This window comes from Ammospiza nelsoni, chromosome Z (assembly GCF_027579445.1).
Source record: "Ammospiza nelsoni isolate bAmmNel1 chromosome Z, bAmmNel1.pri, whole genome shotgun sequence".
Lineage (NCBI taxonomy): Eukaryota > Metazoa > Chordata > Aves > Passeriformes > Passerellidae > Ammospiza > Ammospiza nelsoni.
In genome coordinates this window covers 982,501-1,270,858 of record NC_080669.1, presented here as the reverse complement: position 1 = coordinate 1,270,858, position 288,358 = coordinate 982,501, and the positions used below count along the sequence as shown (strand labels likewise).

The window sequence follows — 288,358 nt, the reverse complement described above, 5'->3', positions numbered from 1 at the left end:
AGAGAAAATATTAAGGGATTAAAATTATGTTTATTATTTCTTTGTTACCATGAAATGGAAATTTTTCCAGGATTTTAGGTGATCCTCCCTCTAGAAAAGGGGTCCTCTGAAGAGCACCATTTGTGTTAGCAAAGCTGTCAGTACTTTGTACATACTGTACATAAAATAATGTGTTCAACACTGTTAAATTTGCAAAGTCTGGTGCTCAAAAGTGTCAGAACAGAGAATTTAGCTTCAATTTGTTCATTTTACACATCAGCATTCTGGTGTGGTAATTAGTGGCTCATCTGCATTGTGTTTGCCCACCTTTTTGAGGGCACAGATTGGATTAAACTCTTTTAATGAGCAGCCGTGTATTTTTTAATGCTCTTTTACTCAGTCTCTAATCTGTTGCTGCTGCTCTTATTTAAACCCTGGTTGGAAGACAGAATTATTAAATTGATTTTAAGGGTGTGGAAGAATGCTTCCCACTCATTCAGAGGAACCTTCACTGTGGGCAAGCGTGGTGCCAGGGATGGAGGGAGCATTTCCAGGGTCACTTTGGGGGCTGCTCTGTCCTCCCCAGCCTCTCTGATTTCCCCACTGGCTATCATAATTCCCAAAACCCCAAGGTTTTAGCTCCAGGACCTGCCACCATCACAGACCTGCTTTGCTGGTGTTGGCACAAAAAATAAATGGGTTTGTTGCTGTGGTGGGATGTGGGTCCCTCAGGAGTCCCTGTCTTATTGCTGTCCTCCTCCTCCTCCATGTGCAAGGAAAAACTTCCTACCATATCATGAGGATTTTTCCTGGCAGGAAAGGATCATTCTAACTCTTCCCTTTAAAAATAATTTTTAAAAATTCTCAAATTAACTGATTTATTCTTTTTTTTTTTTCCCTTTTTCCTCTTCTTTATTTATTCCTTCAGACAAAAGGAGAAGATTGCCCAAGCATTTTCTTGCTCCAAATTCCTCTCACACCCTGCTTTGAAACACAGCAGCACGAGCTCTGCTCTGGTTCCACTCCTTCCCCTCAACTCCCAGGAACCACTCAGCGCTCATTATACCCTGCTCAGTTAATTTCTTTACAGGGAATACAACCTGCTGCTCCAGCACTGGCTGCAGGCCCCCATGCTCCCATTATTCCAGGTTACAAAAGTACATTTTTAGAATATTTTCAAAGATTAATGCAGCCCTGGCGATGTTGCATCCAAAAGTAATGGCATCAAAACTTAGAAATGTAACATGCAGCAACCATTTCCCCCAAAACCAGAAAGTATAAAGGGCACACATAACAGTATCTGGACATTGGAAACTGTGCAAGAATTTTTGTAAGAAACCCACAAAAATAAACTTGTTTGTTAGCCAAGATGCCTATTCTTCTCTTATCAAAATCAACCCTGTGACTGCAGATTTAATCTTTCTCATCAGCAAGCAAAAAGCTCTTATTTTTGGGGCATTTCTATGGAAAAGGTTACCTTGACATAAGGACTGTCTGCTCCAGGACTGTGCTGTCAATATCTGCTCTGCAGCTTGGGTCTGCACCACTAGTGGGGTATAAATACAAACTCCAGTTTACCGAGTTCCTCTGCTGGCCAAATTCACATTTAGGAGAGCCACCGAGATGTTAAATCTACATTTCACATGCCTATGTGTTCTTATTGCACACACCGATGAATTAAGCCACATGTGAATGGGTGTTTGGCCTATTATTTAAGTAATTTCCTAATATTGCACATTTTGCCACAAGAAGGGGAGATTTAAGATTTTGTCCACAGGCGTAACTGAAATACTGTGTCATGACTCATGACAAGAAGATTGGTAGCCACTGTACCAATAAAGAGACTGCTGGCCAAACCAAAAATAATTCAAAAGATAATAACCATAAATGATTGGGCTAAAAAAAATTCAGCAATTGCTCCTTCTAGCCTAAGAAATTTCTCTAATAATTGGACAACACAATGCGACTTTTTGCAGAAAAAGACGTACACATTGAGTATTTATTGTAGTTTAATCCATTAGGCACTGCTTAACTGCTTATCGAGACCCCATTAATCTAGTTTTTAGCACCTTCAGTTTCAAACCTAAATCTGTGTTTTAGCCAGCCATAAAACCAGCACACCTTCTCTGCACCGTGCCTCCACTAGCACTCTGCTGCTAAGCGTGTAAGAACATGACAGAGACACCAGAGACCAGATTCCAACGGCAGGCAAGGCACTCTTGGGTTAAAACTGGCATCAGCACCAACGTGAAATTGCTCCTGCACAGAACATCACAGAGGTGGTTATCAACTGCACTGGGGAAGAACAAAAACTTACCATGAAAACTTCAGGAAAATGTGAATTTCAGCTGCATTTCCAATGAAAGAGTTTGCTTTCCCAACTGCTTACTCTTCCCCTCTTTTATTGTTTTTAAAATTATTATTATTATTAGGAGTAGTAGTATTGCTTAATTATTATTATTATTATTATTATTATTATTATTATTATTATTATTATTATTATTATTATTATTATTATTATTATTATTATTATTATTATTATTATTATTATTATTATTATTATTATTATTAACCCTCTACCCCTGAGGTCTCTGGGACTTCTTCACCAGCTCCTGTGGAAGCAGCTGAGGGGTCCTGCAAAGAAGCCTCATGCTTACAGACTCTGATAATTACAATTTTGCCCAGATGCCACCCTCTTCATGAGTGGTAAATGCTGCATCTGGATTAAGAATATGCACAAGATGCACTTAGAATGCAGTTAAAATGGCAGTAATCTTTGTGTAAGATATGGAGCACATTATACTTCTGACTAGATTTAGGACAACACTCCTGCTCCACTGGATTTGTCTTTAGTCTCAGTGCAAGATGTTCTCTACACTTGCATTGTTATTAAACTTGCATTAAACAACCCTGCAGGACATACTTACACATGTAATATTTGACATTATAGCCACATATAATATAATTTATATGCGATGTATATTTATATATAATATGTATTACTTGGTTCTGTATCTGGAAACTTGCCCTCCAATGTGGTTGCTGATGTCTCACCTGTACTCACAGCTGGCAAAGAAGCAAATCTTCAGCAAATTAGTACTGGAATTCCAACTAAATTTTCCCCCAACACACAATTGTTCTAAATATAAAGACAACAAAAAGAAAAGGAAAAAAAAAAAGACAGAAAAAAGAAACACAACTTAAGCACTAGCACAGTATTTTCCAGAATGTTTATAAGATTTTTCTTGAAAGGGCGGAGATTCCTGCTTTGTGCTCAGGCATCTCGACATTCCAAGATACATCAGTGAGCTTTCACTGGTACAGTCATGATTTTTTCTTTAAAAACACCCATAACACAAGTTATTCACCAGCTGCAATCAAATTAAGTTCAGAGGAGCTCAAAAATATGCCTGATCACCTCAGAATAAGGAGGTTTGTATGAACCTGAGGAGTCACAGACAAGTACTCCCACTCTACCTAAAGGGAAAGAATAATCTCTGCTAGTTTAAGGTGAATATCCTTTGATCAATCTATGACATATGCGCCTGAGATTTTTATTTTTATTTTCCCTGTGGTTAGTATACAGCATACAACTACAATTTCACTGTTTCATTCACCAATTCGGTCAGGATGACTTGTCCACAGCCAGTGAGGCTGATGGTGCTGCTCTGACCGTGCTGCTCAGCCCCTGGAGCGCTGGCTGTGCTGGGTGCCAGCCCTCAGAGCCCTCCTCCTCCTCACACCACACACACCCAGGGGCATCTTCACTCCAGCATCCATCCATCCATCCATCCATCCATCCATCCATCATCCATCCATCCATCCATCCATCCATCCATCCATCCATCCATCCATCATCTCTCCATCCATCCATCCATCCGTCATCCATCCATCCATCCATCCATCCGTCATCCATCCATCCACCCATCCATCATCCATCCATCCATCATCCATCCATCCATCCATCCATCCATCCATCCATCCATCATCCACCCATCCATCATCCCATCATCCACCCATCCATCCATCCATCCATCATCCATCCATCCATCCATCCATCCGTCATCCACCCATCCATCCATCCATCCATCCATCCATCCATCCATCTATCCATCATCCATCATCCATCCATCCATCCATCCATCCATCCATCCATCATCCATCATCCATCCATCCATCCATCCATCTATCCATCATCCATCCATCATCCATCCATCCATCCACCCATCCATCCATCCATCCATCCATCCATCCATCCATCCATCCATTTATCCATCCATCCATCCATCCATCATCCATCCATCCATCCATCCATCCATCCATCCATCCATCCATCCATCCATCATCCATCCATCCATCCATCCATCCATCATCCATCCATCCATCCATCCATCCATCATCCACCCATCCATCATCCCATCATCCACCCATCCATCCATCCATCATCCATCCATCCATCCATCCATCCGTCATCCACCCATCCATCCATCCATCCATCCATCCATCCATCCATCATCCATCCATCCATCTATCCATCATCCATCATCCATCCATCCATCCATCCATCCATCCATCCATCCATCCATCCATCCATCATCCATCATCCATCCATCCATCCATCCATCTATCCATCATCCATCCATCATCCATCCGTCCATCCATCCATCCATCCATCCATCATCCATCATCCATCCATCCATCCATCCATCCATCCATCCATCATCCATCCATCCATCCATCCATCCATCCATCCATCCATCATCCACCCATCCATCATCCCATCATCCACCCATCCATCCATCATCCATCCATCCATCCATCCATCCATCCATCCATCCATCCATCCGTCATCCACCCATCCATCCATCTATCATCCATCCATCCATCCATCCATCCATCATCCATCCATCCATCCATCCATCCATCCATCATCCATCCATCCATCCATCCATCCATCCATCCATCCATCATCCATCCATCCATCCATCCATCATCCATCCATCCATCCATCATCCATCCATCCATCCATCCATCCATCCATCCATCCATCCATCATCCATCCATCCATCCATCATCCATCCATCCATCCATCCATCCATCCATCCATCCATCCATCCTCGGAGCTGCTGTTCCCTGCTTGGGGCTGAAGGGGCTGGAGCGGCAGCGGGAGCGGGGCCCGGGGCGATGCTGGCAGCGGGCAGGGGTCCCTTCCTGCGTCCCTCCGAACTCAGCTAGGGGCTGGCACCAGGGGGCTGCGCCTGGGGAATGTGCGTGCTGAGCCCTGCAAAGAGTTAATGCCCCTTCCACAAAGCCTTCCGAGGGCTCGGAGGGCACGGAGGACACGAAGCCAGCAGAAAACCATCACCACCCCCGAGACCTCCCAAACCCTTTGCTTTGCGTGGACGCAACTTGAGGTGCGGGCGGGGAGCGCAGCTCCGGCCTGCCCAGCGCTGCAGCTGTGGGCACACCTGCCCAAACACCCCGTGCCCGCCTCCCTGCTCCAGGGCACAAGGACGGGCATTTCTGGCACTTTTCATCCTCCCCAGCCTGTGAAACCCACCCCGAGTGACACCCGGCCAGCCGACTGACAGTCCCTTTCCACGCGTGTACCAAACCACCCAAAATAAACAGTGAACCAAACTCCCACAACAACCAGCGGGCAGAGCAGCTCCGGGAGCCGCGGGCACCGCACATCCCGAGCGGGCACGGCCGGATGGGACCCGGGCAGGCTCGGGGACTCGGGTACCGCACATCCCGAGCGGGCACGGCCGGGTGGTGCCCGGGCAGGCTCGGGGGGCTCGGGTACCGCACACCCACACTCGGGCACGGCCGGGTGGTGCCCGGGCAGGCTCGGGGGGCTCGGGTACCGCACACCCACACTCGGGCACGGCCGGGTGGTGCCCGGGCAGGCTCGGGGGGCTCGGGGGGCCGGGCAGCGCCTGTGTCAGCACAAGGCGAGCGGGAGGAGCGGCGGCGGCGGCGGCGGCGGGAGGCGGCGCGGGCCCGGAACAGCAAATGCTATTCAGCCCCAGCAGTTTCAAGCCGCCCATGCTGGGGAATTGCCGCGGCTGCCGCTGCCGCTGCCGCTGCCGCTGCTGCGGGCGCACAGCGCGGCCCCGCCGCCGGGAGCGCGCACGGGAGCGCGCGCGGGGCCGCGCGCGTCACCCACCAGCCGGGAAGGGGACACGGTGCGGGGTCCCATTGACACCCCACCCCCCCCCCCCAAAACTTCACCCCGCATTCGCCTGCCCCATGGCCGCGCTCTCTCAATACCGATATTTTCATTTTTAAAAAATTTAATTTTAAATTTTTTTTTAATTTATGTTTAATTTTTTTAATTTTTTCATTTTAATTTTTTTTCATTTTAATTTTTTCCATTTAAAATTTTTTTCATTTAAATTTTTTTAATCTTCACTTTTTAAATTTTTTTTTTGTTTTTCCGTTTTTAATTTTTTCATTTAAAATGTTTTTTATTTTAAATTTTTAAAATTTTTTTAATTTTTTTAATTTTTAATTTTTTAAGTTTTAATTTTAAATTTTTCCTTTGTATTAATTTTTAATTTTTAATTTTTATCATTTTTATTTGTTTATTTTTAAAAATCATTTTTAATTTCTTAATTTTAACTGTTTATTTTAAGAGATAAAAAAAATAGAACAAGAGCAGAACCGCCCCCCCCCCCCCCCCCCCCCCCCCCGCCGCCGCCGAGCGCGCCCCGTTCTGGGGCAAGGCAAGGGCTGACAGCCGGGGTCAAGAAACAGCTGCTGGAGTTAATGTTTCTTCCTCCCACTCCGGCTCGATGGCGGTGCCCGGCCAAGGCGAAGTGGGAGCGGGAGCGATGCTGGGCTCGGCCCCGCGGGATGCAGGACGGGCCGGGGCAGCGATGTGCCGAGAGCTCCGGGCGATGCCCCGAGCCCCCATCCCGCTGCCGCGGCGGCTCTGGGGACGGTTCCCGGTGTGCGTGCCCTGCCCGGGCCCGCAGGTGCCCGCGGGCTCTCCCGGGACCGGCCCCAGCCCGGAGCCGCTCCCCGGTGAGCCCGGCCCGGCCCCGGGGCCCGGCGGAGCTCGGGAGGCTGTGCCGGCCCTCCCCGAGCACACGGCGCTCTCGGGGTTCCAAAAATGCTGCCCTGGGTACATGCTCAGAGGCGTGTTTCTGTCTCGGAGAATGCCCGATTCCCAGCATTCCCACTGACACAGCTGCTCGTCTCCTTCCCGCCATGGAAGGACCTCCCTGGGAGCGCCGGGTTTTTTAGGAAGTTGGGCAGTATTTCATTTTTTGGGGACAGCAATTAGACGAGTCGCTCTTGTTTTTCCCACTGCAATGGGATCACTCCTGCCATCAGCAGAGCCACCTTTGTCAGGAGCTGCAGTAGCTCCATACCCATCCCCACCTCGGGACTGTCGTGACATGTCCCGCCATGTCGTGGCACAGCTGCGCCCTGTGCGGGGGCTGCAGGGGCAGTTTGGTGCCTTTGGGGTATTTCTGCCTGTGCCATCGCCACGGAGAGCCCGCACCTATTCATAAATGAAACAGATGCAGTGTGAGCACTATTGACATCCTGCGAGTGTGGCTGGCGAGGGGCTCATTAAAAGCAGAGCTCTCCAGAAAGCCCTGCTGCCTCCTGGCTAGCTGGCCTGCTTCATTCCTTGCGTAATTCCCTGCTCAGGAATGGTTCACCATTCCAGTCTGTTGCTTTGCGTCGCTCAGAGGACTCTGCTCTGCCTCCTGCTTTCTCCAGGTTGGTCCACCCTGCTCCTTCAGCTGTATTCTCCACACGGCTCCCTGCCCAACTCCACCGCTTCCTGCTAATTAATGCCTGATTTTTTGCTGTCTAAAAAAGATAGCACTTTGATTAGACACACAGGCACACACGTGAATATTAACTCTTCTCTTTCTGAGGAGTGAGTGGCTTGAAATCCAGATGCTGAAGGATTGACTCAGAATTCCCAAGGAGTTCAGTGAGATGGGGGTTTCACATGTGGTGCCCAGAGTTGATGTCTCCAACCCAGGTCCATCAAACAGATTACCCTAATTCACACTTCCACCATCTCCCTAATTCAGATTCCCTGTTAAATTCTGTAGTTCCTATGAAACACCTATATGCATATTTTGTTTGGGGTTTTTCCTGAGCCAAACCCTTGCTACTGCAGCCCATAAAAGACTGAATTATGTTTATCTTTTCAAGTTTTTCTACAACCTCGGGAGAATTAACATGCTTGGTCTTGCTGTTTAGAAACTTGCTTCAGGTTGCAGCTCACAAGAATCAGCTCCTTGTCTTTTTTCAGCCGTCTTCCCCTTTTTCCCCACTCAGAGCAGCTTCGAGCATTTGCCACCTTGTGTCCAAAGTTTTTCTCATGCACAAACAACATGAAACTTGGAAAAACTGTGTGGAGTTCAGATATGGAAGAGTTTTGGTTCAGAAACTCCAAGGATCTCTCCAAGATTTCCAAAGGTCGTGAAGATCATGAGAAGAAATCATCCACTTCTAAGCACAGGGCCCTTTTCAGGTTTTATCCTAGAGGGTTTTTTTTTTCCTCCTGAGCTTTTAAAAGTTAATCCTAACTAAAAATCAATACTTTGAAGGCACTGTTTCCAAAAAACCTCATGATCTTGTTGATGCACTGGCAGGGCACTTTGGTCAGTGTGTCTGCAGAAGGATCTCTGTGCCCTGACTTTGCCATGCCAATGCTGATGTCACGGTTTGTTGCAGAATAAAAAAATATTGACAGCTTCTGCTCCCGCTGTTTCGTACAAAGGGAGAGTGGAACATCAGTATTTACAAACTCACCACCAATGAAAGAAAACATTTTATCAAACCACATGACTTCGGATGAGAGAACACATTGCCACGGCAGATAACTGAGGTCAAGCAGTTTCCAAGCTACAAAAGAAAGCAGATGTTTTTTATGAGCGGCAAGAACATTCGAAATCAGAGCAGATAAACTAAAGCAAACATGTACAGAGGGAGATATAGAACCTTAGGTTCCAAATCTTCCCTCAATCTCAGAACAAACAAGTCAGATACGGACAGATAGTGGGCAGATCACTGCACGTCTCTGCTGAGGGCTCCTTGAACTTTTATTGGAAACCCCTGATTCCAGCAGCTACCGAGGCAGATCAAACAGCAGGGAGAGCAGGAGAGCCTCCCCTCCTCAGTGATGCACCTCTGTTTGTTGTGTGCCGGGGAGAACCTGCAAATTAACGGGCTGCTCCAAACTTTCTTCAGCTGGGGAATGCTCACAGCAGAGCACACTTAAAATTACATTTGTGGGTGCATTTGTTGGTGGTGCCATGGGTTTCTCAGCCTGGGAGACTGATTTAACCCGTTGTACATCCACCAAAACATCCAGCAGTGCAGCAGCCCCTGTCTGATGAGGCTGGCTGTGGCTTTGCTGGCTGGGAGGGCTCAGTCTGCTCTTTGGGGACAGCGGCAGCCTGGCTCCCTCTGGGACACTTGGCCACCCAGGGTATCCGTGGATAAGATGTGGGCAAGTCGCTGTGGCCTGGGTTGGGCTGTGAATTTGCTACGATTTCTGGGTTTCCACCAACTCAGGACTGATGCAGGTGTCTGTGTGTCTGTCGCAGACATCTTTTCATGAAAAATCCTTTCCTTAGGATTGTTCCTCCTGAGGAGCTGAGAGGCCTCAGGAACAAAATGCAAACAATGGTTATCTGCTGCTGTGGGATGCAACAGGTGCATCTGGGATTGGCCCATGTGGTTGTTTGTAATTAATGGCCAATCACAGTCAGCTGGCTTGGACTCTGTCCAAGACACAAACCTTTGTTATCATTCCTTCTTTTTCTGTTCTTAGCCAGCCTTCTGATGAAACCTTTTCTTCTATTCTTTTAGTATAGTTTTAATGTAATATATATCATAAAATAATAAATCAGCCTTCTGAAACGTGGAGTCAGATCCTCATCTCTTCCCTCATCCAAGAACCCCTGTGAGCACCAGCACCATCACATGTGTCCTGGTGTCACCCAGCCAGCTGCCCAGCCCCTCATGGACCCTCTCTCATTCCCCACCAGTGGGACTGGGGGAAAACACAGAGAGCTCGTGGGTTGGGATAAAGCCAAGGAAGGCAGAGCCAGGCACTCGGGCAAAGCAAGAGGAGAATTCATCCCCTGCCTCCCCTTCAGCACCGAGCGGGGAGCAGGGCAGTGACAGCGACCTGGGAGGACAAACAGCGCCCTGCCAACATCCCCTTCCTCCCTGTGCCCTCCTCTTCCTCACCCTGCCAACATCCCCTTCCTCCCTGTGCCCTCCTCTTCCTCACCCTGCCAACATCCCCTTCCTCCCTGTGCCCTCCTCTTCCTCACCCTGCCAACATCCCCTTCCTCCCTGTGCCCTCCTCTTCCTCACCCTGCCAACATCCCCTTCCTCCCTGTGCCCTCCTCTTCCTCATCCCTGCCAACATCCCCTTCCTCCCTGTGCCCTCCTCTTCCTCACCCTGCCAACATCCCCTTCCTCCCTGTGCCCTCCTCTTCTTCATCCCTGCCAACATCCCCTTCCTCCCTGTGCCCTCCTCTTCCTCACCCTGCCAACAGTAAGAGGGTAAGAGAGCAAAAGGGTAAGAGCAGAGAAGGTAAGAGTGCGAGGTTCCCGTTCCAATACCATAAATCTTCTTCTGTGTTGAATATTCTGATTCTCACTAACCAATCTAGTCCAAGATACAAATCCTATAGCATTTCCATACAGCCTATAAGAATCATTACATTACCATCCTGTGTTACATTTCAAACCCTACAAACTCCTCTTTGGGCCCTTCTGCCAAGCTGTAGGGTCTGCTCTGAGCCTTGGGCCTGTCTGCAAGCAGAGGGTGTTGTTCCATCACAAGGGGATCACCTTCAGCTGGCCACACCATTGTTTTCCAGTTGTTCAGTAACTGAGGCACCTCAAAGCTTGCTTTCATTTCAATCTTATAGTTTCCATATTCTCAAAATCTTTTGCCTAACAATCATATTGATAAGGCTTTCCTGTTTCACCAGCTGTGCCTGTGTGGTGGCCACAAACATCTGGAGGTGTGTGAGAGCTGCAGAAAAGTTTATCTAGCAAGATATTAGGAAGGTTGAAGCTTAATAATGGAGCTGTGTGCATTGTGTCTGAAGGCTCACAAGCAGGTATTGCATTTGAAATAAGCCAGCACTGTTTAACCAAAGGTACCTGTGCTCGTAGTGGTTGGACAGAACTACTGTCAATATAGAATATACACTGTACAGATATAAATACTGTCAGTGTGCTTTTGCTTTGTGTGGTTGGTCACAAAACTCATAAAGTGAGTTGTGACATTGAGTTCTGTGTCTGCTGCCTGGGATGTGAGCTGCTGGCACCTTCCATTGCCGTAGCCATGGGCTGAGAGTGATGCTGGAAAATCAAACAGCTCAAGGCAGTTCCCAACAACCCTGTCCCGTTTGTGGTTTGTGCAGAGACCCCAGGACACCCATCCAGCTGTATCTGCTGCAGGTTTGGTGGCTGCAGTGTCCCCAAATGGTGCTGGAGGTAAATATTGTCTCGGTCGTGGCCACTGCCAGGTGTTGCTGTTGGTTAGGAAGGTGAAATAAAGCAGCATTGGAAACCAGCAGCAGCAATGAGTTTGGAAATGGTGCTTCATCACAGCCTGAGCAGAGAGAGAGAGAGAGAATTCCTGCACAGGAATGTGATGTGCTTCTTCTCTTATTAAGTGATGGTAATTATTATTGGCATTAAAATAGATTATTTTGATAATTTTTCACCTAATTTTGCGACAGGAAGAGTTCTGCATGATAAACAACGTTTTTCTGCTGCTGTTAAAAACTCCACCACTCTCCAGCTAGTAATGTTCTGGAAAAACTAAAAAACAACAGAAAAGAAGAACCTGTCTTACAAAATCGTCAGAAAATTTCCTGAGGAAGCTCCAAACCCAATCTCTGTCACCCATGAAAAAAAATGGTATTAATTAATGGAAGTTTCTCTTAATATTTGATCCAGAGAAAGGGCTTAAGGGGCTTTCAGAAGACAAAGATTCCCATGCAGCTGATGATTCAATGGAATCAAAATATGCTTTTTTTCCCCTTTCTTTACAAACATCTGGTAGAAAATGTTCTTTCACAAGATGCTGAAAGACTCTCCTAAATCCCGCCAAATTTTCCCTAATAGCTCCTCTGAGCATCTCCGGAGCTTCAGCATAACCCAGGGAATTTTAATATTATTAAATAGCAGAAAATTTCACATTTTGCATAACTTCATCAAAACTGGGCTTTATTATAAAAAGCATTTAGAAACCACCTTTGAATTTAGTCCCTTGTTCAGTTTTTTCAGTAGAGCTCGTGATGACTTCTGCTAACATCACATTATTTTGTAGGAGTCTTTGTGATTATTTCCTTTTGCAGTTACCAGAAAAAAAAAAAAAATTAAAGGAAAAACGCAAAGTCCATCTTCAAAAATGTAGGAAAAAAGGCAATGCCAGAATTCAGTGTTTTTCAGACTCCTGGCAGTAGCTGTGGCATGTCAGAACAGTGTCACTGGGGAAGTTGTGCCCAAAGGGCCACAAGTGGAATATCTAGGGATATTTATGATATTTATAAATCCCAAAAATTACGATATTTGTGGTTAGTGGAGGGACAAGCAGGAGGGTGGAGCCACCTACTCAAATATCTTGCAATTTTGCGCAGCAAAAAGTGGGGGGAATTAACAGGAGCGGCTGAAAGTCTTGGTGCACGATCAGAACTGCAAGTTAATAAGCATAGCAGGCACTTGTTCAAGTAATTTGCATGACTGGAATATTAATTTGTGAGGGAATAACTTTCCCTGGGAGGGTGGGGAGGGCGGCAGAGAGTGTTCTCTCAAATATGAAGATGATGCAAGGGCTGTCCCAAGGCCTGGGTGGGAAGGAAGATGGATGAGTTGTGAGCTGGTGGGTGAAAGTAACGGGGAAAAATCACAGTTTTTTGTGCACTGCTGAAGTGAGTGATGCCTCTGTAAACTGATGGAACTGTGTGAAAACACTGGAAACGCAGAGATTTAACTGTTCCAGAGGCGGGGAAGGAAAGCAGGAAAACAGGAGGAAAATCAGCTTACAAATGGTCATCAGAAAGTCATTTTTCAGTAAATGCACAGAAATGGAAGGATTTTCTGGGGAGTGGGTCTGAGATATCCAATATATTTGAATATAGCTCCTTTAAAAAGCTATATTAAAGGCAGAACCATAAACTCTGCCAATGCAGAAGCAGGCTAGAAATGAATGTAGCTAAATCAGGCATGTTTCAATGGCTTAAAACACAAGAAGAGAGTACAGGAAGTTGGAAACTAGGTCAAATTAAAAAAAAAAAAAGGGTAGGCCAGGACAAAAAAAAAAAAAAAATTAAATACAACTAGGCATTTCTAAGGCGTCGTAGTACAAAGGACAAAATCGAGTGAGAAAGTTGTGGATCAATTAATTAAATAAAATATTTGTAGTCTTCTAAGAGACCAAAAGGAGACGAGCAGCCGGCAAGATGGATTGAAACAAACTGATTTTTCTTCCATGCCAGGACAATCCATGGCACTGCTTTGCCACGGAGCCCTTGTGTGCAAGGCAGGGAAACACGAAATTCCTAATCAGCTTACTGGAGATGTGTTTGGAGAGCACAGGTGTCACATTATCCGAGTGGAAACAGATTATCAAACGGGATTTCACACTGGGGGCTCTCCTCTGGCCCAACAAACACTGCACAGCAGTTTATTTTTTAGGTAATGGAATAGAAAAGGTTTCTCTCCTCTGAAGGTAACAGCAAGTGGAGGGCATGGTCAAGGGAAGGGTGATAATTCAGAATTTTGTTGAAAATTGGGAAAATTCTGAAAACCCGGTTGAAATTCAAGCAGTGAACTGAAAATTACACCCTGAGCAAGCACGCAGGGTGAGGACAGACCTTGTGCTGGAGCTGTGGAAACCCAAAGTGAAACAAAACTGGAAAACATCAGAGTGCTGTGAGAAGAGATGAACACGGAGGAAATGATGGAGCTCAGTACAGGACTTCAAATGCCAGAAAGCAGCTGTGAAACCCCTTTCACTGTGTCATCCTGCTTTGGGTTAAACTATATATATCACTATATATATATATCAACTATAAAAAATGACATTATATATCAACTATATAATCACAAAGAGTAACTGGATGAACCCTCTCCCACAGACCAGCAGGTGCTGCAAGTTAAAAACTGAGGAGGTGTGCAGCTATTTTTCCCCACACAGAGAGATCTTGAGGTTTTAATAAATTTACCTAAAAAAAAAAACTTTCTTTAATCTGGTTTTATTAGCCTCAGATGAGTGCTGCAGATCTCTACATCTCATTGACTGTGGTACATGTAGGAATGGGTGAAAATTCTACAAGTGCACCAGTGAGCTACAGAAACTTCACTGGGAGACAGAAACTTTCACATCAGCACCTGCCAGTGTGGGGCGCAGCATAAAGCATGGACAGGCTGCATAAAGTGCTGGAAAAAATACCCAAGTGCATGGGATTCACACAGGGGCAGAAACATGTTTGCCGTTGGGAAAATGTGATTTTTGGTATTTGGCGTTTGTGGTAATTTGCTGCTTTTCGGCATCAAAATAATGACTGGTGCCTGCCCAGCATCACTGGAGTGAGATTATTTGTGCAGAGGCACTTTCCCAGCAATGTTTGGTCTTGCTGCCTTTCTGGAGCTCAAGCTCATGATCCTGCAGGTTTTGTCTGCCAGGAGAGAGCAGAGGCAGGGGCTGTCAGCTGCCACCCGATCCAGTTTATTTCACAAGGATATACAGGAAATGCATGGGGAAAAAAACCAAAAAACAAAAAAAGAAAAATACTGTTTCCTCACTTGTTTTGGGTGTGTGATGCTGTGCCTGGTGCTTGCAGCTGCCCTGACTCTCTGCCCTGTGAGAGCCTGAATGAGGGATGTGGGACTGCAGGGGCTCTCCAAAATGCAGTTTATTGTATGCAAAATGCAGTTTGTTCCATCCAAGGTGTCACGGCAGCCCAGGGCTGTGGGTGACAGAGCTGTGCCCACAGCTGTCAGCTCCAGCTGCAGGCAGCCTGGACACCCTTTGGGTTTGGTTACAGTGCATTATAGACTTTTCTTGTGGTTACAAATGCATTATATACTTTTCTTTGCTGAAAACATCTTAAACACAGCATCTTAACACAGTAGAACCAATCCATACCTTAACTATTATCTAGGGCCCATCATAACTCCTGTAATTACCATATTCATGTTGCTGTTCTCCAATCACCAAAGTCAGTACATTACAGTTTAAGCTGGAAGTTGTTTTTCAGTTCTCTTGCAGTGGGAAATTCTGAGACCTTTTTTCCACTTGCCACATTTGCTGCCTTGTTTGCCTGTGCTCTCTTTCTGCTTGGTGAAAACATCTTCTTGTTTGGGGTGGGTTTATCCTTTGCTCTAAGCCATAAACCCCCTTCTAACTAACACACCCTTTGCCTCCTTGGTTATCCAGTGAGACTGGCTCAGCAATTCTTTTATTCCATATCAAAACTGGCTTCCATTTCTATTCCTTCATCAGACTCTGCATTTAAAAATCTTTCTGCCAGGCACACATATCTGTGAGACTTTCTTGTCAAACTTTCATCCTTCCCAACACTGCCCATGTCAGGAATAACAGGAATCTGGGATTTCTGATGCCACCTGCACCTTCCCTGGGCTTGTTCCTTATCCCTGCTCCTGCAAAGAGCACAGAGCTGAGCCCATGGCCTTCGTGCTGAAGGGAAATGGAAAGCCTTGCCAGTACAATTCCAAGGCATAGAGCAATATAAATTTTTAAATAACGTTTGATCTTCTAAAAACATTTTATCATCTTTCCGACTGACGTAGGTCCTCGCGGATGCATGAAAAACCTGCCGCTAAATTGTTGGAAGTAGCTTTCTTTGATTAAGAACTCAACATTTGTGGTTTAGAATAGGTTCATGATTTGCTGTGGACAAGACAGATAACTCTGTGATACCTCTTCCTCAGCAATCATTTATTATGTATCATTTGGCCTTTCTGGATGGTTGGATTGGAATGTATCCTCAATTACCAGAAGTTAAATCTTGTTTTATGTATGCTAAAAAAAAACTGTGTTTCCTATGGAATTGTATTAAACCTTGGGTTTAATTTAGAATCAAGACATAACATATCTCCCATGGCGTTGGGAGGAGAGTTCTGTTTTTGTCTGTGATTGCACAGCACTGGTGATGTGAAGTTGGTTTTCAGTGGTGAGGAGGATTTTGGGGCGGTACAGCAACACTATATATTGAATTTATTTAATTTATAGTATTTACAGTATAATTTATAGTATAATTTATTGTATAATTATAGTATTTATAGTATTGAATTTATAGTGTTTATAGTGACAACATAATACCAGGTAAAAGGAATAGTGTGTGGACACTACACAGTCTGTATAGAATAATCCAATATATGTTCCCATCCCAAATTATGTGCTTTCCCTCTCTGTTGTGAGGAAACTGAATTAATTCCTCCACCATGAACACATGGGCCTCCCTGGTGAGGATGTAATTTTTCAACTTAGGGTTGCCCCTGATGGCAAACCAGCTTTTTTCCCCTCCAAATGCCAGATTTCACCATTTTTTAGGCCGGCTCAGTGATCAGCCAGGGCAGGTTTACCTGTGCACTCCCCCTGCTCTCAGTTACACTCGCTGCTCAGCACCTGCCCAACGTCTCATACATTAAGATTAAAAATGCAGGAGGGTTTTGCTGCTGCTCCCTGTCCATCCTGCCTGCCCTGCCCTCACTAATGCTGCGCTGGCTCCAGAGCTGCTCCTCTGACGGAGCACAAAACGCTGCTCCTCCTGCACTTACGGAATTGCTGCCCTGAAATTCAGTGTATTCCACAGCCCATCCAGCCTGTCCCAACACACCACTCCCCTTGTGGGATCAGGCTTGGGTTTGTTGTTGAGTGAAACCCCACAAAATTCAGTTCAGCCCTCGTGGTGATGCTCTTGTTGGGGTCACAGTTTCAGTCCCATTTCACAGACCAATCCTGTGCTGCATCTTTTTCACATCAACCCATGGTTATTTTACCTGGTCTTTCTCTGACTGATGATGCAGCTTCTCCAATATAAAAAATAAAACTAATTAGATAATGTAAATAATTATATTTATAATATATAATCATAATATATTATTATTAAAATAGACATAGTATATATTATAATATATAATAATTATAATATATAATATATAATATATAATATATAATATATAATATATAATATATACTATATAATATATAGTATATAGTATATAGTATATAGTATATAGTATATAAGGTGATATTAGATATTAGATATTATTAGAATACATATTATTTTATATATATTATTATATATAGAAATTATATACAATATAATATAATATATATAATAGAATATATATTATATACATTATGTAATATATAGTATATAATTATAATATTATATATAATAATATCTATATAGAGAGAAATATAATAATTATATATATTTATACATATTAATTACTGATAGTCATTATCTATTATATATAATATTGTGAAATTATTAATACAATTATATAAAATATATAATTATATAAATTAAATAGTAATATATATAATATAATAATATAATATGTTATATAATATACACTATATTATATATTATTGTTATATATGCATATATAATAATTATATCTTTATAATTAATATATCTATTTATGATTAATAATTTATAATACAAATGAGACAAATAATCAGGGTTTAAGGAGTGGGGCTTGTCCCAGAGTCCAGCACAGAACCAAAAAAGAGAGCGAGGGTGGAATTCCCTCCTGGGGCTGGGATGTCCCATGTGAGGAGGGCAGAGCTGGCTTGTTCAGCTGCTCAATCATGTCTAAATTAATGAATTTATTAGTCTTTAATTATGACCACTGAAATCAGACTGTCACATTAACCACTGGGTAACAATGTACTGTTGATTCCAACCACAGTCTTTTGTGAAAAATACTAAAAAAGTCTGGTTAGGTTCAGATGTGTTTGGAAAACTGCTGGTTTTGCAGCCAGGGTGACGTGAGTTCTGCTTTTGTCTGATATTTAATGGTTCCACAGAGTAAATGCTGGGCTGCCAGCACCTCCTCTTGCCATTAGCCTTTTTTTTTCCATTAAATTTTCCTCATTAATAACCCACCTGGAGCAGTAAGAGCCAGCCCTGAGCTCGAGCAATCAAACCCATCCCCTTCCCCAGGCTTTGATTTCTGCTGGAAACTGTTTACATCTCCACAAAAAGCAGATTTTTTTCACCCTCTCAGCCTCTCCAGCCCTAATGCAATAACATAATCCATGCGTACCCAAAAACACTGGCGACATCCTGGACCTGGAAAAGTAGCCCAAAAATCCATGGGAAGATAAAAATAATAATGGAGCACAGATGATTAACATTCACATTTAGCATAACAGATCCCAGCACCAGCATCTCCTGTATTTTCTTCCCCATTCAGTCCAGTTTTGTGCATCTCATGTTGGGTTATATCTGATGAAAGAGCAAAGCTACAGCAGGAGAAACAATGCACAAAGAATGTTTGTAATGTAATATGAAAATGGTGTTCAGAATTTTAATACACTGTAATTTACCACAGTGTTTTTTTTCCTGTGAAAAGATAATTTGGTATGAAAATCGTGCAGTACTTAAATAATGTAATTTTGATAATGACAGTAAAATACAATTTCTGTAAGGCAAGTGAATCATAAACTTTTTCTCATTCAAATGAAGTCTGTAATATGTCTGAATGCTGTCACTATTATACATTTTAAAAATAACTCTGCCATGAACTATTATTGAATATCATTATATTTCAAATACATAACAAAAGCTAGTGAAGTCACAATACAAACATGTTGTAATGCCATGTTGCATTTATAGGAGAAGTAATGAATCCTGCAGGAGAGAGGCAAACCTCTTCTTCCAGACAATTTTATTACAGTTTTCCTTTTTTTTTTTTTTTTTTAAGAGCTGAACCTCATCAACTCCCTCCCCACCTTCAGCTGGAAACAGAACCTGGGCTGGGTTTTGACTTTCTGAGCATAAACAGGAATTCCTGAGGCTCCCGCTGCTCCTTGTGCTGTGTCAGGCTCTGCAGACAGAGGGGTTTGAGCTGTGCAGGGTCTGAGTGGGAGCATCAGGAGTTTGGGATGGTGGGGATGGATGGGGATGAGAGATCTCTGAGGCCAGGTTGGGAATTTGGGGGTTATTGCAAAGGGCCTGGGTGCAGGGCCCTGCTGGGAGCTGCCAGACACAGCTCGGACCAGGCCCCAAAGAGGAAGAGAGGAAAAGGGAGAGAAGGCAAGTATGTGGTAAAAAGAGAATGGGAGAGTAAAAGAGAGGATCAGAGGGCAAGGTTCCCGTTACGATACAATCAATCCTCTTCTGGGCTTGGAATTTGGGGTTTGTTGCAAAGGGCCTGGGTGCAGGGCCCTGCTGGGAGCTGCCAGACACAACTCAGAGCAGGCCCCAGAGAAGAGAGGGGCAGAGAGGAGGAGAGGGTGAGAGAGTAAAAGTGTGAGAGAGTAAAAGGGTAAGAGACCAAAAGGGGTAAGAGAGCAAAAGGGTAAGAGCAGAGAAGGTAAGAGTGCGAGGTTCCCGTTCCAATACAATAAATCTTCTTCTGTGTTGAATATTCTGATTCTCACTAACCAATCTAGTCCAAGATACAAATCCTATAGCATTTCCATACAGCCTATAAGAATCATTACATTACCATCCTGTGTTACATTTCAAACCCTACAAACTCCTCTTTGGCCCCTTCTGCCAAGCTGTAGGGTCTGCTCTGAGCCTTGGGCCTGTCTGCAAGCAGAGGGTGTTGTTCCATCAAAAGGGGATCACCTTCAGCTGGCCACGCCATTGTTTTCCAGTTGTTCAGTAACTGAGGCACCTCAAAGCTTGCTTTCATTTCAGTCTCACTTATAGTTTCCATATTCCCAAAATCTTTTGCCGGGCAATCATATTTGTAAGGCTTTCCTGTCTCATCCTCACTGCGAGGCTGCTCCAAGTGAGGGTGCTCCAAGAGGGATGCTGCAGGTGAAGATGCTCCAGGTGAGGATAATCCAAGTGAGGATGATCCTGTCGAGGATGATCTAGGTGGATGGATCTCATCTCTGGGACGAGGATGGAGGGGCTGTGGCTCCAGAAGACACCGTCAGGAGAAAAAGGAAAGGAATTAGCACAAATGCTTTCTTCCTTTTCTCATCCTGTATGTGGCGCAGGCAGTAATGGCTTGTTGCACCAAAAACTAAAACAAATGGTTGATCGAGCTAAACTGAATTTTGAAGTTAAAAAAAAAAAAAAACAAACATGCAGAATGTCCCTGGTACAAACTTCATAAAACAAATGTTTAACTCTTGACAGAAACCAGAAACAACATTTTTCATGGTGGATAAAATCACCTTTTTTAGGACTTATTTTGTAAAGCGGCCTTAAGATAATTTTACTCTCTGCTTGAAAATTAAGATCCACTCACAAAGGCAGGAATTAAATGTCGCTGAGGTGAGGAATCCACGATTAAACAAACACCGGCCCCGGCCTTGGTGGTTTCTGGCCTCTCAGCAATTTCCTGAGCGTGGCACTAGGAGGCAACCTGCCCTTGGAGGTTCGCTCATCAGAACCGGGGAAAATCGAGATTTTTGGCACCAAAAGGCGTCTCCTCCGCGTGCCCTCCCATCCATCACCCCGTGTCTTCCATAAACTGCTGCAAAGTGTCCGATGGGTGATGAGAAATGATGAGAAATGATGAGAAATGATGATGTTTGCATCATCTGGGTGAGGCGACACTCCAGCCATTAATTCACCCAGTAATTCCAGTTTCTGGTGTGCCCAGCACAGGAGGGAGGGGAAGTTCAGGCTCCCACACAAGGTGTGTGTCCAGGCACTGCCAGGAGCAAACCAGCCCGGGTAACCTGCCCAGGGAATGTCTGTGCTCCTCCCTCTGCTGTGGGCATCTCTGGGGGAGAAAGCAGCCAAAAAGGGGCTGGGGTTGAAAACTGATAATTTGGGTCAGTGCAAAGGGCAAGACTCATGCTTGGCTGTGTTGCTTTGTGTCCTCTTATTTTTACAGAAGTTCTTCTGCTGTTGTTTGGGAGCAAATGTACTTTTATACACTTTTACACACTTTTGCACACTTTTATATACTTTAATATTTACTGTTACTAATTTTTTTTTTATTAATTCTGTAAAAACCAGTATTTAGAAGTTCTTAAAAACCCCGGCAGAGCTACAAATGGGCTTCTCAAAGCGCTCCCACAAGTGTTTGCTAAGACAGAAAGCCGAATTTGACTTGGCTAGGTCTGTGCTCCCTTTGTTTACTTTGCATGGATATTTCAGCTAATAGGTTTGCTCTTGGGATTGTTTACAGAAACTGCACAATTTAAGCAAGCAGCTCAGAAATTTCGCGCATATTTCTGCCCCTCGGACGCAAATGCCCCCTCCAGGGCCCTCGTTTCAAGCCTTGCTGGTTTTTATGCATGTTTCATGACGCAATCATGACGCAATCATGACGCAATCAGGGAGGATGTCCGTGCACACCTGGGCTTGTGTTTCATTAGGAGCCACCAGCTGCTGGTTAAACAGCAACTGCTCAGAGGGCACCACAGACCTGCCCCGTCACTCCCAGCAATTCCAGATATTCCCAAAACTCCAGATATTTGGTGTTTTCAGCAGGGCAAAAAACCACGGAGAGCTCTCCATTCCTTGGGGCGCTGCCCCTTGCATCAGCTGCTCCCCAAGGTCTGTGACGCCCAGCCACCATAATTCCCAATAAAATGTGAAGGGTCGTGGTTTTTATGCATCATTCGTGGTATTCCAGCCACTGGGAAGTGCTGTGATATTGCTGGGCAGGTCGAGGAAACAGAGATTGCAGAGTTCTCAAAGGAAACAGAGAAATTTAGACTCGGATGGTGGCAGAGGAAAAACATGCAATAATTCCTTTGTTGCTCTGCTCAGTGCTTTATGTGCAAATTCTCCCCTTGCAGCCTTGAAACCTTGTCTAGAATTTCGTCTTTCAGAGAAGAGACAAAATTCCCCTCACATTTTTGGGGAAAAAAAAGAAAAAAACGTTAATCCTGTCTGCGTGTCTGTGACGCAAGCACAATTAACAGTGGTGGTACATGGAATTAGCAGTGGCTGTGAGCAAAGAGTCCCAGAGTTACAACATCACAGATTTGCTGCTGTGCAGGTTGTTTTTTGAGCAAAACCCCACAGAAATGTGAGCCTGGCTCAGCACACAGTGGGTTTTTTCCATGGTCCACAGATTGTCACTCCACGCCTTGTGTCAGCACTGCTGCACCAGGCACCAGCTCACATTAATATGGTTTTTAAGACAAAATGGTCCTTGCTGAGATGCTGCCACTCGTCATCAGAAACAATCGTGCCGTGGGATGTTAATATTAAACTTAATATATGATAACATTGCCATTTGTTTTAATAATTTCCAATGGAAACAACTACTGTTTCAGTGAGTCATTTTATTTTCTTGCATTTCCTGGCAAGTGCTGCAGGACTGTTTAAGGAACAGAAAAACAAGTTGGCTGCAGCTCAGAGGAGAGGCTGCTTCCATGGCAGGGAAGGATTGCACTGAAACCAGTGGTCTGCACTGGGTCTGCAGGGTGGGCTCTGCCTTTTCCTGCTCCTGAACTCACACCGAAGCACTAATTAAACACCTTAATTAAAATTTCATATTCAAACCAAGGCTCTGGGTGAATATATGCCTTTCCAGATCATTCCACGTTACGTAATATTTGAAATACTGGAGATTGCTTACAGAAGGGAAGTAAAATGGAAAATGCAATCGAGTTGGTGCATCTTGGGAAATACATCAGGTTTTGGTATCAGGTTTTGTTAATAGTTTGAAGAAAATTGTAAACTGAAGCATACAAAAGTAGTTCTAATTGCTACCCTATCAAGGATATGTCAAGAAAAAGAAATTCAAGCTTTTGTCAGTAATCTCAGCCCAGTTTAAGGTATTTCTCACTGGCCGCTGTGATTTGGGACAGCGACCATTTTCACTGGTATCCCTTTTCAGAAGGAAGCAAAACCAATCTGACTCAAAATTGGTAGTTGTTGCTACTCCCTTCAGATCTCAACAAGAACATGAAACCCTTATTTTCCTCCCAGCCCTGGTCTGTATTTCCACCTGAACCAGAGAAATTCCCCAGCCATTTAAACCCACCCAACCCCATCGACCCCGGCCGTACTCCCGCGCTGATTTACAGCCTCATTAGGATTTTAATGATGCAAATGGAACTAGGCTTTGCTCCTAAACCTTCCCTCCGAGCTGGGCCGGGTTTTCACCTCTGTGACAGCAGGTGTGGGAGCTCTGTGCCTCCCAGAGCGAGCCCCGAGCCCGGGGAGGGATTTTTGGGGAGGGAATTTTGGGGTTTTTGGTCTTCCCTCCCCGCCCCAGATAAGCAGCCACACATATTCCCCTGCACCTTGTAAAACCTTTAACAGCCCCACACATGCACGCACAAGCGTGGCACTGTTTTTACAAGATAGACAACAATTCCCTGCCCACATATCTTTGTGGTGAGGGAATCGAGTCATCTGTCTAAATATATTTGGGGTTACTGGAGCTGCAGGGCTGCGGGAGGAGCAGGCGCTGCCCAGCTCTGGGCACCTGGCGAGCAACAGCAGCTCCAGCCCCGAAAAACCTCTCAAAGTGGGCAGCAAATGAGAAAGGAGAGGCTTCATCTATCTATTTGTTTATTTATTTATAAGTCTTGCCTTAAAGCCTCATCCAGAGCTCACAAGGGGAAAAAAAAAAAAAAAAATCTCATTAATGCCAGCAGCCCGGATCGGCTCCTGAAAGAGAAAACACCACGCAACACTTTCAGTATTTCTGTAATTTTAAACCTGTATGATTTCTAACGCCCTGTATATTAAACAGTGCTATGAAGGATTTAATGTTTATATTACACAAATCCCACCGTGTTTAAGTGTGTTTAAAGGTGCCATAAGCAGCACATTTACTCAGACCTGATGCTGGTCGTTGGCTTGGATGGGTTTGTGGCTCCTCACACCCATGGCACCCAAAATCATTCACCTCTCCTCCTCAAAACTGCACCAGAAAAAAAAATACATTTGCCACAAATTGTCCCTGGAGGTTCATTTCCGTATGGACTTCTCTTTAACAAAAAAAAAAAAAAAAAAAAAAAAAAAAAATTGGAAATGTAAAGGATGGGGGAATCAGAATGACCCTGGGCAGCTGGTTTGGTGTGTTGAGCTTGGAGTTTACCCAGCCATCATCATTGCAATGCCAATAAAATGTTAAGGGTCATGGTTTTTATACATCATTCATGGAGAATGATACATACTTTTATAAATATATATATATATATATATATATAAAAGAATGTCATGTTTTAAGGCACTATGGTTGGTAGGTGCCAGACAAGATCAGGCTGTGTTCCCCATGGGCAGGTTTGAAAAATCCTGCACAAGAGGAAGGGGTTAATAATCTCTTGCTTCCAATAAATTAGGGCTGCTTGGGTTTTGAGTTTATTTTAAAGCACACTGAAGCTTGATGACTTTTAGTCATAGGTGAAGTGCCGCAGAGTCAAGAAGCAGAAGGATTTTTAAAGATCTTACATAACTCCAGTGATATTTTTAAGCATATTAATTGGCAGGTGCTTCACACAAACACGGAGGTGACTTTCTGAAAATACAGATCTGCCCCTTGAGCACAGCAGTTTTATCTGGAGGCTTCTATCAACAACTGAATTCACCACCAAAAAGATGAAGAAGAGGGCGGCACTCGTTTTTGGGAAGGAGAAATCAAGAGGAAGTTTTGCTCCCCAAACCAGAAATGAAGCTGGGAATAGGCCAGGGATCAGGAAGGGAGCAGGACTGAAATTTGGCATTTTCAAACACAGGTACCCAGCAAACCCACGGGTGCTGAGCAGCCCCATCCTCCACAGTGGGAAAGACACGGGAAAAAATCCAGGTGTTCAACAGCAGGACTGAGAGTCTGATTTTTATTAATTTCCACTCTTTTTATGGGCAGAGCCCACGCCCAGCAGAGAGAATCACCCACCTCACCTTGAGGGGACAGGCAGGGCTTGCACTGTCCCTGTTGATGCCTCAAAACGCAGAAACCTGCCTTGGCGCAGTTTTGGTTTGTTGTTTTTTTTTCTTTTTGGTGGGGTTTTTTCCTAGGTTTTTGTTTTTCCTTTTTTTTTTTTTTTTTTTTTTTTTTTTTTTTTTTTTTTTCTGGATCTGTTAATTCTGCTGATGCAAAGCCGGAGTGGAATTACAGGTGCCCGTCTGCGGAGCAGGATGCTGATAAACAACTCGCCACTTCGCAGTGGCTGGTCACATCTGGAGCCTTTTGGGATGCAAAAAGTGCTGGAGGATTATTGCAAAACTTACAGGCACTTATGTCGCCATAACTTTTGTTTTTAACCTAAATTTGTGGATTTTTGGGGTTTTTTTTTTGTTTGTTTTTTTTTTTTTGTTGTTGTTTTTGTTTTTGGGGGATTTTTGGGTTTTTTTTGTTTTTTTTTGTTTCCCTCCCCCTCTGCTGTCAGCGGGTTTTTTTTTTTTCGGGTTCTGTTTTATTCGTCTCGAATAAAACGCAGCAGAGCCTCAGACCTGCAGCTCTGGTCAGGAAACTTTTCCAGTTTGACCTTAGAGTGAGGCAGGCTGGTGTAAAACCATGGAAGGGTGGATTCTGGGCCATTGATTTCTGCAGCGTGTTTTGAAACCCCACGGCTCACAGTCACCCAGCTCTGGCTGAGTTAGCACACGCAGCTCAGCACTGGGGAAATAAAAACTCACCAAAAAAAAACCAACCCCAAAAAAACAAAACAAAACAAAAAAAAAAAAAAAAACAAAAAAAAAAAAACCGAAAAAACAAAAAACCAAGAAACCAAAAAGCCAAAAAACCATAAAACCAAAAAAAACCCCAAAAAACCAAAAACCAAAAAAAAGCACCAAAACCCACAAAACAAAACAAAACAAAACAACCCACAAAAAACAAAAACCCAAAACAAAACAAAAAGCAAAACAAAACAAACGAACAAAAAAAAACAGCCCCAAAAACAAACTAAAAAAAAAAACCCCAAAATCCCAAAAAACCCACAAAAAACCCCGGAAAACAAACAAACAAAAAAAAAAAACAAAAAAAAAAAAAAAAAAAAAACAAAACAAAACAAAACAAAAAAAAAAAAAAAACCACCCCAAAATACCTAAACAAAAAAAAAAAAACACAAAAAGCAAAAGAAACCCCCCCCCCAAAAACAAACAACAAACCCAGCCCCCCCAAAAAATTCAAAAAAACGTGGTAAATGTGAGTTTCCCACCTTTTCATTATCATAATGTTTCCAGAACACAGGAAAACAACACAGTTGGAGAGATGGGTGGATGGATCCACAGTGAAGGCTCTGTGGATGGAGCCACTGTGGCATTTCCCTCCTTTGATCGCATGGAATGGATGGATGTAACACCCAATGTGATGCAGCCCTTCACCATTCCCAAAGTTGCCCTCCCTCGGAGCCCCCAGCTGCAATTCCCGGGGCTGTGGTGGATTCCCACCTACCCATGGCATTATTCTTGAAATCCCTGCAAAAAAAAAAAAAAAAAAAAAAATTTCCATCGGGTCACCGCAGCCGTAATTATGCATGTATGCAGTTAATGTTCCCTGACTGCCTCTGATCCTGCGTTCCCTCCCGTGGAGATTACACGGGCAGGATGGAACACACAGCCTTGGTCAGAGCTCCACGCCCTGGAAAATCCCTCAGACCCTGCTCCTGCTGGAGGAAACATTCCGACCGACTCAAAAATAAAAAAAATAAAACGCAAAAAAAACCCCAAAAAAAACCCCTACAACCCTAAATGCTAATCTGCACATTTATTTCCGACCGTCCCCCCCCCAACTCAAATAACATTTGGTACATGTTGTGTTAGAAATATCTGAAATGGCTTTGATGTATTTTCTGTGATTATCCACAATTTCCTGTTATGTAAGGTATCTCTCAGGAGACTTCAGACTCAAGAATAGGTTGCACTGGGAATTATCACTAAGATCTGGCCCAGTCTGGTTTTTTAGCTCGCTGAGCATTGCTGTTGTGCACAGCACTGTATTTTTCCTATACTGTTTAGTCTGTTTATATAAAATATTCACTCTGAAACTGAGAATGCTCCAAATTTATCCTCTTGTGGCACACGTGATCCTCCATGAGAATCCAGTTAAATATAGGGGGTTTTGGATGGGGTTTGTTTGGGTGTTTGTTTTTTTTTGGTACATTGTCCTTTTGCTTTTTTTTTTTAATCTTCAGAGGAGATATTGTCAGGTTGGGTCTGGCTTTCTTCCCCCCTCTCCCGTTTGAAGGTCAGTGATCATTAAGGACAGATTTCTGTTGTGCACTTCAGATGCTAAGGCAGCGTCTGCAGCAGGAGACAAGCCATAATTTATCTCCAGCCCCTTCCTGGTGAGGTGCTGGTCCCACCGACGCTTCCTCTGGGTGATGCTGAGCATTTATTCCTGCGTGATTCCAGTCTCCAGCCCTGCACATTCCTCCCAGCCTACCAGGAATTATTTTCCTGCACTCTGGCAGTGGAGGATGGAGGAACCTGGTCCTCCTTCCTTCCCCTTGGCCACGTTCTGGTGCCCCCTTTGGGAGCAGCCTTGGAAGAGGCTGGGCACGTCCCTCAGAGCCACCTCGTCCTTCCAAGCGTGGCACAGAGCACGGGATCACCCTCCTGGCACTGCCCTGTGCCCATTGTGGCTTCTCCTCCCCAGCTCCACACCTGGCAGCGCCCTTGGCTTTGTGCTCTGTTGAAGATGGCAATGCAAGATGTTTTCCATTCCCATCTGTATGGCAGATCACCTTTGTCAGGTGGGCAGTTTGCCTTATCTCTCTCTTTGAGTGACCACATTCACACCTCCCTCGGGAGGGGACATTGCTGATAACAGACTATTGAATGTCCCTGCATGGCTGATAAGAACTATAACATCCCATTGGGAGATGCTCCGCCCAGGGGGAGGAGCCAAGCATTGCTACCCAGATATAATCCAGAGGGAGGAGCCAAGCATTGCAACCCAGATATAATCCAGAGGGAGGACCCAAGCATTGCTACCCAGATATAATCCAGGGGGAGGAGCCAAGCATTGCTGCCCAGATATAATCCAGGGGGAGGAGCCAAGCATTGTTGCCCAGATATAATCCAGAGGGAGGAGCCAAGCATTGCCACCCAGATATAATCCAGAGGGAGGAGCCAAGCATTGCTACCCAGATATAATCCAGAGGGAGGACCCAAGCATTGCTGCCCAGATATAATCCAGGGGGAGGAGCCAAGCATTGCTACCCAGATATAATCCAGGGGGAGGAGCCAAGCATTGCTACCCAGATATAATCCAGAGGGAGGAGCCAAGCATTGCTGCCCAGATATAATCCAGAGGGAGGGGCCAAGCATTGCTGCCCAGATATAATCCAGAGGTTTTTGAGACACCAGCACGGCTTTCTGCACGGGATTCCCCAGAGGAGCAGCAGCTGTCTCTCCTCCCACTGGATCTTCAGAGGAAGAATACATCCTTCTCTACAGATCCCCCTGCTCCAGCAGAACCACCCCTGGCACTGCAGGAGGGCTCAGCCACATTTCCAATGGGACTGCCACCAACACCCTGAGCCACAGGGTGTCAGGTTGGGTTCTGACTCTGGCAGCGTTGTTCTAGTGCACTGCATTGTTCATTTTATCCTTTTTTATTTTCCTTCCCTATTAAAGAACAGTTATTTCCTGCTCCCATATTTTTGCCTGAGAGCCCCCTTAATTTAAAATTTATAGCAATTGGGAGGGGTGGGGAGGGTTTACATTCTCCATTTCAGGGGAGGCTCCTGCCTTCCTTAGCAGACTCCTGTCTTTCCAAACCCAGACATGTTCTCCTCTCCTTGTCCTCTGACAGATGCTGCATCCCAAGCCTGTTCTCCCAGCTCCATCCCACCTTGCTCTGCTGGAAAATTATAGCATTTTCCCACCCTGCTCCCCCAGCCCCAAACAGCCTTCAGCAAACAGTGTGTCTGTCTGTTTGCAAGTATGAAAGAATTATCACCCTACTCAGGGGTTTTCCCCCCATTATTTCCCATATCTTTTCCCCTTTTCTTGACATTTTCTATGCACACAACTCCTTCACAGCTCCTTGGCTCAGTGCAGAAATACCTGTGCCTTTCAGGTTTTGCCTGTGAAGTGTTTTAAGACATATTTAAATTGGTGAATGTGTCAATCACCTTAATTTTTTTGTTCACCACACTGGGTGTTAACACACAGATTTCATTGGTGATTTCTGCCCTACCTGTCTGCAGACAGCAGAGACTCAGTTAACCCCTGCTTTCAGTGCTTTCCTTGTCCCCATCCTGCACTCCAAAAGGCAGCAGAGTGTGATGGTGTTCACAGGAGTTCTTGGATGGGGGAAGAAAGGAGGATCTGACTCCATGTTTCAGAAGGCTTGATTTATTATTTTATGATATATATTACATTAAAACTATACTAAAAGAATAGAAGAAAAGCTTTCTTCAGAAGGCTAGCTAAGAACAGAAAAAGAAAGAATGATAACAAAGGTTTGTGGCTCAGCTCTCTGTCTGAGCCAGCTGACTGTGATTGGCCATTAATTACAAATTAATGCCACATGAGACCAATCACAGATGCACCTGTTGCATCCCACAGCAGCAGATAACCATTGTTTGCATTTTGTTCCTGAGGCCTCCCAGCTTCTCAGGAGGAAAAATCCTAAGGAAAGGATTTTTCATAAAAAGATGTCTGCGACAGCAGAGAAACCTTCACATTCATCTAAAACTGACTAAAGAAACCTGTATTTCTGGCTGAGACACACACGGAGAGCAAACCCAGGAGGTGGAGAGGTGGCTCAGGGGGCCAGGCACCTCTGTTGTCACCCTGCTGGCCACCAGACACGTGATGTCACGTCAGATTTTACCTCACCAAGGGATTTTTGGGCTCTGGTGGCATCAATCCAGAGCCCTTCCAGGCTGAGCACGTCCCCAGCACAGAGTGTGGCTCTGTCCTGCACTGTCAGCAGCAGGGAGCAACATCCCCCAGGATTTACAGCTCTCTCCAGGTCCTGCTGATTCACAGGCAGAGCCAGAATTAAATTGTACCACATCAGAGCTGTGCTCAGCCCTCCCACCCCTGCTGCAGGCTGCAATATTTCAGCATTTCCAGACTCCTCTGGTGGTGGCAGAGGGGTGAATGTCACCTGTGATGTCCCCTGACCACCACCAGGCTCTCCCAGCTTCCTTCCTGCTTGTGGGCTGGGATTCTGCCACGGAGCAGAACGTGACAACCAGATTTACAGATGCACTTCAGAAAAAACCCCCAAAAAGTGAAAATTAAAGGCTGCTGTTCAAATGGGAAGCATCATGGACTGGCGTGGTGGTGCAGGAGCTGCATCCCAGCAGGTGAAATTCCCTGTTCCTACTCTGGGGTGCTGGGATGTTGCACTTGACCCTCAAGTATCGCAGACATCTTTAATGGAAAATCCTTTCCTTAGGGTTTTTCCTCCTGAGAAGCTGAGAGGCCTCAGGAACAAAATGTAAACATTGATTATCTGCTGCTGTGGAATGCAACAGGTGCATCTGTGATTGGGCTCATGTGGTTGTTTCTAATTAATGGCCAATCACAGTCAGCTGGCTCGGACAGAGAGCCCAAGCCACAAACCTTTGTTATCACTCCTTGCTATTCTATTCTTAGCCAGCCTTCTGATGAAATCCTTTCTTCTGTTCTTTTAGTATAGTTTTAATGTAATATATATCATAACATAATAAATCAAGACTTCTGAAACATGGTGTCAAATCCTCATCCCTTCCCTCATCCAAGAGCCCCTGTGAACACGGTCGCACTCAAGTCTGTCCTGTGGTACCTCTGTGCGTTGGGAAATGAAATAATGAGTGTGGTGAAAGGAGGGGATGCAAGGGTTAACGAGCTGCTGGCGCTTCTCCTCTGCTTCGTGGTCTGCTGAGTGCACAGAACAACTCTGTGCCAAATTCAGCACGTTTGGGAGCCCTCATCAGGAGGAAATCTCAGCTTGGGCATGGAAGACTTCATGGCAGAGTGGGGATCCCTCTGAAAAAATGTGATTGCAAAGAATTCAGTGATGCTGCTGAGGCTGTTTGTGACAGGGATAAATCCATTTCTGCGGCCTCCCAGCTCCACCCCAGGAGGGGCTCCTGGCACCCATGGCAGGGCACATCCCACCCAAACCCTTTTTTTGGGCACCGTGCAGCTTACACCAACACTGTGAGGAGTTAAAGTGCTGTGCAATTAGTGCTGCTGCTGCTGGGTTGCTGGGGCAGGATCAGGGCTGCCTCATGCTAAGCCCTTCCAGACGGGCAGATAAAAGTCTCTGATCCACAGAGTAGACAAGGCATTAGCAGAAACACAGGAGATCAAGCTGAAAAAACAAAAAGGGAGCCAGGACAGCAGCTCAGGGGTCCTTGCAGGCTGAGGGGCTGGCAGGCATCTCCCCTGGCATGGAGAAGGGCACAGGGAGAGGTGGCTCTGCTTGGCCTCACAGAGCACTGGCTGCTATTGCAATCACTGCCAAAGCTGGAGGAAATTGCATCCATTTTACTGTCGAAATATCCAGAACACACAAAGCTTCCCCAGCATCCATAAACAGTTAAATATATTAGAAAACAGAGGACAAGAGCTTTGCTGCTGCTCCTCAGCCTCAACTTGTATTGCTTCCAGTGGCCACTTCACTTCAATAAAGACAGAAGGATCCAGGCACAATGTTTTTAATTACAAGTGGCATTTCTAAGCCTTCTGTGGTCCAAAAAAGTGACTTCACTTTGGACTCTGGCGTGGTGGGTGCTCCGTGTAGAGGACAGGCTGAAAACTGGTTCCCATCCTGCCTTAATGATAGGTTCACAATCCAAAAAGGAACTTTAAACACTTTGCTTCAATATTCAGGCTTGAAGCTTTCTCTCTGTAAAGGGTTTTATAGCCCAGCAATAAAAGACTGCCTTTGAAAGTTGACTTGAAAGGTCTTAGGAAAACTGAGGATTTTTAGATTTGAAGCTTAACTGTTGAGCAAGAGATAAACAAATTGGCAGCTTGCATGAGCAAATCTGCCCTGACCAGGTGAGATGAGCCAAAATAGGGTCCAGTTTGTGCAGGGGATGTGACCATGGTCACAGAGGTTTTCAGGTGAAGGAAGAGACAAAAATGTTGACTCTATGTTCAGAAGGCTTGATTTATTATTTTAGGATATATATATATTACACTATAACTATACTAAAAAGAAATAGAAGGGAAAGGTTTCCTCAGAAGCTAGCTAAGCTAAGAATAGAATGATAACAAATGATATCTCTGTCCGAGATAGCTCGGTCCTTGATTGGCCATTAATTATAAACATCCAATATGGCTTAATCAAAAATCCACCTGTTGCATTCCACAGCAGCAGATAACCATTGTTTACATTCTTTTTCTGGGGCCTCTCAGCTTTCTAGAAGGGAAAATCCTAAAGAAAGGATTTTTAGTGAAAAAGATGTCTGCAAGAGGGGAGTCCCATGCAGGAGCAGCCCCAGCTGTGGCTGCTGCAGGGGGGAGCAGTGGGCAGGGGATGGATGGGGTTTGGTGGGGCAGGGCAAAAGGCACCAGAGCCACGGGGAGAGGAGAGGCAGAGCACAAGAAATGCGAGGAGAAGGAGCAAGATGAGCTCTGAGGCCTGGCTGCTGGTGGCAGATGGCCAGGAGAAATATTTCTCTACTGGGTGGATGAGGGCTTGTCCTCTGCTGAGGTGTAACCAAACCCCACTGAGGCTCCCAGGAGCTTTCAAGGAATTGGCAGAGGCCAGGGGAATCCATGTGGAAAAAATCCCAGTTTTTATCCAAATGAGATGTAAATGTTCTGATGGATGAGCTATTCACCATTTCCTTTGAGAACATTGTTGGACATTCGCTGTGAGGAGTTTTCCCTTTATTTCAATGACTTATGTATATTATTGATTTCCACACAGTTTGCCTGGTTGTGCCATTTTCTCTTCAGTCAGCTATTCTGTGCAAGCCCCAAGGATCCGTCTTTCCCTCAGGAAGCTCCCACTGGAGTCAGCTGCAATATCCCTGAATTGACTGGTAAAAGCCATTTGTGTTTGTATTCTCATGGCCTCCAAACGCTGGGACCTTGCCAAACCCTCATGGTTGCCTTTTAACCAGGCTATTTTTACTGTATATATATAAAAACATAAATCCACTCACATTGGCATCTGGACATTCTGCTTTGCTCCTTCTCTAAAATTACCTCTGTTTGTCAATACCTTTTTTTTTCAGGACGATGCCTTCAGAACAAGATGTCAAACCGCAGCAGAATATTTTATGTAATGCTTCAGTGTCACTTTTTCTGGGCACGGAGGAACAAAACCAGCCTTAGCAGAGTTTGGAATTTGAAAAGGGCTCTGATTGGAGAGAATTCTTGGAGAATGGGCTGCTCAGAGAAGGGAATTCTTTGGACTTGCTGGGAACTTGGACCCTGAAGTCAAGATCCATAAAGATTATTTCTATAGGGAAGAGACACTGCCAAAGAGAAGAGTGGGGCCTAAACAGAAATTTCTCAAAGAGGTTAAAAAAATTAACCTGAAATAGGTTTAAAAAGAAGGAATGCAAAGTGTATCATAGATTGAGGAAGGAGCCACCCCATATATGAGGCAGGAGGGAACGTGCCCACAGCCTGCCTGGCCTGCTCCTCCCAAAACTGGTCTAGATGCTCCTTCCCTGCCAGACCCTGGTGTCTTGGTTTGGAAAGGCAGGAGTCTGCTAAGGAAGGCAGGAGCCTCCCCTGAACTGGAGAATGTAAACCCTCCCCACCCCTCCCAATTGCTATAAATTTTAAATTAAGGGGGCTCTCAGGCAAAAATATGCAAGCAGGAAATAACTGTTCTTTAACAGGGAAGGAAAATTAAAAAGGATAAAATGAACAATGCAGTACACTAGAACAACACTGCCAGAGTCAGAACCCAACCTGACACCCTGTGGCTCAGGGTGTTGGTGGCAGTCCCATTGGAAATGTGGCTGAGCCCTCCTGCAGTGCCAGGGGTGGTTCTGCTGGAGCAGGGGGATCTGTAGAGAAGGATGTATTCTTCCTCTGAAGATCCAGTGGGAGGAGAGACAGCTGCTGCTCCTCTGGGGAATCCCGTGCAGAAAGCCGTGCTGGTGTCTCAAAAACCTCTGGATTATATCTGGGTAGCAATGCTTGGCTCCTCCCCCTGGATTATATCTGGGCAGCAATGCTTGGCTCCTCCCCCTGGATTATATCTGGGCAGCAATGCTTGGCTCCTCCCCCTGGATTATATCTGGGCAGCAATGCTTGGCTCCTCCCTTTGGATTATATCTGGGTAGCAATGCTTGGCTCCTCCCACTGGATTGTATCTGGGCAGCAATGCTTGGCTCCTCCCCCTGGATTATATTTGGGTAGCAATGCTTGGCTTCTCCCTCTGGATTATATCTGGGCAGCGATGCTTGGCTCCTCCCCCTGGATTATATCTGGGCAGGAATGCTTGGCTCCTCCCCCTGGATTGTATCTGGGCAGCAATGCTTGGCTCCTCCCCCTGGATTATATCTGGGTAGCAAAGCTTGGCTCCTCCCTCTGGATTATATCTGGGCAGCAATGCTTGGCTCCTCCCTCTGGATTATATCTGGGTAGCAATGCTTGGCTCCTCCCCCTGGGCTCACATCTCCCAATGGGATGTTATAGTTCTTATCAGCCATGCAGGGACATTCAATAGTCTGTTATCAGCAATGTCCCCTCCCGAGGGAGGTGTGAATGTGGTCACTCAAAGAGAGAGATAAGGCAAACTGCCCACTTGGCAAAGGTGATCTGCCATACAGATGGGAATGGAAAACATCTTGCATTGCAGTCTGGAACACCTGGGAAGTGGAGGGAAGGCGTTTCCCTGGCAGTGCAGCAATTCCTCAGCCCCTGTGTCCCTCCCCAGGCAGGCAGGCAGCCCTTTCGTGGATGGAAGGGGAACGTGATTGTGTAATCATTTCTATGGTGACAAGGAGGCAGAGCACAACTTGGAGATGTTTAGAATAATAATGTGCCTAAGCAAGTTCATATTTTGAAACCCTCTGCTGGTGCATGAAAAGGTCCTGGGCAACTTGTGGCAGTGAGGAGAGACAGGGTTCCACAAACCTCCTCAGAGCAGCCTGGCAATGAATTCCCAGGGCCACAACTGGCCAGGGAGCAATTCCAGCAGCGGTTTGTGCTGAGCCCTGCGTGCTGAGCAGCTCTGCCAGCCCGGCACGGAGTGGCTGGGCCTCCAAATGATGCTTCATTTTGATGTTTCCAACATCCAAATGGAGAGCCAGGTCTGCAGGCGAGGCTGGGGGCACCACAGTGCCCGTGGTGAGCTCCAGCATCCCTCCTCATCACCCCTGGATTCCCATTCCCAGCTCTTGGAAAAGCAGGACAGGCTGCACTCAGTCACGTTCACTTGCTTACCTGAGCTCCTTCTGAAAAATAAGCCCTAAAACATTTCCAACATGCCAATTTTTAGGAAGGGGCTCCCAGCCCTCTGTCAGCGGGTAATGATTGTTTGCAAGCAATAAACAAATGTTTTTGGTAACTTGGGTCTGAATGCAAGAATTCCTAGGGAAATGCAGTTGATGGGATTCAAATTCAAATTGCAAGACAAGAACCAAGACTACATATGTAGATACATATATACATACATACATATATATATATATATATATATATATATATATATATATATATATATATATATAAATAGACACGTGTATATATATCTGTGTGTTCCAGGAAAGACGCACCAGGTTATTTTTAAATGGAATGGGAATAGATGGGAAAGAAATAGAAACAAACAGGGGAGAATGGGGTGAATCTTGCCTTCCCTGAGTTTTTGCATGGCCCTGTATGAACTGACTTTCCTCACAAATCTTGAAATAAAGAGAATATCATCACAGAACCTGTTCATATCTTCAAGAGATAGTGAACTGTGTGAAACATTGGCCATTCCTATGCCTTCTGCTTTGTCCTTTGGTCGTTTTAACTCAAGTCCTGACATGGTTGAGCACTGAAACGGGGAGTGCAGCACACATCCTTAACTCTGGTGTGCTCCTGGTTGTGTGAGACATTCTCTGAGGTTCAGATAGCCCGGACCACGTCTCCAAGCCTGTCAGATTCCCCTTCTGTTTCTCATAAACTCACACAGTGCTGCGGAGTTCAGCTCCGTCCCCACGCAGAGAAACATCCAGGCCCATCCAAAAGATTGTTTACGTTGACATCAGAGAGGATGGAAAACAAATTATGGCATTTATGTTTGTGCTAGGAGCCAGATACCGCTGGAACCGTGGAAATCTGGGACAGCATTCAGATTGGACACTGGTATCCATAAATCCATTTTTAATTTCCAAGCAGACCTAATCTGGGAACCTTGAAACAGTTTATTGGTCCCCTACTGTTCTGACATCCCTCTGTCCAAGTGCTTTTCTCAAATGAGGAGAGGGCTGGGTGCTGCCTGTTGAAAATCCATGGAAATCTGCGAGGTGGGTTCACTGGAAGGGTTTAAATGAAAGATTTCCTTCACTGTTTCCCTCGTGGCCTTCAAAAAATTCCTGAGTTTGTTGTTTCCTTGCTCCTCAGCAGCAATTCCCAGTCCTGCACTGCTCCAAACTGTCCTGGTTTCAGTGGGAAACTCATTCCTCAGCAGATATCACCATCAGAGCTGGTGAATTTAGCTCGAGTTGGTTCCCCAGGCATGACAACCACCTATGGAGGTGAAAGGGGATTCATAAAAGTCATTGAAAAGAGAGAAAAAAAGTCCCACTCTATTTAAAAAAAAAAAAAAAAAAAAGGTATTTCTCAAAACTGATTTCAAAGAATCAGCATGTAGGGAGAAAGATATAATAATGTAATATAAATGGAATCTCCTTATTGCTGTGTATTTCTTTGCTGGATTAATTTGTCATTTCTATCAATACGCACGTTACCTTTAATACTGACAGAATTTTAAAAACATTTTTTAAAGTGCTTTCTTTAAAAAAAAACAAGGGCTGTGTTTGTCAGGATAAAATGTGCTCAACCCACGGTATCAAGCCCAGAACAATCAGGGCCAAACTCTTTAAGGACTGGTAAAAAAGGAGACCAGGGAGCAGAGCAGGCAGATGGAAACAAACTGGTTCCCTGAGTCCTTGGTATTCCAGGAAACTCCTCCTAGTGAAGCATTTTTATCCCCACAATCTAAAATAACTTTTTTTCCCCCCCCATTCTAAGGTGGGACACTTTTGGGCTTATGAGAAATTTGAACGCACTTAGCAGAGAATGCCCAAAATCCAAATTATGACCCAGACTCTTGCCAGGGACACATCAAATAATGCAGGTCTCCGAAACCAGAAACACACATGGAAAGATGCTGGGGGAGCCTGGGCATTGGGGCAGGCTGGGAGATGGCATTAGAAATGCAGGAAAATGGCAATTTTAAGGGTTTCCCAGCTGTGCAGGGAAGCCAGGATGGTCTCCTCATGGCCAGACAGAGATGCCACTCTCAGCGTTGCCACGAGGGTTTGGTGCTGGGCAAAGAGAGCAATAACAAACTGGAGAACTTCTGGCATTTCAACTTTATTGGAAAAAAGGGTACAAAGGAACCACCTCTGGATACTGTAAAACTCACAAATAAATTCTTTACAGCTGCGCGAGGGAATATAACAATGAGAGCCTGATATTTCATTCCTCACACAGTAAAAAATCCCATTACAGCCAATGCAGTTAGGGGTGTATTCTGGGAATTCTATATAACTTCTGCCTCTTTCTGGGCCCAAACCCCCGAGGCCAAGGAGGGAGGTTGGAAATCCCTCCTTTTCCACATCCCTGTTCGCTGGCCAGTGTCTGGAATGGAGCGAGTTGTCATCGTGGTGCCCTCCCACCCCTGAAAAAACCCTGAAAAATTCCTCCCTCTCTAAAATCCACACCTTGGGATGCACTGGTCAGACAATCCTTGTGCTGATGGAAGAATATTTTGGATTTTGTGGGATTTTTTTAAGCAAAGGAGTAAATGAAAGGGGGGGGAAAACACCCAGAACATGGAAGGAAATGGAAGGAGTTAAAACCTCTCTGCTTCTCAAGGCCGCTTCTAAATCACCAAGGGGAAAAAGGGTGCCACAGGTCAGGCAAGCCTCATGGAGCTGGGCTGTAAATTGTGGCCATAAAAGAAGGATATGTTTTAAATAACACCATTCACCTTAGATTTCAGGCTCCTCCTCACTCAGATATCCTAGGGAAACACCACGCCAGGCAGCAGGAATGTGGAGAGCTGAGGGGAGAACAGATGGGAGAAGGCTCTGTGTGCTTCACAGCCCCAAGGCATCCTGTTCCTGAGCTCAGGACCTGATTCTGCCCTGGCACAGCCCCTGGTTCTGGTTCTGGTCCTGGTTCTGGTCCTGGTCCTGGTTCTGGTTCTGGTCCTGGTTCTGGTTCTGGTTCTGGTCCTGGTTCTGGTCCTGGTCCTGGTTCTGGTTCTGGTCCTGGTTCTGGTTCTGGTTCTGGTCCTGGTTCTGGTTGTGGTTCTGGTTGTGGTTCTGGTCCTGGTTCTGGTTCTGTCCCCACTGGGCCAGGGCTGGACTCTTCTCAGATTGATTTTCTCAGCGAGGTCAGAGGAGCTCGTTGTGTTCAGCTCCCTAAAAACCAGGAATGGACACAGGAAGGAGAGCCCAAAAACCAGCAGAGGAGCCATCAGCAAAGGGTTTGTTTGTTTGTTTGTTGTTTGTTTTTTTGTTTAGTTGGTTTCGGGGTTTTTTTGTTTGGCTTGTTTTTTTCAAATATATAATTTATTCCCAGGAATGGACAATTTCCATCCACAAAAGCCTTTTTAAGCTCTCAGTCCAGTCCCATGACTTCTCTCTACAGACTCCCACAGCCCTTCGGGTGCCAGGAGCTCCTTCATGCCAGAAATCCCCCAAAAAAGAATTAACTTTTTGTTCACCTCAGACCCTGCTTTGGGGTTGTCCTCTCTTATCCATCACGCTGAATTCCCAGCACCTGGCTTAAAGGGAAAAGGATAGGAAGAAGTCCTTCAATGTAAAGATTAAAAAGGTGGCAGTGTGTTCAACCTTGGTATTTAACTTCAATTTCTCACTGAACTTGTCTGGAAGTGAAGGCAGGATGGGCCTGAGGTGGATTCACACCAAAATACAGAATGGTGGTGCTGGTTACTTCCATTCAATCATTCGTGCCAAGTAATTCTCAACAATTTAGGATTCTCCTTCTCTTAGAAGCCAGGAGTGATTATTTCCATATTTCCCCCTGGCACATTGATATCAGGGCACTTATTGAGTATTTCAGGAGGGAAGTCTGCAGATTCATGTGATATTAGTTCCTTGGTTAAATAAATAATTGCAGATATGTCAATGAATGGTTTTTTTCTATCCTGAATGTTCACAAGTTGGTGCCATTTGACTCTCACTGCAGTCATTAAGTGAAAAATTGAAAAATTGGGCTCTACTCCTCTGGTTTGTAGCTCATCCTGGACTTCCACAAAGGCAGCTCCAGGACAGGGACCTCAGAGAAGGAAATTATGAAGGAGAAGTGCAGAGAAGAAAGGAGGGAGAAAGGAGAAGAGTTTGTTCTTTCCATTAATATTAAACTGTCCATTTCCCAGCTGCAGGCTTGTGAAAAGGAGACTTCTTGGTTATTACCCAGTAATTCAAACCTTACATGCCCACCTCAGAACACACAAAGACAAGGTAAAAAAGGATTTATTTATTGCAGTTCCATGAAATCTGATCCCCAGCAGAGCTGGGAGAATTTGCTAAGCTTTTGAACACATATGCAGACTGGTATCAATTTCTCTTTTTATTTCTTCCTTGCCAGATGAGCAATATATATGAGCAATATCACGTGTGCGTGTGTGGAGAGAAACAAAACATACATAAGCATAAATTAATGAATAATGCCGTGATTTCCTTTCTTACTTTTAACACTGCCCTGGGCCAGCTGTTGAGCAACCAGGCAGACCTGGTACCGCTTGGATTTGACATGTGCCAGTGCTTTTTACCACCACCACCCCCTCCTTGGACCTCGGGTCCAAAACAGCGAAATTTTTGTCAGTTTTCAGTGTATTCTCAGCTGAAAACAAAAGACTGAAAGGGTTTATAAAAAGAAGAAGGACTCAAATCTCGGTGTGGAAAGCCGGCGGAGGCACGCTGGGTTATGGGGGTCCACTGGCACATTTTGTACTTGCTGAAAAGCAGAGCAGGCCCACAGATGGTTGTTTTATTTCCCGTGGTTCCTGAGACGCAGGGAAGTTGTCTCCTTGGAGTGTGAAGCCCACGGAGCAGGCTGGAGTGGTCTCCATCTCTGTCCATCTCCTCGCACACCTGGAGGGAGGCAGGAGAGCTGCGGAGGGGCTGGGTGTGCTGAGCACAGGGATGGGCTCAGTTCACCGCTGTGTGCTCAGCAAATATGTGGAGAGGGAGAGAGAGAACCATTTCATCCATCCTCGGAGCTGGGTATGAACTTCTGATGCAAAGACCGACCCGGAGGAGGGAACGCCACGCGTGTTTGTTTTGTAAAATGCTGCAAAGGTTTGCCAAAGCTGTCGCAGCCTGATAGCTTGGGACATTTATTTTCCCAGATCTTCACTTGGAGCGCCGCTGCTTGCTCTGGAGCTTCTTTTTCTGTGAGCAGACTTTAATGGATGTAAAAGTCTTGAGCCTTCTGAAGAAGAAATGTAAAATTCTTGAGCCTTCTGCCCCTTTGGCCTGGGCTTAACCATGGTTAAACCCAGGCTAAAGGGGCAGAGCTTCTGCTGTCCTGCTTGTGCAGCCTGAGTCCTGCCAGGCCCACAGCCCACTGCAGCTCCACAAAATTGCATTTTGGCTAATCCTAAACCCAAAAGAAACAAATGTGTTAAATAAGCCTGTTGAAGTCGACAGCAGCCTGCATATGTCAAACCAACTCGGGAATTATCAGCAGCTCCATACTGGGATCAACCCTTTTCTGCAACATATTGCTGAGGGTAGTGACCCTGAAAATAAAAGCAATTTTGATGCTGCTAATGTGATATCTGTCTGGGCTTTTTATATATATATATATATATATATATTTTTTTTTTTTTTTTTAGCACAGCACTAACTGCTAAAAGTGGCAGCTAAGGCGCTTCAGCAGCAAAGCCCTTTGCCACAAATCCCTGCACCCACACCATGCAGAGGGAGATCTGCCCATGTGGAGCTCCCTGCAGGATCAGGGTCCCATTCAGCCTCACATCCACCTGTGTCCCCAGCGCTCATGCAGTTTTTCTCCTGTTTATTGTCACTTGCAGCACGAGGAGCCACATTCCTGATGTGACACATCACTGAGCCAGCAGTGGTGACTTTCAGCTATCCTTCAGATGATTAATAACTAAGGCAATGTACTTTTTCTCATACTATTCCCCCCCCCCCCCCCCCCCCCCCGCCCACCCCCACAGACTGGGTTGTCTGGTAAAATGTAATTTCCATCAAATGGCCTAAAACAATGAGCTAACCAATGAAATCAGGGAGATCAAATACACTTCACCAAGAAAATATCGTTTCCCATTCCAGAAGTCAAAACACGCGACTGGGGAGAGGAGGAAGGCTGGATTTGAACTTTGCTTCATGAGCATGAGCTGAACCCTCAGCCAGCACCAAAGGCACACACACACGAGTGTCTGTGCGAGAGAGAGGGGCTGCGACAGCCCCTCCAGTGGAAACAGCACCAGGGAGGGCTCAAACCACATCAAACACCAGCAAAAGAAGCCGTGGAGGAAACCAGCACGCACAAACGTGGGGGTTTTTTCCATTGCAAGGCTCACTGGGTGCCCTGTACAGGTAATTTCCCCGTTCTGAGCAGCCCCAGCACAGCCAGAGAGAGCAATAAACCCAGAAATGGAGGTGGGAGGTTTGTTCCTATCGAGCTTTGCCTCCCAGCTGATGGCATTGGTGCTGTCCCTGGCCCCCTCATGGATGAACTGGAGGCTGCCAAGTCGCTCTGGCTGCTCCTGCAGAGACAGGAGGGAATTGTGGCTCCTGCTGGAGGCAGAAAGTGCAAGGGGTTATTGGGTTGTTGGTAAACCTTTCTTTGAGATCCAGAATCGCAGAGTACCTCAAGCTGGAAGGGACCCACAAGGATTATCCCTCCCTACCCCTGAGCTATAGTGACTTTTTTTTTTTTTTTCCCCCTTCCCAGGTGGAAAAGAGGGGGGCAAATAAAGATTTTGTTCTGACCTAAGCATCCTGCTCTCTCCTTTCTCCGGCGACGATTTAGGACTTGTTCAATCACCTGAGCAACCCCTGCTCATCTGTATGGCACCAGAATGAAAGTCTGCAGAAGGAGTCTCACAGTTAGGCACTCCACAGGAAGATTAAACATTCTACAGAAGGAGGAAGGATTCCTCAGAAAAGGCTTCAAAGCTGCCTCGGTCACGTATTTGTTGAAAAAGACTAAACAAAAGCCTCTCTCTCCCATGATATCTTGCCCAAAAAATCTTCCCAGCTACACGGCAATAAGTATAGATAACTGGAATTAAAATAAGGGAGTAGCATTTACTGGCTTAATTTCCTGAGCAGCCCTTTGTTAAGGGCTGTGTGAGACCTGCCAGTTGGATTAATCAATGGGTTTTTTTGGGATCAACGGAATGGGCAGAAATGCAAAGTAATTGTACATATTAGTGTATCAATAAAAGTGTGATCCTGCGATGTGACATTGTTTGAGCCAGCCACACAAGCAACGTTTCACTGCAGCTATCCTTAACATTAATCCGGACTCTAACTAGCTGCAGCAAGAGAGAGGGGAAAAAAAAAATAAAACCAACCACCCAGTTTGGAGCTATCCTATATCTCAGACAGGGTGATATAACATAGCATATGTTTTAAAATGATAAAGACTTCCAAGAATAAGGCACAGTTTCCAGAATAATATTCATAACACGCCCAAACAAAAAGCAAAATCCTGTAATAATTGAATAATTGCAGCTTTCTGTATCCAAGAAAAAGTTAAAGGGGGGTGGGGGGGGGTGGGGGGGGAAATCCAGCCCAAACCAGCCCTTTTCAGTGGCTTAGCTGGTCAACACTCCTATACACAAAGCCCAGTGCTCTTCCCTAAAACCGAAGAATTAATCAGCATTATGTAAGAGATTTTTATAACACTCTAAAAATACATTGTGAATTCCTTCCCAGTGTCGGACTGAGAAGCTTTAAAGTACCGCCACCCCTCATCCCCTTTGGTAACAAAGGCTGGATCCTCGTTCCTGACGCTGGAAACTCGAATTTCGCCTCAAATCTCATTAATTACAGCGCCGGCCTCGTGAGATCCAACTGCTCCTGCTGGGAGTGGAGCTGGTGCTTGGAATTCCTGGAGCAGGGGCAAGGGGCACCCGGCAAAGAAATGTGCCCCAAGGGAGAATTCCAGGCGCACGGAACCCGGGTGGGTTTCCGTGGTTATTTCCCTGCCCGCCAAGCTGGGTTTTGTGGTTCTGTCCCCACTCTGGTGTTGGGGATTTGTGGAGCTGATGGGTCACAGGTTCCTCCTCCTCCTGCGGGCTCAGGGTCCCAGCTCCGCTTCCCAAAACCTGCTCCCAAAACGCGGGTTAGCGCCGTTCCTGCGCTTCCCGCCGATGGATCTCCGGGCGAAATTACAAAGCCATCACCTGAATGTTAATGGTAGCTTGGGAGGCAGACCTGTGAAGAGAATTTTGAGCATTTGAAACGTTTGGCCTTCGCGGTTTTCACTCGTCCTGCTCGTGTCGCAGGGCCCCTCCTGAAGTTCACAACCTGATCTGCACAATTTGATCTTTGTTTTGCCATCAGGCCAAAATAAACCACAGGGACGCAAATAAACCACGGGGAAAACGGGAACAAAGCATTCTCAGCTGTGGAAGTCCCATCCTGGGATGCGTCTCCAAAGGGCACGACAGCCATCTCGCCATCACATTTTTAGGAAACACCTCAACATTGTCCTTTTCCAGAGGGAAAAATTCTCCTCTCACAGGGCTGACACAACACTGACACAAAATATCCCCCACCCTTAAACCACAAACAAATCAAGCAAAGCCATGGAGGCAAACAAAGCCTCGGAGGATTGTGTGGCCCGGGAAGGGTTTCGCCATCCATCGTTACCGGTTTGGTGTGAAAGCCCCGCGGATCCCACGGCAGAGGGGAGCCTTGGAGAGGAGTTACTCATCCCTCCCGACGGGCCATCCCGCCCTTCCCACGGGCCAGCAAACACCAGGATCACAGCTCTGCTCTGGATGGTCTGAACCCAAGATCCAGCCACCCCTGTGGCCTGACCAAGGACGCCCATGCTCATTCCTTGCCTTTCCTCAGCAGCATTCTTTCAAATCAGCCCGAGTCCTCCTTTGTTCCCTGCCCCGATTCCCTCTCTCTTTGGCTCTCTCTGTGCCCTGTCCTGCCACCCCGAGTGCCACCTCAGCTCCGGGCACGACACTCATGACAATTCCTCTGCCCCAACGCGGGCAAAACGCCTCCCTTAGGTTCACCCTGCAGCAACTTCTCAGGTTCTCTCTCTGCTCTTTCTCCCCCAAATTCACTGTGCATTGTGCTTTTACTTTGCTTTTTCTTCTTCGCATCCTTCGTTTCCTCTGCCGGCTTCTCCTTCCCTTCCACTCGCTCCTTCCTCCCTCTTTTTCTCCTTTCCCACTTTCTCCTCACACCATAACCCGCTTCCTCTGGTTTCCTGGGTGTAACTCGGGAGCAGGAGCCTCCTCGGTCCCAACCAAGAGTGAATGATGTCAGCCTAATTTACTTCTTTTCCCTACACCCACTCCAACCCACGCTCTCATGCCGTTCCATAAAAACATTTTTTAAAAACCGTGTAAAGGGGTGAAAGCCCAAGGCAACCAACTTTGGCACAAAATGGCTTTTGTTGCCGTGCGGTTCAATCCGATGAACTGTTGGGGTGGGTTCCTAGAGCACACACATCCCACGTCGGGCACCTCGGGTTCTCCATCCCCTCGCACTCCTTTCCTGTTGTCTCTGCTGCTCCCTCGCTAATTTGTTCCAGCCGCTCATTAATACTCTCCTAATCCCCCCCTCCCCAGCTTCACCTCACCAACCATTCCCTCTTCCCTCCGCTCCAGCAGCTCAGGATCCAGAGGATGTTTTTTTCCCCCCTTTGCAGCTCCAACAATGATAAACAGATGCTGGTGGTCTAGGCTCTGGCACAACTTCCTTGGTCGGGTTTTTTTTTTTGGGTTTTTTTGTTTTTTTTTTTTTTTTTTTTTTTTTTTTTTTTTTTTGTGGCCCTGGTTGTTCCTGACACGGCAGGGAGAAAGATGTTGGGTGCATTTGACACACAAACACCCACATAATTTTAAAAAAAAAAAAAAAAAAAAGATTGGCATTGCTCACTTAAAACATCGAAATACTAAAAGCCCCCTTCCCACAGGTCACACACGGGAGTGGGTTTACAAGGTTAGCCCCAGTTTAAACACAAGCAGGCCACCAATATCTGCAAAATTTGGGACTGTGGTTGAGGAGGAAGAGCGGAAAAATTCCAGAGCTTCGGGTACTTAAGAAAAAGAGAAATCAAGTAACAAATGGCCCCAGTGGCTGCTCTCCTGCTCTCTCTCTCTCTGCCGTCTCTGCGGAGTACGCAATTATTGCCATGTAACTTAAAAAAAAAAAAAATCAAAGCATTTCCTTGAATTTTCTTCAGACCGTGGGTGGTTTTTATTTTTTTTTTTTCTCTTCTTAATTTTAATTTTTTTTTATTATTTTTAAGCTACTCTAAGACACGCTGCTTCGCTTCAGAAAATGCTTCCTCCCCACCTCCAGCCCAATCCCGGCTCTCGCAGGGGGGGTCCCTTCCCCTGGGGGTGAGGGGTGCGGAGAGACCCTCGGGGGTGCTTTTGGGGGTGTTTTTGGGGCGGGGGGCTCGCTGCGGGTGCCGGGGGGGGGGGGTCGGGCTGGGGACACGGAGCGGCCGCTGGGGCGCTGCCCGTTCCGCGCCCGCCGCTAATCCGCTCCGCAGTTTGCGTCTCTCCGGCGCGCTCCCCGCTCGGCGGCGCGGCGGCGGGGGGCGCGGCGGGCGCCGGGAACAGCCGCTTGTTTAAAATCCTTCTCGAACCGTTTCTAATTCCCCCTCGCGCGGGGGGGGGGCGGGGCCGCGCCCGGCCGGATGCGCGCCCCGTCCATCACCGCGCGGGGGGCGGGCCCGGCCAATGGCGGGCGCGTGTGGCGCCCGTCACCGTGGCGACGGGGCCGGTCCCGGGGAGGCGGTGATGGGTTGACAGGTGCGTGACAGTCGGGAGCTTCTCCGCAGGCATGTACGGCAAAGGCAAGAGCAACAGCAGCGTCCCGTCCGACAGCCAGGCCCGCGAGAAGTGAGTGCTCGCTCCCCGCACCCCGGCCCGGCCCGCCCCACACGCCCGCCGGCCCCGCGCGCGCGGCCCCCTCACAAAGTTTGTGAGGGCGAAGGGGGCAGCGGGGGGGGGGGGGGGGAACGGCCGCGCTCCGCGGGTCCCCGCGCCGGGACGCGGTGTCCGAGCTCGGACGGGGTCGCGGCGGTGTGTCCCCCCTCAGAGCCAGCCGTGCCCGCCCCGCAGCCCGGCCCCGCAAGGTGCCGGGACCCCTCCGGTAACAAAGAGCCCGGGCAGGGGGCCGGGGCCGCGTCCCAAGTGGGCGCCTCGCAACTTTTGCCGCGGCCCCCCATTGTTCGCTCTCGGGGGGCTCCGCGCCCGCCCCGCCGCACAAAGGGGAGCGGGCACCGCGCCCCCCGGCTCCCGCTGCCTGCCCGAACTCATGCTGGGGTTTTATGGGTTTTTTTTGGGTTTTTTTTTTTTTTTTTTATTCCTAATTGCGCATAACGCGCCCGGGCGAGCCGCGCTCCGGCGCTCTCCTGCCCGCTGCCCGACGGGGAGGGCTGGCGGTGCCCCCGGCACGGGCAGCGCCGGGAGAAGCGGGAGGAAAACGCAGTTTTTGGGGGAATGGTCTCCTCAAGTTGTCCTGTGGCCGCCGCGACTTGGCGTGACCGAGGCCGGTTTGGCACGGTGCGGGTGGAGGGGGAGGAAAAGCCCGTGCGAGGAGGAGGAGGAGGAAGAAGAGGAGGAGGGGGACGAAGTGTACCGGAGGTGGGGAGGTCGGGGTGAGGCTGCTCAGGGGGTCCGGAGGCGGAGAGCGCCTGCCCGAGACCGGGTTCGCACCTCTCCCTCCGTTCCGAGCATCGCATCGCTCCCGAGCGGGTTCAGCACCCGGGATCTGCGCTCCGGGCACGGCCGAGGAGTTTCCCTCCAGGCAGCTTGTCTTGAACCTTCACCTAAAAGTTTCTTTTGTTTGTTTGTTTGTTTGTTGGGTGTTTTTTGTTTTTATTTTATTTTTTTCCCCTCCCCGTATGTGTGAGTTTAGGAATTTTGGTTTTGATGGTTTTATTTTTTTCTTTGCTCTTCCTTTTTTTTTTTTTTTTTTTTTTTTTTGTTATTTTTGTGGTTCATGTTGGGTTAGTTCTTTCTGTGCGTTTTTTATTTTTGGTTTTGTTTGGTTGTGTTATTTTGGTTTTTTTTGTTTGGTTGTTTTTTTTTCTGTTTTTTTTTTTTTTTTTTTTTTTTTCAAGACTGCCTAATTCCAGAGGCTGGCATGCACGCTTCCTGCAACAGCAGCAGGCCAGGCATCTCTGTTTCGACAGGAGAAGGGGAATTTAAGGTGTTTGACAATTTCTCACCTAACTTTGCCACGGGAAAGCGGAGGGAGACAGAGGCAGCCATGCCGGGAAGCGTTAATTGCTGAGATGGAGCGGGAGGCACAAGTTGGGCTCTGAAATCTGATCAACTAGTGGCACTTCTTAGTTCCAGCGCAGGGATAATTTTAAAAATAATTGCTTGGCCGGCTCGTGGAAGCGCTGTTTATTTTGTCTTAGCAAAATTAGGGAATTAAACCATTTCCTCGTGCTACACGGCTGCTGGTGTTTGTCAATACACTCGGTAAATCATTCAAGGGCGCAGTGGGAACTCACAGTGGGACTGAAAACAGATCCATAGGGCTGCTGTGCATCGGGTCAGATGAAGATCATGTTGTTTTAATTCTGCTTTGCCAGAGCTACCCAGCGCAAGCCACACGCACAAGCGCTCCGGTCGTGGGGCTGAAACTTTAAACAGTTTTCAGTCGTACTCTTTTCCTTGTAGCTCATTTTTCTTCAGGGTTCTTGGTGCTGTAAAGCACATAATATTTTTTTGTTTGCTCTGAAAATGCTTAATAATTTTCTGGGCAAGCCTGCCAAACTGACTTATTGTCAAGTAAGGCAACTGCCCTCCTAAGTAAAGTTGTGAGGACCTGCTAGATGGTGCTGTTCGATTTAAATACACGTTTGTCTCCCACTTCGAGCTAACAGCTGGAAATGTGGGCTCCTCACGTGTAGATTATTTTGTGCAAAACACTGAAATGGTTTGTTTTTAGATCGTGGACCTGACAGGTCAGAAACTTCATGGTTGCATCTCCTTGCAAATTAACTCAGCTGGGAGTTAGAAACATTGTCTTTCTCCTTCCTCCAGTGGGGGGAAAAAAAAAAAAATATATATATATATGTATAAAAGCTTTGAGACTTGTTTTATGATGTGGAATACCATTATGTGAAGTCTACATTCCAGATTTTTTTGGTATTTCATCTGTTAAAATTACTTCTTTCTGATGAGATCACATCCTTGCCATTTTCATATGCTTTCTTTCTGACTTCCAAAAAACTGTGATTGCAATTTTTCCCCTCTTTCATTGCTTTACAGCCATGAAATACTTGTCCCAAGGTAATGCATGAGTTTTTGTTCTGCTCAAAAAGAAGAGGCTGTCCAATTAAATATCTCTACAAAAATACAGCTCTGACTTTTGCATGAGATTGTGTTAATTTGGAAACCACAGAGGAAAATACATATGTGTGACTGATACAATAAGTACTTACTTAATCAAGAAAAGTGGAATTATAATTATGTTTAATACCAAAGTTTTTAGAACAGAAAATTCAGCTGAACACTGGCATGTCTCCACAAGATTTTAAGTGCCTAAAATATGTAGCCAGTAACCAATCTCCAAAATACACTTGTAATAATTGAGGAAATAAAATTTTTAAAAATCACACTCCCACAGTTTTCAATGGGCTGATTATGTGGACCATGTGTGTTCCCCACGAGGATGTGTGCCAGTGAGAGGACCAGGGTGCGAAAAGCTTATTTGCCAAGTGTGGAAAAGAGGTGTGTTGTTCAGCTGGTGTTTGTTGTGATGTGTTTCACAGACCAGCCCCGTGCCAAGTGTGCCTTGTAGCACGGTGTCTTGCTGCGTGCTGCACTCGGTGTTTGTGTCCTTTGAGGTTATGTAATTACTATAAAAACGAACAAAGTTTTGCCAGCCATTTGTAATGGCCCTTGGCAAATGTTCAGTTCCAAGATGGCATTTGTTTTATGGTCCCTCTCTTTGTCCCTTCTGCTTGACCTCTGGGGTAAACCACCTGCATTATTCAGCTTCACAGCACATGGGAAGTGTGGGTGGGTAAATTTGGGGGCAGCAACACCCAATTTTGTGCCAGAGAGGTGCAGCACAGCACAGCTGGGTGAAACACTGAAGGTGAGGGCACACGATACCCGTGAGGCGAGAGGAAGGTGAAGAGACAAAACCCACGAGAGTCTTTGTGCCCCTTCCTCTCTGCCTTAATTTCGGGCTGTGTCCATCCCGGTTGCTCAAGGACGGAAAAATTGTGTAAAACAATAGCTCTTCACCACGCCGCTGTGCCGGCACCACCTCAGGCCCCACTACGCCTTCAGAGGAAAAAAGACAAAAAAGTATCCGCACATCCTCTATTGTTACCTCTTCACAGCAACTGTGAACAGTGCTTTTCCTTTTTTCCTCCCCTTATTCCTTAAAATAGGACTGTTTCAGATTAGGAGCTCGGACCTGACAACACTTCACTGAATGGTGAAACTCTCTAAACTTTTGATCTTTGAGGAAAAAAAGGGATCAGGCCACACAAGTTCCATTTGCAAATGTGTCTCTCTGTTTATAGATATGTAGAAATGCAGTTCTAACAAACATATAAGGGAAAGTAAATTCTGGTGGAAATATATGTTTTGAGTTCAGTTTTCTTCATGTTCCAGTGATCTTCCAAACTAGTCCTCTTCCCAAGAAGCCCCAAACCTTCTTGAGGCTTGGCAGACACCCAGATTTTGGTTAAAAACTAAATGCATGACTAGAGACTGTGACTTAATTTCTTATGAAGTGATGCCTTATCAAAATACTGCTTCTCTTCAGGTCTGTTTTGAGAGGTTGGCTGTTGGTATGTACAGTTCCTTTGTATGAGAGGAGTTCTTTGGGTGTCTTCTTTCATGTGTTTTATTGTTTTTTTCCCCCCTCAGATTTGAAAAGACTGCATTGCCCAAGTTTACATAGTTAAGTCACCTTTTCAACTGCAATGTTTGTAAGCTACGCAAAAATAAGATTCAGATAAAAATTAAGTGGCTTCAGTGTTGAATTTGCTACTCGTCCCTGGGAAGTGGCCAGCTAGTTTCTTAAGATTTTGGTGGTAAAAGATGCATTAATTTTTTGCCCCCCACTTCTGAAGACAAATCTGGTAGTTTAATCCTGCCTGTTTTGTAAAGTTTAGGTTTGACATGTATCCATCAGGTCTAACTTGTAAAAGTTGCAGTTGTACTGCTCAGGGAGTCTGGGAACATCAGGCATTTTACAAGAATCTACATTTTAATAAAGTGTGCAGAAGAGAGGGCTCTGGAAATAGTAGTTGTTTATCAGTATTTATTATTGGCCATGTGCTTCAGGTGCTCATTTACCCTGCACAGGTGTCTTGGGAGCACATGAAAATGTTTCAGGTAATGTATGTGCTGCCGTTCAGATTAAACAGAAGAAATTAATTCTGCTTAAATTACAGGCAAATGATACTGTCACAAGTGTTAAAGCAACCAAGATTTAACTTTGCCAAACTTCCACCGTTGGGGTGGAAAAGTTACAGTGCAATATTTAAGCCTTGTGCCGATTCATGTAACTTTTTTTTTTGTGTGTAAAAGTTCAGTTCAGATGTGGTCCATTTTGAAAACTGGGCAAAGACAATAGGTGTTTTCCAATGTTTTAAAAGTTTTCTCAACTTTTATGGTGGAAGACCAATCATACCCGCTCTCCTTCAAAACACTTGAAATCTGGTTGAAAAAGAAAAGGATGAGGGATTTGATTCCAGAGATGTGTCTTTCTCCCATTTGCATGACAAAGCATCTGAATTTAGCCAGGATACAAGCCTTTTCAAAAAGATCCATTTGCATATGCTTAGGGCTTACTGACTGTAATCGCTGAATATTTCATCTTCGCTGGGAGGCAGCAGATCCTGGGATCAGAGGGGAGGAAAATTGGGGCTGGGTGGGAAGGAAAGTGGAGATGTGAGCAGCTGGAGCCTGCAGCTGTGAGGTGCCAGGACACAGGGATGACGGGGAGCATAGAGGAAACGGGATGGAAATGGTCAGTCTGGAGAGGGGAGACAGGGAATTGCTCCCTAAGAGAACTGGCCCTGGGGCTGGGGTCTGCGAGGAGGCTGCGGCATCTGGACCAGGGACACAGACCTGGCGAGAGAGGGAGCAGAGCCAGGACAGCCGGGAGGCAGGTCAGGAAGTGGGAGGCTTTTGTTGAGCTGGGAGGAACATTCTGTCCCTCCAGGTGCTGGGAAATGACCATTCCTTTGCTGCCGGGAAGGACTTGTGAGAGCAGGGGTGTGATATTTGTTGTCTCCAAGGTAAAACCGACCCACACCTATGAGGTGGCAGCAGACCCAGGGGTGTGAGGCAGTCCTGGAGCTGTGTCTCAGGCATGTCAGAGCCTCGGGAGGGAAGGGTAGGATTTGCCATCAGAAGCAGCTGGAACAGTGTGTCTCTGCAGTGCCTGGGCGCTGTACTTGCATTCCCAAAAATGTTCTCTTAACTTGGAAAATGCAGATGTACACGGAGCATATTTCTCACTTTGCCCTCATCTGCATGTTCACTGATTCCCCCCCCCCCCCCCCCCGGAAAAAAAAAAAAAAACTCTGGGGTTTTTGTTGTGCAGGGAAGAGCATTGTTTTGGTAATGAGCAGCTATTTGATAATTTGCTATTTTGCTGTCTTGCGGTTTGTGCCTTATGGCTGCCTTGCTGTTTCATAATACGGCTGTTCCTACAGGAAGATTGTGTTGTTTCTTTGGTGCCCAGCTCCACAGTGTCTGAGCTTCACCTCTAAAAATAGGCATCAAGCCACTCCTGACCGACAGCCAGTTTGGAAGTGGCACTAAGATGCAGAAAAGCAAAAGACAAAAATGTTTATTGGTTATTGGGTCCCCAATTTGAGCTATGTAGCCCTGAATTTTATTTTCGTTTTCTTTCTTGGAGTATCACATAAACCAGAAATGCATATAGACAGCTTCCACTGTCTCTCTTGCCACAGGATAAGATGCCAAAGGAACTTGTATAAATGTAGTATTTTTGTGAAACTGCTGTCTGGCTTGTGGATACACGTCAATCTGGGAAATGCACTTGAAAAGATCCAGGCTGGAGAGTTGGACACTCACCTGCAGCAGGGCTCCTCCAGGCTGCTGTGCTTGGGGAGAGACTCACAAATTCATGGTTCTGTGGTTTGGGGTGGCTGAGCGGAGCCATTTCATGGAAGGGTCACTGCCCTGCACAGCCTCGTGGGGTGCTCTGGAGGTAATAAGAAACGGCTCAAAACACCTTATTTTTAAGAATGTTCTGCTAAGGCTCCTTTGGGCAAAACCAGATGACTTTTTTTCTCCACCAGGGTTCAGGAGCTGCGTCTCCAGAGCCTTCCAGCTGGGTTGCTTGGGGTTAGGACCACTCGTTTCCTGCTTTCCTTGGTGCACAAACATTCCAGGAAGTGATGCTGGTCCAGGCTGAGTCACCGCTGAGAGGTTTTTTCTGTGCTGTGGAGCCACTGACCCCCAACACCAGGTTGTTCAGGCAGTGGGCAGGTGTTGTTTCAGCTCCTGGGAGAGAATCATCCTCAGATATCAACAAATGGGTTAATCCAGAAATCTTGATGACCTCCGTCCATGCTTCTCTAGTCTTTGAGGTATTTCTCACTTAGAGTTCCAGGAAGGGAGAAGGTGAGAACATAAAATGTCCCTTTCTAAGAAACTGAAATATGGCAGTAGTCAGGACCATAGAGTCCTAGCTTTTCACTTTCCATCAGATATAAAAATAAACTGAACATTTTTGTGGTGGGTTATTTTTTTCCCTTTCACACCTTCTGTGGTTCTTGCCTCTGGACTGCTTGTTTTTTCTCCATATTGTTAGTAGTGTCTCCGGAGCAGAATGAAATAATTACCTTTCATTTGACATAATATAGATAAAACAATGCTGCTAATACTCCCTGAAACACTTGCATGTTTATTGTTGGGGGAGTTGTTTGTTTGTATGGGGGGTTTGTTTTATTTTGTGTTTGAAATAATCCATTTTTGTAGTTACACGCCCTCCAGGTTCTTTTTGCAACATAGATGCCTTGCCAATTATTCTCAGTTTCATATTTGTGTATTTGATTTCTTAGTCCTGAGCATGGAACTCCACATTTGCCTGTATTGAATTTTCTGTTATTAACTTTCCTTATTCTCTTCCTGTCCCCAGAAGGGCTTGTAATTTTTCCTGATTTGTCATGTGCACTTCTGTATTTCTACATAGCACTCATTAATGAAAGTCTTTTAGTGGAGTTGGCTTAGGGTAGGAAGAGCTTTGCTGAAACGTTCTCTCTTCTGTAGAAACATGCTGTTAGTGACTCTTCCATAATTTATTTTATGTGATTGTACCCTGATTTTTAATTTCATGAAGATGTTTGGTGGTGCAGGCGTCGTGACAGGCTAAGAGTCAAAAGTCACTATTTTAACTTTTGCACCTGTTCGTCCTCGCCCACTGCCCACTCTCCCAGGTGAACCAAGCTGAGCTGACATTTCTTTTTTTTGACAGATAATGTTGGCCTCTTGCCTTTCTGTTTTGAAGGTGTTTCTGTCCCTAAAGCCCTTCCTTTCCTCTCCCCTTGGCCCTCCTTTCCCTGTGCCCAGAATGACCTGAGCCTCTTGTGGAGAAGCCTTTGGCTCCTCCAAGCCCCAGCTGCATACAGCTTTGACAAACACATCTCCTCTCAAGGAAAGCCAGCCTAGTTTGTGATAAAAGAACAACAGTTTAAATTGAAATAATTTGTTTTGCCCATTTTTTTTCTCTAGGCTTTCCAAGTTCTCTCAATCATTTTTCAGGCAAGAGTAACAGCGTTTTTGAGGGTTTATTTTTAAGCTGGAGCCACCTGTGGAAGAACACTGTGACACCACACTGTTTTTGCCCCACCTTCTTTCCTGTGCAAATATCAATGGAAAATTACAATTTGAGGAAATCCAGATTTCAGAAATCACATTTCTGGTGGCAAGTATAGTTTTTCAGCTGTGGTTGTGGATAGTGAGGGTTGTTTAGCTCCTCTATGCATTGAACTGATGGGCTGCTTTATCCCACCCTTGCTCAGCTTTAAATCTGCCTTTAGGCTTATGGCTTGGTGTTTTTTGGAGTTCATTTGGGTCTGGTTGAAGTACAACCCTTGATGTTAATCCCAAACTCTTAAAGGAGTTTATCAGGCATACATTGCCAATGAATTCCTAATTTCCTACTTAGGCTTCACTGTTTCTTTTCTTCCTTTGTCCTATTCCTAAATAAAATACTGTCTGTGAAAGAAATTTAAGAAATTACTGATTACACGATGTCCTGTACCTTACGTTACTTCCATTTTTATTTCCAGTGCCTTGGAGTCTTGGGAGAGATTTCACCTTCAAACCAAACTACAACCCTGTAATATTCATAGGAAGAATCCAGTGTTTTGAAAATACAGAAACAATAAGTAATCAGTACTAAGGAGTTACCAGTATATGTAAATTCCAGTGCATGCAATTTTATTTTTATATTGCTATTGATAATGTCTTGTTACTAGCAGGTGCATATAATGAGTTTGGAACGTTAGTAAGAATTTTCCATTGCTTGACTTAAGCATTTTTACAGGTAGTTGAAGAAAGTAAAATACTGTCTATGTTTTCTATGATAAACAGCCTAATGCTTATAAGAAAGTGTTGGGTTTTACTCTCGAAAACCTGTTTTAGAGGTTAGGAAAAAATTCCAGCAACATCAGTGGCAAACTGTAGTAGCCTGTGTTCTTTTCCTTGGGAGGGATTGTGCTTTCTGAGTAAGATATTGGGGTGTTATTAATTCCTTAATAACTGTGTTGTTGTTGACAGCAGTGGGACAGAGTGGCTCATGTGGCTGACAGGGTGTGTGACTGCCATAACTATGGGGAGATTTGTGAGGATTGAGGTGAGGCTGTCACCTGATGCTCCTCAGAAGTTGTGGGGCTTTATCAGATCCCTGGAGCAGCAGCAGCAGGATTTGAGAACCCCAAGCCTCTCCTGATTTCTCCATGCCAGATATGTTATTTGTGTTCTTCTCCGAGCTGATTCTCAAAGAGTGAGGGCCAGCCTTGGATGGCTCCTGTTTGGGTCAGTCTTTGGGTGGAGGTGCTGGTGGGGAGGTGCAGGTGCTTTTTGAGTGTTTGGAGTGGGGGTGAGTTACTGATATTTCATCAGGCCTATCAGGAATAATGGAACTCCCTTGCCAAATCTGAATTTGCCCTGGAAGTGAAGATTATGGCTCTTACTGTGTGTCTCTTGAACTGTTTGGCTCCTTTAATTGTTTATTGTTTAATATTCCTTGAAATGTGAATTTGGAGAGGATACATGTACATGAAGGTGATGTTTAAAAAACTAAAAGGCATCTATTGCAGCCTGAGGAATTTGGTTTTCCTGTGAGTATGCACATTGTAAAATAATTTCCAATGTGTATGCACATTGTAAAATAATGCAAATATAAGTTGATTTTTTGGGTTGGAGTACAGGACAGTTGGTTAACAAAAATACAAAGCTGGAAAAGATAAAGGAGATCTGAGATCTGCTCAGGAGATGAAGAGCAGTGTTGGAAGTTTGGAAGTGGGCCTCTGGTGATGGTCTCGGGCCTGGCGAGCAGATCTGAAAGGTAAAACACCTTGGTGTTCCTGACTTCTGAGGCAGCTCCTCAAATCCAGTGTCACTTCTAATTTTGCTAAATGTACATCTAATTCTTTATGAAGGAAAGATGTTTACTTTTACAAGACCATTATGTGTAGACATGGGCATCCACAAACTTATATATACACTTCAAAATATTTTTGGAATTAATATGAGCTATTACAGTGTAGCAAAACCCAAATGAACAAACAACTGCTGACTCCAAATAAAACTATCTTATGCTTCAAAGATGCAAGACCTAAATGATTTGTCTAATTGTAGTTGGGGAACATAGAAAAAGTGAATAAAAAACCTATTTTGAATAATTTCACAGATTATCCTAAAAAAATTATTAGAAACAAAAGCATACTGGAGTATTGGATGCAGATGTATTCCTATTAAATCCGGTAATTAACAAAAAAAAAAAGTTGTTTATAAAATGTTACCCATATTTCCCAAACAGAACTATACATATATAGTAAATAAATCCAAACTAGGGGAAAAAACAGAGAAAGATAGAAGTTGCCCAGTGTCCAATTCTGGGTGTGATTACTCATTTAGGGAAAAAAACCCCAAATAATAGAGAGATGTTTTTCTGGACATAAAACCAGAAGCATTTTTCCTGTAAAACAATGCAAGTGGATTGAGCAGTTTTTCGCTCATATGACCATCTAGTAAAGCTCTTACAAAATACTTCAAAAAGTCAAGAAAGGACTCTGTGGTTTCGATACTTGGACTGTGAGCCAAAGAAATGAATTTGAAAATGCAGGGTCATGCCTGCAGCAGCTTGTGGGAGTACCTGTCCCACATTTCAGAGAGCAGGCCGTGCATAAGGGGCTCGCTGGTAGAGCAGCACTGGGGAGGATCAGCTGCAGCCACAGGGAAACACAGAGCTTGTATAAGTATTTTGGTATTAGTTTCTGTTTAATTTCTCTTTGCACACTGTACACATTCAATGGGCAAGGCATAATTAGAGGGGCTCTCTGGTGTGGTGTGTTTTTACAGAGCTTTGCCTTCTGCAAATGGTTGTGGGCTGAAGTGAACACAGGCACTTAATGCTCAGCACAAACATTGGAAATCCTCAGTAATTCAGGGCACAAGTGAAACACTAATTGAGGGAAGTGTAGGGAAACCTAACCCATGGCAGTGTCAGATGTGCCTCGGGCTTCCTGACACCTTATTCTGAGGCATTCCGAGGGTGTTGTGAAAGGAACCAAGAAACGAGATTAAAGGGACCAGCAGTGCAGCTTGGCAAAGTAGTTGCTGTGTATTCTGCAGCCTGAAAATGGAAATGTTTTCATGTTCTTCCTGCCTTTGTGATTCAGTTGTGGATTTCAGCTAAACTTCAGTCCAGCTCTGTGAGGCAGTTTATAACAAGCTCATAACTTTCTTGTGTTTCTCATTTCCCAGTCCAGGGCCATATTTAAAGAGTCAACATAGCTGAAAGAGAGATGACCATTGCATTTTCCCAGCGCCAGTTTTTGTCATTGTGTTGCCTGTGTTTGTATGTGTTAATAGGTGTATGTATGAATTTATACAATAATATTTATGGATCAAGGATTGATATCTTTGTCTGTAGAACAGGCACATGGGCATCACTTGTGTGTGTTGAATGACAGAAGCAGATTGGTGGGGAAAAAAAGACAAAATAAACAGTTTTGATTCAGATATGGAATAAAATTAAAAGGGGCATTTTCAGAGTTAATAGAGTAACTGCACTCTGGGTCCACTTTTGAGCTTGTTCAATGGCAGCCTTGCCTGATAGGGAAACAAAATTTACTGTGTCCTACCTGTTGGTTGTATAATGACTGTAGTTACCTCACCAAGGCTGTTTTTATGTTCAGCACCTGTATTTACTTGTCTTTAGGATCAATATTCAACACCTGTATTTACTTCTCTTCAGAACCAACAAAAGGACTAGCCAACAACCCAGCTTCTTAAAGCAAAGTATTTTTGTATAGCAGTGTGAATGAAAGCCTCTGGAAACAGCAAGAGCAGTCCATATGTGTAACTTTTTTTCTGCCTGGGAATTCACTACTCCCCCAATGCTAATCTGGTACAGTGAGCTTTTAATTCTCTGAACAAGCTTCCATCCATTTCTCTCTGGACAGCACCCCCAGCAACAAAAGAGAAAAGAGTTTTTTCTTACCTTTTGACAGGCCAAGTGACCTGAAGAAGCTTTTGTGCTTCAAAAGTTTATTCTGTCTTGTTTGCCCACTTTGTAGTTTGTGGGGGTTTTTTCCCTTCAGCTCTATTGATTCTGCCTAGGTGTATGACAGAACCTCACACTCTGATTCCAGGGCTTGGGGGAACTCTGAAAGCAGCATGAAAACCAGGATGAAGGACTCTTTTCTGGATTTGTGGAGGGATCTCAGATGGGTGGAAAACTGGTGCTCTGAAGCCAGTTATGCTGGCAGATATTTTAGCTGAACGTGAGCATTTGAAGAGCACAGGACAGGTGTTCCAGTGTTTCAAACAATACAGAAGCCACCTCAAGGATCAAAGTGTGTTTGAACCCTCTTTGCCCCGCAGCCTTATGGCTGCAATGGTACCAGATAAACATTCTAAGCTAATACACAATGTGCCTGGGTACTCAGGTGTGCTGCTGGGACAAACCTTCCTATCTCTTCCCTCAACCTACCATTCAGCACAAGAAGCTTCCCAGAACCTCTCTGTGTCTTCATCCAACATGTAAAATGGAAAAATTACTGTAACAAACTTTTAGAACAAGTTCTTTCAGGGATGTGACACAATCCATGAGTTGTGCTGTGACAATCCTCTGTGAAGATGTTGAGGTGTCCTTACATCAGAGTCAAGGTTTTTTTCCCTTAATGTTCAACGATTCACGTTTGGTAAACAATAATTTTCCCTCCTGCTCCTACTATTCTGTATTTGTATTCTAGAATCCAAGAATATTTCTTTCTGAGGTGGCTGGGATCAGAGTATTTCCTAGTGACAGAGTTATATTTCTTTACTTACATCACTCAGTTTGTAAAATTAAGTAAATGTCATCAATCTCTTGGGCATTCAAGTGATGTTCACGTACAGTATTCTTTTTCTTTCCTGAGTTTTTATTTCTACAAGAAGTGGAGATGCTGGTGTGCAGAAGCATCCTTGCCTGCCGTGGGATACTGCGGGGAAGGAGGCACTGGAGATGACTCTGAAAGGTCCAAAGGTCCACTCCCTTTTGAGTGTCTCTGGCATGTGACCCAGTGTGATGTACAAATGTCCATTATGTGATTATGAAACGGTGAGATGAGCGCTTGTGATGTGCTTTAGCCAGATAATTTCTCTTTATGTGGGATGCTCCATCCAGAATGAAGGAATGGAATGCTGTTGTAAATTACTTTCTGTTTTAGTAGTCCTAAGACACCATGTTTGCTGTGTTTCCTCTGGCTGAGACAAGCCCATCCTGCTCAGTTCCTTTTCCTTCTGAGTGTGGAAGGCTGTTAAATGTAGGCGGTTTAGGCTTGCTTTTTGATGCCCTGCCTGCCCAAAAATGAAAAAACTGGGTGATGTGCATGTGTCTGCTTGCAAACCAAAGCCAAGCTGGCTCTGCTGGTTCTGGGGTTTCTCATTGGACTGTGTCAAGGTAAGTTTGAGAAATATGTAAGAAATAAAGAATGCAGCCTATGTCTGGAAATACTGTTGGCTAAGAGGTGAATTTAAAATGCCCATAGCCTTGCAGTTCCTGCTGTAGTGCTGGGAGCTTTCTGTGAGGGGCATCCCAGTAACCTCAGGAGAAAGGTCCAGGAGCAGCCGTTCACTCAGGGTGGTCATTTACTGTCTGGGGGTCTCTGGAGCCCTTCAGGGGTCCCTCAGGGCAGGGAGTGTGTGAGGCAGAGCTGTTGGTCCTTCCAGGAGCTGAGTTGGAGCTGGGCATTGCTGCTCTCCCTGCAGGACTCCTACACTGGCTTTGCATCCCTGTTCCCCCTCCTCTCCTTTCCATGCACTGTGTGCTGCATGTTGAAAGGGGTGAGTCACCTCTTTTATTATGTTTTGAATACTTTCCTCCCAAATGTAGTTTATTTTCTGCAGGGAAAGGAAAGAATTTATGCTGTCCTGGTTCCTTATTTTTATCAGAGCTCTTGCTAACAACTTCCAGCTGAGGGAGTTCTTGATATTTTTAGCCTGAGATATTTAGCTATTTGAGCCTCTCTACATGTTTTCCTCCTGATATATATTAACTGGAGGGGGAGGATGGTTCTTGTCAGTTAATATATTCATGAGCATGCCTGCCAAATTGCCCACACTGACTCCCAGGAAACTGAACACTTCAGAGTTGGGGGGAAGTTTGAGTCTTGGTCTGAAGTATTTACATCAGCTTCGTTACTCCATTCTCTGACTGATGCTGCCATAGCTGTGTTCTCACTGAAGCTTCCTTTTTATTTTAAGAGGTGGTGTTTGTATAAAAAAATAGACGTAATTGATTTATGCCTAAAAACACAAAGAAGTAAATAAACTAAAAAGTCAAGAATCATAAAATGGGATATGGCATTAAAAAAAAAGATAATTTCTTGGGAAATATCTTCCTTGTCTTTTTTTTTTCTGTCTTTTTTTTTTTTTTTTCCAAGCAGCAGAATCCTCAGTCTCATTACTAATGTTACTGTTTTGTTGGTTTGTTCTGTGGTCTGATGGAATTCTTCAGTATTCCAGATATTGTACTTGATGGCACATCTTACAAACAGCATTTTCAAGTTTCGGAATAACCTTACCCTTACCTGAAACTCACATGAAAACTGTTTGAAAGAAAATGTTAAAAGTCACTCACATTGACCTTTTGCCTTTAAGATCCACTTCAGCCTGTTTAACCATAATTTCACAGGTCTTACTGTCATCAGCTCTTTTCCCTTTTTCCAACCAAGTTTCAGACTCCAGATGAAAATCTGTAGATTTGCCACAGTGTAGTGTTTCTATCAGCTGCTCCAGCGTTGTCCCTGTGGGGCCTGGGAGGTGGGAGTGAGAAGGGCAGGTGGTGGGAATCACGCTCAGTTTAATGAGAATTAAGTGGCATTTGCTGTTGTATATAAATGGACCACGGTGCCTTTTCTCTGCGTCCCTTCCAAGGTGTCTGTACTGGACAGCACACGCCTTCTGCCTTCTCTGCTGAGGCTTTGTCCGAGTGCTCTGTGGCAGGAGCTGGAGCTGCTCAAAGGCTGCTGTGGCCACCAGGATGTGTCCCATTACCTGGCACCAGCTGGGCACACATCTGCGCTGGCAAGCCTCAGCAGCTCCTCACCGCCCAAGGATTCCCTTAGGGACCCCGAGCCTCCCAGGAGCCACTGCCAGAGCTGAATGTAGCCTTCAAGTTGGCGCCCAAAATCAGTTACTTTTGGGGGTGTGTACCCAAAGGCTTTAAAAAATTTTAATACATATTTTTAAAAAATGGATACTTTTTGTTTAGTCCTTCCTGCCCTGCTCCTCCCTGAGAGTGGGCAGTCACAAGTCCCTCCTCTGACACAAGTTTCTGCTAGAGAATGGAGCTGCTCACTGTAGGGGCACCGGTTTTGTTTTTAAAGACAGGTTCATATTACATGCTGTCACCTCAGCCTTTTGGCACAGAGGGTCTCTGTGCACCTCTGAGTGCATAAATGCTTTATACAAAGTGGTTTTAGGCGAGCTGCTGTTGTTTGGAGCTGTCAGTCTCTTGCTCCATGATGAGTGATGCTGCTGAGAAGCTGTGGGGCAGCGCTGCCACCTCCAGAATGCTGTCTGGTCTGTGTGAGGGCTTCTCCGTGGGACTGAAGGATTAGCCAAATGCTAATCTTAAGCTTCTTAACACTTACTGAGAAGTCAAAATTTCATTACTTTTAATTGTTTTGTGCCAGGCTAATAGATGTTGGCATCTTGGTTGGAAATTTCTTTCCCTTTGCAAATCCACTCCTAATAAAGTTTTAAATGTAAAAAAAAATTTCTATTTTAATATATATAAAACATAAACAATATTTATAAATATATATTATATATATAAATATTATTTATATTTTGCTGACTGAATTTCCTGTGCAACTTGTTTTAAACTGCCATGCAAGTTGCAGGGATGCTCAATAAACTGAGCAGCTGACTCATTATTTTTGCCGTTTGTACCACTTTTTTCCAGTGGTCCTTCATGAACATGAAAAGTTTTGTAAAATCCTTGCAGGAGAGGGATTTGTTACAGAAAAGCTGCAGTGCGCAACTTCAGCTCGGTGTATAAAAGTTCGGTAGTCTTGTTTTAAGCTTATATTTTAAATCTCTTTTTCTGATAATGACCATGCCGGGTCTTGCTTTGCTGATGAGACCTGACAAGATCATCATCCATGTGATTTCATTTGTTTTCATGGCAGCCCTGGGGAGGGAAATAACTGGAGCAGGAATGAAGCTGTGCCCTCCTCCAGAGCAACTTGGCCGCAGAAAACATCAGAGATTTCAACAGATAAATATGTATTTATGTAGAACACGCACAAAAGGCCGGCGTCAGCAAAACCCTTTAGCCCAGGTGGGATGAATGGGAGGCAATCACCCTCCCAGGGGCCAGGTGGAGCAAGACGCGCTGGAATTTGGGGAACTCCGAGTGCTTTGTCAAACCAGTCGTTATCGAGTGTCTCCTGCTAATCTTCCATCTCCAGGTGACTGGTTTTGAAATTTGGTCCCGCTGTGGTAAAGTTTGCAGCGGCCCATTGTTCACCGCGAGGGAAGTGTGAAAAGCGCCCCCGGGGGCTGATGTTGCCCCTCTCACCTGCGAAGGTCACGGGCTGCATGAGAAACAGAAAGGCACCAGCCTGAGGAGCTGCTCGGAAAAGCTGATTTTGGAATTAACGCACAAATACTTGGAATGGAAGCACGGGGAACGTATCCCTTGTGTAGGGTAGTGTGTACGGAGTGCTGCAGCTCGAGACTGAGCTCACAAGCACTGATTTGGGAGTTCGAGGATGGAATATTTTTTGTTGTTGTGGTTTAGGTTTAGTTTGGGTGGTTTTTTTGGGTTTTGTGAGGATTTTTTGGTGTTTTTTTTTTTGTTCTTTTTTTTCTTGTGTTGGTTTGGGTTCTTTTGGTTGGTTGCTTTTTGTTTAGGTTGGGTTTTTTTGTTTGTTTTCTTTTGGGGAGGGATTGGTTTGAGGGGTTTTTGATTTGTTTTGAGTGTTTTTGTGGATTTTTTGGGTGTATGTGTTAGTTTGTTTTGAGGAGGGTGATACCACCTCAGGATCTCTCCATGCCATCGTCAAATCCACATTAGTTTTATACTCTAACCAGGCGTTTGGTGCTTCCATATATGAATAGTGCAGGTATTTTAAGTCTGTAACAGAGATTAGTAACTTTCTGACTCAAAACATCACATACTTTATCAACATTTGTTGTGGGAACAGCTGACACATTTAAATGACAACGGTATATTTCTTCTGCTGTTTTAAACAAAATAGGCTTTTGAGTGAAGAAAGCAGGAAAGCACATTCAGGTATGAGGGAAATGATGAAAAATTGCAGCCTCTCAATATCTTTACTCCTGCATTTCTGTGAGAAACAACTGCTCGCTTTTTAAAATTTCTGAAGGTTTATTAAACTTTAACAAAAAATACAAGAAAAGCACTAAATAAGGAAAAATTACAGCACTGGGAGCCCCAGGCCATCCGGTGATAACGATGCTGGGGGGGGGACATATTACAGTAATATAACTATACATCTTAAAAACTTCTCCTAACGTACATAAAATGTTCACCCCCTAATTGTGAGAGCCAACTCATTACTAATCTACAACAATTCCTTGTAATTATTTCAGTGATGTTGGCTAAGGACGAATATAATAAAAAATCACGGTTACTTCTTATATTTTCCTTCTAATAAACCCGCCCAAAACTGTAATATTTGGATGGGTTAATGAGATCATCACTGTAGAAGTGTGATCAAGCTCATGAACAAGCAGCAAATATTGCTTTCATTAATTCCATGTGAGGTTTTCACAAACAGGCAGGCAGTGGCTCACGTTTATTAAAGTGCATGGGTAAGATTACTAAAACAGTGGAAGGTACTGAGAAAAGTTTCCTCTGTTTCAGTGGGTGGCTTTCCAGGGAAGTGAGGACGTGGAAGTGACTCAAAATTTTGACTTAGATTTTTAGTGTGGCATTGAGAGTTTAGGACGTGAAGGGCAATGCTGAGTTTCCTGAGGAATGTTTGTGGCCAGTGCTGGTGAGCAGCTTGTCCCAACTGTCCCCACAGGTCTGGAAGGGAGATGCAGCAGGGTCTGTCTGGCTTCTCTTTTGGGATGGCAGAGCCCTGGGATACTGCCCAGGTAGGGCCTGGAATCCCCCTCTCTGGAGATGTCCCAAAGCCACCTGGACATGTTCTGTGTCAGTAACAGAGCTCTCACAGGGCTTCGGTTTGTGCCGATGGTTGATGCCCATAACAAGCTACCTTTGGAAAATATATTTTGTTAAAAATTATCTCTCCATGACTGTTGCGCCTTCAGGGAGGACTGGAGAAATTGCAGGAATTCCCAATAGAAATAATTTCTAAAGGTAGGCTGCATGGGGACTCAGGTTTATGTTACTTTCACTATAGCAAGACTCATGTACCTCCAGATACTCTCTTTTCTCCTCATGCTGTTCCCTTTTTTCCTGCAGCCCCACATTTCTGGGGATGAAGAGAGTCTGACAGACACCATAGAGATTAACAATTCCAAGTGCATATCCATCTCTTGCAGTCTCGTGGTTGGTAGAGTTCAGTGTTTACCCACCTCTTGTCCCTTTTCAAGGGCATTTCATTTTGGGGTTTTTGCCAATTCCTTTGGGGCACAAGAGGCAGAGTGCCTGGGTTTAGGTTTCAGTCACAGTAAGGCTTGTGCTCTCCTGGAGAGAGGGAGCAGTGAGGAGCCACAGAGTGCCCACCTCCTGAAAAGCAAGGACATTATTTAGGTCAGAAGCAGTGGGAAGGGAACACATTGTGAAATAATGAGCAGTTTTTAGCTGTGCTGATCTTGCCAGGGTTGTCTTGAGGCTCCCATTGGACTTTGCAGATCTTTATCTCAGGTTTGCTTGTTCAGTTGTTATTCCCATACATATATTTTTTCCCCCAGCTTAGATTGTTGCTTTGTAGTGTGAGGACACCTTCAAAGCTGTGCATCTAAAGGGACTCTGAAGGATTGGATAGCTGCATGAGAGTCCTGCAAGTGTGGTTTTCATCACCTTGGGGGGTGCTTAAGACATTTTCAGTGACTGCAAATCCTGTGTGGGCTTGTCTTGTTGACCAAGCAGTGGAAAGACTGCATCATATGTACAGGCACGATGGGAACCCCGGGAAATTCTCTGCTGTGTTGGCACTTCGATTTCCTTGCTAGAAAGAGACCAGAGGCTGCTCTTAGGGGATGCTGACGTTCTTGCAGCCCAGTGTTGTCACTACAGCTGTGTTCTTTCCTGCTGCTCTCACCCCCAGCTCTGCTCCTTGAATTCTCACCTGGTGCCTCTGTCCATCCAGCTCTGAGCTGTCTTGCCAAGGATCTTAAATGCCACATAATGCGTGTCATCCTGTGGTTTTCCTTCTGTATCTTTCCTAATGTTTTCTTTACCCGAATGTTCTGTGTTAGCTCTGCTTACTTTTTCCTTATACATCTTAAAAACGATGATTAGTCTTGTCTTCATTTGTGAACTCAAAGCTTCTTTTCTCTTTTTTTCAAACTACACAGTTCTTCCCTTGTCGTCATCCTGTGGGCTTCATATGGGCATGAAGTTGTTTGGTTTGTTTTCCTGTTTGTGCGTCCATGTTAAGTGAGATGATACATAGAAGGCATAATTTAGACCTGAGGAGGACGTTTTATTGTTAAGGATGGGCATTTTTCACATGTACAAAGAGCAGCCTTGACCATGATTTATATTTCTGATTGACTTTAAATACATGAGCAGTTTTGAACTGCATGAGTTAATCTTACACTATGAGCCTTTGTGTTATTTGTATTTTATGTTTCCCTGGTGCAGTATTTCTTTCCTGAAGGCATCCAGACCACTGGGAGCAAGGAGTTAAACAGTCTCTGCTGTTTTATTCTTGATTAGGAATTTTTTTGCATCTGGTCTTACTTGCAGTTGGTTCTCCTGAACATGCTCTCAGAGATGAGCAACACAGGCAAAACATGTAGCACCACCGATATTTTTGGGGTTGATGTTCCGCCAGTTTGCTCAGATCTTGTGCTGCTCAGAAAAGACGTGTCCCATAAGGAAAATTCCATAAGGAAAATTCTGAGTTTAATCAGAAAAATGCCACAAGTTTTAGCAGTGTTACAAAGCTGTGGTTGATTACTCACTGAGCTGGAGAAAAATCCCAGAGAGGAGAGGTGCAAACAGCAGACTTGAAAACTTAGAGGGAAGTGTTGTTCCCTGTGTCTTGCCATTAAGGAACTTTCCTTGTGTTTTGCTGTGGTGTAAGGATTTGCTTTAAATTTAATGCAGTTCTCACGCAAGAAGAATTAACATTTATAGAAAAAAATCGAAGCAGTGCAGTGCCAGAAGGAGCCACAAGATGCGTTGTACATGCTAAAACTATTAACTGATTTTAATACTAAAAATATAAAGAACGTCATCTGGTCTGAAAGAGAAGACTGACCCTCAGTTAATGTTCCACATTGTTTCCAAAGCTGTTGAAAACTTGAGTGGCAAACCACACAGTTTTCCTGAAATTTTCAGTTCTCCTGGGCAAGCAAGGCACCCTAGGCAGCTGTGCCTGGAGTGATCTTGCTAAAAAGAGTATTTGTAGGACACTCCAGCCTACCCAAGGTGAAAAATTAGACTTCTTCAAAAGATGCATGACAAAGGTATGAAAAAACTTGTTCTGTTGCACCTAAACATGACTTCAGTTTTGTTAGCAGTGCTATTATAACCACTTCACATAAATTTATGGGAAATTCCCTACATAGTACTGAATTCTGAGATAAATGATGAGCTGTCCTGTTTGGCTACATTTTTATATCCCAAAATGTGTATTACTGTTAAGTTCTTTATAAGTGGGGTTTGCTTCTTAATGCAGCAGTTAAAATTCTGCAGACGCCTTTGTTGTGGGAGTAAAGGCCAGTCCAGTCATGCTTTATAGTAAGAGTACATTTATAAATTGTTTATAGAGGGCTAATAAATAATTAATGTCTGTTATTAAACAGGTTACAGGCATGAAGAGTGTGTATTATGTATGGCAATAAGCACAAAGTAGAAGGTGTTAAAGACAGTGTTTTGTCTAACTGCTGCCCTAAAATCCATAACAAATGACCCTTTGTTAATATATATATTAAACATTTGATTTACTCAATGCAGATTTATAAATACTTTATAGTTAGTACTAAATATAATTCCAGGACTTCACTCCAGCCTTCTAGTAAAACTCTGCTGAGGAGAGAATGGCTTTTCAAGGTGAAATTGAAATCCAGAGCTGTGAATGCCTGGTGCTGTGCTGAAAAGCTGTCTTGTCATATACTAATGAAATAATATTTAAAAAAACTAATGTCTGTTTTCTAAATAGACACAGGACCAAGTCAAGCATCATTAATTTGGAAGATAAAGCAGAGTATTTCAACTAAGTACAAGATTTAGATTCAATCTCAGTTTGAGTCACCTTGAGAGTAAAAAATGGTATTCCTAATGAAAAATAATTTCTGAGTTTAAACAGAAAGTTACATTTTCTTTATTTTTGGTTTTAATGCAGCCATCTACTGATGCAAATAAAAATGTTGCATTTAATGCAGACTTCGGTATGTATGTACAATTTCTTGTGAGATCTGTTTCTGGTTTTACCTTTTGAGGAGAGAAACTTTTGTAGATACATTATGCATAGTACTGAATTAATATGACAGATATATTGTGAAGCTTTTTTTTTAGTCATAGATCTTTGTGGTATGCCTTTCCTTGTCCTTTTATGTTTGATGGTAGCTGGTTGGTTTTGTTCATTTCAGGTATAGTCTGTTTTTGTCTGTTTCAGTCTGTCTCCGCTAGATGTGAGACAGGACTGAAGGATATTCACCACTTAGCTGAGAGCTGAAATTTTTGCGGTTTTTTTCACTCTGTCCAATATCAAGTGAACAGTTAATGCAGAAACAGGAGAGTTCTGTAGTAAATTGTAAGTGTTGGTTTCCTTTTCATGTTAATGCTATTCACTGCAAGTTTGATACCTTTTTCTTCACTCAGAATTTTTGCAGTTGTTTAGAATCTTTCATCAATACTTCTTTTTGAAAAAGAGCATATTAGAGTTTGATTCACAGTTTTTCTTCATAAAAGCTTTATATAGCATAAACATAGTTTCACTGAGATTTGAACATTGTGCATTGTAAAACTGAAGCGGTCTGAAAAAATCTATGCTCTACCTTTCTGTGTATAAAAGATGAAACAGGGAGGCATAAATGGATTTATTTGTATATGCTGATAAAAATATATAGTTGGTAGAAAGAGGAAAAGGTTCTTAACAGGCTTTAGTTCATCAGTTGGTGCTGGAAGTGGGTTTTGCAAAATCTTTGGTGAGTCTTGGAACATCTGCCTCCCCTCTCCCACCCCCAGCGCTGCCCCACAGCACAGCAGAGGCAATGCTGGCCGGCTGCAGGAAGAGCAGAGAGTCTCCTTCCCCTTCCTTCTGCAGGTAGCAGTCTCGTTGAAGATGAGGATCAGCAAAGCAAATCCCCGTTCTCTGCTGTTTGTAACTCCCACGTGCCGACTTCTTACGCCCAAGTCTGCTTTTGAGAGTTTCCAGAGTAACTCAAGATTAGTTTCTCTTTTGCTGCTAAGAAACAGGGAAAATGAAGAAAGGAGAATAAAGGCAATAAATGAAGCATGGAATAGCAGTGTAATTATTGCAATGTGCTTGGAAGTGCCCAAGGCCAGGCTGGACAGGGCTTGGAGCACCCTGGGACAGTGGAAGGTGTCCCTGCCCATAGCAGGGGTGGCACTGGATGAACTTTAAGGTCTCTTCCAACCCAAACCATTCCATGAATCTGGTACTCTGTGTGTGTGCTTTTGTGGCTTAAGAGCAGAATCTCTTTAATACCACATAAATATCTCAAGTCAATTTCAGGTGGTGTGTAAACAGCATCCTAAATACAAATATTTGCTGAATCTTAATATTCTATTCATATTTAACTGAGAAGTGGAAAACACATGGAAGTTGTGCAGGTTTGTTTTTTTTTAATGAACTTTTCTGTGTCCTCAAGCAGTTCAATCAGAAATCTTTAAAATGTCACTGAGAAGAAATGAAAAATTGTGCTCAGGCAGAAGTTTGCTCATGAACAAAAAGCAAACTGGTGTTTATACTTAATAAAACATTTTTGAGTTCATTTTGAAGGTATATTATTTTTGCACTGTTATTACAGAGGATTTTTACATGAAATGGTTCATCACTCATGATATGTTGGAAAATATTTCTGAAACTCTCCTTAGAAAAACTGACCAAAGTTCTTGCATGGAGCTCACCAGTATTTTTAATCTGTAAACCTTTGGCTCCATTAAGACATCTTCACTATCTTTTTCCTTTTGATCACAAGCTGAGAGTTTTAAGTCCTGTGCTATGCCTAGAGTGGCATGGGTGGTGATCCCCAGGGGTTTTGGTGCTGGGAGTTGTTGTGCAGTGGCTGTGGTCAGTATTGGCTCAGTCAGGTATATTAATTGGGCTGCAGTGTTGGGGCACATCAGCTCACTGAAGTGTACACTTTTAGAACCCTTAATTGTCTGGCTGTGAAGAGCCCATCTGGATTTTTTTTTCCTTAAATTTTTTTACCATTTTTTTTCTTCCTCTCATTTTTATTCTGCCCCCCCCCTTTTTTTTAACCTAATTTATTTATAATGCTTATTTTTACTCTTCAGTCCCAACTTCTGACATCCTAAAACCTGTCTATGCCCTGTTGAAATCTCCTATTTGCCTATCTACCTGCTGCAGAAATTGCATTTTGGCAACGTGACATTGACTTATATCCTGCATTTCTTGTCCTGCCTGCCTGTGAAGTTATCCATGAAGTTAACTTAGTAACTCAATCCAGTTTGGATTAGAGTACTCTAGTAATACATACTTAAGAAAATAAAGAATTTTCTATTTTCCTCTGTAAACCACGTGTAAGGCAACCCTTTTTTGAACTGAGTAAGTCATGTACAGAAATGCATTTATAACTATTAAGAGTAGAACTACCAGTCTGAATTGGGTCCTGCACATTGTAGAACTGGAGTCTTTTGCATGCTTATGCCCTTTAAATTTTGATTTAGAATAAGTGCACAGCTGGAGACTGTGTGACAAATGTTTTGCCTCTTTTCCCTGTTTCATAAAAAAAACACCTCTCTGTCAGTTCTTCTACCAAACATCAGCTGTCAGTGCAGAATCAAATACTTCCCATCCATTTTCTTTTGTATCTGGTTTCTTCCTTTCAAACACTAGTCAGTGGTGGCAGTTTGGAGAGCTAGCATTCGAATTTTCTAGACTGTTATCAAACATTTGATAGTAGAAATTGAGTTCTGCAAGCCTTTATTATTGCTGAGGTTTTTTAAAGTTTGGGGATTTCTAATGTGTGGATAAACTCTTTGTGCCACCTGATTTTCAAATACCTTCCTCTCGTTGCTGGGATTCTTTGTTTGGAAAGTATTCTTACTATAAAAAGATTGAGGGAGGATATAGAAAACCACTATGGCTCTTTTATGCATTTCAAAAGGAAGGTGTTTCTGGTAACTTCCAGTTCAGAGTCTAAGAAAATTATCTGTAAAGTTGTAAAATACACATTTGAGTATTAAACCATGCCCTGGGCAGTCTGAGAGGACAGGAGGCTCAGCAAAGTCATCATGGGTGAGCTGTAGCTCAAGTTGTGTGCTCCAGTTTATCTGGAGATGTTGCTGAGTGGAAACACTGAGTAATTTGGGGGTGGCAGTCTCAAAGCCACGGGTGGCGGTTTGTTCCCAGGAACAGCAGCACAGCTCCCTGCTTTTGGGGGGAAACTTGAATGTTGTTACTTGATGCAAATGTTGAATGTTGAAGCTTGATGCAAATACTTGAATGTTGTTAATATTGCTACATTATTTTACTTTCTTCATTGCTGTTGTAGTCTTTTCTTGGATCACTGATGAATTTTTGGATGCAGCCAGAGTAACCTCATACTATTTTCTATTTGCCTTCCATTGATAATTGCATCAGTTTTTAAAATTTAGCCTGAGGCACCTCATGCTTGTCTTGCACTTCTTTTCTCCAGGTTATGTGTTTTTCTGAAGAAAGTCTCTCCACCAGTACCCTGAATTTCTTTGACTTCGGAGGTCTGATAGCTTCACTCTTATCATTTCAGAATGATAATCTCTCCAGAAGAAAATTTTACTGCTTCATAATAAGTCATACAAATTACTTTCCACCATTACTTTTTAGGTTGATACTCAGGGAATTTCATCTTGTGTGTCACCATCCCATATGATTCCCCTAAAATTCATGAGGCGACTCGTTACTGTGTCTTCAGGGCGTCCTACCAAGCTCTCAGTGCAGAGTTTGCATTTTACAGTCTGAGCACATAACTGGAGCATGCAGTGAGTAGGGGGAATGGCACAGTCTGCATTTAACATCTGCATCTGGGTGTTACCAGGATCTGCTGTAAAAGAGGAATAAACTCTTTTGGCCAACGTTATTGATGACACTTACGAGGGAGACCAGCAGTCCAACCCTAAATATCCTGGGGTTCTCTGGACAGGGTATTAAATGTACATTCCCTGAGAAGGGCTGGGAAGGCTACCAGCAAAACCATGTCCTTGTAGGAGCCAGATGCTCAGAAACACTGATTTCTTTGTATGAATGAAAATCAAATTAGGTGCTGCTTGCTCAGTGAGGCTGGTGTGCACTGCATGTCCAGGCAGTGCTGATCCAGCTCATCCCTGGGGAGCTGCTCTGTGCATTCCTGCTCCCTCCTCCTCCTCCTCAGCCTTCTCCAGGGGATGCTGTAGGCTGTTGTTTTCTACTCAGAGCAAGCAGCTGCTTCAGGAACAGCTGTAATATTTTAAGATGTCATATATCAATGAGTAATTCTGTGATTTTAAGGCTTTAAAGTTTGCATTTTGGTGAGGACTGTGTCTCTGCTTTGCTCTCTGATTGGGATTCTCTCCATGCCAGTTCTGTGCTGCTGCCTTTGCTTACTACCAGGTCATGTCATTAAACTCATTAATACAGGAAATTTTATACCAGGGACAAAATACCATGTAAAAACCCATTACTATCCCATTGAAAGCAGCAGGGAAGACCAAGGTTACCACCTTTACTATCAGGAAGAGGTGGAACCTCAAGTATTTTTATTAAAGTCTCAGCTTACGCTTTAAAATGTATTTTGTCAGGTAGCTATTTTTTAACTGCCATTTGGAATATTTTATAATTATGGTAAGTTGTGTAGTTTATATGGGTTAAGCCAAAGAAACTACTTAGAGACTTTAAAAATCAATATGTTTTCATAAAATGAATTACTTTTTTCCCCTAACCATGGACCAGGAAGCCTGTGAAACTACTGGAAATCTTGAGGAATATATATGCCAAACAGAGGTGAAAAAATGATAGTTTTAAAATTTGAAATTCCGGAGGTCATCAGGAAAACTTGCCCTTTGATAAAGTATTTGGGAATTGATGGAAATTGTCCCAGTCAGGTTGGAGCCTTAAGAAGAGTGTTTTGATTCTTCAGTAGTCTGGATCTGTAGTAATTTCTGCGAGCTGAGAACTGAGACAAAAAACGAATATGAAATTCAGCCAGAGTCAGATAAAAGCAATGTGGGGAAGGCTGCAGTGTGACAGCACAAACCAAGGCATCCTTAGCTGGTGAAAATATGTAAAACCATGCAATTAAGTGCTTGTGGGGGAGACTGCAGACACTACCACGGCACACATCTCTGATCTTTCCCAAAAGATCAGCGCATACCAAATATCTATTCAGTGTTTACTTACACACTAGTGCTCAACTTAACGTGTGGTTGGAAATAGCTGTGCCAGTGTTTGAAGTCTGCAGGAGCTCAAGCAGCAACAGTGTGTGAAATGAGGACATACATACCCAAAAAAAAGTGAGCTGCAGGTATGTGGGTGAACCGAAAAACCCTGCTGGTGTTTATTGTGCTATCAGAGCAGTAACCAAGGGGAGGGTGGCCTCGCTTCAGGAGGCCAGTTTTTCGGACATCCTAAATCTCAGGTGAGATGAGTAGAAAAAGATTCTTTCTTTCTTTCTGTCTGTCTGTCTGTCTATCTGTCTATCTATCTATCTATCTATCATACATACATACATACATACATACATACATACATACATACATACATAAAAATAAATATATATATACATATACATATATCTATATCACAAATATATTAAAGATACATGCTTAGGAACAAATTATATTACCATATAAATATGCTAAAAACAGGGAGAGAGAAGGAGCAAAAAATTACGGTCAGTATGACCAAATAGGTCAGAAAGTGTGGTTTGGCATGTTAAATAAACTTCCTTAGAAGGATTGATTACCAGTGTTTGTTGAAATTTGGTAAAACCAGCTTGCCTTCAGGAGCCTTGGAGCAGGTTTTAAAGTACTGAATTAGTGGAGTCAAGAAAATTTGTTCAGAAAACCCCCACTTCAAATACATGCTAAGAGTCAGTGCTACTTGCTCTTGTTTTAGAGAATGGGATTTGTAATTTGAATGTGAGTTGAGTGAAGATTTGAAATGAAATATGGATTTGAACTGAAGTCTAGAAACATTTCTTGAAAACAACAGAAAAGCTACTTCTCTGAGCAGAGTAGTAATTTGGGAATGCATGAGGTCTTCTGAAACATGGAGAGTAACATTTAAGATCTCTTCTATGAAGTTGCTTTTCATTCTTGCTCAGCTGCTTCACTCAGACTTACAATTATGTATGGATATTGATTTTCTAGTTCTTTAATTACTGTTTTGAACCCACCAAAAGTTAAATGGATGATGTGCCATATGCTAAACTCTCCATACAGGAAGAGTTTTCAAAAAATTACGTCTTAACAATCTAAAAATGCTATAAATATATCTTGGTGATGCTCAGATCTGGAACATTCCCATTATAGATACTTTATTTTTTTACATCCAGCATCAGATGTTAGCAGCATAAAGGCTCTTGGTGACGGAGGAAGTGGTGGGAACACTTGTGTGATGTGCAGTCTTAGTCTTTTGGTTTGGAATTGGGTGAGTTCTCCATGTTTCCATCAATGGAAACAGCGCTGCAAGGCTTGAGTTGTAAGTTCTCATTAAGCTAATTGCATCTCCCCATCTTTAAAACGTAGGAATGCAATTTCCACGGCACAGTTAGAGGAATTACTGTTTATTTCCTGGTAGTATTCTGATAAATGCTTGACTTGAACCACTTAAATGGTTCTTTTCTGTGGAATCCAGTAGCTGCTTGTGGGATGTAGGAATGCCTTGTCCAATTAGAGCAGGAACTTGAGGCAAAGTGTACCAGGTTAGCAACATGAGTCAGACAGTAACCTTTTTTGTTTGTTAATGGAGTGAATGCATCATCAGGGTACAGATGAATGTGTGCTCTAATTGTCTTGGCAGGGAGGGGGGAGCTCTGGCCTGTGTCATGTCTTTAACAGAAATTACTGCAGCATTGTCATAAATTGATTGGAAATATTTTTTCCTCACATTACTCATGGGATGTCAACAAGTATGCAAACGTGAAAATTCGACATATGTCTGCTTGCTGCTTCCGCACGGTTTCTCACACCAGTTTAATGAGTAAAAACTGTCTTTTCTTAAAACATCACTTCAAACTCAAGTCTTTTGGTGTTGAGAACCACCTCACTAATTCTTTCTTAGTCTTGTGACAGGATGTGAAATAGTTCATTAATTTGTTCATTGCACACACTTGAACTGTAGCTTGGTTTTTGTCTTTTCTGTTCCTCGCCTGTCGTTACAGTTTGTAATTTTGGTATTCCTCCTTGTTACACTATGTTGCACCTTTTTGGGCGTCTCTCTGTCTTTCCCCAGAGTATCAGTTTCCCATTGATCCTTCCTTGTGACACAGGGAAACCTCTTTTGATCTCTGCGATGAATGCATTTATTTCGGAATGAACCCATAACATAGTTACATTCTGCAAAGGCTTCCTGAGAGCACAGTAACCAGGGCTGGGGCAGCCATACAGACCTAGTAAGACCCCATGGTGTTATTCTGTGCTGTGCTCTTGTGCCCCATCTGTGGTCCCACCTCTCCTGGCACAATCTTTGGCACTCTGGGATTTGCCACAACTGGATCAACTTGGAAGCCTAAAGCCTTCTACTGAAATCTGCCACATTTACCCTCCACGCACTCATTAAACACCATTTCATTGCACTGCTGGTTTGTTTAGCCCAAGAGGTAACAGCATTTACACAGAGCTGGAGAGGTTAGCATTGTGCTTGATTAGCACATTCTGTGTGTTTAAGTCAAAAGTTTTAGGGTTGTCTTGCTGAAATATCTTGTGTTTTTGGAGTGGGGACAGTGGGGACAGGCAGGGATGTTGGGCTGTGCAGGAGCTCTCTGGAGGCACCCCAGAGTCCTGAGAGGAGGCACAAACCTCTCTGGGCATTAGAGCCTTGTGCTGTCAGTGTGGGCATCAAGGTGCCCCGTCTGCCAAAGCCTTCAGTCCATGGCAGAGCCGCGGGGGTGCTGTAACCCCCGCAGCAAACCCGGCGTTTGTGCTGCTCCACCTTCCTTCACGGGCAGGAAGGATGGGATCACACAAACCCTTTTATCGGGGCTGCAGGCTTCATGTTTGGATCTGAACAAAAAAGGGACTCTCATAAGACAGATGAGGTGCTTTAAAGCATAACTGGGTATTCAGGATGTATGGGCTGTGGCAGAAAAGCGTTTCTTCTCTGTCTCTTACATCTGTCTTAGATTTAGTCTACAACATTTATTGCTTAAAATTTGCATGGAAGTTGAACTGGGAAGAATTAAATCAACTCTTAAGAAATCCTCTCTCCCCACAGTACTTAGAGAGTTCAAACTGAAACTAGTCACATGTTTGAATTATATATATTTAATTTGAGAAAAAAGTACATCTTTGCTTTGAAGTTGGACAGAGAGTAAAGTAATATGTGTATGTATTGCATGCACAAAGTACAAACAACTAGTGAAAACCATTTTTGGGGAAGATCTCTGAGATTTTAAAATTTCACACTTGATAGGTTACTGCAATAATTACTGCTCCAGCAGAGCCTTGATGACAGTGATCACAGAGAACATGGCATTGGGTTTTGAAGAGGAAGACAAGTCCTCTCCCTCTCTTCTTTGTGTAGCTGTCTACAAGTTTTTGAAAATTAATAGGGAGAATTTTTAAAATAAGCATTGCTGTGTATTACTACATGCATTCAAATATATTTAACTTCTTAGAAACAGTGCAGGTAGCATATATAAAAGACATCCTCCTCCTTCTCCTTCTCCTCCTTCTCCTCCTCCTTCTCCTTCTCCTTCTCCTCCTTCTCCTTCTCCTTCTCCTCCTCCTTCTCCTTCTCCTTCTCCTTCTCCTTCTCCTTCTCCTTCTCCTTCTCCTTCTCCTTCTCCTTCTCCTTCTCCTTCTCCTTCTCCTTCTCCTTCTCCTTCTCCTTCTCCTTCTCCTTCTCCTTCTCCTTCTCCTTCTCCTTCTCCTTCTCCTTCTCCTTCTCCTTCTCCTTCTCCTTCTCCTCCTCTTCCTCCTTCCCCTCCTCCTCCTCCTCCTCCTCCTCCTCCTGGACAGCCTGGAGGCTTGCAGACAGACAAACAGGAGGCTCTGGGGAGTCAGCTGGAGCTGTGGCAGTCATTTGTAGCTCTGCTGCCATCAGAGCCCAGGTCTGGATGAATTTCAGGATCTGTTTTCCGTTTGCTGCAGAGCTGTTGTTGTTTGGCCATGCCCTGCATCAAGGCTGCCATTGCTTCTCCTGATGCAGCCTGAAGTTTCCATGTTTTTTGGAAAAACCACAGGGCTATTTTTCAAGAGTGCTAACAGCTTGACACATTCCACATGCTAAAAAAGCTGACCTGGAAAAGCAATCAGTGATGCTGTATGAATATATTGTATTTACAGTAAGCATGCTCACTCAGAGCAGCACTGGGTCACTTGTTAGCTCACTGGGCACTTGTCCAAATATTAAAAATGTTGACATTAAGTAATTTGGGGGCTTAATAACATTTTAATTAATGACTATTTAAACACCTCTGGTCAGATTGACCTGCATGTCTAGTTGAAAAATTCTGGTAGAGGTAATAGATTTGGCACTTCATTACTTTGTGGTTTGTGGAAGGCAGTGGGGCATATCTCAAACTTGTGATAATCCTTTATTTCTGAAGTAGAGGAGCAAACAAATGCACAATTCTAAATATTGTCCTTTCTGTTTATTTTTCAGATTAGCACTGTACGTATATGAATATCTGCTCCATGTAGGAGCACAGAAATCAGCTCAGACATTTTTGTCAGAGGTGAGTTTTTTACATGACTTCTGAGGGCTTGCAAGTGAAATAAATATGATTTGGTCTAGAATAAGAGCAGTGAAAACCTTGGGTATCAGTTTGCTTCAATCTGCTGTTCCTTATCCTCCAGAACACAGTTTGCCACGTCATTTTACACGATCTTTTGTGACTGTTTTTGCTGTGGTTTGTAATCCCCATTCTACACTGGGGAAGATTAATCTATTTTCTCTAATAAGTGGGCATGCTGGAGAACACTTCAGTGGTACTCAGTTTTGATCACCTTTTAACTTACTATTGATATCTCCAATTGTGAATGATGGGCCCTTCTAAATGTATTTTACATCCCACTGTCATACACTATCAGTTCTCCTTCTCTGAAGCACTGCTGATCTCTTTCTGCTCTCACCATGCTTTTAACCACTTCACTTCTTTTCATCTGTTGAATCAATGACTGCCACAACCACTTAGGTCCTGCTTTTTTAAACACTTTCAACTGCTAATGGAATTTTTACCTTTACACAGTTGTTTTGGGATTTTTTAAGAGTCTTTTCAAAGACTCTGTATGCATCTTGTGAAGGTTGAAGTAAATTGTGTCTCATCAGCATTTTACTTTTGCCCTAGGATAAAAATGTATGCTGAACACATTGAAGTCTTCTGGGTTTATTATTGTTTTTTTATCTTTGACAAGAACATATAAGATAATTACAACAACAACACTATCAATAATTGATAATAATGACAATAGCATAGTAGTAGTAGTAGTAGTAGTAATAGGAATAGTGAGCAGAAGTTGGGAAAAAATAGGCAAGATATTGTCCTAGGAACATTTGCTGCTTTAAGTGATCCTCCTCCAAAAACTAATTAAATTATTATCCTGATGATGACATTTTGGAGATGGAAGAGGGGAAAATGAAAATCCAGAGAGTTGTTTGTGATGTTCACACAAAACTGACAAAGCACAGATAAGGAAAAAGGGTAGAATTGTAGTAGGATCGGTTTACATTTATAATAAAGCATGTTTTTGACAATTGTTTTATCTCTGTGGTAAAACACTGGAAAAATAAGAGAAAAATAATGTAGAGTATCATCTTGGCTTTTCCAAAACAGCTGTCATTTGTAAATAATGCATTGCACAAGGTAAATTTTGCTCACTTTGTTTTTATGATGTTTTTGCAAAATGAACTGTTGGCAGAAGCAGAGCTGGTATGACATCTGGATTTCCTGAAAACATTAAATACAGTGTCTGGAAACTCAGCTTTTAGAACTAATTCAGTCTTGAGTTACAGAGAAGTTCTCAGGTCTGAACACTGAAACATAAGGATATATCAAATCTTTAAAAGTAAGACTTGTACTCACCAAGAGGTGGTAAGCACAGGTCAGGGACAATTAGTATTGCCCAGACTGGGTATGAGGTACGAGCTGTGAGTTTATTTCCCTCACTGATTAGCAGTGCAGGTGGGTAAATGTGCTGGCAGTTCTGTGAATGGTTCTGTGACTGCTGGGCTGGATGCTCTCTCAGTTTGGGTGGGTTTCATTTTTAAGTTAAACAGTTGAGATTAAAGCTGAGTGTTGGGGCTTAAAAGAAGAGCACACACAGATTGTCTGAGCTGTAGGGCAGCCAGTGGTGGATAAAGGTTAAGAGCCCTCTCTCACAGATCTGCCAGGGACTGTGACTCAGAGGAATGGAACCATATTAAAGGAAAATAGAAGTTGGATATCCATGAATCCACTGTGATACTCTGTAACTTAGGGATGGTTGTCCTCAGCATCCCAGTGTTTTTGTCATGCTTTTGTGTCTAGTTTGACTTTTGTATGCTTCTCTTGAAGACCTGATTTTTATCTCACATATTTTCTATCCTGGAAATCAGATTCCAGCCTTGGATAATGCCATTAGCCTGGCCTGGACCTGGTTGGTGGGCATTTCCCATTAATCATTCTCTGGCTTTGAGCTCAATCACACTTGACAATGAAGTTTTTTTTTTGTTGTTGTTGTTTTTGGTTTTTTTTGTTTGTTTGTTGATTTGGTTTGGTTTTTTGTTTGGTTTTTTGGGGTTTTTTTTTGTTTGGTTGGTTGGTTTTTTTCATAAATAATAATTTTTCATAAGTCCCATTGATCAGACAGACTGCATCTGCTATGTTAGACACAAGTACGGATATTTAAAACAAAACAAAACAAAAATCCTTTAAAAGAGTCCCAAACTTCCACATTCCCTTCAGTCTCCTCCTCCCAGTCAGTTTCTCAAGATGACATATGTCCCAGGACCCACAAAAGACCCGAATTGGGTAATTTCCTCACCAGGCCCTGCTTTGAAGAAAACAATCACTGCTTAAACATAATGTGGGTGTTCTTCACAGACATAATTTTTACTGCTAAGCAAATGAAATTTCTGCTTCAGGAACCCCTTTTTCATTCTGGTTGTACAATGCATCTCTTCATTATGTGATTTTGAACTTTCTCAAAGGTACTGTGTGTTCCTGATTATTAATACAAGTCTTTCCAAGACATTCCCAGGGTGCATGAGGAGCAGCTGTGCCTCAGAGAAGTGTATTTGAAGAGTGTGTCATACCTTTGTAGTGGCTTTGGCTTCCAAATGTTCATCACTTTTTCCTGCCAGCACTTTAGGAACTTTAGGCAATTAAGCACTTCAGGAACTTTGTGAAATATGTTTTTTGTGTATTAGCTACTGTGTGAGGGATGTTGGTTTTCATTCTGCCAGCTTTACCAACTCAAGTGATAGTGACTCAATGTTATCTTTATAGACAATTTAAAATAGCATAATTATTTTTAAAGAGTTGTGTTCATATAATATGTCAAATTTGCATTAAGTTTGAGGTTTTCTGTATGGATTTTCCATGTAAGTCCAAGCAACATTTTGGGTATATGAGCTACATATTCTGTATTGACAAAACTTGCATGGGTTTGAATTTCCTAAGAACTGGATGTGGAAATCAAGTGCAAATTGAGAATCTTAAGTCTCTCTAAAAAATGCCAGCTTTAGGAAAGACCCTGGCAGTATGAACACTATATCCACCTTTAATAGTATGCTTTTATGTATTTTTACATATTTGTATATAGATCTGTCACTTTAAATTTCTTTCATATTAAGGCTGTTTAAGCATTTAATTAAAATAACCTTCTTCTTGTCTGCCATTGCTTCTATCTATAGAGAAGAATATGATTTGTGCTGTTAACAACTCCTTTTTAAGAGAGTTGGACAGGAAATTATGCTGTGTGTCATCGTAACTAGAGGAGTTTGCAGTGCACACAATGCAAAGTATGCACCAAAGATCCACCAGGTTCTAACATGAGACATTCTTCTGGACAGTGTTGTGTGGGCTTTGTAATAGCCCAAACTATTAAATTTTGTAGTTAAGGACAAGCTACCGACTGGCATTGAAAAGGTGGTTGTGTGATTACAGTTAGGGTACCACATTTGGAAAGTTTTGCAGAGAAACAGATGCTGTTGCTGCGATTGGTGTTGTCTGATGGGTTCCCTGATCAACCACAAAAGTTTGAATTCAGGAGCTGACAGTTCTTAAACTGCATTTCCTTTGAAAAGAGCCCCAAGCAGACCCAGTTTCCTTGGTGGGAAGGAAGTCCCAGGCAGTAGAGGTGTTGAGGAGAGCTTGCCAGCACAGGAGAGCTTGCCAGAGTAGCTGTGCGTGTTCCCTGGCTGGTGGGAGAGCTGGGTTGTGGCAGTGGCGCTGCCTCACTTTGGCCGCATTACCTGTGACTGAAGCACTCCTAGAGGATTATAAAACGCTGCTGGCCCTGGCTGCGGGGGGAAGAGTGCCACCTGCTGAATCCACAGCATCGCTCCTGTGCAAATGGGAAAAGATCTCAGCTTTCAACGGTACTTCATAATCACTTCTTTAATCATGCATTTTGGACCTTAAAGTAGTACGCAATATACTCAGAATTTAAAAAAACCCCAAAGAATAAAATTCTAAACTATGCTCCCCTAGCACAAGAGGAGCTAATTTAAAGGATGAGCTATATCAATAAATATAGAAAAGTAAGTAAATAGGGCATCCAAATTGATGACCATAAAGTGTCTCATAACTGTGGAATCTTCTCTTCCTCATCCTTTTTCTATCTGAATTATGTAGTATTTCTTAGTCACAATGATCAAATGCCAGCACAATGATCACAATGTACACCTCTGTTTTTATCATTTTAGATAAGATGGGAAAAAAACATCACACTGGGGGAGCCCCCAGGATTCTTGCATTCCTGGTGGTGGTAAGTACCAGTTTTCTTCTCCTCTGATTTTCCTAGAATATATTGATGTCCAGTTCCAGCTGCTGGAGGCAAGAAATTCAGGTGAACACAGTAAAAAAAAAAAAGAGGATTAGGATTAAGAAGCATTCTCTTGTTAAGGAATAAAATAACAGAAAATTAGATACAGAAAATGAAATAACAGAAAAAGATACTGGATATTGGATACAGAAAAAAAGAAATACTGCATAGAGCTTTGATAAGAAAGGAGGTGGCCTGGCTTTCCTTCTTCACCACCTTCCAGCACATTTTGCAGCTAAGGGGTCATCCTACATATCATAAATGGTTGCATTTGGAAAGAAAACACAGTAAATACGGAGACTGAGTTGATGTGAGCTTGCTCAGTCTGCAGTCCACAGCTGTGTGTGTAGAATTCCCCAGGGGAGAAGAGTGCTCATAGGCAGTGCTGTGTAGCCATGGTATTTATTCATTATTTTAATCTATCCAAAAGCCTGTGTTTGAAGAAATGCAGAAGTGCAGAGAATATGCCCAGCTGTGAGGAGTACAGGAATTCACAGGTTTGGAAATGGTCCCATTTGAACCCAAGTGATTTGCACAGCTGCATGGGAAGTGGGGTATCCTTCTTTGGCCATTCTTTCACAGCTCTTGCTGTGTGATGGAAGCCTGGCAAGAACGTGTCCCTTTTATCCCTAATGTCTGCATTATCCTTAATTTTGATTGTCTGCAGCAGAGGGCTCAAATTGTCCATAAATCCCTATTATGGTGCTGGATTAAGTTATAGAGGATTAAGTCTAAACCAGTAAAAAACTGCTATGAAACTCCAACAAATTTTATTATTCAAATATATTATTAAGTCATTCTAGCATAGACCCAGTTTCATTCCAGAAACTTTGTGGTAGACCTGATTGGTATATAAGTATAGTTGAAGGAGTTTGTGGGGAAGACCAATGGGATTATGTGCCATGATACCCTTCCTTTTATTCTTTATGACCTAAGAAGATGCCCATGCATTTTTGTGCTTGCCCAGGCATCAGATTCTCAGGGAGCTTTGGTTTAAGCACAGCATTGGACATTTGTCCACAGAAGCTGTGGCTGCCCCATCCCTGGAAGTGCCCAAGGCCAGGCTGGATGAGGCTTAGGGTAACCTGGGATAGTAGAAGTTGTTGGAGACTGGATGGGCTCTAAAATCCTTCTAATCCAAATTGTTCTGTGGCTCCAGGAACCTTGACCATGGAAGGATTCCCAGTTTTCTTTCCTTTCCATATTATTACAAATTCATTCCTTCCCATGCTTTGTGGAAGTTGTTTGAGCAGTTGCTGGAGGGATAAGATTAAATGCACAGTAATACACGTTGTATTCATATATATTACACCAGATTCTTGGTGTGTGGTGCAGTGGTGTTAAAGGAGTACAGCACTGTTTGCCTCAGAGATCAGATGGCAGGGCTTGTTCCTCACAGATGATTTACAAATCTAAATTCTTCCTTAGAGGGGAGTGTTCTCATTCTTTGGAGAGAGAGTGACGTTTCTGTATAGGAACATCCATGTGGGGTGTGTGTATGCCATAAAATGCTCATGAGATGACAGTGACACTCTCACCATCCCTGTAACCTCTCCCTTGCAGTGTGTTCTGGGATCTCTACTGTGCAGCTCCAGAAAGACGAGAAACATGTGAACACTCAAGTGAAGCAAAAGCCTTTCATGACTATGTAAGTTGTGTCTGTCTTTACCATGGCTTCATTAACTGTGCATGTATAAATGTGTTAGAGAAGTATTTTGCACTGCAGTGGCTCAAAAACACAGGTGTTGTTTATATGTAACTCTCAGTTTCCTAGGGGTACCTTAGAAGTAGGAGTTCCTAATTCTTTATTGCCAGCACGATATGGGTGACTCCTGGAAGCTGTCTCAGAGATCAAGGTGCTGTCCTGTGTGTTAATGCAGAGTAAAGAGTGTCCTTCTGTCCCTCATGCCATGGACACATGAGGCTGGTCACAAAGGCACATGGAAACATGGATGTGACCTGCCCAAATATCTGTGCTCTGTCAGTGCTAAAGAAAAGACTGTTCTGTAGATGGAATTGATCTCTGGCTTCTGTCAGCACCACCCTGGCTGAAACTGGGGTGGTTCATATGTTTTTGTATCCTGAAATAGCCTGGAGATTTTTCACCCTAATAAACAGTCAAGCAACGCAGAATAAGTTAAATGTAAAATCAGCTGGTCAAAGACAACAGGAGGAATAAAGGGTAGAAGTTTCATGACAGTTTTGCTGCCTTTGGGACTTCATTCAAAACACGACAGGGGAGTCTTGAGTGAGAGGAGTTCTCACAATACAACTGTGAAACCTCTTTCCTTGAGTCTTTTCCAGGTCTGTCTCACAAATAGTGTCTACTTACTGCCAAAACATATTTCTACGGACAAAACTGACATTAGACTGTTCTATCCCAGTGTCTTATAAACACAGTTTGGGAACAACAGAAATGATTCAGCAAAGTGACCATTTTGCATTTTCTGTTGTCAAAATCTGGTAATGGCTTGGCATCCTACAGTGTGTGAGCTAAGAGTGATCTTGCCTTCTTGTTTATTTGCAGTAAAGAACATCTTAGACTCTGAATGTATAATCAGCACAATCAGAGATGTCCAGCATCTTTCACCAATGTCTCTTTAACACCCTGTAGTGGTGATTAAATTGTGAGGGTGACTGGTTAAGGGGCTTGGACAATGTTGCACAGTCATGTCCAGGCTATGCTGACCACTAAACATAATTAATGAAAGAAATAATTATCAGAGAGAGAAACAAAGTTTTAAGGACGTCTTGTACCCACAGAGTTGTTAAGGTCAGCCAACTTAGCAAGGTATATACCTAATTTTTAGCTTGAGGAATCTCTTGCAAGCACAATACTTGTGGTCATTTTGTCCTAATCTGTTGTAAATAAAAGTTGTTGGAAAAAGAAAAGACTTAGCTATTAGTATTAGCTACTTAGTATTTTGTTTCCTTGTTATTAGAAGAAGGTTTAGTTCCTCACTGAAGGAGCAGTTGTTTTACAGGAATAGTGTAAGACTGTGAGGAATGACATTAGAGATTTAAATCTGGGCAGATCCAAAGCACAACAGTTGACTTCAGTGGAGGACATTGTGTTCTCAAAATTCAGTGTATGTAACAAACGCCAAAAATTCAAAAAATGTAAATATTGTTATGAAACAAAATTGTGAAACAGAACGATCAGCAAGAGGAAATTTTCAGGGAAAAAGTATTTGGAGTCTAAAAGGAGTCCACAAACGTTTCAGCTCAGGAGAGTTTAACTGATCAGTAAGTTCACTATTGAGTCTAAATTTAGAGGTATACTAGGAATTTGGGTAGGTGAATCAAAGTAGTTAGAAACCTCCTTTAGCATGTTCCATTAGCATTTCTACAGGCCTTGGAATATTACATGGCCTTACTGCTCATTTATGATGTGTGTTGTCATAATTCAAGAAAAGTGAGAAACTGCAAGTTCAGTGTGTCCTACAATTCTGTGATTGAATATTTAACTTACTGTATAAAGTCATGCTTGATGAAGAAAAGATAAAATCATGGTATGATTCTATTTGCACATCAAGACAGGATGAACATTTATTTTAGAAACAGTTTGATTTACTTTAGAAATTAATTTGCCTAATGTTTTCTTCCTAATGCAGGAAAAACTCTGCATTGTTTTTGTCACAGTTGGGATAAATTCATTTAATCCATCAGAAGACTCACAATGCTCCTTGTTATCGCTTAGGTTTCACTTAGGTTTTGCTTAGGACAGTCTTCATTATGATTTTTGTGTCTGGTATTTTAAGGTAGCATTTTAAGGTAAGCTCATGTCAAAAAACAGGAAAGTGGTATTAGGATATAGCCAAGCAGATCTCACAGCAGAGGAAGATGAACATGCAGTGAGTGAAATCCTGATCCACACAGTGTCTTGCCATTGACTGTGGAGAGGTCAAAATCCCACCATCAGTGGGAACCATCAGAAGCTGCTGCTGGATTCTTCCTCCTGCCGAGCCTGCCGGGGCTGCTAAATGAAAACTCTGCTGCTACATTGCAGGTCAAGTAGTAGAGCATTTGTAGCTTTGCTGTCATATCTAAAAACTGTTATTGTACGTACAAAACAGCTCAGAAGGCTTGTTTATTAATTCATGCGAGCAATTCAGAATTCTTTATTAGGCATGTGTTCCACTTGACCTAAGAAAAACCGTTCCTGCTGAAGGGGTGCGTGGTCTGGCTGCTGCAGACATGGCAGCTGTAGCTGAGTGGGCTGTGTTTGGAGAGGAAATAATCTTGTCTTTGCTTTTGTGGAGAGAGAAAGGCTTAGGAATGCTTGATGGAGGAGGAAAGCACTTGCAGATGATTTAATGATTTGGAAATATTGCTGCCTCACTCAACATAGCTGCGAGTCAGGCAGGAACACACAGGTTGACTCATGAAATGAATGTGCAGAAAAACTGAGTTTCTTCAAGTTTACTTACAAGCTTTACATTATCTGAAATGCAACTCTGAGGTCAATGCTGTTTGATTTCTCTCTCCCTCAGACAGTGTGTTGTGGCTTGCAGCACTACAATGCCCATCTTACTAAAAATCCACTAAATAGAAAAGCAAACCGCAATTCTGGCTTTATAGAGAAGATTTTCCATACTCATGCTGAGTTTAAGTATTTGTAGTTCCCCCGTATTTAAAATGGATTTTATGTTTATTTTCTGTCAAGATTTGCCACTGGATATGTTTCCTTCTGAGTGAACAGGGTTATGAACTGATTAGGTACATTTTTATCATTTTTTTAGGCTTGAAAAAATGCATGTCATGAATGTGGATGTGCTGGATCAGGGAGATAGCTCCTGGCCTGGAAGTTTTAAGATATATCATGTAGAATTGGAAATTGTTTTAGGTGACTCAGGAAAGAAAATTGTTGCTTGCTCACCCAGCCTGTTAATACTGCAGGCATTTCAGTAGGAGTAGCTTCATTTGAAGCAGAAAAATCCCCGTGATTTTTTTCCAGGTACCTGTTACTTTACTTTTTCCTGGAGGAACATTTCTGCACACTTTGAAGTCTTGTGAAAAATCATGTACATGGATGGTCTGAGGCAAAATTCAGTCTTCACTGTAGAATGGTTTGTGTTTCTTCACGATGTCCTGAGGAGATTTCTTCACCTCTCTAGTTAAGAGCTCATTTTTCCACATTTTGAGATCTTCTGTTGGGAGAAGCAAGTTCCAACATGCAACTCTTCCCACTTCTTTCCAAGCTGAAAACTGTGTCCAACAGGGGAAACAAGAACTGGATTTTTAGCAGTATCCCATGTTCTGATGGCCACAAACGACCATCCTGCTCTTCCTCAGGCCTGGACATTCATCCCCATCTCTGGGTTTGAAAGGGGTGGTACCTGAAAATCCTTCCTTACAAGATGATTTCTGTACATAGCAGTTAAGATATTTTTACTCTCCAGAAATTCCTGTGCTCCTGTTATCTCATACTCCTGGCAGTGGAAGATTTTCCATGTGGTGCTGGTGCAAAGAAGGGGTACACTGTTTCTCACATGTAGCTGTATTAAAATCTTGATTACTTTCCAGTTAAGGTTTGATTAGTTCTCCACAGCTCTTTGAAAGATCGCTTCTGCTATAGGCAATGGTGTCTGGTTTGTGTTTGTACCTCCCAGAAGAATTCCAGATAATGCACAGGGTAACAAACCAGAGACACTCCTTGATCCAGAGACTGAAATGAGCTGGGCCCACATCCCCTCTGCCCTGTTGGCACAGTTCAGTGCTGAGCTCTGTGACAGAGGGTTGTAGAGTGCATCAAAAACAATGCTGTCATTGGTTTTGTCGAGATTATTCCTTTTAAAGGTCATAAGTAGAGAAATAGAATTTTCCTAGAAGTTGCTGAGCAGAGTGTTTGGACATTTGAGGTGACTGCTCAATCTCTGTGCACCTCTCTCCAGAAAAGTTGGGTCTCTGCATTTATTTCTAGGTTTTATGGGGAGAGAAATTACTACTTTGTTCTCTACACCCATCTCACTTCAGCAGAACTAAGAGGCACTTGCACACCCTAAATGCCCCAAGTCTCCTTAACTTATCATTATCAATACTCAGTATTTAAGGAGTTGTGAATACTTTTATGTCTATTTTGGACTACAGATTACCATGAAAAGCCCATGAGATTGTTCTCCCAAAAGAACTGTTTTGTTTCTGGTTTCATTAAACTGTTGTCCTCCTTCTCTGCCTTTTGTGCATCAGGGGTGGAGGAACTTGTTTTCATTCTTGATTGCCTGACCCATCTCTGGCTACTGCGACCTTCTGCTGGCAGCCTTGCTAGGGCAGCTTTTGCTTCTAGCTTTATTGCTGAAAATGGAATTCTATGTCTGCTTTCCAGCTGTCAGTTTCTGTAGAGAATGCATTTTAAACTCCTTCTGCTTAAAACAGAAATTAAGGGAAAAAACTCCCCATCATCCTTATCCTCCCCTAGAAGGGCAAAAAAAGACAAGTTGTCCTGCTTTGCTCCAGGGCTTTTGTTCCAGAGGCAATGCTGCAGATCTGAGTTACCTGTTAGTTCCTTACCTGAGTTCCACAAAGTTCTGGAAGGCCATTTGCATATTTACTGATCATCACTAAGTCAGTGATTTCACCCTCAGAATATGTTCTTCAGACTATTGATTTGTCTACTCTGTAAGATACCTCCTGTATCCAGGTAGAGAACAGGTTATTTCTTAAAAGTAGAAGAAATTTATCAAGTGGCTATAGCATTCTTTTTGTAGTTAATAGGGAACTGAAAAGAATTTCCTCTCATACATTCATTGTTAAAATTATATTCTTTCTTTTTGTGTAAGAAGTATTCATATTTAATTTTGAATGAAGTGGCTTTCTTTACTGGTCTTTTCATTCTGTGGAGATCATGTCTCACAGTGTTCAGGTAAAATACGTTCTTAGATATGGAAACCAGGAGAAAACAAAAAATTTGCTTTTGCTTTGAAATTCCATACCTGAACACATTAAGTAAATCCATATGGTTAAAGACTGCACAACAGTAAACAATTAACAAACCATATTTTTTGCAGAATACTGTTTGGTGTAATCTCCCAAGGTGGTGCATCCTTGACCTTCTCGTGTGGGCAGCCCAAAATGCAGTGAATGTGAAGAACTGGATAAATGTTTAGGATTCTTGTCCTTGGTGTAGGACACTGTTTTGTCTGCATGAAGGCCAGTGTCACTGGCAGGTTTGGGGAAGACAGGGTGAGTCACCACCTCAGGATCTTATGTAGAATTTACACAGGCGAGCTGGGCTGCCTCAGTCTCCCATCTCCTTAATTTTATTGCTCAGTAGCTGTTCATTAATAGTGTGGAAAAGGATTGGTTAAAAGCTTGCTCCGTTACGAGCTTGCTCAACTGCTCCGTTAATACATCTAAGTGACTCATTTCAGACTTGCTTAGCACATTTCTGGAAAATCCAAGGACTTACAACTTCCATCTGCTCTCTAAAAGCTTGCTCCAGCTCTCAAAGTCTGCAAACAACATTGCCTGGTGTCAGGTGTTTATGAGTGAATATCAGAATATTGCACTGGATCTCCAAGAGTATGAGACTGGTTTTGGCTCACCAGAAGTTTTTCAAAGTTGAGCAATTGGTACTCCCCTTGGATTGCAGAGACTCTTTGCAGGAAAATCAGGATTAATTTCCTGTTTCCTACTAAGAAATTCCCCAGTTAAATTCTTGTTCTTACATTTTCATGAAGGGGGAAGATGTGCTTGTACTGCTCATACCATCCTTCTTCATCATTCCTTCCCATAAATTAGTAGAAAATAAAATGGTGGGATTTGAACTGCTCTGTGTCACAAATGTTAATTGTAAGCTCTGATACAGAAATGTGTTGCTTCTTACAGCCAACATAATTTTTCTCTTTATAGAGGTAATTTCCCAGGTAATTTTGTGCATTTCTTCTCTTTTAATGTGAGAATTCAGCCACTTGTTTCAGAGAGTGCAAGCAGCATTTCCTCCCCAAAATTCCAATTGCTCTTCTTTGAGTGAATATTTAATTTCCTTGGAATTTAGAAGTAAAACAGTTAATTAGTTTGAGCTCAGTGGAAGCCTCACAGAGGATAAGGAACCACCATTTCCCCAAAGGTAATTTAGCTCCTCTTTCATGGTTCCCAGAGGGAGGCAGTGGACACATTTCTTTCTTTTCCTTCTTCTCTAACAACCATTTTAGCTTAACTTTCATTGAAAACAATGGGAGATAACAGCCATTTTAATGAGGGCAGGCTGTGGGAACATTCTGTGTGAAAAATAGTATTTATTTAGAGTGGAGCACCAAAAACATTTATATACACTGTATGCAGAACCATGCCAAATCCATGAAAGGGGACAAAATTTGGTTTTCTTTTGCTTGGAGGAGAGGAGGGGGATGTGAAGACACAGGAAGTTAAGGGAGAAGTGAGTGGTTGAGGAGATAATGTGGAATTCACAGGGTGAGGCTGAAAGGCAAAGGGAAGTGGCTGGAATGCTCAGGCTGCTTCACAGCCTTCTAGAGTAGCTTAACTTTAAAAAAAAACACAGGTAAAATCTGGTCGTAGGGTTTTTTTGGTTTTGTTTTTGTTTTTTTTTTTTAACACAGATAGACAGACTGTTAACTTACTAGATACTTTAGTTCTTGACAGGTGTCTCCGTGGATTCATTTCTCTTCATTCTGAAGTCAAGGGCTTTCTTTATAATTAAAATAAAGCTGAGGTCCTTCTGCTCTAAAGATGTGATGTGTCATTGTCTGGAAGGAGGCTCCACAGGAAATTTCTGACCAGTTCAATGGAAGTCCCAGGGCAGTGCAATTTCTTTTCCTGTGTGGTTGTCCTGATGAAGAACTTTCAACTTCAGCCGTTTCTTAGAGTAATGTTGTTAAATGTATCCTGTGTAAAATGTCTTGCAATTGAATGAACTCTGCTCATTCAAATTTTAATTTTTTCATTTGCTCGAATGGGTTATTTATGCTACCATAGTGAAAGCTGTATTGCAGTTTAAATTTTAAATTTTACCATTTGGAGTGAACTTAAAATCAAGGTTTCAGGGGAGAGAGATATTTTTTTCTTTTACAAATGAAAGCACTTACACATATACACACTTCATAGGATGTGTTTAATTCTCAAATTATTCAGAAGTGCAAACCTTCTGGATTTTAGACATTGCGTCAAAAGCTGTAGAAGCCTCACTTATTTGAAATTTATTTCACCTTTAATATTGAGAAGATACAGTCTACTGTAAGTTTAAGTAGCATTGAGAAATGTCCTGTTTCCAAACTTTTGTTTTAGTAGTTGTTTTAGAAACATTTTATTTGTCACTGTTGACATACAGATCATCCTTACTCATGGCAGAGTGCACACAATATGTTCTTACAGCACTCCAGTACATCACTAAAAGAGGTCAAGCTGTAGCTTAGTAACACTGGGAATGTTAAATGGACTAACTCAGAATGTAGAGCTGGACATTTTCTGGCATTAATATTTAACACTGATTGTACATAATGCCTTACATCAACAGAGCACAAACACTTGATCAATAGGGAGCAAGTGCTGGGTTCAGCCTTGCCAGTGCTTGCTCCTTCTGCTGACTCTTCCTCCCCCTCGTGCTCTTCCTCCTGTGGTTCATCTTCCACAGAGGGTCCCTTCTGATGTTTATGGTTCAGGGTTTGCACAGTCCCTCTTCAGCTGGTCAGATCTCCTTGGGCTGAGGACAAGGGCATTTTGTGCCTTTGCAGTGATGCCATTTGGCTTTTGCCTTTTTTCTTTTCTATCTTCTCTGTATTCTTTGCACATTTATTTGTAGCTCTGTAGCTTATTGTATCAGTGGCTAGATTTCCCAGTCATTTTCTGTGGCCTTTCCCTAAACAAAAAGAAAGATTCCAGAGCTCGAAGCCCCAGGGGTACAAAGCCCCTGTGCTTTCTTGGCTCCTTCCTGGCTCCCAAGGTTGAGAGCAGCTCTTGGAGATAATGTCATGGACAAAGTGCACCAGTGCCAAGGGAGGGCTCCAGAGAAGGGGCTGGACCTGGGGGTGGGGAGTTGCATCACCACTTGTCCTCCTAACTGGTGCTTTTATCAATGATACTGATTTCCTGACACCTGTAAAATGTGCTCACCCCTGTGGGGTGGGCTTTTGTAGACATCTTTCCATAGCTGCCCCTGAAGGCCTCCAAATAAAGATCCACTTTTATAATACCTGCTTACTAAAATTGTCTTGAGGTTCATTTCCAGGCTGGGAAAAAAGGCAACAGCAGAGCTGCCTCTGGTGTGTGGCCATGCTTTGTCTGCACCAGGTTAAGCACAGTTGCACTGATGGGAAGCATTTTCCTTTTCCTGTTTGCCCAGGCTGGAGGCACTTCACCTAAATGCAATCTTCTTTAGCCTCATGAAAAGCAAAAGTGAAAGTGAGAGTCTTATGTCTGCACAATATGCCAAACACAGATTTTGTTATCAGCTCGACTGCTCCGTTAATATATCTAAGTGACTCATTTCAGACTTGCTTAGCACATTTCTGGAAAATCCAAGGACTTACAACTTCCATCTGCTCTCTAATATGATGAAAGATGAATCCTGAAGATCACAAATTGCAGGAGACATGCGGCTCTTAATAAGAACAGCTGAACAACAAATGCCGTATGAGAGGTGGTGAAAAGTGAAGTAATGAGGAGGAAAGGCAGGGAGGCCTCTGGAGGGAACACGGATATCCATGGCTGACTAGAACTGTCACATCCAAACACCACACTAAATATGAGATGCACATTACATAACATGAGTCACAGGGAGCAGATAATGGTCTTTTTGAATTTTCTGCAAAATTAAGGCCTGGGTGTTACAGGCAGTTGTGTTTCCTTGGGCCTGCCCAGGATGTGGTGCTTGGGAAGAAACATGCAGCTCTGGATATTGGGGCATATTTAGAGGAAAGCTTGGAAATCTTGTTTCTTATTTTGAGATCTCTGCATTCTAAACATGATAACCACTGAAAACCGTAAACCTGTAGTGCATACAGATGGATGAAGTACAGCATTTCATCTCCATTTTCTCCCCTCCAGAGAAAAATGGAGGTTGTGGAATAATCAAAGCGAACAAAAAATATTTAACTTGACTTAAGGTGAAAGTCTGCACTGCACTCTGTCCCTGTAGCCTGTTTTATTGTGACCCCTCCTTAATTTCAGTGTACATCTTCAAAGTGCTGTCACAGCAACATCCACAGACTGGATTTATGCCACTTAGGGAGGATACCTGTAACTAAATTCAGATGCAGCAGTCTGTAACCCATCAGAGGCTCATTTACCCAAGAAAGTAGTTCTGTGCATAATTCACACCAGAAGAGGTGCATGACCTGTCTGGTTTCCTCTGACATAGGAAGTGGAAGACAAAGTTCTCTATAAGGTAGATAATAAATATTATGTTCTGAGACATAAAGGATCTGGAAAACATTTTCTAGTTCTGTTTTCAGGGCCGATTTCCATATTGCAAACCTAAATTTTAGTCTGAAATGTACTGAGATATTAAGTAGCAGATAATTAAGGGAATAATTTAACCCCTGAGGTGAATTTTAAAGTCCTTTCTTTTAAAAGAGTGGCAGAAAAATGCACAGACTGCACATGCATAGAGTTGAGTGTGACATTTCACTTAATAAATCAGTTTTACACGAGTAGGATTTCAGTGAGATTTGTAAAGGCAGGCAGAGAGTCCCCATGGAGCATGACCCCGTTGGCTTGGTCCCAGCTCTGCACAGGTGTTGGGATCTGCCTGGACAGGTCCAGCAGCAGGATCAGGGACTCTGGCCCTCGCCTGGCAAACAATTTCATGGTCGAGTAGCATTTTATGTGTGAATACTCTGATTAGAGTCACACATGTTTGCAGTAGCAGGGTCATTCCTGTTTACTGTTCAGTTTTAGAGGTATTTCTCTGTAGCAAAACAATTAATTTATTTCATCTGGATTTTTTTCTATGTATTTGAGGCAAAGACACCCTTTTCCAGTTACCTGTATTGTGAAGAAAATTTCAAATTTTCTGTTTACAAGGACAAAATTGTTAAAGAGTGGCTGCTGCTCCATCTTATGATCTAATTTATAGTATTTTATTTATTTTCCCTATATTTTCATAATTTTGTGTTACTCTGTATACATAAGGTGTTTTGTGAATCCCACTTCCAATTGCTTTATTTTTATTGCTCCAGCTGCTGTCCCCCCACTGCTGTATGGAGAACATGTGCTGGATTTCCTCTTTAAAAAGTGTAGCTACTTGCTTGTTGTCTTATCCTGATAATGTGCAGGATTTCTTCTTCCTGGAACAAGATGGATATTGTTATTTATTGTTGCAGCACTGTAGTGTGTTAAGGGTTTTGTTGAAGCTCCTGTTCCCTAAATCATGTTGCTTAAATTGTACAAGGAACTAAGCTTTCATTATTGAAAAAAAATTTTTTTTCAGCCTGATTATTTAGAAAACATGATCTGAGTGAATGGTGGAAAATAATTAGGTACCAAAAGAAAGAAATTTCCTCAGTAAAGCTGACATTGCTTCTATTCAGTTTCCTGAATTCCAAATTAGCACAAGAAAATAGTATTGAAGGCTAAAGTGTCCAAGAGGGTGATTGCAGAAGAGGGCTTTAATAGGTTTTTCTTGTTCTGCCCTATTACCAGATGCTACTTCACCCCAAAGGGTAGTTCTTGAACATTGATCATTAATAAATCTACTTTTTTCTGTTGCCACTAGAACACACTAACACACGTAACTTTCCATTTTGGTGCAATATGGGTAATAGGTTTAGAAAGGGCAACCTGTAGTTTAAGATTCTTTTTAAAAGCCTATTTTTGGTTGCTTTGTGTTTTCCTAAACTTCAGCAGTTGTAGCTGACTTGTCTTTCCACTATATCTGTCCATGAAATGTGTCAGTGATGCTGCTGTGGCACTCAGGCACCTCTCAAGCTATCTAGTGACAGAACTGGAGCTTTATGGAGGTGGTTTTTTATTAAATACCTGTATTCAGCTGTGCTGTGCCTCTATCCCACATAGACACACAAATTTAGTTGTGCAGAACTTTCACATCCTTCCAGAAGAGTCTCAGACCCCGCCTCAGTCTTTGCAGTGTTTGTCAGTGGCAACTTTTTCGTTAGTTCATGCTTCTGGGTAAGAAAGCTCTCAAGAAACAGTGTATTATTCACTTTTGAGCAGCTTCCAATTTAAAAAAAATATTAGAGAAAAAATTATCACCTTGCTATGTTTATTTTCTTTCTTCTCAATTTCCCCACTACCCAAATGCAAAGCAGTGATGATTTGTTAATAGTGTCAACTGGAAATGGCCCAGTTAACATTATTAACATCAGGTATAAGGTTTGAAAGGTGGTAAAACCTCTGGGTTTGTTCTGTGCCTTAAAAACACATTTAATGAGAGCAGGAGCTGAAACAGGTAGTAATTTGTGTTCTGATGATTCTGACATCATGAATTAAATCTCAGCTATGCCTGCTCACATTTTAGGTACCAGTACATGTTAATATAAGTACCCTGTTGGTGGTTCTTTTTTTCTTTCCGTCTTTTATTTCTTTAACACAAAAATGTGGAGTCTGCAGCAGCTGTTCCTGACATGAGATGAACTCCAGAGGTGCTCCAGCTGCCATAAATCAAGCTGCCTGTTCAAGTGGCTGAGTTAGGGTATTTATCTGTAGTAATAATCTCTTCTCTTAACAAAGAGCCTTTTTTTTTTTTAATACAGGCCTGATACTGGATTAACCAAACTCTGTAAACCAGTCACATAAAAGAGGTGGTGTATCCTGGTTTTGTCAGGAGCTTCTCCATTTAGAAAAGTTACAGTAAAACACAGCAATTCAAATTAGATTGCTCGCTATTTTCATAGTTTCAGGTTGAGGTCAAAGGAAATATTTCAAGAAGTAAGCATGCATTTACATTGTAGATTTATTAGTGACTAGAAGCCACCTTAAAAAATGTGTTCCAGCTTTATTAAACACTGCCTGGAAAATGCTGCAGTTGTTAAGATATTGCCTGGTAGCAGAAACTGAATTACTGATTGTGGTGGTGTAAGCACTTCTGCACAACCATTGCCTAAACAGGAGAAAAATTCTCTAAGTTGGAATTGCCTTTTTTTGGTAGTAATTTCTGTGTTGCCCTTTTGCTCAGTAGGCAAACCATGGAGCTGCTGGAGCTGCAGAAGTAGAATGTGTCCATTTTTGTCTTGTGGACAATACATTTCCTTGAACATTTTAACTCTTGTGCCATTGCTATGTGCTTTATTTCATCCTGGGGCTTCTAAACTTGATTTAAGTTCTTTTGGAATTCATGGTGGTGACATTTGGTTCCTGTGGTTGTCTCCAGGGAAACTTCAGATGCCCCAAAACACAAAATGCTGTTGGAGTTGTTAATCCTAAAGTGTGATTTCCGTGGAAATAAAAAGGCTTAGGAAACCCTTACTGGTGCTGATTAGAAATTACATTACATGAGGGTAGGAGTAGTGCAGAAATACTTGGTATTCTAGACTCTTCATGAATTATTGTAATTAATAGAGCTGGCCCTGAAACAGAGTGAAGGTCAGTATAAAAGAAAAAACAGTCACAGGACAATGTTTTTAAAGTGCCATTGATGATTTGCCCTGTTTTCCAGAGACCAACCTATAGTAAATTAAACTTGGAAATCTCCAAACATATTTATTTGTTAAGAATTAAAAAGACAAGAGTTTCTTACAGGTTTCTTTTCATGACACAGAGGATGTATCCTTGAGCCTCCTCAAGTTTTTCCTGTAATTTTATCTGAAACTGGAGTGCTCCTTGCATTTGGGGACATTTCCTTAGTATGAAGGAGAAGGAGGTTTTGAACCTACTGTTCCTGGTACTGCTGTGGCTCACAAACTCTGGCAGGCATTTGCCTACTGCTTAAAAAGGCATTTCCATACTGGTTAATTGATTCTGCACAAATTGCCAGAATTGAACTGTAATTCTGATTTAACTAATGGGCACAAGTTATGAGAGTTGCTTTTGGTCACACCTTCCCCCCACTCCCATGAAGTATTGAAACACCATGGCTTCCTTTACAGATCAGGAAAAACATTATTTAAACTACTGCTTTTTAATTATTATTATTTTAAAATTAGAAAATATTAATAAATATTTTAAACTTAGATGCTACTCACACAGATGAGGTGACCATTCTAAACACCTTATCTGTGGTAAATAACGCAAGGCACAGATTCTTCTTTTAGCTGTGTTTTCCTTGCATAACTCACCATTCCAGACCTGTGCTTTATGTCCCTTTGTTTGGGAGCTTAGTCCTGATTTCTCTGAAGCTGTGTTAAGGTAAGTTAGTTGATGTATTTATGTCCTGTCAGCTTTGCTGTGTGCAGGCAGATATGCCATCATACAGTTTTGTGATGTAACAAACCACTTGTATCTTTATAAGAACAGTCAAAAAAGTCTCAAGTATTGCTTTCAAGCATGCTGAAATGTCAGACTTCAGACTAGCTATCAGCCTTGACAAAATACACACATTTTCTCCTCCTTTTCTCAACCCACACATTGTGGTGGTTATCGTCCACTGATCAGTGATTTTGCTTTTAAAATATATTTCTCCTTTTTTTTTCTTTAACAACATGAATTCTTGACAAGCCAAGGCCTCTGCTTTAATTTTTAATCCCATCCTGACAGACATTCTGATTCACTCCCTGTAACTGCACTAGAATCAAATATTATTGCAAATGTTTGATGAACCATAGAATTGGTTCAAGTCTCATTTCCAGTTACTTGGTTTCTAAGTGTTCTCTTTGGGGACCCAAGCAGTGCTGTCAATATTCTTTGTTCCAGTTGCTCAGCAGTTTGCAGCTTAATATTGTCAAGGGGTTTTTGTACTGAAGCAGCTACTGAAGTCAGAACTTGTTATGGAATGGAAGACACTTAGAAATAGGCCCCCTATCCAGTGTCAAACTGTAGAAAAAGCCATTATTTTAATTGCTGCGCTAGGTATTGATGAAAACCACCCAATATTGCTTGTATCTGTGATCTTCTTGGTAGCTTTTTAATTAAGCAGCACCCCCAAAATTAAGACTTCATTATTGTATCCAGAAAGTTAAATCTGCTGCCTAAAGTAGCAGACATTCTTTTCTGTATTTCAGTTTTTCCAGTGGGGTTTTCTTTCTCTTTTATTTCTGAAAATATGCAATCAGCACACGCTGTGTCACTGTAGTACTTTTATTTTTGTAGATGCAAAGTGAAATGCTGAATTATGTTGAGTAATTCATGTGCTGTGGTACTTTTGTACTGTTGTGCTGGAAGCAAGCTTTTATTTGCTGATTAGTATAAAACCCCTTTTTTTGTATGAAGTTGCACTGTGTCTGTACGTGGTCCTCAAACACTGCTCCCAGCATGAAGTCTAATACATGAAAATTTGTAAATTCATTGCTCTCCAGCAAAATCTGATTTCCTCCTGCTAATTTCAGGAGGACTGGGGAAAGAACAAGGACCTAAATTGTCAGGTCCTGATTTGTAAGTCTGCTGCTTCACTGCTGCTTTATTGGATATTTGGAAAGTCTGCTGCAAGGTTGTTTAGGATTTGGAGTACTTAAAAAACCTGCAATTTAAACTCCCAGAATAACTGATCAAGACCCAAGATAATACTTTCCACAGGGTAATGTATACAGCCCTTAAAAAAAATCAGTGTTGTTGCACCTGGAGTTGAATTTCCCCGGTGATTATGGAATAAGTAATTTTTTTAGATAGTTTTAGGGAACCTTTTCTTATTTTAAAAATTCTTTTTGGTTCCAAATAAATATAGTACTTATTGCTGGATTGCACTGCAGTGAAGCTGAAATTATGTCTGTGAGATATATAAACATACATATATAAATATATCTGATGAATGCAGGCATTATAATCCATATGTCTCACAGCAGAGCTGTCCCTAATTTCAGTTTTCAGTTGGTGAAATAATGTCAGGCCCACCCATATCTTTCAGCAGCACTGGTGCTGAAAGCAATTCCATGTTTCAGAATTAATATTGCTGCTCCTCACAGAGACTGAAGGAGGAGGAGGAAGAGGGTATTTAGGTATTTAACTTTGTGGTGGATAGGAATGGGGAACTCCTTGAATGTTGACCTGCTGGAACCTGTGAAGCTGAAGATGGAAAATTCTCTGTTCTAGTTGAGAACTTGTGGTTTTGAGTATGGGATCAAAACCACTTCTAGATCAAGGGGGCTCAGATGTGCAGGAATAGCTCAGGAGCCTCCAGCTCTGTGTGTTTATACCACTGAGAAACTGGGATTCCCCAGATCAAAGGGGAGATTTTCTGGAGATAATTGATATTTTAAGGTAATTAACGCTGTGGTTTTCAGCTTGCACATCCATCATTTGCTTTCCCCCCCTGCGTTGTCTGACAGCAAGACGTGAAATCCCCAGCCAGCCCAGCTCGGCAGGAGCAAACACTGCAGGTCCTCACCCTGTTTGCTCTGACTCCTGGGTTTGTCCTCCTCTAACCACATGTTTGAACAGAGCTCTTGGGTAAACTGCGCTGTCCTCTCTCTTTTTCCCCCCTACCAACTGCTGTCCCTGGCAGGCTCCCAGCATCCGCTTCCTCCCGCGGGCTGCGGCAGCGCCGGATCCCTGCGGAAATCCTGCGGCCAGCCCCGCTTCCTCTGGACACGGATCCAGCTCCTCTCTCTCTGGCTCTCTCTGCAGCTCTGCCGTCCCTGCGCCCAGCAGCTTCACATCCCCGCATCCCCCAACAGCTCCCGTGGCTCTCTCTCTCCTGCTTCTGCATCTGCTGAGCTCTTGGCCGCCGCCCTCCCCATCTTTCGCTCTGTATGATTTCACTGATGTCTTACAAATAATAAAATCACAGCACAGTAACACTCAGTGTGACCTTTCCCCTCTTTTGGTCTGCCTTCTCCCCTCTCCCTGCTCAGTTTTGTTGTCACAGGTTCAGGAAGGGGTTGTAGCTCTCCTGCTGCTTGTTGCAGTTGTTCAGCTTCCTTCTCTTGCATTCTTTGCATAGTTCATCACCTTTCTCTTATAAATTACTATTCCCCCCTGATTTATAAGTAAAGGTTTTTGATTCTTCTTTTCTATAAGAACACACACACACACACACACACACACACGCAAACACAAAATTTCTGATTTTCTTTTCCTTGAGCCACATCACTGTCTGTAATCAGCTTTTCACCCCTCGCTGTGTGTGTTTGGGGCACCTCTCCTTCACAGGCATGAGGGACCTTCTCCAACTCAGACTTCACCTGTTCTGTTCACATGAAAAATCTGATCCACTTTTGACTTCATTCATCCTGTGCTTCCTTCAGTGCCATTGATGGCTTGGGTGTCTGTTCACCTCCTGACTTGCCAGATATTCCTACATTGTTTCCTACAGTGACTTTCCTCACCTTTTAGCCTCTTTCATCTTTCTGCCCCTTTTCCTCTGAGTATATTAACTCTTTGGTCATTTCCGAACAAAAACACAGCTCCTATCTTAATAACTCTATCTATTCACAACTTCAAAAATTTATTTTCTCCAAATCACTATCCTAGCCTTTCTCTTACACCCTTCCTTTTGAGGAGATTGGGATAATTAAGATTCCTGTTTTCCTCTTTGACTGCCTGGCCCTCAGCTTTTTAAACTTGGTATCTCCTTTCCCTTGTTCTTACCATAGCCGGGAATCCTTTGAGATCTGCAGGTATTTCCCAGTCACAATATATATATTTTTTCATGGAAGTCTTTCTGTAGATCTGAAATTACTGTCTCTGTGCTTGACCAATATATTTGTTACAGAGTTGTGCTTTTCTCTGGCCCTCAAAAATTTGAGGTTGCTGTAATACCCAAAATATAGAATACCTCCAAAATAGAGCACCTCTATAGAATTCCTGCCCCTAACTTGGTACTTACTTTCCTTGCACTTTCCATTGCTGGTTGTTGATTCTGTGCTTAAGAGATCACACTCTACACTTAGCAGTTACCAATAAAAAGCTCATAACCTGCCATAACACTATTTTTACCCTTCTTGCATAGATTTAAAACTATCATTCCAGTCTTGTGCTTTTTCTTTCTGTTAAAGAGAAGCTCTCAATATTCTCAGGCTTCACTTGTGACCATTCTCCAGATTAATCCTTAAACTTGACTTTCATGTCTTAATTGGGGATTTTGGGTTTTTTCAGTGTTTTTATACATTGAAATCAGGGAAATGCGCTGTTAATATGGTTTGCCTGCCACCTGTGTGGTGGGCAGTATTTTCCCTTTCTTTCCTTCATTTGTCCTGTTTCTCTGTGTCCTTCTGTTTGTAGTCTTGGATGTTCTGGTAGCTGAAATATTCAGGGTATTTATCTGAGACATTGTAATTATTTTGCCTTGTCTTGGGAAGACCAGTTGGGGATTTCCTCACAAACAGTCCTGCTTGGAGTCATTAAGAAGAATATGTTCAGTTCGGTGCAATGTAGTCATCATTATATCTGGCAGAACAAAAAATAATCCTGGTCTTAACATGACACAGGGATGTCTTGACTTGCAGAGCTTGGACAACCTCTTTTCCCAGAATTTCCCATCTAAGTAGGATCAGCTGCTGCCCCTCAGTACCCTGGGGACAAGCCTTGTACAGACACTTCTACCCTCCCTCACATCAATCTTTAAAAAAATGTTAATTTTGCTCTCTTTCCATCATACATATCAGTTACCAAATAAATCAATAGCAAGACCAAAGCCATTGCGCATACTTGTAAGTAATAAAATCTCTGTTTATATTTAAACCAAAGGAGTACAGACCATTTTCAGTTTTTTCAGAAGAGAATTTATTTTTCCAGGTATTCATAGTTCTGTTAGTGTCAAATATTCAGGCTTTGTAAGCGGTGTCAATGTCATAGGTAGTAAATGAGGAGGAAAAACCCATTCTCTAGAAGGGAGATTTTTGGAGTTTAATGTTGCAACTCCTTAGAATCAGAGAATTCTGGAATGGTTGGTGTGGGAGGTACCTCAAAGGCACCCCTGTCCTTCCACTGCCCCAGGCTGCTCCGAGCCCCAGTGCCCAGCCTGGCCTTGGGCACTGCCAGGGATGCAGGGGCAGCCACATCTTAGGCTGGGCAGTGAATAAGACCTTATGACCAAAAACTGTACATGGAAAATGTTTAAACCAGGAAGTTGAATTAAAATAGATCAGAGGAGTCAAAGACGTGCCCTATTGTATTAGTAAGTTTTTTGAAAAAATCACCAAATTATCAAATAACAATGTAACTTGAGTTTGAAAAATTTTAGCTGTTCCTTATTATGTTTTTTTTGTGTAAGGGACTTGCTTACCAGTTCAGTGCTGTGTGCTGTAGGTTCAGATATGATAATGGGATTGATTTGGAATTTTACATTGATGTCTGTTCAAGATTTAGAAACTTTTCATAAAACTGTCAGGTAGTTTCATTTCTCAAGAAACTCATATTAGTGTCATTAACAACATTATAGAACACAAAGGTCACTATTAAATATATTAGGGTTATTTCCCCTGAAATGGATTGCATTTTTATTCTGCAGTTTTCTCTCAGTTCATTCCTTGCATGTTCAAGTATCCTAGCTATGAATCCATTGCTCTGACTATAGAAGGAAAAACTAGTTTTCTTTTTTTTTTTTCCCCCTCCAAATCTTTGCCTGCCACTTTTTGTACTAATTCTGCCACTTTTATACCTATTCCATGCAAAGGAAGAGAGGTGATCCCTTATCTCCCAAGGGTTCAGACCTCCAAGCAACCAGCCCTTAATGTCCCTCTTCAAGTGCAGCTTCACTGCATCCCAAACTTTGGAGAAGTTCCACAAAACCTTAACATTATTAGCTTGTTTTCTGCCCTTCCCAGCAGGAAGAGTAACCCCCCTTGCTGAGAAAAGAGAAGCCTATTTTTCAGAGTTTATAGTTGAAACGCGTCACACAGTTTGAAATATCAAAGAGAAATTAAAAAGAAAACCTTAAACATGAAGAAGCAAGAGCGTGTGCATCTGTTCCTCTCTCATCTTTAAGAGAAAAAGAGTTCTCTGAATTGGATCTGGGTAGATCTGAGGAAGAAATTCAGGAAGGATAATTCCTCTCGGGTGCACATGTTTGTTTTTTAAAACAATGATTGAGTTATTTTAATACTCTGAATGTTCATCCTCATGTGCAGCACAGGAAAAATAGAATAAACAAAGGAGAAAATATTTTCCAGTCAGCATCATTGAAAAAAAAAGAGCTGTTGCCCTCTCCATGCAGATTTGGAAGATCTTGTCTGAGTAAAATAGGGACTCTGTAATAGAAAATCCAAACTTAATAATAATAATAGTAATAATAGTAGCAGTAGATAAGATTGTTTGAACACAACTATAACCTTTTCAGTTAGCCATGATACAGCCAGAAAGCGAACTCTTGGTCACAGGTTCAGCTCTGGAAGATTAGATCTCAGGTAGTATCTTACAATCAATATATTTTACATGAGACATTTTTAGATTTTCCTGCTCTGTGGGCATTTCTTTCTGTCTCTTTGCTCTCCAAATGAGAGGCCCACCTGAGTAGCAACAAAAGTTTTCTGTTGCTACACTGGAGACGGAATAAACTTCTATTTATTCTAATATAATTCTAATTATTGTTCTGCTGCAGAAGAAAAAGCAGTGATAAAGCCAGATTATACAGGAATTTTAAAAGTCCTCTGGGAAGCTATTCCTGGCACTGCCAATGACACGGAATTTTCCAGTTTCAAAGTCAGCCTCTTTGGTGTGTGTGACTGATTTCTTTCATAATTCACCATCAGACTTTTAAGTATCAGAATCACTGTGTTTCATATATTGCAGAAACTATATTTGTCAGGCACCATACAGAATAAAGAACAGGTATGATTGCACTTACAACGTTTATTTAATCAGAGAATGTGGGAATAAGTTCAGACAGTAAACACAGACAGTGAATGTTGTTCCTGGTCTTTTCAAGTAGTCTGGGTATAAGAATTTCAGTAAGTTCTTGAAATGGCAAAATAGTAAATGTTAAAAGCCATAAAAGAGAGCACTCAGAAGTTGTTGAGTGTGGTTTTCAGGTTTTGTGTATTTTTATTAACTCCTTTTCCATCAGCTGGTTCAGAGATAGAAGGAGGACTTCAAGTAGTTTCCTTTTATTCCTTCCCTTACAATGCAGAAGGAAAGGATAACCTTGTAATTATTTATACATCTTTATCTCCACATGGGAGTCAGGTGAGGAGGACTGAGGAAAATGCCCACCTCTGAGGTAGAATTCTGTATGAGGATAATTTCTCTGCCTCAGGTTCTTATCTGTAAACCGGGAATAACTGTCCTTTTCTCAGATCTCCTGTCTGTGTTTAAAGCATAAATTACCTGTAGTAAAAATTACCTCCTTTTTATTTATACAACCTCATCATCCATTATCATTTGGCTGGGTCTTTTTTTTTTTTATCAAACTGCAAGTGGTAGGTGATAATAGGCATGGGGAGCTCATTGCAAATTAAAAAAAAAAGCCTTAAGACAGTCTCAAATTTATTAGCACCTGCAGGCAAAGGTTAAATAGAGTATAGATGTTTTGGGCATATTTTCAGATGTGCTGTGTATTTGTGTGTGGAAGTGAGGAGTGGTAGTCAGTCTATAGCTTGAGTGATGCTTATTTTATTCAAGTTTCACTTATTTCTTTACACAGCCACTGTCAGCTGGCAGATTTAGAGCCTCTCAGAGTTTCATTCCCAAGTGAAAGAAACAAAATAAACTGCATAATTCAGACATGAGCCAAGGAAGGGATACTGGTGTGCCAGCAGAGAGGGATGGAGAGTCTGTGCAATCTTGTCTAAATTGTTACAATAATGGAGGGCTTCAGTTTGGAATGAAGTGAATGAATAGCACAAAACTTCAGGTATGTTTTTTCAGCACATTGAAGAACTTCTCCAGAACAGTTAGTTGGAAAGCCAACATTATTCTCAATTTAATATTAAATACCTAGCTGAAGTTAATTTCATTTGGAATGGCTGAGCCACCAATTTAATAATAATTACAGTATAATTAAATTCAACATCCTAGGGGGAGATAGAGGACCAAGAGGCAACACAGAGGAGACTAAGCTTTAGAGGAAGTAAAATCAGATAGTTAATCAGACAGACAGTGAGGTTAAAAGCTAAAAAGGTTTAGTGGAGGCATGGTCTGAGAAAAAACAGCAGTTTCTTAAAGGTCAGTGTTGCACTGAACAGCAAGGACAGGTAAGATGGGATGCTTAACTAGAACAGTGAAAAATGCTCTTCAAAGGAAAAAACACAGGGAATTCTAAAATATTTTCATGAGGTGAATAGTAAAGAATGTAAATTTCTGCAAGGAGCGTTCAAGGGAAAATGAGAAGGGAGAAGAGGACTAAACAGATTTTCTAAGTTCATCAAAAACAGCCTGGAAAATAAGCAGTCTGTTCTCAAAAAGTCAGGACCAGCTCCTGAAGTGCATCATAGAACAGGTGTAACCATAGGGGAGAGGGTCTGGAGCAGTGCAGATTCTCTGGGGAGGATATTTTGCCCTGTCTGGTGCCACCACACAGGGTCACAGCTGTTCCAAGCACACTGGGGCAGAGGAAGCATCTCCTTTCTCCCCAGGGCAGAAGAAGGAAAGAATAGGAGAAACTGGGGCTCTGGGCACAGCAGAAAATTTTTTCTTTAAGTGGGTAGGAGCATTAAAAAAAGGCTTACCTGAACAACGGCCAGGCAATATTAAGCCCACAACCTGTTTTGGTGAGTGAGTTCTGTGTTTAATAATCCTGACTTCTTGGAAACAACACTTAAATGCTGAATAATTCTCAGTTTTAACAATATAACTTTAACCTCTGGCTGTTGGATCTTGTGATGCTCCAGTAAGGTTAGTGAGCCCTTTGTGATCAAAGATTTTCATCTGTTTGAGTGCCTGTTTCCACAGATGGAATAATTTTAAACAATCTCTGTTACGAAGTGGGTGTTGAGTATCAAAAATATTCGGTTCAGAACTTGTGTGGTTCAGCATCTTACACGGCTCTTAGAATTGTCCTTGAAAAATTCCACTATTTCCAGAGCTTAGTGAAGTGTTCTAATTGTTGGTGTACTGCGGTTTGCTTTGCACTCCTGCCACTGAAATGTTTAATCCTGCTTATATATAATAATATAATTGCTACATAAATTAATATGTGCAGAAAGTAATTGTTTAAAAGTTTGACAAAGTACACCATCTGTAAAAAACACTACTTAATTGTACATGTGATGTGTAAATCCACAGCTCAAACTAACCAGTTTTTCTCACACAAACCTCTTGTATTTAATATTCTTATGTTGTGTTTGTGAGATTTTTTTTCACTTTCTTTTTGCAAAAAGTATTTCAGAAACTGCGATTTGAGGAAGTTCTCTCCTTAGTTATAAAAAACCACCATATCTCTCACTTTCAATTTATTTATGATAACACAGGAAAATAAGCTTGTGTAAGGCTTGCATAATAAACAGCGTGGGAATCAGTATGGAAAATTTTATAAACTCATCATGAAAAATGTGTGTTAGGGCCTCATCTGGCTTCTGTGTGCAATAATGTTCATTGCAGCCACCAGAGGATTTCTTCTTTCTAACCTCTTGCCCATACTCCTAGGATAAAAGTGCGTTTTGGGCCACACAGAACGTGCTTTGGTTTGGGATTGCTTTCCAGAAAGGATTCTGAACAATTATTTCAAATGGTACATTTGTTATGGGAAATAATTGCACAATGAGCTAGATTTATAATATTAGATGCTACTGATTTTTTTTTTCTTAATGAAGAGTAATTGTGATGCTCATAGGCTGGGTGGGTAATTGGATTTTGAATGGTGAGAGAGGAGGTTAATGTTCTCGAAACTGTGCATGCAGTGCCTGTTGCTGGTGGTGGCTCAGATCATTAAATTATTGCTGTTGAAGGGCTGGGGTGTGCTCAGGGTTCCTGTGTACACACCATGGGAAGCTCTTCAGTGCAGAGCTCGAACTCACAGAAGGAGTGGAAACCTTCTGAACCAGGGCAGGATTAAATAATCTTGGCATAAGATTCATTTTTAATGTAAGAAAACAAATTTTATAGCTTTGCGGTGACAAAGTTTCTCATTTAACCCTTCAGTGATGAGCTGCTTGCTCCATCAGCTGACGCCTCTTGAAATCTGTCTTGTAAAAAGATAAAATACAGAAATATTCTCAGTCATTCCATTACTCCTGTGTAGCAGCACTCCTGTGAAGAGGACACTTTTCTTCACTACCAAAAGTATTGTCTGATCACTTTGTTTTTACATCAAAGTGTCCTTAGTTTAAGATATTTTTGTGTTTTAAAATACTCTTTTTTATTTGATACTTGCAGATGTCTTTTGGTGGGAAAGAAATTGTGAGATTTCTAGACAGTGAAAGGACTTTTTTGGTTTTTCTTTCAGGCAGTATTAATGCACAAAACCCCTTGTATGAAGTAATATTTTAGCCAACTGCAGACAATGTCTTCAAGACAGACTCTCTCCAAGAATAAATGTGAGGTGATGCAGTGAGAGTGAAGAGAAAGCAAATATCTCTGAGTATTGATGTTTGGATCATTTACGGGAAAATGCAGTTCAGTACAAGCTTGAGTACATTAGTTCACCAGCATTTTATAGCAGGAGTTTTTGCTGTTGCTTTACCCATTGTACAGTAATTTTAGTTTTTGGGGTTTGTTGGTTTGGGTGGTTTTTTTCCCAAGAAGAACATAAGCAGCATAATTTTGTGTTTTGTGTCCTATCTTTGAGAAACAAGTAGCTATTCACTAGACTTTGTATACGATTGTTATATAAAATAGAATCACACACCAAGTGGTTGGGGTGGGAAGGGGATTTAAAGCTCATCCAGTGCCACCCCTGCCATGGCAGGGACCCCTCCCACTGTCCCAGTGTCCAGCCTGGCCTTGGGCAGTGCCAGGGACGCAGGGGCAGCCCCAGCTGCTCTGGGCACCCTGTGCCAGGGCCTCAGCAGAAGCTCTGGCTTGGTTAAACCTCCTGAGATCCCCATGGGCCACTGCTGGGATGTCCAAGTCCCTCTGGATGCCATCCTGTCCCTCAGGGGTGTCCCTGCACCCTCAGCTCGGTGTCACCACCTGGGGTGCCCTGGATGCCTCTGTCTGTGTCACTGATGCAATATTAAATATCACTGGTCACTGCTGTCCATTAGGATTTTGACTTGTTTTCCCGTCCCCTGTGGGTGTGTCCATCCAGCCAATTCCTAATCCACATAGCAGCCAAATCCATCTCTGTCCAATGCAGGGAGCAGGTTGTTGTGGGGGTCTGTGCCAAAGGCTTTGCAGCAGTCCAGGTAAATGCCATCTGCAGCCCTCCCTTGTCCACTGAAGGAGCCACCCCATCAGAGAAGGCCACAGGTGTGGTGTTTGTGAGGTCCCCAGGACAAGGTGAAGATGAGAATTTGACTCCGTGTTCTCAGAAGGCTGATATGATATGATATGATGCTATACTAAAACTATACTAAAGAAGGAGAGAGGAAACATCAAAAGGTTTAGCAAGAATGAGAAAGAAAAACCCTTGACTCCTCAGAACCTTGACACAGCTGGCTGTGATTGGTCATTAGGTCGAAACAATTCACATGGAGCCAATCAAACATGCACCTGTTGGTAAACAGTGTCCAGACCACATTCCAAAGCAGCAAACACAGGAGCAGCAATCAGATAATTATTGTTTCCGTTCCTCTCTGAGGCCTCTCTGCTTCCCAGGAGCAGATCCTGGGCAAAGAGGATTTTTCGGAAATACCATGGTGACACACAGGCTTGGTCAGGCAGGACTGGCTCATGGTGAGGCCGTGTCCCAAGTCCCCTCCTGTCCCCCCCACCTCAGCAGAGCTTCCGGGAGGGGCTGTCCAGGACCTTCCCTGCACAGAAGGAGGCTGACAGGGCAGGGTCCCAGGGTCCTCCTTTCCACCCTGTCTAAAGAAGGGGGCAGTGTTTCCCCTTTTTCCAGTCACCTGGGACTTCACCTCACTGCCAGGACATTTCCAGTACGCTGGAGAGTGGCTTGGCAGCTCTGACCTCCTGTCTGACAGACCCGTTATTCTGTGTGTCCCTTGAGAGGTTCAGCTCCATCCTTGTCCTTCCTCAGCCTAGTTCCTGCACAACCCACACTCCCCTCCAGACACTTCACAGGTCACCTCTCCTTTCCTACTGTTTGTGCATTTCCTTCTGTCCCCTTCCTGTGTCCAGCAGTGTTGGGGTCTCTAGCTGGTCACCATGACCCTGAGATGTGTTAGAAAGTCTCTGTTCCCAGCCCGGCACTCAGAGGAGTCAGAGCTCCTAATTTCTCAGTCTCAAGGTTGTTTGTTGTTCCTTGTCTATAAAATTCTTTCTCCTGCCCTGCCCAGGTCCATCCAGCAGGACAGTCAGAGGCACTCTGCCTGCCCCAGGGCAGTGTTATCTTTTTATACTAAAAACCACATGTACAATATTTACAGTTACTTCCCAATACCCATCACCTGTGTTAGACAGGGAGCTGCTACTCTAAACCAATCCCAAAGTGCCAGCATCACCCAGAAGATGGAGGCCAAGAAGAAGAAGGAGAAAGGCTGGACATGCCCAGATCCCTCCATCTTGCCCCCTGAACCCCCATTCTAAAAACCCCAAAATCTGTTTTTCACCCTGTGATAAATTCACTGTCATTCTACTTAATTTGTCGTGGCTTGCAGATCTTCATCTGAGGTTGGTAAATTGCTCCACGGGTCATAATCAAACCCAGAGGGGCATTTTGGGCTCTGTGAGTGCCAGGGTCTCTGAGCCCCCTGGCAGGGTCTGGGCTGCTCAGGACAGACAGAGGGATGTCCTGAATTCTGACACAGCAGGTCCCTGCTTCTTGGTCTCTTGCTCCTGTGGATCACTAGCTCTTGAAGCTTATGGGAGTCTCCCTAAAGATCCTGAAGATAATTCTATTTAACACAGAATCAGTTAGTTACTGGCATCACATCAGCTGTATTGGTTTATTTTAGAAAACAGCATCATAGATGTGTATTGAAATTCAAAGATATTCTCTTGATTTTGGGCCGTTCTTAAGTGTCTCTTGCTGAAATGGAATTTTCCACTTCTCTATGTGGGCATTGGAAAATCCATTTTGTCTCAAGTACCTTCCCCTAACCTGCACCACAAGTGGGCAGGGTAAGATATTCTCCTCACCTTGTGGGTGAAACAAGATGTCAAGACAATGTTTGTTTATTTCTGAGCATGATTGCCTTTTCCCTAGTTTCCCCCACTTCCTTTCCACTTTTCCTCAAGTATTTTTTCTTAGATCCTTAAATCCAAAGCAACAGTTTTCTGAGACCTTAAAAATAATAATCATTCTTACCCAGAGGCCTGCTGCAGTTACATCCAATCATGAGTACAACACATGGTTTAAGGAAGAAACAGTATGATAATTAGGGTTGGATGTGGGGCTGGGAGCTCTGAGATCTCCTGCCTGCACCCCCTGTTGCCATTGTCTTATCCTGTTAAAATTTTTCTCCAAACCTGCTGTCCTGTAAAATGGGGGAAGTGAATATTGCCAATTCCAAAAATTTTTAATGGTCTTAAATATTAAAGAACATACATTACTAGTACTATAAATAGAAAGTAATGGAAACAATCTTATTTGAGTACTAACTTTGCTCTGGTCAAATTTTCAAAGAATACTTTACCTTAGTTTTCTCAGTCTTCTGTTCCCCCCTGCCCCGTTCTGTGCTGATGGAATCAGAGTTTGACATTAATATTTTGGGGCAGGTTTTCAGCCTGATCTAAGTCAACAGAGTGTAGCCTGATCAAAGTCAAAAGGAGTACAACAATATTTACAGTTCTGTTTGCTAGGAATTTATCTGGAGTTATTTTGGTCACAAGAGCATTTGACCATGTTGCACAAGAGTATTACAAAATACTGTGGTGTGGGAACAGAGGCATGAGCATCTTTACCATTTTTTTCAACTTTTAGGAGAGTGGCAGATGTAAAAGAGACTTTTGTGCAAAAAAACCCAGAAGCTGGTACAAACTTTTTATTAATATATGCATATTTTAGTTGTAGTTGATGATTTTGTATTAAAATTTGGGTAAACCAGTTGTCACAACCCCACCCCTTCCATCCAAAACCATGAAGGGGGTTGAATTTGTTAATTTTTGGTTAATTTTATACAGATGTATAAAACTTTGCTTCAGAAGATGTCAGAATCAAAAGAATATTCTCAATATGAAAATGCTCCATCTTCAATTGGTTCTGCCAGTTTTCTGAATGTCCATTGTGGAATTAGTTCTGGTTCATAAATAGCCATATAAGCCTGATTAGCTCTCCATCACCATTAATGATCAAACCTATTGCCTCTGTGTTTCTTTAATTCTGTTGCAGTCCAAATTAATTTTACTTAATGGTCACAGTTTTCCATGTCCCAGCTGGGATCTCACAGATCAATTCTGGACTGACATCAGTGGTTTCTTGTGCTTTACAAAAATTACTTCAAATTCCACATTTATGTTTGCTTTCATGGTCTCATAATCACTCTTTATTGTTATATATTTATTCTGCCAAGATTTATTAAAATATATATTCTGTTAATTTGTAAGTGTGCTATCAATTTTGATGTTAACACTTGATAAATTTTATCCCTTTGAGGGTCATCCTGTCCATCTGTTTCCTCGCCAGTGATATTCTGTTCCTTCACTGCTGAAACCTCCAACTTCATGAAATTGCCAAATTTTATTGAACTGTCCTTCAATGGCCATGAATGTACAAATTCCTTTCACCTTCCCTGTGTTTCCCAGTGTTCCATGAAGGGTTTGTCATGGGATTGACCTCCTTAGGTCACAGACAGGCTTGGGTTGGAAGAGTTGTGCGTTTTTTGAGCTTTTAGTTAGAAAATAACTTTAAAATGAGCAGAGAAGAGAAGATGTTCAGTGTTTTCCAAAGCTGAAAGGTGTCACAAATAAAAGGGAATATCATTCTGACAGAGGCAAAAGTTTTTCTTCCTCTAAAATTGCTGACACCCTACTCCTTTAAAAGCCTCAGCCATAAAGCTGGCTGGCTCCTGGTACCTCAGTAAATGGTGAATTTCAAAGCATGAGTTATTAATTTTCTTAATAATAATAAATAATAAATAGTTTGGTCTATATACTAAGAGATTCTGAATAGTAAGGCCTTAATAATTAGATCATTAGATAAAACATATGTTGCCAGAAAAAAGGATTATTAATGTGAATTTTATTTTTAATTTAATTAAAGTTTTGCCTAATATTTATAGATGACAACACAATAAGGGTGCCACAATTAATTAATTTAGTTTTAGTCCTACTCAAATGGTAGCATTTGCAGGTTCTGACATCTGTCCATCTGTGCACATGCTTATACTGTACTTCAATCTGGTTTATAATGTCCACCCACAAGTCCTTCACTCAAAGTAGTTTTCAGCACAAAATCAAGAGAGAAAATCTTGGCCAGGCTCATGTCCAAACTTCTCTTTACATCCCTAAGTTGAGATTTTACAAGGATTTTTGTACTGAATTCTTACAGCTCTGTCCTTGAGTATCAAAGTCCTTAAATCCAGTGAGATAAGGTTTTAAAGCTCTTCCTTTATGAGATATTTTCATGTCAGAGCCATTGAATCTGTTCCTTTCATTTAATGGTCTCAAAACAAAAACAAACAAACAAAAAAAAACCAATACCCAAACCCACAAAAACAACCTGTAAACAAGCCTTTGAAGAGGATAAAAAGAAGATTGCAGTTACTGCTGGCAGGGGCAAAATTCCACTGGTAAAATTCCAGTTACCATTGGGGTGGAATGGCCAGTGAGGTCCTGGGTCAGATCGGCTGCACTGACAAAACTGGCTTATAGGGGACAAGAGCGGTCATTATGGAGCAGAACCATGGCAGATTCTGCTGTGCATTTCATTCTTCTGCATCATTTTTAGCTTACACAAAATGAGCCAAAAGCTGACATCAACACTCAGATCCTTCTCAATTTTTTGAGACTTTGTGATTTCTTGTTTTTTGATTTTCAGTTACTTGGTATTTTTTGTCTTCTTGTGTGATTGGCCATTCATTGTCATATTGTCTAGAGATTTTGTATCTTTGCATGTCAGCAAACTCATAGCTTATATATACTTCTTCATGCTTCGAAATTTTTTTTCCACCACAACATTTTTTTTCCACCACATAGCCATTAATTTTACTTCTTTATGTTTTGTAAAAGAAAATAAGCTTTGTTTCAAGAGTAAGTTGTCCTAAGAAATCATATCTGTTAATTATGTTATTTTTAGCTATAAATTTTATTCCAATGTTTATATCTTGTTCTTTTCTCCCAGTGAGATGGGATTTTAAATTCCACTTGCTGTACCTTGGATGCAGTTGAAGCTTTCTTTTAGTTCCATGAAAAAGCTGAAATATATGGAAGGTTTGTTTATGCTTTGCAGTCTGGAACTCTCCCTTCAGGTTTTTGATAATGTTCTTGCCTCTCAAATGCAGTGCTCAGTGGATCTAATGATTCTCATATAACAATTCACTTCCTCTCTAATTTAAGAAGAAAATGACAGTGTCAATTAAAAGCACAGAGAACATGTTTTGTATGTTTTCAGGATGTATGAATAGTGCAAATTAAATGGGCAAATTATTTCAGAAGTCCATTCTGCTGGGTGATTTGACCTAAACAAGGTTTGAGCAGGACATAGGAAATTCCAGGTAAAAGTAAGGAAAACCTTTTTTACATCAACTTTGAGAAAACTCTGGCACAGGTTGCCCAGAGAAGTTGTGGCGTGTTTTCTGGGATACTCAGAGCTTGTCTGGTCAATTCCCCACTCAGCTGAGCCAGCTTTGGGAAGGCTGGAGTGGAGGAATTCTAGAAGTCTCCTCCAACTTAAATAACTTGGTGATCCTACAGTACTTCCTAAAAGTATGGCGATACTTGTTCTCAGTGCCAGTAATGCTGACAGCACTGCAAGCTTTGCAGGGATCAAAATAGACAGTAAAGGTACTAAAGATAAGACAGATATTAAATAGATATTATAGATATTAAAGACATTAAAGATAAGAAAAAGTTAACTGGAAGAAACTGAGGACTTGGTTCCAAGCCATACAGAATTTATGGAAGCAAAGGCAAGTAGCTACAAATTTTTCCTTCTTCTACTTTTTAAGAGGAATCCATGTAATATTAGCTTTATTTGGCTTATTTCCTTCTGTGGATGCCTTGAAAGAATTACTTTTAGTTTACTGCATTTTGTCCTGTTACCTCAGGCTGCCCCACAATGACCAAACTGATGATTCTAGGATAACTTGCCTGATTTTAAGGGATTTTACATGATTTTACATGTAAAGTAATGTATCATGTAAAGTCCCTCAAAAGTAGCAAGACTTGAAAGTGATAGCTTTTGAGGTGGACACTTTTACAGTTCATCTTGGGCATTGAAAACAACTACTACAGTAAAATTGTACCTCTGAAAAATTCACAGGCAATTACTGAAGTTTTCAGTGTAGTGTGTTACTAGGAATAAAGCACAATGTCATGTTAAACAGTGTATTACACACAGATATAAATGCAATTATATGTGAATTTTAAAATGAATATACAAATGAAAATACAAATGTAAAGGTATGCATCATAAATCAAAGCTGGTTTGAATGAAAACCACACCATTCTCACAGTAATGCTTAATTTCAGAACAATAACTCTTAATTGAGATTGCTGCAAATATTTGTATTAGTCCTTCTTGTTCTTAATCTCCAGCTCTCTAAACCATTCTGCTTTACTTGTGATGCTGCTCACCTGTGTTCTACACAGTTATGATTCTTAGGTTCAACTTTTCTTTGAATGTGACAGACATAAAGCACTGTCATGATTAAAAACCTCAACCATTTCATCAACTCAAGACGGCTGTTTATACGAATCTGAAATTTGGCAGAGGGTGACAAAAGTACTACGACACCTTGGTTGCATGAAAGATTCATGGCTTTAAAAAAAATAAAAATTCAGTGATGCTTCATCTACTTAGGTAGCACACTTCAGGGAATATATCAGTATGTGGTGGATCTGCAGGACTGTAACCATGAAATGTTCTCTTGTACTCCTGTAAAAGTACAGCTGCTTTATTGAGTTTGGGTAGTAGAATTTTTTTACAGTCCTTGGAAGTGTGTGTAATTGTGAGAATCTTACATTTTGCTGCTGTTGGAGATTTTTCCTCCAAATGAAATCCATGAAAATTTAGGGGGAGCAGAAGCAGCAGCATCCAAATGCTGTTTGTATGAGCAGGACTCAGACATTTCTGCCTCTGTGCTCCCTGCTCTGCTGCCTGGCTGCTGAAATCTCTCTGAGGTCACACCAAAAAAGGGTACTTGCTGAGTTGGATATGAAATCATCTTGGATATCAGAACATCAAGTCCTAAGTGGTTAAAAGAATCAGCAGGGACCTGCTTATTGATGTAATCTTGCAGTCCTTCCTGAGGGAAACTACTCCTACCGTACTTACCTCGAAACAGAGTTATAAATCTTCCAAGTAATCATTTCTTACGGAAATAAACCCAATTCCCTGAAAACAGGAGTTGTAAAGTGAGTTGCTGTAATGTTGTGTGCTGCCATTCCTGTCACACATTCTGTTATTCTGGGTGATGGTTTACATCATATTAATTATATTTTGTCTCTAGATATGTCCTTTATTTAAAAATACAGAGGTTACAGATGAGATCAAGTCAAGATTTTCTCAAGCCTCACCATGAGCTGTAATTTTTCGAGTAAATCAGTGATAGGTAGCACAGGTGTAATTAATTTTGACTTCAGAAGACACAATCTCTAAGTACCATTTAAACAGATTATGCTGCCATTACTATGACAACAATGAGCTTTAATTTATTGTCACTTTAAATTTTGGCTATCTTATCCAGCAGCACAAAAAGAAAGGCTCGTGTGTTTAAAAATACTCAGCAACAGCTGTGGTTTTACCACTATGGGAAAAAACCATCACAAAGCATCTGATAAAAAGAGGTTTAGATACTGGATTTTGCATTTAAATTTGTTCTTTTGATTGTTGGGTAAAGGCAAAAGAAGGTTTGGTTTTAATACTTGCATAAAACTATGTAATTTTGCCTTAATGGTTTAAACTGTACAAGGAATACACTAGGCAGTGGTGTCTGAAGACACAATTAGCCTGGAACCAAAAACAAAGTGCTGGGAAGAAGGCTGAAAATATAGATGGAGTTAAATTCAGAAGGCAGAAAAATGAATATAGGCTGAGAAGTTTCAACTGTTTAAATAAAAGTAAGGATGGAGTCAGAGGAATCTTGGTGTACCTGATTGCCCTCAACACTCCTTTGCTCCAGATAATGGGCTTCTTTTCTCACTGTAGCTCTCTTTTATTCACTGCTTCTGCTGGATTGTGGAGAAATGTCAGAGTTCTCCATTCCCTGTCATATTGCAGTGCTCAGTGTGGAGCTGTTGAAGAGTTTTGGGTATTGTTGAGCAATCGATGACACTGGTTTTGGTTTGGCAGCAACATAGGCTCTGAATTCCCCAGTCACACCTTTTTCCAGTGGTGTGCACGTAGAACCTTAGATACCATCAATCTGTACGTTCTAATTCATGTAACGAGGCCCACACACTGACTGTGTTCAAGTCTTGTGTGAATAAAGAGATGGATTTTCCATACGTGATTAATGGTTTCATGTGCCTCAGAGTGTGCGTGCTGAAACTCAGGAAAAATAAAATAAAATAAAATAAACAAGGTTATCTACTCGTTTTAGGAAAGATTGTAGTGATTTATAACTGCTGGGAAGGCCCAGGTTGGAACTTTATTTTCCATAACTCCAAAAACTTGAGAGTGTGAGTTATTTTAGTTATGTTAGTTGCCATTAATTAGAAATGGTTGAAAGAATGTGACGGGGCTTAGAAAAAGATGTAGTTTGCTTAAGTGTGATCTAAAGAGCATCCAGTTTGGATGATTAGCAACAAATACATGATGTTTTGTTAGTTGCAGTATCCCTTGGAGTCTTTGGGTAGAAATTCCCATGAGTGAACTTTGTAGACTTTATAAATCTCAGTAAAAATCTCAAGTAAAATTTTCTCCAGGTTCAATTTACTCCATGACAGGCTTGTGAAATTACAAAGAAATTGCAGGTTTAGTTTGCTAATTTTGAAGAACTGCAAGCAAGACTCAGATAGAATCTGTGTTATTTGGCCATGATATATCTTACACTTTAAAATTTTTATTAGGCTCACAAAAGTCAGCTGTTGACAGTGACCTGTGTCAGGTTTTCATCTTTTAAGTTATTTAAAATTACATTTCTGTTCATGTTCTCACTCAGCAATCAAAATGCTATGTAACAAAAGTTTAAAAAGTTAAACCATGCCCACAGAAGTCTGCTATTGCATGTACAATGTCACTCAGGGTTTCTTGGAAATCTGTAGAGAGGAGAGAAGATTGTGGAGCAGAAAACCACCATTATGGCTATTCATTTTGATAATTACAGTCATTGTAAAGGGAAAAAAAAGTACTGAGTGTCTGTGTCTCATGAGCCCCTTCCATATATTGTGGTTTTTTTCTGGTCTTAGAAGGCAAGCTCAGAAGAGGCAGCCTCCCAAAACCATGGGCAGCCTCATGGGCCACTTCAATGTGGTTTTGAAATAATCACAGGCTTGGATTGCCAGCCAGGTATAGGGATTTAGAGTTTGAGATGGGGGTCCAAATTAATCCCCAGGTTAGCAGCAGCTTTGTTACCACCTTTGGATTATTTGTTTCTGGGTAAAATACCTGTCAGTGCATCAAAAGCACTGCCTGCCCGCACTCTCATGGGAAAGCAGAGTGAAATGTTCATGCCCTAGGAGAGAGCCTGGATTTCCCCCAGTTGGACTCCCCAGTAGCTTTATTTTTGTGAGACAGGAGAGGTTCTGTGTGGCCATGGAAACAGAGATGTTGTGAACACCAGGTCGATTTCCCTCTCTGCCTCATTTTCAGCAGAGATTCAAGCCCTTGTGAACAGCTCCAGATTACAGCATGGGTCACCAGAATAAATTGCATTTAAACATATTCTTATTATCTGCTAAATTTTAACACAACTCAATTTCTAGGCTTGTCTGCCTATACAGTGATTAATTAGTATTTCTCCACCACCATCAGAGTTTTGAATGGCTCCCCAGTCCCATCACCACTGCTCCTCTGGAAGCAAGAAGGTTCTGTTGTGCCAAATCCTCCTGGATTTTGGCTGGTTTTGAGAAGCTTTCTTCATTGGGCCATGCCATGCAGAGGTTGACCAAGCCCAAGTGTATTTTTTGAGTGTCCTAGAGTCATAACCCAACGTGGTCACTGGAAAGAGTTGAAACTGGGACCTGAGAGTCTTCTTCTGCCTCTCTTCTTATTTTGGGTGTTTGGCAATTTTTAGTAGCTCCACTCCTGCTTTGTGCAAGCTGAAAGTCCTGGTCCTTCAGAGAAATACTTCTTGAGCTTGTGTCTGCTGGAGTTGGGAGTCCAGCAAGCAGCATCTTCCATTTCCCATTTTCACTAGGTTCTTTATAAACACATTTTTGCAGGAATGTTCTTGAGACAGTCTGTAGCTGAAACCCTTGAGCAGCTCCTGTTTTATCTGCTCAGAAGTGAGGCTAGTGTTCCTTTGCATCTGCCTGGATTCCTGCTGCTCCATAACTGACCTGGATCCAGGTGGTTTCTATCACAGTGCCTCTTAAAGTGCAAAAAAACCCCCTTTAATTTTGCTTTAAATCTGCAGGATTTGAGCAAGATTTTTGCCATTTTGAATTAATCTTCAGCAGTGTTTGGGCCAAACATACTGGACACTCTTCAGGTTGTAAAGATTTTGACCTTGATGCAGCAAATAAGTGAAATAAATATAAGCATTGAGGTCCAGACATGAATCGGGGTAATGTGTGCATTTGAAAGTCCTGGAAAATTAGCCAAAAGCTGACATGAACCCTCAAATCCTTCTTAATTTTTTGAGACTTCGTGATTTTAATTTTTTGATTTTCAGTTGCTTGGTGTTTTCAGTCTTCTTGTGTGGCTTGCCATTCATTGTCATATTTGTCTAGAGATTTTATACCTTTGCATGTCAGCAAACTCATAGTTTATATATACTTCTTACCATTACTTAATAAGTTGGTTTAAAAATTAGGCTGGTTTTAGTAGTGCTGAGTGGAGGCCATGCTCAGTGTAATGTGACAAAGATTTTATCTCTGCTAATAAGGGAAATAGGGGTACTGGTATAATTTGGATTTAGAAAAATGCAGTATACCTTTGGGATAGACTGGTTTCCATGACAACATTTTCTTTTGTATTTTTTTAGGCTAGAAATGATGGGCAGAAGCTGTTTTATTCAGCAGTGGTTAGGTCAGTCTTTGGTTTTGGTTAATTAAACAATGCCAGAATACCCAAAATTACTTATCTTGTGGCCTCCATGTAACCGGGCTGCAGCAGAGAAATAGATTGGAAGGGCCCAATCCTAAACGGAATTGACTAAATATTGGCAATTGTTTTACAGTGATCATTGTTCATCATGGAAACAAATGGGTAATCTTTCTTTTTCCAGTTCTGTGCTCCTCTAATCAATCTTTCCAATGCGGCAGTCAAGTTCAAGGTGCTTTGAGTGCTGTGGGTGCCTCAAAGCACTGTGAGCCTGGGCTTTTACTTTTCAATATCCTGATGACCCAGACTTATTTGTAATCTTTGGCCTTCTTATTTTTTTAAAATCTTTGCTAATCTGCTGTAAATTGTTGTCATATCCTGTGCAAGCACACATATTGCAAAAACAGAAGGTCCCACAATGAGTTCTCCCAAATCCTCCTGACTCCACTGATTTATTTCTCCCTGTGGTTCTGAAATTTCTGATGAGGTTCTTAATGAGGTTCCCTTATATAATGTAATGACATTAAGTTTTTTCTTTATAGCTGTAAAATAAATTAAATACAATGATGCAAGTGACCTTGTTTGATGAGAGGAGTATGCTAATTTTCTAAATAATTTCAGAGGTGGATAACTGATTTGCCATATTTCAGAAGAACATTTCCACCTGCTTTAGTTTTGTTAGAAATCCATAATTTCTACAGCTGCAGAAAATGTTCACCACTATGACTCTGCAGACAGTCACTGTGCAAGATTTCTGGTGTAAAATTCAATTTTTTGGGGTGTATCCCTTCTCCTTATGACGGCCCTTCAGATGTTGTCACAGGTTGTAAGATTTCAGCTTCTTTTCGTTTTTTAATCCAGCCATGGAAGGTGTGAATTGCAGACATGCTTTTAATATTGCTTCTTCAGATGAAAAAAAAAAAGAGCACCTTTTAGATTTAATAGATTTTCATTGATTTTTTGTACTTTTCCCATACAGCCGTTAGCACAGCACCTTGGCAGAATGTGATAATGTTTTAGCATCAGATGAGACTCTGACTTCAGTTATTTATCAGACATTTATGTGCTCTCAAGTAGTTCTGCAACCTTTGCGAAATCCAAAAAGTAGGTGATAATTAGAAGCTTATTTTAAAAATCATCTAAAAATAATATAAAGTTTTATACTTTTGTTTTTAGGACTTGCTTTGTATAACTTCATATTCATACCTGTTCACTTAAAAACTTAAACATGTCTTCAAACACTGAATTAGGTTTAATTATGAAGAAAATGTGCTATTGATAATTTAGTAATCATGGGCATGTTTATACTTTCCTTTGTATTTCACATTTCGAGGGAATTTTTACCTTCTTCTCTATGGAATTGTAGTAGAACTTATTATTTCATGTGCTTTTCATGCCTATATAAACTTCATACCTTCATAATACTTTCCTGAAAAAATATTTTTATTTACCAGCTTTTTTTCTCTACCAAAACACATCATACCATTAAATTGGAACTTTGCTCAGTAGGATTCTTCTTAAAAATGGATTGATTAGTATTTAATTATTTAAGTTTTGAGCCCTGGTCATCTTGGTGTCTTCAAAGTTTGAAGTGAGTGGAGTTTCAGTGAATTCTTTCATGAAATATATTCTTTATCAAACAAAGAGCCTCACTTTGGTTTTGAGCTTGGCTTCACAGATTTCTGAGCTGTACGACCAGCCCTAGAATGTCTTTGTGAGGCCAACAAATATATCTATTTGATATATTTCTGTTCCAAGTGCAGTGGAAAACCATCTTTTTTCAAAACTCTGCTTGGATTGTGCCCATTTCGCGAGGAAGCTCTTTAAGAACTGTTTATTTTATGAATATTTGCCACAATTTTACTCTTCTGCATCAGATGACAGCTATTCGTGTAGAATTTACCATTTTGTCTTTTATTTAAGGTGTTACAATGTATGTAATTGGAAATACCTTTTGAAACTAGCCGGACAGTGCTAGTTGAAACTCTTGTACAGTGCTTAATTCCTTTTAAAGTGTGTTTATTGTAAATTGAATATTGAACGAAATGAATACAAGATCTTGCTAACTGAGATGAGTTAATGCACTATGCACAGACTGAAATAGAGATAATTCCATTTGGGTATCACCCAAAGCTGTTTTACTGTGGCAGCAGTGAAAATTAAATGTGACTGTAGCTGCTTCTCCCAGAAGAAGAGAAGTAGTACCTTCTGGATGTGGTGATCAACCAGAGCCCAGTGTGGGTAAAACCCTACTTTGCCTTTTGACATTTTCAGCATAATCCTTGAGGTTTATCCTTTAACGCCCTCAAATGAGGCTACTTCCAAGTTTCTGGAACAAAAAAATTAATCTGAAGATGCCTCAGTAGTATCTTTCAGTGCTGACCAAGACCCTCGGTGTGGTCGCTGATTTTGCAGAGCCCCTCAGGGCCAGCAGTGCCCACACCTGGGCATGGCCACGGGCGTCAGGGGTGCAGGGCTTTCCATGGCCCCTTCCATTCCTCCCACCAGCACAGCAAATGGGTGAAACAAATGCATTTGTTAAAGCTCTTGTCGAGACCCTGTTGTGAGAGGGAGTCCCTGAGATGGGTTTGGGACCACCGCAGGCAGGAGCTGCTGCTGGTGCCCCTGGGGTCTGTCACAGGCTGGTTGACATCTGTGAAAAACAAAGGAAAAGGCTGCACCAGGAGACAAACCCAGACACTGCTTTGGGCCTTGGACCTTTCTAAAAGCATCCCTCAAAACTCTTCATTTCAGCCACTCACTGCAGTAAAAAGGATCAGATGTTTCCTGCCCTCAGTTTTGTGTGACCTCAGTACCTGCTTGTAAGTCATAAATTAAATAATTTTGGAGTAAGAAGTTCTTCTTCCAACATAACTTAATTTTGAATGAAATTGACATAAATCTCATTAAATGAGACTTAGCTGGGACAGATGCAAGCACTGTAGATGGCTGTAAGTGCACTCTCTTCCCTTAAATTCTGGGAAGGTTTTAACAATTCAGCTAGCTCCATTTCTTAAGAAGAACTTTATCCTAGGGGTTTATTTCCCTCTTTGCTACCAGACAGTAAAAAGAGTCCAGCTGTACTTATTTTATATTTACTCCACCTCTCTCCTCTGGTGTAAGCCAGCAATACTGTAATTACAGGGCTTTTGTTTTTCTCCCTGCTGAATAAAATTAATCATTTCTGTTAGTGATACAGGTATTTTTTCTGTGGTATCTGTGATCCCCAGGATTTCTTTGTAAGAGAAGCAAGTGATGTCCCACCCTTAATGTTTCCTTTCCTGCTGCTGAGGGAAGAGGAAGGAGTTGGCAGTTTACACACAAGGTCTCCTCAGTCCCCAGAGAAGTTATATCCTGCTTGGTCTGGAGTTTTTTTGCCCCTCCAAGTACAGAATGCTGATTTCTATTAAGATACTCCTCATTGTTATTACTACACCAAAGAAAATTATTTATTTAAGTATATAATGGATGTGCAAGATTGTAGGAAACTGTTAGGAACCATTAAATAACAACGTGACTTTTCAGGGAAGCTTCATTTACTCCTTTTGAAAATCTATATCAAGAAAGGCTTTATTTTTGCTTTTAAGATATTCCCCCCCCTCCTTCCTTATTTAGTTAATTATTTAAATTTTGGACAGCCATTACTATGAAGCTGAAAGTTGGTATGGTTCCAGTGCCTCAAACTGTTGGATTTAGCTTCAAAACAGCCCTGTGCAATGCCCTTATTAGCTGTAAATATTAAAATTTCTGTTTCAGTGGTATTATTTGAAGTCTTAACTGCAGCAGTGAAGCACAATGACTCAGTTTGTCAGAACGGAGATGTCTTACTTCTGGAAATTCAGTTCAGAAGGTTTTTGCTGTATCATGTGGCTCTGAACTGGGGACTTAGTGCTACATAAATGCTGTGCTTCTGCCTCATAAATGAGTCAAAGTGGTGCAGAACAGGTGGGTTTCTCTCCCTGAGGAAAAGTATGAGGACAAAATGAACCTATTTTAAACAAGGGTTAAAACATTTTCTGAGCTCTGATGAAGTCATTGTTCAGTGTTTTCTCTCTTCTGAAGCAAAAACAGTGCACTCAGAAATTCCGAACTCTGAAACTGCCAGCTATGGAGTTCAGAATATACAATGGGAATGAAAAATTTCTATTTTTAGGCTTGGTGTGGGAGGCATTCTTTGAATATTCCTGTCTTAATTTCAAAGATGTTGAATACCATCAAGATAAACAGATTTCTGTGCCCAGCACTTTGGGGATCTCCAGGTGAAAGGAAGCTTCCTCTTCATATGGATATTAAGTGACAGTGTCAGTATGATAGACCAAAAATGAAAAACATTACTAAATTAAAATGGATATGAAGCAGTTATGATTTTTCTTTTTTTGTAAAGCCTACTGGAGCAATTCTCTGAACAAAAAGCATGATGGTGTGTGAAATGAATGATAATATAAGGGTGTGAGAGTAATTATTGCTTCATTACTTGGAAGTCCTTTCTTTCCAGGGAGGAAACAAACCGCTGGAATAAAGTTTTCTTGTTGTTTTTGTCCTCACTTTTTAGAACACTTACATTTTGTCTGTATGTAAGAATGCTGTGTGTGTGTGTTTTGGGCTGGGGCTGGCAGGCTCAGAGCATCACCTGCAGGCTAGATAAAGGGCTGTACCCCGGGGAATGCTGAAGTTTAAAAATTCCTGTGCTACTTAAAAACCCAAGATCATCTTGGAATGATCTTCAGTCCCTCTTGCAGTGTTTGCAACAAGTTATCAGAAAAAAGTCTCTCGAATAAATAAAACCAAAGCAGAGAAACGGAATGGTTTAGTGCCTTCATTTCTAAATGTAATGTTCATTGCCTTCTAAATGAAGGAAAAGAGTTGAGTCGTAGGGCAACAATTTGGGAGGTTGTGTGAAGGTTAGATTTTGTTCTTGCTTAGCTGCAACTGATAAGAAAAGCTGTGGGTAAACGTTGTGTGAGTTTGCAGTTTGGCCTGGTCTTGGGACAGTATGCTGGTATCAGGAGGCTCAGCTGCAGAGGGGCTGTGCTGGGAGAAGCTGGGAACTGTTGCATGTTTGGCAGGTGATTAAGGACAGGCTCTGGGAGGAGTGTGAAAAAACACGCTCAAACTGATACATTTGTGCTCAAATTTAGAGCATGTAACATTTTCAATGTGGCAAACAATTCAAAATATCATAATCTTTTCTTTTTTGGGGGAATTTTGGTTCATTTAGCATTAATTCCTTGCAGAATTATGCTGCTCTTCTGTGGAATTAACACAAGCTGAAATTTAACCTTTCACTAACATTTAGTTTCAGGCACATGTGCACTTTTTATTTTGCTGTGAGTGATGTATTGTTTTTGTCCAAGAGTTGTGTTGTGCAGGTCTCCAGCTTAGGTAGGGTCCCCATGACAAAACCTGGCTGGTAGTGCTGGCCCCTGCCCAGCTCATCCTCCTGCTTCCTGGAGAAATCCTCTTTAATAATTTAAACTTGTTTTGTTGTTCACAACACTCCCTAGGTATGTTCAGAACCGTGGCCAAAGGCCGCTAGTTCTGGCTGGAAATAATAGCTGTGCTTCTTAAATGGGTAAACAAATTAAAAATAAATATTTGGGTTCTTTTATTTTCTTTTTTTTTTCCCCCATCTTTTTGCCTTTTAGGTATTGTTTATGGGCATAGGTAACACGGCGTTCATCCGCAGTGAGGAGCAAAGGAATTTAATCCACATGGGTTAAATCACACATTCCTGTTGCTTCTAAACATGGTTTTGTGTGGCTTCTCTTTAGAAAAAAGGATCTTGTAATTAAATCCTGAGGCTCCACATGCCCTGTGCCATGGTGGCTGCTTGATGCATCTCGATTTCCTCGAAGCACAAAAATCCAAGTGTCTCAGCTCCTGGTGGAAAGGCAACATCCAGTGTCAGACACGCTCTCAAATGTCTCAGTGTGATAAGGAAATGGTCCTTTTTTAGCATAGAAGCACAATAAAACACTTGATGTATTGTAACACTAGGAAGAGGATGTGTAAAGGTAAAATTATATCAGTTACACTTTTAGTTACTTTGTTTTCTACACTGTTAGGTCTTGTCTGAAATTAAAACTCTCTGATAGGCGCATAAAATAATTCTATTATAGTTCTAGTAATATGCTAATAGTATATTACTGGAATATATAATTCTATTATAGTTCTATATAATTCTATTACAGTTCTAGTTCTACTAATAATTCTAGTATAGCCATAGTTTTGATACAGAAGATGTTACAGAGTACAGAAGCTGGAGAAACTGTGGCAGGAAATCTTTCTGTTCTCATTAGTTTTATCATTTTGTGCCTGTGGCAGAGACAGGCTACCAGGTGGGACACTTTTATTCCCCATTCATTTGTGCCAGTAAAACGCAAAAATGTGGTTTGTTTGTCCAGGCTCCCATTAAGTCTTAGCAACTAAAGTAAATGAAAAGAGGTAAAAAGTACTGGTGGATCGAGGAATTGGGAGGAGCCTGAAGAAGGCAAGAAAACAAAATATTTGTTAGCCAGGAAAGGAAAGGGAGTAAGAACAGGATAAGCCAAAGCAAAGAAGTCAATTTTCCAAGGGCTGCAGCAGTCAGTGTTGGTCATGCTGGGGTGGTCAAAAAAGCTCATGTTGAATAGCTCTAAACTCAGTTATTTTGTTTGTTTGGTGCTCCTTTGCTGGAAAGGTTCGCTCCTGTGAAGACTGAAAACAGGTGCAAAACTTCCCTCCTCTGTATTTTTTTTTAAAATTTCAGATGGTCCTCACTTACCTTTTTGCAGAGTTGCAAAAGAGTTAAATTACTTACTATAACTTGATTTTAAAAAAAACAAAACAACATGCCAAGAATTAATTGAGGTAACTACAGTCCAAAGTACCTAATACAGATGAACTGTGATCAAAATGTGATGACACAAGTCTTAATATTGACACAAAAATATTTACATCCTGATCACTGAAGAAGCTGCTGCGTCTTTAAATTGTGCTGAATGTTAATAACACAGCAGGGCCAGTCACTAAGCTGCCATGAATCTGGCATTGGGTATTTTGTTTATTTTTTGGCCTCTGGATATTTCCCAGGTTGGGAAATCCCTCAGCCTAAAGAACTCCCAAAACAAACCGAACAATAAAAGCCCAGATTTGGGGTTTTATGAAACAGCCTCTTAAATTCAGAACAATAAAGCAAAATGAAGAGAGTAAGCACATGGAAAACACTCCTTACAAGGAGCTGTTTTATCTGCTGGCATGTTCTCCCAGAGGAAGTGATGAAATCGTGGCTGATTTTGGGTGGTTTGAGTGCAGGATGGGCAGTGAGAGGGTGCCTCAGGGCAGCTGACCTGGTATTCCTGGTCCATCCAGAGATGGAATTCAGCTTTAATCCCGGAGCTGTTGAGCGCCTGGTTGCTCACGTAGGGCTGTTCTTTATATTAATGTGCTTCTCCTTTATTCAGGAAGTGTCTAATGGCGTTGGGGGGAGGGGAAACTCATTAGCTTCCTTCCTGAGTAATATAATTTTTATTTCCTGTTGTAGCAGCAGCCTCAGCCAAAAGCAACAGCCTAAAAAGTGCATGGGGGAGGGTTGCCTGTGGAAAACATTCCCATCTCTGGAGTGAAATGCTGGTTACAAGGATTCTGAGACCTGTGGGCAGTTTTAAGATGCCCTTTTCAGTCAGATTCTGAACTTTCTGCCCTTTCTTCTTTAATTGTGGGGATGGAGGTGACTCAGAACTGCACTAATGGGAGCATTTGCATTTACCTTCCCCATCCTCCCATCCTCCTGAGACCCCCAAAGGTCACCCCAAAAGCCTTCTCCCAGCTGCAGGCGTTGGTGGGACCTGTTGGGCCTGGCCAGGTTTGGGGTATTGGGGGTGCCCCAAGTCTCCCTGCAGGTACCACACATATTTCTCTTCATGTCTCAACCATGGTACAGCTAAAATTTGAAAACACCAAGCAGCCTTTCCTTGCCTCCTGTAATTTTGCCTTGTATTTTTGCCTTAGCTGCCTACTGTATTGCAGCAAAAACTCTATTTTAAATCCTTGTTTCCTGCTTCAAAATAACACTCAAAACTTGAGTACTTGAGGAGCACCACAGTAATGGCACTGGTGGAGTTGAGGGTTGTTTGGGATGAGAAGGATTTAACAATTACACTGAGAAAAGTAGTAAGACACTGTTTGGATTTTTTGATGTTTTTTTACAGTGCTTTATCAAGTGTGCCTTTGTCATGCTAAAAATGCACACACTGTCCTGGGAATAAAGAAGGATTTTAAAAATAATTGAAAAACCTGTGCAAGTCCATTCCTGTGCCTGATAGCAGTTTGTGATAGTGTTACCTTAGCCTGAGAAGAAAAAAATTCTTTCCACCCTTCATATTGTGTATATTTAAACTCAGATATTTGTCACCTTTTCACACATTGTGCAGTGTTTTAGGGTGGTTTTCAGTCTGAAGATTACAAGTTGTTTCATGCAGTCTGCTCTAGCTAGGCTTTCACCAATCTGAAGTGGTTGTGCTAAATGTGAATTTTGCCGTGTGTACAATTGCACAAAGTGTGCTGCAAACACAAGTTCATACAGGAATAGCAACAAACTGGGGCCACTAAGGGAAAAAATAACACCTCGATTGTCCTTCTTCTATACAAACTTTGCAGCTTTCTCTTGGATTTTCAAGCTGGAGTGGTAAAATTTTAATTATGCAGCAGATGAAATAGACCTGGGTAGGAATGAAATACTCCAGACATTTTAAAGAGGTACCAAGTTGAGTGCATGGAAAGTAAGAACAGCCTCTGATGCGTATGATCTTGATTCGTAAAATATCCATGCAAATGGTAATCACAAGGAATGACAAAAAAGGGTGCTCTCTGGAAAACAGGTCCTGGAAAGTCCCTTCCATGGAGTGGTACTTGCAGGGAAAATCAAAAGTGTTTTCTGTTCATTTCACATGAAGCTGGAGGCACAAGGGACATCAAGCATACAGGTGAGCAGCTCTAAGTTAATTGCAGGAGAGAAACTTCACCATGCCAGGAATCTGCAGTCCCTTTCATCAGCGCTTGCTCTGTGCAGGCTATTAGGGTAGATGAGGCAGTTAAATGAAGTACTACAATTATCCACTGTCACCTGACATTTAAGTTTTGTCAGCTTTTGTAGGAAGCATTAATATCCCTCCCCTGGGACCCTCTGCCTGCAGAAACCTGCTTATTTTTGTGTGATGGGCTGCAGCCCCCAGAGAGTGAAAAGGCTGGAGTTGTTTTGAGGGATGGGAAGGCTTAGAAATGGAAGTGAAGAAGAGGAAATGGTGGAATGGGGCAGCTTCAGAGTTCTGTGCCTTGGCTGCCATTTAGAGCAATCCCAATAAAAGCCACCTTTTCCTCCTCCTGGAAAATGCCTCTGCCGTAGTTTAGTATGAGGAGAATGCTTCAAATTGACTTCAGTTCTCGTTTTCTCTTGTTTCCAGCCTGTACATTACATAGTTCTCATTCTGCTATGTTTTAACCTGGAGCTTAAATTTAATTCCAAAGACATTGTGGGCCGGGGGCTGTTCAGGTGGCGCATGGGTGACTGCTGCTCTCCTGTAGATAATTCTTTTAAATAACAGAGCTAAACTGGATATATCTATCCTTTTCCTTCTGTAAGCCTCTCTGTGTTAGCTGGGGAGGAAGCCAGTTTTTTATATATAGTGAAATATGGATTATTGCAACCACTAAGTGCTCACATTAATCTCTGGAGTTTTAGGCCATCTTGGACACAGTGCTGAGGTGAAGGTGACCCTGACAGGTCTGCACTCACAGACTCAGTCAGGGACCCTGGGAAAACAGGCTTGCTCTTGGTTTGGATCAGTGTAATGTGACTTGATTTATTTATATAAACAAGGGGGTTTGTACCTGCTTTGCTTTTAACAGTTCCTTCACTGCAAAATCTGCATTTTTAGTGAAGATACATATACACATAATTCTCATTTAAACCCAGTCTGTTTCTATATGCAATCTGTGCATGTATAAAACTGTTTATGAAGGCAATTTTTCATACCATATTCCTAGGTTTAGCTGATCTCTTTTTTCTTTTTTTTTTTTTTTTTAATGAAGTGCAATGAAGAATTACATGGTGAAGCAGAAGTTTCAGCAATCATTCTTGCATCAGCTGAATTTTGAATCTTGTTCCTTGTATAACATAATGTATTTAAAAATACACTGTCAGTTGCTGTTTTCTGTGTGGGTGACCCAGTAGTCCATGGACCAGCCAGGTGGAATAGCTGTGCATGGATCTCCATCCCTTCAGTATCTGTGTGGGCACCACCTAAAAATCAGAATAATAATAAAGTAAGCAGAAGAATAAGATTTTTAAAGGTGTGCTTAAGAGCTGTAGGAGGTAGTTAACCCTGAAAGATTTAAGCTCTCATTATCATTGCTATGGATTTTCACACCACGGGGTGTAAAATAATTGGTTCCTGAGGAGGAGCCACCTGAGACAGGTTCACCTGCTCTGCTGTGTGACTTGGGCACCAGCGACTTTGGGCGTGTTTGGAGCCAAGGTTTTTCCTGGCAGGGCTGTTTCTCCTTGCCCCAACCCTCACCAGCCCTGGGCTGTGTGCTGGGCACTCACAGGCTTGGATCAAATTCCCAAAGAAAGGGAATTAACGTCGTTGTGGGGATTTTTTTGTTTGGTTGGTTTTTCATTTGTGGTTTTCTTTTTTTCTTTTTTTTCCCAAAAGCACATCCAAAAACCACATCCTTGGAGCCGTGCTCTGCCTCTGCTGTTTGTGGAGGATGGATGGATGGATGGATGGATGGATGGATGGATGGATGGATGGATGGATGGAAATTCCTTGAATTTTGGTACTCCCTAGTGTGGGCTGGGGGGCTTTTGTTGCTCATTGACTCCTCCCTATAACTCCTTTATAGCAAATAATCACCAGCAGGAAAATGTGAGGTCTTCATAAGCACAGTGCCTAATTCTGGTTTAGCACTTAGAGGTGTTAACTCTCTGCTCAACAAGTTACATTCATCCAAAGATAGATATTCAGCTAACATGAGAAAAATGAGATACTTTAGAGGCTAGCTTTCCATGAGTTTTAAATTTGTCCTATTTTTCTTCAAATGCACATGTACTTCTTAGGGAATTAAGTATTTATTCATCAGCACCTGCACGCCCAAGAAATACCACTGGTTTTAAAGCCGTGAATTTCAGGCTGGAGACTCTAAAGTGTGCATTGTGTTATGTGTTATGTACCGCTAATTCCATTGATAATGGAGCTAATGTTCAAATAAACCCCAAAATGGATGCTTCAGTAAGATTTGTTTATGAAAATAGGCTGTCAGAATTACAGTGTTGTGAAGTCACATGTTTTCACATTTTAGGACATAATTTATGGAGCACACTCTTGGAAAGTGGAGACGTATCCATGGTTGGTATCTTAGTAAATGGTTATTAAAGAGGAATTTCATGAGATGAAGGTCCAGACAAGAACATGCAAATGAACAATTATTTTTCAGGCTCTGGAGAAGCAGAAAAACATTTTCATCATGAAGTAAATTTTGCAGTTCAGGTCCCTCTGAAGTAAAATTTATCTTTCTGTGCATATGACTTTTCCAGTCAGCTACATATGGAGACAAAAATCCATTTTGAATTGTGAGGGAATTACTGAGGGGGTTTTGGTGTATTTTCCTTTCTGAAGTTGTTCATGTATTGCCAGCATTGCTGAATCACTCCCAGGCGACCTGAGGATAACCCCAAACCAGGCTACTTTGCATTTCATAATCAAATTTTAGTCTTTCAGCTCACAGCATATTTGTTCATTTCTTTCATAACTTGGAAAGGACAGAGAGATACAGAAAAACTTTCATCTTAATAATCACTATATTCCTAAAATGGAAAAGCACTTGACTCGTGTGGAGTGCTGGGCCATAAGAACTGGGATACAATACTCTGGCAATCTTAAAATCTTTGGAAAATAAAGTGGGTTTAACAATTAGATTAATTAAATGATTAAAAGACACTGTGCCAACCACTTAATTGCTAGGGGAAGTCGGGGTATGAGATAGTCTTGTCATACTAGTCCAATTAGCACAATTGTACCAACCATGAATTATCTGTAGAGCATGGAAAAAAATGGAAGAGTGTGTTGGGGAAGAAGGAGGGAAGGATGAGCAGCGATCATCCTCTTTGTGCAGCACGGCGTGTCTCGAGCACGGGGAATATCTGGAATTTAAAAACCCGGCTGGAGACAGAAGGTGTGGGGGCCGAGGCGTTGCCCGTGGAGGGGAGCGTGTTCCTGGGCAGGCAGGGGCAGACCCCGGTGTGCAGGGGCCCTCGCTGTGATCCGGGGGCAGGCAGGAGCAGAGCAGCGCGGGGAGCGTGCGGGGGATCCTGCGCCTGCGAGCAAAGCTGCCTCGGTCTCCAGGGAGTCTGGAGGAGGGGTGTAAGTGTCACTTCTGGAAAAGAAGTCATTTTGTTGAAATATCACTGCAGCTCGGCTCCAGGCTTCAACAGCAGCACCGTTTTGTGTCCTCAAGTGCCTTTTGTTGTTGGCAGCGTGGGGGTTCCTGCTGGGGCTGACGGTGCTGCTGCAGCTCGGGAGGGTCCTGGGCTGGGACCCTTGCCCTGCACACAGGCACAGACCTGGGACTCCACCTCAAAGGAGTGCCCTCACCCTCACAGAAAACAGGCTGAAAGCATTGCTTGAGGTATCATTTCTGAATCTTCATGAAGAACTTTACTGGGATGGGCTGCCCAGGGAGGTGTGGAGTCACCGCCCTGGACGTGGCACTCGGTGCCATGGTTTAGCTGAGGAGGAGCTGTTGGGTCACAGCTGGGACTTGATGGTCCCAAAGGTCTTTGCCAACCTGGCTCATGCTGTGATTGTGTGATTCTCCACCTGGGGAAAGCTGGGTATTCTGCCTTTCAGTACAGGTCTGTTTTGGAAAAAAAAATAACCCAGAAGAATGGGCAGAAATTCAAAAGAATGTCATAGGTTTTTTTCCCATATCTGCAACACAAATTACTCTTGCACCTTTTTGTCAGTGAACAGTCCGCTGGTACCTATACATAGTATGGATTTTATTAACTTCTGGGCAATAATGAAGGTTTCGTTTAAATACCTTTTCTTTATAACCATAATTTTGAGAAAACCTCATCTGGAAGTTATGTTCTAAATAATCCAAGAAGCAGCAGCTGAGAGACAGGATGGAAATGCTGTCTTTTAACAGGAATTTGAAGTAGTTTTATTCACTGATAACAAAGCTTTGCTCAAAATTAATTTATATTCCAACCCAGTAGCCAGTTTTTAGCACTGTAATGAAATTTTTCTGTCTCAGCTAAGCAGGATGAAATCCCCAGACTGGGCACTGGGATACAAACTGTGATCCCACCTCAGATATTTGCTAGAGTGAGGTGGGTTTGGGGCTAGAATTATTTCACGGGGAAGAAGGATGGGTGAAGTCTCAGAGGACACCTTCATCATCATCATCATTATTATCAACAGATCTGCTCTTCCCTAAATGACCACATCTGCTGGTGCAATCCTTTTTGTGTTTCCAAGAAAAGGAATAAATGTGGGGTTTTTTTCATCTGCATTGATGGCATCATTATTTTTATTATTCTTTGTTACTCATAAATAAGATGGAATGAAGAGAAATAAAATAGCAGAATCCAGATGAAACCATAGGGAGCTGGGATTGGAGGAAAACTGAGAAGTTGTAAGGAATGACCTTCCACAGTCACAGTTCTCAGACTTGTGCAGTCATGTGAATGCCTTCCTGTTACACAACAGAAATTAAGCAGTTCAGACAAATATATATCAGTGGAGCTACGCCAGGGTTTAATTAGGTCTCATGATCCAGATCTTTCGAATTACCTGCCTCTTTCAGTGTGATGAATCCACCTTTTTTGGGCATGACCTTCCAATCTGTGTTGAGTAAACCAAGGCTGCTCAGTCTGGGGGTTTTGGCTTCTTGGTGTGCAGCCACATGTTCAGAGGCTTTGTAAAAGGCACAGAGACTTATTTAAAGTATTTGAAATTTTATTTATTTTGTTGTTCAGAGTGATGAGTAGTTTTTTGTTCCATCTTGGAGAAAGCAAGGAGGTTGCTAGTGGTTAATCAGTTTAGTTCCTTTAATACCTCTTTATTTTGTGATGGGTGCAAATAGGGAAGGTCTCTTACAGGAACCAGCTGGTGTCTTAGAAGGACTTGGTAAATTACAAATTGAAGTGTTTATGAAAGGAAATTCAGTATTTTTTTATGGTACTGGCTGCAGTATGCCTTGCACTTCAAAGCTATCAATGACCAGAAATTAAACAGGTGGTAAATATGACTGGAAATAGTAATCATCCATCATCCATCTTTCCAGAAAAAAAAAAAAAAGTTTAAATTCCTTACTTCCCATAGTTCTCTAAGTTAATGAACTGGATATTTATCCCCTGCCCCCAGAAAAGGAGAAAGAGAAAAGAAAAAAAAAACCAACCAGCAATTGTTGAAGTTTTGACATTTTGTGTTTTTCCTTCTGACTGTGCTGCTCTCACCAGCATTTCAAACATGGTTGTGGTTTCCTGCATTGTCCTTCGCATTCCACATTCACCGTTCAAGTTGTTTCATTAACCCAACACCAGCATGTATAAAATATCCTGAGATGTTGATCTCAGAAATCTAGAGATTTCTGCTCTAGTTCAGCTGATTGTGTCTGTACCATCCATGGCAGAATGTCTTTGTCTGGAGATGCCATGCTTTGGTTGCTTGTATGAATATATGAAAATATTGTGTTCCTAAATGATACGAGTAGATTTAGGGCTGACATGGAGGAGGGAGAGGGGATGAGGGAATTAACACTTTTATTTGTAGGGTCCAGCTCCTCCCCTCCATCATCCAGTTGGTTACATCATTTCCCATCAGTGAGACTTCTTAAAAATAGAACTTTCCCCTGAGGGGACAAATTTAGTAACGTGGTAAACTTTGGATTGAAATAAGGAAGTTTTAGTGTAAGCAAAATACCTGAAATTGAATGTCTTGGTGAAGGAAAGAGCCAGGTGAGGATTTTTATAAAGTCAAGTAATTTCTTTGTACCATTTTTTGGTTTCAAGTGAAATTCTTTGTAAGCTTACCCCATCAGCTACTTTTTGGGATGGCCTCAAAAAATGAGCATTGCAGGTTTATCTCTGGATTTTTATACTTCAGATACTATACTAGTGGAATAGCTAAATGATTTTACTTTACATTTTATTTACTTTGGGATTTCTTTATTATAAAATCCATCCTAAACCATAGCTAGTTTTATTTGTTACTATAATAATCTATTTTTGCATTGCCAAGAGTAACTTGGGTAGAGAAGGAATGACCATAATAACTTTCAGTCAAGTACATAGATTTAATTAATAATTGTAAATTATTATACATTCATTAGTATAAATTCATTATTTTAGCTGCAAAAGCAAATAGAGATTTCCATTTTTAAGGAGGTTAGCTACGGTACAAGGAGTTTATACCATCTAAATTTTCTGATTTCATCTTTTTATGAAAAGCAGGGAAAGCAATTTGCAAATATTTAAAATGTCAAACTAATGGAAGTATAAATGATGAACAACTTGTAAGGCATGCAGAAGGAGGCCATGGTTTGCTATGGGACTGTGGAAAAAGAATGAATAATTCATCAGGATAGAATAAATAAGAATATTTCCATGCAGCAGTTGCAGGTTTGTTTATTGATCTACCTGGTAGAAGTTCTTAAAAGATTCATTATTTAGCACAAGCTAGAAAATGTAATATACCCAAAACACTGAAAATACTTTATTTCTGGCTTTGGGACTTCATTGCCCATCAGGGAAGAAAATCCCAAACAAACATGAAAACAGAAAAAAAAAGCCAGTGCATTTTATAATGAAGGGTAGGAATGGAGGTTTCTGTGACACCTGAGAGTGTAACTGCAGAATTCTGGGGGTTATGGCACTGCAGCTCTGCCCTGCTGCTGTGGCCACGCAGACTCTGAGTCCTCCCTCCCTCACTCCTCTCGCAGGGGCAGGGCAGGGGGTTTGCACTGAAACTCCACTGAATCCACTGAAAACCCACTGAAAGTCAAACCCAGCACATCGAGTCCCTCGCTGCCAGCTCCTGGTGATTCACCAGCAACGGGGCTGGGTTCCTCTGGTGTCACTGCCAGGGGAGATGCAGAAACAGGGGAAAAACCCCACCTCTCTGAGACAATTATGAAAATGTTATTTTTAGGTATATTTCTTACAAAGCCTTTTTAGCCAGCAAATGGCTAACAGTTATAACTTCAATCCTTTTCTCCCTTTGTTCTGGAATAGTCATTATTTCTCCCTTCCCCTCTATTTTTTAACTAAATTTGCTGGGGGTTTTTGAGGAATAATTTTCAAAGTGGAAAAGAGCATGAACTGTCAGCAGCAGGGTGCTGTATCCCTGAGGAGCTCTTCATCCCAAGGGGCTGTTCCCTCCCCTGTCACCCCAAGGACCTGGCAGGGGACACATCCCATGGCCAGTGGCACCTGCCATGCCCAGTGAGGGCACTGGGGGATGGATGATGGTGCTGCAGTGAAGCCCAGCAGTGCCCCTTTAATGGGCTGCTCCTCCTTGGTTGCAGCTCAGGCTCTTTGGGCCTTTTGGAGATGCTCAGCTTTTAACATCATTGATTTTCTCCATCAGTGCTGCTGTTGTCATCCTTCATCCAGAAAACCTGTACCTGTATTATGCATCCAGCATGCTCCACTCAGACTGTGCCTCTCAATGGGTTTATTGCACATTGATGCTTAAAGAGATCATATTTCCTTAAAAAACCCTCAAACAGCAACAAACCAACAGCTTTTTTCCTGTTTCCCTTTGGAAATGGAAATGATACAAAAATAATTATTTGACATGAATGGCAGTGACTGGCAGAGCACCACGTTTTTTGGCCACAGTTTCTCTGGCTGCTTTGTGGTGGCCTCTCCCTGCATGATTTGTGGTTATAATTCCAAAGGATTTGCTGCATCCAGCTCACCTGGCTGGCTTTCCCTGTCAGCTGCAGTTCTACAGTGTTTCAGCACTGATCCTTGCATAGACAATACCCTTTATTAGATGATTTCTTCATGAATAAAAGCCTTGCACTCATTTTGAAATCCAGCATCTTTTGCAAACTTTATGTTTCAGTGATACATTCCAGACTTTTCCAAAGCACATTCAGCTTGGATGCTAAATATGTTACTGCTAGTTGTTCAGAACTTTAAAACACAGCTTAAGCCATGAAGAAATCTGTGGTGATTAACTGAATGTTTCCTTTCTGCTTGGTTGGAAAAGGTCATCCCTCCTTTTGTGCCAGTCTTCAGATCTTTCCAGCAGAATTCTTTCCTTTCTTAGGTATTGTGCCAAACACCTGGAAATGCAATTTCCAGATCTGCATCTTTAGGGTATCGAGCGTGCATGCACAATAAATGGAGTGATAATTTAATATCTGTGTGTTTTGCAGGGCAGGCTTTGGCAGGTCATTAGTAACCTGCCAGTGGCTCTGGGAGCATTCTGTGTGCTCCAGTACTTTCACTCAAGATTTTGAGCATTTATAGGTGATTCAGCCTCATGCCGTACAGAAACACATTGTAGGAAGGAAGAATGTTAGAAATTAAAAGTAATTGAGGTTCCAGCACATGACAACAGAAACAGTTTGGCTTCTCTTTTCTGTGACAATCTCCTGCATGAAAATTGCCAGGAGCAATATTCTTTACTCACTTATTCCAGCTGAAGGATTTGCAAAGGTAACTAATTTCATCCTCTGATTCACTCCTTAGAAATCCCTTTTTTCTTTTCCCTTCCAAAAACATAACCTGAATTCTTCTAATTTGTCATGGTGGTTATTTTTGGGGTTGGTAAAATCTTGAGCATTACCAGCAGAATCATGAGCATCCCTTCTTGTACTGTTTATAACAGCCCTGTTTTGAAGCTTGTTGTTGTTCTTAAAAAATATTACAGGCTGCTGAAATTATCTTTAAAGTGCTTAGAAATTGCTGATAAAATGCATAAATAACTTTTTCTATGCTCTGTATATATCCTTGTGCATGTGTGAGACTGTTCATATGCAGAGACAAGAAGTATGCAACTTACATTCACATTGGTGCATGTAGAGACACTCAGATACAACATTTTTTAAAATTCAGTCAAGCTTTGCCTAATTGGCCTGTGCAATATCTAGCACCATTCCCCTCAAAATACATTTGTTATTTCAACAGATCATGGTACTCGTATAGACAAAAGGCTAAACAATTTTAATTTACCTTTAGATGAAACAATGGCATAATGACATATCCAGATAATTATTTTCTGCACTTTGGTCAGGTTTGGGGTTTTTTTGGGGGGAGTTTAATGCCTACCATGCAATGACAAAGGTTTATTCTCCCTTTGTTCTTTTCAGAGTGCTGCAGCAGCTCCCAGCCCAGTGCTAGGAAACATTCCCCCAGGAGATGGCATGCCAGTAGGTCCAGTACCACCGGGGTTTTTTCAGGTATTCAGAAAAAAAATTATGATTACAGGAATTTTAGGATAGAAAATCCTCTGTAATACTGTTTGCAAGTCTGTAGAAAAGGTCCTGTTCTGAACTATGTCTCACTGTGTGGTGCAATATTTGAGAGTTTTTTTTTTTAAACAGAAGTGGACAGGTGGAAAGGAAGGGACCTGACTGATGAGTATTTAATTTATGAAGTCGTACAGCACACAGAACAAGAAACGGTGCCAGGTTTTTAGCAGAGATCAAAAAATGCTTGAGTACAATATTTAAATAATTTCTTATGATAATATACGTACCATTCCATGGAGATTTTAAAGTCAGAATGTTGTTGGTTGTGTTCAGCTCTGTGCTAAAGCCACAGACCAGATTCCTGAGCTTTTGTGGGAATTCAGCCTGGGCAATGCAGAACATCTCACTGAGCATTGCCCTGCACCTTGAAGACCTCAACACCACTGCCTAGAAAAGCTAAGTCAGGGATTTAGACCATGTGCTGCTTCTGTTCAGGTCTGTGCTACGTGGAGCTGAACACCCATTTAGCACTTTGGGCAGTAACAGCACAGCATATGATGGTGGAAGAAATGACATTTCAGTGCACGCCCAGTGTGGTGTTTGTGACCTGAGGCTGCACTGCTCCCAGGCTGGGCTTACATCTCCTCCTCACCAAAACTCAGTGGTTTCCCTCCACACTGGCAAACTGAGGCTTGATTTGTAACACATGAATGAAAAGACACTTGGAAGTGAAGTGGAAAATATCTGGCTGCTGCCAGTCACAAAATTCTCGGGAGCTGGCAGAACTCATTAATTAATTTATTTCTGCTTTTAGTGCTTTGAGCAGCTGGTTAGGTAGGCTCTTTTGTACATAATTTTGGTCTTAATTTGTAGATTATATCAATATTTCGCTTTTTAAAAAAAAAAAAAAATTACTTCAGCCTCCCACTTCAGTTGTGATGTCAGAGGAATTAACTTTTTTTGTTATTGTCTGTGATGACTACTAACATGGGGAAGGGGCACAGGTGGGACAAGTGTGTGAAGTACAGAGGAGAGAGTAACTATTTTAAAGGTTTTGCAGAAGGAGGATGTGGGAGTTTTGTTTTTAGAAGTGTGAATAGACTTCTAGCCACTCCAGATCTTTGAAGTTGTAAGAAAGACAATCTGATAGAAAGCTGAGTGCAGGTAAAGTCTCATTGTATGCCAGTATCTGTCTTGAGTCTAACTTGAAGCCACAACATCATCCTGCTCTTTTTACAAGGCCTGAGAGTGAAAAGGAACATTTTCCAAGACATTATTAATTCTTGCTGTAGCTGTGTGCTTAAGAATGCTTAAGATTGGAAATCAGGTGTGGTAGTGGGTGCATTGATGTGTGTGGGAGCAGTCCCAGCAAGGGGAGCTAAGCCAGAGTGCAGAGGGTCCCATGGCAGTGTGAGGCTGTGAGTGCAGATAGCCCTGCTGCTGCTGTGGGTGTTGTCAGGCAGCGCTTGGTGCCAGGCTCTGAAACCTTCCTCAGAGCTCAGCCTCACCAAGGTCAGCTCGCCCCGGGACAAGGAAATGTGCTGGCAGACAGAGCCTGCATGTGTGAAACTCGAAAACGGAGGGGCATCATCTGCCGCTGTGAAAGGCAGGTGAAATCACAGGCGAGAAAGGGAAACTCACGGTGAAAACCTCCTCCTTCCTACATGGGTGCTGCTCTTCTGCTAGACCTTTACCTGGACAGGCTCCTTCTCCATCCTCTTCTGCAGTTCTGTGATCCCAGGGTAAGACAAACCACAGAGAACAGGCTCATCTGTGTGGGTCTGAGAGCTGGCAACCCTCACTCTGTGGAGCTGAGACCTGCCCCTCACTCCCAGATTATGGCAGCAGACAGTTTGTTCTCCAGTCAGTCCACATGGGCAGAGCAGGAGAGAGGTGCTTGTGTCTATATTTAGTGCACTGAGACTCTGCTCCACAAAGGCCTCGTAACATTTTAATTCCTTTCGCCCAAAATGTATCTGGAAGGTCACCCTGGAACGATCCTGTTGTTGCTTTCAGGAGTTGTTTGGGTTGGGCTGAGCTGAAGCTGCTGACAGCCAGCGCCTGCCAGCTCTGCTTGCAGAACTCAGGGGTCACAGATAATTTAAAGTCATTTCTTCCCTCTTGCACTCGTGTTTTGGGTGGGTACTGAGCACTCACAGGGATGTAAGCAAGGTGGGATCATTGCTGCTGCAGTTTGCTCCTGTCAGAGCAGGGGAATGTCACGGTCCAGGAGGGAAATGTGCTGGGAATGAAGAAACAACAACAGGAGTCGATTTTGGTTGGCACTGCTGACCTCTAACATGATTTTTGAGACATTTATTTTTTATAGAAGAAAAGGAGTATATTTTATTTTAAAAAAATAATGCAGTCTGGTAGTGTAGCCTAGTGTAGCATGTGGAGGTAGAAAAATACAGGAGAATTGTTTCTCAGACAGTATGTGGTAAAACTCTGCTCTTTGTAAAATGAGGTTTTCTCATGGAGGTGGACCATTAGCACTGATGTTAATTAGCAACCTGTGGCACTTCATGCCTGCTCTACAGAGGCAGAGGTTCTGCAGGCAGTAGCTGAATTTGTCTTATATCTCTCTGCAGTTGTACTTTAATACTTCAGTTTAGGTAAGGAATGATGGGTCACTACAGTGCTGACTGTCCAGAAAAATGCCACAGTGGTGGGGTTGTACACAACTGTTGTTATCAAATAAATGAGGTTTTGGGGTTTTGTTTGTAGGTTTTTTCATTTTCAATGGAAATTGTTTGCACTGTCAAAAGTGAAATTTGAAAAGTCGGTATTTATGTGGAGTTAGCATGTGCCTCAGTTTCTTCCACTGGTCTGTGTGTGTTTGAATGTAGCTTTAAGTTCATAAACATTTTGTCTGCATCTTCTCTCAATTTGAGCTGCAGAGGGACTCTGGAAGTAACTGTGTGAAACAGAAACTGAACCTGCTCTTGGTTCATTAGGAGCAACAATTGAATGTGTGGGACACAATAGTTCTACCATACAGGACTCTTTAACTCCAAATAGTGTGACCAAAAAGCTACTTTAGGCACTAGAAGTAATGAAACCATACTAGATTGCATAGAGGTGAGATGCATTTGTTGATACATGTTTGAAGTGCCCAACCAGCCCCAGCCTGAGTCTGGAAATACCTCATACTTTTCCAATTTTCCCATCTATAACATCCTGGACATAAAGCGTGAGGAAGGCACTTAGCTACTGTGATAAAAAAATAAAGTCATTTGGGACATTTTCTGAGTAATTTTTAGACCTTTTTAATCCACATCATATGTTAGTTTCTTCATATGGCCAGTCATGGATATCAGCATGACCTGCTCTTTGTCCCTGGTTCTGGAGCCCTCTCTCACCCTGACATAGCAACTGAGCAACTGAAAGACTGGATAGGATCATAATAAATAATTACCTTTGGGTCTGATGTTAGTGGTTGTAGATAATGTCAGCAGCCACAGCTTTACACAAGGCTCTTACAAACTCAGATACAGTCAGTTAAATCTTCCACAGGTCATAGAATTCAGAGACTTTCAGGTTTCCACATCCAGTCTTGCAGGTGCAACTGCTGCTCTTCAGGTACTCAGGACCATTTCCATCCTGCTCTTCACTGATATTTTAAGGCAGCTAAACAATTTGAGAGATGCTACATTTGTGTTTTTGCAGACCATTTATTTGATCCATGTGGACAATGCTGGTGTTAGTAAGCAAATGAGCAGAGGCCAGAGGGAAGTTTGGGAGTATGTGTTCATTGAGGTGTTTGGAGTTTTTAAACAGAATGTAAACTATTGATTTCACAGGATTTTATTTGCCTTTTAGTTAAATTTCCAGTTTTAGCATTCCTAAATGCAGAGTTTAAAACAGAGCAGCATAGAATGGGTTGGAAGGTACCTTAAAGCCACTCATGTTCCAAACCCAGCTGTGGGCAGGGGCACCTTGCACTGGTTCTCCAAGTTACTGACACCCAGCACTGACCCTGCCTGCTGCTTTTGCTCGGCAATTAGGAGAAACACCTAAATGTATGTTTAATTAAACCCCAGTTGTCCTCTGCTCCTCTGTTCCGTGGCTGTGTGAGTGGCTTTAGAGGCACTCACCTGAGACCCTGCTGGGAGTTGTAGGGCAAGCAGGTTGTTCTACAGTTGACAGTTCATTTATTTAATTTGGTAATTCTGTTAAAAGTCAAATTCTAACACTTGTCTCTACCTTTTCACACATAAGTGAAGCGCCCTTTCTTTAAACACATTACTTTTTTTCAGCACATTTGTTAAAAATCTCTTTTTTAAAGAGATTAAAGAGATCATTTTTTTTCATAATCTTCCAGTTCAATTTACCAGTAAACATTATTTCTGTGGTGCCTGTGTTTTCTAAAGGGCTTTTCAAGTGGTTGGCTTCGTTCACCAACTTCAGATCACCAGATAAACTTGGAATGGCATGGGAGAGAAGTGTCGACACCATGTTTGAAATACAAATGTTACATATTCCTCTTATATAAAGGGAAAAAAAATAAAAACCAGCCCGAACCCAGCCGTGCAAAGTAATGTGAGCCTGTCTTGCCATCTAGTGGCAGCTGCTCGTGCTCGTTTTACCTCAATCCATACTATTCTCAAGTATTATTTTTAGCCTTTTTTGCCATAGTAGAGCTGACCTAATGCTTCAGGAGAGCATTATTACAGTAAGGCACATGAGCAAAAAGGAATTTATTTTCCTGCCTAGCATAACTATTTGAGATACAAATATATATTTCAAGTAGTAAAGTTAGGCAGGAAAATACATATAGATGTGTATATACATATTAAAAACATTTATATTGGTTATATATGAATATATAACAAATATATATCTACCATATGTAAATAAATATAAATCAAAGTTTATTACTTAAGTGAGAATAAGCAAAGCCAGCAAATTAAAAAGTAGAAACATGCATCTCCTGCATTTTGAAACAGCAATGGTGAACTACTTACACTGAAAAGAAAATGGATTTGTGGGGTGTAGTGTAAGGCTGTAAAATATCTCTGTAATGTACTATTTTAGTTCATAGTTAATATTGACCGTATTTACAGTAAAGTTATGGCATGACACATTGTTAAAAAATAGAGTTTGTATTCCAGAGCCAATAAATGCAGCATTTGGTTACAGCAGTAAAAGGAAGGAGGACGAGGAGGGAGGGATCCCCCAGCACCTCTTTAAAGCCATTTTGGAGTGAATTGTCCGCTGAGGCTGTTATTTGTGCAGGGAAGGAGGGATCCCCATTCCAGCTGTGGAATGTCACAGCTGGAGCCTGAGGATGTGCTGTGCCTCAGCCTGGTCTGTGCAGAACCAGCACCTGTATCTGTCAGTCTAAAAACTTCTTGTTTCTTTTTAGCCCCTTGGAACTCTTTCAGCTCTCCCCTTAACACTCTCACAGTCTCCTGGTTTTCCAGAGCTTTCCCATGTTTTGTCACCCCCCTTCCAGCAGCTGCACCTCATTCTCTGTCCCAGGATCCACCACCCTCCCCCAAGTGCTGATCCTCCTCCCGTGTTCCCCATTTTTGCAGCATTCCCTTTTCTGTAAATCTGAGATAGTCTCAAGCTGCAACAGAAGGGCAGAGTCAGCTGGATTTGGCTCAGGTTCACAGCCAGCCTCAGTTCCAGTGCAGCAGGTGGGGCAATTGCAGGGGAAGGAGGGAAAAGTTAAAGATTCTGAGCAGGGCAGGTACAGAGAAGTGCCAGAAGCTTGAGAACCATCCTGGGTTGTGAACACTTGGTGATGGGAGAATGAAACATCACCAGGGCTGCACCTGCAGCTTGTGAGCAAAGACAGCAGCTTTGGTAGCCTGGAGAAACTTTGAAAATAAGATTTTTAAGGGGACTTTTCCCCCTCTGAGTTTATATAATTCATGTTGGTAGGAAGAACTTTATTGTATTTATGAAGTAAGTGTCCATGGTTTGTCAGTGCACCCACCACAGTGGAGCAGTCTGGGAATACTCAATAAAATTATAGCTCTAATTCTTTGCAGAATTGGTGTGTGTGCATTTTTGTCCTCAGCAGTATCACACTGCATTTTAAAATATTCAATTTTTTAAAAATTCGTTTGAGCTATTACACTGTGAGAGAGGGTATTATCATCTAGAAAGATCTATAAGTAGTTTGTGGTTTTCTCCTGTTTGGGTTCCTTTCCCTAAATACCAGCAATAAAGTCAACTGGTGAAAAATAAAGTTATCCAGGATCTGCTGGGCTCAACAGTCCCACCTTGCAGTTGTGGCAATGATTTCACTGCCCATAACTGCTGGAACAAATTAAAACTGCTCAGCTTGAGAAATTAATCAGCTGTTCCAAAGAATCAGTTGTGTATCAAAATCAGGTTTATCTGTCTGGGGAAAATGCTTTCAGTCCTCTGTCTGGATGGTGTCTAAGTTCTAAAAATGAAGGGATTTTTATTTTGAGGGCTTTTAATGTGGTACATTTTGGATGTTTTGGCTTGTCGTGTTTGAAATACTCTGTTTTCCCTTCTATCTGCATTTACTAAAATTATTATAAAAACTATTTACCTGGTTTAAAATTCATATAAGTAATATGTCTTACAAAATATGAATTTCTTAAAAAAAATCCTTTAAGTATCATGTGCAGAACTTAGCAACTTTCTCTCACAATTATGGACTCCTGAGCTTCAGATAATTATGTTCCCCGCAAAGTGACACAGATGTAATAACAGTGCAATTCCTACAGATCATCTAAAAGCATGGCCTGGCCATCAGCATCTCAGACAATGTTTAGCTGGGGACCAAACATTTTGTTTCTGGCTTTTCTAATTGGTTTTGTTTCTTTCTTGTAAGTAAGTGTAAAATGGTTTTTTTCATTTTTCAACACCAAACAAGGTGTGTGTTGCAGTGTCCTTCCACGTGGTGTTCCTTAGAGATAAAACATTAAATTTATATTTAAAAGCTGGTATTGCTGTAACTTGGAATTCTGGATGTGGAAGGAGCTCCTCAATTCAGGAAAAAAATATTTGCTCTTATTCGGAATTAAATCAGATCTCTTACTGTTGCTATTTATAAGTTGTCAGTCTGCTCTTAGAAAACCATAAATACAGGAATTATTTTTTAGGGATCTTCTGAAACACAGTAAAGAACTTGATCGTGGGAATGGGTTTTGTCATCAGGAAAGGCCAATGTAGAGCGAAATCCTCTCTCAGTGCTGAGAATAACATGTTTTTATGTGAAATATCATAGATAAAATCAGCTCCTTTGGTTTGCACTGGAAGACTGCAAGATGTGCAGTGTTCAACCCAAATTTCATCTCTGAAATATTTCAGAAAAAATCATTTTGGGTTTAGTCCTGGTTAAAACTGAAATGTGTTAGGGAAGACTGTCCTGAAACTTGAGTGATTGTTACTGCTGAGGGAGATACCAGCAAAAAAATCACAGAGGAAACTATAAAATAAAAAGCAATGAAATGAAAAATGAATTGCAGGATAAATTAAATTCACACATATTTAATGGTTCTTAGTGGTCCTCCTAGGAGGGAAATTCCCTGGTTTGGGAATGTGAGATGCAGGTGTAAAACACCTCTAGAGCATTTCCTAAAACACTGGAGTCATAAAAAGATATATTAACATATTATTTACACTTATAGGAAAATGAAATACAAATGGCCAGCAGTCTTTTTTTTAATCATTTGGATACTGATACTAATAATCATAGCAATAAGTGATGCCAGACCTTTTAGCTTGGACTAGAGTTTGAAAACAAAAAAGGTGAAGATGAATTGTATTTTACACAGAATGTGTGACTTGGCTACCGATTTCTAAACAGAGAGGAGAACAAAGATTTTTGGTTTGTTTCACTTGTGATCATTTAGAACTTTTAAATGGATAGATGGAAAGATTTGGGTCATTTTCAGAATCACCAGAGGAAACGCCACCTTGTCTCTTGCAGCTTGAACTGTTTTCCAGTACTTGCACCTCCAGTAGCAGCACAGTTAATTTAAGATCACTTGTAGTGTGTACAAATAAGGTCTGTGGTTCCATTTTCAGCTGCTAGGATAAGTGGTGTTCATGTTTGTGCTGTAGGTGGCTGAGTTGTAAAAATCAATTATTGCTATTTCTTCTCCACACCAAGTGTGAAGCTGTGTGTCACCATGTGATTTTTAATTTGTGGTCAATGTATTTACAGTCAGTTAAGTCTCAGGTAGAATTTAAATATTCAGGATTACTTCTCTGGGCTGTGGGTTATTGTAAATTTTACAAACTTATATGAGACAAAATGTGACTGATAAATGCAAAGGTATGAGGAAAAACAGGATTAAAATGTCAGTGCAAGAAACCTGTATCGGGAAGGAAGTAAATTACACTCCCAGCTTTTGGAAGAGGGGTAAGATTAAAGAAACAAGAGATTTATTGAAGTATGTAATGATTGGTAGAACACCACTCTCTGAATTCCTTATTTCACCACTATTAGGTGGAAGTGAAAACTGATCCACATCACGTTTTAGAGTCTCCTGAACAGCTAAAGAAGAGAGCAAGGAACATCCCAGCCTCTGTACCTTCATGGCATCAGCTTCCTGCTGGATGCTTCCTGTAAAATCACATTTTCTGGCACCAAAATGTGGACAGTGAGGCCGTTGTGCTTCAACATTGCTTTCTCAAACACTTTCCCACAGAGAAACTTATTTTCTGTTGTGTTGAGAACCAAGAAAAATGGGATTTTAGAAGGTTTTGATATTGCACAGCACACACACCTCTCAGACCTGCATTAAACACACAGGTTGTGAGATACCCTTTGCTGTCCCTGTACACAGATGGATTATTCTTGAGCAGAGAGATAACAGGAAAGTGCTACAGCTTCTGGCACCATCATTCAAGTGCCTGAACTTGCCTTTCTTTAAAGTACTTTTAGCAATTCAACATGAAATGTTGCTGTAAGAGCAGGAAGCTTATTAAATTTAACATTTCACTCCCTGATTTTATTTTGTGTGATCTCTATTATTCTAGCATTTTAATACTTTCCTCCTTTTAGGTTTTTGGGCTTTTTTTTTTTTTTTAACCTTCACTGTAAGTTGGTAGATGCAAATATTCTGCAGTGACTACACGAAAAGGTTTTTCTTTCTGGCTTCTTTTTCATCCAGTTCAGTGGAAGTTTCTTCTTCCTTTGCTTTCAGCTGCAGGATTGGCAGCCTTCAGGACACTTTTTGTGATGCCAAATCAGTGAATTTGATACCTGTGGGTAGGAATTACAATACATTGCTGCCAGCAGATATTTGTGGCACCTCCATCTCAGCAGTGGCTTAAATCTGGCTTGTTTCCTCTTTCTTTGTTTTATTCATTTTTGGGGAGTTTTTTGGTTGGTTATTTGGGTTTGGTTGGGATTTGTTTTGAGTTTGGGGGTTTTCCCCTTGGTTTTTGTGGTTGCTTGTTTGTTTCTGTCTTGTTTTTTAATTTTAGTTTTGAGGGATTTTTCAGGAGGTTTGGTTTTGTTTGTGTAGGTTTGTTTTTTAATTGGGTTGGGTCTTTTAGGTGTGCTTTGGGTTTTTTGGTTTTTTTGGGTTTTTTTTTTTTTTTTGTGTTGTTTGTTTAGTTGCTTGGGTTTTTCTGGTTTGGTTTGTTTTTTTTTTTTTGGTTGGTTGGTGGTTTTTTTTGGTTTTTTTTTTTGGTTGGTTGGGAGTTTTTATTTGGGTTTTTGGAGGGTTTGGTGGTTTTTTAGGAGGCGTGTTTGTCTTTTGGGGGTTTTGTTTTGTTTGTTTGTTTGTTTGCTTGCTTGCTTGCTTGCATGTTTTGAAGTGTTTTCTTCTGCTTTTCCTAACACCTTATCATGTCAGCCAGTTCTTGAACTCCATTGGAGAAGTTGGTTTTAGTCCCTCTGTCTTCTTCCTACCCCACAGCTGAAATTGCCTGCTGCATAACTGAGTATTTTTCAAGCTTAACTCCAAGACAAATAAAGAGTCTGTCTTCCTGAAATTCAGTGTGAGCATCCATTTAAGGTGCATTTTAAATACTGAATGTTAGGCTGAGGCAATAGGCAGAAATGTAAAAGTCTTCAGCATGCAAACATTTTATTTTCACCTTCATGAACAAGATCTGAGTGACCAGTTAGGTCTGTGGGCACTGCTTTAATTTAGTCCCAGTGTTCTGAGCCCAGTAAGTTCAGGCGTGTTTGCGCTGCAGGAGAAGGGGAAGGAGAAGCTGAGGAGAGAAGGATGCCTCTGTGAAGAATGGAAGCCCAGAGTGGTTCCTCCCTAATGGACATTCCAGCAACGCCTAATAAAAAAAAGAGTAGGAAATTAATGTAGAGACTAATGCCAGGTGTTCTGGAAATGACAAGGGCAGTGGCACAACACGTGGCACAAAGTTTCTGCTGCTTGAGTTTGTGTCTTTCAGAATCCATTGCTTGATAATGTGTGTGGGCACTTCAAAACCACTCCTGCTGTCATGAACATCTGACAGTATTTAATACATTTCATTAAAATGTTGGACAGAATTTCTCTGTTGTCTTGAAACATCTTGGTGGGACCTTTTTGTGGACAAACGATATATAGAATACGCAATACAGTATATACAATATATTGGTAGTGGAGAGGGAGAAGTTCAGTCACTGACACAAAAATAAGAATATTTAAGTTTGTAATGGTAACATTTTTTTTGGAAAGCCAAACCATACGAACTACTTGAAATCTGCTTGTCACTGATTGCAGCTCCACCTAAGTGGAATACATGATACATGAATATTTACAGTAATAATCCTTGTAAGCTTGGAAGGAGTAGGTTTTTTCTTACTATTGCATATTAGTAGGCTGTTTCTGCTCTTTAGACATGGCTGAATTCAGAGACAATTCAAATGTCCCTTATTTTTGAGCTGCACAGCTGCAAATAAAGTTGAGTTTCATTTGCTGGAGGAGACAAGTCAAACCCAGGGTCCTCGCTGGAGTGGCTGCACTCGGTTGACCTCTGTGGAAATGGCTGAAATTGTAATTTCCTGACACTTCTACTGTTTCATGAGGGCCTCGTCGCATGCACAGCCCTTTCTCTTTCTTATCAGAGGTTCTCACCATCAGAGAAGTTACAAAGGAGCCTCCCTCTTCTACAGCACATCATTTCAAGTATCTTTTTATTAATCTGTTCACAATTGTTATTGAACTTTCTTCTCCAGTTTGTAAACCCTCTATTTTAAATTGCTTTCTAGCACTACTTTGAGTGCATGTTTATGTAGGTTACATTATTTCAGCTTTCATCTGATTCCAGGATGTGAAAGGTTTCATTAATTTATTGATGTAAGATCATAGGGAAAATTCCAGTAGTAATTATTGGTAAAATAATTGCAGTTTCTCTGCTAGCTGTTGCTAGTCTAAATCAGTCTTTTTGTCCCTGTGCTCAGAACACAGCATGCTTTTATCTCTTCATTTTCTTCTGGAGCTGTAGGTACTCCTGCTTGCCAAAGCCATCCTCTTCATCTTCTGTTTAGTCAGATATTTGTGCCTTTTTCCTGTAGATTTGCCGCTCATCTCTTTATATTTCTAGGCTATTGCCACACTTTGGGGTGGAATGAGCTGAGAAGTTAAATGCTTTTGCTGCCAGTACCACTCGATTATCTGGAGGCCTGGCCTTGTCTGTGGGCTGTGAGGTAGCTCAGGGATAGCCAAGATCTCAAGGTGTGGATGGTGTTCCAGATTTGGGTATAAAGGGAGGTGTGAGAGAGGGGATCCAGTGTGTGAGCAGGGAGGCATGGCAGGAGCGCAGCACTGAAGTGACTTGGCAGCTGAAAACAGCAAAATTATAAATATTTGCAGCATGAGCTGGGAATCTGTGCCCCCACAGGTTAAATTTTGTGGTGCTTTTCACTCTATTATGAAGAAACGAATGAAAAGTATTTCTGAATTGTTTTGATCTTCCTTACCTCTGAACTCTCCCAAGAACACTTTTGTTTTCTCTTCCAAAGTTCCATCTTTCCCCCTTCTCTAGTGGAAAGTATAGATGTCCCATTTTGATTTATTCTTCACTATTAATGCATGAAGTTTCTCATATTCTGCAGTCAAAAGTGCTGAAACAAATAGTTAAATAATGTATCCTGCTAGGTGGGTTGGCTGAGAATCTCTGAATTGATGTCATACTGCTACACATTGTGGAGCAATGTCCAGAGCTCTCCGTGGGGGTGTTGAGGCTGGATGGGTGTGAGCGTGGCAGTGGCACAGGGTGGGATGGATGGATGGATGGATGGATGGATGGATGGATGGATGGATGGATGGATGGATGGATTTACAGGAGGAATGGGATTATTCAGCAGTGTTTCCTTCTCTCCCTGCAGCCTTTCATGTCCCCCCGGTACCCTGGAGGCCCAAGGCCACCTCTCCGAATACCCAACCAGGTAAGGCTGGTCGCTGCTGCTCTGCTTGGCCCTCTGCTACTCACTTTTGTGTCAAATGCTTCAGTCCCTGCCCATCCCTGCTAGATGTACAAATTATATTTATTCCACAGTAAATATGGGGATTACTGGTGAGAAACAGGTCTCATGAAGTGCTCTGTGGCTCCCAAAGACACTCTGGCAACTTTCTAAAAGCGCTGAATTCCCAATTTTCTCTCATCGCCGTCTAAGGATGTGCAATGCCAGCGAGACAAGGATGAGTAATGAGCTGCTGTTCGTCAGCAGGGACCTTTTCTGGCCCATCTGTGAGAAGAGGGTTCTGGAAGTAGAGAACATTTGTGTTTTCAAGTTCTCCATAGTGCAGAAAGAGGAGGAGGAGAAAGAGTTGTCAGCAGATGAAAAGTTAAAGACAAACAGACAGAAAAACATCAGTGGAACTCTGAGAGGAAAACTAGGTCATTTACAATATTGGGAAAAGTAGAAAGGATAAACGGAACAGGTAGTTTGGTTCAAATTTGGTTTCCAGGACTGCCTTTTGATTGCTACACTATATCCCAGCCTAACTTCTGGCTATTTTGTTATATTTGTGTAACACAGTTTCAACAAATTTGTCATTACTTTTGACACACTATCACCAGAATTTATGAAATCTAAATTTCAGTGAGCTGGGTGTATCAGGTGGCAAGACTTGTCCAGGTGATGTTTGGGATCAGGTAAAGCTGCCTGTACCAGTGCTACTTCCTCACCAAGGCCCTGAGGGACTTAATTAACCTTGATGAGGTGATCATCTGTGCAGTGCCATTAGTACTGCACCTAATATCTGATAACATTTTACTGCTGTAGCTCAATTCACTCCTGATTTTTGCACTTCCCAATACTATCTGAGCCAGAGGTGTCTGAGCCCCTGAGCCAAGGGTTTGGGTTTCACACCCTCTGTGCCTGAGCTCAGTGAATCCTGGCAGGTGGGATGTGGTGGCTGAAGTGCTGCCAGCCTGCAGGTTTGGTTTCAGAAGTGTTTTTGTCTGCACACTGTGGTATTTTCAGTGCAGAGTGGAAGGTAATCCATAATCCCAGTGAACTGCAGCTCTTGCTACATTCACATTATGTCAAATTCATTAATTGCTGCTTTAGCAGTACTGATATTACTCAAGGTACAGCGTGGATGGGCAGGGTGTGAAAGCAGTAAACTGTTGTGGTGCAGCTTTAAGGCCCAAATTTTGATTAGGTGGTAGTTTGGTCCTGGGACTGTGGAAAGGGTCCCTGCCCATGGCAGAGGGGCTGGAAGGAGATGAGCGTTAAGGTCCCTTCCAACGCAAACCATTCTGACATTCTGCTCACTCAGGATACATTTTAACTGAAAATGTGATAGTGCTTTGAAATGCTAAATAGCACCTCATGGATCAGCTACAAAGATCCATTCATAAAAGCATTTTTCCACTTGACCCAGCTGCAGGTAAAATCCTGTAAAATGAGCTTTAAACCTAATTCAGTAAACCCAGAGGGCAGATTAATGTGGGAATTTAAAAGCACATTAACACCTGACTCAGAGGAAACATCCAGGAATTAGGAATGAAACGTGTGTGCTGTGTCTTTAACATGAATTTCAAGGCATTCTGTGTTTCTCTGCTGTGTTTTCCCTGCCTCAGGCCCTCGGAGGTGTCCCGGGGAGTCAGCCCCTCCTGCCCAGCGGGATGGACCCCACACGGCAGCAGGGTGAGTGTGGCATCTCCACAGTGCTGATCCTTAGGCTTCTCTGGTAATTAGAAAGGGATGATTCATTACAAGTAGCTGTAGAAGGTGATTGTGTCTTGCATAACTGAACCAGTTGTGTATTGCACATATAATGTATTTTATATTTTGTTTGCAGGTCATCCAAACATGGGTGGGCCGATGCAGAGGATGACTCCTCCAAGGGGAATGGTGCCATTAGGACCACAGGTACTTTCTACAGAGGGGTTATCCTTAGTGACAGGCCTATACTTAGTCTATACTCTCTGTCTTTGCTTAGCTTGGAGATTCCCAGGACTTGTTTTCATAATCCCTTTTTAAAACAAACAAAAAATATCTCTTATAAGTTGCAGCTGAACAAAATCGAAATGAAAAATCTGTCATTTTCATAAATATTTGGGATTTAAAGAAGAATCCTGTCACTTGCTTTCTTTAGAAAAGTGTTTTTTGCAATCAAGGACTGACACTGGCAAGGCAGACCTGGAGCGGAGTCGGCGTTTCCTCCTCCTCCTCCTCACTGATTATGCTGTTTAGGAGGAAAATATTAATACCTTCTAAGTTTGCCCAAAATACCTCTCCAAATTCTGTAAACTTTTTCTTTCATCCACTGTTGATCTAAATTTTGGCACAGGCAGCAGAGATTTTAGTGTAAAGTGAGATATCCAGGCTGCCATTTGTCCCCCTGAGCATCTCTGGCTCTGTCCCAGAGGGACAAGGAGAGGCCTGGTGCACCCCTGGAACACAAATCCAGGAGTTTCCTCTGTGTTTTGTCTGCGCTCCAGTCAGCAGCATGTGGGTGGTGGTGTTCCTCACTGGTGCTGCCAGTGTTTTGTTTCACAGTGTGCTTGTTGTGCCCACACTGTGCATTTTTGCTTCCCCATTTCAGATAATCTCCCTGGTGGCTTCTTGTTTGAATAACAGCTGAACTCTAAATTATTAAATAGCTTTGCCTTTCAAGTCTGTTCACAACTGTCTGTACAGTTTTGGGTATTTTTGCTACAAACCAGTTGTGCAGTTCTTCACAATCTCTGCTGAGCGACCAGCAAAACATATACAAATATAAAATAAAATGTATTTGCTATTTTTTTAATGTAGCCCTGAAATGTATTTGCCCTTTTTGGAGGTAGAAAGAGAAGCTCTGCTCTGCTGCCATATGAGATTGAGCTGATCCTTTATGCAGCACCATTAGTCACACTGCAGGCAAATCTCATGCCACTTTTTAGGAGGATAATTTATCCATTTCTGCTGTCATTTAAGATCCAGTGTTTTTGTAAGCTTCTTCTTTCTTGTGCTCAACATCCTAACCTACACAAAATTTAAGTGCTCAAAATTTAAGTTCACAAATGACTCCCTAATTGGATCACCAAATACCTGCGCTCAGCAGAGAGCATCACTGCTCTGGAAGGACAGCTCTATGGCTGCTAATGCTGTTATTCAGGCCAAAGGAGTAAATCTGCTTAGGATTAGCAGTAATTACAGGTGGAAAATTGTCAGGTGAGACAGATTGTTTGGCTTCTATTTCATTGAATAAAAATAGGTGTAATTTATATATTTTTTTGTAAGTAGTACAGTCAAGCTTTGGTCATGGTATCAGGACATAAATTCAGATTTTATGGGTGTTGGGTATTTAATTTTTTAGCCTTGATAGGACATTATTTATCATATTAAATACTCTTCATTTCGATTATCAAAGACCTGGGGTAGTGGAAAGTGTCCCTGCCCAGGCCAGGGGTGACACTGGATGGGCTTTAAGGTCCCATCTTGGGATTCTGTGATTTATTGGAATTGAATCATGGAAAGAGAAATGTAATAGTGCATTAGAAAAGTTATATCATGTGTTTTAATTTTATACAAACATAATGAAATCTAGGTAGAAAGAATACCATTTAATATCTCATAATCTTAGTAGGGGGTTCTGATTTTGAATTGCCTTGGTTTAGAAGTTGACCCTTGCTGGCCATTAACTTGAACTCAATATGTGTAAATAGTATAATTCTCCCTGAAACCACGTTAACCGTTCTTAGCCGGTTTCTGTTGTTTGTGTTGTTTCTTCCTGGGGTTAATGATCCCAATTTTTAGTCAACAGTCAGGGAATCCTGAAAGCATGAATGGCATGGCCTGTCGTGGCAGCAGTTGTCATTGCACAGGGATGTCATTAACCTGCTGTCCTTTCTTTCCCCCTCCCCTTTGGTTTTGTTTTTTTGTTTTGTGGTAGTCTGACCCTTGGTTGTCGTTGCAGAACTATGGAGGTGCCATGAGACCCCCTCTGAACGCTTTAGGTGGCCCGGGGATGCCTGGGATGAACATGTAAGCACAACAATCCTACTGTACATGGAAAATGCCATTATTGCATTGCAGAAGGAGCAATTGGGACAGACAAGGCAACGAGAATGTACTTTGATGACCAATAATTGCAATTTTAAGAACTGAACCCACAGTCTTACAGGAGCCTTGGCTGTCCTAACAAGTCTGTAGAAATACTCAGTTTCTTTCACAGATCAAACTTCAAATACTGGGAATATTTTGTCAATATAATCACTGATATATCCTTGTACGCATTTTTAAAAATGACATTATTTATATTTCTACTTACTAAATATCTTGTGAGGAATGCTTTTTCTCTGCAAAAATAAATCGGTACTTAATTGTAGCAAAATAGCCTTTGTCTAGAACTACTTACAAGAAAGACATGATTGATTTGAAAGTCATCCTCAACTGCAGTTCTTGTTTCCTTAAATACATTTATTTCCAGTCTAAACACATAGAGGAGGTTTACAGATATGAGTGTATTTCTGTCAGTGTTTCTGTGTATTTCTGGGTATGGAAAATCATCTGATAAAAATGGATATAATCTGAGTTCAGATTTGTTCTAAATGTGAATGTAACCATGGCAGGGTGTTGCACCTTGTATCCCCGAAGACAGCCCCCCTTTTAAATGTGTAGAAATACTTCAGATGTAACATTAAGAAAGCAGTAAAGATTTCTATATGCTTTCTCATTATATCACAGATACCCATTTTTACTCCAGTTTTTATAGAAAATGTAAATAAGAAATGATAATTTTAATTTCAAGTCAAAAGTTACTACTGAAGAAAAAGTCAAAGAGGTACACGAATAGATAATGTAATTTTGAAAAAACCACTGTACCTCTAACAGGTCTGGATTTCCACACATACATTGAAATCTTGAAGCAAATAAACTAAAATCTGAAGTCCTGTGTTGCTCTATCATATGCATCACATATAGGGATTTGAGACAATTCTAGGAGCCTTCCTGAGAGTAGGCATTTATGGTTTTCAATTAAATTGATGTGGAAAAAATACTGAGACATTTGAAATTCAGTGTGAGTCAAGTATAGGCACTGTAGAAGTTTTCCTCAGCAGAAGGCTGTATAAATAAAAGGAAATCAACTTTCCAGAAGTAAATTGAGGGATGGATAAGATATTTTGAAACTATTTATTGACATAAATGAGAGTTTCCCCAGGAAAAATAAGGAAAGAGTTTTCTGTATGACAAAAAGATTTCCTGGCCTACCAGAAAGAGAGAATATGGGTTGAAGTACTTATACTGTGCTCTTTATAAACACATTTTATCAAAGGGTTGCTCTGAGTTGGGGTGCTTTGAATTGTATTTTCAGGACACGAGGGTGTTTGCTGCTGTAAATGGAGTGCTGTCTCTGACACTGCAGTGAGGGCTGGGCTGGGGGCAGTGCCACAGGATGGACCCAGATGTGCTCCCCTCACCCTTTGCCCACTGTGCCTCAGCTGGGGAAATCACATTTCCCCTGCACGTGAGGATGTCCCTTCCCAGCTGAGTGTTTTCTGTACTCGACAATTTCCCACTGCCCTCTTCTTCATTTTCTTGGGGTTTTGGCCGTGTCAAGTGCAAAAATGTGTGTTCTACAGAAACAGCTGCTGTTTAAAATCCAGCTTTTCCTCCTTGGAATGCGAGGGGAAGCTGCTTTGGTTAAGAGCAGACTATCTGCCATATAAAATGTGACGGTTTTGCTGGGTGAGAAATTGTTCTTTGTGGTCAGAAAGGGCAGCCCGAGGACTCAGAAGGCAGCGTTTAATCCCCTGCAGGCCACAGCTGCAGCACTGCTGGGTGATTCCTGCCTTTGTCGCCAGCAGCACCATCAGAGTCCTGTTGGGCACAGCTGATGCCCAGCCCATCTTCTTCCACACAATAACTTCATTTTGGGCTCTAAGTTTTTCAGTTGGAACTTGGCACAGCCGTTTTTAGGAAGACTTCATGTCTCTGCCAGTTCTTGGAAGAAAAAGGCAGATTTCAGGGAGCCTCAGTGTTGCATTTCACTGGTGGTTTTTAACACCCTGTGTGACCTGCAGTGCTGTCTCAAGCGCTAAGAATATCTCGGTCATGCCTCAGATTTAAAAAAAATAAAAGAAAAAGGTGTGATTTTGTCTTTTAACTTCAATTCACAAAGTTGAGTCTAGATGTTTCATTTCCTGATGGAATATATTTGCCTCTTGGGAAACTGAAATTTCAGACTTTCATTTTTTTAAGCCAGGATTGACACTTACAGGATAAACTCTAAAAAAATTACAGAAGAAAAAATGGTCATAGCCACAGAGACCTTGTGAAGTATTTTGGAATTGGTGCTTGTATGGTTATGTTTTATGACCTTGTTGGTGCTTCCAGAATAAACATTTAGTAAAAGACAAAAGACCTGCTTGCGTGGAATTAAAAAAAAATTAAAAATTGCAGTTTGGGAGTTTTAATGTGTGTTTTATAAGCATTTGGCTCCACAAAATCCGTGTGGCTTTCCAGCAGAATCTGCTGCAGTGATTTCTAAGTGTGTATTTAAAGCTGTGCAATAAATCTGAAAATTCCAACACCTTTTTAGAGGAAAGGTGAGTTCCCATGTCTCAGTGTAATTTCTGAGTTTCCATATTCCTGTGGCTTAACCCAGTTTTGTCTCTGAGTCAGTACATGTCACAGAAATGAGTGCAAGGGTTTGGGGTTAAAACAGACTTTAAACGTTGTTACAAATAGTCCTGATTTTTCTGAAAGAGAGGATCCAATAAACCACTAGTAAATTAAGAAAAAGAACAGCAAGACCCAAAAAAAACCCATTTTAATATTTCACTATGTGATCATCAGCAGAGGAGAAATTGCAGAATATTTGACCTGAGGAGCATTTTCCCTCTCAGTCTTTCTTTGAATGATGCAGAAAAGACCATTCCAACATTCTTGATTTCTATCATTCCAACAATAAAGGCAGTGGAAATAAATAAATTTTCTGTTGATTTCTTCTTTGAGATTGTTCCTTTATAGTTTCATCAACAATGTAATAAATAAGATTCAATATTAAATCCCTCAGGCAATGTATGCACTCAATAGCTTTTATTTCTGCAGGACTTAGGGAACTTTCAGAACTCATTAATGAAGGGTGATTCTTTCTGTCTGTTCCAGTCTCTCTGCCATGCCTGGCGAGCTGCAGTGGTTAATGTTGCTTTTCTCCAGCTAATGAGGCCAAAAGGCCGTTGAAAATGTGAAAGTTTTGTCATCTGCTCTGCCTCTCTGTTGCCAGGGCCTTCAGAAAGTGATTCAGCCCTGTTTGTAAATGAGCAGGAGCTCTTGGTACTCCCAGAGATAATGATGGATTTGAGACATTGTGACTGTGAGCATGGACATTTTGCCTCTGGTGTGTCTGAGTCCCATCTGCGTTGTTAAGAGATGAAGCCTCACCCCCAGAATATTTTTCTGGGTTTAGCTGAGGGTGAGAAACCTAAAATAACAGCAAAAGTTGTGAGAAAAACCCTCTGAGGGTTTTCTGGATGTAATACATGACATTTATATCATGGCTGCTGCTGTTGTCATCATGGTCACCATCATCATGGTCACCATCATCATCCTCATCACCACACAGGGATCATAGCAACCTGTAGGGTTTGTATGGCTTGTTCTTCTACAAATTAGGTGTTCCCCAAACATTTATTAGCTAATTGCACAAGTTTTGCTAATGAAACCTGACAATACTGCAGTATTGTAGATCCACAGTAAATGAATCCATCCTCAGTGCTTCAGGCATGTGCTTAATCTTGTGAGCAAGATCACTGGTTTTATGACTGAACATTTATTTATTTTATGACTGGAATTTATTTTCAGAGTAGTAAATAAATCAATCAACTCAGCAAACAACTGAATAGCAGTGCCACAACAAAAATTCTGCTCTTGCATTTTAACTTAGTGTAGTTATGGTTTGTAAACACACTTGAGCTTGACAAAAAGCCATTTCCTTCCTCTGGAAACAGATTATTCAGAGGTTTTACCCCAGAGCTGGTCAGAGGATGAGGGTGGTTCTGTGTCTCATCATTCTTCTTCTGTTTCAGGGGCCCTGGGGGTGGTAGACCTTGGCCAAACCCAACCAATGCCAATTCTGTAAGTAAATATTACAAAGATATTTGACATCTCTTGTGTTTAGGGAAGTATCTTCATGCCAGGCCCAGCCCTGCTGTAACATCAAGGTTGTCCTGGCATCCTACACGAACAGGACATTTCTGGTATTTCTCCAGAAGGCAGAAATTCTTCATTTTCATTCAGGGATCATATATCATTAGTTTAAAAGTGTCCATTTTGGCACTTGTGGATGGATAAGGTGGGTCTGGCTTGCCCTGCTAAAGAGTTCTTCCCGGTTTTCTCAATTTTGGCTTTTTAATTCTATTAGTGAAATTCTTCTATTTTCTTTTGCATAAACTGAATTAAAAGTTACATTTTTTAGCTGCTAGTTAAAGTCTTTTCAGTGCCTGAAATCAATTGGCAAGTTCAGTAATAGATTTATTTGTAACAGTAGTTTGGCTGACAAGTTGTCTGTAGAGAAATTTGTGTTTGTCAGTGCACTTGTTGCTCCCACAACAGCACTGGCCTGTGTTCCTTTGGGGAGAATAACAGCAAAGAAGAAAACAAGATTATTCACAGGATTTCTCCAGGACAGTGTCCTTCAGAAAACCTAAATTAAAAATGGGAATAAATACCAGTATCTTCTACGGTGAAAGATGTGGTAGCTTCTTTGCCTTTTGTGGTCAAGATTGTATTGAAAATTAGGTATCTCTCAAGAACATTGAAATTCAGTTTGTGCTTGGCTGACGGAAGTCCTGCTGACTGAAATACAAGTATGTGCTGCCTGAGTCCATGCACCTTGTAAACTACATTGCCTTAGTAATCTTATACCTTAACATTCTAATACTTCATTGGTTTTTAGTCAATTTTTTGAAATTGCTGAAAAGAAGTGTGTATTTTGACAGCAGAAGCGTTTCCCCATGATTTTAGCTGTGTCCTTAGTCACTCTAATTGAATCAGCTCTCACCTGCAGCTGCAGGAGCCCATGCCAGCACAGAGGGACCCAAAATCACTGTTTTTTCTGTTGATGTTACAGATACCTTATTCCTCAGCCTCTCCTGGGAACTACGTGGTGAGTGCCTTTGTGTGTGTTTGTTGGACATGACACCTCCTTGGGGCAGAGAAACAGCAGCCCAGATGTTGAGGGGAGCCCCGTGTGCTGGCTGAACATCTGGCCTGCGCCGAGGTTTCCCAGCCCCTCTGGTGCAGATGTGGGTGCTCAGCAGCAGAATCGTTGTCAGCCTGCTCCCAATTGCCCTAGTGCTGCTTCACTCCAGAAAAAACCTCATGCCATGTATTGTCTACAGTAAGGAGGGACAAAACCCCCTGGCTTTCTCAGAAAAACCATGTTGTGGGAGAGTTTTTGAACTTCTGCAGGAAAAAGGTGTCAGTGTGTAATGCTGGATTTTGTCTCTGTGAGCAGAGATTAACTTTGTTATTTTAGACTCCCTACTGTTGTTGTTGTTGCACTCAGGTTCTCTGGATGGCTGAGGAGCTTTTCCCAGGCAGATCGTTTGCTCTGTTTTTATCCCATGCACATGGCTGGTGTCACAGGGCGAGGAGGGAGAATTATATCATTAAAAGCAGTTCATTTTGTCATTTCTTAAAAAAATTAGACGGGAGAAAAGTTATGATTCTTGCAAGTGTTTGTAACTCTAGGCCTCATTTTGTCGCAGCTTGGTGGAAACAGTCAATATTTGCTGTCTCCAAATCAGTTCTTGCAGTGCAGAACTTCACAGAGCTCTCTCTGCTTGGAGGAGGTTTTGTGGGTTTGCCACATTCCATTGTTGAAGAGTTTAAAGACATTTTGGGAATATTTGACTCCATAGAGAGCAATTTTTTGGGGATGAGGGATGGGCTGGAAAGCTCCTAAAAAAGGTTTTTAGTGAAAAGACTTGTAATCTGGAATTACTCGCTTTGAGAACTTAATAAGATTAATCTACATATAATATATTAATATATACTGGTATAAAAACTTATCCACTAATATAGACATATATATAATATGTATAAATATACAAATATATACTTTTTATACATTAAAAATATTATATTCTCAGAGTGAAAATAGTTGATAACAAAAAACTCTCTAAGAGAGGAAAAAACACAAACAAAGTAAGAACAAATTTAAAATGAGATGAAAAAGTTAATGAGGACAAGTAACTTCTCTCATAAATGGTCAGTTAGTTGTTCCTACATCTTTTTATCTGATGTTTAAAAACATGCAGCTAGAGCCCTTAAAAAAATCAAGTAAGTGAGCTTAGTGCACAGGTATATGGAGAGCCTGTGATGCCTCGGGAGTCATATGGGTTTGGATAAAATGTGGCTACAAATCCATGGGTAGAAGTTTATAGGTAAAAAATATATGGACAGGTATCCTGTAAGCAGACAGAATACCCAGACCTTTGTAATCAGTGCCACTGAAAAGATATCCCTGTGTGAACAGAGTATCTGCTGTTTTAAATGATAACAAAAGAGGTAGAGTACAGTAACGTCCATATGGCAATGAAAATTATAATTATTTCTAGCAGTTATGTATGTTTTATTAGAGAAAGTCAATATTTATTTGTGTAACAGCCAGAGCATTTTTTGTTTCTTAGTCTTGATCAGATTTGTGACATGGAAGAACCCAAAACTTTAAAAAATAAATGTTCCTTGATATGGCGGGGGGGGTTTGTGTGTCTGTTTTAGGTTTTTTCTGACCTTTTAATTCATGCTAACTGACAGCTTTTACTCTCCCCAGGGTCCTCCAGGCGGTGGAGGGCCACCAGGAACACCCATCATGCCTAGTCCTGCAGGTACTGAAATACACCTGGAAGTAGCAAAATAAAGATTTTAGGAAGTACACTTTTGGGGTTTTTTTAATAATCAAATAACAAAATTCTTGGGTCTATATTTTCTGTATCACGTGGGTTTTTTCCCTACTTGCTACTTGCTAACCTCTCCAGCACAGGAGGGTAGGGAATTTTCCTAACTGGCCATAAAAACTCACTGCACCAGTATATTACTTCATTGAATACAATGCTAGGGATTTAGATACATAAAAATAAAAATGACAACCAAGCCAAATAAAAGCCTTCCAAAAAATGAACAAACCAAAAAGGCAACGTAAGGTAAAGATATTTTGAAGTTCTGTGTTCCAAAGCAGGACAACAGTTAGAAGTTGGCTCCCTGTGGGTTTTGCCAAGGCATTTACTCACCTGTGAGAGCAGCAGCTCAGAGATTCCACAGGCCAACCATCCCTGTGTGTTCTGGCAGGAGCCAGGACAGCAGACAGGTTTTTTCCCAGAACTGGGGGACAGCCAGGGATGTGTGTTGCACAAGATTCTGGTGGGCAAAGAACTTGTTGCCTGCCTCACTGAATACTAAAATTAACTTAATAGGCTGATTTTACTTCAGGCTGAAAAGCTTTCTGTTTCCCCTTTTCCTCAGACAGCGCCATAGAATGTTCTAGTGATATGTAGTGCTCTGTATGTAATGGAATTATTAGCTTGGATTAATGCTTAGAAAATCATCTTGGAAATATTGATTAGTAGACAAAATCCTTGATTTACCTTCCGGTTGTACATGGAATATCATTGGGTGTGGAATGGGTCTGGACGCAGAGTGCTGAGCTCCTTTTATTCTCCATGCAGATACTGATTTTCCAGAGTTGCCAATACTTTTTTTTAAATCACACTGTCCCCTTAGGGATGTATAGAGACTTTTGTCAGGTCATTGTCCTTTCGGTTTTTGTCATTTTGGGGTTTTTCTGCAAGCATTGCACCAGGCTGCACCATGAAGATAGATGAGCTAAAGCCTCCCTCAGGAGTGAAGGGTCTTTGCACAGTGTTCCATTGAAGACTTGGATATATTCAAATTCATATGGCCTTGACAGGGATGAGAGTGAAAAACTGTGACTCTCCGTCTGTGTAAGGAGAAGCTTGTTATCATTTATTACAGATGGAAAACAAATTACAGGAAGTATTGATAAGAAACAAACTCCTGTTCTATGAATAATATTGAAGATGAGTGAAGAAATTTAGAACTCCAGGAAACAGGATTTTAGGAATTCAATAGTTAGAGATTCTTGGTGATTTCTAAGCCTTTTAACAGTCATGCATAAAGCTAGAGCCCAGTAGTTGTCACCTGGGGACCATGGCAATTATTTCTTTTCATAGGCCTGTTGTGTGGCAGCAGTGGATAGAAAGAGAATAAAACCTGCCTTTAAATTGCCACTGTGTATAGCATTGAGGCACACTAATAATATGAACAAAATGACAGGAAATGTATGAGTGAGTAATTTGATTGAAAAGTGTATTTTAGCAGTTAAAATAATCTCTTATTACAGATTCAACCAACTCTGGAGACAACATGTACACTTTAATGAACGCTGTGCCACCTGGGCCCAACAGACCTAATGTAAATATGAATTTTCTTACATCTTTCTTTCAGTAGTGCAGCCTGTTGTTTATCCAAACACTGTATTTCCAGCAGCTATCATTATTGCTAAGCTTTTCGTTTTTGTGGGTGGCCCTTCAGTTATGGGCCTCTGGGAAAAAGAAACCTGCCTGTAGAACTTAGAAGTAAATATATGTAGATATGCTAAGTCATTATGCAGTAAATTGCAGATTGTTTGGCTATAATGGTAGTACCTTTTAAATGTGTGAAGAGCTAAATTTAGGATTAATTATGTAATTGGATAGAAACTGCTCAAGTTGTGAAGGTGATGAGGAGCTTTCACAACTTAGGATAGGTCTGGAGGGGTTTGAGAGCCGTTAATGAATCACTGATGGATTTTAGGGAGTTATAAAAGTTCCCTATAACTCCAGTGGGGATGAGGCTGAGTTGCCAGCAGCAGTCTGAAAAGCCGTACAAAACCAAAGCTGAAGTAAATAATAAATTATGACTCTATTGGATTCCAGCTTACAGAGATGACAGTCTCCAAAAATCATGCAATTGACCCCAAAACAAGCTGGTTTTCAGTCTTGACAAGACACCTTCTCATAAAGGTCTGAATGGGACTCGGGAGTCTCTTCTCATTCGGCGCTCAGGATTTGTCGTTCCATTTTCCCTCCCTTCTCCTGAGGAGTATTTTCTCTTGATTAGGCTGTGTGATAAATAGCTGTGCAGTCAGTAACGCCTGCTCCTTTTGTAGTTTCCACTGGGGCCAGGCTCGGACGGACCCATGAGCGGACTGGGTGCCATGGACTCACACCATATGAACGGATCCTTAGGTAACAGTGACAGTAAATGCTGAATTCCCAGTGCCCCTGCTGCTCTCTGGGACCAATCCTTGGAGTTCTGTGGAAGACACGTTGTTAAAATGTACGGGGAAAACTCTGTGTCCATCAGTGAGATGAAGGGAGTGATTTGAAGAGGCTGTGGCAATGAAAAAAGAAGTAATTGAAGCTCAGTGAGCAGACTTGTTGTGGACAATAACCATTCAGCATGGCCTCTGTCTCCTGAAGAGAGTTCCTTTTTTTGTTTTAGGAAACATGTCCCTGACATTTTGGATTGCTTTATATAGGGACACTTTTGCAGCCTTTCTTTACCTATTACAATCCTAAAATGGGTAGTTGGTTTAACTAGTAATGATGCAAAATTGCATTCAAGTCAATGAAAAACTGTGTGAGGCTGCCACACCTTTTCCTGTCACTTTCTGCAAGCTGGGAATTTTCTCTTCTCAGCTAAAATGAAAAATTCAATTGCAAGTTATGGGAGGATTTTACATGTACCTAGCACATAGTTTATCCTTTTGGTCTATGACAAAATAACTCCTGATAACATCTATGTATCTGGAGTTTTTGGAGAGAGACATCATGTTCCTTCTCAGCCCTAGTTTACCTGGCTGTCTGAAGGAGCTGTTTCAGTCTTCTCCCACAGCTCCATTTCTGATGGTTTTGCTGTGATCTCTTCTAGTTTTGTTCTCAGTACTCTTCCAGAATTTGTCTTCCCTGAAAATACATGTCTTTTGCTGCTAAAAAACGCTTTTCTTTGTTCATGCATCCTAAAATTGCATTTCCTCTATTCTCTGCTTTACCTGAGGTGAGGGCTACAGCATGTGAAAAAAGCCCTCAGTTTTCAATTGTCTTGCACTCACTATATTTAATTTCATTTGGTTTCCATTACTGTGCTCGTCAGGATCATCTGTTTTCTCCTAAGAGATATTCACTACATGTAGTGCAGCAACAGTTGATGGAGCCTCAGACTAATTGAGTGGATTATTCTGTACCAAATGTAAACTTTTACTAAGTTGGTTATTTTGTAAAATGTTGATGTAGCACTATGTATTTTCTGTGGGAAAAAAAAAATAATTATTGGATTAGCTTCAGCTCAAAATTTACTGAGCAATTGTCTGTTTTAATTTCAGGCTCAGGAGACATGGACAGTATTTCCAAAGTGAGTATCTAATCCAATATCTGGAATTTTTAGAGTGTTTCACTCTAAACTCATCTCCTTTGTCTCCGTTATGAATCCTTTCCTTATACACATTTATTATATCATATCTATATTATATATAATTACCTCCAGTTCATAATCTGACCGAGCTTGTTGTAGTCTTTGGTGCTCTTAAAATAAATGAAACCAGTTCTAATAATCAGTTCTAGTCAAATGTAAATTTGGGACAATCTCCCTAGGGTGTTGCAGGATTGGGTTTGTCACCTCTCTAAGATAATGTTAATATCTTAATCCTCAGGATAAACTTCCAAAAACTAGATTGAGAAGTACTTTCAGCAGAAGCACTGTTTTGGTGCCACAATCATTACATAGCTGGAAAAGGATGTGAGTTTCATCTGCAGGGATTTTGCATCTACAAAAATAATACTTGAATATGTTGCTTCTGTAAAAATAAAACTTCTGTGGATGTGATCATCATTAACTTAGGAATTAATGAGCTGATGTAGTATTGGTAAAGGGGCATAAATAAAGAGGACCCTGTGTTCTGAAATTTTATAACATTTTCAGACCCTTCATGATGTGAAGTGATGGATGGAAAAGACCACATTGCCTCAGCTGTGCTGTGCTGGGCTGTGCAGTGAGGGATTCAATAGAAACCTCCAGTGGGATGACCAGCATGCAGCACATTTTTATCAAAGTCTGTGGTTTTTCTTCACTATCTTACTGCAAACTGCAGCATTTTTAAGGGGAAAAAATCCAAAACATTTCCATTCCCATGGGATAATTTTTAAAGCCTGTATTCCCCTTTTAGTTGGTCAGTATGTGCTGGTACAGGTATCAGCAGCTCTGAAAACTTGGATCCTAAACAATTTACCTAAAAGTCTCATAATATGTTAGCCTGCATGAATAACTCATGGAAATAAGTTTTGATCTATGTGGTTTTGAAATAGGTAAAATAAAAGTGTTAATTTTGCCTGTAAAACAGCTGTCCATAGAAAATGGATCTAGTCCTGGCAGAATCAGTACAGCTCACAGAATTCATAGCTTTCTAGAGAAGATTTTGACTACATTAGCCGAATGGCAGAGCATAAAGTTTTTTATGAACTAAGCTCAGACAAGGGCAGTCAATGAACTGAAATTATGCATGTTAAATAAAAATTACCAAGCTGCATTTATTGCAATGCCCATGGAATTTGTGCAGGCACCACGGGCACCCTTGCTTTGGAAAATCCCAGTTGGAGCTATAGTGCTGGACCCCAAGTGGCCACAAAAGCAGCCTGGGGCAGTCACTGAAATGGGATTTTTTCAGGAATTTGGCCCTTTGGGGCTGGAGTGCTGCAGCAATGGCATAATGCCAAAGCTTAGTTCTACACAGAGCAACATGAAATAGGGGGAAATCCCCCGGGAACAAGCCAAAGTGCAGGAGCATCATATAAAATAAATGAGAAGGTGTGCATATTCCTGGACGTCAAGGCCAGTGGCAGGGCTGTGACTGTGCAGCCTGACCTCCTGTGTAACCCAGGCTCTGGGCTGCCCTCAATCAATGCTGCTCACAAGGGCACAGCAGCAGGGGCAGAGCCACGGCAGCGGGTGCAGCCTTCTCTGAGCTGTGGCTCCCTGGATATCTGGTGTGCTGGCTTCACTGCAGAGCAGGCTTGATTGACAGATGTCAGCTGATGTCAGAATTGTTATTGTTACTGATGTCAATAACCTCGTCAGGCTTCAGCTGTCTCTGATGGACGTGTTGTCCAGTGGCCTGAGGATCACAGCTGTGGAAGCAGTGAATTAGACTGAAGAAAGCAGAAGGGCTAAGGCAGGGCTTTGACCCAGCTCCCTGCGCTGCATTTCAGGTGCTGGTAAAGAATTTCTGCTTGTAGGTCATGTATGTAATTAGTTTGGTGTTTATATTTATATTGCATTCCAGTTTTCTGAATTAAAAAAAAAACATCCAAGGAAAGAACTGTGATAGATGTAAGGATTTCATTATGAGGTCCATGGTTTCACTGCTTCTTTTCCCTGACTACTCTTTTTCCATCATGAGTCCTCTGAGTAGGAGATGTAGCAGTGATGGAAGGAGGATTGCCCGTGGTCCAGGCGTGGCAGGGGGCTGCAAAGCAGCTTTGTAAGAGCACCTGACTGATGGTAGTGTGTAAAATAGCCATGTGTGAGCTGTTGATGCACAGTAATTTCTGTGGCAATTACCTTGTTTCAGCCGTTCTGCTTCTGAAGTTGCAGAGGTCTCTGTGCACTTCTGTAAGGAAAAGAGTAACAATTAATTTTTGGAAGGCTTTAGATTGTTAGTATTTCGGTGAATTGTGACGATGAAGAGCAGCCCTCAGTCCGCAAAGGTCCGTGCAGACCTGATCCATCCTGCCTTTAAGTACATCTTTTGTCTGTCTTTAAGTACATACCCATAAGTCACAGGTGTCAGGGCTCACAGATGTGGCTGCATTCAACCACACGATTGAATGTGGTGACAGAACTTCCTCACATCCCTGCTGCAGCCTTTTACAGCTTTTCTTGACTTCAGCAGAAGCAGATGCTGGCTGTAGCCTGAAAATGAGGCACAGGTAAATAATCCTTGCTTCAGGGAAGAGAACATTACTTAACAGACTAAAATTAGTGACTGAATCATGCAGAACCCTGCTGGGGCTGATTTCTCATCCTTGAGAGGCCCAGGGCACCTGAGTGCACCAAGTTCTGTGTGGAGCATGCCCTGGGCTCACCTGGTGAGGCTGCAAATGAACCTGAAGCAGCGCTGAATCTGTATTTTGTAATCTTTTCTTTTTTAACAGAACTCTCCCAGTAATATGAGCATGAGCAACCAGCCTGGCACTCCCAGGGATGACAGTGAGATGGGTGGAAACTTCCTAAACCCTTTTCAGAGCGAGAGTGTAAGTATCCCATTACCTGGCTTGTTGGATTGCAGAGGTGAACATGTGTCTGTGGTCTTTTGTTTAGAAAAAGAACCTTTACAAGTTTTGTAGTGTGCTTGTAGTGCAGCACTGTGGTCTTGCATGTTTTTTAATAGTTTCTGAAAGTACAGCATTGATTTGAATAAAAAATGCTGTGCAAAAGAGAGCTGAAACTGGAATAGGTGGGAGGCATAGGTTTACTGCAGAAACTCTCGGGGCCACGAGGTCAGTGAAAAAGCAGGATTTACACTGAAGTATGTGATGAGAGCACCAGCAGATTGCATGTTGCAGTGTGCTGTTACACCCATAAAAGGCAGAGGTTCCACTAGTGTTCATTCCGGGGGAAATGATGTTGTTTTTTTTTAATATATGGAACGCTCAAAGCAGCAAAATGTATGTAAACATTTTACAGAGCAAGAGCGCGGTATTGTCATACTCATGTGCCTGAGGCTGGGTTTGTAAATCCACCTCTAGGTCCCTAAATAGGAGTGTACCCTCATTGCCTGTGCCAGTGGTGACGTGCTGCTCAGTAAACAGCTTCTGTTAGATCTCAGCATACTTGAGTTCCATGGCAAATTTCCTGGGAATCTGATTTTGAGGGGTTTTGGGAGGTTTTCTTTTTCAGGTAGGGAAAAGGAAGAGTTTCTGCCACTTAGCTGTTGGTGGGCACACATTCAGGTTGCGTGGAGTGTTGAAGAAAACTGTCATACACAACCTAAAAAGAGCAGAGTTTACTATCTGCCAAAATGGCAGAAAGCACAGAGGCTCCATGAAACATGGTCCCTGCTCCTGGCACTCGTGGCAGCCCTGGGCTCCCAGTCTGGCACGCTCTGCTGTGCTGAGGGCAGCCAGGGTCACTGACACAGGGCCGTGGGAACAAGAGGACAGCAGTGGTGCTCTGGAGAAAATCAGTGTTCTCAGACCCTCCCTGGGCTCTGGGTGTTTTTGTGCTGCCTGCAAGAGCCAGGGACTCAGATTTCTCAAGGTTTTGTTGAGATGTGTGCCTGCAAGGCAGAGTGGCACATGCCAGGGGTGTCCCTGCCTGCTCCCAGGGACTGCAGGCTCTGTAGCATGGATTGCTCCCTCATCCTGGGGGACTGCTTTGCTTTCTGATCCCTGTTTTGCCATTTGGCTGCTCAGAATAGGTGTTACCATGCAGTCCTTTCTCAGGGAGATTTGCTGTTCAGTTCACCAGGAATTTTGGTTAGGGGTAAGTAGCAATTCAGGGCTTACTAACAACTTGAAAGTCCTAAACAACTTGAGAGCATGCTTTCCCAAAGGGATTCTCCAGATACCTTGGCTCAGATACAGGAGATTACTGGAGCAGGTGCTTTGCTTTAAGCCTCAGAGCTGGTAGTCAGACCTCTGTAGTTTACATTACAGGGAAGACTCATCTAAAATACTCATTCTATATGCTTGGGCACTTGGAAATGGCCAGCTTGGAACTCAAGACTTGACGGGATATGTAGGGCACATGTGGTTTTGCAGCGGCAAATTTACCTTTCCTTTTCTTCTGTCAATTTTCAAATTGCTAATCTTCTTGCATTTTAACATTTTCCTCTGCTTAGAGGATGTTAGACCAAATTAACTGCTTTTGCAGTCCACAGTTTTCAATTGAAAAGCAAATTAGGTGTATGGATGTGCATTTCTTCTGGGCACTGTGGTGTCCCATTGATTACTTTAATGAAGCACCGCTAACCTGAGGGTAGCTGTAGCTTGGGTAAAGGCTGCAGTTCAGTTTGTGTCACTACAGTCGTGAGGTGTGGGGATTGGATTTTTGGTTCACATAAAGGAGAATGACCACTGGTGATTCAGCTTGCCCCCTGAAATTGCTAACACGAAATAATACAGACCAAAAGCCTAACTGAATCACAGTCGTACGTATCTTTGTTCCTTTCTTCCCCGAAAGTAATCAGAACCTCCCCAGAATCTTGTGTGGTTCAGCTGGCCACGGATGCAGGCAGTCCATTTCAGAGCAGGCACCTGCCCAGGTAAATTCCCCGGTAGCCAGCAGTGGGCAGGACGGGGAGAGGAAAGCCTCAGTGAGGTATTGGCTCATCACAGCACCCAGGTAACAGCAGAACAGCCCTGAGGGGCACTGCCTTTCAGCAGTGGCTGTCTTGTGGCATGAGAGAAGCTCAGCAGAAGTTCTGAGGCACAAACTGAACTGCAGCCCCAGGAGAGGCTGCGGCACAGATTCAGGAGGGCGCTCCCGGAGCTCTGAACCCATTGCTGCCTGGGGGTGGGGGCAGAATGTTTGTTAAATTGTGGATTGCTCTTTTTCAGTACTCCCCTAGCATGACAATGAGCGTGTGACCCGTTCACAAGTGTCGCCATGAAGACCGCAGTGAGTTGGCCCTCCCCAGAGAGCTACTGCAGAAGAAAATTATTCGTCCCAGTGTCCAGTTTAACTAAAGGATCTCAGACACAATCAGACCCACCTGTTTGTTTTTTTTTTCTCCTACCATCTCCCCTGTTTTGTCAAGAAAGTGGGTCCCAAACCCGCTTGAGACAACTGTAAGGAGTGGCATGAGAGAAGTGCCCGAGGTGGAGCTGCCAGCGCCTGTCTGTGTGTGTACATGTGTGGGTCAGCGTGGGGTGTGTGTGTGTGACATCCAAACACACACACACACACAGACCCCAGGACGCTGTCAAATAGGATCACATGACATCTTACGTAGAAATCAGAAGTAGGGACTTTTATTCCATTTCTTTTTTTTTTTTTTCACGTTTACATTTTAATTGTTAAAATTTGCTTTCCCTCTCCCATCCTGAACTGTTTTATGTTGCATATATCACTGCTTTGTAAGTTATTTTTTAAGTTGAACTCAAAGGATAAATTCTTTTGATTTTGTTAGTGTCTGCCATTATGGACAGGAATAAAATTGCTCATACGAGCTTTCATTACCTTGTGTTTGATACCAGCTACCCTGTGAATCACAAATTGTACTGTCTCAAGAAATAGAAGAAAGCTCATCTTAATTTTTTGGAGAAATTTAATAACTTCCACCTAGTTTGGGGATTTCTTTTGATACTTTGCCTTTAAGAGAAAAAAAAGCACTGAAGGTTATTTTTCTTCTTTAATTGAAGCCTAATATCTGCAATATCTATTTTAAATGGAAGCCTGAATTTGATACAAGCTTCTCAGTTTATATAGAGTACTATAAGGTTACTGTAAGTGAGCTCCAATTGCTATAGAATCTAGCAATAAAGTGTCAGGGCTTCTCCTGCCCTTGGAATTGAGTTTTCTATTTAGCATGGTCTTCTGTAGGGGTGGTAGTTAGTGGAAATACAGTAGAGTCCTTATCACCAAAGCATTTTCCAACAACCTGCAATTATGTTTCCCATTTTCAGCGATTCTCAAACATATATGAGCAATCTGTGTTCCTGATTATAAACAGTATTTCCCAAGCCCATGTAGAAAATCAGGTCACCCTGCTGCTTGGGTGTGTGTTTTCTGCCATATCTGCCAGGATTAATTCCCACAACACTTTCCAGTCAGCAGCCTTTTTTTTTTTTTTTTTCTTTGAGCCAAAATGCCACAGTAAACTTTTTATGACTACTAGCCTTGTTGTGAGGGTGTTACCTTTTGCCATGAATAGAAAGGAGCAAAGGTCTGGGTCCTTTTAGAGGGGGAACACACAGTTAGGTATGAAAGCTGGGGCCAGAATGCAGAAAAAGGCCTAAAGGAAACGCTTCTGGAAGCATTCCCATTTCAGAGGCAGAGCTCTGAAACCAAGACTGTGGTACTTTTACTTAGTTCCTGATGATTTTCAGCTCCCCCAGGAAAACAAAGGTTTTCGGTTTGTAGTGATACAAAAGCTGATGATCAGCAATGCAGGCACAAAGTGGCTCGGCAGAAATTTGTGCCACAGACAAACAGCAAATTCCTCTCTTTGGACTTTAATCCACAGGAGCCACTTGCAGAGCAGGAGCAGTTCTGGGATGTGGTATATCCATGTGCAAGGGGATTTTCTTTCATGAGCTTGTGATAAAGGAATACCACCCATATGTGATGGGCTTGTGATGGTAGCTGGATGTGTAAGGAATTCTACAATCTCCTAACTAGTTTTTATTTCCATATATTATACATATATGACATATGGAAATAAAAAGGTTTAACATGTTACTCTCCTGTTAGGGTTACTCAAAGATGAAAGTCTCAGAGGATCACAATTACATTGAAGTATCAAAGATTTTGTTAGCGTTACTTTTTAGTAAGAACTACTTGATTAGATGTAAACATGACCTGGATAGTCCTTATATGGTTTTGTAGGCTGTATTCTTTTTGATTATGAAGGTCACATTCATTTGCTTCTCTTTGGAAAGCACTTTGTTGCTGTCCCCAAAGATGCCTGCAGACCCTGCTATTGGCTCGAATCACAAACACAAAATCAAGTGTAATTTCTTCAGACCCTTTGCTGTTGTCACTGACACCACTGGTGTGTCCCCATTGCACCCAGAGCCCAGGTGCCCTTGCAGCCTTGGTTGGCCACCTGTATTATCTGTGGTCGCCCTCCAGGCACCCAAGGGCTCCTTCTGGCCCAGTCTGTCAGACGGTGTCACTGCTGCTGGGCCAAGGTAGATGGGAGCAGTGCATCGAGTGCCAAAGGCCATTCCCAGGTCAGTGAGCTGCTGGGCACCTGGGAAGGATGAAGTCTGGCCTTTAAACCTGTGCATGGAACTGCTGACACAGATTGATATCAATATTAAAACATGTTATCCTCACTTTGATACAGGAGCACAATGTCCTTTCAGCACACGATGGATTCACTGTGTCCTGCATTTCTCACACCCACGCAGCCCCACGGGCAGCAGCTGGTGCCACTAATGCTTTGTCCAGGGCTTTACCAGGCTCCAGGAGAGGCCAGGTTCTGCAGCTGAACCATTAGAAAACAATCCTTTGTGCTAATTACTCAAATTCTAAATTACACCTTTGCATCATTTCTTCCTTAATATGCATAGGGCTTTTTGCTTGTCCATTTCTCTTTCCTTTGCTTACAAATCCTTGTAGGATTGTCATGGTACCTGGAGTATCAATATGGGAGGAAAGACTATTCCCAAGCACTCAGTGTTTGCTCCCTCTTCAATTTTTTACATTGCTCCAGATACGAGGAGCAATGTAACTGCTGTTTGGTTCTGTCCTTTTGCAACAGCACTGCTGATAATGTCAGAACTTGTCCAGCTCTGCTAGGAATTTTATTTTAAATGGTGCAGGGTAGATCTTCTGACACTGGCTTTTTAGATGGATCTTGCTCTTTAGTATAGAAGTAAATAGAAGGTGATTCTGTAAATGGGTATTTCAGGCGGAGTTGAAGGAAGCCTTCTTAAAACCAGAAGTGATTACATCTTCGAGTAGCAGAAACGGAGAGTGAGGGATCTGTATGCTGTGAGAACTCTTGCAAATACTCCAGCTTTGTAGAAATCACCTGAAACTGGATTCACCTGTGAACTTCACAGTGAAACCAGGGTCTCACCTGCTGCTCCAGCCTATGGAAAGGAGTGATCAGATGCAGATGTATTTCCATGTCACCAGGATTTTATTGCCATGTCTCAGAGCTGGGTTTGAGGCAAGGAAGGAGTTTAGCTGTCTGAATCAGAGGTAAAGCACGTGGCCTGGTGTGCCTTAACAAAGTCCCTGGATATTTGCATGCAGGGATTACATTATTTTCTTAACTACCTGAGAATGAGGAAAAACTGCAGTTTGGAACTTGCACTTCCAACCCCCAGAAATTCCATTTTTTATTTGGAAGTCCTCTGGTTGCAGAGCCGTAGCCACCCAATATGTCACATATTCAGAGACAGAAACAACTTTCAGGCTTTCAGCCTGTTCCTCACAGTGGAGGATTAAATGTTCCATGTCCCAGGACATCCAGCTGTTCCTTTCCCTTCCAACAGGAATACCCAATGAGAAATACATAGGCTAATCATTTCTTTTAAATAATTCCACTTGGGAAGAAGTGGAATAGAACCTTGCTTCTTTAAGGACGCATCAAAGGACAGCTTCTTGACCTGCCTAAAAGCAGTTGAATTTTCCTCTGTTCTGTGGCAATACCGCATGTGCAAATGATTTGGAATTAGATTTAATGAGGGACCAGCTGTTACAATATTTAGTGTTGATCACTTTATTCAAAAATGACTTGTCAGCTGATACATGTTACACAGGGTCCTGTTTCTGTATCAGTTGTTTCTTAAGTGCTCTCCCCTGTCCCCAGTCAGCTCTCATCCACTGCTCTTGCCATGGCTAAGTATGGACTGGATTCTTCAGTATTTCACCCTACACATTTGCATTTCGAGAATGTAAAATATACCTTAATGATGTAAAACGTACAGGTAAATTTATTTTTCTTTAATTCACCATAAGTGGTGATAGAACTGTGGGTGCTGTCACAGACACACTTGGGTTTGATCAGGCCTTAAGGATGGGAATACTGACAAAGCACATCTTTCAAATGAACCCCTATAAACTACTTCAACACTGTTATCTCACAGTGAGGATCCAGTTCATGATTTAGTGATTCAAAATAATGCTAGAAATTCAGAAATAAATTAGTTAGGTTTAAATTTTGCTGGTTGCTGCTCTTTCTACTTTTCAGATATTGGCACAGTTCTGTAGACTGCTGCTTGTGCCAGTTCTGCTGAAACGTTGATGAAACCATTCACATAAGGTCATTTTTTGGGTAGGATTTCACCCTAGTCTGGGTCAAATATATAACTTACCTGTGGTGTAACATTATTTGGCAGATGTAAAAACCGAGTACATAGAGCAAAATACAGAGGGTCTGTTGAAATTACCAAAATGACGTTTCAACCTGAAAAATGAGAAAAGAGAGTTTAAAATACTGCTTTGAGTGCACTCCTGTATAGCGTCTATATATTGGAAACAAATTACAGTACCAAATCTAGAAAAAATAAACCTCTCATCTACTCAGCACACGAAAATTCTGATCCTGCCAACAGCTTCACCTTGATTTCAAATTGAGCCTGCTCATAGTTAATTTTAACCAGATCTAAGAACAGGTAGTATCCTTCAGGAAATTAAAAAAGTAGGACTGTAGTAATGTAAACCCATGCTTAAACATGGACAGTCTAGAGGTCAAATTAAGTCTTTCCTAAGCAGACATTATTTCACAGATTTTACTAGTGCAGGAGCCTGTTTATGTATCAATAGTACTGACATGCGGAGCAGATTTGGCTTTCTTCTGTTTCTTACTTTATTAGAGCTTTGTTCACTATTCCATGAACTATTTCTGTGAATTTCTTCTTTCATCTTGTTTTCAGTTCTGCAGCCATAGTTTCCCTCCACACAGCCAACAGCTTTGCAGTTTTAGTCCAAACTTCTGTTTGGTTGCTGTTCATTTAAGCTTAAAATGTGTAAGAAAGCCTCTCATGTAATAGGAAAACTTGCCATAAAAATGTATAAAGGTTTTCTTGGGTACATGTTTTCAAATTTAATAAATGCAGTTTTCGGTCATAATTTGAAATGGTCACTTTCTAGCCACTATTTCAGTTTTGTGCGCAAGAGAAATGGAGAGACAAAAAGAAAATCACCTTCTTTTTCTTTCTTTTACTTCAGCATTGTCAATATTTGCTGAAAGACATGGTTCTGGGGAAATCAGATAAAAAAGAGATTTGCTGCCTAGTTGCTATAAATAATACAGCTGGACTTCACGCTGAAAGCTCCTTCCACATCCCCAAAAGCGTACAGCTTGACATCCGAATTGTGAGACCTTGTACAAAGCCGAACTCACCAACAGCGGTTGAATTTGCCTGGTCAGTGTTTCCAGCGTGTCCCGTGGATGATGCAGGGTTCTGTGGTCTCAGAGGAGTGACTGAGTTCGGGCAGGCGTGTTCCCAGGGTCAGGTGGCTCAGGCGTGGGCAGTTATCCACCAGAAACAAGGTGTCTGTTCGCTACCTCGCTGTTCTCTTGAGAACTTGCACAACAATTCTTGTTAGCTTCTGGGGATCCCTTCACCATTTTACAGTGCTGAGACAAGAGGCTGCATTTTGCTAAGAGAAAATTCTGGCAGTTTTAGCATCAGTTTTCATGGGGAAACAGCACAAAACATGGGGATTTGGAAAGGCGGTGTGTTTCCAATAGCCTAGGAAATAGATTGTACAGTCTAGGGGTTTGAGCTATTGCAGAGAAACTGAAATCTTCAGTAATTGCTTTTGATGGGGAAAACTATTGTTGTGGAACAACTGCTCTGACCCCTGAGGAGTCAAATTGTCAACTGGATGAACTGGATATTTTAGGCTTCACTTCTGTTGTTTTATTTGTCATGTTTTACCCTCTCTCACTTGGACTTCCCCAGTAAATGTACTGTGCCAGATCTTTGCAGAAAAATAAGAGCATTTTGCCCAACAAGCATGCAGGAAGTTGTTCTTACCTGTAACTAGAGCCCTGCTGTCAAGAGTTTATTTCATTCATAGAGAGGAATTGAGTATAACACCAGATGAGGCGTGGCAGTGCAGCATCCTGAGAGCTCTCAGTGCTCGAGATGAGGACAGTTAGCATCCCACATACTCACAAATCAGACAAGATGGTTCCTAACAATGATAGAAAATAGCTTGAAAGAAAAGCTCGTTTTTGTCTTGCAGATTGGATGAAAATAAAATTCCAAATAGAGGATATATTTAATTGAGATAGAAATTTACTAAAGCTCTCTGTAACAGAGACACAGAGCACATCCAGAGGTTTAGAGGGAAAGCAAAAGTGGTGTTATTAAATTGTTGTCAATAAACATAACATCCAAAAGCAGGTATAAGCTATTTTCAATTTCATTTTTCTAGGGTTTTTTATTTTTTCTGATTATGTTGTAGTTTTTATTTGATTTGCATTTACATTAATGGATATGGAAGAGAACACAAGTTCCCAAAGTAGGGCTGGAACGAATTAGGGCTAGAATTGGAGACACGGAAGAGTGGCGTGAGTAAAGCTGGAGTTTTCTGTCAGTTATAAATCAAGTGAGTTTTTATATTACTATTTTTCCAGGACAAAAAGCATCCATACAATAAACTTTGGCTCTGTCATGGCTGTGTGAGAAGTGTGAATCCAATTGCTGTGTGTGCTTGGACACCAGTTTTGAGGGGATTTTTTTGGTTTTTTGCAAGTATCCCCTTGGAGTGCATCTGCTTTGTGCATGTTTGGCTAAAACCACAAAAACAAACCACTTTTGTTTATATGGATTGCTGTACACGCATCTGGTTCTGGTGGAAAGAGGATGAAGTTTTGTTAGCTGGTGGGTTAGCATATTTATGTGAATTACTTACAGCATTGGTAAACTACTGTCAACTTTGTTCACATTGCACAAGATACTCTGTGTTGTCTATTGCTGGTGTGATAACCTCGGTGATCCATGCATATCCTGTAAATTCCTGTAGGTTTTGTGTAAGAAATCTTGCCACCACTGCTTGCTACTGTAAATTCTTGTGTTAAAGCAAGAGGTGGCCTTTGACTGTACAGCCATGTGTATTATATACTGCAAAAGTCCTTGTTCTGTCCTCTGAACTCGCTGTCCACATAGAGTTGAAGCTCTGTTAAGCACGCTTAGTGGTTTCAGAATTTATTTCAAACAGCAGATCTATAAGCCATTTGCAGAAATATGAAATGTAATGTAAGAGAATTCAAGCCAGTTCATAGCCTTTTCTGAGAGCTTGGGGTTGTATGGGAGCAGGCAGCTGCAGGTTTTGGGGCAGCCCAGGTGCCTGTGCCTGCGCACCTGAGAGGTGTCACAGCTGTGCAGTGTCCCCTGGCAAAGGGGTGCCCCAGGCACAGCACCTGGGCAGGCTGCTGCCTTACAAAGAGGTGTGAGCCGGTGTGTTTTTCACTCCCCACAAACTGCAGCAGTGCCAGGACAGAAGCCCATCTCTAGGGGCACCTGAGAGGCACAGCGCTGCCCCTGCATTGTGTCCCCGTCCCCACCCACCGTAGGCTTTACTTGAGGTGGTGTTTTAAGGAGATTCGAACTCTCTGTCTGGTTACTGAGAGAGAAAAATAACCTGAATTCTGGGACTCTGCATTCTTTTTTTACAGTATTTTATGATACACAACAAAGACCTGAAAATGTCTGTGTGTTCTTTGCTGGTTTCTGACATCAGAATTTACAGGTCCTGTCTAGTCTGAAAGGCAATGATGGGAAAAGCAAAGAAGCTTGGAAAGTTGAAGGGGATTCTTACTTGGATTACTTTAAATTCTGTGTTTCTCTTGATAGTTTAATTAAATGAGTAGGCTAATCTTTAGAATTAAGGCAGTCTTAACGACTTTGCACCTTCACCCTTTCATGTAAGACTTTGAGGACTTGCAATAAGTGTTCCTCATGCTTACAGTCCAGTTTGTAGATAAATTCCCTGTATTTCTAAGATCAAAAAATATTTCTACAGTTACTTCAGCCCTTTACAACAGGGCAATCCCTGTCCCATAATCTCAAGCATTTGTAGGTGTATTTTAGACAAAGAATGACTTTCAACATCATAAATGAAACTAATGTTGAATATTCCAGTCTCTGGAAGTAAAGGAAACCTCAGTAATTTTGCAAACAAACCAGCAAGAATGAAACTTGTCTATAGAAATACTAATGTAGAAAGTGCATGCAAAACTTGATACTGCCTCTGACCTTAATCGTTACTATTGATACTATTGGGGATCTCACAAATGTGTGTTTCAGAACGCTGTATTTCTCCTGAGTGTGTGCTTCATCCTCATTAGCGACAGCTCCTGCCAAGAGCCAGCCCGTGCCCTAGCCAAGGCGTGGGGATGCAGAACTCCCACAGCACCACGGACACGTGGGCATGTGTGCGTGGTGTGTTAGGATGAGTAACCACTCCGGCTGCAAAGCCCTGCAGACCTTGAGTGTAACTCTGCAGGGCAGCCTCTGGGCTGCCTGGGAGGGCTGCAGTCCCTGTGCAGTCCCAGGCAGCTCCAGGCCGTGCTTTGGGGGATCGTCATGAACTCAAGCCTCACTGCTCAGTGTGTGATGAGCTCCTTGCCAGACTGCGAGCTGCAAAGGCGCGGCTGGTGCGGGTCACTGACCCAAAGCGTGTCTGGCTGGGAGCCTCAGACAGGCCTGTGACAGACTGGATTGTCATGGTGATACTGTGCCACCACATCAGACTTGTTTCCGCTCCATGCTGTGGCCTGATTCATCCTGCCCTAATTTCAGCTGGCTAAAAATTACAGCCTGGGTCTCCTGTGTCAGTCAGAGGAGGGACACGAGTGGAGATGCCTCTGGGAGATTGCATTGTGGCATCATTTGCCCTCACCACTGATGAACGGCTGGAATTAGGTGGGATCAATCCAAGTGTGTACAATTGGCTTCTCACACCTCTACACAAACTTGTATTTATTGGAGCTTGGAATGGGCAAGAGTAATGCAGCTCCTTTGAACCTGAATCCGAGTGTCTTACAGATGACTTTCTGAATTCAATCTCAAGCATGAGATTTCTGCCCTGTAGTGCTATGTTCTTTATTTTTACTTCATTTTTAATGAACAGCTGTAGCTTGAACTTGCAAATTGTTCCAACATTTCTAGAGGATTACCCCTGCCTAGGAAACCTCACCTTTATTTCTCAGAGTGGGCTTCCTTGTTACCTGCACTGATTTTCTTTGAAAGCAACGCAGGGTAGGACCATTGCATAGATCAATCGACACCAGCAATAGCATATGCAGCTTTTAAATTCAGCTGTGAGCTTGTAACAAGGTACTAATGTTCATATTTTCCAGGTGTAGCTAAAGATTCCTTTCCTGACAGCTTTAAGGAATAAATCTAGGAGGTCCTGGTTGAGGATTGTGAGAATACATGCAGTAACAGCAGTTAATGACAGGTTTTGTGAGGGAAATGTGCGATAAGCGTGTTGGGATTTGGTGTGCTGGTTTGGAAATGAGGGAATATCCCGTGTCAGATAGAGCAGATCTGCCGGCAGAGTTACTGTGGGTTAGCAGAGCCTGCTTCCAGCAGGTTCCTCCTCTCGTTCCCCTCAATCCCTTCCCCATTACCTGCGGTACAAAATCCTGACAGCACTTGTGCCCGTTGTTGTGGCGAGCTGAGGAACAGCTCCAGGCTAAAACTCAAATGCTGTAGCTGCACCTTCCACCTTCATCGGGCGTCCACGTTCTCAGAGCTGGGCTGGGACAGCAGTCGCCTCCACAGCTGCCCTGTAATTTCATCACACAAAAGTGGGTGTCACTTTTTATGAGTTTAACAGGAGCAGTATTGATCCATTCACTTCATTTCCAAAGTTGTGAGTCATTTGCTGTTGGAAATGATACAGATCTTGTGTAGCTGCGAAGAGAAAAATTGAGATTTGTTTCTTATGATGAGCTGGTACAATTCCTGCTCTGCTGTTCAATAGTTTTGAGAGCTGAAGTTAACCAAAATGCTACTTTCATGGGTTATCTCAGCCTCAGCTCTGCATGAAAATGGGTATGAAATTCCAGTTGCTGTTCCTGGTTTCTCTGTGAATTCTGAGCCAAAGGTAAAGCAGTGGGAAAGATTGTTGTGGCAGCCACTGACTGACACCTTTTCAGATGCACAAAGCCATTCTGTCTGTCATCTGACGGTGCTCCAGTTTTCTCACTGGGTCACCATGTTGTTGTCAGCCAGTGGAGGAAAGGTAGATGAGCTCACCACCTGGGAAGAGTAGAAATGTAGCAAGTCATGAGCTATGTCCTCCAACAGTCCTTTATTTGTAGAGCTTCACTTTCAATTAACATTTGTACCTTGAGTTATTATTGTACCATTCACTATCTTGAGGTGGTATGAGCAGAAATTTATGAATATATATAATTTACCAGAAATATAGGCTTGTATTGTGCCTTTATAATTCTCTTCAGCTTCAGTATGTATCCGCTAGGAGCAGATGAACTTCCTCCCTCTTTTGGGGTGCTCTTTACTGCAACAGTAGCTGATGGCTTCATTAATATTGGCTCTTTCAGTCTCCTGGGGCTAACATTTCTGTTTTTCTGAGTGAAAATGCCATAGTGCCCTCAGCAGACATAAGCACAATGACATAACACTGCAGTGCATGCTGTCTCTTAGCTTCTCTCTACACGTGCTTGCATGTTGGAAGATCTGAAGAGCTGCTGTGTAAATTGCTACATTATTTACCCAATGCAGGTGGTTTTCCGCATCCCTTTTTTGCTCAAAACTCCCATTAACTCAGAAGTTAGTGATGGCTCAAAGGGGGGTTTTGGAAGCACAAAGGATGCAGGAAGCAACTCTTCAGTAGTTTACAGGCTGCTATAAATGTCTTTTCAGCAACGAAATGTAGCATTTCAGCAGTAACTTCCTAGTGAAAACACTGAGCGTGCTTATCACTTAAGATTGTAAGAAAAAAGTGTCAGACTGTGTAATTGTATCTCATATAATTTTGACACTTAACCAGTTTTATCTACGTGTTCATGCTATACCAACCAACACAGACCTGAAAGGTGACAGCCATGTTTTTGTTACACAAGAAGTCACCGTTTTCCAGAGGTTCTGAGTTTCTGTTTCTTTACCACATTTTCACTGCAGAGGTATTTTTCTATATAGTTACCTGAGGCTTCTTTTCACCAACCAAAAGCGTCTGTAGCCCTCTGCACTGTGAAAGGCAAAGGCCTGTGCAGAGACACAGGCTTCGCACTTGCCCAGCAAATTAGCAGAAATTTCACCCAAGCCATAAAAGCCTCTTATGTTAATCTCTGTTTATGTAATTAAAGCAATTAGGGATAGGAGCTGCAGGAATAATGAGGTCTCTCTATCCTCCATTTACTCTCTCTGTGCTTCATAGGGATTTAAGGGTTCTTGTTTCAAGGCTCAGCTGTGTCTCTTCAAACCAGTGCAGTCTAAGCATCGTGTGAGATGCAGGTTATGGAGACAGCATTGGAGCGTGAAAGATTTACTCCTGGTAGCAAGGAAAAACTCGTGTCCCTGTGGACATGGACACTTGCAAACAAGTCTGATACCGAGCATTAAGACAAACGCGTTCAAGATGGTACCAGTACATCAGACTCTGTTCTACAGTGGGGTTTTTAGCTTTTGTCATTTGTATTTTATTTTGTGAAAAAAGGAGTTGGGGGGATCTCAGATCACATGGGGAATATTAGAAGTATATCACTCAACAATCATTTTATAAAGTCTAACTTCAAAATGCACTATGATTTATTACAAAAGTATATTTTCTTCTGTTTTTCGACATGGTGGTTCCATTTTGTGATAAGTTAAACTCAGCAGTTAATTTGTTGCACTGCCTGGCTGCATGAATTCATCCAGTGTACATACGTACCTGTGCAGCATTACTTTTGGGGTTTGTATTTGAATTTGCAGTATTGATTATTATTTTTGTATTTTACTTTGCCTCTGTTATTGGAATTGTAGTAAACATAATTTATACATATGATTTTACAACTGTTTTGCAACTGAAAAGTCTCCTTTAAATTGTAAAGTTTTATTGATGGATACTCATTAAAATGGTATAAGAATTATATTAACAATTGTTTTGTGTTTTGATGCTCTCTGTATATAAATATATGTCTATTTATCTGTTTAATGGTGCTTGTGTCTTGCAATTTTGGATACATTTTAGAATAAAGTTTCATTTTACAAGAAGTAGTTGTATTTTCACAAGCTGTGTCCCAAAAAAACCCTGCAACCAAACACCTTTTTTCCATAAATAACTAGGGTTATGAAAGAAGCATACAAAAAGCATTTGTAACTTCAGGCAGTCATATATTTGTTTCTGGAACATAGAAGTATGCTGAAAGTATACAGAATGCACAGCTCTATACTGCAGTTGATTTACTGCAGTAGCTGACATCTGTATCTAAAACGTTCCCAAAACTATGCATTTTGGAGCATTTCTTGCTTGCTCTAATGGCTTTACTTTACAGATATATTCACATCCAAGACTGAGCTTGTTGTTTATTAAAAGATGCACAAAAGGTGCTTTCACAAAGGGGCCTTAGGTCCAGTACCTCGGTGATGCCACAGGTGCTGCTGTAGCTGTGCCACACAAAGTGGGAAACCATTATTAGTGACCTACACTAATAATTAACCAACACCAAACCCACCACACTCTTTAGTACCTCAGCCAGGAAATCTCACAATTAGTAAAATCTCAAATTAACAAAGCAAAACCACTACACGAAATTAATGTTTCTACCTGGTTTCAATCTGAAACTGCCACACTGGTGCCAGCAGCTTAATTTCTCTTTTGCAGCAGTGAAAGGAGAACAGTACAGCTTGGCAGAGATTACTTGAGCACCAAAAGCTGTAAAACACTGTTTTAGTCCAACAAAGACTCTGTAAGGAACTACAGGAGTCAGCTTCAGTGGTTCCTTTGCAGTCCATTACGCTCCTTTAGCTTCTCTCTCTGTAGCTGGAGGGCAGAGTAAATGCAGCTTGTGAAAGCAGAGAATCATTTGGGAAAGCTCATTTCAGAGTGTGAGTTCCCTGGCTGCACTGCCCAGGTGTGTCTGCCACGGGCACTGCTTGTTTGTAGCCCTGTTCCCCACAGGACACCCCCTGCGTGAATCCTTCCCTGAAGCCAAGAGCTTTGTGCACATCAGAGGTGTGATTTTGAAGCAGCAGCTTTCCCTCGCTCCAGCTGCTCCTCTTTCCCCTCACCCCAACACTGCAGGTTGTTCACGTGAGCCGATTTCGATTTTACTTTGCCCCCTGTGACTCCAGCAGCTTTGTAGCTCCTCATCTCACAGCTAACAAGAGAATCTATACCAGGCCAGGCACCCGATCACTGGGACTGTGTTCAACAGAACAACAAACAGCATTATCTTAGAGAATGCCTGAGCATGGCAAGGTAAACCTGAAAACAAATTTACAAATTATTGCCCTAGGCAGGCAAAATGTAATGTAAGGGGTTTTTTAAATAGGAAAATGTTCTGTTTGCAGACCTTTTCTTCTAGCATTTAGGATCCACAGTGTGAGAAACTGATAATTTGAGGTTTTGTCATCTGGATTGAGCAGTTGAGGACAAGGAAAACACTGGCTGCAAACCTTTTACACACTCCCTTCAGATAACAAGGCCAAGGTGTCTCACGGCCACAACAGTCTGTTTTTTCCCTTCAAAAGCCAGAGAAGGAGAGAGATATCAGCATTTTTTTTAAGCAACAGAATGAAAATAAATGTAGGGAATAGTACAACATGCTGATTTTCAGAGCCAGTGTCTTCTGAAGTGTAACAAGTGAGACGATACAGCCGTGGTGTTGCTTGATAAAAAGAGTATGTGCATAGAAACAGAGATAGTGCTATAGCAGTGCAGTGACAGTAACAGACCGTGTGGGAAAAGAACTCCCACTGCACTGAGAAACTCAGTTAAAATCCAAATTTTCCTGGCTGTTACAGATTAAAGCTGGATCTTTAACAGTGTTTAAATGAACAAGTGTTCACGATGTAAACTCATGGATGTATGTTTCTGAGAAACGTGGGAAGCCCTCTCTGGAACAGTAACCACCAGGAGGAAAAGGTGTAAGGAAGGGCTACAGAAAACAGTCCTGGTGCTGCAGTGAAACCACACGGCAACAGTCAAATATAAGCCTTGCATTCTTTCCTGAAAACTATTTACAGTTTATACCCTCTGCTACATTGCAGTAACACATCTGCCTCACCAACACTGACAAGCCCAGGCACTGAGCATCCCCAAAGTGGCTGAGCCTTCGGCAGCAATAACACTACCCATGGCAAAAGTAAAACCTTCACCCTCCCGACAACTCACAAGCTCTTCCTCAGCAGAGCTTGTATTTTCACAGTGTGCAGGGGCAGCAGTATCCTTACCAGCCGTGTGAGGAGGAGGAGGAGGTAAGAGAAGGAGCTCTCTGTGGGCTCTCTGTTGACTCCTGCAGGAATTCGTGACCAGGGCTGTGGCCACAGAGTGGGGAATCCAAACATTCATGCTGGTTCCGCTGCCTTTGGAATGGGAACATGTCTGCCCTGGATGCATCTGCTGGGATGTCAAGTTGGTGACAACACAAGGGGGCACGATTCCAAAAGACAAATAAAAATGAAAGTATGAGTTTGGGGCATTTCAGTGACAGTGGGCAGACCAAAGCTAGCTGTGGCTGCTGCCAGGCTGTGAGGTGACCTCAGAAGTCCTGGGACAGGAGTGGAGGGAACATCCAGTCCCTGGTGCCCTGGACACAACCAGCACCTTCACTGGAGCTGCTCAGCCTGGAGAGGTGCAGGCTGCAGAGAGACCTGAGAGCACCCTCCAGTACCTAAAGGGTCTAAAGGGAGCTGGTGAGAGACTTTGTACCAGGGCAGGCAGTGGCAGAACAAGGGGAAATGGCTTCAAACTGAGATAGTAGGTGAAGATGGGATATTGGGAATTAGGAATGGTTCCCTGGCAGGGTGGGCAGGCCCTGGCACAGGGTGCCCAGAGCAGCTGGGGCTGCCCCTCCCCTGCGTCCCTGGCAGTGCCCAAGGCCAGGCTGGACACTGGGACAGTGGGAGGTGTCCCTGCCATGGCAGGGGTGGCAGTGGGAGGGCTTTAAATTTCCTTCCATGATTCCCCTCAGCACTGGCATCCACCCTCTCATCCTCAACACCCCCTTACTCTCATCCCTTTTCCCTCACCCCTGCCACCTATCCCTTCAGCCCCAGACCCCCTCTTCCCCTCAGCACCTCACCCCTGGCCCCACATCCTCACACACCCTTTCTCCTCAGCCCGGGCCCTCCTTTCACCTCAGCCCCATCCCACTCTTTCCTTCACCCTAGGTACCCCTTCATCCCTCTGCCCAGGCTCCCTTTCCCCTCAGCCCGGGCTCTCTTTCCCCTCACTCCGGGCTCCCTCTCCCCTCACTCCGGGCTCCCTTTCCCCTCAGCCCGGGCTCCCTTTCCCCTCAGCCCGGGCTCATTTTCCCCTCAGCCCGGGCTCCCTTTCCCCTCAGCCCGGGCTCCCTTTCCCCTCATCCCGGGCTCTTTTTCCCCTCACTCCGGGCTACCTCTCCCCTCAGCCCGGGCTCTCTTTCCCCTCACTCCGGGCTCCCTCTCCCCTCACTCCGGGCTCCCTTTCCCCTCAGCCCGGGCCCCCTTTCCCCTCAGCCCGTCCCGGCTCCGCGGGAGGCCGGCGGAGGCGATTCCGCCCCTGAGCGGCGGCGGCTGCGGGTTGTGGCCGCGGTGCCGGGCGGAGCGGGCAGCGTTCCTCCATGGCTGCGTGCATGTGCCGGACCGTGCTGCCGGCCGACTCCGGGCCCCGCGGGGAGCTGGGCGCGGGGCCGCTGCTGCGATGGATGGACGCCGCCGCCTGCCTCGCAGGTACGGGGCCAGCGGGGCCCGGCCCCGGCTCGCCCGGGAGCGGGAGGGGACAGCCCCAGCCCTGGGGGAGGGAAGGTGTCAGCCCGTGGAAGGGAGAGAGGACTTTGGAGGTTGCACCGGGCAGGGTGGAAGGGGCCACAGTGGTCAGAGCAGCGGTCCTGTCCCGCCTCAGAGCCCGGGACACGGGATCGTACAGACACTGCCGGGACGGGACGGGTGAGCTCCGCTCCACACCCTCTATGGGCAGTGTGTTCAGTGTTCTCTGAAAAAGGTCATCACAGCATCCCGGAATCCCCTGAGCTGGGACAGGATCACCCAGTCCCACCTCAGCCCGCCACACACACCCCCAACAATCCCACCCTGGGCATCCCTGGAGCGCTCTCCAAACCCTCCTGGAGCTCTGGCAGAGCCTGTTCAGTGCCCCCCCCCCCCCCCCCCCCACCCTCTGGGGAAGAACCTTTCCCTCATGTCCACCCTGACACAACTCCGTGCTCAGATGGAACTTCCAGGGCATCATTTTCTGCCCCTTGCCTCATGTCGCATTGGTGTGCACCACCAAGCAGAGCCTGATCCATGCTCTGACACCTTTTTTCGGACATTTGTACATGTGCCAAAGGGATGAGGGGATGAAGGACCCTCTCACTCATCTCTTCCCGAGGCTGAGCAGAGCCAGCTTCCCTCGAGAGGAGGGCGCTCCAGTCCCCCAGTCATTCTGGTATGCTGGAGCTCCACGTCTCTCTCGAGGAGCCCAGGAGATTTGGGGTCCAGTTGGGAACAGACACCAGGAGGGTGAGGCGTCAGATGGCACGGGAGAGCGAGGAAGGTGGTGGGAATGTGAGGATGAGGAGAATTTTAAAAAGGAGCAGCAGAAGGGAAGAAAAGAGGTGGTAAGAGATAATCAAGAGAAGGAAGGAAAGTACTAATTTAAGATTATTGGCACTTGTGTGCCAAAAAGAAGGAAAGGTGCCACTGCCTTGGCAGAGGATTGGACTAAATGGATTCCATTCCAGCCCCTCAGTGTTTTAACCCTCAGAAGGGATTTTTTGAGCAGGGGCTGTGCTTTCCCCTCGTATTTTCAGAGGGAGGTCTTCAGATTTTGATATGAAACCTCTGATTTCTCTGAGCTCCTCATGTGATGCTCACTAAAACTACGGGGCTGCTGGGGAGTGAGAGCTCCTGCCTGTTGTGCAGTGCTGTTTTCCAGGCTTCCTCTCTCTTGCCTCTGACACTCAGGACTTTGGAGCAGAGGTTCTCTGTGTTTATACACTCCTAGTACATTGCAGATCTGCCTTTTGGAAGGAATCGTCCCTGGAAACCCCAGGTGCTATGGTCAAATAAATAGTACATCATATTAACTTGCTGTAAAACTTAACTATCTGGTGATTAAGTATTACCAGTAAATAAGATGTTTACCTTTTCCAGATTAGCTTTCATAATTCATACAAAAAGCATGTGTGCTTTTTCACAGCCAAAGGTACCCCAGGGAGATTGTGACGGTGGTCACAAGGGTTTTGAGGGTGAGAGAGAGATAAGAATGTTGATTCCTTGTTCAGAAGGCTTGATTTATTATTTTATGATATATATACTACATTATAACTATACTAAAAAGAATAGAGAGAAAAGTTCTCAGAAGGCTAGCTAAGATAAGAAGAGAAAAGAATGAATAACAAAGATCTGTGTCCCAGCAGAGAGCGAGAGCAGCTCTGCCGTGAGTGGTCAGTAAATCCAAACATCCACAGAAGACTAATCATGGATCCACCTGTTGCATTCCACAGCAGCAGATAATCATTGCTTACATTTGTTGCTGAAACTTCTCAGCTTCAGCAGGAAAAAGTCCTAAGAAAGGATTTTAATGCAAAGATGTCTGCGACAGGAGATGACTAATAGTTCAAATGTAGGTGAAAATATTTTACAGCAGGTGAATTCTGGTTTTGAATTTTCTAAATCTTGTTTGTCTTTGTTTTTATTTATTCCTGCATTTTTGTTGCAGCAATAAGGACAGTGCTTTCCACTGTTGTGACTGCACTAATAAGCTATGTTTTTTACTTACTAATAAGTAGGTTTTTCTCCTGTATCTCAGAATCTTCCACTGACATCAAACTTCCCCATGGATTGCCCTAGTTGATGCTCTTGACATATTGTTTTGAGGGAGAATGATGAGCTTTCTGTGACTCTTTGTGACTCTTTCTGTCATTCAAAATGCTTGTTTTTAAGGCTCTCTTACCAGAATGTTCATTTTTAGAAAAAGACCTTCGGTGGAAGTTTTCTAACTGAGTAAGTTAGTCACTATCATCTAGTCTCATCTCCTGATGTTACCCATAAATAGAAACACCCTTTACAACAGAATCATGACAAAAAATGTAAACTTTAGTCTTATTTAGCTTCTCTTTTTTCCTAAGGGGCGCACTGCAGAGTTGCATTTGGGTGCTCACAGGAAGAAGAGGGACCTGCTGCGTGCAGTCCCTGCCTGTCAGGCACCAGCCCGTGGGTGAGTGGCTGCTGCAGGGGCAGAGTGGTAACTGTGTGTCCCTGTGTCTCTTTTGAAGCTGAGAAACATGCTGGGGTGTCCTGTGTGACAGCGTCCATGGATGACATTCAGTTTGAAGAGGCTGCCAGGTACAAACCAGCGTACAACAGTCAGATGTTTCCCTTCTGCAGGCTCTTACTTGGGAGATAAACTGAGGCATTATAAAATGGGAGACAGCAGAGCCGTGGACTTACACAACCACAGGGCTGAGTCTCAAAACTGCTCTTTTCTACCTGTGATAGCCATGCAGAGGGCAGATCCATCTCACAGGGCAGAAATAAACTCTTGTTAACTTCACTTGGCAGTTGGGATGCCTGGTGAGAAACTGATGGCCCAGTGGTCTCTGGCTCTGGGGGATGGCTGCAGGCCACTGCTTATCTCTGTTAAATAAGCAATACGACCTATAAAATTTACTTTCATAATATAATGAAATCACATTAGATAATTGTCTAGTACTCCAGAATCTCAAGAATTTTTACTAGATAATAAAGTAAAAATTCTGTTTAGTTGTTTGTGTAGGTAAATGAGGAAGAGTGGTTTTCAGAGGGATGAGGTTAGCACAGAACGGACAAGCAGTCCTGCTCTTGGCCAAGACTTGGAACATGAATTCTTTCCCCATCCAAGAGCACTTTTTCCCTGGAGTTATCTACTCATGTGCACACCCCTGTGTGCCAGGGGTGCTTGTGGAGTGTGTCTGAGTGCTCCTGCAGCTGTATGTACTCCGTGATTTCTGCAGGATGTGCTTGTGAGCAAAGCCACAACTCCTGGGTGCACCTGAGCACACCTGCTGCCATTCAGACGCCAGCAGAGAGGAGCAATGCTGCCATTAAGGTTGTGCAGTGGCTCTAATTTTATTGACCAAGTCTGACTGGAGAATAACAGTGTTGAATTGAACACTGAAAAATTCACTTTTTTTCAGTGAATTCTCAGTGCAGCGTGGAAGACACAGACTGATTAATGAGATGTTCTTCACCACTTTTAGGAGTACACAGAGAGGCAGATTCAAGCCCTTACAAAGCTGCATGTTTGCCTGCTATAATGTCTTACTCTTCTTAACAGGGTTGGACAAATTATTGCCATCAGAACAAAGGTGAACAGAGAATTCCAAACCCTCATGGAGGTAAGAGATCAGCACTCTTTTTTCTAAAGATGTTGAAGGAATAGAGCAGAGGTGGGAGCAGCAGAGGAGCACAGCGTGGCTCCAGGTTTATTTGCTCCAGATATCTGCAGATATCTGAACAATAACACTGCCTAATGGCACTGCTTTCAGAGTGCTACAGTTGTGTGTTTCCTGTGAAATAATCCATGTCAGAGTAGCAGCTGGGCCCCAAAGAATTGAAGCCTTTGGCTGGTGTAGTGGGCAGGATGGGAGAGGTGGTGTTGGTCCAGGCCAGATCCACAGAATAGGTGAAGTTCAAAGCATTTTTGAAACTTTTGAAACAAATGTACACATCTCAGGTGTACACATGATCTTAATCTTCGTACTGCAGGCAGTATGCAATGCCTTGCCTGATCACTTCAAATCAGAACTGAACTTTGGGGGTGCTTTTTGTGCATTGTGCCTGTGTCCAAATCCCATCGTTATTAATGGGAGTGATGCATCTCACAGGTAATGTATTCTAAAAGTTTCTAAAAATGAGAAAAAATCAGAATTTTGGTGTGTGTCAGGCCTATGCCACAGGATCGAATCCAGTGTTTCACATGCAAGTGTTTCATTTTGCTTTGCACCCCTAAACACACTTTTTTTGCACATACAGACCTTAGAAACTCATTCAGATGGGGGCTCTGAATGCCACAGAAGAAAATGGAAGATAATATCCCTAAAACTACGTTTAAGTGTCTTTCCTGGTTTTGTAATTTTACCCTACAAGTGATGCTAAACAAACATAACAGTTGTGGTACTAAAAAACCTTTCAGAGTTGACTGAATATTGTGATCACCAGATATGTATTAGTGATTAGAGCAGGTTTTTTACCTTTACGCTTTAGGTGTAAGGACTGATAAAAACTGCACTGTATTGTCTCAAATCAGTTGACTATGATGTAAATACTTTTTTGTCTCCTTCTTCCATCACCTTCTTCCTTGTAGGTTGGCATCAAGGTGACAGTACAGGATGTTTTGACTAATGCTGAAAAGATTGTGAGTGTGGCATATGCAACATATGAGGCCAAACCAGTTGGTGCTGAAAAGGTATTTTTCCTGCTTTCTGCTAAGCTTGGAGTGACTGAGTTTCTGTGAAATAACCCACCTTTTCTGGTTTGTGTAACACAGCAGAAGCACTGTTTATTCTGATCAGCGATAGGAAAAAAGCATTAAGTTCAGACTTTTTGAGATGGAGTCTGGGGGTTTATTTCTAATTTGTTTCTCTGAAATGGTTAGGTCGTTGTTGCTGCTGTCTGTAGTAGGAGTGCCTGTAAAATCTATGTACTGTGTAAGTGGCCTTGCCCCAGTCCTAGTTATTCTAAATGAGCCACAGCTGTGAAGTCCTTAGCTGGGCAGCAGCTGTGGCTCGTGAAGGCTACTGGGATGAAAGGGGGTGGGTTGAGGGCCTTGGAGGAGCCCTGGTGAGGCCACAAGGAGCAGCAGTGCTGAGAGGAGCTGTGTGTGAGAAGAGCTGCTCAGAAGGTACAGACTCTAGAAATAACATAACAGCAGTACGATTGCAATAGCTGTTATTATTAGTTCTATTTCCTCTTGCACATTTGTTCATTGTAGAAGTGAGGTCTTTGAGGGCTGCAGTATTGATGGAGGCAAGGCGTGACAGGGAGATCCTTGTGAGTCTCTCTCCTTTTCAGAAGTTGATTGCAGAGTGGGCTCTTTTATCTTTTACTTCCCCTCTTGGGGAGGTTGTTCACACAGAAGACATTCTTTTTAAGCTCACTTCCAATCTAAGTTGGTTCTTTGCCATTTATGTTGATTGGTTTTCACACCAGGGCTGTTTCTTCTCCCCAGTGTTTGAAATCAGTCATGGTACCGTTGGCCTTCACATCACTGTGCCAGACAGGCACAATCTTTTCAGAATTTTCTTGTAGGGAAGGCCAGGCACTCCTCAGACTCTCCTAAAAAAACTCCCTTTGCATTTAAAATTCTGCTTTCTTGAATGTGACATCATGGATCTGACTTTCCTGTCTGACTGCATGTGTTCTGACAGCACATCTGGCTGTTAAACATCCACTGGAGATTGGCAGAATCATCCCATGAGCAATGAATACATCCAATCACTACTGCTCTCTCTCCTGTGAGGATGTGCCACAGTTGGGAAAAGAAACAGACTGGAGCAGTTTTGCTAAAACTGAAGCCCAGCTCTTGTCTCTGAAAGGCTAATGGCTAAATTTCTGATAGCACTAAAATATTATCAAGTAAGAATTGTTTGTTCCTACTTTGATATCATACTCATAACATAAAACTGTTCACCTTTTGCCCAAATTTCTGGGGAGATTAATTCAGGATTAAATTGGTGATGATTAACTAAGATTAGGCTTAAGACAGGAATGTCCCAGAGGGACTTTGAGAGTTCAGTTCAAATTCCATGACAAACTAAAATCTCAGAGACATTGAAGAATATTTTTTTCAAATCCACTTTTCTAAACAACTGTTTCTAAGGTTGAACAGAGAGAATGTCAGTATAACCACTATCTTAATATTTTAACTGGGCCACATGGGAAAATCTAGGAAGCTCTTGAAAAGGACTGGAAAGGAGGCAATGAATCTGGAAGAGGGTTAGAGGGAAGAGTCAAAGGCTGAGAAACATTAGTGGCTGCACTGCAAGACACAAAATGTTGAATTTGTCTGTGGTGCACTGCTTTGTGCATTATTTTAATGCTTCTGAGGCTAGGCCTTCTAGACAAATCTCACAAGTGATTGTTCAGTGTCACCTGTGGTGTAATTATCCAAATGTAATAATTTTCTTTAAATTACTACATTTGCTTTGGATGCAGTTTGTAATTGAACTGAAATACACAGGAATTTGCACTGACACCACTGACCAGTGCAACTGTATTTATTTTCTGGTTCAAAAATTCTATCCTCAAACCTTCATATTAAGTTCATCTTTTCCTGTCTCTTTTATTTCTTTTTTTTTCTTAAATGAGAACTGTCTTCAACACTGTGTGCTGTCATGGATGTTTGTATTTAGAAGCTAAAAGCACTTTGTCATTGAGTTTTAATGAATGATTCTGAAAGGATAATGCAGAATCTCTTGAACTTTATACCCCATGTTAGTTGTATTATTAAATTTGCCATCTTGGACAGCTGATAGGAAGAAGCTGTAGAAAATGCTGATGCCATTTGAAGTTCCAAGTGCGCTTTGTGACGATTGTGATGTTCAGAATTGTTGTATTTTTTTCCTCTCCATTTGCACAGATTGAGTTAAAACCCATAGAGCTTCAGTCTGAAGAAGACCACCTGGAGTACTTCCTGGCTCTGGAGAGGAGCATAGTCCGTATGGGCTATTTGGAGGTCTTTCAGAAGGTGATACAGGAGAGCAATAGTGAAGGTGATTTTTCTACTCAGCACAGAAGGTGGAACAAACACTTATGAGCAGCTGGAAGGAAGGAAAAAAGCAGGCAAAACATCTCCTTGGGGTTGTGGTGTCAGGTAGAAAGGTCTGTGCCAGATTTGTGGGTAGAGGTGCCAGAGGTGTGTTAGGCACCTCCATTCTATTCTAACAGAGTGGTATTTCTTTGTCTTTCAGAAAGTCCAGATGTGAAAACACAGGGTCAAAGGCCAGGTGTGCATTAAATAGGTGTGAAATGCAGATCTTCATGTGGTTCTGTGTGTGAGGTTTCACAGGTCGACAGCAGTAAATAAACTTCTGTGACACTAGTTGTGATGTAGACAGAAGCATGACATTCATTCAGGCTTATGGCCAAGTCTTTGCCAGAAAGGAAAGTAAGAACTATGTTTATGCCCTGAGATGATTCCCAGCAAGCAGAAGTTTCACTATGTGGAGGTCAAAACAGGTAAAAAAGTTAGAAGAACTGAACAAAGAAACAGGTTCCTCGTTATTTATGGTAGTAATTTCTGTTCTTAAAGAAAGTTGTGCTTGTAAGTTGTTGTGTTCCCTCACAAAAGAAATTACTCAGAGCAGTTAGGAAAATATGCTGGTATTTGGAAAATCTGAGCTGTAGCTCCATGTATAAGTAACAGGCATGATGTAGTTTTACTGAGGAGAGAGTAAACCTGTTATAAACAAAGATCTAACTTGAACAATTTAGTAAGACTTTGTAGAACTGAAGAGTCATGTTTGGTACAAGAAAACAAGCTATTTGTCTTCATGGTAACTGTCTCACAGGGTTGCAGTGTAATAACCTGAGTGACAAATCAGAGGTTGATGGGTTTTGTCTCCACTGCCTTTCCTGGAAATTTCTTTGAAGGATAGTATTGTGCACTAATTCACCTCCTTAAGGAGACAGAAGAAGCAGAGTGGGAGAAGAGAGGAGAGAACATTGTGTGTAAAGGCTGCTGGGGAGCAGCATATGAACAAATCATACCCTGCAAGTGAGGTTTGTTTGACGAGTGGATCTTAGGGAACACCTTGAGTAGGTCCAAAGTACAAGTTAGTCATATGTTTCCACACACTTACATAATCACCAAGTTAGCTAATTATGCCACAAGTCAAAAGTACAATTCAGGTCAAGCAGCTCCTAGCACAGATGGGCACTTTTAAAATTAGTTGATGTAATCTCATGTCTAAATCTTTTCCTGTGAAACACCACCGAAAAGAATTGAGATTAGCGTGAGGATGCAAGGCTAAAGGCTTGAAAGTGACATCAGAATTGTTCAGGTAATACAAGGTGGTTCAGATCCTCATTTCAGTCATTTCACGCAGGTGTTGTCTCAGGCAATTAAAAATTTGTAAGAAGGTGAAATAATTAAGTCCTGCTCTAGTCTTAATTCAACACACCTGTAGAGGTGCCCATCACACACAGTGCAGAGTCTTTGACAGACATTTGAGTTGGTGCTGAACTGCTCTGACAGCCCCTGAAAGCCAGCACACGCTGGGGCTTCAGCTGCTGCTCCCCTGCAGGACCTGCCCCTGACAAAGGGACACAAAACTGCTCCTGCCACAGAAACTGCCCTGGACAGAGGTACACAGAACTGCTCCTGACAGAAGGACGCAGGAACTGCCCCAGACAGAGTGACACAGAACTGCTCCTGACACGGGAACTGCCCCTGACACAGGGACACAGAGCTGCCCCTGACAAAAATGACACAGACTGCCCCTGACACAGGGACACAGAGCTGCCCCTGACAAAAATGACACAGAACTGCCCCTGATACAGGGATGTGGGGATGCACTGAGGGCTGGCAGTAGCAGCTCCTGGGAGAACAGAGAAAACGTTCAGCTTCTTATTGCTTCCCTTGCAAACCACAAGGCTCTTCTGTGCCTTTCTGTTTGTCTTCTTTTTGCTGAGTCTGAACAAGCTGCTCTCTTCACCGGCTGTGCTTTCTTCTGAAAGCATTCATTGATGCATTGCTGCTCTGTTTCAGATCCTTGTGAAGATAAAGATGCAGTTTCAGCTGAGCATACCCACGTACAGAGCACTGAGCTTGTCCTGCCTCCTCATGCAAACCATCATGGGAACACTTTTGGTGGCCAGATCATGGCTTGGATGCAGACAGTGGCAAGCATTTCAGCAAGGTACTTTGCTACAGCATTGTCTCTCATGTGGTTCTAAGTGGATGTGCTTTTAATGTTAAAGGTTTCACAGGGATTTATTTGATGAAGAATACAGACCCAGGCCTTTGTGACTTGTCTTCCTCCTCACATTACAGGAGGCCTTTGAACTATTTAAGTGGTACATCTCCCACAGCATGCCATGCCACTGAGACTCAGGCATTATTCTGTTACACATACAGAGCCTAAGGCAAAAGAGGCTGTGTTACCTTTCTGGGAATCTTTGCAGAAAGCCAGCATTGGATACAGGAACAGAAACCTGCTCTCCTTGTGCTTGGTGCAGTGCTTTAGAAAAAAAGTTAGTTGTTTAAGCAAGATCAGACCAATACTCACCCTGTATCAAGTGACATCCAAAAATGAACAGCCTGCCAGAACTTAGTCTGCAGATCCTCGTGATGCCAGAAGAAAAATAAGTCAGAGTAAAAGGATCCACATAAACAGGCTTTGTTTGGTTGGTGTGTGCACAGAATGGATGCATAACCCTCAACAAGTCACTTGACTTTTCAGTCCCTCTGAGTTGCAACAATTTTAGCAGTTTAAAGAGCTCGGGCCTCTTCAGGTAAAGAGAACAAAATATATTTTGTGATGCTGCCTACCAGTGTGACCCAGGCACATAATCACTTAATTCCTCTTCCCTGGAGTCAAACCCTTGTTTGTCTCCCTTCCTGTTCCTGGACACTGCACAAAGCTTCTCTGTAAGCAGCACTCAAGTTTCAGTCTGAATTCTCCTTGCATACCGAGTGACCTAATTCACTGCAGGGACGTTAGATATGTTTTCCCTTTTTATCTTTAATAATTAAATGACTTCTCCATTCCTTATTCCTGTGGTTTTGATTTGTATCCAGTGGTTGTACTGATAACAACAGATTTTCTGTAGTGGTTGGATAAACAACTTGTTTTAGTAACAACAGAGTGCACTGACCCTACCCCCGTGTGCAATTCCAGTGGCTTGAAGGGACTGCTGCAGATTTTTGCTGTAATATGACTCAGAATATTTACCTGTTTTCATCTGATGAGTTTTACCTTGTGGGAGTCACATGTAGATTTAAAAAAGGAAGGGAGACATCAGCAAATGGAGTACTGGACCAATTTTCTTTGAACTAATTAATGTCAAACATGATTACTCATGTTGGGAATTTCAGGAATAATAGCTGGTGTCAGAGGCTGGTTGAAAGCAGAGATGTTGTAGTTTTTGCTTGAGAAGTAACTACTCTCACTATGAACCTTTTGTGAGGCCACTCAGACCCTACCTCTGAAGGTGCCAGGTAAGAGTTTCTATGGCCACAAACTGTGATGGAGGAACAGGAGAGGAGGGATAAGCCTGAAAAAATAAATTTCTAACAGCATTTTAAAGGTTACTCACTCTCCTTCTCACTTCCCCACCACCTTTTTTTGGTCCAGACAGAAAATTGTGCAGATAGCAATACAACCATTTGAATATTAGTAATATTAGCTTGAACTTGATGGATACTTTCTTATTCCTTACATTTTCAATAAAAGCATTCAGGGTGTACTTTTCCAGGAAAGAAATTAATATTGAAGCCTGATTTCTGGCTTGCTCCTCTCCTCATCATTATTGTGTTTGCATCTTTAGAGTGAACATTGTAAATAAAATCAGCGCTTAGCATTTTAAATCAGAGGAGCAAATTATTTTAATTTAATTACAAAGTAATTCCAATGTATTAGACTATTGAAGAGATGTACCAGTCAGTTAATTAGCTGCAGATAATTGTGTGCATTTAAAAATACCGGTACATTAGTTTTCAAAGTGCAGTTGAGTTAAAAGCTAGAAGTGCTACAAAACTGTATTTTCAAATTTAGAAAACCTCATCATGGAGCAGTCTATCCTAGATGTGCACATGGGCTCCTTACTGAGAGCAGTGTGTTGCTAAAAATAAATGTCATATATTGTAAATTGTCCCCTCTTCCTGTGATGCACAGACTTCCCAGTAGAAAGTGAGGGGCTTTGAATACATGCAGAACTGATGAAGAAACCTGATTTTTGCCTGCTCCGGAGAGCTTGGAAACAATATTCTTTTCACTCAGACTGCATCTGATAGCCATGTGAGGGTTTTTTAATTCTCATTTCATATCACACTAGCAGAAAGCATCTAAAACCAAGCAAAAAGTACTAATATTAGGACTAGATAACTTGACATGGTATTGCTTGGACACTGTCCCTGGTGCTCAGCCTTTCTGTTCAGGTTTTCTTTAATTGTTTAAAGGCCTTAAGGTCTGACATTTTCACACTGCTCAGGGGCCTGCTCCCCATGCAGTCCTACAGAAAGTAATGAAGCTGTGAGGTAAGTGGTTACGCTGTAGGTAAGGGATTCACAGTCTGGCTTGGAGAGAGGGCAGTCTCAAGCAGTGAGAATTAATTGGCGTTTCTAAAACGTGCTGGAAACGTAACAGCATGACACAAGTGGTATCATGATGGTTGAAGCTCGAGTTACATGCTCTTGGAGCTGACCATGCTGGCGTGGAGTAGATCAGTGCAATTTAGTGACCTTCCAGGTCCTGCAAGCCCTGTTTCTGTGGTCGGTCACGCTGGCTGTGATTTTAGCACAGCTGTGTTTCGGTCTGTCTCTCTGTGTTTCTGTTCCAGCCGCCTGTGTCGTTCACGCCCCATCCTGAAGGCAGTTAACAGGTTCAGATTCTGGGGGCCGTCCTTTGTGGGTGACCGCCTGGTCTTCAATGCCATTTTCAACAACACTTTCCACAGCAGGTAAGGCTCCTCATCTCTCCCTGGGCCTCTCCAGCACTGTGTGTTTCACGTTTCATCAGCAGGATTTTCATTAGTCAATTAATTGTTCTTCAGGTGGGACTTGGAGGCATGTATCTGTGTCTGTAATTTTGTCTATGTGCCCTTTTTTTGGTTTCACTTTTATCAGTGGAAGTTGTTTTAAAAAAAATTATTCTCTGACTTTCAGTTTAAAGATCATTTGTCACCAAATCCCACTCCTGCAAATTCAGACAATAAATATTCCTCTGAAACTCAGGGATTTTCAAGGGCTGAGTTGCTCCCAGAGATTTAACTCTTCAGAAGATTCCAGCTTCTTGCCAGGATCTTCCCATCTTGGCATTTATTGACAGACGGCATTCTATTTATTGCTTATTTTTGGTAACACTATTTAGCTACTGCCATCGTTTATTTTATTTCAAAGGTGTGCCTGTCCAGATGGAGTAATTGATTTGCTGTGCTAGAGAAGGTATTTGAGTCAGGCTTCCTGCACAGCTGCAGGCACTGCAGTCCTCTCCAGAATGTCTCAGGGCTGATTCTGCACCACTGGCAGCAGCTCAGTGATTTATTTAAACTGTCCTTGCAGTGTGGAGGTTGGTGTCCGTGTGGAGGCTTACAGCTGTGGGGAGTGGATCCAGGAGCAGCCACGGCACATCTGCAGTGCATTCCTCACTTTCTCTGCTTTGGATGACAGAGGGGAGCCACTCACCTTCCCCAGGGTCAGGCCCACTACTCAGGTGAGCTCAGCAGTGGGGTGGGCACCACAGCCTTGCTGGGGAAGCAAGGACCAAGCAGGGCACTGCAGTGCATCTTCTTGCGGGAGAGAAAAGCTCCAAATGAAGTGCTTGCCCTCAGGTGAGAGCTTTGTTATTGTTAGCTTCAGTCTTCCAAAAGTGAGAGGCTCTGTGGAGAATCCTCATGACTAGAGATTCTGTGGTTGATGGAGAGAACCACAGAGAAGAAGAATCTGATGTGTTTGGAGATTTTTCCACTTGTCTGTGTCTTGTGCAAGTTCCACTGACTGTAGATGAAATTTATAAGTATTCAGTGAATAGTTATTGTTATAAACCCTTAACAAAGGTGAGAAATAGAGTGAAGAAAGAAGTCTGTGGGAATCGAATCCCATGACGTGGGTGGGCTTTCCAGTTGCTTTGACATGGAGATCTCAGTCTCAGTTTATGTTTCCCTGAAAGTGGTTCATGAAGCACTTGAAGCAGTTTGACTGCTATTGTTGAATTATTTGCTGTGTTAACATCTGTCACTAATCTTCCTGCTCCAGTTACAAGAATTTTAGAGAGCCAGTGTAGGCAGAAATGAAATTAGTTTTTAACATCAGAGACCTTATTTTTTATAGGATGGGAACTAGACAAATGAATCAAGGTGTCTTATGTACTCACTGGGGCAGTAAGTTTACTACTGCCCACTGCAGGCTGTCCAAGAGGAGAAACTGACTTTGAAAAATACGATTTCCCTTTATGCTTTGAACACCAGATGATGATAAATTAGGTTAATAGTTTATTTGGTGGGTGGCACATTTAGAAAGAGCAGAATGTGTGTGGTGCACTGCCCAGCTGCAACTGCTTTAGGACCAAAGAGCACCTGGCGGATGCTGCAATAATACAACTCTTCTATCACATTGGTTTTTTTCAAATTTCAGAGAATATTGCTTAGGGAAAAAGTAAACCACTAGTTTTCTGGGTTAGCCTGTAGAAAGGCCATTGCGCAATTACTCTTTATTTGCTTGTATTTTTGCTCTGGCATTTGTCCATCTGGAATAAATAATTTTTAGTTGTCTTTTTTCAGGCTTTGTTCTAAAATAATGAGATTTGTTGCTCTCTGGTTCACTTTTCCTGCAGGTTGGTGTGAGGAGGTACTTTGGAGCTATTGCCAGGAGGAGGATTCTGCTCAGCAGGTATAGCTGGGTCACTGGCAGGTCTTGATTTTGAAAACTTAATTGCATAATCCACTAAATAAAGTAATTGAACTCCCCTTAATATATATATGACTGTTATATGACATACATTTGCAAAAAAATTTGTTTTCAATGGCACTGAAATTGTTAGAAATTCTTGTCTCAAAACTTGTTTGCTCTGGAGGTTATTGTGTTTCACTGTCTTTCTTGGAAAGAAAAAGCAGTTATTGCAAACCAAAACTTGATAAAGTGCCTGTATTTAGAAGACACTTAAACCTATAGAAAGTGATTTTTCCTAGCATACACAGATGTGTAAAGAACCAGTTTATTCTACTGTGTCTCTTTTTAATTATGTTTTAGTAAATGCATCCTCTCTGCTAAAGAAGACAAGCCCTCTGATGCCTGGGAGACAAGCAACCAGGTAATCTGTAGGTGCATAAAAAGCTGTATTTGTGCACCTTTTGGGGTGTGTGAAGCAACTGTTCAGGCTGTGGCAGTACAGGTGGACCCTCTGAAGTTTTGTGGTAGTCGTGAGGAATGGATGGATGTGTAACACAGTGAAATGTCTCTTTTGGTGTAAAAAGAGGGAGTAGATGGTTCACTACTGATCTAAGAGTGAGTTCAATAGAAGGATCTAAAATAGTCTTTAAAACACGTGTATACAAGTGGTCCCTTAAGGTCTCCTGCAGATTTATCCCTCAGTATCCCCAGCTGTTATAAAAGCTGAATTCTCCTGTAGAGGAAGTAGTTTGGGGTTTTGGTTTTTGTCTTTATCCAGCCACAGAATGTCTGAAAAATTGCAGTGAGGACACCCTTTAGTAAGTGCAAAAAGGGGGGGGAGAGATAGCACCAGAGAGATGAACATTGGAATAGCTTAATGGAAAGATAGGGGAAATCATTTTCATTCCCAGATTCCCTGCACCAAGTGTCTCTGGTTTGGACATGCTGGGCCACTGTCTGTGTCCATGTCCTGTAGTGAATGATGCTGAACCTGAATTTAGGTGCATTAATAAATAAATTAAATGTTGTTTCAGTGTCCAGTTTTTGTAGCTAAAGCAGCTTTTTTTCCCTTTTTTTTTTCTGCAGAGCAGCAAATGTAAATATGCGCACAGTGATAAAAATTGCTTGGTTAAGACTTATTTCCTATGAAATCAAAGCCTGTCATAAACACTCTGAGGCTGTATTCTCTTTATGGAGTGGTTAAACGAGAACTCCATCCATTGTAGCCAAGCACAAAGAATGGCTATATTTGCATTTTCTTTGCTTGTGAGCCTGCTGTGAAAAACAATTGCCGAGATGGACCCAGCTTGGTAGCAAAGAAGAGGTTAATTTTCAAGTAGATTCTAATTGCTTAAGAGGAAGATGTACAAAACCATTAATTCAGTGGTCTGAGAGGTTATCTGTATTGTCTCCCTGTTGGTCAAAGTTGTTCTTCACAGCTTTATAACTGGAGAAGCTGAAAATAGTGTTTTGTTGTCCTTTAATTAAGATTGTTTTGCCAACAGCCATGCGAGTGCATCAGGAAGCCACTGGAAGTGTTTTAATTCAGAAACTACTGAAGTGTGTTTTCACTTACAAGGAGAATAAACATTTGTTTGCAGTTGAAGCATAATGATGGGGAAAAAGAGCACCTCATTTCTGCAATGTTCAGTGAAATGTACCCTTACCCCTCCATTTACAGACACATGTCTTGTGTTTCAGGCATATTTGAATTGCAAAAACGTGGCTGCGCTGACACTTCAGGCAGGAAAACCAGGGTGGGGCATAACCAAGACTCTGGACGATGTAAGTGCAGAAAAGAAATTACAGAAATCTGAAAGCAAAGGACCTCCCTGTTTGTGAAGGGTTGTTCTAAACACAAAATCAGTGAGGACACCTGTGTAAACCAGTTCTAGCAGAGGAGGACGCTGCTAGGAAAAGCAGGAGAAAGGCAAGGGAAAACAGGGTGTTAACCCTGTTGCAGTGCATGTTTTCCAGAAAATGGAGAGACATCTGGCATCTGCCAAGGCTGAGTTTCTGAAATGTGGTTAGTGACTGGCAGTTTACTTCCAGATCATGCCAATCCAGAGGTGTTTTGGCACAATAAATGACTTTTTCTGTATTTTACTCTGACCTCCTGTGCATTGCAGGCTATGGAACATTGCTTAGTGACTCTTGCATGCAGACAATAAGATACTTAAGTAAGGGCAGATAGAAATGATAAGGAATTCCAGTGATGGCAAAGCTGCCAGTGCCGTGTGTAGGTTGTTCCAGTGGTTAAATATTTCAGTAAACACTGCTATGCCAAATAAGCAGCAAGCAACTCTGTATTTGTATTTAGAGCTGGGACAAGCAAGCTTGAAGCAGCTCCTGGAGACAGGCAGAGACAACAACTGGGGTTGTTCCTCCTGGGGAAGAGGAGGCTTTGGGGAGACCTTGAAGCACCTCCCAGTACCTAAAGGGGGAGGTACAAGAAGTCTGGAGAGGGACTGCACAAGGGGGAATGATCCTAAAGTGCAGATCTGTTCCCTTTTCCCTGCAACTGGAATGACCCCAAGCTGACTTGGCAGTTTTTGAAGGTAAAAAATGGCATTCTTCATGTCTTTGACACAAAGCCACAAGGCTTGTAAGGCTGCAGAGATAATCCAGCCTTGCCAATGTTCACTTAGCAGAGAGGTGTCTTGACAGCTGCACCTGCTGCTTTTATTTGTGATTTCTCAAGTCTAGAAGACTCCTAGAACAACATGATTTCTGTTCTGTGCCATAGAGGAATATTGATGCTGACCTCCTGTAGATGGTTTTTAAAGCTCTTAAGCATTTAATTTTACACCAAACTTTACTTCAGAAAGGTGTTTGCTGGATTAAGTTGGGGTTTATTTCCTCTTCCAAGATAGGACAATCCAGAGAAATACAAAATCTGTGTTGTTGCAGAAATGCAGAAGAAACAAAAGATTGCTCATTTTTGATGCAGAAAAAGAGAACCAAAACAACAAAACCTCAAAAGTGATGATGAACCTTATGAATTTTGCATCACTTGGAAATGCAAATCTGTTAAACTTCTCAGGATTTGAGAGGCAATAAAGCACATGAATTTGGGAGTAAAATTCGCTAATTCTAAACACTCTGTTGTACCCATCCTCTTCCATTTTATGGGGTTTGTGGGAGGTGACAAACCCTTCTTGTTGTGTGCATTGTGATGTACAGGTTATTCCCTTTGAATTCTCTGTTTTGGGATTTAGGCCTATGAGTAGAAATAGACCCAAAATAATCAAGGCAAGATAGTACAGGTGGGGAATGAGAAACGCAAAACTGATTTTAAGTAGTTATGCAGAGTATCATCAGTTCTGGGTGCTCTGCTTCACAGAAGAGAGCAAAGGAGAAAAAGAAGGATATTTTGGAAAGGGAAGTGCAGGGTTGCTCTAGGGGCAAGAGGGCTAAGCCAAGGTGTGGCTGATTTGCGTGGACAAGGGCATGTGTCATTTCCCAGGAACTCCTGAGAAAATCTGCCTGAAGTCCTAAATGTGTAACATTTATGCATCTAAACATTTACAGTAATAAATCTTTGTTTCTAATACATGCTGCCTTTATTTTTTTCCCCCAGGTGAAAATCTGGACCCACAAGGAGGGTGATGTGCTGTCATTTAAGGTGGAGATGCAGGTGAAGGTCCCATCCCACGTAGCCTTCTCCCTGCTGTCTGACTTCAGGCTCTGCCAGCGCTGGGACAGACACTACTTGTGAGACCCTGTCTATTATATTCATATTGTTGTTATATTATTTCTAGAGCCCCATACCTTATGAGCAGTTCTTCTCAGCAGTGTCATTGTTGCTTCACAGTCAGGGCTCCTCCCAGGCTCTCCCTGACCGGAAAGCCCACTCCCTTTTATCCCAGTTGCCTTCACGAGCCACAGCTGCTGCCCAATTAAGGACTTCACAGCTGTGGCTCATTTAGAACAAGTAGGACTGGGGCACAGCCACTTGCACAATGCATATGTTTCACAGGGACTCCTACTACACCTGTCCTTGTCTGGGGCTCTGAGTCCCCTGACCTCTCCTCTCCTCTGTCACAGACACTCCTGTGAGACCCTGCCCCGTTAGGAACAAAATGTTGTAGGAGTTCGGCATCAAACATTGATTAGTCAAAATATGGGTTTTGGTTTTTTTGTAGTGTAGAAGTAAAATTTGGTTTGTGCTTAGTCTGGTTCCAAAATACAGAGTGCACTGTGTTTTTCAAAAGAATTGAATGCTCTGTATCATTCAAAAGAAGGGATAGGAGAGAGGTCATCTTTTTCTTAAATAAGCACTGCTCCAGTCCTAGGCAGGTGTATGTTAAAAGTTTTTGAAGAAAAACCCAAAACTAGTCAAAAAAGAAAAAGTTTAAAGTAAGAACTGAGGTGGATATATTGTGCATGCTAGCTTGAAAAATTAGGGAAAAGCTGGACTCCTTCATGTTTGTGCTGTTGGAGACACTGATGCTCAATTTCACAGTCAAAGTGAGAAATCAAGAAATGGGGTCCTTCATATTTTCAAAAAATAACATGTTTGAAAGTTTGTATGATTTGAAACAAGTTTTGGAATGGCTCTAAAAGGTGTTTGAGGTTTTTTATTTACCTTTTAAGGTGTAGAATAGTGATTAGAGACAGTTGAATTGAAATTGTACTGATTTGATATGGCGAAGCATTTTCAGTTAGTTATTCCATCCTGAAAGATTTTTACCTGAGGGTGGAAGTGGAACTTTAGGGATATTTGAAAATCTACAAATTCTACTGAATTTACAGCTTATAACAAACAAAATCTAAAGAAATCCTGCTGATGAGGTGTTGCAGAAAACCTAAATGTTTCACTCTCTCCGCCTTGCTGCTGGAACATGAAGACGAAAGGTGCAGTGTCAGGATGAGCCCGTTTGCACTGAGTTTGTTGGAGGAGCTGCAGTTGCACACACAGGGCCTGAGGTGTGTGCTAAATGTCTTCACAGGGCATGTGAGGTCCTGCAGGGTGTGAGTGAGAGGGAAAAGATTTACCACGTCATCTCTGGCCCCACGGCAGGCCGCCAGCCCAAGGACTTTGTGATTCTGGTATCCCAAAGGGAGCCCTGCCAGCCACAGCGAGTATGGCTCTGATTTTAACTCTGAGCACTTTGGGGATGCAGTCTGGGCTGCTGTCACCTTGAGCTGTCACTGGGTGACAAAAGGGCATTTTACTGTCTAAGGAGTGAGATTCCTTGGTTGATGCCTGAGTTTGTACAGCCAGATTTGCTTTGCAATGTTAAGGTGCAATGAAATAAATACAGATCATCACAAATCTTTAGCATAGTCCAGTATTGATTCCCTGACAGTGACTCTTTGGGAGTGGTCTACCAGGAGGGCAAATAGGCCAGAATTTCAAAAGGGCAAACGGAGAAAAACAATCATGTCTCAGAGAGCATGTCAGTATGCTGAAGCACCTAGCTGGGAGTTTATTTGTTCTTTGTTTGAAGTGACTTTGTACTCCCATTTCACGCAATTACAGAGTTTTTGTTTAGTCAAGGAACTTCTTGACACCTCACACATTTATTGTGTCTGTGAATTCTGCCAAGTCCCTTGCTCAGTTTAACATTTCCTGCTTTTCAAAGTTTTATTATTTTTATTAGATCTCTTTTTGTTCTTACACAGTGAAACATGGGCAAATGGAACGTTTTGGTCCATCTTACCTTTCTCTATTCTGTTTCTTTTTGACATTCAGTGATTCTTCCAGTTAGGCCTAAAAGGCAGCACTCTGTATTGTGCTTGCCTTCCCCCTCCATGAGGGGATTGAATGAGTGTGGATACCTTTACTGTGGCCACACTGTGAAGCCTCTGGGTAAGGCTTGTTCCCTGATGCAGTAAACATGAGCTGAGGAGAGCAGGGTAAAATAAAAAGAAAAGGTGGGGAATTGTTCTCTGGCTGCCACAGAGGTCTCCTGCACTGGGCTCTGTGTGAAGCCTCACTGAGGCTCAGCAGGGGCCCAGCTTGGAACCAGGATCGTGCAAAACACCCGAGCTCCTCTGCCCTCCTGTGAAAAAGATGTGTTGTTGTCACTCCCGTGAACGTTTCCAACAAGAGGAAGGGTGAGATGTGTGGTGTTGTGAGGTCCCCAGGACAAGGTGAGAGATGAGAATTGACTCCATGTTCTCAGAAAGCTGATTTATTATTTTATGATATTATATTAAAGGAAATGCTAGACTAAAACTATAGTAAAAAAAGAGAAAGGATACATCAGAAGGCTAGACAAGAATGATAATGAAAGCTCGTGATTGACTCAGAGTCTGACACAGCTGATGGTGACTGGTCATTAGTTAAAAACAATTCACATGTTTGGATAAACAATCTCCAACTACATTCCAGAGGAGCAAAACATGAAGAAACTGAGGCTTCTCATCTTGCCAGGAGAAGAAATCCTGGTGAAGGGATTTTTCAGAAAATATCACGGTGACAGTGATGCTTGTCCCCGCCCTGCAGGATGCCTTACACGGTGGCAGTGAGGTCGGTGACCCACAGGGCGATGCCCCCACGCCCAGAGTACTCCAGGAGTGAAATCCTCTGTGCTGGCTTCCAGATCCACAGCACCAGCAGCAGCTGCTGCACTGTGAGTAACCCTGCAGGGCCCAGCTGTGCCCCCTGCCCTGTCCCCCTGCCCTGGGGCTGTCACCTCACCTGAGCTGAGACTGCAGAGGGAGCAGCCAAATAGCTCCAAAAAAAGGAGCTCAGTCTGGGTGTGTGTGGAGTCTGTCTTGCCCAGCTTTGGCCAATGTGACTGTTAGAAATGAGCCCTGAACCCCTACCCCTCCAGGCTTCTAAAACACACCCCTAGAGGATGTGCATTGCACTGGTCTCTGGCGGTGTGTCTGTCTTTCCACTGACTACAGAGGCCAAGGAATTGGTTCAAATTAAATTCATTGCTTGAACTTTCATATGCCAGGAATCACACAATCTGATTCCCATCTCTGGAGCCATGGCCAATCTTCTTCGCCATGGGAAGGCTAAAACTTTTCCATTTAAGAAAACACATTTCTGAAAACTTCCAGCAGCACTTGGTGGCTGCAGTTCCTTTTTTGGGGCAGCAGGTTTGCTCACAAAGCAGACATATTTGGTATGTTATACACAAGTGTTTCTTGCTGTACTGCTCTGTACATTTACCTGCAGATGCTGGAGGGTGTGGGAGCAGGGAGGACACCACATCACTGGGGTGCTGTAAAAAGGCATGCTTTTTGCAAATTATTGCCTTCAGGTTCACAAGCACTGTGGGCTTCTATTCACATCCATGAAAGCTATGGTACTCATCCAGGCTCTGCAAAAAATGGCTAGCTTGCAATCCATAGGCTTTTTTGTTTCATTTACTTTTGTTCAAACAGGTGTGTTACTTCAATCAAGTGACATCAGGAGTTATGCCTTAGTTAACTGCAAATCTTACTGGCTCATCAAAATCCATTGAAGACACTGCTTTGGACTGTATAAAGTTCTTGGAGCTGGAAGGCAGCAAGTGCTGAAGTTAAAAGCAGATTTCAGAAGGGACATCTGAAGATTATCAAGCAGTTCTGGTTGAAATTCCTACAAGGGTGTGGATCATTCTTCTGTAGGTGACTTGCTTCAGATCATGTAGTCAGTATTGGGCTTCAGCCTGAAAATACCTGGTACAAGCATTTCCTATCAAGCCAAGCTTAGGCCTTAGGCTCTAAATTCAATCTTTAATTTAAAAAAGATTAAGGAACAGATTCTGCTTTTGATTGCATGAATGAATTTCATGTAGATGGAGGCAGAACTTGGCTCAGTAGAGCTGTAGTTCATAAGAGTATTTCACTGTTTTAATGTTACATTAAACAGAGTGGCATCCAGGCAGCTTTAAATACCACCCTGTGAGAGGTTGTCCAAATTTTCCCTCCTCTGCCTCACGATTGTCATTGGGAGACGACTGAAGAGAAGACCCCCCGTCTAGAATCTCTGGGTGTGAAGGAGAAAAGTCACACGCCACGGGCCCTGAGAGCTGAAAGCTCAGTGTTCAGCTGTTGTTTTCACAGGAGTGTTTGCTGTATGCTAAGAAGGCAGCACCGTGCTCTGTTTGCAACAATAGCAGCTCTGGAAGCTGCCCAGCTCTCGGCCTGGCTGGACTTTTCCTGAGTTTCGGATGGTCTCCCACAGAAGACCCTGGCCTGTTTTACAACCACCGTGACAGACAGACGGAGATGTGAGAAGCTTCTCCACCAAGGACTGAGACATGAAACTCCTGAAAGGCCCCTCTGCTCCTTCCAAGGACTGGGACTGAAAACCCCACCGCGGGGGAGGTGTGTGGGAGGCAAGCTGACTGAAGCGAGATGTTTGCCTGCAGATTGTGACCACTGGAGCAAGAAAACAATGGCTCTCATTTACTGCTGAGAACATGGGCATCTACATGGCGGACTTTCACAGGTAGCCTCCCTAACCTGGTAGCAATATCTTTCCACTCCAATGGAAGTAACATCCAATGAACAGTGATATTGCACATCATTCTTACCCCACAATCAGATCTCCCTGAGGTACACATCGTGTTGTTCCATCTCTTTGCCTGATCTACCACGTGCAACCTGGTCCCTGAGCAAAGACAACCCCACAAATGGGTTTGTCTGTACTCGAGGCAGAATTGATCCACACAGTCTTCCCTAACAAACCTCTGATATGTACCACTGGGACTTTGTCTCCTTCTATTATATTCAGGGACTCAGACTGGGCAGGACCTGCTCGGTTAGTGGAACCTCGGGTGTTAACTAACCAGGTGGCCTTTGCTAAATGCTGCTCCCAATTTTTGAAAGATCCCCCAGCCAAAGCTTTCAACTGGGTTTTTAGTAGTCCATTGTAGCTCTCCACTTTTCCTGCAGCTGGTGCATGGTAGGGGATATGGTACACCTACTCAATGCCATGTTCCCTAGCCCAGGTGTTGATAAGGCTGTTCTTGAACTGAGTCCCGTTGTCTGATTCGATCCTCTCAGGGGTGCCATGTCTCCACAGAACTTGCTTTTCAAGGCCCAGGATGGTGTTCCGGGCTGTAGCATGAGACACAGGGTAGGTTTCTATTGGAAAAAAGGCTCCCAATATTACCAGTTAGATTGTGCCTGGGCCAGTCTGACCCTCGCTGCTGGGCCAAAGGCAGCAACTGCGGTGTATCACCCCAGAAATACCTTGGCTTGCTGGTGGTTGCAGCTGGGCACTGAACAAGTCCAGGCTTGTTGGAACCCCGTTTACCTCAGGAGGAATAGCTTCAGGCGATGGTGAAGAGAAAAAGGAGAGGATTCTGCTGGAGGGTTTAATGTCCAGAGGTTTATTCCATGGTTACAGAGGTCTGAACGTGAGCAACTGCTCCAACAGAATTCCGGCCGCATGGTCTGATCACCTTTTTAAGCTCAGGGACAGGGGAAGGGGAGGTACAGGTGAGCCACCAACCAGGTGAGAGGGATAGGGTCTCAGGGGAAGATGACACCCAGAAAGGCCAATGACCCCTGGGCCTGAGGGGCATCCTTTGAACTTGACCAACCACACCATGCCTTGCTGGAATGTTAAACCTGATTGACAGCCCAGCAGGAGGCGAGGGGGGACGGGGAAGAGAGGTATTGGCACACCTGGGGAAGGAAGTTTACAACACACTGCAACATCTCCCCCTAGTTTTGTTTAAAAAGAAGAGGACTGTGTTTGTGGTGCAGAATGATTGCCAAACCATGGTTAGTAAATCCGTTCTTCCTCTACAGGAGGGTCAGTGTCTTCCACTGAGGCTTCTAGGTCATCCATTGGAGCACTGAGGGCTTTCAAATGGTAGACCTCAGGAGGGGGAGATGAGCTTGAAATTAACTTGAGAACCATGCGTTTGATTAGTCCAAAAACAATGCTAACAACTACAAAACTATAGAAAAAATAAACAGCACTAAAACACAGTTTTCAGAATAGATCCCAACCAGCCCGAGAGTCCCCAGCCTTTGAACAGTCCATTCAGCCTGTTGTCAGTTTCTCTGTTGATGTCCGAGAGTCTTTGTCAAGGTAGTCCATATGTGGTTTGGGCTGCGGCACTATGCAGGAGATCGCAGGTGGGATGATCACGAGTAGGACGAGAAGCAGGCTCGGTCTCATGGCATCTCGAGGCTACACACGAACAGTGAGATCTAAACTGGTACAAAAACTTGAAACAAACATATATTACAAACTATTCCAGATAGGAGGCTTAAATGGAATTTCCTCCAGAGAACGCGTGCTGCGTTTTCTTCTCCAGGCAGCATGAGCAACCTGGGGTGCTTCTGTAGATTTCTCTGAGACCTTGGGAACATAGGGCTTTACCCATTTGGAAGGAACCCACCTTAAACCAGAGGGGGTGGACACACAGGCGTATCCACATCCCCAAGTAACCAATTTGTAAGGTCCCACCATTTTCCAAGTCTCAGGGTCCTTTACTAAAACCGGAGGTTTTTCTTTCATCAGCCTATGACTGTTCCCCCCAAAGTGGCGTAGGATGGGTGGGTTCAGGCTGTCAAAAGAACAATTCAGAAAATTGATCGTGAATAGTGCCCTGGATAACCGGATGTGGGGAGGTTCTACCTTCAGAACCTGTTGTTGCTGGTCCAGGACCCTTTTAATATCACGGTGAGTTCTTTCTGCAATGGCTTGACCTGTAGGGGAGTAGGGGATGCCAGTTTTGTGCTCTACTCCCCATTGCTGCAGGAAGCTCCCGAATTCCTTGGATTTGTAAGCAGGCCCATTATCTGTTTTCAGCTCCTTGGGGATGCCCATGAAAGAAAAAGCCTGTAAGAGGTGCTTAATAGCATCAATAGATGATTCTCCTGTGTGGGCAGAAGCATAGACCGCTCCAGAAAAGGTATCTACACTAACATGAACATATTTCTGCCGTCCAAAAGACTATGTGTGTTACATCTGTTTGCCACAGTTCACAACTGTTCAGTCCCCTTGGGTTTGCTCCCGTACTCACTGTAGGGAGTGCATGTTGTTGGCAATTTGGGCATGTGGCCACAATCGCTTTGGCCTGTTCTCGAGTGATGTTAAACTGACGAACCAGGCCAGGTGCATTTTGGTGGAAAAGCTGGTGGCTGATTTTTGCCTGTTCAAAAACATTTGGGAGAGTGGCCATCACTGCAGGTGCAGCAAGAGCATCTGCCCTTCTGTTGCCTTCAGCGATAAACCCTGGCAAGTCAGTGTGTGACCTGACATGCATCACATAAAATGGTTGCTCTCGGTGAGTGACTAACTTTACCAGTTTTGAGAGCAATTCGAAAAGTGTGATGTTAGACACATCTTGCAGTATTGCTTGATCTGCCCTGGATACTACTCCTGCCACGTATGCAGAGTCTGTAATCAGATTAAATGGTTCTGAGAACCTTTCAAAGGCCCTAACAAGCAGCCAATTCAGCAAACTGAGGTGAACCTTCCACCTCAGCAATGTCTGTCTCCCACTGCTGGGTTTGAGGATCCTTCCAAGTCATAACGGACTTGTGGGACCTCCCGGATGCATCTGTGAAGACAGTTAGAGCCCTTTTTAAAGGTCTCCTACTTAGAGCACTTCTCAGTTTTAAGGTAAATTGAACATCTTGTTCGAACAATTTGTGAGCGGGCCGCGCTACCGATATTTGTCCCGAGTAGGAATCCAGAGCAAACTGCAACACTTCATTTTCTTGAAACAATTGTTCCAGTATTTTCATAGTATTTTGACCTGATTTTAACTCAACTGGAATGTGAATGCACTTAAAATCACATCCTGCTAACTCCCTGATCTGGGTCCTTGCTTTTCGGATCAGTTCTGCTACCAGCTCCTGAGGCTTTGTCAGTCTCTTGGACCTTTTGTGACTGAGGAAAACCCATTCTATGATCAAGAGAGGGTCGCTCTGGTCCCGGTCCTTTTTTGGTGTGTTCTTTGCCTTAGGTGTTTGTTTTTCCTCCCACTGGAAAATAATTCCATGGAGGTGTGGCAACTTACCTAGAATGATAAACTTGAATGGCAGGTCAGGCCGGCATCGGTTGGCCTGTCTTGTGGACATTGCAATCTGAACCTTTTCTAGAGCTTTCCGTGCCTCTGGGGTAATGGAACTAGGAGCACCTGGGTCCTCTCCCCCTTTCAATAAATTGAAAAGAGGGGCAAGGTCTTCATTAGTCAGACCGAGCCATGGTCTTACCCAATTCAAAGACCCACACAACTTGTGGACATCCGCAAGGGTCTCGATCCTTGGATTGATTTCTAGTTTTTGAGGAACAATGGTCCTATTTCCAGTTTCTAAGCCCAAATACTTCCAAGGTGGCATCTTTGGAATTTTCTTTTCCTGGAGCTCGAACCCTGCAACAATCGATGCATCGATCATTAGGTCAAGCGCATGTGTGAGTAAATCATCATTGGGGGCACACACAAGGATATCATCCATATAATGATAGATAATGGCCTTCTCTGCGGCTGCACGTACTGGGGAAAGCAGGGAAGAGACATACCGCTGGCAGATAGCTGGAGATACCTTTAATCCCTGAGGAAGAACGGTCCAGTGGTACCTTTTCATAGGGGATTCCATATTAATGGAAGGGACAGAGAATGCCAAACGCAGTGCATCGTCAGGGTGCAAGGGAATTTGGAAAAAACAATCCTTAATATCAATAACAGCTGATTTCCAATCTTGGGGAAGCATTGTTGGGGATGGCATACCGGGTTGGGGAGAACCCATATCTTTAATTACATTATTAATTTGTCGGAGGTCGCAGAGGAGTCGCCATCTCTTTTTGTCAGCTTTTTGGATGACAAACACTGGAGAGTTCCATGGGGACATGGTCTCCACAATGTGGCCCTTTTTTAGTTGCTCTTCCACTAGTTCTTCAAGCACCTTTATTTTTTGTTTACTGAGCGGCCACTGTTTCACCTGAACTGGTTTGTCTGTTATCCACTTCAGTTTTTGGGTGGGGCGCTGTTGTTCAATGACTGCTGTACAAATATGCTGTGGAGAGTCTGGAATATCAATTGTGACACCCCACTGGGCCATCAAATCTCTCCCTAACAAAGGTTCCGAATAATCCAACACAAATGGAACGGATATTTGCCAATTGTTTGGTCCCTCAAATTGAATAATGCTTTTGGATTGTCTTGCCAATTGCAGACCTCCTACACCTTGAAGGTGACCAGCAACATTTTGCAAAGGCCAATGTGCTGGCCAGTCTTGTACTGGAATCACTGTGCAGTCTGCACCTGTGTCTACAAGCATTTCAACACGTTTAGACTCCCCACCCCCACTGACATTACACCATAATTTGGGTTTGTCTTTCCCAATAACTTGTACTCGGGCGACTGTGGGCCCTTGTTTTTTGATATTTTCAGGTAAAGATGGCACAGGGATAGCTTGTGCAACAATTTGTCCCTTGGGAAGAAACACGGGTGGGTGGAAACAATGCAGGCCGAGAACGAATTGCTCAGGATCTGATGTTGTCATTCCTGGAGCAATTTCGATCCCTTGTGGTGTGTGTTTGGTGTCCCCAATGATGATGTACTTACAACGAATCCGGTTCCAAGTACCTTTCTGTTCAGGATTTACAGACACAAAATGCCAGGCAGTGTCCTCCAGGTGGAGTGACTCTGTCAGCTGCAACCTGTAAGGCTCATTGACAGAAGACATGGTTAACACAGGATCACTTAAATCATACACAGTCTTTGAAGCACCTGCTTCACTTACACAAACATTAATATTATCGTGCACTTGATTTGTTTTGCTACCCTTATTCCCTTGGCCTGCTCTTTTTGTGTCTGCGCGCCTGGCAGGCCGGCGCTCCCCTTTCAGTTTTTTTGTTGTTGTTGACCCCCAGGGAGGGCTTGTAGTTCTCCTCCCCTGCCATTTCTAAATTCATCAAATTCCCTTTTCAGGGGGCACTGGTTACTCCAGTGCCCTAGGTTGTTACAAAGCAGGCATGGTTTTGTGGGCTCAACCATTGCTGGTCTCCGCTGCTGCCCAGGGTACTGCTGTGCTGAGGGAAAAGGCGCAGGGCTGGCAACGGCGACACGCTGAGGTGGTCTTGGCAGCAGCCTTGGTCTGGTGTCTTCAGCCACACTCATCAGAGGCGCTTTCCTGTTACACACTAGGAGCATATCTTTTAAGGCTGGAGGCGGTTCGATAGGAAGGCTCAGGATTGCTGCTTGACACTGTTTATTTGCATTTGTAAATGCCATTTCCTCTAAAATTGCTTCCCTAGCATTCTCTTTTTTAACTTGTATTTCAATAGCTCTGGTTAACCTTTCTACAAATTTCAAAAAAGGCTCTGATGGTAGCTGTTTAATTTTACTATAGGGCTCAAAAGGCCCCTCAGGTTGTAGGGAAAAGAATGCTTTTTCAGCTGCTTCTTTAACTTTCTCGAGTGTTTCTGCAGGAATTGCAGTAGCTTGAATTGGGGGAGAAGACCATTGGCCCTCACCACAGAGGTGCTCAATGGTGATAGGGTTACCACTGTTGTCTTTGGCTGTGTTTGGATCAGCATGCAAGCCTGGGAGAGCATCATTCAGCATTTGTTTCCATGCTATTTCCCACAATTTGAATTCCGTGGAAGTCATGAGACAGGAAAAAAGCTGTTTTAAATCATGTGGAATCACTACAGTCCTACTCAATTCAGAATTTAAAAGGCCACGGAAATATGGACTGTGTGGACCATATTCTTTATGAGATTTACAGATCTCTTTAATCAATTGTCATCCAAAAGAACTCCAATTAGCAGTTGGAGCTGCTCCCCCCTGAGCTGCAGGCTGAAAGGTAACAGGAGCCAGTGACAACATGGGACTATGCATTGAGTCTGCTGTTCCCTGCTCTGTATCCCTTGAATTGGAAGCATTGGGATCACAGATACAGGTTTCGGGAAAGGCAGTGGGTGTGTCCCCACCATGGGAACTCAGGGAGGGGGCAGAGATGCAACGGGTACAGGGGGCGGGGACAGGGGGCCGGCAAGGGGCGGGGAAACTGTGCAAACAGGGGGCGGGGACAGGGGGCAAGCAGGGGGCGGGGACACTGTGGGAACAAGGGGTGGGGTCAAGGGTCAGAAAGGGGGCGGGACACCTGGTGACATCACGTCAGCAGACGCCCCCTGGGAGGAGTAGAGGGGTGGAGCTGAGGGTATTGCAGGAAAGGGAGGGGGAGGGGGGAAGGTATCACAAGGAACAGGAGGAGAGGGGGATGGGGCTGGAGTTTCGGGATGCTTAAGAGGATTTTGGGAAGAAGAAGACCAGGTTTGGGAAGATGCCACGTGGCATCCACCATCTTGTGGACCCCCGGGGGACTGGGGGCCATTTTGGGCATCACTGCTCTCTGGAAAGCTGACACGTGCTTTGGGTTTCAGAGGAGGGGACACAGGGGATTGGGAAAGGTTCCACGCAGCCTGGCCAGGGCCTTGTGGACAGGGCAACTCAGGCATTTTAGCAGAGTCTGGGAGCCGACTTCCCAATGAGTTTGCTCTCTTTAAAATACCAAGTTTTGGGGAAAGAGGTTAGGGGTTTTAGAGCTAGGAGAGGGAGAAACAGGGAGAGCAGAGGTACATGGCTTTACATTTGGCTTTTTCTCCATTTCTTTTTGTTTGAGAAATGCGGTTCGAATTTGTAAACTCCAAAACACAAATTTAGCTGAGGGTGCATTGCCAGATTGTCCTAAGGTTATCAATACATTCCCAACTTTATCCCAGAATTGAATATTGTGGATTTCTTCAGGAGAGATTTCTGGGAAGTGGAGGAAAAGCCATCTTATAAGCTGTTTCAATTTTCCCTTTGAGAACTTCACATTACCACTGTCTAAAATGCTAACAATATTATAAAACACTCCTTTTTGTACAATGCTGAGTTTCAAACCCATGTTAGATGTAAAAAGCAAAGTACTAAATCCCACCTGACCAAAAACAAAGCTAAAATCAGCTACCGATTAAAAAAAAAAAAACACAGATGGAAAGCGATAACGAGCCGACAAAAGCTTTACAATGCAGCTGTATATACTGCTTTTAAAATTCCCGGGCAGCAGCAGCAGGGCAGGCCCAGCCGAGCCGAGGCAGAAACAAAGCCTCCCCTGCCGTGGAATGCAGCCCCCCTGCGGAGCAGAGAGAGCAGCCACGCCACGTGGCAAGCCGAAACCAGGGCCCCCCGCGCCGCGTGTGCAGAGAACCCCCCCTTCCCCCACAGAGAGCTGAGAAAGAGAGTCCGCCGCGGCAAGAGAGCCCCCCTGCCCCCGCACAGAGAGAGAGAGAGAGAGAGAGAGAGAGGGATCCCCCGACCACGTGGAGAGAGCCGAGCACGCTGCGCTGCAAAGCCGGGGGGAAGGGCAGAGAGCTCCCACTCCGGCGCGAATTCCAAAAGAGAGTAACACACGCGACAGAAAGCTAAAAGCTAGAAATCAATGAATTCCCGTCTGTGGGGCTGCGCAGCCAAAAATGCAAAGGCAAAAAGGAACAGAACTCACGACAGAGTCTGGTTTTGAGCTCCTGCTGTACGAGAGCAGAGATACTCACCCGAAATGGAAGCTGTAGCTGGCTGGGTACAGGCAGGTCTCTTCACCGGAACAGGACCTCTCTGTGGGCGAGAGAGGCTACCCTGTCCTCCCTCTAGAAAATCTGCTCACCAGAAAAGAGCTGGGCTTTCCAGAGGTGCCGAACAGTCCACAAAACTTCTTCTGGGAATATTCCCAAAGTCTCCAGCTGAGGGCGATGCAACCAAGCCCTTTTCAGCTGGATGCACGGCTGCCAGAAGCTTCTCCGAGATGCTGCAGGTCCGTCTCAGGCTGCAGAGTCCCTTAGCCCACCCAGGGACACCAATTATTGGAAAAAAGGCTCCCAATATTACCAGTTAGATTGTGCCTGGGCCAGTCTGACCCTCGCTGCTGGGCCAAAGGCAGCAACTGCGGTGTATCACCCCAGAGATACCTTGGCTTGCTGGTGGTTGCAGCTGGGCACTGAACAAGTCCAGGCTTGTTGGAACCCCGTTTACCTCAGGAGGAATAGCTTCAGGCGATGGTGAAGAGAAAAAGGAGAGGATTCTGCTGGAGGGTTTAATGTCCAGAGGTTTATTCCATGGTTACAGAGGTCTGAACGTGAGCAACTGCTCCAACAGAACAGAGCCGCATGGTCTGATCACCTTTTTAAGCTCAGGGACAGGGGGAGGGGAGGCACAGGTGAGCCACCAACCAGGTGAGAGGGGCAGGGTCTCAGGGGAAGATGACACCCAGAAAGGCCAATGACCCCTGGGCCTTTGAGGGGTTCAAAGGAGGGGCATCCTTTGAACTTGACCAACCACACCACACCTTGCTGGAATGTTAAACCTGATTGACAGCCCAGCAGGGGGCGAGGGGGGACGGGGAAGAGAGGTATTGGCACACCTGGGGAAGGAAGTTTACAACACACTGCAACAGGTTTCTAACCATCCAGTGGTGGCCTCCACCATGGTCAGCACGTAGTGCTTGCCCTGGTGTGTCTGGGGCAGTGTGATGTGGTCAATCTGCCAGGCCTCCCCATACTTGTACTTGGACCACCGCCCACCGTACCACAGGGGCTTTACTCGCTGGGCCTGCTTGATGGCAGCGCACGTCTCACAGTCATGGATAACCTGAGAAATACTGTCCATGGTTAGGTCACAGAATCACAGAATCACAGAAATTCTAGGCCGGAAGAGACCTGTAAGATCATCAAGTCCAACTCATGTTCTAACACTTCAATTAGATCATGGCACCAAGTGCCACATCCAGTCTTTTTTTAAACTCTTTGAGGGATGGTGACTCCACCACCTCCCTGGGTAGATGATTCCAGTATTTGACCACTCTTTCTGTAAAATACTTCCTCCTTAATTCTAGCTTGCATCTCCCTTGGCGCAGCTTGAGACTGTGTCCTCTTGTTCTGTCTGTTGTTGCCCGGAGAAAGAAACCGACCCCCAGCTCACCACAGCCACCCTTCAGGAAGTTGAAGAGAGTGATAAGGTCACCCCTGAGTCTCCTTTTCTCCAGGCTGAACAACCCCAACTCCCTCAGTTGTTCCTCATACGGCTTGTGCTCCAAGCCCCTCACCAGCCTTGTTGCTCTCCTTTGGACACGCTCAAGCATCTCAACATCCCTCCTAAGGTGAGGGGCCCAGAACTGGATGCAATACTCCAGGTGAGGCCTCACCAGTGCTGAGTACAGGGGAAGAATGACCTCCCTGCTCCTGCTGGCCACACCGTTCCTGATACTGGCCAGGATGCCATTGGCCTTCTTGGCCACCTGGGCACACTGCTGGCTCCTGTTCAGCTGACTGTCAGCCAGCACCCCCAGGTCCCTTTCCACCTGAACACTGTCCAGCCACACCGTCCCTAGCTTATATCGTTGCAGGGGGTTATTTTGGCCAAAGTGCAGGACTCGGTACTTGGACTTATTGAAATTCATCCCATTAGATTCTGCCCATCCATCCAACCGTTCCAAGTCCCTCTGCAAAGCCCTACGTCCCTCTAACAGATCAACACACGTTGCCAGTTTAGTGTCACCTGCAAATTTGCTGATAAAAGACTCTAAACCCTCATCCATGTCATCAATAAAAATATTAAACAGAACTGGCCCCAGCACAGACCCCTGAGGGACACCACTGGTGACTGGTCCCCAGCTGGATGTAGCACCATTCACCAGCACTCTCTGGGCCCGGCCATCCAGATAGTTCTGAACTCAGCAAAGAGTATTCCTGTCCAAGCCACGGCCTGCGAGTTTGTCTAGGAGTATGCTGTGGGAGACAGTGTCAAAGGCCTTGCTGAAATCCAAGTAAACAACATCTACAGCCTTCCCTGCATCCACTAGGCGGGTTACCTGGTCATAAAAGGTGACCAGGTTGGTCAAACATGATCTACCCCTCCTAAATCCATGCTGGCTGGGTCTGATACCCTGGCCATCCTGCAAATTTTGCGTGATGGCACATAATATAAACTGTTCCATTATTTTGCCAGGTACTGAGGTCAGGCTAAATGGTCTATAATTACCAGGATCCTCCTTTGCACCTTTTTTGTGAATGGGTATCACATTGGCCAGCTTCCAGTCATCCGGAACCTCACCAGTAAGCCATGACTGTTGGTAAATGATGGAGAGTGGCTTTGCAAACTCATTTGCCAGCTCTCTCATTACCCTGGGGTGGATCCCGTCTGGTCCCATAGATTTATGAATATCCAAGCATTTCAGTAGTTCTATGACAGCCTCCTCTTGGATAATGTGGGGACCATTCTGCTCCCTGACACCATCAACCAGTCCAGGAGGGCAGGTGTCTTGAGGGCAAGTCATCTTCCCACTAAAAACTGAGGCAAAATAGGCATTAAGCACTTCTGTCTTTTCCTCATCTGCAGATACTAAGTTCCCTCCTTTGTCCAATAAAGAACAAAGGCTGGTCTTACCTTTCTTTCTACCATTAATGTATTTGTAAAAACAGTTTTTATTATCCTTTACAGAAGTCGCCATTCTAAGTTCAAACTGAGCTTTGGCCTCCCTAATTTTTTTCTGCATGCTCTAGAAGCCTTCTTGAATACTTCCTTAGAGACCTGACCCTTCTTCCAACGCTGATACATCCTCTTTTTATTCTTAAGTTCCTCCAAAACCTCCTTGCCCAGCCAGGCTGGACGTTTACCCCGTTGACTGATCTTTCGGGACACAGAGATGGTCTGTTCCTGCGCCCTCAAGATCCCTGTTTTGAAGTATGCCCACCCTTCCTGAACTCCTTTGTTTTTAAGGGCTGCTTCCCAAGGGATGCTCTGAATAAGTCTCCTAAACAGGCCAAAGTCTGCCCTCCGCAAGTCCAATGCAAGAGTTTTACTGGTGCCCTTCCTGACTTCACCAAATATTGAGAACCCTATTATTTCGTGATCACTCTGCCCCAAGTGACCTCCAACCACCACATCTCCCACCAGCCCATCTCTATTTGCAAATAGCAGATCTAACATAGTCCCTCCCCTGGTGTGTTCATCCACCAGCTGCAACAAAAAGTTGTCCTCCATACATTCTAAGAATTTCCTGGACTGCCTCTTTATTGCTGTATTAAGTTCCCAGCAGATGTCTGGTAGGTTGAAGTCACCCACAAGAACAAGGGCTGATGATCTTGAGACATTACCTAGCTGCTTATAGAATAAGTCATCTACTTCTTCTTCCTGGTCGGGTCGACGATAACAGACTGCCAGTATGGTGTCAGCCTTGTTGGCCTTCCCCTTAATTCTTACCCATAGACATTCAACTCTATCTTCCTTTGTTTCAATTTCGATGGCATCAAAAGTTTGCTTAATATAAAGGGCCACCCCTCCTCCTCTTCTTCCTTTCCTATCTCTTCTGAAGAGCTTGTATCCATCCAGTGCAGTACTCCAGTTATGTGAGTCATCCCACCACGTTTCCGTGATGGCAACTACATCATAGCTCTGCAGTTGCACCATGGCCTCCAGCTCTTCTTGTTTATTGCCCAAACTGCGTGCATTGGTATACATGCACCTCAGCTGGGCTACTAAGTTCACCCCTATCTTAGCCTTGCAATTCTTGGGCCTGTTTCCAGATAACTCAGCTGGTTCCCCTTCCCCCTTCAAACCTAGTTTAAAGCTCTCTCAATGAGGTCTGCCAGTTCGTAAGCTAAAAACTTTTGCCCTTAACAGAGAGGTGTACCCCATCTGGTTCCAGCAGAGAAGATGCTGTAAAAGTTTCCCCATGATCAAAGAATCCAAAATTTTGCCGATGACACCAACCCTTAAGCCACTTGTTGATGATGCGGATCCTTCTGTTTCTTTCATCATTTTCCTCCGCCACCAAAGGGACTGAGCAGAACACTACCTGTGCTCCTGCCCTATCAATTACCTGACCCAGTACCCTGAAGTCCTTTCTAATTGCCTTGACACTCCTCAATCTCATCACTGCCAGCCTGGAGTATCAGCAGTGGGTAATAATCAGAGGGCTGAATCAGCCCAGGAAGTCTCTCAGTGATATTTTGTACCCGGGCCCCAAGGAGGCAACAGACTTCCCTGTGGGATGGGTCTGGTCGACATGTGGGGCCCTCAGTTCCCTTCAGGAGGGAATCACCTACTACGATTACCCTTCTTCTTGATGCTAGAGGTAGTGATCAGTCTTGCACGTGAATCATAATTGGGGGGTTCACTGGGCAGACAATTCACTCCTAAATCATCTAGATGTATCTCTAGATCCAGGATCTAATACCTATTCTGAAGTGGTACTTGGCTGGATGATAGGGAGGGGGAGGTCTTTTTATTATTACCACCTCAAATGGGGACCTGTATCCACTCCTCTTCATCCACCAGGTGCCCTTTCTGTTGCCTGAGAGCGGGAGGCATATAAGTCCTCAGTCTCTTGCCCACTTATAGGTGGCATCTCTGCCCTGGTGGCCTGAGGCATCATGGGCCCATCTAGCTAGGAATAACTCTCCCTTATGTTCCCAATCTAGGTCTATTTTGGAACACCCCTATCTTTGTAGCTTGGTCTACCTGCTCATTGTTTTGGTGCTCCTCATTGGCCCTACTCTTGGGTACATGGGGATCTACATGGCGGACTTTCACAGGTGTTGCCTTCTGATGCAAGGCAAGGCGACCTGGTTCTGAGGAATAGGCACGGCGACCCAAACTCTCCAGGGTCGCTTGGGCCAAGAACACACACAGGCACCAATGTGGTGGACGGTTCAAAGGCCTTTATTGTCCCGTCTCATCGGGTTTTATACTCGGGAAGGTTTTTCTCTACGTCAGGGGGTCTTACCTTACTGTAATTGGTTAATAAGGAGTCGAAAGTTACTAATGTTACGGGGGTCTACATTCTTGGGTGATCCCTTATCACTAGGCGTTAGTGGGAGAGGAATCCTGCTGCTTTCCGTGACATCGCGAGATTTTCCGAACGCCTGACCCTATCTACTACATCTCCCCCCGCTTTGTCACAAATGAACGAAGTAGTCATATACATAGGTACTGAGATGAGGCATGAGGTTGTTGACAAAAAAAGGGGGTTGGTAAACCTGGGTAGAAAATCTTGTGACTGGCCGTGTTCCCTGGTCGAATTCACAGCAGTTGTTGCCGGCCTATGAACAGGATGTTGGCCCATTCTAGGCGGGTCTGAATGAATGAGACTAGCTTGTTCAGCAGGCATGGTCCGAATGTGACAGCTAAAAGTAGCATTGCCAATGGACCTATTAGGGTAGAAATTAGGGTGGTTAGCCATGGTGATTGATTGAACCAGGACTCGAACCAACCCTGTTGGGCTTCCCTGTCTTTCTGTCTCTGAGCCAGTCTGTTTCGGAGTTCTGCCATGGAGTCTCTCACGACTCCCATGTGGTCTGCATAGAAGCAGCACTCCTCCTTCAAGGCGGCACACAGGCCTCCTTGCTGCATGAACAGGAGGTCTAGTCCTCGCCTGTTCTGCAAGACTACTTCTGAGAGTGAGGAGACTGACTTCTCTAGAAAGGAGATGGATTTCTTGATCCTCTGCAGGTCCTCGTCAATTGTTGCCTGCAGCTGTGACAGTCCTTGGTGCTGTGTCGCTAAGGCTGAGACTCCTGTGGCCCTTCCGGCTGCTCCTAGGCCCAGCAGCATTGCGATAGCTATACCTGTTACTATTTCTCTTTTGTGGAGCCGGCTGTGTTCCTCAAAAAGGTGGTACACTTCTTCATCTGAATGGTACAGAACCCTAGGAACAATCATAACTTAGACACAAAAGTCGTTAGAGTCATTGAATTTGGCAAGGAACACACAGAGGGACTCACTCCAGATCGCTGGCAAACCCACATCCCAGATGCGGATGGGAATACCCACTTCTGGTTTTTCCCGTTGGGTTTGACAACTTCGGTGCAGACGTTGCCTTTCTGCCTAGCTAGGGTTGCATTGGCAAAGCATCTGCCCTGGCCTATGACTTGACTCAGGGTGATTCCTTTGCGGGGGGTGTCCCATCTACATTGGTCGGGTGCATCTGCTGTGGAGTAACTGAAGGGAGTGTTTAAAGCGACTCCTTTGTAAAAGGGAGGTTCGACATCGTAACAAAGCCAGCAGGATTCGGTTAGGTTAGGGTTAGATTCGTTCAGGGATAGGAAGGTAGCTTCTAACATACGAAGGATTGGGTCTGAGTCTGACTCGGCTGAAGGGCCTATCTGAAAGGCTTCCGCATGGCTGATCGGGATATCAGCAACCCTTGTGGGCAAGGCTTTGGGGTGGGTCGCGTTTCTCCCTTTCGGCACGCTTTTAATCACTTTATTGGGTCCGATCGCTCGGGGTGCTGACGGTTGGAGCCTAATAATTTGCACATTCACTCTCTCTTTTGACTACTTGAAAGACTACTGTCCACGTTTTTCCTATGGCCCAACTAGGGTGATCTGGCTGCAGAATTGTCATGTTGTAGTCTGTGCATTTCCGAAATTCGGGGATTTTATGGCGGTTTCGTTAAAAGTTTCCGTGGAGGAAGAGGGGTGTTTTGCAACCGGTAGGTGCCCAGGTGAACTGTAAGAATTTGTCAGGCTCTTGTGGCTCCCACCCAGGCCCTGACGGTCTGGCATCTGTAACAATGGTTTCGCAGCCCCAGTGGCCACAATGTCCCCACCCTGGGTGATTGTAGTAGCTTTTCCCAGGGTTTGAAGCTGGGCACCAGTAGGATAGGTACATGTGTGTGGCGTGTGGGGAATAGGGGTCTACCTTTGGTTGTCCTGGAAACAGGTCGGTGATGCGGAGCACGAAGGATGGGGCTTTCGGTGTGGTGATATCTTTGAACACCTTGTCGCTACTAAGGTGTTGCATGACCCACCTGACTGGCCAATGGGGGTAGTGATCTGGGCTGGCCTGCCCTCTGGCGACAAGCTCCAACAGCAAAATCACACAGAAACACCCTTGGTGCTTGGGTCTCACCCGTGCGGGTCTCTCGGGCGCTGCCTGACAGCTTGGTGGTCTGTCACTTTCGTCTGGAATCGGGATGTACGCGTCACGAAGACGTCCAACGAGCATGTCCTGTAAACAAAAACTCGCAATTCTCGTCAGTCTCATTCTGCTCGCTATGAAGGTCCGGTTTAATCGCCTTAAGGGGACACCACCTGATTTTGCCGTCCTTTTTGACAGCTGCGTACCCTCGCCCCGTGAGCATCAGCCTCCAGCCCCATTTCCACTCGCCTAGCTCGTTTCTAATTACCACCTCTGGGCCCTCTTCTAGCGTTCGAGTGGCCCAGTGTTTTTGGACGGGACTGTTTGTTTCATCTCCCCTAAGGAATTGATTCAATGCCAGCAAAGCGGTTGCCAACATATGTGCCTGATCTCCTGGGGGAATGGAATTGGCAAAGCCCTCTGCTTTTGCCAACACTTCTAGCTTGGTTTTCAGGGTCTGGTTTGCTCTCTCAACTATGGCCTGTCCGGTACTGTTATATGGGATGCCTTGCACTAACATGATGCCCCATTTCGAGGCAAATTCCTGTACTGGTTTGGAGGTGAAATTGGAACCGTTGTCCATTTTGATCTGCTTGGGGATACCAAGCCAAGCCATGGCTCTCAGGCAGTGCTGAATTGTGGCCTGGGAGTTAGTTTTGGGGTGCTGTGTGGCTATGGTCGTTCCACTATAAGTGTCCACTGTCACTGCAAGCCATGCTCGGGGCTTCAGCAGTTGACATAAGGTGAAGTCCGACTGCCAGATTTCTGAGGGCTTGAGACCTCTCGGGTTGACCCCGCAGGTCCAAAGGGGTGACTTCTGGCAGTGAGGGCAGGTGGCTACCACATGTTTCGCGTCCACTGTCGAGATTTCGCATCTCTTCGCCCGTGCTTTGGCTCCGATGTGGAGCGACTTGTGCAGTTGACGGGCTTCCTGCAATGTCCAGACGCCTTTCGCTGCAGCGTCCGCTTTGTCGTTGCCGATCTGGAAGTAACCTTTGACTGGGTTGTGGCTGTTGATGTGAACGACCGACACGGTGCCCTGTCGCGAGGAGAGTGCTTCTTCCAGCATTAGGGCTGCTGCTGATGTTGACACTCCTGGTCCTGTCATGGCTAGGCAGAGCCTTGCCACGAATATAGAGTCCGTTACGATGTTGAGGTGTTCGTCTTGGAAGAGTCCGCATGCCAAAACCACTGCTGCTGACTCCAGTTGTTGCACTGACAGTGTGGGGTCACAAGCTTTGACACAGTGCCATTGTTCTCCTGCCTGCCACACTGCTGTTGCAGTCGAAGTCGTGGAGGAAGCGTCTGTGAAGACCGTTGGTCCTGGCTGCGGTCTGTCCTTGACCTTCGGTGGCATGTCCATGTCGACAATGGTCAGCAGCTGAGTCCAGGGTGGTCTGGAGGAGTAGGAGATTTCTCCTCCGAAGCCGGTGAGAGCAAGGGCCAGGTACTCCAATATTGTGGCTGACTCCGTGGTCGGCTGCTTGCGAAACGGAAGGTGGATGCTTGTCAGCTCCGTCCCTAGGTGTTTCAAGGCGAGTCTCCTGCCTTTCATGATGAGGCTGGCGATGCATTCGATTCCTGGGGAAAATGCACGAGCGGGTCTTCCGAGGACAACCCATTGGATCGGCTGGGCCTTTTCAGCGAGTCCTTGGGCCAGTGCTCCCACTCCCCCCTTCGGTGTAAAGTGGACGTACAGGTCCAGAGGCACGGCTGGGTTCCACCTGGCAAGTGTGCCAGTGGACATCTGGCTTTCGATGAAGTCGAGGGAGCTCGTTGCTTGCGGTGTCAGTTCCTTGGGTTCCCAGGGGTGCTTTCTTTTCAGGAGGTCATACAGAGGGTCCATGACCTCGGGAGGAATCAGGACAATGTTGTGAAGCCACTGCAGGGATCCCACCAGGCGTTGCACGTCGTGGAGCGTCTTGACGTCTCGGTTGACCTTCATCTCGGGGGGTGTCACGTAGGAGCTTGTAATTCCTACTCCCAGGAATGTCACACAGGGTCCTCTCTTGATCTTTGCGCTCACGATCTCAAAGCCGTTGGCCTGGAGGATCTCCGTGATTGTGGACACCAGGTCATCTACTTGGCTTGTCGATGGTGCTGCGACCAGGATGTCGTCCATGTACTGGATGATGGTTGCGGTGGGGTAGGAGTGTTGGACCGGCATTAGTGCTTTGTCCACGGTGATTTGGCATATGGTCAGGCTGTCGACAAGGCCTTGTGGAAGTACTTTCCATTGGAAGCGGAGGTTGGGCCGCTCGCTGTTTGGAAACGCCACGGAAAAGGCGAATCGTCCTCTGTCCTCAGGGTGCAGGGGTATTGAAAAGAAACAGTCCTTGATATCCAGTACTGCGCACGGCTGCCCTGCGGGGATGGCTGAGTTCATGGGTAGCAGTGTCTGGACTGGACCCATGGGTCGGATCGTCTTGTTCACTTCTCTCAGGTCGTGGACGAGACGATAGCCTTCTCCGGACCTTTTGGGGATCACAAATACAGGGGTGTTCCATAGGCTGGTGGAGGGTTCTATGTGACCCTTTTGCAGTTCGCGGTCGACCAGTTCCAGCAAAGCTGCTGCTCGAGGCTCTGTCAGGGGCCACTGCTCCACCCATACAGGGTCTGATGATTTCCAAGTCAATTTGATTGGCAGCGGGGGCTGTATGGCAATGGCCCTCATGATAAATTTGTAATCTGAAATCCGAGCATGGAAAGGACGTCCCTTCCTAACAGGGGTGGAGAATTCTGCAAAATGTAAGGGTGGATTGCTACTGTCTGTTCTGGTCCCTTTTTCGTGTGAAGTGTTATAGCTACCAGCTGGGTGCTTTTCCATGCCCGGGACTGCCTCCCGACTCCGTTCACTGGAGGGACTTCTGTGAATTACCAATGCCCGGGCCAATGTGCTTGGGGAAAAATCGTGCAGTCTGATCCCGTGTCTGCCCAAAACTGAAACCCTATGACGTGGGGATCCTGGCTGCTGCAAAGGCGGCATGTCCCCCACACCATCAGGGGCTCCTTCCCTATTTTCATGACCAAGGCCACCCAGGGATCCCACTCTGGGGCGTCCCCTGCTGTTCCTGTGACACCGGCACGGCTTGTGGCGGTGGGGGGTGTGAAGGTATTGAGGGTGCTGCACAACTCTGCCATTGTATTGCTGGGAGGGATGCAAAGTTGACTGCTCCCTGTGGGGGCATAGGGTATGAGGGTCCCCTGCCCCACTGGGGGTTGCTGTAGCTGGGCCGCTGCACATTCCAGGTGGGAGGGGGCTGGATGCGGCCCAGCTGCCCCCTCCCTCTCCCGTTTCCCTGGGGCCTGGATCTGCATTCCTTAGCTAAATGCCCCTTCCTTCCACACGCCCAACACGGTCCCCTACCTCCCCCTTTGGCGTGGTGGAGCAGCTGCTGATAGGCGCCTTGGCTGGGGGCAGTTTGCTGCCAAGTGGCCTGCCTGGCCACACTTAAGGCATGCCATCACACTGGTTATTGCAGTGTGAACTGCTGCTTGGATGGGAACTAGATGTTCCTCCTTTGCAACGTGTCTGATCATGGCAGCTATATTAGACCCCTGTGGCAGTGACCTTAAAATGTCCTTGGTGGCTGAGTTGCTTTGCTGGCATAGGCACTCTGCCAGCACGGGACCCTTCGCCTCTGAGGGTAACACAGAGGAATGTAATGCAGCCTGAAGCCTGTCCACAAACTGAGTGAAGCTCTCACTCTCACCCTGTTTTATGGAAAACCATGGCGATAGTCTGGCTACCACTTTGGAAGCATTACGGATGGCTTCTCGGGCAGCACGGGTTGTTGTCATAACCTCATGGGCCCGCAAGCCCTCAGCCTGTTGCTGGGGGGTGATCATAGTGGGGTCTGTGCCCATTAGCCTCTGTATGCTGGAGCCGTGCAGTGGATGGTCTGCCCCTGTTACCAAGGCTAGCTGTTTGGTGCAATTATCCTCCCATTCTTGTTTAAAAACGATCATCCCTGCACCATCAAATATCATTCTACACGTCTGCTTAATATCAAAGGGAAGCATATCGTCCCCACCAAAAAGGCCATCAATGAGTGTGCAAACCATGGCAGAATTAATTCCCTTATCCACAATCGCTTTAACAATTGCCTGCACATCTTCCGGATTGACTGGTGAATAAGTCCTTTGGTTTCCGCCTGCCCCCACACACGGACCGGGAACACCAGTGTGGCAGATGGAGCCCATTCCGCGCAAGCCATTTTTATTTTCCGCCAGTTTGTAAGCGGGGTTCGGTCTTTCTCTGGTAACCCCTTCACCCATGCGGGAGCACTGTGGCTAGTGACCTTACATGCCACTTCTCTCTCTCTGTTAAAGCTAGAATCTGAGTCAGAATCCTCCGATCCCCTCTCGAGCTCAGAGCTTGAGTCCGAGTCCGAGCTGGAAGTCGAGAAATAGACGCTTCTGGGCTGCTCTGCCTTTTCCTCGGGCTCCGACCCCGCCCCTTCCTGCGGGGGTAGGGCTGTTCCCTCCCCCTGGGGTCCCCCTGCCTCCTGCTGGGGGAGGTGCATGCCCTATAAGGACTTCCTTTGAATAGAGCACTCTGATTGGTCTTACGTGCCTCCGCCAGGGCCGCCACGTCTCCCCGCTCACCCGCGCATGCGTTGTTAAGCCACCTGGCTGCATTTCTGTCCCCCGCCTCCTCCTTTCCGCCCTGACCATGCGGTTCGGCGCCATTTTCAAATGCATATGGTGGGAGGGCATTTTTATCGATCCCTATGGGGTCCGACAATCCGGCCGCGTTCCGCGCCTCCTCTGCAAGCCCCCGCCAGAACGCCTGCGTGTGTTCCCTCCCCTCCGATGGTGAGTCCGCTCGCTGAGGGGGGATCTGGCGTTCGCGCCTCCGCGCGCCCGTCTGGATCAAGACCCTCCGCGGTTTGTGTCACCGCGCCCACCCCCAACTGCGGCACGGCTAATAAACAAGTTCACGCGGCTGTCCAGGTTTCTTGCTCTTGTCGAGCTTTTTGCAGAGCCTGGACAACTCTGCCCCATGATTTTAGGGCTTTCCCTGAGCCTGAAGACATAGTGTCCTCCGCCAGAGCTTTTGTACAATTATCCCACACGTCCAAATGTAGGACGTCCACAGGGCTTTCAATAGCCCCAGGCTTAATCAGTCTTGGCAATGCGAGAGTTAGATCTCTAAGTTTACATTCTATACCCCATTGTGCATGCATTTCTGTTACGACCTTCGCTATGGCTTCCATGGTCCACGCTGGTCCGGAGGCGTCCCTCCCGCTGTGGTCAGGCCTGCTGCTAGAGCCGCCATCCTCTGTCCAGGAGAATCCCCGTTCCCCGGGCGCAGATCAGCTCCCGGGTTTCGGGCACCAGATGTTGCCTTCTGGTGCAAGGCAAGGCGACCTGGTTCTGAGGATCAGCACGGCGACCCAAAACTCCCCAGGGTTGCCTGGACCAATGAAACACGCGGACACCAATGTGGTGGACGGTCAAAGGCGTTTATTACTTCTTCTCATGGGGTTTTATAGTCTAAGGGGTTCTCTACGTCAAAAGGGGGTCTGTCCTTATTATCTATGGTTAGTAAGGAATGGAAAATTACTGGGTAAGGAATGGAAAGTTACTAGCACTACTGTTAGTGGAGCCACACTCCTAGGGTAATCTCTTATCTTAGGGGAACAGGGGGTCCTGCCTTTCCGTGACATCGCATAATCTTCCAGAGTGCCTGTCCCTATCTACCACATCCGCCCCGCCCCATGAAAAAGCATGCGGCTTATTTGCATAATATCGAAAGTGAGCAGATCGTTATTGCTAGAAAGGTCGTCCCCAAGAGTGGGTACTACAGCTGAGTTGACCCCTTTTTCTGAAATCGCTTTGGCTTCTTTTGGGTTAACTGGGGTATATGCCCTGTCATCCTGGTTTTCTAAGATTTTCTAAGCCTTCTGATGTTGACATTCTTGTAGTGAACTTTCCCACACACTTTCTGTAAATAACTCATTGTTTTTCATTCCTTTATGGAGGAGGAGAGAGTAGATGGACTGTTGGTTTGACCTGTGGCATTGCAGAGGTGTCACTGTCACCTTCCAATCCACTGTCAATCTTGTAAAACTATAAATAGTGGAGTCAGAGAATAAAACTTCCCTTTTTTCCTTTCACCTGAAAGCGGTGGTGTGCTTGTGTTCTTTCATGTCGGTCGGCAACATCTAACTAATGTTAGGGGGGTCTACATTCTTGGGTGATCCCTTATCACTAGGCGTTAGGGGGAGAGGAATCCTGCTGCTTTCCGTGACATCGCGAGATTTTCCAAGCACCTGACCCTATCTACTACACACAGGTAGCCTCCCTACCCTGCTAACAATGTCTTTCCACTCATCAGCAGCCCAAATTGGTTTCCATCTACGTTGCCAGTCAGCCTTTTTCCACCTCTCCAGCCATCCCCACAGAGAATTGGCTACCACCCATGAATCAGTGTAGAGGTAGAGCTTTGGCCACTTCTCTCTCTCAGCAATGTCCAGGGCCAGTTGAACAGCTTTGAGTTCAGCAAGTTGGCTTGATCCACCTTCTCCTTTGGTAGCTTGTGCAACCTGTCATGTGGGGCTCCATACGGCTGCTTTCCACTCCCGGTTCATCCCTACGGTGCGACAGGAACCGTCAGTGAAAAGAGCGTAGCGTGTTTCCTCTGGTGGCAGTTGGTTATAGGGAGGAGCCTCTTCAGCACGTGTCACCAATACTTGTTCCTCTTCATCTGTGACACCAAAATTCTCACCTTCGGGCCAATTTGTAATGACCTCCAAAATCCCAGGGCGATTCAGTTTACCTATACATGCGCGCTGAGTGATGAGAGCGATCCACTTGCTCCATGTAGCACTGGTGGCATGGTGAGTGGAAGGAACCTTGCCTTTGAACATCCACCCCAGCACCGATAGTCGGGATGCCAGGAGGAGTTGTGCTTCAGTGCCTATTACCTCCGAGGCAGCCTGGACTCCTTCAGGATTTGGCCCATATCCTCCCATTTCCCACACCACTTAGGATTTTCCACACCGGGGTTTACTCCTGAGGCAGGGGTCTCATCAGCCCATCTAGAAATCTCAGCCCTCATTCTAGAGAAGCAGCAGGCTGTATAGAGGAAGGTTACCAGATTGAATACCAGAAAGATGGTTTCTTTAACATTGAGGGGCAACTGAACATCCTTCACTAGTGATGCAACTGATTCCTAGGAGAAGAAGGAAAGCAGAGGCTGACAAACCTCATTCCCTCCTGCTCCTCCTGCAACAAACTGGATGCATAACCATAGCCAGGAACCATTCATACCTGGAGCAGACCCTTGCATGTTTATAAACTTCTTGCACATCATTGCCACCAAGCCCAGCAGGATAGCTACTCCGGTCACTGCCCCTCTGATGTAAAAGCTACGTATTAGGGACAATACTAAAGCTATTTCTGGATAAGGAAATAAACCTAGGGAGCAGAGAGGTATGAAAATCTCAAAAAACCCTAGGGACCAGAAATGCATGCAAACCTTCACTCCAATAGACATTATGAATTCAAAAAGCATGGCTATTATCTGATTTAAATGAACACAGAGTAATAGCAACCAAAGTGCAGTCAAAACAGGGTTTTTCCACTCTCTCTCGAGCCCCACATTAACCGCCAATATTTTGTCCTGGTTTTGGGCAAATTTGTTAAAGAATCTGCAAAGGAGGGCCCCTCCAGAAAGCAAAACCCACGCGGACCCTCCCCCCAACCGGTTCGGGAAAAAATTCCTTGGGGAGAGGTGGAAAGAACCTGTTTATTTCAGGCATAGCACCCCGCAGCACACAAAATGAACAATACCAGCTGACACCGCTCTGAGAAAGATGACAAAATCAGAAAGTCTCTTTCGGGGGTGGTTGCTCTGTTCGCAGTCCCTCCGGTGCTGGGGCAGCTGCTGCAGCCAAACGGTGTGAATCCTCGGTGTTCCCAGTCCCAGTCCGGAGCAGGTTCGAGATGGTCACAGAAACAGGAGAGGAGGAGAAACAGTCCAGGAAGGAATTTGGACTGTTTAGCTAAACTAGCTAATAAGCAGAAGCAAAAGCGAGAGCAGAAGCAAGAGCAGAAAAGCAAGCAAGCAAAGCAGCAAGCTGAAAAGCAAGAAGCCAAAACATCCCTATGTACTGCCCATCTCTGTGTCCCTGATAAGAGAAACCCAAACAAAACTTCCACTCTTCAGAGCTGGTCTTAAAGGCACAGGACAGATGAATGGGGATACAAGCATCATAACGTCACCCCAGGACAGCTAGGTAGCTTTTCCCTTGGCTTAAGGCTCCAACAGATGGTAGAAAGAGGAGTAGCAGAAGACGCTGGCTGTTCCACGAGTATGGCTTTATTGCACGGTCCGTGAAGGGTTTCAGCTCTTCTTCTTCCGAGTTAGTAGGGGTACAGGATGCTACTTTTATACTCCGCACCCGGATCCAATCCTTACCAATGGCAAAGGTGTTAGAGTGACCATAAGTGACCAATAGTAGGCTTAACAACATATTGCCTTACATGGCTATAGGGATAAGGTGCAAGGCGGATGTCCCTGGAGACAGGAACCTTCTTTGCCACTGTGTCAGCATTCTATTCTCCAAGGGGCCCTGGCTAAACTTGAGGGGTTTACTATACTGGCGGTCTCTCCTCACATGAACATGCAGGCATTCCTCTGGAAAACACCAAAATATTAATTGGGCCCAGTCCTGGGGGTCTCTCCCCTCACGCAGAACACGCAGATGTTTCCCTGATAAACCCCACAAAATCAGGATTCAACCGTGAGAGGCAGTCCTGGGGATCTCCCCTCATGCAGAACACATGGATATTTCTCTGGAAAACCCTCAAAAAATCGAGATTAATTCATTGGGCCTAATCCCAGGTGTGTATCCCCTCAGGAACCGGGGGTCTCCCCTCACACAGAACATGCAGATGTTTCCCTAACAAAACCCACCAAAATGGGATTTAGCCCTCAGGGGCAGTCCTGGAGGGTCTCCCTTCACACAAAACACACAGATATTCCCCTGGAAAATCCCCAAAAATCATGATTTAGTCATTGGGCCTGATCCTGGGGGTGTCTCCCCTCAGGAACTGGGGGTCTCCCCTCAGGGAGATGTTTTTTCTGACAAAACTCCACAGAATCGGGATTCAGTGCTTGGGAGCAGTCCCAGGGACTGAGACATGACACTCCTGAAACGCCCCTCTGCTCCTTCCAAGGACTGGGACTGAAATCCCCAGCCCGGAGGAGGTGTGTGGGGAGGCAAGCTGACCAAAGTGAGATGTTTGCCTGCAGATTGTGACCACTGGAGCAAGAAAACATGGCTCTCACTCACTGCTGACAACATAGACTACCTGTTAAATCTGTTCCCTATTGTATCTGTTTCCCCCCCCCCTCACAGTTTTCAGTAATAAAAACCTCTGAGTTAGCTAGAGCCTTTGAGATCTCCCCATGGTAGCAGGTGGACCCTCAGCTGGACTGGACCAAATGACTCCATCTCTGCGTTGGTAGCTATATCCCCTCTCCTTGCCTCTCTCTCTCCTCTTTCTTTCTCTCTCTTTTTCCTTCTCTTAACGCCTCCATCGCATTTTTGCTGTGGTTATTTCAATAAAACCGCATTTGATTTGATTATCACTGCAAACCCCCTTGTACCGTGTTGGTTTTTGCCCCCTGAGATCACCCCTACGAACCATCAGGTCATCCGTTCACTAGGAGGGACCCTGACACACCCCTTGTAATCTGCAGAAACCAGTGCTACTGAGGAGCTTTGCCAGTTTCACCACAGTTTTCATCCCAGTATGTGCAGAAGGCTGCCCTGCAGTGCTGCTGGGTTCTGCAGGAGAGCCCTGAGCTCCAGCTGTGCCAGGCTGGAGAGACAAACACGCAGCAGCAACTCCTGGGTGCCCTCCTCCCCAGCAAGCTGGGCTGAGCTGTGTCTGCCTTGTGTGCTGCTCTCTTTGAGCTCAGAGAAGCCCTTCAGAGCAGCGAGGGTGGCATCCTGGTGAGGGCCAGCACTGCCACTCTGTGTCACTGCAGTGCCACCGCCGCCAGGGTCAGGGCTCTCAGGGCTGGCACTGGCCACACCTTCAGCGCGCCCTGCAGCCCGAGCAGAGCCTGCTGCAGGGATTTACGGAACCCACCAGCCACACATGAGAAGGGTGGCAGGGGAGGCACCAAGGGGAGCCCTGCGGGTGTCACCTCTCCGGTGTCCCCTGGCCTGTGCCTCCCTTTGGGCACAGCTCTGCCTGCTGGGCCACCCCACCGGGCTGTGCTTCACCAGGAATGCGGGGAGACACACAGCTCCAGGCCTCTGGCTCACAGATCCAGATCCAGATCTCATTCTGGATCACAGATCCAGATCCCATTCTAGGTCAGCATTTCCTTCACGTGGATAAAGTGCACGCTGGGAGCCCAGGCATTCCCTTCCGAGCACAGAAGGCCCTGAGGTGGTGGGTGCCGCCTCCCAGCTCCCTGCCGGCAGCGGGGCTCTCCCCAGCGTGCCGGAGATGGCAGAGCAGCCTGCGCTGCACAGCTAACCCGGGCTCCCGGCGCTGCTGAAGAGAGACCCCTGATGTTGGCTGTGGACGCAGCCAGTCCAGATGCTGCTGCACCCAGCACTGTAAATTCATGGACTGACACCTTGACAAGCAGCACCTTCTGCAGGTGCTTTCCGAACAGCCTCCTGCAGCCACGCATGCCTCTGTGAAACAGCAGTGGGTGCCCCTAGCCTGTGGTTTTGTCCAGCACCAACAGCTCACATTGCTCTGCAGAAGCTGGAGATCAGCCCCTCCTCGGGAGCTGCACAACCACAGCCTGCACCAGCCCTCACTGGGCAGCACTGGCACCACCAGGACAGGCCAAGGCCACGGCCCCAGGGCTGCAGGAACACATCACAAAGCCAAGGAGCTGGGAAATTATCTAAAAATACGCTTTTTAAACAATGCACTTCATTCGTAAAATAGAAAGGGAAATGCTTCTTAAGCTGGTATAACTGTCTGTTGCCAAATGTCCACATTAAACTGATAGCTTTGAGCTGTTACCAACAGTTAACTAAAACTCCATAGTTAATCCTTGGTTTCATTCACATCCACTCCTCTTCCCCATTTAAAAATCTGCTCTGATTATTACTAACTGAACATACACCCCTTATCTCAGTCTCCACAGCAGCACCAAGGAATCTAAAGTATGACCTCTAATCACTGTATTCTTTAGCAATATTTTATTAAAAATAACCACCTGTACAAATATAAAATATCCCCACAACATTTAATTGCCCGTATTTGTTTTTTGCTGCAAGAAAAATATGTGAGGGAAGCTCAGGGTGCGCTTCTCCAGTAATACTGGTGGATGCAGGAACTCTGTTTGGAGTTGGTTTCTTAATTTTTCTCTTTAATATCCACCAGGTTTTTTCTTTTTACAAAGAAAAGTTTACTCCCAGCTCACCAAGGCATGGAAACACTGCAGATTTTTGAGCATTTTCTTTGAAAAATAAGAAAAATAAACTAAGAAAGCTCCTCACTTGCTCTGCAATTCTTTAGGGCTGTGTTTCACCAGAAGTTTCAGAGAAAGGGCTGGATTCTGTTAGTGAACACACTGAAATGACCCAGTGTGCACGACCAACCAGGTTAATGGCAGATAATTACCACTACAACCATCAGGAACTGCACCCCAAGCCCAGCAGCCCACAGGGCTGATCTGAAGCTTCACCACAAGACTGCTCAGGCTGGAACATATGGAGGCGTAAGTTCATTATTCCTAAAAGGAAAAGTCCAAACCAAACCAGAATCCAACGAGAGCCTTTAGAAAACACCCACAATTCCTTTAATAAAGCAGCCACTTGCTGTGCTCCTGTTGTTCCCAGCGTTACAGCGCGCCAGGCAAGTTTGGGAGGCAAACCGGGAAAATGAGGGGAGACAGAAAACCAACAGTTCCTCTGCAGCTCGCTTGATTTTCTGGATCCGCTCTCTGTCGTCAGCACTGGAGTGCAGCAGCACAGGAGAGCTCTTTGAGAGGCTGGAGCCTTCAGAAAGTGACAACCTTGGGTTGCTCGGGCTGCGCTCTCTGCGGCGCCGGTGCGGCCGCGACGTCCTCGTGGTCCGCGCTCAGGCCGGGGATCCAGCGCCCGACAGTCACCTGCTCTGCAGGGCACAGGACAGCAGTGCCAGGCCAGCCCTGCCCCCTGCACGGCCCGGGCTGAGCCCCAGCAGGGCAGCACACCCAGCGCCGCACACATCGGCTCATCAACAATTCACCTGCGCGGCGGCCTGCTCTGAGAACACAGCTGGAGATTTACCGGGTCACCCCTCACTGTCCCCAGGTGAGACCCCACCTGCAGAGCTGCCCAGCCCTGGAGGAGCCCTGGGGCTGCTGTAGGGCAGGGCTGGGACCCCAGAGCCTGGGCTGGGCCCAGAGCCCAGCGCGGGCAGCAGGGCAGGGGGGATTCTGCCTTGCTGCCCATGGGGAATGCCACGGGAATCCATATCAGCCTCTGGGCACTGAGGCTGGCCCGATCTGCCTGAGGAAACTGGCATCTGCAGTGCCTGAACTCCTTTGCCAGCTCTCAGCTGTCCTCCTGTACCTGATCATACCCTGCACAATGCACACACGAGCCTAAATATCACAATTCTCACCAATGGTGTCACAGTTCCAAGTAACTCAACTGCTTTTAACCAGCAGTGCTAGTTTTGAAAGAAGTCCCTTGGGAAAATAAACAGCACTTGCAGTCCTCATGGATGCTAAACTTACCAGAAAAAATATAGAAAAAATCTTGTTACAGGCTTCTAAAACTCAGGCAGGGACAGCCTTGCTACTTGCTCATGAGTTTGGGGCAATTTCAGAGTCTTTTGGTGTCATAAACTTCTGTCATACTAGAAGTTTACACTCAGACTGAATCTGACCCATTCTAAACTGGCAAAGCAGTACACACCTAGAATCCTACAGAGGGTCTCAGACCTAAAAATATCATTAATGTAAGATCAGATATAGAGAATGCCATAAATAATTCTTACACAAATTTCACCAAAGTGGCTTATTATTAAGGGGCACAATAACTAAGTGTCATAGAAACAAAGTAGAAAAATGCCCAAGTGGGTCACCACCCCAGTGACAGGATCATTCTTCAAACCCTCTTGGGATGCTTTGCCTCCTGTGGGACAGTGGGGGCTTGGGGTACCTCCTTTAATCTCTCCCCCCACATGGAAAGCAGAGGAACATGTAAGGAAGCAGTTCATGAGCTGTGAATCCAGCAGGACAGACCTTCCTTGTCCCTGCCCTGCTGCCTGACACAGTGCCTGCACACACCAGCACCCTGCACCTGCCACTGGGTTCAGCCCCACCACCCCACACTGAAATCTGAAACAAGCAGCAGCCAGTTCTGCCAGACTGTGAACAGCAGCACAATTACTGGCCAAAAAAAATTACAGATTATTTCATATGGCCTTCAGATACATACAAGATGAACTGTCTCTTTTAAAAAAAAAGGAATTGCCTTAGTTTTGCACCGCAACTTACTGCCTCCTCCACACCCTCCCTGAGGAGGAAGCCTCCCTGTTGCTGTCCCAACAAAAGGGCACCTCTGCTGCTTCCAACCCTCTTCCCACAGCCACACGGAGCAGCAGCTGGACCCTGCTGGGCCCACAGCCACCCCACAGCCCTGCAGCTCACCTGCGTTCTGCTTCTCCGGGCAGTCCTTTTTGAAGTGCTCCACAGAGCCACACAGCTTGCAGCCCCCACCTGTTCACACAGAAAGCTGTTACTCATCTAGGGGAAAAAACACCACAAAACACCCAAAAAACACCCAACCAAATTCCCTGCCTGTGTCTGTGAAGGACACAGCTGTTTGGGATCACACTGTGCTGTACAGCACCACACACCACAGACTCCAGCCACTGCTCACTGGCTATTTCTGATGTGCTGGAAGCTCTGTTTTTGAGAAACAGGCTGAATTCTGCTGAAACACACACTCAAAGCAACTTATGAAACTGACGGGGGCTCCTCAGAGGCAGGTAATCCAGCTGCAGGTACTGAGACGTGAAATTCCACACAACACGAAATCCCACCATACAAACACTTGAAAGCAAGGTGATTTTTGTTCCACTCCAGCTGTGCTGCAAGATCACCCTCTGGAGCTTGCCAAGGCCCCATGTTTATGCAGGGAAACTCCAGGACAGGGAATGCTGGTTGTTGGAGCCAATGGAAGAGTGAAACCTTCAGTTAGACCCCAATTCTCATTAAAGTTACTCAGGCTGAAGATGCTCTCCCTTTAGTGGCAGCCTGTGTTTTCTAATTCCCAGAATTTTAAGCTAATGTGTAAGAATCTTCCTACCACCTACTTGGGTGCATGTAAATACACACTGCCTACATTCATACAGGATTTTGTTCCTTGGTGCATGTCCTGATGAAAAGTCTCACACTTTGCATCTCATCCTGTCATTTAATACTAAACCCACCCTTAAATTAGAAATCCACAGGTAATTTATTTGACAATGAATTCCCCAGAATTACTCTGCTTTTACTGACAGATACACAGCAATTCCTTTTAGCCACATTCTCATTCTCTTGCAGAGTTACTTTGCTCTGTGTCAGGTAGGAAGGACACAGAAATTTCAATTTCACTAAATTTAGTGAATCAGAACACTCACCTTCAGCATACAACCCCTTGGGATTATCTGGACATGACCTCGACAGATGTCCCATCTCACCACAGATGAAACACTTTGCATATGGAAATGGCCCTGCAAAATTCCACAACAGGGTTTATGGTCCACATCAAAACCCTGGTGCAGTCACAGACCCAACATAGTGCAATGACAATATTTTCATCACTTCATGCTATAAATTACTGTCAGGCTCCCTGCTAATACTGGAAAAGTTAGATTTCTAGCACACAAAGCTTCAGGGTCAGCACTGGCACAGCTCAGAGCTGAGCATTTCACACACAGCAAAACTTCCTGAGACCCACCAGCAGCTGGATCCACCTTGGCTCTGCACTGGCTGAGGTCGTGCTCCGTGGATCCGCAGCGGTAGCAAATCCCCGTCCCCATGTCCTGGCTCTGCAGCACTGCAGGACAATCAGCCACGCCGTGGCCAGGCTCTCTGCAGTGGAAACACACCTTGGAAGAGCAAAATCCAGTGATGAATTCCATGAACAGCGCTGAAAACATGGAAATCCCAGGGCCTAAAGGGCAAACACCATTTTGTCCCCAGGAAAAAGCAGCCAGGAAGAGACTTTATGCTCTGCCATCAAACCACAAAACATGGACACTTTTCTCCTTTAACCAGCAACACATAGTTTGATGAATCACACACTGAAATTGCATGATTTAGTTTCAGCCAGGAACCAAGAGGGGCTGGGAACTCCTCAAATATAGTAGTGAGCCAGGAGAGCCATGCCAAAGGCTACAACTGGACCTGAAAGCCTCCTTTTGTTCCAAACTTCACATCTTTCACCTGAAACACGCTGTGCCTGTGGCAGGGGAGGGCTGAGCTCTTGCTGAGCCCCACAGCAGCACCAGCACAGGGAAATACAGAGAGAGAGAAATACAGAGACAGCTGCACCTCTTTTAACAATGCTGTGGGAAAATGACTGGGAGTTAAAAGGGGAAATTTCAGGGGAAAATAGAAAATACAGTGGCTGCTCCCTGGATGGGACCCCAACACAGAGCACAATCCAGGCAGGACTAATGGCAGCGGGGCAGAGACCCCGCAGCCGTGCCAAAATCCTTGCAGAGGAAGGAACCTTGCAGCTGATCCCACACAGCAGCTGAAAGGCAAGGGAGGTAAGGGAGGATGCTCTGTGGGATCAGCAGCTGGGGTGAAATCCCTGTGTTTGTTCTGACCCCATCCCAGCCCAGGGTGACCCTGAGCAACCCAATCCCCAGGTACGACCACCCCTAACTAAGATGTGTGACTGAAATCGCTGAATCTCCACCTGAAAGTAAAGAAACGGTATAAAAGTGGGTCAGGAGCAGCGAGAAGTTTGGAAAGACTCCATCGTAATCTGTGGGATGCGCTGAACCTACTGTCTCTTCTCCACAGAGTGAGGACCGTGCTCTGTGTGAGCTTCACTAGGAATTAGAGCTTGCAATTGTATTGCTTTGATTACATTACTTTGGACAAGCTATCACAGGCATCCCCCCAGCCTTAACCCGACACATTTCATTACAAAGGGTGTAACTGTGCTCACTGTTCATGCCAGCTGACACACTCCCCAGACGCCGAGCAGAAAGGGTTTCTCCCTTTTCTCCCGCGCTTGCAGGGCAGGACTCACCATGGCGTTCTTCTTCCTCTCCTGCCTCCTCAGCCTCCTGCTCTCCCGCCGCCTGTCCTTCCTCCGCGCCTCCTCCTCCTTCTGCTGCTGCTGCCCGCGGTGTGCCGCGAACCCGTTCACGTCCTGGTTCTCGTACTCCTTCCTCCTCCTGCTCCGGGCTGGCGGCGGCGGCTCCGGCTGCGCGCCCGGCGCCAGCTGCTCCCAAGGGGTGGCGGACAGAGCCCGGGCCCCGGGCGGGGCGCTGCGCCGGGCCCAGCGGGTCATGGTCCGCAAAAGGCCCCGCAAAAGGCCCCGCAAAAGGCTCCGACACCGGCTCGGGCACGGCCGGACCGCGCACGCTGATGACGGACGGGAAAGAGGAGGAGGAAGAGGAGGAGCGGCAGCAGGCGGAGCAGGAGCAGGAGCAGGCGGAGCGGGGAGCTGGGCGGGAGGGGCTGTGGGAACCCGCCATGGCAGGGACGCCTTCCACTGCCCCAGGCTGCTCCAAGCCTGGCCTCGGGCAGTGCCGGGGATGCAGGGGCAGCCCCAGCTGCTCTGGGCACCCTGTGCCGGGGCCTGCCCACCCTGCCAGGGCACAATTCCTCATTGCCAAGATCCCGGCCGGCCCTGCCCTCCGGCACCGGGAGCCGTTCCCCGGCCGCCGTCCCCGCGGCCCTCGGCAATCGTCCGTGTCCATCTTTGCCGCGGCCCCTTCGGGCCCCGCGAGGCCGCCCTGAGCTCGGGCCAAAGCTTCTGGTGCCCGGGTGAGCGACGGCAGCCGTGGCAGCCTTTGGTGCCGGCGGAGCCGCTCCATCCCCGTGCCCGTGCCGGAGCCTCCTCTGGCCCGGCTGCAGCAGCTGCAGCTCCTTGCTGGGCTGGGCCGGGGCTGGGGCAGCTCTGCAGGTGGGCTCTGCCTGAGGGGCAGAGGGGCAGAATGGCCCCTGCCCTGCTGCCCCCGCTGGGCTGGGCCGGGCACGGGACTCTGGGCTCTGGGCCGGGCACGGGGCTCTGGGCTCTGGGCCCGGCTCGGGGCTCTGGGCCCGGCTCGGGGCTCTGGGCTCTGGGCTCGGGGCTCTGGGCCCGGCTCGGGGCTCTGGGCTCGGGGCTCGGGGCTCTGGGCTCTGGGCTCTGGGCTCCGGGCCCAGCCCAGGCTCTGGGGTCCCAGCCCTGCCCCACAGCAGCCCCAGGGCTCCTCCAGGGCTGGGCAGCTCTACAGGTGGGGTCTCACCCGGGGACAGTGAGGGGTCACCCGGTAAATCCCCGGCTTTGTTATCAGAGGAGGCCACTCAGCAGCTGAAATTAATGTTGATAAGCCAAATAATGCTTCCCTCTTGCCTCAGGTTAGGCTACTGCCTCTTGTGTTTTTAGCATTTTACTGGATCCCCATTGTGAAAACTGTCAGTCACTTGTTTTTTAAATTTTAAAAGTTTAATAGTAATGAAATGGTTATAAATATAGTAATACAATTACAGTAATAATAATTTGGACTAGGACAATATGAGACAATAGAAAGAAAGAGTTACAGACAGTCCGGGTGCCTCTTTCTGGGCAGCATGAGTCCAAAAAAGGCCCCACGTTAACAGAGGATTAACCCTTAAAAGCAACAGCTTGTTGCATATTCATACACCTCATCCATGATGCATAAATCCCATTCAAACACAGGATTCTCTCTGGGCATCTTCAACTTCTTTCTCTTAATCCTGACAGCGCCTTCGACGCGGGAAGAAGTTCATTTCTTCTGATAATGGGGCAATAAATTCTCTGAAAGATTCAGATGTCCTGTGGCTGCTATCTCACTGCCAGTCCTTTCTTTAAAAAAGTATCCTACATAGCATAGTTTATATTTTAATATTTTTTTATAACCTAAATTTATATTTAGCACACTACTTAGGAGAATTAATACAGCATTACTTTCTAACACAACACATATAATATTCCTTGTAATATTTGCAAAAAGCCATAAAATATGCATTTTTAACACCCATGAGGCTTCCTGGTTGGTGTTATAAAGGTATATGTAATATACATACGCTGGATAAAACCTATAAAGGATATTACACTTCCCCTAGTAGTTATCCCGAACACTCGAGTCTCCCCGGAGGAATTGGCGGATTTTGCCGATTTTCCGGGGTTTTGAGCCCACTAGAGGGAGATGTGCACAAAGAGTTCCCTGCACGGCACCGCTGCCTGGCAGGACAGGCCCGAGTTTAAGAGCAATTAGCGCTGACTGCTGATAAAAGAATTATTTATGAATGCCGTGCAAAAGCCAGGAAATGAAACCAGAAGGGACCAGTCTGTCTTCTTGAAATTAAAACCACCTCCTTTGCTGGTGTAGTTACAGCTCAGCCACAGCATGAGGTCCCTGTTGCTCCTGCAGCTTGCTTGCTTGCTGCTTGGATGAAGTCCTAAATGTGCTGTCCTCTCTTTCCCAGCCTGGAATTTTATATGTGCGTGTATCTAGACAGGATCGGCCACCCTTAAGATCCAGCTTTGTGGACAGCTTCCTGCTCAATCAGGCAGACAGCATTTACCTCCAATATCACCTGTTTGGCAGAGGCCACACCTGTTTTATTTTGCACTGGTGTGGGATTTGTTCCAGGTTGGCATTTACTGGGCTGGGAGCTCCCCAGGTGAGTTGTGAGCAAGCCAGCAGCAGTGCAAATAATTGTAACTTCTTCTTTTTCATTAATTTGTAAAGTTTTTCCCAAGAAGCAGCAAGTTGTGTGAACACAGCACAGTGTTCATGCATTCATAATGCTCACACCCCACACAGGAGGGTTTGTCTGCTGAAGGGGCACCAGAGGCTGTGGTTGTACACACACACACACACACACACACACACAGACACACACACACAGAGACACGACTGATGTTATCTTTGTTCACTCTTCTCTGCCTGTGTGGTTTGGGTAGTTGACACTACTTGGCAGAGTGTCAGGGTGACATTTTCCTGGTGGTTTTAATTTGAATGTAAGCCTGGGGAGAGAAGGGAAAATCAGGCCCTGTGCCCTCTTAAATTCTGTTACATCTGCAACAATCTGAAGCTGCTGTGCAGGTGGTTCCCTTTGATTTATTCTCCATAAGATGAACAGATTGCTTAGCATTTACTGCTCTGTTTTCTTGTCAGTGTTAAAGGATTACCTGTGCTACATTTAATCTTAAATATTGATGGATTTTGAAGGCTACAGCCAGGGCAGCATCCCCTTCAGTGAGCCTGCTCAGCTGATGTCATTTCCACCGGGCTGTGCTGCTCACAGCTGTGACCCTTTCAGGACACTTAACAACCATATTTAAATAAGTTGCTCCGTTAACTTTTGTTGTTGGGTCAGCACAGATATTTATTGGTTTATGTTCAGGGAAATGTTTAAGTGCCTGGATGAACTGAAGCCTTTGAAGGTAAAGGTCTGTGGTCAGTTATTTTATTGGGCTGTTTTACGCTGCAAAGCTGCTGTTTGTTATTCTTGTATCAAAATGACAATCTGAGAAACTGGCTCGAGTTGGAATGTTAGACATTCACTGTCAGGATAGCACAAGAATTTTCCCTTATCTCAGCTTTAGGTGGCTGCCTGTTGAGCAGAAAACACTGTTTTCTCACAGGAGAATGTAATTTTGTTTTTTTCCAGAAACCCACAGTGAGGAGATGAATGAATTTAAACTGGATTTGCACAGCACTTAGCTTAAGCTTTTGTCTTCAGATCACAAAGTTGTAATTTCTAGGGTTGAAGGTGTGGATAAACAAAGGAGGAATGGGTTACCCTCCTGTGTTTGGATACAGTCCTTTTCTGCAGGATTGGCTGTATTTTGGAAAACTGCTGCATTTCACAGAGAAAAGGAGAAGGAACAGGCTGAAACTGCAGGCAGCAGCCGAGGTACAGATTCCTTGGCAGAGGGATCAGCAAGGGAGAGTGCTCTAGTCTTTTCAGTCTTACTAATTTCTTATAGTCCTCTTGCTCAAGAAAAGGATAAATTCCTCATTTCTACAGAAAAATCAAAATGAATACAAATAAATGTTGAGAAATATGCCAGTAGTTCATGCAGTTATGGCCAAGTACCAGGTAGATTAGCAGTAATTTCGAGGCCCAAATGCTGGTTCAGAAAGCAGAGCATAAAACTGGAATGAGAGAATGAGAGCTAGGACAGATACCTCTTAAAGGTGTACACTGAAAACTTACAGCATATTCAAAACAGAGTAGACATAAAATAGATAAAAATTAACTGGCATAATTTATCAGCTTTCTTTCCTCTTTCTTTCCTCTCTACTGGGTCCACCTAAGGTCCCTGAAGAGTGGGTAGATTAAAAACATACTTTCATTACCCTTGTTTACTGATAGACTTATTACTGTAATATGGCTGATATTTTCTTATTAGGAGCTCAATACTTTTGTGTAGTAATTAAGAGTGAATTAAAAATGTGTCATCAGTCATCAGCACCAGGCTGGGCAGTGGGTGACTCTGTGGCCTCTTGGGAGATTTGGCTTGGTAAGATTCTGTGCCATATGCAGTGCATTTTGGGCTTTCCCACAGGCATTTTTGCAGGCAAAAGAAGTGACTGTTTAAGCCTTTAATCTTTTAATGAAACCTCAGGCTGAAGGCAGACTGTAAGAGGCATTGCAGCAGAGAGATGAGCATGCAACTCTTAAATTGCATTCCAGCAAATGTCATCAGTGAAGTAATTCTGCGTAGAAATATTAGCTGTAAGTTATTCCTGATGTGATCTGCTCCCTTTTGGGTTTGATGTTTCCAGAGAAACATTCTATCAGGCATGCTCAGGTGTGCATTGATCCTGCAGGAGTGACAGAATCATGAAGGTGCAGAGCCCATTGTCAGTTTTGTTGGGGCAGCCAAGGATTGCAGGTGTGAGGTGTCACAGGTGAGATCAGGGGCACCTGCTGCAGGTACAGACTGGTTTGGGTTGGGAGGGACCCTGAATCCCACCAGTGCCACCCCTGCCATGGCAGGGTCACCTTCTGTGGGAATCCACAGAATCAGAGGGTTTGGGAAAGCTGCAAAAGGCCCCAGAGACAGCAGAACTGTGATGGGAGCCAAGCAGCAGCCATGAGATTGGGCAGCAGAAAAATTATTTAAACTGTAGAAAAGCAAGGGCAAATAGAGCAATGGTCTGTGCATTAATGCTTGTCTAGAATAACTCCCTAAGCTGCAGAAAAGTTTATCTAGCAAGATATTAGGAAGGTTGAAGCTTAATAATGGAGCTGTGTGCGTTGTGTTTGAAGGCTCACAAGCAGGTATTGCATTTGAAATAAGCCAGCATTGTTTAACCAAAGGTACCTGTGCTCGTAGTGGTTGGACAGAACTACTGTCAATATAGAATATACAGTGTACAGATATAAATACTGTCAGTGTGCTTTTGCTTTGTGTGATTGGTCACAAAACTCATAAAGTGAGTTGTGACATTGAGTTCTGTGTCTGCTGCCTGGGATGTGAGCTGCTGGCACCTTCCATTGCCGTAGCCATGGGCTGAGAGTGATGCTGGAAAATCAAACAGCTCAAGGCAGTTCCCAACAGCCCTGTCCTGTTTGTGGTTTGTGCAGAGACCCTGGCTGGGGACACCTTCCCCTGTCCCAGTGTCCAGCCTGGCCTCGGGCAGTGCCAGGGATGCAGGGGCAGCCCCAGCTGCTCTGGGCACCCTCTGCCAGGGCCTGCCCACCCTGCCAGGGAACAATTCCTTCCTAGTACCTCACCTCAAGTGGCTGTTTTCTCTGGCCTTGTAATGGGAAATTCCTGCCCAGTTCTCACCCTCCATGAACTGCCTAATGGAGCAGTGGGCTCCAGGTGGGCTTTGATGCATTTGGGCTTTGATGGAGCTTGACCCGAGAGATTATTTCTGCTGGTCCTTAGCTGCTTTGTCAAGAGCATTAGAGAAGTGCCTGAGGCATGGCACATAGCTCCTGGGGCACTTAATCAAATAAATGTCAAAGATTTATAGAGAATCAGAGTCTACCAGCAAAGAGTTTATTGGCAGAAGAGGGTCTCAGCAGTGCAGTACTTGTGGCGTGGGGAAAATAAAAATGACAAACAAGAAGTAGCATTTTATGTCAAGAGTTGGTGCGCAAACCCAGCTTTTGAACCTTTACTATTTTCTTGTTGAGTGATTATCTGTATGCTTTCCTTCCTTTGTGTGGGCGCACAGCCTTTCAGGTTGTTTGTTTCCTGCTGCAGCATTCAAGGAGCAGCAGGAAACCAACTGTGCTTGTTGCTGTGCTCCACAAGGATGAGTTCGTTCTGCTGAAGATGCCGCTGTGGAGCAGAGCAGCCACCGTCCAGCTGCCCCTGAAGGCCCTGAGGGGCACAGAGCCTGCTGCCCACACCCCATCCCCAGGCTGGGCTCCAAGCACACAGAACGCTGCCCTGAGCATTGTCATGGGGGAGGAGGACTGAGCAGAGACATCCTGCATTGACTAGTCGCTGCCCAAGTTTAATTTAAAACAGTAATTTGGATGTGGCATGAAGAATGAAAACACACCATTCGTGTGAAGCGGCTGAGTTGCCCTTGCTGGCTGTATAGAGATCATGGAGAGAGAGAAAGGTCTCAGAATGGAAAATGTGGGTGACAACAAGCCTTTGCAAAATAAGCCGTGTGAGGAGGAGTGTTTTGGTTGTGAGGGACATGCTTGGAAGCCAACAAAACAGAATGCCACCATTGGAGCAGTGCCTCCTTCTCCTTCTCCTTCTCCTTCTCCTTCTCCTTCTCCTTCTCCTTCTCCTTCTCCTTCTCCTTCTCCTTCTCCTTCTCCTTCTCCTTCTCCTTCTCCTTCTCCTTCTCCTTCTCCTTCTCCTTCTCCTTCTCCTTCTCCTTTCCTTCCTTCTGATGAAAGTCTTTCTTCCATTCTTTTAGTATAGTTCTAATATATCATTTTCTTTTAATATAATATATATCATAACATAATAAACCAGCCTTCTGAAACATGGAGCCAAGATTCTCTTCTCCTCCCTGGTCCTGGGAGCCCTGCAAACCACCCCATAGTTCCATCAGGGGACTGGCTGGTGAGTGATGCACCTCATCCTCCAGGCCGTTAAGGGCACTGAAAGAGCCACCAGCCCCACAGCAGCCCCTCAGGATTGCTGTTTGCAAGGGGCAGCCCACTGGACGTTGTGCTGCTGCCCATCAGCAGGAGAAAAGCAAAATACAGGCTAAAATCTGAGGATACTTGGCCCACAGCTGGGTTTTGTGTTGACCTGAGAGTTTTGGAGGGCTAACAGTGGAGCCTTTCCAGTTTTGCTTATTTGCCTTCTATGTAGAATCAGCAATAGTCTGATTCCCTCCCGCATAATTACTGTTATTAACCAGCATTTGGAAAGCCAGCAGCAAAATGCCAGGGAATGTGCCCAGCATAGACGAGCAAGTAACAGTAATCACATGGAAGCTCTACACTCTGCAGCTCTCCTTCTGAGCCAGCACACCCTGCTGCTGATTTTCAAGAGCAGCTAATTCACCATCCAGCTCTCAATTAGCTTCCAATTGTGTCTTTAAAATGTCTGTAGCCAGTTATGGGCCAGCTATCCAGCCACAGCTCTGCAGATATGACTCACCCAGGGACCTGCCTGGGAACCGGTGTTCTGGCTGTGAAACACTGAGTTTCCATATGCAAAAAAGCAGCAATCAGTGGGATTGTCAGCGCTTGCTGGTTTTTTTCCTTCCCGCTGTGCTGCTGAGCACGTGGACCATGGTGAGCATGGAGATGTCCCTTGGAGTGGGAGCACATCCTCAGGGGCTCTGGGGAGCGGCAGCTGAGGCAGACCCTGTCACCTCTGGAGCTGAGAGCTGCAGGGGGGCACTGGAGCTGGGCAGGTTTAGGTGAGATGCACAGTATCAGCAAACTGATTTGCCTGCTGGGTTTGGGGCCAGGTTGCTGCAGCCCAGGGGCACGGGGAAGAAACAAGCAGGATGGCATTGTAAATACATGCACAAGTGCTGCATCGAATTAGAGATTTGTGATTCTTGCACAGCTGAAGTGGTACTTTTCTTACCACCAGCCAAGAAAGGGAAGCAGTCCCCCAAAAAAGCATCCCAAGGTGGTTGTGTGGGTGCACCCCAATAGAGCTGCACCCAGAGAACTTTGTGCCAGTGCAGGCAGGCATGGAGGAGACCTGAGGTGTCAGGCAGTGTTTTATTACACAATGCATTTATACAGAGATGTACAGGGGTGCCTTTCCAGCACAAAGGCAGCCACATTTGGCCTCAGCTGCGGCCATCACCAGCAACTTCATCTCCTGCCAAACTGAGGCAGAGGGGGTGGCACCTTGATGTCTTGGCCTCTTTCCAGCTTCTTCTCGCAGTCAACCAGGTAATTGACCCCATCGATGACAATCTGGACCAGCTCCACCTGCAATAGCAAGAGGAGAATTGTAGTGGCAGAGAGTTTAACTCATCTGTTAATAGCAGAGGGGGAAGTTGGCCTGTGCTGTCACCACAGCAGACAAAGCTGAAAGTGAGGAGGGTCACAGACTTCACACCTCCTCTGGCTCAGGGAGTACACAGTGTGCAAAGCCACAGTAATTCCCTTCTCCTGCTTGCCCTGAACAGCAGAAACTTTCAGTTAGGTCCATGAAGCTATTTCCACCAAACTGTGCTTCCAGAGGAGCAAACCAGCCAGGCAGAAGCCCCTATACAAGGTGATCAGGCAGGAGCTGAGGGACCTGTTTCAACCATGAGCCCTGAGAGGGTGCGGGGTGTTGCTGAGCAGAGCGGCCTGGCCCAGTGTTCCCCACTCTGCACGAGGGGCTGAGGGCACAGAGCAGCTGTGCTGTGAGTGTTGAGCCCTGCCAGGCAGTGCCTGATGAAGCACTGAAGCCCTTGCTGTGTCTCCCCAGCTCCCAAGCCCCAAACACCCCGTGCTTTACTTCCAGAGACGTGGAAGTAAATTGGGGGGGATGCTGGTGCAAGGAGAGCACAAAGGAGGCTTGTCCTGGTTCACAGCAGCCCTGAATGCTGCTGGGGCCTCAGGGTGGGTGTCCCTGATGTGTCTGGGACTGGCAGGAGGGCAGGGACATTGGCAGTGCCTGAGGGGGCTCACAAAGCCCGGCTGTGTCCTTGCCCTGGGGAGAGCAGCCTGCCCATCCTGCAGCTCAGGAATCATCCTGCACCCAGCACTCCTCACTTCAAGCCTTGGGATCTAAATTTTATATTTTTTTATACCCTGTACTGCTTTAGTGTGTAACTCTAAACTCCCTACCCTGTTTTCCCTACTGTTTTCCCATTTTATTCAGACAAAACAATTCCTCTCTAGGCCTGAAACTCAAGGACACCTTATTGTCTCAGATGCAAACAGCAGTGAATTAAGAGGGACACACCTGGAAAGAATGACTTCATTACCTGAAGCTGTAATTGGAGGATTAACCCCTGAAATGCAAGTGGACCAAACTTTTACCTTTATGAAAAACTCATGACCATCAACCACCTTGGGTGTAGTCTATTGGAGGCTTTTGACAGCCTGGACTGTGCCCATTGAAGGCCTCTAATAAATACCTGCTTTTATTCCCTTAATCTTGTCTAGCCCCCGTTCTAGGCAGCCGCTCCAAGCATCAGAGTGACACTGCCAGGGGTGGGATGCACTCCAGGCCCAGAGCAGCACCAAAATTCAAAATTCTGCATGGCAAGGCGTGGTGGTGTCTTCATAACCTGTTCCAACAAGGGCCCTGTCCCCAGCAGACAGGTGACACTTAAGGACCACAGACCCTGTGGCACTGTGAGGCAGCAAGATAAAGCTGGTATTTCTTAATCTCCATGAAGTGGTTCATTAGCAACTTTTAATAACTGGCTTGTTGAAACCAAGTGTGAAGACTAAATCCCATTGTCTCTTTATTGTGGCAGTTGCTGATTTTCAAGGGATTTGTTTTTACTATAAAGCATTTCAGTGGCTTAGCAATTTATTTTATTGTCTTTTACAGACTAGCTGTGTTGGGAATTCAGAGGTCTGAATTTGCAGCCTCCATAAGAAAACCAATTTCATATTAAGTTTGCATTGACCAGTAACTGAAACAGAGCAGGAATACAAACAGTTTTATCTTGCAACTTTGGGAGCATAATTCAGTTCTGCAAACACATTTACCACATAATGGCATTTATTTAATTATGTACTGAAAAAATTTATCCTATAATAAAACTTTTCTTATCCCCTTGGGTATGTCTTGTCTCATTTAGATTTCAGAGTCTCCAAGGTAGGGCTTGTGTCTTATCTGTTGCCTTAATCCTTTGGATCCTTGCTGTAGGAGGCATCACTGACTTCAGTGGAACTCTTCATGTAAGCAAAAATGTGTAGGCTTAGGCTGTCTGTCAGCAGGACTCAACTCATCATGCTGTGTAATCCTGTTTTTTATCATTAATGGATTTCAATCTCTGGTTCAAACACATGTTTTATGTTGCAATGCAAGGTGTAAGCAGAAGTGTGTATTCTACCACCATCTGTTAAACCCAGGTGGGGCAGTTGTTCTTTATCTCTCCCACAGCCAATCCTCTCTCCAGGAGCTCTCTGCTGTCCATGGCCCATTCATTATTAGTCACCTTCTGTCCACGGCCCATTCATTATTAATCACCTTCTGTTCACGGCCCATTCATTATTAATTGTCTCCTGTCCGTGGCCAGGGAGTGTCCCTGCAGGGCTGATCCAATCCCAGCATCCCATGGGGAGATGCCCCGCCCAGGGGAGGAGCCAAGCATTCCTGCCTGGATCCAATCTGAGCTTTGGGACAGCCCAGCAGCCTCTGCCCCCTGCCCTGCCAGAGGAGCAGCTTTCTGCTGCCCTGCACGGCCAGAGGGAGCCCAGGCCCATCTGCAGCAGCCCTGGAGCTGCAGAGGAAAACTCCCCCCTCGTGCAGGATCCCTGCTGCAGCAGAGCCACAGCTGGCACTGCAGGAGGGCTGAGCCCCCGTGGCATGGGGCTGGGGCACCGCCCTGGCGCTGTGGGGCAGGGGCTGTGATCGCTCTGGCTGTGGGTTGCTTTGTGCTATTGCATTTGTATTGTTCATTTTCCTGGTGAAGAACTGTTATTCCTGCTCCCATATCTTTGCCTGAGAGACCCTTAATTTCAAAATTACAATAAATCAGAGGTAGGGGGATTGCATTTTCCGTTTCAGGGGAGGCTCCTGCCTTTCTTAGCAGACACCTGCCAGCTCACACTAAGACAACACAGCTCTCAGAGGACATGTGAGAAAAGCCCCAGCTCCTCAGTCACTGTGGGTGGAAGCCTTGTGCTGCTGTGTAACCCTGGAGGAAGTGTGTGACTCAGCAGTGAAAGGAACACAACAGCCTTCACCAAGTCTTGTTTTAGGGCCTGAGTCCCTGGGTGGGTTAGGACTCCGTGCCTGCTTGCTTCCAGCACCTGCATACCCTCATGGGGATCCTCAGCACATGGTCATATTTGTGCAGCTTGCTCAGGGTTGGTTTTTGCACTGCCAGGACAGGAGCTTTTACCAAGCACTTCATGCACGTTATCAGTTCTCCTTTCAGTAAGCATTTCCACTGGACCAGATTCACAAGGAGTAAAAACTGCCATGGTGTCACAGACATCTTTTATGGAAAATCCTTTCCTTAGGATTTTTCCTTCTGAGAAGCTGAGAGGCCTCAGGAGCAAAATGTAAACATTGATTATCTGCTGCTGTGGGATGCAACAGGTGCATCTGTGATTGGCTCATGTAGTTGTTTCTAATTAATGGCCAATCACAGTCAGCTGACTCAGACTCTGTCCGAGCCACAAGCCTTTGTTATCATTCCTTCTTTTTCTATTCTTAGCTAGCCTTCTGATGAAAGCCTTCTATTCTTTTAGTATAGTTTTAATGTAATATCTATCATAAAAAAATAAATCAAATCATCTGAAACATGGAGTCAGATCCTCGTCTCTTCCCTTACCCTCAGACCCCTAGGAACACGGTCACAGCCATGGATCCAGTGGGCTCAGCAGAGGGACACGGGTCATTGTCAGCACAGATCTCAGCTCAAAAGCAGGGAGGAAACTCCAAACAAAAGGAAGCCCCATGAGGAGCAGCTTACCTCCGAGCGCCCGAGGCGGTCCAGGTTGGAGATGTCGTAGATGTCAGCCACAGCTGCCGTGTCCACGCCGCCGGTGCCGCGCTTCTGCAGCCGCAGGTTCTCCAGGATTTTGGAGAACCTGGGGTCCTGCCAGGAGAAACAGCCTTGAGTTTCCACTGTGCCTCCCACTGTGTGTATGAGCAGAGTCACCGCGGTGCTGTGACCCTCACAGCACTGCCACGAGGACAGCCAGAGGGGGAGAGTTCTCTCACTCCTTGTGGTACAGCCCCTCTTTGTGTCTTCCCGCTAGGCAGATTGATTTCCACAACAAATACAGCAATTTGCAGCGTTACAGCACGCTCCTTCAGCCATGCCCTATCCCCAGACCTTGTTACACACGTCCTTTTAATGTAAGCTGTCATTTCTCCTCTGCTCCCTTACACCCCAGGAGAGCTGGCCCGTGTCACGTTTACACCATGTCACATTTGTGTCCCCTTGCCCCGTTTCAGTGCCGTGTACCTTGCTGAGCCTGGGCAGCTTGACGTGGACCCCTGCCCGCAGCCCCGTGCCCAGGTTGGAGGGACAGGTCAGCACGTAGCCCAGGCGCTCGTTCCACATGAACTCCCAGCCCCGCTCCTTGATCAGCCTTTCCACCTGGGTGGGCACAGGAACAAAACAAAAAGGGGCAGGTTTACAAGTGCCTGATTGCCAGGTGCCAGTGCAGTGGCAGGAGTTTGCAGCTGGGTGCAGTCTGGTCTAGGTGTGGTACAAATGTTGGCACTCCTCAGGTAACCAGAAGGATTTATTCACTGCCTTCTCATGACTACTGATGTGGGAAATGGATTGCTAGAGTTCTCAGGGCCTGGCAGAAGGCTCACAGAGTGTGCAAACCTTGAGACAAGAAATGCTGGCTTAGAAATGCCGTGGAATGGACAGACATTGCTGAGAGAGAAATGGAGCCAGAAACAAGTTAAAAAGGATGGCCTTGTAAATAAAACTGGATACTGTGGGGAAACAGAACTGTGAAAGATGCACTGTAGTGGGACCCACAAGGGGTAATTTTAGATAATTGGCTTTAAGGCATCTACAGCACAGTGTGGCTAAAGCTGACAGGCTAAGAAACTCTTACGGTGTACTGCAATTAACAAATAGTTAACTTCTGAGTGTGATGGAGTGATTTATAACATCTGTACTGTCTCACTCTTCTCAAATGGAATCAACGTTTTGAAAACACCTCTCAGTTGCCCCATCTCTGGGTCAGAAAAAAGTATAATCCAAGAAATTACCTTGCAGGCTCTTGGCCACTTCACCAGAGAACTCCCTGTTGTGGTGTTTTGGTAAAGCCTCGGCCCATGGAGCCAGGTAGGATTTCACTTAAGAGTTGTGGCTTTTGCCATTTGTTTATAAATCAGTAATTTTGAACCAGGTTTGCAACACAGGTCCCCAAAGGACTCAAACACTATGAAGCAAACAGAGGGACCTGAACATGGGTTTTGTTTTCTAGCTGATGTCATGACTCCTTGAAGAGAACATTTGGCCTCTTAACTGCCATGCTTCCATTATAAGGAGACAACACAGCCTGTGGGTAAGACTTCTAATTAGTAGGTCTGTGACCAGAATTGACAGGAGAGTGAAATAATTACCAGCAGGAACAACGCAAGGGTCTACTGCCATTTGGATAACCTGGTATTCTGTTCACCCCTCTGTGCTTGTGCAAACCCAATACCATTTCAGGTCAGTTCTCATCTCCCCCTGAGGAGAACTGGATGCATAAATCAGCTCATGCTCGCAGGACTCCTATGAATACAGCTGAACACTTCAGGTCTGCAGGAGGATACAGAATAAATTACTCTCCTAGGATAATGTCTGTGTTTTGTGAGGGTCACACAATGGATGGTGGGAAACTAGACCTGATTTTCTGCCCCAGACACCTGCTGAGGGCACAGCTCCCTAGAGCTGCCCCACCACTTTCCATGCCCACATCCAAAGGCTGGCACGAGGGGCAAACCTGGGGACAGCACCTAGGGGCTGTCACCACCTGTGCAGTGCTGGTCTCACAGGTGTGCCTGGAATCCCACCCTGGAAACTCTCGGTAACCACCTTGGTGCCAGCAGAGCATAGCTCAGGTGGCTTTGTTTTGCTGTGCCCCAAAACCCACTGCAAACCCTAACTCTGACCCAAACCATTCCAGGGTTCCTTGATATTGCCTGTGGGACACAGTAAGACCTATTTCCCTGGTAAATCAACTGTTTTTTGGTGCCAGAGCAGGTGAGAGGGCTGTACTGAGCCCAGACCCAACCTGAGTCATACCTAGATCATCTGGGCAAAACTGTTTTAACCCATACCCTGTCCCAGGAAGCCTTTCTTATCACTGTGATTAGCTAGACTGAAATAATACCCAGGAGCCCTGACTATCAGTTCTCAGTATTTTAATCACAAACCCCCATATCTCCCCAAAACAGTGGGTCCGAAACCCTCAGTGCTGTGCACAACCTCAGCAGCTTCCACTCTGCTCCCAGCCTCAGAAATAAGAACCAGGAGGATGGGCCAAATAAAGTCTTCAATCAAGCAAATCAAACAACCCAAACAAAGTGCTTCATTTATGATTTCCCACAGAAGAAAAAAGAAAAGAAAAAGAAAAAGAAAAAGAAAGAGAAAAAGAAAAAGAAAAAGAAAAAGAAAAAGAAAAAGAAAAAGAAAAAGAAAAAGAAAAAGAAAAAGAAAAAGAAAAAGAAAAAGAAAAAGAAAAAGAAAAAGAAAAAAGGTATATTGTGGCAGCAGCTCTCTGGCCACAAAGAGCAGTGCACAGTTTTCCCAGGCATTGTCCTTGGGAAGGCTGTGAGAAGATCAGAGGAAATAATGAGAAACAATTCTTATCTTCACTTGCTGCACCTGTTGTTGTGCACATGTGGAATGTGTTATGGAGATTTGTTTACCACAGGGTGGTTTCCTAATTAGACAACGGTGATGGTGTTTGGATTCAAGGATCAGTTGGGTCCCCCTGTTGTATCATGACTGTCTGTAAGGGCAAGGAGTTTCTTAATAATTGTGGTATAATAAAAGACTGATCAGGCTTCTGAGCATCATGGAGTCAATGCTAATTTTTAACCAGCTGGGGGCCTGCGACTACAGGATATTTATTTATTTTCCCCTACAATTCAGCTATTAATCTGCCCATGTTTCCTGCTTTAGCTGTGTTGATGTGGGGTGTTGCGTGGACTGATGTGACTTCATTTCTTCATTTCATTGCCCCTGGAGATGTCAGCTCAGTGGGAACCACAGTGAGCAGGGCTGACAGCAGTGAACAAGCAGGAATGATGAGCTCACTGAGACACTACCTCTTTTAATCCACGGCAGAATCTTTCAAAGACACGCTTCATGTTGCCACCCTTCTCCATGGAGATCACCCTGGTGTGGTCCTCTTCATTAATCCAAATGAGAAATGTCTTCTCATTGTTGTGCCTAGTCAAGAGGGGAGGAAAAAAAAATTAATATCTTTTAAAAGGCAAGCCCTGAGAAATAACTGTCAGCATCCTCAGTTTTATCACAGTCTTCCCAAGCAGCAGAGATGTTAAAGTGCCATAATGGAGCTGCTGTGAGGGATGGGGGCTGGTTCCACCACGGGATCCCTCATGCATCCCTGTGGCATTGCAGGGGCTCCTGGGCACAGTGTGGGGAGGGCTTTGCGTCACATCATGCTGCTGTGGCCCTCCCTCAGGAGCACAGCTGGGGATGCAGCCAGGGGAGAAGCCAAGCTCTGCCCCCTCCCAGAAAACCCAAACACACGCATGCTGTTGGGAGCCAAGTAATGTGCACTTAGTTAATTTTTAATTTAATTTAATTTTGTTCTCCCCTGCCTCAAGCCCGAGCGTCCCTGGGAGCACTGGGTGTCTGCATCCCTCAAGGGATGTGTCTGGGATCCTTCATGTGCCTTCATTCTGTCCTTTCTGCTCAGCCAGAAAGGACAGAACCACTGAGCACCCACTCCTGCCTCAAACAGGCAGTCAGGGCTGGCTGTCAGGTGCTGGGTCACTTCTCCTGGCCTTTCCTCTGCTTGGCCAGTCCCCTACTCCTGCCTTCCTGTTGGGCTCTCTAGCCAGTCACCGTGACCCGAGAAATGTTAAAAGTCTCTTTTCCCAGCCTGGCACTTGAGGAAGGACCCAGAGATCTTCATTTCTCAGTCTCAAGGTTGTTTGTTGTTCCTTACCTGTAAAATTCTTTCTTCTGCCCTGCCCAGGTCCACTCAGCAAGAAAATCTAAGGCACTTTGCCTGCCCCAGGGCAGTGTTATCTTTTTGTACTAAAAACTGCGTGTGCAATATTTACAGTTACTTCCCAATACCCATCACCTGTGTTAGACACTGAGCTTCTACTCTAAACCAATCCCAAAGTGCCAACATCACCCAGAAGATGGAGGCCAAGAAGAAGAAGGAGAAAGGCTGGACATGCCCAGATCCCTCCGTCTTGTCTCCTGAACGCCCATTCTATAAACCCCAAAATCTGTTTTTCACCTTGTGATAAACTCACTATCATTCTACTTAATTTGTCGTGGCTTGCAGATCTTCATCTGAGGTTGGTAATTTGCTCCACGGGTCATAATCAAACCCAGAGGGGCATTTTGGGCTCTGTGAGTGCCAGGGTCTCTGAGCCCCCTGGCAGGGTCTGGGCTGCTCGGGACAGACAGAGGGATGTCCTGGCTCCTGACACCTTCCTACAGCACATAGAGGGTGATGGATGGGATCAGACTCATTTGTGCCAGCAGTGAAATACCACCAGGCTTGAGGCACATGAAATTGAAAGTTCAGGATCACTGAGAGCCTGACTTTCAGCTGGTCTTTTGCAACATCTCCTTTTGCTTCTTGCATTTGGATCTGGCCAGGGCAATGCTGAGCAGGGTACACATTCTGTGTCCTGACACTGGGGTCAGGCCAGGTCCAGCCACCTCCTCTTCAGTCGTGCTCAAATGCTGAGGGAGGGTTTTATAAATAGTCTGAGCTTGGCCTAACTCCCCTCCCCTTTCAGTTCAGTGATTGTCCCCATTGCTGTCAGGACCATGCACTTAAACCATGCCATTGCTGACAGTGCTGTTGGTGGAAATGATCTGCAGCCCATGACAAGGAAGGATCATCAAAAGCAAAATTATTTCCACAATGTACACGCTTTTTGACAGCAATTTTTTTTGCAAGAGAAAGGCAGATTTTTAAGATACGACTTACTGAAGTACTTTCCAATCACACTAATTTTTTTCCTTCCATTCTCCCTGGTATGTCACATGTAAAAGAAGCCAAAACCCAGGTCTGTTTTATTCAGGAAATCCCTGGATAGCAATTATGCTGCTGGTACTTCTGTTTGTAGAGACAATGAATGGATGCCTCAAGCTTTATCCTTTTCCTCAAACTTCCATTGGGACCAAAGAACCTGCAGCTTGTTGAATCTCATAGGAAGCTTGTTGAAATTAAAAAATCCTCACAGTTTTCCAGCAGGGTTTGGGGGTGATCAGGTATCACACTAGGTGATTCCTCAGAATGCTTTTTGCCTGTTTTTCCAGGGTTAAAGCATCTGGCAATGCCTGCAGTGCAGCAGGATGGATGCACTGCACAGCTGCCCCATCCTCTGCTGTTGGTTTGGGCTCTCAGAGCTGCTACCCCTTCATCTCCACAGCAGATGTTGTATTTGGGCCCAAAATCAAGTGTGTTGGGGCAGTAGAAACAGACCTAGAACAGAGCAGGAGATCCAACTTCCCTGTCTCCTTTTCATCCAGCTCATTTGGAAGGAAAGGGGCGCTTTCAGCCCCGGGAATTCAAACATTTCTCTTTTTGAAGCAAGCTGGGCATGCTGTGAGCGCGGGGCCCGGGTTCGTGCAGGGTTAGGACCAGCAAGGAGGTTTGTAAGACAATCCTGGGGCAGGAGACGGGAGCCTGCAGGTCACAGCACCTACCAGATGCCCCTGGCGTCCGGCCAGTCACGGGCCATGCCAGCACATGTCAGCAGCGGGGACACGGGCTTGTCAAAGAGAAAGTGATCCTGGGCACAGGACAGGGCCAAGGAGAGGCAGAGAGACAGAGAGAACAGAACACAGCTCCAGTTTATCCAGGAGGCACCGTAACCCTGTCCAGTGCATGCTTGTGAGGGCAGTGGAAGCGCAAGCAAATCGCAGCCTGGGAACCTGGTTCCTTTGCTGGAAATTAAAATCTCTTTACCTGGGAGATTTTCTTAACTCTCACAGATGCTGGCTGATATGTTTTGCCAAAAACATTTTTCAAATGTAGGGAGGGGTGGGTGCTGGGGTCTAAATCCACATGGACACAGAAAAGGATGCTCTGGAGGACCTGGCTCCAGAGATCTCCTCTGCATTCAGACACATTTCAGCATAGGAGAAGTCAACGAGCTCTTAGAGAAATTGGGAAAAAGGAAACAACAAAAACCGGACAATAACAAGAGCTAATTCTGAAAAGATACTTCTCCAGCATGGAGAATTAGATATTTATTCTGAGCATGAACTCAAGGTAGAATTGAATCAATGCTAATCTCAAGCCTTTGGAATCATAGGCTTGTTATATTCCTTAACAGAGATGCTGTTTGTGACTTAATAAATGTAGCACATGCTGTGCCACCAGCTTGCCCCATGCCTACTAGTTTAGAATTTTTTAAACAATTCACTTCGGGTTCCACACCCCCCCCCCCCCCCCAATAAAATGCGTATTTTATATTGATTTTCATGTGCGTGCCAAAAAAAAATAGTATTTCTTAATTCCTTCAACACTGCCATATCAAATGTCGAAGGCTTTTTGCTGGCAGTGTTGTTGATTCTATTCCTTTATTTTTAAACCTAGAGCTTAACTAGAAATAGTGAGGCAATCTATCCAGAAGGCATATGACGTGGTAGACACATTGATGTGCTTTAGTTAATTTTTCCCTTCATGAAGAATGAAATAATTATTTTCCTCATTTCACTTAGGTTTTCATCTTTGAATTGTTTGCAATGGACACGATGCGTGCAAAACCCCAACCGTGCAGGAAGAAAACGTGTAGAGTTCTCTCTGTTCTTCAGAGGGACACCAAATTCCCTTCCTCAGCTTGCTCCACTTGACACTTTCCTTGAAACAAAAACCCCCCTTTTTTTGCAAGAAAAGAGATGTTACTTTTCCTCATGAGCATATGGCCCAAATCTGCAAATTGCCGAATGCCCTCTGTGCCGAGTGCAGTTCAAGTAGCCCTGATTTATCTCACTGAAATAAACCCTGCTCTTGCAGGGCTGAGATGGAGCCTTTGCAGGCTGGCAGGAAACCTGATCCCACAGAGGGGCCAGGTCTGAGCTGCTGGAGGGGTGAGCACTGCTGTGAGGTGAGGAATGAATCTCAGGCCACAACATCAGTGTCTGATCTCTACAAATTTGTGTTATCAATCATGAAACAAAAGAAAACGAGATAAAATGCTGTTTCAGTGAAGCCTATTCCACTTCCCACAGGATTTAGCCTTAAGCCATGAAGGAATTACATTTTCCACATTCCCATTTCAACCTCTACATCCTGAAGAGCTGTCTCCTGCTGAAAATAAAACTTGCAACAGGTCATCAACATCTTGTTAATAAACATATCACCACAGACATTCAATACTGACCTTACATAAATTCTTAACTCCTGGTTAATCCAGACACCTGGTTCCAGGGTTATAAATAGTTATGTTACTTCATCAGCTCCCCTTTGGTTGATGTTATGGAATAATGTGCCATGAGTATAGCTAAGAGGGTACAGCCATTCCTTTGGACACTTAAAATGCACATTCAAGCTTTGTTTGACGCGTCACATGCTGTGACAAAATCCATGGTGAAATCCTTGTCTTTCCATCTGTGTGACAATGAAAACTCTTGTTGTGGGCCTGGTCCTTCAGTTCCCTGAGCACAATGACAGGGCTGGGAAAAGGTCACCTGGGTGCAATAGGCTACAGCTACTTTTGGGAAATTAGAATTTGTGTAGTGTTCGCTTATGAAATTACAGCCAAGTTTTGGCAAATTAGAATTAGCATCATTTTGATATAGAGAAATCACAAGCAAAGCCCCCCACTGCCACAGAATGGAGTAGAGATCCCATGTAAAACCTATCTCAGTGCAATACTTTTAGTTAGAATCATTAATACATTAATACAGAAAGTATCACAGTTTGCTCAAGGAGACGACCAAGGAAGGGTCCTGAATTTACCTCTTTACTTGTCCACAGAGGTGGCAGCAGCCACATGGATTTGATTTGACACAGGCCTCACTCTCTGGCATATAAATCCACGCCTCAGACCCGCACAGTGGTGTACTTAACAGAAATACAGACCCTGGGTGGCTTGCTAAATTACAAGCCTTGACAGCCCGTTAAGGCACAGGTTAATGATGCTGTTATCCCGCCGGGCAGTGTGTGCCCACGGGCAAAGCAGAGATTGAACTAAACCGGAGCCTACGCAGGTGCTGCTGGCATGTTGGGGAAGATGAGACAGGAAAGCCTTACAAATATGATTGCCTGGCAAAAGATTTTGGGAATATAGAAACTATAAGCGAGATGGAAATGAAAGCAAGCTTTGAGGTGCCTCAGTTACTGAACAACTCGAAAACAATGACACGGCCAGCTGAAGGTGATCCCCTATTGATGGAACAACACCCTCTGCTTGCAGACAGGCCCAAGGCTCAGAGCAGACCCTACAGCTTGGCAGAAGGGGCTCAAAGAGGAGTTTGTAGGGTTTGAAATGTAACACAGGATGGTAATGTAATGATTCTTATAGGCTGTATGGAAATGCTATAGGATTTGTATGTTGTACTAGATTGGTTAGTGAGAATCAGAATATTCAACACAGAAGAAGATTTATGGTATTGTAATGGGAACCTCTCATTCTTACTCTTACTCTTACTCTTCCTCTTACTCTTACTCTTACCTCTTGTCTCTTAACCTCTTGTCTCTTAGCTCTTGCCTTTTACACTTTTACCCCTTTTACTGTCTTACCCTTTTACTCTCTTACCCTCTCATCCTCTCTACCCCTCTTTTCTCTGAGGCGTGCTCTGAGCTGTGTCTGGCAGCTCCCAGCAGGGCCCTGCACCCAGGCCCTTTGCAATAACCCCCAAATTCCTGACCTGGCTTCAGAGAGATCTCATCCCCATTCATCCTGACCGTGCTACCCCGTCAATCCTATGCCGGCGGACTTACATCGATGAGCTGCTGCTGCTCGCGCTCGGTCATGCTGGTGAGGCTGTAGTACTTGCCGGCCAGGTCGCCGCGCAGGCCGGAGAGCGCGGTGACCACGACGTTCTCCACCTCGCGGCGCTCGGCACGGCTGCACGCGGGCGGCAGGCTCAGCCCGCGGATGCTGCGCCCCGTGCGCACCCGCGACGACAGCACGTAGCGCTCGTCGAACTGCCCGTGCGTGATCTGGGGGCGGGAAACAACCACAACGATGGTATTGGCTTTTGGATTTATGCGTGCAATAAGTCCGTGGCGGAAAACGACCCGATGGTATTGGCTTTCGCGTTTATGTGCGCGATAAACCAGTGTGATTTGCGCTAATCATTGTGGCTATATCGGTTACATGGTAAATAGGTATCACAGAATCGCAGAATCACAGAATTTTTAGGTTGGAAGAGACATTTAAGATCGAGTCCAACCCATGTTCTAACACTTCAACTAAATCAAGTGCCACATCCAGTCTTCCCTTAAACACATCGAGGGATGGCGACTCCACCACCTCCTTAGGTAGATGATTCCAGTGTTTTACCACTCTTTCTGTGAAAAACTTAGTGCTGACAAAATTGAAACAGTAATCAATGTTGATACAGTAATTAATATTCGGAAATAATTAAACAGTTAAAACGTGTAATGCCAAGAAAGAAAGGGAGAGGAGGGCATTCCACACACATAGACCCCCACCCCCCCACCCCACCCCTTTTCCTGCAGATGTTCAAGGCAGGAAAAAGCAAGGGATAACAGTTACTAAAAATTAACAGAAAGAAAGGAAAATCTGGTTGGGTCCCAGGAAAATGTTAATTATATGAGATTTATTGCTTTGATGCTTAAATATAATAATATCTTATGTTAGTTTTGGCTTACATTATAATAGCTTGGTGCACATGTGTAAGCCAAGGGTGAATTAAAGGACATGGAGGAAGAGGAGAGGCCTTCATCAGTGATGACCCCCAAAGAGTGGTGCGACCACCAAAACCAGTGGTGGAGCATGTGTGGTAAAGGTGGTGATGAGGGCAGAGGTGGAAGTGTGATGAATTGAAAATGGGAGGAGATGGCATTGACACGTGGCACAAAAGGGGGAATTTTTGCTTGACAAGCTTGTATGTGAGGTGGCAGGGCTCCAAGCACCCTGCACTCCGTACCACACAGTTATTTTTTTGGTTTATGCGCTATTATTGGAACCAAATTACCCCATATTTTAACCAAATTATATTGTCAATATTTCAAGTGTATCCGATTTTAGATATTCTAAGCTATTCAATTAAAATTGCTGCTACCTTTAATATTTTTTGGTTTTTTTGATGATGGGATAATTGGGCAAACATAACATGTGTGTGATAAATCTGCAGTGGAAAACGACCCAATAGTAGTTTATGTGTGTGATAAACTAGTGTGATTCTTGCTAACCGTTGTAACTATATCAGTTATATATTTTAGAAAATATTTGTTTTAAAGTGTGGCATTCCGATTTTCTGAAAAAATCCCTTCTGTCACCCTGATTTTTCTAAGCCTTCTGATGTTTACATTCTTGTAATGAACTTTCTTGTGCACTTTATGTAAATAACTTATTGTTTTGCATTCTTTTATGGAGAAGGAGAAATTTGATGGACTGTTGGTTTGTCCAGTGTCATTGGAGGAGTAGCACTGTCATCCTCCAATCCACTGTCACTTTTGGAAATCTATAAATGTTGGAGTCAGAATTAAACTCTTCCCTTTTTTGCCTTGAGAACAGCAGTGTGTGTGTGTTGTGTTATTTCGTGTCCTATAGTGACACCCTCCACACAGGATTTTTCTCTTGGGAAGCTGAGAAGCCTCAGAGAAAAAGGAAAACAATTCTTATCTCATTTGCTTCTCCTGAGCTGTGCTCGTGTGGAATGTGTTTGGAGATTGTTTACCCACAGGTGATTGTTCCATTGGATCCTGCTGTGAGTTGTTTTCACTCTTTGGCCAGTCAGGGCCAAGCTGTGTTGGGACTCTGGAGAGAGTCACGAGTTTTCATTATTATCTTTTTAGCATTCTGTAAGTATCCTTTCTGTATTTTTAGTATAGTATAGTTTAGTATACTTTAATATTATATAGTATCTTAAAATAATAAATTAGCCTTCTGAGAACATGGAGTCAGATTCATCATTCCTGGCAAATACAATAAAAAAGTAATAGAGGAACAGGAGATGTAATTAGTGCCATGAAACAGATGTTTTCAGATGTTCATGGGAAAATAGGAGGCAGGATGTAGTTTGAGATAAGTAACATCCCAAACGGAATAGGCCTCGGGATAATTAGTTGGCCTTGAAATGGACAAAATTGGGATGATTCCAGGTATCTATGAAATAATAAGGCTTATTTTTGGAATATAATGCTGGCTTCTATGACACAAGACTTGGGGCACATGTGCAGCCGGAGGGCTTGTTCAAAGGACAGTGATGATGAGGAGAAGCCTTCATCAGAAGAGCCAAAAGACCCCTTAGCAACAACTAAGGGGAGCATGTGCTGTGCAGTATGGTGACACAGATTTCAAGAACCAAAAATAGGAGGAGGAGATTTACAGGAGAATATTGATGAATATATATTAGCATACAGTAGATAAGTTGTGTTTGGATCCTTTTGCCTTTTGTACATGAGGCAGAGTGAGAAAAGCTCTCCCCCACACCCTGATCAATCAGTTTTGCTTATGTTTTATCCAAACCACTGCCAAATTTCTTTTTGTATCTATCTGCTTGATTATATTTGATTATATTGTTTTATATAAAATTGCTGCTCAATCAAAATTGCTGCTAAATTTTAATTTTGTGGTTTATGAAATTAGACATATAGGGTCCTCATTCATAACATGTATTGGCCTATGCATGTTGTTAGTGATTATAACTCTTTAGAGATAGTATCAATTATAACTTTTTCTTTCTACATGTTAATGTGAAAAATATAATCTATCAGCTTAAGTGTGCACTGTGTGGCTCATCGAAATAGTAGTGTAATGAATACAATATCTGGGAAAAACGAAATTCACTTGTGTTAAAATTTTAGAAGTTTAATAGTAATGAAAGCAGTAATGAAAATAGTAACAAAAATTAGGACAATAAGAGACAATAAAAAGTAAAGAATTACGGATGTCTGGGTGCCTGGTACTCTGCCACAGAGGACACCTTGCTAACAAAGGATTACCCCTTAAAAGCTGTAGCCTTTTGCATATTCATATATCTCATACATTATTCAAACATTCCTTTCAAAACAGAGTATTTCTGCTTAATTTCAGCTTCCCCCCATCTTGTAAATCAACCTTCTTGCTTCCTCGAAGTCTGAACTTTCCCAATAAGGAGGCAATAATTCTTTTCTTGGGATCTTGGTGTCTGGTTTTGTTATGTCTACCAGTTAGGATAATGCAAAGAAGTTCTTGGTTATCTTTTCCATTCCTTGAGCTAGTTACAAACATCACATGGTTTCTATTTTAATATTATGCTATAGTCTAAAAAGTACATTTACCACACAAAAAGAGAGTAATACAGCACTACTTAAAAGAGATTAATACAGCATAACTTCCCAACATAACACATATAGTATTCATTTTAATATCTGTGAAGAGCCAACCATATAATATGCATCTATAACAATATCTATGTATTGCTTATGGAAATAATAGTGTGAGGAATGTTCTGTGTTTTTGGAACCCTGGATGCTGAGATTTTTAAATTTTCTGTGCTGAAAGGCACAGACCCACAAAGGAGCACTGCATTTGACCTGAGGCTGTGAAAAGGCTTCCAAAATTGATTAATAGCACAGGTGTGTGTTTGGTTAGAAATGTGTGATCTCACAGGGTGAAAAAACTTAGATTTGGAGTTTTAGTATTTGGGAGCCAAGATGGAGAATTTTGGGTGTGGACTAGCTATCTTTTTTGCACCTTCTTCGTCCTTCCTCTTCATGAATCTGGGTGGTTTTCTCTAACAGGGTGAAAGATATCTGCATTGTGGGTTTTGAGTCATCACAGCTGGGTTAGAAGCATAAATAATATGGATGTAAACTGTTTATTGGCTAATTATCAATAATTTTTATTATTATTATTAATTTTATTATTATGTAATTGGGACTTAAGTAGCCTTGAACGGACACCATTTTGGGGCACTTTCTGGACTTTTTAGGGAGAGCTCACGTCTTTTGAGTTTGTAATAGATAAGGATAGTAAACTTCAGAGCGAGACTGCAAAAACATTTCCTGAGCATTATTCACCCCTGACCTTGGTGCAAGAAAAAGCCTGGCATTCCAACGCTGTGTTATAGACCTTAGCAAAACATCAGATGTAAAAAAGGCTTTTGTATAACTAAAAACAGTGTAAGACCATCCGTTGACCAACCTGTCCAAGTGATATTATATATATTATATTATATATAAAGCTGTGACACAAACCAGAGCACTGGAGGACAATTAGGGAATATCGTGTTAAATTTAAGGAGGACGTACCAAACCCTTATCAGAGGATGTGAAAGAGAAGGATGGAGACAAAAGAAGAAATAAAATATATTGACCTGGCACCCAGCATGTCATGCAGACACGCTGGAGTGTGAAGAGGTTGAACAAAGGAGTTCCCTGCTGAGAACAAGGGATGCAGCTGACAGGGCCACGACTAGCATCCCAATTTCCCTAAACTTAAAACTGGGTCTCCACGGCTGGATCAAGAAAAAATGAAAGTGCTGCTGCACACAGCACCATCACTGGAATAAGCATCTCAGTGCCTTTCCTGTCTCGTTGATTTATTTCAGTCCTACCTTGGATGCATCCAGGTCCGTGTGATGCCTCATTGTCCGTGGATCGTAGCCATTGTGCCTAGCTTTAATGACAGGATCAAAAATCTCAGCAAACACCTGAGGAGGCAAGAGAATATAGAGAGAGTCTGCAGCATCACAGGAACATCCTCAGAGCAGCTGCAGGCAGGCAGAAGTTCCTGTCTGCAGTCACCACAGACAGGGACCCAGCAGCTGGGCTGGGGTTTGGGGTACATTGCCAACCAGAACACACACCCAGAGCCCCCCAGCCTCTTGGCTCTAAGCCATGCAGGAGTGCCCTGAGTCTTCCCTGCTGTGGGGGCAGTTGTGGTTTGAGCCCCTGGGCTCAGGTGTGCCCCAGCAGAGCCCCTGCAGGGGAGCGGCAGTGGCACATCTGCACAGGCACCCCAAACCCAGCGAGTCTGGAGGGGCAAATGTCCCAGGCCCCCCTCACAGGACATGGGCAAGGCTGCAGAGGAACAGGCAGCAAGGAAGCAGACCATAGGGTCAGTAACAATGAGATCTTTCTTTTGTTTTCCACTTCTCATTGCGGAGCTCAATGACCTGTCCGCCCTGATGCTGTTTGTCTTCAGTATTCCTCATTTCCAAAGTGATGCCTGGCACTGCCCAGAAGACATTTCTGCTTGCTTCTGCCTCTGCTGCTTCACAATGTGATTTCCACATTAGGTTCATTTGGTGTGCCTCAGAGTTGGACAGTTTTCCCATAAATTGGGTTTAGTTTCAGGAAGGAGGAGAGCTGCTGGAGGCAGGAAGCAGCTGCTGCCAAGCAGGTACATTTTATTACCTTCAGCTACAGCAGAGGGGGCACCTGTGGTAATACCACATGTTCCTGCTTTTCCTAATGTGGAAAAGTAGGGAGAAATAGGGAAAACAAGCCTGCCCCCAATGTACCCTCGGGGACACAACTTGTCTTAGGAACATGCTCCATCTGGGAATCTGTGATGGGAACGACACCACGAGCACAGGCCCGGCAAGTCCCACGGAATCCTCTCACCTCATAGGACTCCTCATCCCCAGCCACCATGCCCACGGTCTTGATGAAGGGGTGGCCAGGGTTGTCCACCCCGGTCTGGATGCACTGGTCCAGGGTGTACCCGTTGGGGGTCATCTTGTCCCTGAGGCGGGAGTAGATGCCCGGGGTCAGGCACTCGGCCATGCAGTTGTTGTGCTTGCGCAGGTCAGGGTAGTCAGCGCTGCAGGGACAGAGCACAGGAGAGTGTGATGCCATGGTTTGTCTCACACACACCGGGTTCCTCCCATGATGATTCCCAGCCAGGTGTGTCAGCCTCTCCTTTCCCCTCCCAGCACTGTCTGTCACTCCTGGCATTCCAGAAGGGCGCTGAATTCCAAAGATGCCCTCCACCCCTGGAGGACCTTGGGCCATCCAGGTGTCCTTTGTCCCTTTGTCCGTCCCCTCCTGTCCCTGCTTGGTGGCTCCCTGCCCCTTCCCTGCCCCTCTGCCCGGGGTTAAAGGAGCAGCAACCACGGGCCCAGGGAGTTCTGTTGGAGGAGTTGGTGCATTCAGAGGCCTGTGGGCCAGAAAAAAGCTCTGGATCCAAACCCTCCATCAGAACCAACTCCTTTCCTTCACCATGGCCTTGAAGCTTCTCCACCAAGGGAAACCTGAGCTCCTCAAGCCTAGACTTGTCTCCACGTGCTCAGCTGCAGCATCCAGCCAGCCAAAGGTGTCTGTGGGGTGAAACACCTCACACCCACCAGCCAAAGGTGTCTGTGGGGTGAAACACCACACACCCACCAGCCAAAGGTGTCTGTGGGGTGAAACACCTCACACCCACCAGCCAAAGGTGTCTGTGGGGTGAAACACCACAGCTGCTGCTGTTTGGTCAAGCAGCAAGGGCCAGACAAGCCAAGGCACATCCCATCCAGCTATATTGGTATTTTTCCAATACCAAGGCATTACTGTGTGCCCTGGACAGTCACACAGAGAAACTTCTGTCTGAAGTTTCTCTCATCTGCCTCATGATCTGTGAAAGGACAGAAACTGGGAGCACTACAGAGGCCCTGGTGGGAATCCTGGCTTTGCTGGAGATGGTTGCTCGCCAAGATCCTGAGGCCTGAGCAGAGCTTCTGGCCTGCCAAGCTACTGTTTGCAGGTGTGTTTGCTGTATGTAACACTGAACCCAGTGAAAGGAGAAGGGGCACCTTGCCCTTCTTCCCCTGCACCTGCTTTTGGCAACAATAGCCTGGAATTTCCCTACCTTTCGGCCTGGTTGGACTTTTCTGGGGTAACTTTTCGTGGTCCCCACATAAGACCCTTCATGTGTTTTACAACCACCGTGACAGACAGACTGAGATGGGAGAAGCCTCTCTCTCAAGGACTGAGACATGAAACCCCTAAATGGAGAAGCTCCCCCTCCTCCCAAAGAGTGGGACTGAAACCCCTCACCTGGTGAGGTGTGTGGGGGAGCCAACCTGACCAAAGCCAGACGTTTGCCTGCAGGTGTGGCCACTGGACCAAGAAGACAGTGGTTCTCACCTACTGCTGACTATAAAGAGCCTATAAAGGCTTGAGCAGTGTCTTTGAGATCTCCCCTGACATGACCGGACAAACTTCATTGACTGGACTTCGAAGGACTTTGTTGTTCTACATTTGGTAGCTGTATGCCTTCCTTTCTCTTCCTCCCTCTCTTTTCCCTACTTTTTCCCTTTTCCCCGCATTCCTCTTAATGCGTTTGCTGTGGTCATTCAATAAAGGTGCATTTGATTTTGATTATCACTGCAAAGCCCTGTGCAGTGTCGGTTTTTGCACTCTGAGATCAATGAAGCAACCATCACGAATCCCATTCGTAAGGACAGATTGTGACATCACCCTGGGCACTTTGTGAAGCTAAAAGTGTGATTATCCTTGGTCTGCTTGCTGCATTGGGTTTCAGGAGGGAAGGAAGGCGTGGGTGCTGAGCGTACCCTGCATTGTTCTGTGCTTTGTGCTGTGGGGCCATCAGGGAAATGGGGCACAAAGAGAGGGCACCGAGCCCCAGTGGCGCATCTCAGCCAGGCAGGAAAGAGCCCCAGCACTGATTTGTTCAGCCAGACAGAGATTTAAGTTCAGATGAAGAGGTGCTCTGTAGTTCACAGCCCCAGGTGCTCTCACAGCCTCGTGGAGATCAGAGTGTGACCTGCCCGCTGGGCAATGCCTCTTCTGAAATATCAGGGCTTGGTTTAATTTGGCATTATTATTTCCAGAAAGCTGCAAGGTGAATGAAGCCAGGGAAAATAAAGATGTTAGGCTTCAGCAAGGGATTTTTCAACTCTGTCAGTCCCCAGCTACCTTGTACTGGCAGTGATTTGCTTTATGTACAACTGTGGTGCTTCTCTAAGAATATATTTTAGCTAGGATTGTATAAATTACTTAAATAACAAAAGAAGTCTGTCAGAGCATGATCCGCATTACCTTTGGCAAAGTCAATCTATGGAAAAAAAGGCCTGTAATTAATTTCTAACCATCAGCCAGTCGGTTTGTAACAGAATTAGGAGTATTTCCAGTACAGCAGTAACACAAAGCATTACTACTGCTTGCATGGAGAAAATATTTTCACATTTTCCTGTAGCAGGGTCGATACAGGATCAGCAGATCTAATAGTTGGACCTGCAAAGCTGTTGGTTGGTGATGAGTTAAATGTAATGATACAGTACTAAACTTGAGGCATATATTGAGCTTGTTGTCATTCAGCAGTGTTGGTTTTGGTTAGTTTGGGGGCATTTTTTGAGAGCTGATATTATCTCAGTGATGCCTTAGGATTGTAGCTTTTATATTTTTCAAATCCTGTGCTGCTTTAGGGTATAACTCTGAGCTCCATAGAGCTCAAGAGTTATAGAGTGTGAATTAATGTCTTCACATTTTAATCAGACAAAACTATTCCTCTGGGCCTGAAGCCTCAGGCCTTGAAAGTATAAGCAAAATTGAGTTGGGGGGTAAATTACTTCATTGCCTGAAGATGTAATTGGAGGATTAACCCCTGGAATGCAAATGGACCAAACGAATAATTGCGTGAAAAATTTGTGACCATTTTTTAAAATCCATTTTGGGTACAGCCTCTGGGAGGCTTCTGACAGCCCAAGGTGTTCCTTTTGAAGACCTTCAATAAATACCCACTTTATTATCTTGATCTTGCCTCTGTTCTAGGCAGCCACTCCAAGGCATCCTCACATCCCAGGCAGGCTGGAGCCGCCTGGACCTGGAGGTTGTTATAAGTACAAACAGCTGCCTATTTTTTTTTAAATGTTGCAGAGTTCACAGGTTGGGCGGGTTGCTGCCAGGGTGGAGTTCTAACTGTTTGTTATTGTAATCACTGGTCGTTTTTGTTAACTACCTGTTGTTGATGATACCTGGTTAAGAATTACACCTTTTGTCAAGTGACACCCTGCTGCTTCCTGGGAGATGGCACCCAGACGGTGTGAGGCAAAGTGAAAATTTTCCAGGATAGAAATCCATTTTAATTTTGGTGAAATGTACATTTTTGAGTTGAGTCTGTGGTTAGAAACCATAGTTATTTAGCCACACTGCAAGGCCTAAGCTCAGTGAAGTTTCTTCAGTGAAGGACAGAGATAAAGTGGGGGAGACAGAAGATGATAGAGAGAGACAGGGACTGCTGTAAGGGCAAGTCAGCCTGACCTCGGAATTCTTTCTGACAAAAAGAACTAGCGGTAAATGTCATGCGAAATCCATAAAAATGACTATGTATGAACCTATTGTGAAACTGTATGCAGATCTATTTGAGAGGAGGATAAAAAGGGACCTGGAGTTCCCAGAGGTACGCATGTCATTTTAGGGGAACAATTCCCACATGTGTCCAGCGCTGTAATAAACGTACTGGCTTTACAACTTTGACAAAGTTGTGGAGTACTTTTTCTTTTCTCCACAAAACAGGTGGAGGGGAAGGGCATTGAGTCAACATGCAAATGACACCGGATCCAGCATGCAGTGGGAGAGACCCCTCACCAAACCTAGCCAAAAACCCCTAAAACAGCAGGCCTAGACAAAATTGACAAATCAAAGTGATGTCTGGACGTGAGGAACGAAGCCCAGAGCCTGCAGAGATGCTGAGACCTTTTTTGCCCCTCTGCACGAGGACCTTGGCTAGAGGCAGGACCCTGCCGGCCAAACTAAAAGAACAAGGTGTTATTCCGATGCTTTCATGAGGATGGAACCTCCAGCTCTGCTTACAGACCATGGGACGAAGCTGGGAGGAAGAAGAGTGCGGCTTTGCCCCCTGGTCCGGAGGAGTCCCTCCTAGGAGCAGTCATGGCGTGAGCGTGGTTCTCCCCACCCGAGCTGACTGCTTTAAATAAAGTCATTAACAAGGAGAAAAATCTCCTTCTGTGTTTATTTCAGAGGTGCTGTCAGCTCTGTATCCCACACCCGCGGCTGGGGGGCTGTGGTGGCACCCCGTCCCTGCCCACCTGTGCTGCTTACCTGGGGGGGAAGAGCTTCCTCTTCTCCTGCACGGCGGCGCTGACGGAGTTGTGCTGGCCCAGCAGGTAGCCCGTGGCCAGCACGCCTGTGCCCGCAGCGGCGAACAGCGCGGGCGCCGCGCGCCCCGCCAGCAAACGGCAGAAGGTGCCAGCCATTCCTCTCTGCAAGGAGCACAGACACGGTCAGCCCGGCCGGAACCACTCCCTGAGTGTTGTCAGCCCTTCTGGGTGTTATTCTAATGTGGTGTGGTTTGGGTAATGGGTGGTTGGCACAGACATATGTTTCAGATTGCAATGCAAGATGTTTTCCATTCCCATCTGTACGGCACATTACCTTTGTCAAGTGGGCAGTTTGCCTTATCTCTCTCTTTGAGTGACCACATTCACACCTCCCTCGGGAGGGGACATTGCTGATAACAGACTATTGAATGTCCCTGCATGGCTGATAAGAACTATAACATCCCATTGGGAGATGCTCCGCCCAGGGGGAGGAGCCAAGCATTGCTACCCAGATATAATCCAGGGGGAGGAGCCAAGCATTGTTGCCCAGATATAATCCAGAGGGAGGAGCCAAGCATTGCTACCCAGATATAATCCAGAGGGAGGAGCCAAGCATTGCTGCCCAGATATAATCCAGGGGGAGGAGCCAAGCATTGCTACCCAGATATAATCCAGAGGTTTTTGAGACACCAGCACGGCTTCTCCACGGGATTCCCCAGAGGAACAGCAGCTGTCTCTCCTCCCACTGGATCTTCAGAGGAAGAATACATCCTTCTCTACAGATCCCCCTGCTCCAGCAGAACCACCCCTGGCACTGCAGGAGGGCTGAGCCACATTTCCAATGGGACTGCCACCAACACCCTGAGCCACAGGGTGTCAGGTTGGGTTCTGACTCTGGCAGTGTTGTTCTAGTGTACTGCATTGTTCATTTTATCCTTTTATTTGTTTCCTTTCCCTATTAAAGAATGGTTATTTCCTGCTCCCATATTTTTGCCCGAGAGCCCCTTAATTTAAAATTTATAGCAATTGGGAGGGGTGGGGAGGGTTTACAGTGTCCATTTCAGGGGAGGCTCCTGCCTTCCTTAGCAGACTCCTGCCTTTCCAAACCAAGACAACATATTTTATGAAAAATGTTTTTGCTGGGATCTTTTATCTTGAGAAGCTGGGAAGCTTCAGCTTCTCCATGTTTTGCTGCTCTAGAATGTGATCTGGAGAATTGTTTACTTGGCACGTGAATTGTTTTTACTTGATGACCAATGACAGCCACCTGTGTCGAGGCTGTGAGCAGTCAGATTTTATTATTAATGAGATTAAAAGATTTTATGGTCATTCTGTTATTTTCTTTTGATAGCTCTCTGATGTCTCTTTTCTCTTTTAGTATAGTCTTAGTATATAATGCAATGCAATATAATATAATATAATATAATATAATATAATATAATATAATATAATGTAATATAAAATAATAAATCAGCCTTCTGAAACATGGAATCGAGATTCTCATCTCTTCCCTTGTCCTGGGACCCCTGTGAACACCACCATAGATGATGTGTATAAATTCGTGCTGAGGCTACAGTAATCTCACCTGATGGAAACGCTGGCATGCCAAAGGAGGGTTCTGGAAAATTCCCTCTGATGAGATTACAGCGATACGCACCAAAATCCCAGCCCAGGAATATTCATCTCCAGAAATTTTGATTCCAGAGGATTATTCCTTTGACCAAATCCAGCAATATGCATCTGATATGCATCATCCATAAGATAAATGTGTGTCTCCTAGAATGGATATTGCAGGAGATTTTCCTCTAACAAAGTGAGTTATTTAGCAATTATTTACCTCTAACAAAGTGAATAATTTTTCAGTTTTGGGAAACTCTCAGCAAGAGCGGCAGCAAGAAAGGAAAAACTACATGAATATACTAAAAGGATAGGATCAATGATAGGAAAGCAAGAAACCCTCCCTGGCAACCCTTGGAGCCTAGAAATGTATAAAAAAGACTTTGTGAGAGCTGTGTCTTTGTGATGTACAGAGGAGAGGAGCCAGAGTGCCCCACCTATCCCACCCAACGCTGTTAGCCTGGTCTGAGCTTTGCTTGTGGCCTTTTTATAATTGTATTTTAAATATGGAATAAATTCTCCTCATTAATCAAATTGGCTAATTCATTTATAACAGTTTGTAATCACTTTTTATCTACTTTTGATGTAGTGTAATTTGTTAATCCTGTGTGGATTATATGTTTTAGTGTGATAAATATATTGTGGTTTAGGCTCTCTCAAAATATCAAAATAGAGACTGTGTGCTGTGTATTATAACATTAACTGTTGTAGAAGTAGTTAATGCCTTTGTTTGTGTCACAAACTGACAATGCTGAGAATATTTTGGATAATTGTGTGAAATATCTAATGTTGATTTAATGTACTGGTGGAGTATTTTATCTGTATGGTAAGATAACATTGAAAAGAACCAAGTAAATAAACATTGGAAGAATGCAAAGAGAGATTTACCACTGGCCCTTCAGCTATCAAGAGTTGTCAAATCACAGAACAGGGGGCCTTGTGAGGAAATGAAATTTATAAATTTCATCTGCAGCATGACATGTATGCAGTATGATTTTAAAAAAACCAATCAAGAGTCAGACCAAGCAAAAGAATTCCCAGAACATGTGAACTCAAAGGAATGTTTGAATGTGTATAATCCTCATAAATATGTACTTAACCAATACAATAAAAAGGTATGTAAGAAAAATTGTTGCAGTTAACTGCGTGCCCATGGCAGCTGCCATGCAACCAGGGCTGCAAAAATCCCTTCTATAACTTAATAAACTTTTAAAAATTTCAGAGTGAACCTTGTTTCTCTCAGCTCCAGCACTGCAGCAGCACCCCCACCTCACCCCAAAAAAGCTCAGCAAACTCATCTCCCTTAGCAGCTCCTGCTGCACTGGGGTGCTCAGAGAAATTTGGGGATTTGCACATGTAAATTTGCTCTATAACTTATATTTGTCCTGCTGGGTCCTGCTGGGACTGTGCCTGAGCTCTAAGGCTGGCCAGGAAATTGGCATGTCAGATTTTATTATTAACAAGATTTTATGATCATTCTATTCTTTTCTTTTGCTAGCTTTCTGATGTATCTTTTATCTTTTCTTTTAGTATAGTCTTAGTATATAATTATAATGTTATGTTATGTTATGTTATGTTATTTTATGTTATATTGTATTGTATTATGTCGTGTTATGTTGTATTGTATTGTATTGTGTCATATTATATTGTATTATGTTGTATTGTGTCATATTATATTGTATTATGTTGTATTGCATTATATTATATTATATTATATTATATTATATTATATTATATTATATTATATTATATTATATTATATTATATTATATTATATTATATTATATTATATTATATTATATTATATTATATTATATTATATTATATTATATTATATTATATTATATTATATTATATTATATTATATTATATTATATTATAATATATTATATTATGTATTGGCATGTGGGGGTCTGAAGGAGGCAGGGAGTGTTTTTTCCTTACAGGAATCAGATTTGGATGACGATTGCTGGTGGGTGTGATCTCCTTAGGAAGATACAGCTCCTGTCCAAATAAAGGAAAATTCTATGTATCTAAATTCTAATTTGTGTAGCTGACAGGAGCTTTTTCTTCAAGCTGGACTCTGGTGAATCACCTTTGGGAAATGAGCATGGAAGGTTTGCAAGAAACCCATGACATTTCTCCCAGGATCTGCTGTTTCAGTTGTTTTACAAAAAGTTTTTCCAAGTGTTATTTTTTATGCAACCTCTCCACGATTCTTTTGGAGGTTATACTAAACTCCTCAAAGCATTTGATTTTATTTTTAGTGAGCAAATAATTCCCAATAATTTTCTTGTAGATTTGGGTTAGTGACACCCAAACCCTTTACTTCTTTGTCTTTCTCTCTCTTGCCCAGACAGATGCAATGTTGCACCTTTACCTTCTCACTTGGTAAAAAGTTCTTCTTTTTGTGCTTGCATATTTTTAGTTCTATTTTGGTTCTATATTTTAATTTGTGCTTGCATATTTTTATGCTGCAAGCCAGTGTTTTCTTTCTATGCCAGTCACATTTGTGAGATGAGTAACACGACGTGTTCTACGTTTGGAATAATTTGTTTCATGTCCTCTGTTGTGCTTCAATTTTTTGGCAATTTTTTACCAGAATCTTTTTATTCTATCTCCTCCATGCCTTTGAAACACAGTATCCAGTTAATATAACTGCATTTCCAGAGAAAGGTGCTGATTGTTTGACAGAAATTTCAGTATTTTTCACAGAAGGATTCTCCCTGGATATGGGAGTTTTTTGAGGTGAGCTTCAGGACAGGCTTTTGTGACTGCAACAGGATTTTCCCTCCCAAAACGCAGTATGAGCATGTTTGGCTGTAAATAAAGATCAAGTGAGAGGTTTCTGGTGGAGATTTTTCTGATGACTTCTTTCCTGTGTGTTTGGCAGATCGTTCTTGCGCCTTTTCACGGCATAGCACCCTCATCCCACACTCTGGAAATATTTCCTGATGACTAATCCACGCAGAACCATTGTTGTCACACCTGTGAGGCACCGTGTGTGTTGTCACAACAGCTCTGTGTGTTCATAGCTCTGTTTCACCATTGCCAGGAGCTGTCTGGCAGTCAGAAACCCGTCCTGAAAACTGCCAGCCGTATCAGAATCCCAGCGCAGATTTATGATATATGATATGATGATATCGTCACTTGAACAGCCCCAGGCACCCACCAGCGTGGAGTTTTTGGGGGGCTTCTGAGCCCTGTGCTGTTCAGGGGACAAATATGGTCTGCACGTGTGATTAAATCAGAGGAATCAGGTGCAGGGTGTGCTCAGGAAGGAGTGAGAGGCACAGCAGGGTTGATTGTGACCTGGAATCCCCAGAGCGGCTCCAACCCAAATCTGTAAGGAAATAATTGGGAATTTGCTCACTAGAAGCGCAGTCAAATGCTTTGAGGAGTTTGGCATAACCTTCAGAAGAAAGGTGAGGAGGTTGCAGGGGCTCGGCCTGTGCCCGCTGAGCTCTGCTGAGCTGCACTGCGGGGCACAGGGTGCCAGCACAAACCAGAACCTGTCAGCACACAGGGAGAGGAAGCACCTGGGAGAAGGGAGAGATGAGCCCTGGAGGGAAGGGTCTATTTCCAAAAAGGCAGAGAGACCTCCTTGGTGAGCCAGAGGGTGCAGGCTGTGTGTGGGAGGCTGTGGCTGTGCTGCTGAGGGAGCTGAGGACCCCTCCTCACTCTGACTCTCACTGGGCTTTAGTCCCCACAGCTGAGATTGATTTATCACTCTGCAATGCGCCAGAGCCCAGGTGCGTCCCCTGTGGCTGCAGGCTCATCCCTGGCCCTCAGGGAGGGTGCTCCTGGCCCTCAGGAGGCTCTGCCTTACCTGACAGACACTTCTCTGGCAGCTCTCAGAAGCCTCCCACACCGGAGACGCCACAGACTGCGCAGGTTGTCTACCTACAAAAAACATAAAACAGAGTAAAACAGGATTAAAAAAAAAAAATACAGCACAGTGGTTAACTGTCACAGACATCTTTTCATGAAAATCCTTTCCCTAGGATTTTTTCCTCCTGAAAAGCTGAGAGGCTTCAGGAACAAAATGCAAACAATGGTTATCTGCTGCTGTGGAATGCAACAGGTGCATCTGTGACTGGGCTCATGTGGTTGTTTGTAATTAATGGCCAATCACAGTCAGCTGGCTCAGACCGAGACACAAGCCTTTGTTATCATTCCTTCTTTTTCTATTCTTAGCCAGCCTTCTGATGAAATCCTTTCTTCTATTCTTTTAGTATAGTTTTAACATAATATATATCATAAAATAATAAATCAGCCTTCTGAAACGTGGAGTCAGATCCTCATCTCTTCCTTCAGCATAAGACCCCTGTGAACACCGTCACAGTCAACAACACATCTCTTCTGACAGTGGAAGGTGCAGCCTGCTGATGGCAGCAGGGAATTGCCAGTTTGTGACGGTCTGGTGCCCAGGGGAAGGTGAAAGGACAAGGAAAACATCACCTGGAGTGCTGTGGTGTGAAATACCAAGCTGTGTTTGGTGTCAGGTACATACAGGCAATGTGTGTATGTGTGTTTGTGAAATGTGTGGAGACCCACCATGGGACAGTTGCGAATTCTAATAATAACTGAGGAAAGTAAAGCATGGAAGAAGGCCTTTGAACCTATCCTTTGTTTGCAATTAACCCTGGTTGATTTAGGGGCATTGGAATTAAAACGTTAAGGATGTTGCTTTTTGCTTGCGGTTAATCCTTAAAGAGTTCTGCAATAATAACTTTTTGAAGTATAATTTTAGAATATTGCTTGTACCCTTGAAACGATAGCTTTGGAATATATACAAAGGAAACATGCTTATCTCACACCTTATTGAAGCAGAGAAAAACAGCTTGAAAAAGGAAGATGAACATGACCTCAAGGATCTATGGTTTCAACCAAGGGAAGCTGGACATCACTATGAGATATATTGATCTCATTTTATGACATTTATAGTCTCTGCAACTAAAAGGTGGACCCAATCTGGAGAGCTGGACTTCTCCAGATGAGATTTGTCTTCCTTCTTTCGGAAACCGGACCCCCACCATATGGGATAATCCTTTTGGGATGCATCCTGAGAAAAACTAAACCACAGTTTAGTAGTGTATAGAATTGTGATGTAAAAATTGGGAATAGAAACTGCTGATGAGTAAAAAGGAGAATAGAAACTGCTGAGAAAGCTGATGAATACCCCTATAAATACCTGCAAGCCTCACCTACCGGTGTGCAGTGGGAGGGAAAACTTCCCCCACTGTGCCCAGCGCTGTATTGCTCATTCTTTACCATATTAATTAATTAATACATTGATTGCTGCTGGAATATTGGCCTGGTCAAGCTTCTTATTCATACCAGTGGGAAAGGGAGTGTGACCCTTTCCAGCCCAGGGCTGTGGCTCCTGCTCTCAGCTTTGGCCACACGGGTGGGCTCTAGTCCTGAGAATGTCCTGCAGCCCAGGCAGTGCCAAAAACACTGCACAAAAACTGCACAAAACCAGTGCAAAAGCTGAGCAAAAACTGCACAAAAACACGGTGCACAGCTCAGCCAAAACAGTTTTTACAAAACGAGGGCACAAAATGAATAAAATAATCTATTTGACAAGAAACAATGTCATTTGGGTGGTGGGGGGTGTGGTCCATTCTTCAAAAGATAGCATGACTTTGAAGCAGTGCATTGCTTCAAAACCAACATTTTTGAAAGATTCATTTGCAGAGAGTCTGACTGGAATGGCCCCAAAGTAAGGAAAGATCCTCATCAAAGCTGGTTTTGTGACCTCAGATCATTAATAACTCCAGCTCTTCTTTCCCCACAGAAATGGTCGGCCTGCCCCTGCAGCAGGTTTGCACTGTCATTACCTCTGATTAAAGGGGTCTGTTTTCCCCAGGAGCACTTTGCCAGAATTGCTGTGCTGCCATTCAGGTTTCACCACAGACCAAACCGCTGCACGGATTTCACTTTCATCTGGGTAATTTCACCACTGCACAGCCTAAAAATCGAAACTGCAGATATTTTCCTCTTGCTGGACTTTGCTGAGCACCTTCCCTGGTGCTCATGATAGAAAACCCACATTGTTGTGAGTGTCTGTGGTGGGGCCAGAGCGCAGCTGGGAAGGGGAAAGAGCAATGTTTCATGACCAGAACAATTTTTGAGGTGTCAGTTTCAACCCTTGGGGAGAAACTGAGTGAAGGAGAACACCTCCCTTAGGAAAGCATCTGCTCTGTGCTCAAAACCATGCAGAGACGGTGTGGTCTGGAGAAGAGAAATAAATTCTAAGGATTAATCAACCTGAGGTTAAAAAAAAAAAAGCCCAAAACCCTCTAAATCCTGGCCTGCATATCTGTTCAGCTTGAATCAATGGCCTGTGATGGGGTTGTCTGCAGCCCTCTCAGTCCCACCAAGGTTTTTTGTTACCATTACTTTCATTTCCTCCTTAAACTGGAATGGCTCCTCATAAGCAAAGGAGTTTTCTTCTCTGCCGGAGGATTCTGAAGGCACTGACAAAAAATTCTTACGGGGCTCTTGATAATGATTTATTGATTTCTTCTTTAAATTTTATCTGCGGTAAGTGGTTTGCTAATTGCACCAACCTTCCCTAAGTTTCAAAATCTTTCAGTCCACCACAAGCTCCATGAGAATTTGGGCTTTATTTCAGCTAAATCATGAACTGATTATTACTGTGTCATTTGTCCATGAGAGATCTGATTGTTATGTGATTAGACACAACACCTCTTTTGGGTATAAACCGTAACAATTTTATTTTTTAGATTTTTAACAAGCCTCTCAGGATGCCAGGCACGAGGCCTCAGTCATGTAATCACTCAGGAAATGCTCAGCAGCAGTAAAACTCTTTCTCCAAAGCGTGACGGGTGAGCACACCAAGAGGCAGCCCCTTCATGAGCAGTTTAATGATGCGGATATTTTGGCGTGTGAGAAATGCTCAGAGGTGCGACCCACACTGGGCTGTTCCAGTTGGAATCTGCTGCTCTGCTGTGCCCTGCAGCCTCCCTGTGCTCCTGTCCTGCGCAGGGGGCACAGCCCTCAGCAGTTCTCCCTTTTTCTGCTGGGGATGGACGCTCAGATTTTGTGTCCCAGCCCATTTTCTGCACCAGGTGTGTTTCCTACAGGTAGGGCTGGGGTTGGGTTTTCCTCTTATTCCTCAAGCTTTTCCTTCCAAGGTGTTTTAGGCTCTGTGAGCCTGTCACTCTGGTTTTTTAAGATTTTCTAAGCCTTCTGATGTTTGCATTCTTGTAGTGAACTTTCTCACACAGTTTCTGTAAATAACTCATTGTTTTGCATTCCTTTATGGAGGAGGAGAGAGCTGATGCACTGTTGGTTTGTCCAGTGTCATTGGAGAGGTGGCACTGTCACCCTCCAATCCACTGCCACTTTTGGAAATCTATAAATGTTGGAGGCAGGAAACAAAGTTCCCTTTTTTCCTTAACCTTGAGAACAGCAGTGCACACTTGTGTAATTCATGTCCTATAGTGACATGAGCCTGCCAAAATGCTTACAGGACTTGCCTTGTGCATTTCCCCCTTTCACCTCAGCCTGCTCTGCCCCAGACTCCTGCTGGGGATGCCCTTGTGCCATCTGTGATTGGTCTCATGTGGTTGTTTCTAATTAATGGCCAATCACAGTCAGCTGGCTCAGACTCTGGCCGAGCCACAAGCCTTTGTTGTCATTCTTTGCTATTCTATTCTTAGCCAGCCTTCTGATGAAACCTTTTCTCCTATTCTTTTAGTATAGCTTTAATGTAATATATATCATAAAATAATAAATCAAGCCTTCTGAAACATGGAGTCAGATCCTCATCTCTTCTCTCATCCCTGTGAGCACCGTCACAATTCCACAGGAATCCCCCAGGTCAGGCAGGTGCGGCGCTGACCCAGGCCCTGCACACTCCTCCTTGCACCCTCCTCATCCTCACGGTGCCGCCGAGGGGCAGCCAGGGCAGGGCCGAGCCAGCCCTGCCTTTCCCAGGGCAGGATTGCCATGGCCACAGAGCCAGCACGTGCGCCAAGGTCACACTCTGGATGTCACAGCCCTGTCCCCGTGCTCGCTCCATCAGGACCCCGCTCTCCTGCCTTGGGACGGGTTAAACCCCGGGCTCCAAACTCCATTCTCCTCTCTGTGTCACCTGCCACGCGCTGGAAGCGGAGGAAAGGTTTGAAAGAAGTCACTACAGCAAAGCTAGAGCTGGCTGAAGAGCAGCCCTGTTTTGTGGAGAAAAGAAGAGAACCCCACAACTTTGTCAAAGTTGTAAAGCCGGTATGTTTATTACAGCGCTGGACGCATGCGGAGATTGCTCTCCTCAAAAAAGACATGTGTGCCTCTGAGAACTTCAGGTCTCTTTTTATCTCTCTCTCAAATACATCTGCATACAGTTTCACAATACGTTCATACATATTCATTTTTATGGGTTTTGTGTGACTTTTACCTCTAGTTCCTTTTTGTCAGAAAGAATTCCGAGGTCAGGCTGACTTGTCCTTACAGCAGTCCCTGTCTCTCTCTATCATCTTCTGTCTCCCCCCCTTTATCTCTGTCCTTCACCGAGCTTAGGCCTTGCAGTGTGGCTAAATAACTATGGTTTCTAACCACAGACTCCACTCAAAAATGTACATTTCACCAAAATTAAAATGGATTTCTATCCTGGAAAATTTTCACTTTGCTTCAGCCCAAAGGATTGCAGGAGTCACTTCAGGTGGAGGATTCCTTTGTAACCCCAGCTTGAACCTCAGGAACCTCAAAACTTCTAATATTTCTAATTCTGGCAGAATCATTAGAAATAACTCCGGCAGAATTATTAGAAATTATTAGAAATATTTTTTAAAATAACATTAAAAGTTAAAATTCTAATATTTCTTTTAAATTCTAAGATTTCTTTTAAAATAACATTAAAAAGTGTTTTTCCTGTTAATTCTTCACTTTCTTGAACCTCTCTTGAGGAGGAAGTTTCCTGCTCCACCCTCCCCCGGGTGCTTTCAAGCAGGTATAGGTCATCCACTATTTCACACTTGCCCGGAGGGAAGGAAGGTGCCAGGGTTACAGTGGCATTTCTAGAAATAGAGGCAGATTAAACACTTGAGCCGTGTCCTGGGTGGTATTAATTGCCACGCCATGTGATGCTGAGTGACATTTGGGAGGAATGGCAGAGCCACAGCTCAGGTTCCCACCGAGGGCTCTGCATCTGTGTGTGTGCAAAACCAAATCCCAGCCCAAAACCCCCCGGCCAGACCATCCCTGTGTCCCTCGTGCTGCAGGCACACGGAGCCTGGCCTTTTCCACGGGGGCAGCAATTCCTCCAAGCCATCCCCAGCTCCAGCTAAACCTACAGAGGGCAGTGGAAAGTTTTTCCCCCGCCCGTCCGTGGAAGGTTCTGGAGCCTCAGAAACGTCTGCAGCGACTGTCACGAGTCACTGCTGGCCTCAGAGGCCATTTTTAGACACCCAGAAATCAGTTTGCGTCCCTCCCGGTTTGCTGCATCGCCCCGCAGCTCAGGGAACACGACGCACAGTAAAGCAACCAAGCCCGAAAAGCAATATTGGGGATTTTTGTTTGCGGTTCCTCCCCGCTCACCCTCGGCATCACTCAAACCCCTTTGACTCATCCGGGCTTTGGGATGCAGCCTCCGAAGTGCAGAAACAGCACCAAGCGCAGGCATGGCTCTGACAGTGCCTTAATCACAGCGTGCAGCATTTCTACCAAAAAACATCAACCACGTCTCAGTTTCTTCCTCCCCGTCATTCCAGAGGGACAGCAAAAGGTTATAAGGACTTACTAATTTGGAGGGGGGGGGAAAAAGAAAAAAAAAAAAAAAAAAAGAAAAAAGGATAAAATTCCAAACTATGCAGCTGTGGCCAGATGTGTGTGGGTAGAGCAGGCATGGCAACTCTTCACAGCTCAGACAGCAACCCCTTGGTACCACCATGACTTTGGGTTCCTGTCAGCTGAAGGTCTGGCTGGTCGGGCCCGACCAGGTGAGACCCAGGTGCCCAAATTCTCCTGCCAAAGCCCAGCCAAGGTGCAGGCACCGCTCACCCTCCTGAGCCAATCTGGTGCCATTGTGCAGTATAAACCTCTCATCTTCGCAGTGCAGAGAGCTACAATCAAAACCACAAAAAACTCATGTAGTTAGAGACATTTTCTCTGAACTAGGCACACATCTGCAAAGAGACTTATCTTTCTCTAGCTAAAATTGTTACTTAAGGGTCAGCATTAATGTCTGGGCTTTATGGTCCTAGAGGTCTTTTCCAAACCTTAATAATTCTGTCATTAGATTATTTGAAGCAGCTGCATAGTGGGGGCTGGCACATACTTCCCTGCACCTAAGTACTTGCACAAATCAATAAATTACCACCAAATTAACACCACCATCCTGCGGTGCTTTGAATCACTTTTTAACAACCCCTTGCACTGGCGATGCTACAGTTTGAGGGTAGAAAGCAATATATGTGCGGTGTCACTGACCTTGGAGCTGGAGGTAGGGACGTCCTGCTGCCTGCAGCGAGCCCAGAGTGTGAAGGGAGCTGGAGCTGGGCACGGACAGGAGCCCAGGAAATCTGAGAGGGGCAGGAGGAGGTGAGGAAACCAAAATAATTGCTGCAGGGGCCAATCCTGCCCAGCTGGGTTACGTGAGTGGCATTTGCCTGGGCAGGGGTGCCCTTGAGAGCGTCAGAAGGATGTGGCAGCAACATCGTGAAAAATGTGTATTCTGTGATTGGCTTTTGGCAAATATTAAAATAAATATTATCTGTGTTATGTTAGAAAGTGATGCTGTATTAATTGTCTTAAGTAGTCTGTTAAATATAGTTTTAGGTTATAACAAAATGTTAAAATAGAAACTATGCTATGTAGGATACTTTTTCTAAAGAAAGGACTGGCAGTGAAATAGCAGCCACAGGACACCTGAATCTTTCAGAGAAAGAGAATTTATTGCTCCATTATCAGGAGGAACCAACTTATTCCTGCCTCGCTCAGCCCTGAAGATGCTGTCAGGATTCAGAGGCAGAAGCTGACAGTGCCCAGACAGAATTCTGTGTTTGAATGGGATTTATGCATCATGGATGAGGTGTATGAATATGCAACAGGCTGTTGCTTTTAAGGGTTAATCCTCTGTTAACGTGGGGCATTTTTCAGGCTTATTTTGCCCAGAAAGAGGCACCCAGACCATCTGTAACTCTTTGTTTCTCGTATTGGCCTAATCCAAATAGTCCAAATTATTATTACTGTAATTGTATTACTATATTTATAACAATTTTATTACTTTTAAAATTTTGAAAACAAGTGATTGGCGTTTTCCACAAACATCCTCCCCCAAATGCCTCTCTGTGCACGGACAGACAGACGGACACCGGCAGGGATGGACACAGATGGACACGGGCAGGGAGGCGCAGGAGCTGCTCAGAAGCAGCCAGAACGGAAAGGGAAAGGGAAAGGGAAAGGGAAAGGGAAAGGGAAAGGGAAAGGGAAAGGGAAAGGGAAAGGGAAAGGGAAAGGGAAAGGGAAAAGGGAAAAGGCAAAGGGAAAGGGAAAAGGGAAAAGGGAAAGGGAAAAGGGAAAGGAAAAAGGGAAAAGGGAAAGGGAAAGGGAAAGGGAAAGGGAAAGGGAAAGGGAAAGGGAAAGGGAAAGGGAAAGGGAAAGGGAAAGGGAAAGGGAAAGGGAAAGGGAAAGGGAAAGGTCAGTCCTGCCCAAAATTGCCCAGAGGGACGCCAGGGCAGGGCAATGCCAGAATTGCTCACTCCCATCCCAGTGGGAACGGGTCAGGGCAGGGAGCTGAGCTGAGGTCACAGCAGGGAATTTGGGGTTGTTTTTCCTCCCCCTCACTTTTTAATTCATGGCATTAATTCCTGAGTGTTTGTAAGGCAGAGAAGCATGAAGTGGCCTCTGAAGCCTCTCGTGTAGAATTACTGTTATTATATTACTATATTGCATTTAGAATTGCTGTATCTCTATAGCTCTGTAGCAGTGAATTACAGTAGGAAATAACACACAATGGTTTGGAAACCATGAAAGAATAATCAGCTTCTCTAACCCGGCTGTGCTCCCACCAGAGCTCAGCATGTGTCAAGGCTGATAGGGGAGCACAGAGGCCAGCACTGTGCAGCTTTAAAAAAAAAAAAAAATTTCCTTTTGTACATTTAATATTCTTTCAATTTCACACAGGATTTTCGTAAACCCGCGTTTCAGAATTTTGAAACTTTGCAAAGCACAGACATCTGTCTCCCAAAATGTCATGCCTGGTTTGGGCTCATGGGAGCCGTGCACGCCCTCAATAATTAAAACCAAAGCAGTCATTCCAGATTAATGCATCTGGAAACAGCCTGTTAGGCACACCAGTTCTCCACCAACCCCGCAGTGTGTTCCAGGTGCTGACAGAGGAAAAAACCAACTGTGGATCTCTTGAGGTAACATGAGTAAGGAAATAGTAATAGCAAGGAAATCCATGTCTCGTGATGGAGGCACACAGCTACTTTTTCATTTTTCAACTCTTTTTCATGAAGGCCTTGAAGAGAGCAGGAGTTCCGCTGGAAGCAGAGCATGGCATGAAGGGCTGCCTGGATTATGCACAGGTTCCAGCTATTGTGCCAGCTGAGAGCCTGAGAGAACAGGAGATGCAAGCAAACCCCATACTGTGAATTTACAGCACAAACACCAGGGAAAACATTGTTAGCAAGTTCCCTAATGATTTCTGAAGAATAAATCATTAATACTTAAAAAATAGTTTGGCTTTACTGCTGGTGTGTAGTCTTTTCAGTGAGAAACTCAGCTGCTGGAACAGTTGGGATGCCAAGGATCATCTATAAATAAGCCCCTATTTTTATCTCCAATACAATTACCTACCAGCTGCTGTGGTTTCATTGCTGGTGCTGGGGAAGCAGCAGAGCTGAGGGTTAATTCAGCTGCAGCTCACACCAGTCCCTGTGCCCCTGCACAGCACCTGGAGTTTGGTGTGGGAGCTGCTGGACAGGGCAGTCACTGCAAGGCAAAGGTTTCATGGAAGGGCCTTTCTGGTTGCCACAGTGATTTAGAAGAGAATTTATTTGAAGTCGAGTTTCTGTGCGCAGGGCATAATTTCTTAGCAGTGAAAGGAGTCAGGACAGAAGTGATGGGCTGAGCTGCTCTCACAAATCCTGTGTGTGGAATTAGGGATTGGAGGGGGCTGTGTGCGTCCTGAGCTTTGCAAGGACACGCAGATCAGTGTCTCTCCTGCAGCCAAAGTCAGAGCTCTGCTAAATTAGAGCAGCAAAAAGCCCCTGGACACAATGTCCTTCTGTCCTGGAGGCTGGGCTGCCCCTCAGTGTAATGGCAATTCCTGGTTTTCCAGCTCCATGGGTCTGAGATTCCTGGGATTCAGAGTAAGGCAGAGGAGCAGAGCGAGCACAGCTGACACCCAGGGGTTACCCTGACCTCACCCTGAGAATTCCTCGTGACTGTGGATGCTCAAGATCCCCTTACACCGTGCAGCCTCCGGGGGCTCAGGCTGGGGAAAAATCCCTTTTTTGGGGGGATCCGAGCCCTGCATCCCCACACAGGGGCTGGGGAGCACAGCCAGCCCCTGGCGCCAGCCACGGGCACACGCTGGCCAAGGGGACAGAGCAGCCATCCCACACTGGTGACTCCTCCAGAGAAAGCCTCCCCAAGGTGATAATGCATCTCCACTAAATAAAGAGCTCAATGAGGCCCAACCGACGTTTTAAAAATAACCCCAGCTATTTTTAACTCATTAAAGCTGCTCTTCACAGGACATCCACTGGAGGAAAGGCTGTCTATAATTAGCAGCGTGTTTTCTGGCTAAAGGGAGGAGAAAAGGTTTTGCTACACATGGAAATGACCCTTTGGAAAAGCAGGAATCTCCAAAATCAAAAAAGTGGCCCTTTTTCTTTCCTTTCCTTTTCTTTTTTTTTTTTTTTTTTTTTTTCCCAGCTGCATTGCAGACACAAGTGAATCAGTTCTGAGGTGTTGATTGTCAGGGGATTCAAACCAGCAGTGACCAGAAAACCTCAGCTGACAAGGTGTCACAAGAACCACAGAGTTCAGGTATCTTGAACTCTGGACACCTTCTCTTTCCACCATGGTGTTCCAGCATTTCTTTGTCGTGGAAAGCCAGGGAGGAATGGCTAGAAAATTTAAAAAGTGCTCTGTTTTCAGGTGGTTTTCCCATTGGATATGAAATTATCACAGCAAACAAGATGGAATTAACAAAATATTACTATTTCAAATGGAATACGAGGTGCTGATAAGAGGTTGTGTCTTCTCTGTCTGGAAACGTTCTGGGTTTGCTCTGCATGAAACAGGTCAAGGATCTAGATGTGATATGTATATATGTCCCCAATGCTATAAACTTCCAGGGAGGGTAGGGTGTTGGAAGATAAGTTTTTAGCAATAACTCTGTCAGTGTTTCTTGCCCATCCACCCGGCCTGGAGTGTCTCACAGTGGAGGTGCCACCTCTGAGAAAACAAACTTGAAGTGGTTCTGCTGCCCCTACCTCTGCCAAACCCCTGCACGGAGTTGTGTCAAGCAGCCAGGAGCTGGAACAAGCACCAGTCACTGTTTCAGCCCTCTTTGAAACTGGAAATTTCAAGCAAAAATGTGGTCTTCTCTAATTTTTCTTCCTTTAAGGCTACACAGGAGTGGGGCCAGAATACTGGGGTGTAGCCTTCAAGACATTATTCAGTCTTCACAACTCTTATTTGTCACAGACAGCTTTTATGGAAAATCCTTTCCTTAGGATTTTTCCTCCTGAGAAGGAACAAAATGCAAACGATGGTTATCTGCTGCTGTGGGATGCAACAGGTGCATCTGTGATTGGGCTCATGTGGTTGTTTCTAATTAATGGCCAATCACAATCTGTTGTCTAGGGCTCTCTGGTCAGTCCCAAGATTTTATTATCATTCCACTTCTTTCCTTTCCAACCTTCTGATGAAATCCTTTCTTCCATACTTTTAGTATAGTTTTAATGTAACGTATATATCTCATAAAATACTAAATCAGCCTTCTGAAACACGGAGTCAGATCCTCGTCTCTCCCCTCATGCTGGGAGGGGCTGGGATGGGATGCCCAGAGCAGCTGGGGCTGCCCCTCCCCTGCGTCCCTGGCAGTGCCCGAGGCCAGGCTGGACACTGGGACAGTGGGAGGTGTCCCTGCCATGGCACTGGGGTGCCACTGGACGGGATTTAAGGTCCTTTCCCACCCAAACCAATCTGTGATCCTACAACGATGGCCTTAAAATAAATATGTAAATCAGCCAACTGCTTGGCATAAGTGAAATGTATGGTTTAAAGTGTTGGGAAAACAACTTGAAATTAAATTATCCTGCAGCACTTATAAACAAGGCTGCTTGGGAAGTATTATAATTTATTTTCTTCCATTGACAGTAGCCGACAGCGTCAAGGGTAAGTTGCTCTCTCAGTTAATTTCAGTTTTTATGTGAAACACCAAAAATGTAAGCAGAATGGAGAAGATGTGGCCACAAGGTCACAAAGTACTGAATAGAAGCTGATTTTATTATGTCAGTTGCTGTATCTCCTTCTTGCACAGACCTGCTATGCCATTGCTGTTTACTTATTTAAAATGTTAATTCTTTAAACAAGTTTAAGAGGAACCTTTCTGCTTTCATGAAATTACTGAGTTCAACACAGAAGAGCTGTAACCAGTGATTGAAGCATGTAACACCAGCTGGAGACCTGGTTTTGAACTCCCAACCTCTGTCAAGTATTTTCTTCAATTTGCAACTCATTTTTTTTCCATGTGACTTGTTTTCCCGTATCACAAGAGGAGGGTCAGGACCTACTCACAAACCACTGTGTTTTCTGCCTTTTCTGTATATAAAATATGGTTTTTTTACTGTTCTTTTAAATCCAGGGCAGGACAGCAGCCCAGAGAAAGCAAGGGATGTGTAGATACAAGCCCAAACCCAATGTCAGTTATTACCAGTGATGCCCATGGCAGTGATGCAAGGCATCGTGACTGAAAAAGAAGAGTAAAACACAGTAATTCAAACCATTCATTCCCATTACAGACCCAAAATTTTCACTTTTTTTCCCCTTTAATGACTTGTTTTTCTAAAAGACTCGGTAGTTCAGAAGGA

At 43.9% G+C, this 288,358-nt stretch overlaps 4 protein-coding genes across 8 annotated transcripts; 2 read left to right on the top strand and 2 right to left on the bottom strand.

Annotated features, from left to right (window-relative positions):
• Nucleotides 1-46,149: 46,149 nt before the first annotated feature.
• Nucleotides 46,150-181,591, top strand: SSBP2 (single stranded DNA binding protein 2). Of its 5 annotated transcripts, none has more exons than XM_059492919.1 (17): nucleotides 46,150-46,317; nucleotides 77,319-77,391; nucleotides 81,564-81,625; nucleotides 83,246-83,330; nucleotides 137,295-137,384; nucleotides 149,677-149,736; nucleotides 151,380-151,446; nucleotides 151,601-151,671; nucleotides 153,701-153,768; nucleotides 157,815-157,863; nucleotides 158,858-158,893; nucleotides 160,565-160,619; nucleotides 162,152-162,222; nucleotides 162,959-163,037; nucleotides 164,174-164,202; nucleotides 166,998-167,096; nucleotides 169,404-181,591. In XM_059492919.1, the coding sequence occupies exons 1-17, from the start codon at nucleotides 46,259-46,261 to the stop codon at nucleotides 169,431-169,433; spliced, it is 1,083 nt and encodes a 360-aa protein (XP_059348902.1). In that variant the 5' UTR covers nucleotides 46,150-46,258; the 3' UTR covers nucleotides 169,434-181,591. The 5 variants fall into 5 exon arrangements, with proteins under 5 accessions (XP_059348902.1, XP_059348901.1, XP_059348904.1 ...); XM_059492918.1 differs by having other exon boundaries at nucleotides 153,677-153,768; XM_059492921.1 differs by lacking the exon at nucleotides 137,295-137,384.
• Nucleotides 181,592-185,257: 3,666 nt separating this feature from the next.
• ACOT12 (acyl-CoA thioesterase 12) lies at nucleotides 185,258-206,613 on the top strand. The gene is made up of 15 exons (XM_059492691.1): nucleotides 185,258-185,366; nucleotides 187,913-187,982; nucleotides 188,953-189,013; nucleotides 189,982-190,083; nucleotides 192,256-192,388; nucleotides 194,386-194,536; nucleotides 197,178-197,297; nucleotides 197,899-198,049; nucleotides 199,169-199,224; nucleotides 199,585-199,645; nucleotides 200,926-201,009; nucleotides 202,805-202,938; nucleotides 204,177-204,305; nucleotides 205,679-205,805; nucleotides 206,572-206,613. The coding sequence occupies exons 1-15, from the start codon at nucleotides 185,258-185,260 to the stop codon at nucleotides 206,611-206,613; spliced, it is 1,530 nt and encodes a 509-aa protein (XP_059348674.1).
• Nucleotides 206,614-234,811: 28,198 nt separating this feature from the next.
• Nucleotides 234,812-239,608, bottom strand: ZCCHC9 (zinc finger CCHC-type containing 9). Its single transcript, XM_059492394.1, has 5 exons — nucleotides 239,282-239,608; nucleotides 237,974-238,124; nucleotides 237,654-237,746; nucleotides 236,677-236,745; nucleotides 234,812-235,151 (listed from the first exon to the last, which is right to left on the bottom strand). The coding sequence occupies exons 1-5, from the start codon at nucleotides 239,543-239,545 to the stop codon at nucleotides 235,036-235,038; spliced, it is 693 nt and encodes a 230-aa protein (XP_059348377.1). The 5' UTR covers nucleotides 239,546-239,608; the 3' UTR covers nucleotides 234,812-235,035.
• A 7,764-nt stretch (nucleotides 239,609-247,372) lies between these two features.
• Nucleotides 247,373-282,819, bottom strand: CKMT2 (creatine kinase, mitochondrial 2). The gene is made up of 11 exons (XM_059492002.1): nucleotides 282,738-282,819; nucleotides 276,112-276,185; nucleotides 270,667-270,827; nucleotides 266,227-266,425; nucleotides 265,215-265,310; nucleotides 260,425-260,646; nucleotides 257,181-257,266; nucleotides 254,582-254,705; nucleotides 251,763-251,897; nucleotides 251,265-251,390; nucleotides 247,373-247,602 (listed from the first exon to the last, which is right to left on the bottom strand). The coding sequence occupies exons 3-11, from the start codon at nucleotides 270,819-270,821 to the stop codon at nucleotides 247,483-247,485; spliced, it is 1,263 nt and encodes a 420-aa protein (XP_059347985.1). The 5' UTR covers nucleotides 270,822-270,827; nucleotides 276,112-276,185; nucleotides 282,738-282,819; the 3' UTR covers nucleotides 247,373-247,482.
• Nucleotides 282,820-288,358: the final 5,539 nt, after the last annotated feature.

Excerpts from the sequence above, each read along its gene's own strand:
- SSBP2 (XM_059492918.1), top strand. The coding sequence starts at position 46,259 with ATGTACGGCAAAGGCAAGAGCAACAGCAGCGTCCCGTCCGACAGCCAG. Across the intron at positions 157,864-158,857 it reads ACCCAACCAATGCCAATTCT|ATACCTTATTCCTCAGCCTC; the intron begins GTAAGTAAATAT and ends TTGATGTTACAG. Across the intron at positions 163,038-164,173 it reads CCATATGAACGGATCCTTAG|GCTCAGGAGACATGGACAGT; the intron begins GTAACAGTGACA and ends TTTTAATTTCAG.
- ACOT12 (XM_059492691.1), top strand. The coding sequence starts at position 185,258 with ATGGCTGCGTGCATGTGCCGGACCGTGCTGCCGGCCGACTCCGGGCCC. Across the intron at positions 198,050-199,168 it reads GGGTCAGGCCCACTACTCAG|GTTGGTGTGAGGAGGTACTT; the intron begins GTGAGCTCAGCA and ends CTTTTCCTGCAG. Across the intron at positions 202,939-204,176 it reads CGCTGGGACAGACACTACTT|GGCATGTGAGGTCCTGCAGG; the intron begins GTGAGACCCTGT and ends ATGTCTTCACAG.
- ZCCHC9 (XM_059492394.1), bottom strand. The coding sequence starts at position 239,545 with ATGACCCGCTGGGCCCGGCGCAGCGCCCCGCCCGGGGCCCGGGCTCTG. Across the intron at positions 238,125-239,281 it reads AGAGGAAGAAGAACGCCATG|GTGTGTTTCCACTGCAGAGA; the intron begins GTGAGTCCTGCC and ends TGCTCTTCCAAG. Across the intron at positions 237,747-237,973 it reads CAAGGTGGATCCAGCTGCTG|GGCCATTTCCATATGCAAAG; the intron begins GTGGGTCTCAGG and ends GGAATTTTGCAG.
- CKMT2 (XM_059492002.1), bottom strand. The coding sequence starts at position 270,821 with ATGGCTGGCACCTTCTGCCGTTTGCTGGCGGGGCGCGCGGCGCCCGCG. Across the intron at positions 266,426-270,666 it reads AGGAAGCTCTTCCCCCCCAG|CGCTGACTACCCTGACCTGC; the intron begins GTAAGCAGCACA and ends CTGTCCCTGCAG. Across the intron at positions 265,311-266,226 it reads GGGATGAGGAGTCCTATGAG|GTGTTTGCTGAGATTTTTGA; the intron begins GTGAGAGGATTC and ends TTGCCTCCTCAG.